Below are 277,246 nucleotides of genomic sequence, written 5' to 3' on the forward strand. Positions count from 1 at the left end.
CCCGGACGCTGCCGTGATTAGAAGTGTTCGCTTCTCATCCTGTCACTTAAAGAATATAGATGTACTAAACTGGTCACAGCAGTTCTCTTTTATATGGCATTTTACGCACAAAGTCACCTTCAGGTTCCGTTGCACCGGCGACCCGTTTATTTCCACAGTGACACAGTTGGACAGTGTTAAGACGCTCCAGCAGCAGAAACTGGAATGCTAAACAAAAAAGAAAAGTTTATAAGAATTCTGTTTTTGTAAGTGATAACTTTGTATTAAATCTCCTGAAAACTGGATGAAAAAGTTAAACATAATTCAGGACTGTATGTAAATAATAATAATAATAATAATAAAAAACACTTGTTTGCATCGTATTTGATACATGAGATCTTAAAAATGATCAACAAGATAAACCCCTTTTCTCATTTACCTGGGATTTTGAAAAAACCTTGGCACATTTCCACCGAAATTACCCAGGAAAAAACTTGCCTTCGACCCCAAACTTTCCCCTACTTGCGACGAGGGACTTTTTAGATTACTAGGAATTCAAGAGGGGCTGTGTTTAGTGAGTATTCAGATTCCTCCAGCGAATCTTTTTCATACAGCGACTAGCGACTGGTGTTATAAGAGACTCTTGGAGAACTTTATGGGACAAATAATAGGACGCAACCTCCAATGCACTAGCAAGATGCAAGGAAACTAATTAAAAAAATGCTGCTGTTTCCAGCTGCTGCAGCGGAGAGTGAACGTCGGTCAAAACTATTCTGAAGCTTGATTTACACACACCCTCTCTCTTACTGAAGCTCCACCGTAACTGCCCCTCCACACAGTTTTTTTTCCTCTTGTTTATTAGAATGAAACGGGTTTTGGGGAAACAAACACAATCAAGCAATCTGCCGCTGTGTGAAATGTTTTGACTGTACTGTCGTCAACATCACTCACACACTGATTGCGTGTCAAACAAGAACTTTGAGGTGTGGTGGAAACGCAACGAAGCACACAGATTACCAGGAATTCTTTTCCCAGGGTAAATAAGTTCCTGCTTGATAAAGGTTCTTGGATAAGACGGTGGCAAAGGAGTGATTAACTGTAAAACTACTGTATGAATCCAGGCCCATTGCATCCTCCTTTGAATTATGAGTGCAAAGTAAAAAAGAGTAATGGTCCCTTACATCATGTATCACTGATATTTTCAGTCATACCTTAAGATCAACATTTGCAGAATTAGCAGAGCAATTATTGTTTATGTGTTGTAGTGGAATTACAGGATCCATAAAAGGGTTTATGAAAAATATTTTATGTCACTGTAGTTTTTCAGCATAGGTTTTTCTTTACCGCTCCCGCAATACTTCTCTGTATTCTTGTGACATTCCAAATTGTGTTTTGCAGTGGCTCCGATCGATTTAGCTTATTTCTCAGCCTCTTAATGGGCAACCCCCCCCCCCGACAGCTTTCTGGTTTTCTTGTGGGGTTTGCCCTTATTACCAACAAGCACATACTTCACCTGTGACACTGAGGTGTCTATTTAACATTTAAGCACTCAGTCTAAAGGATAACAGACATAGCACCTGTCAGTTCCCGCAGATTTGCCCCCCCCCCAACACCCTGGGAAAGTCCAGTGTGATAATTAACACGTCTCGATGCAGAAGCAAAAGAAGTCAAATTGTGAATTCTAGACTCACAACAGTGTCTTTACTGTTCCAGTCATTTTTGGAGGGGACCGTGTGTGTGTGCATGTGTGTGTGCTTATGAGGGAGACAGATGGGACAGACCTCCACCACCCCACAGTACTTTCTCTCTGCATGACTTCTCACCACAGTCTGTAAGCTGAATCAGTGCCAGGGCATATCTCACACACACACACACAGGAGCGCTCATGTGACGGCAACTACTGTTTCATTAATCATCTGTATGTGTAAATTAGGCATGAAAAAAAGAGTATTTGGAGCATAAAACCTTGGACGTAGCGTCCTTTGCAGTGTTCTGTGGGAAATAAATTGGCTGATCGGGTGCAAGTTAACGAGGTGCTCTTCTGGTTTTTGGTTACACCAGCCTCACTGGGATTTGACACTAGTGCACATATTTAATTTCTGTATTTTCCATTGGATTTGAGAATTTTTTGTTTTTTCTTGCTACTTTTCCAAACTTTTTAACCTTTAACATCTAAGGTGATGTGACACACAAAAAGCTTCAAAATACAACAATAAATCAGTGTCTCCATATTCAAATCCTCCTGAGCAGAAGTCAGCTTTCTGCTTTGTTCGACTGCTCGGCAAATCCATGGCGAGACTCTCATTCAACCAGGCCAAGGTTATGCAAGAAAAGTTGAATAAGATTTGGTCAGAAAAATGATTCTTTACTCGGAGGCTTTTCTTAATTCTTCTTCATGGCTGAATCATTTGTCAAGAGGTCATCCTTCTACTTTTCCCACACAAACACATTCATATTCTGTCTCCCCAGCTTACACGCTAACAACTTTCTCCTCTACTTTTTTTCTCCATGTTGATTTCTCGTTTGATGGCTCCAATTATTTATCTGTATCGGCAGCATGAAAAGACTTTTATAACACCGTCGTGCCCCAAAGATTAACAATTCACCAAGAGGCTTATTAAAGCAATTCATCAAATCAGTGGGCAGTGCTGATTAAATCAATTTGGTAATAAATGGAATGATATAAAGTCCTCTAGATCACCCAGAGACCTCACAGCCCACCTGCCCAATTAGGAGACAATTTATCCTGTAGCTTTCCACAGAGCCTTGCACTTTAATTGGGAGTAAAATGTGGATGTCATTCTGTTTTGCTTGATTGCAGAAGCCACAGGTTCTTGATGAAGAAGACATCGCCACCATGGTGAGGAAAAAAAAAGAAAGTCAACCCAGTAGCATCACCAGATCTACTGTACATTAAAAGGCTTTACCTTCATGACATATACTGTATGTTAAGTGCCTAAATAATTGAGTAATTGACTAATTTACCATGCAAGACTATGATATACACTCAGGAATCACTCCACAAATGTGATTAATGTATGTAGCGACATGCTGAAAAATGTATGACAACCTCCTTCCATCTTTACACGGTAGACTGTTTGTTGAAAGGTTCGATAAAAACTGAAATATTAGTCGTACATTTCCCTTCTCCACATGAAACTCAGTGGAAATATGACTTTAATATTTTCCGTTGTGCTATTTCTTAGTAGATATTTTTTAAGCGACAACCACCTATCCAACACAATACCAAACACAACCACAAAATGAACTTGATGAATCACACAACAAGAAGTGTCTTAATAAAGCCAAGCGGATACATAGATATAAACTGTGACAAAATAAAACACACACAAATTATCGCGGATCAACACAAAACCAATAATTACCAGCAAAACACTTATTAATAAGAATAAACTCACCCAAAACACAACACAATTAACTGACCTTAAACTGCCAGCACAGGAACAACACAAACCTAGTCACAATAAGACAAAAATCAACACAAAAGCAAACTAAGCTAGCCATTCCATGATACATTTGGTGACTGGACTTTTTTTTTGCTTATTTCAACCATAAAAGGGCCAGAAAATGTCCTGTGAGTTAATGCTTGATATTTTTTGCAATATCTGGCAATTATTTACAGTTTACTGCATGGTAAAATATTGTATTAACAATTTAAATTGAAGAAAAATTAGAAATTTGAACAGTATAACACATTATTTAAAGCGTTTTTCCAACTCACTCCTCTCTGGTGACAAAGACGCTGATTCGCCGGCTTCCTGCAACAGCCAAAGTGAAATTACTGTAATAACCACATGTTGGCTTTGACCTGCAACTTCTCAGCTTTCAGAAGCACAAACTGTCGCACTTACTGCAAATGTATCGTCTGTGATACTTATTGAAGGGTTTTAACATTGCTTCAGCAGCAAAGCTTAGTCTTTAACGATCAGATATTTTGTCACATTAATTATCGATATGGACTTTTTAAATCGTGGTTATTCTCACGCTTATTATCGGCCTCAGCTGAAAGCTTTGACTCAGTCCTTGATTTGATGGGGTCCGTAGTGTTTCAGTTATAGGACGTTGTATGTTTTAAGGGGGACACTGGGACGTGTGTACGGCAAACAATGCGGTCAAAAATCTATAAAAATACATGACGGTTATACGCTGACTGTGACCCGACCCTGCGGAATAAATAAGCATCCCGTGAATGTAAATGTGGTTATGACCTTGTCGCCGGGACACGAGGAGACAGCGACTTCCTGTTTGAAGTGCAAGGACCCAATGCACTGAAGTGATAATAATGTCATCGATGCTTTTGACCTTTTCCTGCTTTCCCCCGCAAACATTCCTCACTCTCACATGTCCTCGGGGAGCACGCGGAGGAGTGAAATCACATCCTCATGTACATATGTCACACGTAAACAGAAAATGTGGGCATCAGTCCTGCGGTTTCATTCAATTGTTCTCCCCCTTTTCTTTTTCCGTTCAATGCACCTCACGGTTTAATGTCTCCTGAACACTCCGTGGCCTCTGAGTGACAGTGCGCGCACACACCTACCTTCAGGTACAAGAGCACACTCCTACAGTGTGAAGTGACCTGAATCACACACGGTAGGCAGCGCTGACATCAGTGGGCTGTGATGGGGGTTCTTGTCATAGAGCCTGTTCTCACATCTGTCTTCTTCTGACCTCTCCCCATGCTCTTAACTCTCAGAGGACACACACACACACACAGAGAGACACAGAGAGAGAGAGAGACTGACAATGAGGTCCAAAATTGCAGCAATTACAGAACAGGTAGATGAGGCTATAAATGATCACAGTTATTACAAAAAATAATGGAAAGACAGAAAGAAAGAAAATAGGGTAGAAAACTGTTTGCTAGGATTAGGGTTGTTTGTTGTAGATCTAGTGATTTGGTTTCAAACAGAAATGAAGCAAATTGGAGTTGGAAAATGTGGATTCATTTGATTTGTTTTAAAAAACATACCGAATATATCAAAATTACAGGTCGAATTTGCATGCACTCGCACACATTTATACACGTTAGTCTATACTCTGGACAATTGCATGAGCAATTAGTCTGCCCATGCCACCAGGGCTGTGCAGCATGTTCAGTTCTGGAACAGAACTGCAGGAGAAGCACAGCTAGCTAATGATGTGAAGCTCGGGGAACCTGTGCCTGTTACTTTGGTGAACATGCTTTCCTCTCTGCTTTTATTTAAATGTGGGCTGAAGGTTTGTATTCGTGCCTAATTGACTCAGCTCTTCCTGCTGGCTGTGTCCTGTTCACTGTCCTATTATGTGTAATGTACATTACGAAAAGACTTTGGTTGCGCTAGCAGGCCTGCCACCCAGCTTCCCTCATTATACTGAAAACAAGCAGCTGTAAAACGCGTACCGTCGAAATGCTAAGGCATAATGCTAAAGCTTGAAATATGAGCCAATGAATAAAAGAATGAAATGTACTGTCGGTGAATCATGCAGATTCCATTATGTTAGCGGTTCAAAGCTGGTACCTTGGCTTATTAACTGTGGAACTGTCGACATCGCTGAAAACACAAGTAGACGAAGCTCAGGTACATCATTATAGCATCAGAGACATTAGACCGCAACTATGGTAAAATTAAACATAATTGGGGGAAAAATTCCATTATATTTTTGGGCCTTAATTATTCTGATGTCACATATTTTAATTCTGTAAGAGACAGGACCTAATAGTTCAGGGCATATGTCAAGGAATTGACCATTTCATTTATAGTAAATGGTTTCAGTTGTATAACTTTGTTCTCTTGAATGAAGGGCAACAATAGTAGAGTCAATGAGAGTTCAAACAAAATGGAGGTTGGGATGATGGCAGAAGCAAACATGTTGGCATTAAATTGAAGTGTCTGCAACGATTAATCTATTACTAAATTCATTTTTAACCTTTTTGATCAACGATTAATCGAGTGTTTTTCCTTTGAACAAGCTCTCACGTTAATATGTTCTGGTTTCTTTGCTCCATGTAAGAAATAAATCATTAAGACTGAATATTTTGGTTTGAGGATGAAACATGACATGATTTCAAAAGATGGGGAAAAACAACATTTTTCCACATTTTGTGACATTTTATGGACCAAACAACTAATTAATGAATCGAGAAAAAGGGTCAACTGATTTATTGATAATCGTAGAATGAATGCCGTAGAATATACATGTACCAAATGTACCTGACTGTATAGAAGTCAGATGGCAGCCGAATAGCTGTTAATGAGGCAATGAATGAAAAGGATGAATGAAGCAGCTTATGCCAATTTTCCAGTGCAGCTTAACTATTCTGCCTGAACGTTAAGCTCTGAACGCACTGCGAGTTAATTAAGTCAAGGGAAGAAAGAAAAAAAAAATGTTTACGGCCTTCGACTGCAGAGAGTTTTTGCGCTCTAAAATACAGCACAGGCAGCAAAAAGGAAATTGGAAACCAAGAATTAGAAAAAAAAAAAAACATGCTGATCTGGTGATTATCATCACCTCTCATCTGTCACGTATCCCTCACACGTTCACAAAACACACCCAAACACAATCTGTACAATTCAGGCTTGTGTAATGAATCAAAAATTGACCACCATCGTATATATATATATACATATTGCATAGTTATAAGGTCTCAAAGTCAGTAATCATTTGTCATGAAGTCATATCATCATCGTGATAGTCAACATTATCACATATGGCATGATCTCCTAATATTGTAAAACCCTTTAACAATCATATACACTTAAGGATGACTGTGATCCAAATGGCAAGGGTGACATTTGCATGACAGCATTAAGGCGGGCTGAGACTCTCCTGGCTCCCTCGTAGTTCGCACCATGGTCTTTACTCATGATATTCCAACAAGTATAACATGTGTTTGGATATTCATGGTCCCCAGTGGATGAATCCTAGAGACTTTAATGTTTCCATCAGTGGCAGTTGCTGGTCTTTGAAACAGGGGAAGCTCATTTCAGGCCCAGTTATTGATACATAAATTCTGCAAACAAACAACTTGAACAAGGAAACGCCATAATTATGTAAAACTGAAACACGATAATAGTGTTTTTATTTACAGCGCACACAGCGACCAGCTAATTGTCTAAAGACTTCCCTAACAAAATCCACACAGGACTGAGGCAGAAAAGGCTCCGCTGTCGTGTATGTTTCTGTCAATCAAAAACCGGATCCCCCTTTCAATCCAATCCAATCTGCGTGTGCCCACCGTGCCATCCACTGAAGTGGAAGCTGAGCTTCCCTGGAAGTGACGTTTTTGCCTCCCTCACCATCGAGTTCACAGCAGTGAAAAAAACCCTATTCTGTGCCAAGAACAGCTGACGCTGAGCTTCAAGTGGTTTTAATGCGGAGGTTGCTACGGGAATATGAATCAATGTAAAAAAAAAAAAAAAAATCAAACTAACATCAATCTGTAATCCATGATCTGTGATGTAAATACAACACAGTGCATATTTGACATTTTAGAGGTAGCTGAGCTTCCCTTGCCGTCTTTGTTTGAACTTGATTTTTGGGGAAAAAAAACATTGTAAGCATGATAGGATGTTGGTATTGGAATTCAATTTAAAGTGCAGCAGTGTCACAGAGCAGTTAGTTTGACTCTTAGTTTGGTTTATCTGAGTGTAAAACACTCTTTTCCCACTTTGCATCACTACATGACCCATTGCACACAAGGTATTAATAAAAAATAAATGCTTTAAAAAAATTCACTCATCATCTATAATAAATAATCATATAATTATATAAAATATTAAACAAAACATTAATACATCAAGTATGAATCTGATGAGGTTGTATGACACAATTATGGTCAAATGTGTGATTGATGCTCCGCTGGAGACCAGGCATGAGGGCTATATATATGAGAGACCGACAGCTCAGTATTTTTCAATTACTTCATGTTTTATACTTCCCGCAGTCAACCGTGTGCTTATTTGCCGTCTGGCAAATGCAAAGGACACAAATGCTGATTTGGTCTCACCTGAGAAATCACACCAAGCTAAAAACCAAAAAAAGCCCAAAACACTTCATTCAAAATTTACATACTAATTGAAACTGCATAAAAGATACCGTGGTCCTAAGTGGAGGACTGAAGCTAAACACCACAGGGTGTGGACTGTGGAAAGTCTGCTTTCCTTCTGCCTGCTGAGCACATGGCATTGCTTAAGACAACAGCAGCACTGCGGGGGACTGTGTCACATAACTCACATACGCCGAGACACATGACAAAAACCTTGGCACATACGCAGCCACCGCGGCCGTTGTCTGTAAAACAATCAAACTAGGACAGCAGACATAGAGCTCGGAGGAAGAAAAGAAAAGGCTTGGCGCTCGATATGTGGCAACGCTGAAAAATGGACAAGTAAGCGGCACAACGGGGTGAACCCAGTGGAAGTTATGGCAGAGACAGACAGATCAGTGGCTTTCCCCTGTGGCAGATTACACAGAATACACACAGTGAGAGACAGGAATATGGCACCAGCTCACTTTTTCTCCCCTAATTATCAGACGCCATATTGGCTCTCTTCAGGAAGATGGGAGGTAATTTTGTTTCTGAGTCCTTTTGGGAAATTAATTCATTTTACTAAAGTGACTTGGTAATTACAGTGACATCAAGGTTAATTGCCAAATCTGTATTGCTTTGGTGCCGTCAACGTCAAAGAAATCTGTTCTCTAAACACTCCCGAGAAGACAACAAACCACATAGGCACACAGACACACATGCCCCATTTGGCTTTTGTGTTTGAACAAAAGCGCGGCGTGCGCGGGGTACACAAAAATACCATGTTATGAAGGCTTTAAAGATACTGCGCAACTAAGAAATGAGTAAACAAAGCAAATGATCAAATCCAAAATCTGCAAAAAAAACCAACCCATTTTTAGATTTCAGTACACATTTAATGGCCCAAGTGTATTTGATATAACTTAAAGAAGCATTTACTTAAGTAATGAAACTGATGACAACCTGCTCTACAGTGACGAGGTCTGTCCACAGCTCACAGTTTGCTGAGGTCGGCCATAAATTCACACAGGGGAGAAAAAAAAAGAAAGAAAAAAGTATCAAAGTCATTGGGGTGAAACCTTGGTAATCACTACCAAACAGAATTTGTTTGTTCTCCAGGGAGCAAATCAACAATAAAGACAGCGTCCTCATTAACGGACCAGAACAAGGTACCAACTGCGCTTGTTATGAAATATGTTTGTTGACAGTTGTGTGGAAAGCCAAAGCACAGCGCACTCCACAAATATAAGTGCTGATTTGCAGTCCTCCTTCTTACCCTTTTATCCTTGAATAATTTGAATCAAATTATTTCGCCTAATGTTGATGCCCCTGTGCTGCTGCAGCCTAATCAACGTAAAACTTTGATGTCTTCTTTAATGTGAGTGGATTTTTTTTTTGGTTTGCCGTTTCCCCTAGACATTATTATTATTATTATTATTAGTTCTGACATCAGTGCATTGAAAAAGGTGATTATAGAAAGATGAAAATGTAAGACAATTAAATATATGAGTGTGAATCAGGGAGGAAACAAAAGTCATGGTTGCTTATGCACCAGAAAAAGGCTATAGTCCGACTAAGACAGGCAACTGGACAACTTGCCAAGTTGCCAAGTCCGAGTATACTCCGCCTCCGTAGGTGGTGCTGTATCTCCCTATAAGAAAGTACGTACGGAATCAGTATCGTGTCGACCTTTATGTCACAGAAAATCAAAAAGCTGAGGGCGAGATGATCGTGCTGTAGTTCTTGTGGTTGCCGTGTTGTCCGAAAAAAGACGCCGCCCCAGTTTATATGTCGTCTCCCTCTACTTCCGGCTAAGTCCGGCTCCAGTCCGACTAAGCACATACATGGGGCATAATCAGACTATGCATCACATTATCCAGGTATGTTAGTCCAGCTAAGACTAGCTCGATTTTAGTAAGTGTTTACATGACATTAAGAAAATCGAATTATTGTCTTAGTCCGACTAAAATCTCACTTTTGAGTGACGTGAGAAACATGAGTGTTACTTCCACGTGTGGAAAAACATATAATGCATACTAATAAATGTCTAAAGCGTAGACAACAAGTCAAACTTTGACTATTTCAAAATCTTATCTTGCCATGACATGTTTTAGACCTCTTCAGAGAACATACTGGTGGGGGTTAAGATGAGGCTTCCCAGAAATAACTTAGGTGTTCTGAATGTACTACAAGCCCACTGCATCCAAATATCAGATCCCACCGCCAGCCACTGTCGCACGTTTCTGCGACTCATGTTGGTGCATGTGCCCTTTCCTTGCCGACAACAAGTTCTGCATCAGCCAGACAGGATGTTCCTGCAAGTCGTGGGAATCCCTTAGGCCTCAGTCTCCCGCTACCCACTACAGCTGCCAACAGGCGTATGTGCAAAACAATATATTGAGCCGACAATGACACGGAAGATACGACTGTGTTTACTTGGAGGAAAAAGTCAGTGGTGTCACAGAAGAAAAGGTAGTTCCGACACACTTGGTTTGACAATGTCTGCTTATATACATGTCATGTATATACTGTTTATGAACCCGGCTTCACTTTGGATATATTATAAAATGTGACTTCTACCTACTTCTGGTAAAGATACTTTTACCCAAGTATACCTTTTATGTACTTTATACAAGCCCGGCTGCATCCTTACAGTAATAGTCTCTGTCATGTAATACTATCAGACCTGAACATTTGTGTGTAGGGACAGACAGGTTTCAGTAGTCTTGAAAACAACTTATCACTTCCTGCGTGCAGTTTGCTAATGTTGATCTAGAAACAGCTATGCTGATCATGTGGAGCTGATCAGCATTAATTTCTATTTAAAAGGTATGTGCTATACAGTTTTGAGAAACAATGACTTAGGATTCAAATGTGTTGGTCAAAAACTCAAACACTTTTAATCCACACACCCACACACACGCCATTTGTGCAACTCTAAACCAATCAGCGAAAAGCTCAAGGCCAGTTGATCTTTGATCAATGATGGGTCTTGATTCGCTCATTAGGCCCAGATGTGAGGTCTAATTAGGCTCACCAGTCTCAATTGGTTTTGTATCAAAACACAAAAGCACACATGCGCCAGCCAACCCCCACCACCGCTTATCCAGACACACACACACACACACCTACACCCACAGACAACCCAAAGCTTCCTGAGTGATCAATGTCTCTGTCATCCTGGGCTACGTCCGGAGCGCCAGGCAGGGCCGGTGAGATGCTGCGGCCAGGCTCGGGGCTGACATTAGCGGACACAGGGTGAGTGATGTCAGCCTGCTACTCCCGGGGGGCGGCAGAGGCAGGGAATCTGGCTCAGCCCAAAGCAGTGGGCTCACAGAAAGGTCACTGCTCAGCCTGGTGTGATTAATAAGACAAGAAGCTGAGTGTCCCCAATGCCATTATCAATATCCACGGCCACTGACCGCCCTAAATGCATATGCAGCAGTAGAGCTACACGCACAAACCCCCACAGGAGCGCAACACATAGACAAGCCGCAGCTAAACTTCACGGGCACTGTGGCAAATTTTGGTCCCATTTGCTCGTTAATGTACGAGGTCGGCTATCAATTAGATCATATTTATTCACCACAACAGCTCTGACTCAACCTGATTCTGGTAATGACTCGCAGCGCACAAATGCGAGAGGTGGAAGTCTGGGACTAAAATGTCAGCACAGCCTCGGCGACAAACATGACATTTAAACAGACATCTGTTTTGCTGCTCCGTTTCCCCACCAACCGAAATCTATTTATCCTCACCACAATTATCCCATGTGAATCAGGCCGCGAAAACAAAATCCCACTGGTATCAGAAAAGACTGTAGGCAATTAAAATAGCTCCTAATTCCTATTCACATGCGTGTGTCTCCCCAGGCAAAAATCTAAATAAACGTATTTGGACATCAAAGGATGTAAAAGAAAGTTAACAAAACAAAACTGCGGCGGTTTTATTTCACTCCTATCCACGTTCTTTCTGCGCTCCATCTTCTCCATATATCAGCTTTTAGTTAAGCCCATCAGCTCCAACAAGCAAATCTTGCTTCCTTAAATCAATTAGCTACTGCATGTTGAGTGTAACTAATAGCCCTGCTGAATCCGAGATTAAATATGCCAGATACAAGCCGACTATGAAGCGGGATAGTTAAGATAATTAAGAGTGATAAATCCTTGAGAGGAGGAGAGGCGGGGAGGGAGGGGAGCGAGCGAGGGACTGGAAAGACAGCTTGAGAAAAGACACAGGAGGTCAATGTGTGAGGGTTTAATGGAATAAGAGGCCAAAAGAGTGGGGAAAAAAAGAAAAGAAAAAGGAGGACAGAAATAAAGACGATGTATGAATGTGAGATGCAGAGCCAGTGATGGAGCAGGAGTTGTTTTCAGCTTCGCCTCGAGCTGCCCAGATGGCAAGGGCTCATCTTTGTCTAGCCCTCGGTGCATTTGGCAGCAGCTACTCTTCACTGCTGGCTACTGTGCATCTCTCTGCGTCACTCTTCTTCGTCTTGGAAAGCAGCATTAGCACGGGTCGTGTAAAAATGACACCGCACTGAGTGTTCTGTCTTAACCTCGCACATCTCTTTTTTTTGGAATTTGCAGATGTGCAGCGCGGCGCGCTGAGCTGACGTCGCCATGCGTGTTTTGCAGGCCACTCTTATGCAAATCAGCGTTCTTATTTATGCATGTGTGTGTGTGCATGAGCTTGTAGTCGGAGAAAGCATTTCTTTTTTCTTTTTTTTTTTTTATGTACACATCGGGAGCCTTGAGACAACAACATGCTGAATGTTTAACCTTCAATTTTTAAAGTCAGTGACATTAAAAATTCATCTCCGAGCGCTTCTCCTGTGGCCCCGTGTAAAATGTTCTGCAATCTCTTATGTACGACATAAAGTGTGTCACCAAAAAAAAACACTTTTACAAATTCAGCTCCGTATCTTTTTCACTGTAAAACATTCAAAGTACGATAATGTAATGCAGGGGTATCAAACTCAAGTGACCTGGGGGCCAATGAGCGCCTAGTCTAGATCAAGAAGGGGCCGGTGTAGAGAAAACGACTGTTCAGTAGTGGGTGAGCAATATGAGCTAAAAATGATAAGACGATATTCCATCATAATTAACACAATAAAGATAATTATGATGATATTTCACAGAAATTCAAAGTAAAAGTGCTCATTTTCGTATGGAACGATCATGTTAGAGTATTTTCTCGATTAAAAAGTCCATAAAATGTTGTCGACAAATGTTGATCAGTGAAACGATGACGCTCTCAAATGTCTTGTTTTTGTCCACAAATGAAAATGATTCAGTGTTAATGATTTCTTTGTTATATGGCGCATAGAAACCAGAAATTATTCACATGTAAGACGATAAAACGATCAGTAATCTTGTTTTAATGAGGGAAAAAAAAACCTCAAACCGGTAAATCGATTACTATGACAAAAATGTACAAGCTTTACACCCAGCATCGCAAATAAAGTATGTGCAACTATATCTTAAAAACTAATATTTACTCGGATTGAACTTCTAAAGGGAACATTACTTTAAAACACGTCAAAATTAAAAGATATGTTTTAGGGGGAAAAAATATTAATTACAAATACAGAAAACATTTTCTCTTGATTTTAAAGCCTCTTCCTATTTCATTCCACCCTGTGGTGTGTTTTATTGTTATTTGCTTTTTGAATGTTATGTTCCTCTTATTGTGAAGCACTTTGCTGCAATCCTTGTATGAAAGGTGCTAGACAAATAACATTTATTATTATTATTATTATTACATAATGTATTTAAACCTAAATCAAACGTGATGTGACACAACCTGCTGATAAACTGCAACTCACTATTAGACAAAAAAAAGTTGAAATTTGATAAAGTCAATGACTACGGTTTAATTAACTCCTTCATTACCTTCTAACGTTACAACATCTTATGTCTGAATGAGTTTAGATGCCTTTTAGATTATAACCATCTGAATGTTCTGTGCGCAAAGTCACAATTGAACCTCACAATTCTACTAGAACTCTCATGTTTTGATTTCAAAGTACACAAAGTAACTTTTATGGAAAATGATATACTGATATGTGCGTGTTCAAACGTATATGCAATTATCACTCACTGGAATTTCCATCGCTGTTCGTAATTATTCGTCTGAAGCAGTTAATTAGAAACTTGGAAACATTAAAGTGCACCGGGTGAGTTACCGCTTCAAGCACAGTTGGATTCATGCACCAGAACCTGATGAGGGCTTTTTTTCTCGACTAAGCTAATAAAAAGCTTCGGGAGCTCTCCATCACCGAGAGGTGCTTTATATTTTCTCGCTGTCATCCTCGACAGAAGCAGGTCTCTGATTTAGAGTGGACTACACAACAATGACTTTTATTAGGGAGGTAAATATTAGTGTTGGGAGAGCGGGGGACTCACAGCTGCAGTCAAGACGGGAGACTGCGTGGACCGAGTATAAACCGTACAGGGAATTTTACTTTTTTTTGTCACTTCCGAGAGTCCAATCAATTGTTAAAATCAATAGTTCTGTTCCATTGGACTGTGTCCTCATTTTAATGAGACAACAGGAAATATAGTCAGTCCTGACTTTCAGAACTTTTGAAACTTTGTTTGTGAGAAGAAACAGAATCGCTGTACTCCGCCTCCACTGACATTTTTTATTTTGGACAGCAATTTTGTCCAGACCAAATTCACTTAATGTTGAAGAGACCACCATGTGTCAAATAGTTCAGTTCAGTGAGAATTGGCCATTAATATTACGAGACATCTGTAGTATTAATGGCCTATTTTCACGGGATAAGAAATCTCAATGACACTACCACATTTGGGTAAGGGGAATAAGGGTGACCCTACCCAGTAACTGGGGTGCCGACAAGAGCCCTGATGCGGGACGGCAGGGGGGAGTAGGGAACCTGGATCACCGAAATGGCACCTCGACCTTGCAATATCATCGCCAAACTCTGTGTTTCTCATTAATGCGTGTCACCCAGTGACGTTCCCCCACTCTACACAGGAAGTGAATAGTTTCAGAGGTGAGTTTGATTTGGCACTTCTCATTACCATAACTCCCAGACCGTTTGTGATATCTAGAAAATTCAAAAAACTATGGACTGGCGACTGTCCAGGGTGTGACGCTGCCTTTTGCAACCCTCATGTGGAGGATAAAGCGGATGGATACAAACCCGGAAAGCAGAGAAACACACGTTTGTGACGCCAGCTTCTCAGTACCATATTCCTAGATATCGAAAGTGAAAGTTATCTTGGAAAAAAGGAGCACAAAGTGGCATTTTTTGACAATACCACAGCCATAAAATCAATATAAACCCAAGCAGCCAGATTTACAGAGGATTAACCTGCTGTATACACCCCAACGCTCCCTCAGTCAGGTCTGATAGTATTGCTTGATGGATAATGCAATACTGTTCGCCAAATTAAAAACCTCAACGACGACAGCGATCACCAAAACCACTGTGCACACTGCAGCTTTAAGAAAAAGGCAGAATCACTGCCCTGTGGTTGAATCTCTGCTGAGACTAATAGTTTCAGTTCCACTTCCAGGCTTACATAACACATGCATGATGACTTAAAACCACCATGACTTAAACCCGGAGCGATCGGAGCGAGTCGAGCGCTGCGTCACATTCAACGAGACCTGTATTCCCATGGGTTTCCCTGGCTCATGCCACAGACATCAACCTGACAGCCAGACCACAGCGAAACGGTTAAAAGCCAGAAAGAAGTGTGATCTAATATGACATGTCAGCACAGTGCTTTACATCTTTATAGAAAACTGAGGAGTGGGAGGAGATTAACATTAATACCTGTATCTAAACCATATTTATCACACCGTGTCGCCAGTAACCGCACACAATCTACGCCTCGACGACTCCGTGACTCGAAGGTGACAGGGTTTTTTTTTTCCAAATGACACCGTCGTCAAATATAACCTCCCACTCCTTCTCTCTCTCTCTCGCTAACCCCCTTCCCGTCCCTCCTTCACGAATGAAGCATCGTTTCCTTTTGTAATGGCTGCCATGACGGCTTTGAGATTAGCCCAGATAAATATAAAGACCAGCAGTTTAACGGCACGGCTCACTGGTGAGACAGTTATTACACGCTGTGGGGTTAAGAGGAGATAGCCATACGAGGAAGCGGGGGGAGACGGCAAAGGCAGATGAATGATAATGGCAAGAGAAAATGTTTTCTCCTTTGAAAAAAAAAAAAAAAAAGGGGGAATAATAAATCTAACACTTTACATTACAGTACAGTGACAACATGGTTAAAGAAATAAATTTGATATAGCAATGCCATCTTATTTTGAAATGCAATTTTTCCGCTTGGTGATAATAATGTAATAGTGTGGTAATAATGGCATAATATTACATTCGTCCCCGGCCATAAATAATACATTATAAAACTGAAGAAGCTGCGGGCCGTACATCGTCTCACCTAGGGCCGTGATTGGCCCACGGGCCGGACTTTGGACACGTAGACAGAAAAAAGAAATCTGAATTTTATAGTTACCATATTATAACGTTGAAATTCATCCTCCCTAATGTCTCACAAACATTTTCTGTCGTTATGACCAAGCTACTACAAAATGATGATTAAAATGATCACCACACTGTTATCATATTACTACTGTCCTGTTATGTGAATTGTTACAGATTTGCTGATCTTTGAACAAAAAGAGTAAAAAGGAGGAGGAAACTGAGGAAGGGTTTAACTTTTGTCCTTTTACTGGAAAAATTAAGTCAGCTTTTCTTATATTTATGGGTTTTTTTTTCTTTTGGTTTATGATATTGCATCAACAGTGCTATATAATCTGTTGCAAGTGGATCATATATATATATATATATATATATAATCTTTGAAATTGATGCTTTGCTTTGACCTGGTGTGAGTTGGAGAAGATCCAAACACACAGCCTGAGGGGCTTAGTGGAAAAAAACCCTCTGATTAGGTGAATCACTGGTCAGTGAGTGTACAGCCAGACTCTGGGCTGAAAGGGGGATACAGGTGGGCTCCAGGGGATGCTGCCGGGGTACTGGTGCTGTCTAGGTTCTGTAATGACCCGGCCTGCGGCCTCGTTCTCAGCCAGTCACTCTGAATGTGTCCACCGCAATGTATATGTGTGTGTGTGTGTGTGTGTGTGTGTGTGTCTTTATGTCTGACATGCAGGAGTTAGATAAGCGGCTTGGGACCTGTCTTTTGAAATAAGAAAGACTTTTAAGCCTTCACTGACAATCCTTTAAGATGTGTTCTGACTGCTTTGCTGTCAAACATGACACATTGCCAAGAAAGCGACTGAATTTTTAAACAAAACGAATGCAACTGCGGTGCCCACGGTCAGGCAGAAGACAATTGGGAAGTAAAGTCTGTGAAATATATTTTTCTTCTGCTTATTATGATTAAAAATGTGTTTGTTTTTATTATTATGAGCATATGTAAATAATCAACTTTTCATTTATTACTTATTCATAACTCCACGCCTGCTGTTTGCCTATTTGCAAAGTGCCGAGACAGCGTTTCCTCGGCTCCCTTTTTGGTATGATCGATTCTGGCTCTAATGACATGTAAAGCACTTTGTGTTACATTTCATTTGCATGAAAAGTGCTATACAAATAAAGATTGATTGATTGATGGATTGATTGGAGCTGTGGAATGTGCTTTATCTAAAAAAAAAAAAAAAATGTAGCATATAATCCCTCATTCTGTAGACAGTCAGTCACTATAGATGAATAAATGCAGGATTCCCAAGCAGCGGTGGTTCTCTGTAAATCATTTTTAATGACAGTTCGTACAGTTTATGTTGAGGGCAGATTTTCTGCTTCCGGGAAAAAATGGACTCCACAAGACGTCGGGCTTGGTGTTAGTGCAGGTCTGCTGCGAGCTTCATGGTGAGTCCATATGTAGTCAGTTTAAATACGTTCTGTAAACAGAAGGCTTGTGCTCGCACAGATGGTCTCTCGAGCCTTATGGACACGAGTTGTGCTGCTTATGTCAGCTGTCGGGCTTTTAAACCAGTCAGTCCATCCCCTACATACTTTTCTGTGACGGTCAGACAGAACAATGACCCAACAATCCAAGACAGCAGCCGTTACAGCTCAAGCTCAACTGAAATTCAACAAGGGTTCTCATGACAACCATTAGGAAATGTGTTGTAAAAAAACAATGAAATTGAAGAAGCAGTAGAAATGGTCATAACTACTGTATATGCGTTATATGAGGAGAGTGAAGAGAAGAAAAACAACATTGTCACGCAGGGCAGATTTTGGAACGGTGTGCAAAGAGCATGTTGGGTGTGCGTGGACAGCCCGTGCGCAAACTGAACTTCTGCCCAACAACAGAAGAAGTAGTCGCCAAGGATAGTCATCCGAGCCTCGACCCGGCTGACCCCCGGACTCCCCTGCGTCCTATTCCCTGCATCCAGACTTGTACTGCCTCCCGGTGGTGACGCATGAGTATACCAGGGTCCGCGATATTTCGTGTGCAGCACGTGCGCGGAAGTATACACGTACAAAATAGTATTTATATGCCACTCAAAGCTGCGTTCACTACAGTTTTCACCCATTCAGTCGTTTTCACCCATTCAGCTGCCGGCACAGCCGTTAGCATCAACATGGGGTTACAGTATGTGTCTTCAAATCGAAGCTAAAACCGACAACGACTTGCGCTACCACTGAGCTACTGTCACTTAGTGGTACGGTCTCTTTAAAATAAATTCAGGTATTTTACATACAAAGCAACCGCGGTTCATTATCTCAAAGGTGATACGCTAGCAGCTGCCTCCAAACCACAACTCTCGGGTGTATTAATCAAAACGAGAGGTGAAATGATTCGGCTCCAGTGAACACCACCTGCAAAGCTTTTCAGAAAACACTTTTAACAAACTATAGAGTGTCGGGTTGGCTGTCTATTTCCCAGATTATGCTAAAAAGTAATTGAGAATAATGAGCTTTGATCTATTTATATAGTCTGAGCAAACACAAATGTACTGCACCGCTTACTTTGGCTTTTTTTGTTTTCCTCTTTGTGAGTCTCCACCTCTGCGGATGATGCTTAGAGTTCTTTTGACAGCATTTTGATACCAAACGCTGTCTTAGCAGGTTGTTCGGACTCGTGTGTACAGTCTAGCATGTACTCGTATTCGACAGGCGAAATGTCCCATCACCCCCTGCGAGGCGTTGCAAAAGCTGCAAGTCTGTTCATTCAATGCAACAATCAGAAATGACCTTAATGTTGACAACAAGGACACCAGCAATGGATTACTTGTCAATTTGACTGCATAACAGAATCATGGAGTTGGAAGATGAATTACCCTGCAAACCAGGCAAGACAAGTGGTGTGTGTGTTCATTTAAACCCGATTTATGTATTTAACGGCTTACGACGGGGTGTACGTGACAGAGTGCCACCAGGCGCTTAATTCAGATGTATTACAGCGAACATAGAGCACTCCTGACTGACAGGCAAAACATAACACTTGGAAACAATTATTCATGAGCTCTGCAGAATTCTATATTGACCACTCAGTTTGATGATGAATGCCTCGTTTTTTCAGCGCAAATTAAAAAAAAGATCCCCCCCCATCAGCTTCCATAAATATCTATGTCTGAGAGGGTGCAGTGGCGTTAATGTGTGCTCGTCCTTTCCTTAGATAAGCGCCCTCAGTGTTATCATCACTGTCGTCAACAATGCTGCCACCGCGGCTGATTTAATCACACACTGTCAATGTGTCCGCATTGCTGGAAGCTTTGTGTTCCATGTTGATCATTAAGTGTTGCGGAGCGCGTGCACAAAAGGAAGGCCACGCTTGATCAATATGTCAGCGGCGATGACAGGCATGTCCCTCACAAACATCAAGAGCGCTTGGCGAACATTTATGCATAATGAGACAATCTCCTTTACTGTGCGTGCGCATACTGTAAGGGCCAGAGGGTTGGTCAAGGGTAGCCAAGGGTTTTGGTTTTTTTATAAAAGTAATGGAAGTGGCTATGCAAAAAGACACAAGAAGAAAATGACCACATAGAGATGTACAATTACACAAGACGACAAAACGGATACGACGTGAGCACAAAGACACACACGGAGCAGCCAAATAGCATCCAAAAAGACAAAGTTATACAGCACAAAGCAACCCCAGTCGACAGTCAACCGCAGACACGGAAATAAATCATAGAAAAACAAACACAAAGACATGCGGCAAAGACGTGACAAAACAAGTATGAGATAAAAGAAGAACACCAAAAGACAAAATGACTACCATTTATAAAAACAAAAAAAAACAACACAAAATTGGCTGTGGCAGTGGAGGGCTTATTAAATGTTAGAAGAGTTTATGTTTAATTATGTATATATATGTTTGTATTTATTTTATTAATATGCGTATTATGTATTAATTTCCAGGTTTCAGGAAGGAAAGCATAGTGTATATACAGTGTTAATATAGCACACAGTTATTACTATTGATCAAAAAAAATAAAAACGGACCAAACTAATCAAAACACAACCCAAAAATGACCCAAAAAAGACCAAAAGTGAGATATATGCTTTTTGTCTGATGTTTTTTTTTCTTAATTTGACATTACATGAAACAGGAAACAGGAAAGATATGTTATTGGGGTTTAGTGTTTTCTGGAATTCCACCTTAAAGAGGCATTTGGGTATAAACGTCACAATTAAAAATGCCTGAGAAGCATCTTAAAAATGTGGCTAGTTCTAATTTAGGACAAGTTGGGCCATAATCCGAAAGGTTTTTACTCACCAAAGTAGGTATTTTAAAGGTTTTTAACCTCCTCAACACGTGTGTAAATGTGCCATAACATCTGTGTCGTGCGTGTGTGCGTCTGAATGGCCCTCACTATTTTCCACATGGCTACTCATCACTTTAATATGCTCCACTCACCTCTTGATTCTGTCCCGGCGCTCCACCGCAGCCCGTCACTTTGTTCTTGCCGGTTGCCGCGAGGGCCATGTGACGCCGCGCGTCACGCCGCCATACGCCGCCGCCTTGTTATCTGATGTCTTTCTTCCTCTTCACGCCTGATCTTCTGGAAACCTTTATCAAGCGGAGGGAAAAGAAACGCACAAACACAACAACATCATTAAATGCAGAACTTCTTTCTTATTCGCTTAAGCGTTCGGGCTCCAGAGCGGCACATGAATTGATTCAATTTGCGGTGCCTGCATCACGCTTCACTCAACGGCCTCTCGGAGAGCTGTAAAGCATGCGTCATCGGGGAGATGATTTCATTTAAACACTTTAGCTGCAGCTGGATCTACAACATTCCTATAAAAATCCAATGTATTAATGTGACTAGCCAGATAAAGGCAGGGAAAAAGAGCAGAATCAATTAGCCTGATAATTAAAAGATGGAGATTAAACTGTCAGACATGCAGCTACAGCACCAGTTGATCTGATATGACAATTGTTTAGGCTCAACAGCTGATTTATCTCTGTAATAATTAACAACTGGCTACAAATGGTTGTTAACTAAAAATGACAAAGGCACAGTGTTAAAAGTCATTCAACATCTAAAAATCACAGTTAAACAAGATACTTTTCATTCTTAATGATGACAGTTTGTCTTTTTCAAATAGTTATTTCTAAAAACTGAACCATGGGCCAAGTAAAGAAGAAAAAAAAAAAATGTATTAAGCCACACACCGACCATGATATGTCATCAGAGATTAAGGAAACGTGTTTAAATTGAAACACTGGCTTCACTGATTGTGCAAGTGTATTCACAATTTAAATGTTAATTTACCGCCGCCAACAAATACCATTTATGTTGTGGGAGAACGGGTAGAAGTGTAGCTCTCAGTTCATGCGCGATTGGTCCTCTAGTCTCTGTGGAGGAAGGGGTAATTTGTATTGCAGTGAATGTTTTAAACTTTAGTTGTATATCATAAATAAATCCCCTTTAAACTGTTGCTGTTTGTTTTCTGAGTTGTGGATCAGTCATAAAAAAAAAAAAAGTTAACCCTCTAACCTCTGTTTCACACCCACCTACTCATTTGCTCCACCTCCTATCTGCTCAGGACTTGTAATGACCTTATCTGATGAGGTACATTTACCCCTGGGTAAATAATGGAAGATGTTTGGCATGTAGGATCAAGTTCTGACAGGAGCATCAGTGCACGCCCTGCACCATGCTACTGTACATCCAGATGAGTCTTTTAACATTGTGTTTCAGAATGAATCCGCACCCATACTAAAACGCCTGGAAACATATACTGGGAATGCACTGGGAATTACGGGTGGAGGAAAAACAACGATTCAGACGTGGAATCGACTCACAAATGTCCAAAATTCGGATTCTTTAAATGTTAAATAACATAAAATGGCCGGTACAGAAAGGCTGAACTCCGTCACCCGCACACTTTATGGGGAGCAGATAACAAAGAAGCATGGAGCCCGAGATACAGCGACGCTATTTCACTGAAAGAGGGTAGGATAGAAATGACATGTGAGCCGTTAAACATAAATATTGCACGTAAAAGCACGATTCAGTTTATATTTCGTCTTCAATACTTGATGTTTCTTCTTTCCGGTTTACACATTTCATCGAGTTTAATAGACGATCATGGAAATGAGCTAAACCCTTGTTTCTGTTGGTGAACAGCTGAACAGCTGTTGGTGAACAGCTGATTCTCTCTTCTGTAGTTTGCTTAGTTTCGGAGAGTAAAAATAAGAAATAATAATAATAAGGATGACGGAGGACTGCCGAGGTTAAAAGCGAGGTGATACTAACATGTGACGTCGACAGACTGACAGACCAAAACTTGATTTGTTTCAAACTTCCGAGTAAAACCAGGCAAGTGAAACTTTTATTTCCAAGAATATGACAGAGTATGTTTGCTCCTACACGTTGACTTTCCCTGAAAGAACCTAAAGCAGAGCTAAATCAATAGCATGTACAGGTTAGAAGCACTCGTGTTTTTGTAAGCCGCTACATCAACTATTAATTAGCTGGTGATTAGAGAACGATTCACAGCCCGAGGAGGCTACCGTCCTTGTGCTCTGCCGGGGATGAATCAGCCATTTCTCATCTCGAGCCTCTCAATATTTATCCGCGCGTCCTTTATCGCAGTACACCTGCAAAACATCCGATTAAGAGATGACATGATTCAGTGTTTTCACGCCAAGCGTGGAGAGGTCAGGTCTTTCAAAGATTTAGGGAAGAGATGTTTTTACGCAAGGACACAGACATGAACTTTGCATTGATTTAACAGGATCCAGTGATTTGGATGCTGGGATATATGAGAGCGGATAGGATGAAGAGGAATAGAAAGAGTAAGAGTGACATTGTGTTCCATCCTCTGCTTTCTAATCCATCCCCTTTGCCTGGGACGATTTTGTTTGGATTCTTTTGGGATATTATTCATCTTCTATTGCATTCATGTTTCAACAAAGGATAATTGGCATGCACACGTCAATATCAAAAAGTGGACGTGTGGAAAAACAGAGAGGATATTGGATTGTAATTCAAGTGTTTATTGTGTCTGGTTCTGTGTTGTTCAGTCTGCAAAGAGTTTGTGTAGACAAAAAAATAGAATGGCGTAACATAATCTTTACAGTTTTTTTATGTGTTTGTTTTATTGACGGATTGTTGTTTGTTTTTTTTTGTTTCATAAATCTGCGAAATAATGCGAGTAAAAATAAAGACACCCATTTATGAAAGTGCACAGATCGAGAATGAACGCCCCCCCCCAGAAATAGAAAAAAATATTACAATGCTGTCTTTGGAATCAATCCCGCGTCCCTGAAGGTTTAAAGTCAAAACACAACTTTTACCCCAAATAAACATCATCACAAAAGGCTGCTAAGACATAAAAGAAGATGAAAAGGGGGACATGTGTCAAATACAGATCGTGTTCCCAGCTTTGAAATGCAGTGTGCAGTGTAAATGGATCAGGGACCCCACGAAAGCAATTACAGCTATGATTCCCACGGTGAAAAAACAGGTGTCAAGAGGTCCAAATCTCTGAGGTCACATTTCATATTCTATCTGTTGTTTCTGCGGGTTTCAAATAGATAAATGTTTTTGATGAGGGAGATGTTTTTCTGCTCGCTTTCACTAGTGACAGTAACATTTAAACAATATGATGTGTGTTGTTGCCGAGCTTCAACTCTCTGCTTTGTACTAAAAAAAGAAAATGTTTACTGTGGCTGTGTCGCCGCAAAGGACAGACGAACTCCACTGTGTCTACGCCGATAAATTAGAGCACTTTTTTACTTGATATTTTCCACTTGCAAAAGTTTGTGCATGTTTCTTTATTACAGAATATTCACATGAGGGCGGACTAAAACTATTACTACATTGTGATTATGTGTATATTCTAAAATAAACAAAAGACATGGTTCAGTACTAAAAACTAGGGTGGAGATGAGTTGATCTACCAAAAACGTACGGGATCTTATCAAGACTCAGTTTTCCTTCACGCCGCAGTAAAAGGTTTGTATTAACAGATCGATCATGGGTTTGATGAATCGATGATCATATTATGAAATAGCTATGGAAGCCAATTTCGAAATTATGAGATAAAAAGTCATAATTATGAGATAAAAAGTCATAATTATGAGATAAAAGAGTTGAAATTATGAGATAAGCAGTCGAAATAATCATAATTTTTTATGAAAATGAAAACAGAAACATTTAAGAGGGTGTGGTTAGTACATCAGCACATGGAGATGTGACGTAACAAGTGTGACATTGTCTTGGTCTAGTGTTAGTTAAAAGGTAAAATGAAAGGGACAGCTCTAGAAAAAGACTTAATGCAAAGTTTTTTAATCAATATTAGATAATTTCCTTTGATATGCATGTATGAATGTGATTTTTGAAATAAATAACAGAATTATCTATTGAATTTCTTAGATGATCTAAAAACAAACATAAACATATGTGGACATATACCATGGTCACTTTAGGTCAATTTAGGACATCTATTTGTAATATGGTTTTCCTCATGGAAACTGGCAGTTGCTTTAAGGAAGGTGAGGATCTAAAGGGAGCCATGGTTAAGTTTTTCCTCGGGTCCCTTAGTGGGGGTGGTGGGTGTTTATATTGAGCCTCAGTCATGCACAGTCTTCCCTCACTTCTCAGACAGACATTGATGGGTGACGCGAGTGTACACCCTTAAACAAATCAATTCAAAGGCACATTACGTACATGTGCTGCATCAGTCTAAATCTAATGCACAACATGACAGGTTTTTCATTAGACAGATGAGATGGGCTCACACCTCTGATGGATGTGAGAACTGTGGCTCGGTTATAGGGCAGCCGTAATGACCAGAACAGTCGGCGCGCACCGTTCCAGGCCACAAGCTTTTGATTCCCCGTGCGATCCCGCTGCGTGGCATTACATGGCCGTGTGCAGAAGTTTGTATCAAGGTCGCCTCAAATCACGCCCGTCCTCCTTCAAAGCGACAAGTTCAAACCCGATGCGTCCCCGTGCGGAGGAAGACGACATAAATAAGCCCGGCTGATGAGTGAATATAGCGCTTCAGAGTGGTTAGGAGGTGGTGGGGGTGGGAGCGGGGTGCAAAAGAAAATATTTTTCCCTATAACCCTTAATGGAGCCGTCAACAATCACTTTTCGGCAGAGGAATGGAGTCACAAGGCGGATGGCGGCTTTGTGGTCTAAGGCAGAGGGGAAGCATCATTACCATAGAAAACATTACAGCCAACGACAGACATACAGGCCATCAAAGGCGATCATCTCATAAATTCTATGCACTGTATAATGGGCCTGTCACTCTTGAAGGCTGAAGGGAAAATAATGCCAATGGCAGATTTTTTTTTCCTCCTTCTTCTTTTTAACTTCCACAGTGCTTCTGCTGATTATTTGCTAAATATGCCTCGGCTTGTTCTGCTAATGGACACCAGGGATGCAAAACAAGCGGCGGTGGGCAGACTGACGGCCACTCTGCGAATCCATATGTCGCTCTCAGTGCTCCATGTCTTATCATTAAGCCAATAATATGATGAGCAATTAACACCAGGCGTTACAAACGACCACTCAGTCAGCTTGACGTGTGGCACGTCCAAGAGGGAGAGACTGCGGTCTGCTTTACCCATGGTGCACCCGTGGTAACTTGCCATGGGAATAATACACTCCTGTGTTTATACTATAAACTTTATATATTTCACAAATTCAATCCGATTTTAAACATTTCGAGTACTTTCAGACCCACCAGTCGCTGTCCTACAGCCCTACACTTATTTTGCAATGATCAAATTCAATATTTAATTATATATATAAGCTTGTCTAGTGTTTTAATTACAATTGTCTACATGTATGTTTTGATTTAATGTTTTAATGTTTCTGTTTTTGTTATTTACAGATTCATTTTACGTCATAAATGCGTTTTTTTTTGTGGTGAGCAATACATTTAAAAACAGACATTTTTACTTTGAAATAGTGTGCAATGTCATCCAAAATATTTGCTATTGCAACATCATAAGATATCATTTTAATTTCTAATCAAAAAACCGTTTATTTTTCCCAAACTGTTGGACTTTTTTTTTTTACTTGACCCGGCCCCTCCTGACCGGACTAGAAGTTCACTGGCCCCCAGGTCATTTTGAAGTTGAGGTTTACTCTATACTGCTCATTCTTATACCTTCTGTATATACTGTGCGTTTTAACATAGTAATGGAAAAAAAAAAGCAGCTGAAACGCTCTGTGTTCTAAGAGTTAAATCAGCAGTAGGTAATCAGCCATCAGAGAGAGAGAGAGAGCTTGAGTGGGCAGTCGTCGAGTGCAATTAAACAAACCATGGATATTTAAAGGAATACTTCACTGATTTGCATTTAGCTTTGTATTACTAGAATAGGGGTAGTATTTTTGAAAAATTGCGCTTCCCAACCTCAGTTTCCCCGGAGTCGATATATATCTTCACTCTTTTTTTTTAATACATGCCCACCAGTGACACTTGGTCCTGTTAGCGTAACTGTTAGCAAAGATGGCGTACACTGTTTACATTCTGGGAATGAGGTCCCGTCCCCCTACTTGTGGGTCTAAAAGGTGCAGAATTAGCGTCGCAGTTTCACTGGTGGGCACGTAACAAAGAAAAAAGAATGAAGATATTTCTAGACCCAGAGGAAATTGAGGTTGGGAAGCAGAATTTTTCAAAAATACTACCCCTATTCTAGTACTACAAAGCTAAATGCAAATCAGTGAAGTATTCCTTCAAGACGTTCATGCACTGTATCTGTGCAAAAATAACAAGACGTTAATTCAGAACAGGGCCAAGGGAAATAAAAGACTTGTGTCGCAGGTAGTTGAGTCTTTCCTTGTCTTAAAGGTCACAACGGATGTCTCTGTCTCCAAAAGCATGGACTGAAGACAACGTGTCGGAGGGAGAATATATCTAGCAGAATGGTCGCATCAGACAGACAGCGACACCTTTCTCGTTAATTACGTGATTAAGCTCCGCAGAGCTTCGGGGGCCAATTCGAGACCCTGTGCGGCTAATTGGGACACGAGTGACACTGCTGTCCACACGACTTCATTCTCCTCAAACACCGAATAATAGAATACGAATCTTTTTATGTATGGTGAAACAAAGTCACAGAGTGCAAACACACTCAAATAATAATAAAAAAACACTACAAAATAAACAGGGCCACATCATGTCACATTTTTAATTCCGCGAGCATGGAAACACCCTGTTGTGGATTCACATTTACCTCGAATAAGCATCCAGCTAATGTGTTCACTCAGCAGTGGGATCGTTTCTGCTGTAACTTGCCACCAGCTTTAATACAGAGGATGCTGAGGAAATAAAACTATTGTAATTGTTGTTTTGAAAATGTACGTTTGTATTTGTTTTTGCCAGCGACCTTTATATGAAGAGTGCTTGCCGCAATCCTCAGTTGGAGACTATTTACGGGGTCACAGCTAGTTCACAAAATGTCTGCGATAACAGCGGGAGAGGACTGAATATGCAATGACTGAAAAATGACTTGAGAGGAGAGGAGAGATTAGTTCAACGGTTGAAATCATTTCTTTCTGCGTTTATAAAATAAATATGGTTCAGATCACGCAGGGTCTTATTTTCCTCGTAGCAGCCGGGGCCACAGGAGCCGCGTTTACAATAAAGCGACTTTCACATTTCACAAACGGCGCTTTCCTCAACACAAAACGTGCATGTTTAAATATTTACGTCGCTTGAATAAATATTAATGTCAGCATGATTGTGCTGAATGGTAAAGAGTGCATATGAAACACAGACAACGTTCTAATTTGTATACATTTAAATGCAAAATACTTGTAATTCGAATAGTACATTTCGCAGATTACAGGACGTTATGTCATACGATTCTCTAAAGAATGCTGCATGCTGAAGCTACAGCTTTTTTAAACCCACAAAAATCGTTTTTTACAAAAGCATGGCTCTAATCATAACAAAAAAAACAAATACCAATAACATTTTTGTTTTCCACCATATTGACACTGACTGACAGACAACAATAGATAACATTTGCTCAAATCTTAGATATTTTCCCATTATAAATCACCATAAATCATTTTAATCAACCTATACCTAGCCTCAAAAAAACATATACTATAGGGTCCAAATAATGAAGCTCAACAACATCTTTACTCATCGTCTGGTATCATCAGGGTCATTCTCCCACACAGAAGAACGTTCAGCCGTTCTCCTCGTGACGAGTAAACTGACTGCACATCGTAATTGCCAGATAGTAATCGAAGCAACTTAATAATGACCTGACTTCATTTGACTTTAAGACGAGAGCATATGTCAGTGAGCACTGACACTACAGTACTGTACGCACGGCGCACACATTAAAGTTGAAAAGAAGAAGCCAGCTGTCACGTGTCGTGTCATGTGGTCGTCTAAGTGATTTTCACACGTGTAAGAGCTTTTCCGTGTTCACAACAGGCGCCGTGAATATTCCACATCTCTCTCCGTGTGGACTTTTCATTAACCGGCGCATACTGTACATGCAGCACATATACGGCGCGTATAACTTTTTACTCTCGTCTTTTCACATCTGTCGACTCGTCTCGGCGCTCTCTGTGTAACAAAAGGTCTTCCGCTCGCGCCGCAGAGCTGTCCTGATATTTCAAACATAGATGAATGGCTTTGCGGGGAGTGTGCGCACAACTGAGAGCGAGTTAGCTGCAGGGACTCTCCCAGGACTGAGCTGTAATGGGCAGCGAGGAAAGCCCATGTGGCCCCGGCCGAGCGAGCGGCCCTCTGCAGCGCGGCCGCGACTGAACTTCTTCATTAAACACGCAGTAATGAAAGTAAATCACAAAGAGCTGCATGTTAATGAATAAGCGACATACGTATGAACGGCCCTCTCCTCCTCCTCCTCCTCCTCCTCCTCCTCCTCCTCATCCTGCTTCACTTGAGTCCTGGACAGAGACAAATACACTCCGCTCCTGTAAATGGAACAGAAAGCATTGAGAAGGGGGGAAGACGGATAGGGCGCGCAGTGCACACACTCGACTCCACTTTTATCCCTCACTGTAGAGAAATAGCGGCTCCTCTCTTTCCCCTCTGTCCCCCCTTTGCCTTCCCGCTCTCGGGCGAACTGAGAGACAGTGATCTTTCCAAAGGTCATGTGAACCGTTTGTTTTTATCTCAGAGTTTCTTCACTGACATGACGAGCACAACAGAGAAAGTTTGCCTCGAGCTTTGGCTTTGTACATTTCATAGCCAAGTCAGCGAGAGCCCGGGCCACAGAATTGCAGTCAGTACTTTTCCACGCACAGTTAAGTGGAGATACGGTTGTACTGGTCTACTATTCTTACTGAATGGACTGAGCCAGTTTGTTAGCTGCTTGTTGATTGTCTTATTTATAATCTATGAAATGACAGAGCATAACCTAAGTGTCCTCGTCAGTCCAAATCCGCGCTGGCCTGGATCTGGCCATGTTTGCCTCACTGTTGTCTTTATTGGAAACTGTGGAGCACTGAGGACAGTTTGGGTCTGACTAAACACGCCGTACGTGCAGTAGCGATCATATCGTATCTGGTTATAATTGAACGAAAACAATAGTGTGTGTTTCTTTAATGTCATGTAAATGTGCTTAAGTACCACTATAATTACATTATGATGCACTCAACGAAAGGGAACAAGGTAAACAAAATTACCTTGAATAAATAACTAATCCCTGAGGGTGGACTCTTCTTGTGCACCTGAGGTTGAATCCATTTTTATTGCAATGACTTGCCCTTTTCATTCCTGTTGTACGTCTTCTGCTGCGTCTGTAAACAATAAAAAGTGGCACAGAACGACCACAAAGCCTTAGTCGCTTTATAAAAACCCAGTGAAATATTATTGTGGGGCCGCCGCCGCCGCTGCCGGCGTCCTACTGCGAGTACTACTGCGTCTGTGCTTGAGTATTTACCTGCTATTATGACAAACGAGGGCTGATTATTACCCAGGGTGCACTGGGGACAGTCATTACAGGAACCTCCAGTTTCTGCTGCAGTTAGCCAGTCGTCCTCTGTGTTATTTCACAAAACACCTGTGCTGGACGCCTCAGGCTTTACCAAAGAAAGAAAAGGAAATTATTATTATAATTATTTTGAACTGCTTCACAATAATCAGGAGTGTTGTCAAAACACAGAGGACACAAAGACATACTCGCTAATTTATCAAAGGTTTATATTTCAATTTTTAGCTAGATTTTGTATATTAAAGCCACAGAGAAACTGTTCTTAAATGGATGAAACAAATCTGACTCACTGACTGCAGGGGAAACAAGCTTGCCTTTAAGCGATTTGTTTAGAATGAGAATTAACCCATTAACACACAAGTGTAATGTGCATTACTGTAAACTATGCGACGGTTTGTGCTATCGGAAAAATTCCAACGGTTTCTGAAAGCTTAGAAGTTCCAAGTCAAAGCATATGTGGTTATCACAGTAATTTCACTCGTGATGTTGCAGGAAGCCGGCGAATCAGCGTCTTTGTCACCAGAGAAGAGAGAGTCTGGTGTACGTGTACAACTGCAGTGTATTTTTCTAAATAAAACGTTTTGTTTTTCTTCATTCTAAATTTTGGGTTAAAGAAAAACTCTGTTTTGAGGCTGTAAATAGTCCACGTTTAAATAAATGCAATTCTGCTGTTGCGACAAAGACAGCCTTTATGTGCAGATACTTGTGTATGCATGCGTGTCCCATTGTCAAAGCAAAACTCCATGACATATTCATAAATGACAATCGATTTATCATTAACAAAAGTACTTCGTTTTCTCAGATCATAAAAGAAATGTACTGTATATTGTACCGAATTTGAATATTCATGAAAAGACTAATTACACTATTCTGCACAGTAAAGGTCAGCAAACAGCAAAGTGAAGTAACAATAAGCAGAGCAGTTTAAAATGATTCATTGACCAATTATCAGCTGATCATTATTTCCATTAATGATTAATCGGTTATACTTTCTCATTTAATATGATTGATTTTGAGTTGTTTGGTTCAGATTCAAATGTTCACAAACCAAAATAATTTGAGTTTTAAGGATTTATTTGTAATATGGAGCAAAGAAACCGTCAAATACTCACATTTAAGAAGCTGGAAAAAAATCACAGAAGTTTATTTTTAATCTGTAAAAAAAATAAAAACACTCAATATGAAAATAGCAAGTGAAAAAGGTTGAGAAGTTAGAATACTGTGTGAGTGTGTTTGAGACTGTATTTCAGGACAGGGCAAAGCAGACAAAGATGACAAGACACCTTCAATTAACCTGATGAGCTCTGGTCAGTGACATTTAGGCTCGAGCATGACCTGAATCACAAACTATCTTCGCCCTCTGGCCTCAGTAGTGTTCCTTCCTTCAACATCCTTCTTTAACAGGGACACGGACGTGGCAGTGAAAGCGTCACTGAGTCATAAAAAAAAGAAAAGATGCATTTATTTCGTGTGTTTGTGCATCGTCTGTCTGCGCCGCGGCGTTTCTATCCTCACTACTCACCTCACATGAAGTTCGCCACACTGAGTGGAGCAGAGCTTACTGCTCTCACAGCAGCACCAAAACTGAAATATTCATCTTTAATAAGAGGTTTACAGCACATGATTCATTTTGATAGTGCTATGCCTGCTGTTGAGAGTATTCATGGCTGATGCGATATTATGGAAATAGAAAATTCCTACTGCTCTTACTCCAACACCCCTTGCAATCCCCCCCCCCCACACTCTGTTTGGGCTCATTGATTTTGGCTGCTAGTGCCACCAAGTGGTCAAACTGTCTGGGTAGCTCCCTGCACCTCTCATCTCGTTTTGGTCTATATGCTGGAATGATACACACACACACACACACAACAGGAGTCGATAGACTTTTCGAGATGTAGCTCAGTGGCTGTCATCTGCTATTCATCCATGTCACAGGCTGGGGATACACACACGTGTGTGTCAGTTGGTTCAAAATTACTTTTAGGGCTTGTGATGGATGTGTTGCTGATTGCTGAGTAGCTGCTAGATTGAAGAGTGGTCCACCTGCACCACCTGCACTCGTCCTCGCACTCTCGCGGGCCTCGGTCTCCGGGGAGGGAGACTTGAGAAAGAGCTGCGAGTGATATATGAGCCCGGCCTGAGAGAGATGAGAAGGACCTGCCATTCCCTGTCAGGAGGGGACGTTGCAAAGGCGAGAGGTTACGCACATTGAAATGCCATTTCCTTCACTTCACTACTTCACTCTCGCCGCTAACTCGGAAACCCGGGATGAGAAATGAAAAATGGCTCCCATTACTGGCTTGACCTCTGCTGATCTCTCCCGCCGACCCCCACATCTTTTATGAGTGACCCCTGCCGCGATGTCTCGACCTTTTCACCGCACCACACGCACACGTGTACATACGCGCTTGCATGCAGAACTGCTCACAGCCCTCCAGCTTTTTTTTTTCCTCCTTCCTCCGCCCTCCCGTGGGTACCGTTAGATTAGTAATGACCATCTCGAAAGCTGCCAATAAGACCAGGGTGAGTATCTACTGCTACTCCTTTTCCAAATCAGTGTAAATGGATCCGCTTCACACCAAAGGACAATAAATGAATCCCGCACTAATTACTAGCATGGACTACTTACTGGGTATGGTTCATCAACTGGAGCTAGATCTGTATTGATGAATTAATGAAATATTAACAATGGTACTCTATACTTACCCGTGCTGGAGACAGTTACAGTAAGAAGTAATTAGAAAAAGTAATTTGGCTTTTCATTAAGTTAAAAGTATCCAATGAGTTACTTGCTATAAGAAGGCAGCTTTATATATACATATAAAATATACACACATACTGTATATACACATATATACATATACATTATCTTTAATATATACCAATAACCATACAGCGTATTAAATGTACTTTGTCTTCTTTTGCTCCAAATAGAGGTTTTGCCATCTTTGCCACTCATTTCAGTTAAATTCATTTCAGTTCCAACACCAGTGTCTACACATCTGCACAGGCCAATTGTTCGCTCAGAATTACAGGAAACATTCATCTCACTCTCTCCGTAAATTATTGGTCAACTGTTTTTCATCTCGTCTTGACCCTGTGGCCAAAAATAGACCGTTTTTACAAAGCCTGTCAGAGTGAGAGGCTGTTAAATGTGCATGAATGAGACGTGTAACGGAAACATTTTATAGTCTCCACCTGCTGAATGTGAGGCAATTTTACCGGTCGCTCAATTTACAGATTCACATTAAAAATGCAACCGCCTTGTTGTTTTGAAAGGAACGTTGTCTGTTCTCATCGTGCACCGCCTCTAAATATCTTACTGTTTCCTTTACCGGTCGATACACTGAATGAAAGGAAACCTGTGAAGCTTTGTGAACATTGACAGAAAAAAAAATGAAAGAGCAGACAGTTCATTCTAAATAACCTCATGATTTCCTGCTTATCCCACATGTTTGTTCGTATGAGGAGGTTTAAGTTCAACGTAGTAAGGCCTGTCATTTAATATATTTAATAGTCCGGTTCGTTTCGGGAGGTGCAATTGTGCAACTGAACTGAATTTGAGGTCTCGGTTCGTTTAAAGTTCACTAAATTCAGGAACGAGGACTACAACGTGAGGCATTGTGGGAAAACCCAACCAAAACATAAACACGCATGTAGAACGATAGGACTATTAGGTGTGAAAAGAACCTTAGAGCCAAGAGGCAATTGTTTGTGACGTCAACTCTAAGAAAGTGAACGTTCCAATTGGTTGATACCAGCTGTCAATCACACTGGTGTCTTCTCATATGTGCGGCACTTTATTTTCCTCAAAATGGGAACACCACTTGTGCAATTGAGACTAATAATTTGTCAGAAAATGGTTTACTTATGTTATAAATCAAGGGAGACGTAAGCTCACTTCCCAATCTTCCTGATCAACCTCATCAAGGGAACTGGAAAACTGCGGTTAGAGCAGATAAACACGCTGTTCAATCTATTTCATAGAACCCCCATCTACACGTATGATATGTGAAGAAACCTGAAGCTCGACAAACGTGTCCTGCCTGCGGAGTTTTGATTAGACAACCATTGTTCAAAGGAGGGGGTTTAGCGGTGAATGTTTGCAGCGAAACATGTTACAAACCTTGATTCATCTTTGAAGAAGCATTTTTATCTATTAAAAATATAGGCTTGCTTCATATGTCTCGATTGTTTATGAGTCCTTCATTAGCAGAGGAGGGAGACGGTGGATGTGCACGAATGTTCTTACACTTTCATCTCAGCAAATGTGATCAGCAGTAACCTCTGGGCAATGATACAAAAGAAAACATGTAGCGGGGAGAGGGCCAACAAATATTTTATCAAAGTTAAGAAGAATGTCTGCGTGTTTTTTTCTACTAGATATATTTTATTAATTAAGTTAAGTTTTTTTTATTAAAAATTTGTATTTGACCAGAAACTATATATCAAAGCTATCTCTTTCTTACACGTTTGCATCATGTAAAGGATCCTAAACTGACTCTCTAACCTAATGCACAGAAAGAAGTGGAGTGAATATGTGTTGTGTTCCGAGCCTTTTGAGAGAAATAAACGCTCAGACTCTTCCGGATCAACCCGAGTGTCCGCCTGTTCATCCCCTATCTGTACTGTAGAAGTAAGCATGTTAACCTGGAGCAGCCACAGCTTCAGCCCCTGCAGGTAATAATATCTCCCCTCTGTCCAGAAGCAGAGCAAGAAAGTTAACACTACACTGAAGATTATCAACTACAGTTATGTACTTATACATACAGTCATTCCTAATTTGTGCCCTGAGGTCACATTTTCATTGGCTCCCACTTCAGTTTTAGGGAATACTAAACAGATGTATAGTAAAGTGTTCTAATCATGTGTGAAATAGTAGAATTTTTTGTTCCAGATACCTGTGACTAAATGTTTTGTACCTTTGTCGATGCACTGTGATCTGTAAGTTGTAATGCCATGGTAAACGGTTTTCATAATAATAACCTGAAAACCTGAAAAGTTTTAAATTTAAACCTTTGCCTGCACCAAATATGTTTGGAAAAAGATTATTTATATCTGGGAAAAAAATTGACTTTATAATAGGGATGCACCGATATGACTATTTCCGCCATTAATTATATTATAACGATATTAATATTGCTGCTATGGCCGATAACCGATACCTACCGATATCGATATATGTTTTTAAAAAAAAGTTTCTGAGATGATAAAAATTTGTACAGAATGAAAATAATGCAAGCTGAATTTTTGAACGTCTTCCTTTATTTTCAAAACACGTTTTACCTCCAAATAACAAGGTCACATAAGACACAAGTAAAGGTTTTTAGAAACCTTTACCACTTGTAGCAAGTGTGTAACTAAATTAAAGTACAGTTTAACAACCTCAACTCTCTAAACTCCTGTGAGAAAGTTTGGATCATAAATTACAAACATGAACATAAAAAAAAATAATACCCTGTCAAAGTTACTGTAACCGAGATAAGGGCGTCTATACTGGGTACGTAAATAAAGTCAACAACCCTTCCTCCCGGCAACAACAACCGCGCCACTTCCCTTAACAATAAAACTACACAACAGATATGAGAAACAATATCTGACAAGCTCTACTAAGAGCTGCCATAATAAAAGAAAACATGTTAAAATACTTAATCAAACTTGCCAGTATCTATCAACCGTCGGAACCCTCGGCTGGTCGTCAAGAGCAATCATTTCCATTGCCTTGATCGTTATTGCCCTGGCCACTGTCTTCCTTTGGTCGAGTCCCAGCTGCGCTGCTTTCTTTTTGTCTGCCGCCTAATGTAACTAGCGTTAGCTTCCTGCCGTTGTTTGTGTACTTCTGCGTGGCGGTTTTTCAAATGACATAATCAAATTTGTGGTATTGAATGACTTGACGCGGAACCCTCTGCGCATTACCTCGACTTTGCAAGTGTTGCATAATGCTTTTCGCGTATCTTCTATCGACACCCTGAAAAATCGCCCACACCGCTGACATTCTCTCTCCTCAACACACACACACACACACACACACCTTGTGCTGCGCTTGCGTCACTGACACTGTCATATGCCCAAACAAATGCCGCATGGCCTCTCTTCCCGACACACACGAACAGCAATTAGACGGGTATAAACATCGGTTGTTAAAATCGGCGCAGTTTTACTCATTGGACCGATGCCGATACGTTAAAAAATGACGAACACCGGCCGATAACAATATTAATGCCGATATATCGTGCATCCCTACTTTATAATCCTCAAGGGGAGCATTTGCATCTGGAATAGAATTCTTGGGAGAACATTCATCTTAATTAAACTGACCTGGCCCAACCATGAAAGGGGGAGATCAAACCACCTGAGCCAGTCCCCTTTAATTAATGAGATTACTTAAATTAACCGAGACTTTAATACCATGACAAGTGATTCGGACAGTTTAAAGGGAAAATGTACAGAGGCAGTTCTGTCCGTCTTATCCTTTGTATCCACACAGCGTCCACCAGTCAGAAGCTGCAGGTTCTTATGTAAAGTAAAAACATCTTGTTCTGCCATCATCACTGTAAAAGAGTGGCAAAGGAAAGATTGATTACAGATAGACTGATGGACACTCTGGTGCTTTTATAACAACATCATCTATTTGCTCGGTATTTTATTAACAAATATGAACGCACATTAAGCAGCGAGTGGCTGTTTAAATGTGTTTTTCTGAACGATTGCGTTGCAGAACACTGATAATTCATGAGCGACTGTGGCAAATACTCGACTTCTATCAGTGTTAGTATGGAAAAAGAAATTGGGTTTTATTCACCACCACACCGTCCTATCCAAGTTCCATTAATGATAATTCAAGCTCATTAGATTTTCAAATGTTTTTAGTTATTGAAATTACCTTCTGCTATTCAAATCAACTATTTAGAACCCCCAAGAGAGATAATTTGATCATATCCATATTCAGCAGTGTCAACAATGCTGTTCTTCACTGTGGGTGTTATTAAATACAGTGCATTAGTTTACCCTGTGTCCTCCCAGAGACTAGTGCTGAGGTGCAAACCCCCACAACTCAGGGGATTAATGTTCACTGCTGTATACATCTCCGTATGATGCACTTATGGGAGGAATAGATTTCATCTTGTGCCGCGTCTTTGTACTTAAATAATCAAAACGAGTCAGTGTGACGCAGGTTAGGCAATTAAGATTCCAAATGAACAATTTGAACTAAATGCTCAAAGGGGTAAGATCTCTGATGAAAAAACACCTGATTATGTTCATGTATCAGTGTCCATGCTCACATCATTTTTATATCCACACAATCAGCTCGGGCGAAGAGTTTGTGTCACGAGTCAAGGTGAGTTTTACACATGAAACGTTAAAATAGGGAAACAGTTGCAGCAATGTGAGAGTCCTGTGATTAAGAAAGGGAATAGTTGAGCTTCAATAAAAGCCTATGTTATCAGCATCGTCTCTCAAAGGCAACAAGCAACATGTGCCTTTTTCAATGTTACTTGATTGTCACTTTGCGGACCGCTAGGTCTAGAGCACTAGAACACTTTGAGAAATGCTGCCTTAAAGGAATACTTCACCTTTTTGCATTTAGCTAAAGCATTACTAGACTAAGGGAAGTATTTATGAAAAATGGTGCTTCCCAATCTCAGTTTCCCATGAATTGAGAAATATCTACATTTTATGTCTACATTTTTTTAAAAATACTACCCCTATTCTAGTAATACAAAGCTAAATGCAAATCGGTGAAGTATTAAGTATTAAGAATCTCATCAAATTTGTTATGTCATCCAGATCCGAGTGATCCGTTCACCTTTCCCACATTTCCCTGATTGCGTGTCTTACGTTAATTTATGTGAACGTCAAGGCTAAATCGGATCTTATTTCATGTTACGGCAGCACGAGTACGGATTTGATTCACTTGGCTCCTACCGACATGATGTCACAATTCATAGGACGTAATTTAAGGTATGAAAAATTGTACGATTGCCACTCTATCATTGCAAATATTTCATTGACCACGTAAATAAAGAAGAAAATACAATACAATGAATCTCAATCTGTTCCCCTAAACAGCCCTCTCATATTTCTCGTCTGTGGTCAATATTGTTGGTCCCAAACCGCGCACACTCCAGTTACTAATTATTTGAGTGAGCTAAGCTCCTTATTCTCGTGTTGCAGTCACCATGTCCTTCTTGGCTAAGGGAATCAGCTAAATCCCCTAAATAAGACAGCAGACCTGTGGAGGAGGCTGCAGGTGAAGTGTTTGCTGAAGTTGTAATGAGAGATGCATGCTGGGCATTTGAAAGCAGGTGTGTTAAAAAAATAAAAAACAAAAAAATCATGAAATGGAGGAAGGACACGGGTGAGCTGGCTGTGATAACGAGGGGACAGCAAGAGACAAGAGGGGTGTCATGCTGCCTTCAAATGCTCTCGGAAATTACGGTAAATATACATTCTAGAAATTGGGAGATAATTTTGAAACTACGAGCTCCCGAGCAAAGGTAGCATTCGACATTAAGACAAAATTGGTCGCGAATGGTACACAATTTGTTCATCGTAATTAGTATAATTCAGTTGTCCACGTACACACAAACATCTTTTACACAGATAGGCCACAAAAAGCCATAAAAAGGAGTAAGTGGGTAAGTGTTTTTGCCCATTTTTCCAGAAAAACTTGCAATATCTGGCAGTAATTTGCAATTTACGGCACAATAGTGTATTAACAATTTAAAATGAAGTGAAAAAAAAGTTGGACACAAACTCCAGACTTTGCGTGTTAAATTAGGATTTGGAACAGTATAAAACTGTTTTCCGACTCTCTCCACTCATCCTCTTCCTGTCATCACTACTTCCTCTGTCTCTTTGTTACATTCCACACACACACACACACACACACACAGTTTGCTGTGGGCCATTGGTAAATACCAGTTGTTATATATTATATAATAAATATTCAATTCTAAATTGTGTTACTGTGTATGTGAATTTGCTTCTTCAACCTTGTTTAATTGAAATATCTGTCGGGATATTTTGCATAATTTTGTAAACTGATTTAAAGGCAAACTGTGATTGTTTTTCCCTGGGGTGGTGGCCCGGATTGGCTAGTTAATTACCAATTAACTGACTTAGGTTTTTCTAAACGAATAATTAAATAATTATTCTCAATAATCGCTTAATTACGACGAACAATAAAACCCCCCGATCACGGTTAATCCAGTGGCCACAGGTAACTGGTTTTTATTGGGGGAGTTTTAAGTTGAAGGCTGAAAAGCACAGAGAGAGAACTTTCTGCACTGAGAAAAAGAAACTTTCTTCCTATAGAGGAGGCAATTTTTCTCTTATTCTAGGTCACTCTCAACAGGTGGTCAAGAGAGACATAGCATCCCTCTCCTCCTGCATCATCCGTCCCTGGCCTTGTGGTGCATCCTGCTGTTCATCTTCTCCCTTCACAGCCTCACAATTTTTCTTCATCTCAGTCACGGGGGTCAGCCGTCTGCGGCGCAAAGTAACGTCTGCAGTCTGGGGGTCAGCGTTCAGACACAGCACTGTTCACATCAGGCTGTTGTTGGTTTTTTTTTCTAATAAAGATCGTGTCATTTACTCTAAACATATGTGTTTTGTTTTTTTTTTTTCCCCAAACCTCCTCTAGAGTGATTAAAATTCAGTTTTAAATCCAAAAATAGCGAGAGGAGAATTTTGAATATGATTATGTAGAAGTCCCGTTGTCTGAGTGCAATAAGGCAAAACAACTCAACAAATAAATCCATTATGTGGTGGGAAGCCAGTTAATTCCTCTAGTCGGAGATTCCCCCCCACCCCCCGAGTCATTTTACTTCATTCTTTTAAATATTTCTGACTTCCTGCTCAAAATATTGTCTTCTTTTGCTTTCATTACTGTTTCTCCCGCAAACAAACGTCTCCTCTCTGGCAGAATTTACGGCTTTAATGTGGGGCGCGTTGTGTGAAAGCGTCGGCTGGCTGGTTGTGTTTATCGCTATACATTTCGGGAAAACAAGGTAGCGACGAAAAGAAGACGCGGAGGTGAGAGGGAAGAGACAAAGACCGGCGAATGACAGAGACCCAGAGAGAGAGAGAGAGAGAGAAGCCTCAAAGATGAAGAAGCCAAAGAGAAGGGAATCACTCAATCGTTTCTGCAGAAGAAAGGGAGGTATGAATATTCCAATTTTTTTCCCTGCTCATTAGAGATGGCTGCGTCTTCCTTTGGGGGAAAGGAGTGCTTGTGTTTGTTTCCAGGCTGATTATTTGCATGATGTATTCCACAGTTTTATAAACAGTGATGGGAAAAGGATGACATTCTGGCAGGCTGACAATGAGGCCTAAGGGGCACCGAGGCAGGCACAGTCAGCTTTATTCAATGCTTAGATCAAAAGGCCATGCTTCTTTACCCCGTATTAGTCACCATTTCACAGTCACTAAAGCTTCCCTTCCAACAGCTACACTTGTTTGCACAAGCAACGTTCGGAACACAAAACCCACACACAATGTCGAAATGATTCACCTGTGTGTTTCCAAGAAATGTAGAAACTGGTTTTGATAATCCACACATGGATAAGATCACCGCAGCTGAACGAGCGTCCCTGAAAATCTGCACAAACCAAATGTAAATTGTTTGTCTCAGTGACCTTAGTCTCACTACTAGTATCACCACAAACAGAACACAAGCACCTCCATTAACCACTGGTGCTTTGTAATAATAATGACAATAGTGATGATGGTCAAACTAAAGTTAAGCAACGCAAATGAAAATTTATATTAAAATTGGCCATTTAAGGCAAAAAAACAAGAACTACCTGGACTGTAGCAGCTCCAAATACTGTAAAAATTAAATAGATATTTAATTGTAACATGTAATAAGTTCTTATTCAAGCTGCACTCCATAACAGAATAAAGTTGTAAAGAGAATAGTCATAATATTTAATAAAAAAAATAACAAGAAAAAGGTTGCAGCTGATTATCTGACATTTTTGCTTGAATTATGACTTTATTCTCATAATATTACAACTTTATTCTCAAAAGAGTAAGACTTCATTCCAAAATGATTCAGAATTTATTCTCATAATATTGTGACTTGATTCTCATAATATTACAACTTGATTCTCATAAAGGCATTATGTGTATTACAGGCTGCATCCATCTTGAAACGGGCTCTGTAATAAACACTATCAGGGCTGATTGAGGTACAGTGTGTGTATACAATGACACTGCGGGGAAAAAGACGCATTTATGCCATCAAACTGCTCAACAACTCACAAAATTCCCTTCTGAAACTTTCTCTGAGCACTTTTTTTTTTCTTTTTAAATGATGTTTTTCAAACTCTAACAGCAGCCCTCTTTAGTAGCACAATGTTGCCGTTCCCTCAATCTGTCTCCAATTAAAATAAATCACTTCCTGTGTGCAGTGCAGCAATTTCACTGGGCGACACAACATCTAAACACCACAATACTGAGACACAGAGAGACAGAGAGAGAGAGAGATTTGTACGGAGCTTAATTAACATTTCGTGAAACTTATTTGACGATCTATTTGGCATTGATTATACTTAAACGTTAAGCAATACAATTTAACTCCTGGTTAAGTTCAAACTAAATCTAGTCATGCCATTACAATGCATGGCTTTCACCATGTGTAAATTGTTCGAGGAAACATTTTTAGTGTCCAATGAAGAGCAATGAAGCATTTAAATAGGGAGTTGTCTAAACCGAGGAAGATTACAGTTTTATAAATCTGTGTTTCACACGGTTGTGTTCAATTTTATTACTTTTAATTGTTTTAGAGCTTAACCAGGTAACACACAACTCCTTATAGGGACATCCTGGGGGTGTGTGTTCATAGGTCACTTATACAGGCTTTAAAAAATGTGTTTTTTGGACAGACACTGCATTTTCATACCTTCTTTAAAAACATGCTGACCACTTCTTAAGCAGCTCTTCTGTTTAAAATGTCACATTATCTGTTCAAGAGCTGAAACAATGAATCAATTAATTGATTATTAATCAATTACTAAATTAATCGACAACTGTTTTGATAATCGATAATCGATCAAGCTTTTTTCATATAATCGTTAGTTGCAGCTCTAATCGGTTCATGTAACTGCATTTTACTTGGTTTCGGTTTGTTAACACTTTTTCCTGATACAGACGGGAGACGTGAGGGAGAGCGCTACCTCCCTCGGTTGCTGCAGATGCAAACATTTCCAGGAAGCCCTTCCAACACCGTTTTATCAACTCCCTGCTGGATGCCTTTAATGTACTAACACATAATGAAACGCAGCCATGACTGCGCAACAGCTTTAATTTTAGACCAATACAAAATACACATTTGCGCCGCACACTCGCACACTCACACTGAAGCAGATTGTGCCTGATTGGGATTCACACATGAATGTGACGCTTTCTCAGCATGACATCCAACCTTCCTGTCGATTCCACTCGCCACTCTTTTTCTTTATTTATTTTCCGCCTTTTCTCTCACTGCTCGGCTCCACTCCACTCACCCACCCCCCGACCCCCCCGCCTCCCTCACCTTGCTGAAGAGCCTGCAGTCACATTAGCTCTGAGCAGTGGCGTGCAACTGAGGCACTCCCCATGGTGCATCGGCTATCTATAGATTTCGGGCAGATACACAAAGTACCCCGCTCGTCTGTTCCTGAGAGGCAGGCAGGTATATATTTCTGCACGTCTCCGACTGCCAACGACACGTTTGGCATGCATACGCGACAGCGTCCAGAGATATAACGGCGGCGCTTCATTGTGCAGCTTAATGGCAGTGCGCTCTATTAGCGGCAGCCTATATGAATCAGAGGGAGCAGGAGAGCAGAAGTGTGAGTAGAGCATAAAGAGAAAGTAAACGATTTGGGGGGAGGGGGGGGTGGAAAAAGGAGACTCAAAGAGGAGATGAACTAACAATGTAAACAACCAGTTAGTTTTTAAGTACAACTAGCTTCAGACTGCTCGCTTCTTGGCCAAGTAGTCCATGAAACTGCAAAACTTATCTGCCAAGCCCTTATGTTGAATGCCATACAATACAAAACTGCTGTCTCAAAGTGTATTTGTGATGACTTTGTTAGACACCATTGCCTTTAGATTTCATCAGCCACAAGCTTGGAATTACTTCAGTGGCATGCTGAGAACAAATCTGGGTCTATGTATCAACCTACTCATTCGCTCCCACTGACTATGTCCATTTCAATATGGTATAATGTGGTGAGTCACATTATATTGAGTGGGATCGTGGTGGAGAAAGCTACGTTAAGAGATGCACCCTCCACATTCAATACATAGACGTTATGCACTTTATCATGGACAATTTGTTTTTCCTTCAATTTGACAGACATGTATTGATGGTCACAGGATCATTGTATCGTGATATTATTGGTATCGTGGACCATGTATCGTGTGGTACCCTGTGATTCCCATCACTAGTATTGAGCATAATGGGCTTGATACATTGGGGAAATTTTTTTTTTAAATTAAATAAAATAAACACTACTATAAAAAGATTCCGTCGTGGCTGAATTCATCCACAGTTGTTCGCATCTCTCAGCACAAAACATCGCGCGTGCACACAACAGCTATTAACCGACAACGCCGAAAGTCTGCCTCCATGTCTGTTTATATTCTGAGGTCACGTTAAATCACATGTGTTTCTGTGAGATCCCAAAATCCCTGGAATCTCCTCCCTAAATCTCAGGATTAGGATTAAGTGTCTGTGGTCTACCATTGTTTTTTTTGTTTTTTTTTAAATCAAGTTCCGATTTGAAAATCCTCCAGTGTGGGGCAGGATTTAGCTGCTTGTTCGGCACTTGACCGTTGCCTTGCAAGTCAGGGCAGCATCGCTTCCAAAGACCCCCACGCAGACTTAAAAGTTGTAACCTAATTGCTTGGGCATGTGTCCGTGTGCAACCTTTTCGAGGCAATGATGAACATTAAGGCTGCCTGAAATGCAACTGTCAGCCTAACACACACACACACACACACACACACACACACACACACACACACACACACACACACACACACACACACACACACACACACACACACACACACACACACACACACACACACACACACACACACACACACACACACACACACACACACACACACACACACAGCAGCCCGGTGAACTCACCTGATCTAAGTCACTCATTTACGCCTTTACCTCATTCTCTCTCTCTCCAGCGCTCTGTCACTTACACTCTTGGGAATGAGGGAGGGACACACACCTGTGGCTGTAAATGGCCTCAGTAAACAGGCTATTAGGATGCACTCAGGAATGATAGCGATGGCTTGTAATGCCTCTATAATCACATGGGCCCTGCTTAGGTTGACAGATCGCTTGAGGTGACTCTATTTGAACAAATCCAAATTTTAAATGGTGTGATTTTTTTTTTTATTCTAAAATTAGAAAAGAAATCTCTGTTCACTCTGTTTGTTTTACTACCAGAGTGAATCAAGTGAATCATGCTTAATTCTTAATTGTGAACAGCCAGCCTTCTGACTTTTCACTGTAGAAGGGGGGAAAAACAGTCATCAGCTCAGTGAAATGCTGCATTAGCTGAGAACACGTACGAGACAGCGGCGACGTCTCGATCCGGGAGGCTTCTTTGCAGTTTAACTGAGCAGGGCGGACGGCGTGCCTAAAGAATCTGAAGAGTTACAGCCAAGAAACCACATGGCGCTCACAGTATCGCATCCAAAATTGAATTTTCTGCTCCGTCGCATGTTGCTTGTTGAAATGGAGACAGGGCGAGCAGGAGAGGGAAGGAGAGAGGAGGGGAGGGGGAGCGTTCTTTGAATCTCTTAACCTTTACGGCTTGTTGCGGTATCAAGCCCTGTGGACAAGATCGGACGCTGACACGTTTGTCGAGGGATGACAAATTAGCTGTCCTTCCAGATGCCTGATTGCCTGACCTTTATTCACTAAGTGGTGGTGGTGATGAGAGGAGCGGGAGGGAGGGGTGACAGCGGTAAATGGTGAGGGACCCCACGCAGGAAATGCTCATGTCACCCAATCTATTAGCGATTCACAAGGAGCGTGATGGACGAGCAATCGCGAAGAGCTGTGCGCCGTCAGCTCAATTTATGGGCGTCTACTTTTTAAGCCTATATTTGATTACATTTCAATTGCGTTCAAACTCATCGCCGTACGAACACTTGGTTTCACAAAACATTTCATGCAAGTGCTCCAAACTGGTAACAATATGATGATTGAACAATGAGAGTGTAAAACATCAATAATACTAATAACAAAAAAAGATTTCATTGGGTTTTATACTTTTATGTACGAGTGATGTGTAATTAAAAAAAAAAAGCTCTTATGAACAAATCTATTGAGAGCACTTGGAAGCATCCATTCAAATGTGAATTAAAGAAAAACATTTCAATTAAGTATCAACCAAAGAAACATTTGTTTCCTTTGATTACTTGTGGGAAGATGAATGGGCCAGAGTGCTCTTCTCCTGAACATTCCTACTCATCCAACACGTCAATGAAATTACCTGGTGAGCCCTCACCAGGTGCAGCCGAGTGTAACGTCTGCACGCAGATTCGACACCTTCAACATGTTCACTAAACATTTAGTATGTACAGGATGACGTTGCACTTCTCAAGGTCAAGGTTTTCTCAAATATGGACCGTCCTTAACCCCCGACTCCTCCTCCAACCTGTCCACATACGCATCGACGGTTCTCACCGCACGCTCATAAAGCTCTTCCACCTACCGTAAACTTTACCCAAGTGCATCTTCTCATACCTAATTGAGTTAGAAGATGGCGTCTCCTCTGAGAACAGGACATTAAGCTTCCCTCTCAGGGAATGGCAGGCAAAGTAAATCACTTTTAATTAGAATAAACCTAAAGATTAAATCTGGCCTTTCCCTCCCAGTCATTTGCATTTTTGCTCCCCTCAATATCTACCAGGCACCAGTAGCTGATAAATTGGGAATTGGTGATGAAGTGGCGTTGAGATTTCAGGGGGGAAAAGTGCTCATCACGTGCCTGAGGATGATGCCATTTCTTTGTGCAAGTATTTGTGTGGGGACTAACTACAGTATTTCAATCTTTACACAAATGCCAAGCTGCATTTACTGTATATGAGTTATTCCTCATATAAGGTTTGAAGTTATCCACAGAACCAACTCACATTCTGAACCTCTATCACTCCGACAGACAGCGGACTCGCTGCTTGACCAGCACAGACGAACAACTCCTCCTGCGCTTTCTTAATTAAGCGACAAAGACAGTGGAGTTATTTTTAGTTGAAAATGTTCCCTCTGGTGATTTAAAGCGCTTAATCTCCGGGAGCATCTCAAAATAGGCGCCCGGGTTTTGGCGTCTGTAAATGACTTGGCAGCTGCACGAGATTCAACCTGCCACCTCACGGGTTATCTGATGGAGTCTCTACCTATGAGGCTGCAGGGAGGAGAGAACAAAAAAAAGGAGGAATAGAGTGAGGCAGAGACACACAGAGAGAGAAAGGACGGACAGATGAAGCGGCACGAACGGGACAGGGTCGGTGACTGAACCCCGCTGAGGCAGATGTGAGGGGACGTGTCCCAATATCTCCTCATTCAGAGGTGACAGTCCATCTGTCACCACCATGGAAGTCCGCAGGGGGATCAATGTCTGCTGAGGTGGCCAAAGTGAAAGCTATCTGCATCCCCATTAGTATTCCTCCGCAGTGGGGACCGCGTATCGCATGGGTCTCCAAGCGCAACCAGCTGCACAGGTGCCACATCGATAGATTGATAAGACAAGTCAGACATGGTCATGGAAAGCCCGCAACTGGACAAGTGATTTCACCCCTTTTCTGGGAATAAAGGTTTAAAATCTCACACAGGCACACAGCACAGCACTTTCATACATGGGTAACACATGCATAGGGACACACACACACACACACACAGGAAGGGGTAAGCAAACACGTATGCGGCCACACTGAGAGCAGATATGGACATCTTACAAGGATGAATGGCCGGCCCACGAAGGACGACAGGACAACATAATAAAAGCCAGACGACGCATTAATCCTCCTTGTGGGGTTCGCTGATGTTTGCAGCATTATGGCAGGCCACGGACATTTTTCACATCTCTGCTGAGAGAGAGAGACAGGGACCTGGAATTAGAGGGCTCCCGGTAAGTGTGACGCTAAATCACAACTTTGTGCTCGGCATTGTTGTGTCATCATTATAACGTCGCAGGTCTAACAGATGGGCCGTGGTCATGTTTACTTTACAACAAACATAGGATGTTTCTCCACACTGTTGTGCTGGTGTCCGTGAGGATGCTACGTCAAAGTCTTAATGTGCTGGTAATCATTGCAGATTATAGGTTTGTTCTGTTTTTTTTTGTATCTTATTTTTCAGCTTTTGGTGACAACTAGTAAAAGTTAATGAGTGGCACACACAATAATAGAGGAATTTTAGCAGCAAAGCAACAAAGCAGTAAAGAGGCGCACTGCTGCTACATTCTTGCGCTAGCATAATGTACGTGCATCCAGGGTGTCTGGATTTAGGCCGGGCAGTCCGGATTTAAATACCCTGCACGGTGTCTGCCAGATGCTCAGTTGTCCTCTTGCACTAGACCACAGCACAACTTTGATCAAATCTGTCAGATAGATCATTGATTAAAAACGTAAACAAGGCTTCCATGTGCTTCCAATAGTTTCATTTGCACTGATTGAAATAGTCCAGAAATGTTCTGCTTTTGTTCTTTCACCAATTAATGTCTATGAGTGGAGATATATATATATATATACACACACACACACATATATATACATATGTATATAATGTGTGTGTATATATATATATATATACACACATCATATATATAGATAGATATATCTATCTATCTATCTATATATACACATATAGATATACAAAGACAGCATCTTTCATATTTGTTTATTGAATATGAAGCTATTTCTTCATTTATTTCATATTTATTTATTTAAAGGGAAGGTGACAGACAATACAACACAAAAAGCTCACACATAATTAAGTAAAGAGCAGTTCATAGAAAGTGCAGTGCCTGAACCAAAGTTAAATGTCTATAGCTCACCAAAGAGTATGTTATGTGTGACAGAAACCTCTCAATCTCTTCCCTGGTTGCCTGGCAACAGGTCCATGCAAAGAAAGTACAAGTGCACTTTTAAAAAGAATTGGGAAAAAAAGGCACTCTGATTGGTTTATTTCATGTTCCAGCCAGGGCACACAAGAGACTCGGCACAACAAACTACACAGAAGCATAGCTTGTTCTGCTGTTACGGACTGTCTGGACATGAACACATGCCACAAACGCATTTGCACCTTGTGCTTAGACTATTAACACAGAGCCGAAACAAAAGTAACTAAAAACTAACCTTTGATGGAGTTTTTTTTTTTCCCCTGAAAAGGGCCACGGGCAACAATATCTCCATGTAAAATTATTTATTTGATTTTTAGGGCCAAGTCTGTCAACCCAGTTAATAAAAAACAGAGGAGGGAAGGAAAAAAAACAATGAGCACTCCATTTTAGTAGGGTAGATGACCTTTACAGAGCTCAGGCTACACTGAGGGGATTTCAAGCTACCAATTAGCACTCTCGCTGCTGCTGCCGTAGTGCGATCCCAGGTCTCGGAGAGACACGCATCCCATCAACAACATCAGCATACAAAGCAGGAGGCAGGACACACATGCACTCAATTTGGTTGAAAACAAATGGCTACAAAAGGGGGGCTCTCAGAGTAGAGGTCACGTGTGGTGGCTTTGCATCAGATTGGCTTTGAACTATGTAAGAAGAAAATAAATAAAATACAATACATACTTAAGGGGAAATCCTTGCTTATGCTGATTAGGGGTGTCATGATTCTCCAAATCCTTGATTCGATTCTCAATCTTTTTTTCTACTCTTTTAGCGCAGCTTTTTTTAAACTTTGGTCATTGGTTTTATGCCATGATTCCATTTCGATTGTCTACATGGTGTCCTGAGTGATATAATGTCCATCACTTATCTTCAGGGTACCACAATAAGGTCGTATTGTCAAATGTTAATAATTTAAAAAAAATATGAATGTAACAATAACCAGTAAATGTTTAAATCCAGGGTTTTTCCACCGCTGAACAAACTGCTGGTTATCGCTCCTAATAAAGAGTTTCCCATGTTGTTTTTATAGTTACGTCTACGTCCTTGGAGAGAATTTTCCCCCATGGAAAGTGACAACTGCTGCATCAGCTACCAACGCTAGCAGTGCTACTACTAAACTAAACTAAGCCAAGGTAAGGGACCAGGAAACTCAACTTTGCAAATTCCACCGGTCCCAACAGCAGACTCAAAATACCACTAGACACCGCTCAAAAGGAAACCCCAAACTCAGTTACGGCAAGAAGGTTTTTGTCCAAAGCAGATTATATGGTAATGACTCACAAAGATGGACTGAGATAATGGCCGCTGTGGCAACTTCACATCTGCAAAGATTTCAACCATTTAAAATAACCTAGATCAGGATATATCAGGAGATGAGATCATATTAAAACAGCTCCCCACTGTACAAAATCAGAAGTAGGTCTTGACTAAATGTATGAAAAATGACAGCGTCAATGACTGCACACATGCACTTCCAGGATTATGCCCCAGTAAGCACACTAACAATGTAGTCAAGGGCAAACATAATAATGAATTGATTGTCCTCTGAGAGTGTCATAATGAATGTGAATCAGACTATGCGGCGTGCTTTTAACAATCAATATGGCTATGAATTGCCACCACCGTCCACGTGATTGATTATATTCATTTCCATTTAAGCATAATGCAGGGTTAAATCAGTTATGAATATCTTTTATGGTTCCATAAATAAAACAAGCATACAAAACAAAAAAACAAAGGTTAATTCAAGGTTAAAAACATAATATATACAATATATACACATATATATATATACACATATATATAAGTTGTCAAAGTGTTGTCAATATTCCTGAAGTATGGCACATGCAGCGTCTAGCTATGTATGGTGCTGCATTAAGCTTTCATGAAAGTTAATTAGATGTGATGACTGAACTCCCGGGATCGTAATTAGCCGAACTGCGTGACTGCTCTCCTGTAATTAAATGTCATTTTCTCTCAGTTCACTGAACCTCAAAAAAAAAAAAAGGAGGGGAGTAGAAGAAGAAGAACACTACTACTGCAGAAAATGTCAGTTTCAACAAATTCACCTGTGCCCCTGGTCTGATCCAGGACATCTCTGGAACAAGAGCGGAGCAGGAGAGTGGGTTAAAGCTGGCTGTCAACAGCTCACACTAAACAAATTAAATGAGACTCGGCTTGGTGGGATCACACGGGTCCCGGCTCACGGACTGTGGCGTTGTGCACTGCGGGGTTGGCATGTGGACACACAAAAGGTCACATATGAGAGGAAAGATCCAAGGTTAAAGTATGAAGGTGACAAAGGATAGGGAGGGGGCTGTATCTGTAGGTGAGAATGAAATCTGCACCGTCGCCGTGGCAGGTGTCATATGTGGATAACCCCGGGGATTAGAGAAAAGACTGGGGAGAGAAGAAGGGAAGGGAGTCAGTCCAACAGAGTACACGGCAGGTCTCTTGTCATGTGTAAGAGGAGAGGAGTCAAACCTGCAGGAACCAAACTATTGACTGACACCAGAGGACATGCTGTAAAGGACAATCACCAACAACAACAACAACAACAACAACAACAGCAGCAGCAGCAGCAGCAGCAGATACCACAACCTCTGCCTGAGAGTTTGCCACCGTTTTATACCAGTACATTTACAACTTCATTTTCATAATTATAAAACTACAAAGGCATCTCAACGTTAAGCTTCTGCTCTTTTAATGGAACCAGTAGAGAATGCCCTAATAAGCCCATGTGGTCTATAATGAAGACCGTTTATCTGCAATTATGTACTGAAAGAGACAGACATGTACCAATAAACATAATGCAATTATAAGCCTATTGAGAAAATCAATTGACCATTTTGTTCTTTTTCTTTGGCTCTCTGTTACAATTTAGTACGGTGCCCAGCGTCATTGTTGCTGTTGCCCTCCATTCGCTGTGAACATGCAGTTACAGAGATCGACCAGCAACCAAGAGCGGAACTGGTGGCATTGGTGAGAAAACGGCTTTTCTGAGGAATATCCTCAGAAATGCTTACCTCTGCTGCCCCCTGGTTTACGTATAACCATGCAAAGAGAACGCAGTGACAGTTTTACTGTTTGGAATTGATTCATAGCTTCATATAAAGCAAGCAACAAAAAAAAAATGCTACATTCATTTATGTTGTACTTTCAGGTACGCACGTCACACGGGCCCACACTGACACAATAAAGCAATTCCCCTCTATGTCTATCACTGAGTGTGTTCGCTGCGTCTCCAAGGACATACTGTACCCGTGAACACATGCATGAATACATGCATGTTGGATGTCATTGACAGGAACACCCGCAGGCTACGTTCCCTACAACAATCACTCATCTTAGCGTCTCTGTAACGCCGCGCTCTCTCAGATGTGATCGCGCCGACACTGGCGGGGGACGACGCGAGTGGGGAACCTAATTACCTCTGCCTGATCGACAGAAAATGATCACTGTGAAAGTAATAAGGTTTTAAGTTGTTTGCCTGCGCAAACGATGCGGCGCTCGCCGCTGGGTTTTGAATTAGAAAGACGACAGGTTAAAAACCCACCTGTGTCTCCGAGTCAATTGCTAATGTGGAGTCACTTCACCCCTTCACCTATGCTGTGATACTATATGTAAAACTATCTGCAACAGTGACAGGCCTGGTTTGAAAACATTTGAATGTCAAAGACACACACTGACATTGCTTCGTTAAAGTTTCGTCCTCTAAAATTACTTTTTTGTCATCTATTGGTCTCATATCTGAGGACAGACGCAAGATCGGGATGTCTCATTATCTGATGTCTCTATGTCTCACACTTAAACACTGTAATATAATATATTGTGCAATATTTGACCAAAATCTCAAAACGCCACCCATGCGTTTTGTGAGCACCGCCAATTATGCTACTTTGGGGAAATTATGTCAAAGTCCCACTTCTCTCTTTTTTCCCTTCCTATTCCTGCGTTTGGAGATTGTTTGGTCTATTCCCTTTATGATAACTTTTATTTTTGTTTCCTTAGTCTCCGTGACTTGGTTCATTCTGGCATAATGTGCGACAGCATTTAGTCATTTTTTGCCGGGGGTTTCATGTGAATGAAGACATTTCTTGAAACAATGCCATGTTTACAGAAAGAACAAAAAAAGAATAAAGATTGTTTAGGGAACATCAACAATCATACTTTCCACCTCTTCAGACCCTCTTTTATATATGGTCTGCAGTTGTGATGCATTGTGTGCAAGGGAAACCTTTTTTTCTTGACACATGCCAATCTGGGATTGATTGGTTCTTTGTGATGGTTGACTATAAGGCCTCAGGTTTTATTTCCAATAAATTCTATTATTGCTCAAGGAGTGTTTACTACCAGTAATGATAACTCTGAACTCAATACTGAAATAATAATTAATATTTGGATTTCTGTCCTTTCATTTAATTTTAGATTTACAAGAAACATATTGAACTGTAGAACATGTTCGGATCAATAATCTGAATACTATTCCAGAGGGAGTCTTTTAAAGACGGGTGATTTAATAGCCGCAGCAGTCCTTGTAATACAATCACATTAAAGTCTCTTAAAACAGACTCCTAAATCCCCCCCAGGGTTCACCTGATCCTGTGACCATAGACTGAGATAATGTCTGAGAGCGAATCATTTCGATCTCAACATGAGGACATGCCAATCAAAAAAAAACACAACTCCGTATCGTCAACATCCACTCCTGCTGAACAACAAACTGTGTGTTTTGACCTTTCCTTCCCACTGCAGCTTTTTTTTTTCCGTGGCACCGTCTGTCCTCTGGCTATACTGTAGCTGTACAACCCCGCCTGCCTATCTGGCTGCCCTGGGGCACTTAAGGTGGCTACTGCTAATTCCACCTGAGCTCTTAATTACCTCATTAATTTAGGCTGACAGAGTAGGTTAAAACCCCTCCTTGATCCGCAGGCTCCATAGACAGACATTAGCCACTGAATGGGAGGCCTTAACCTGACCCTCCTCCCCCCCCTTATTTTTTGAGACTCTTAAGTGTTTAACAAGGTTTATACCTAATCCACAACTTTATCTTTATGGATCTTGGCCTGTTTTTTTCCCCCCAAAAGCAGTTTCGTTGCTAATTGGCTTCTACTTACTCACCATAGAAAGTCTTGTCTGAAAGACAGTTTCAGGGACATTACACCCAATGTGGCAGCTTAGCTAGGATATGGCCTCTCATGAAACCATCGGTTGCAGACTTCCTCTGTGGTTTTAGTTAAGCTCTCTCCCATCTGGATCCATTCTATAAAGGCAGTCACTGCAGGGCAGAGTGCGAGAGGGATACAAAGGCTTGTGGACTTTTAGAGATCCTATCTAAACAGAGGAGTAATAAGAAGAAGGCTGAGAGGAGTTTTATATTGGTGCGGCTGGATGGCATGGAGGAGAAAGAATAGCCATCACACATGTCCACTCTGGACATGTGTGATGGGATTAGTGTGAGACAGGGGTGGGGTGGGGTGGGGGGGGAGCAGACAGACAGTGATAGAGAACAGACACAGAGGAAGGGATGGTGAGGAGAGAAGGAGAGGGTGAATGAAGGAGTGACGGAAAGGAAGATTGATGGCTGACTCGTCCTCGCTAGGTTATTTTTTCCCCCCCCCATCTTTTTAGATGAAGCCGCCGTCGTCCAGGAGCCTGCGCTCCTGCCATGGTGGACAGAGACGGGCAGACGGTGACGGACGAAGATGGTGACAGAAGAGAAAGTGTGTGATGAAATCACAGAACTATTGACTGGGTAGAAAAAGGCATAGGGAGAGAGAGAGGCGGTTCGTGATGATGCCACTAATTGTGAGAAATGGCTGAGGAGCATTTAGAAAGGTTTACAATTTACAATGTGATAAAAGACAGCATGAAGGGTTTTAAATGAAATTAAAAAATGAAAAGAAAAATGATGCTATGATGAGAATGACACTTGAAATTTCAAGAACAAAGTTGGAATATCATGTCTCCATCAGAGAGAGTGAGTGACCGCTCCAAAGAAGCTGCCACAGAATCCGGACAGTCGGTATCAGACTGCGGTCTAAAAAAAAGAGACTTAACGTTATTGATATTTAAGCGCTTTCAGTCAAGAAGAGAGTGTCAGGAGGTCAAAAACTCGTCTGAAACTGACTGTCCACTCGCTCTGTCTGATGGACGAAATTTAAGTCGACATCTCAGCTTAAATCTCGACATGATATTGAAACTTTATTGTTGAAATTTCGAGACAAAATTATTTTTCGATCTTCCTGCGTGGGCCCAATACTCGCCATGTCGTAGTTTTCTGCTATCCTGAAAAGACTAACTAGAATATTATTCAGCCACAGTTGTAGGACCGGGGAGCAGACTGGGCTAAATGGCATTATTCCATCTAATATGGAAAAATCAATCATATAATTAAACTGCAAGAACAAAACAATCTCTGATGGCTTCATTGTTTGCATTGCGGTGAAGGGAATCTATTCATTGATTTGTATTCATGTAATCATCAAAACATGCAATTACAGTGAAATAAAATAAAAATAATAATCACATTTTAAGTGAAACGGAACTTCGCTCCAAATGCACGTGGTTGTCGACGAATGACAAGGAACGCCGGCCGCGTCGGTGCCTCTTAAATGAGTCCAGGTGGAATTGTGGACTGTGAACAGTGTGCTCCACTCACAACAAATGCACAGCAAAAACACAAGAGCAAACAAAGTCCGACCCACATCTGATCCACTGCCAGCATGACTGTGAAAAGTGAAGTGATATAATGAGCCACTTTTAGTGCCTGTCTACACAGACGTCAAAACCACAACACCAACATTACCAATGTAATACAAAAAACAACATGCAATTAAGAGCCACTTTGCAGGCAGAAAAACAAACCAAAGCTAAAGCCATTATTTTTTTATATAATTATAGTTGATGACTAAAGCATGAGTGCAATATTACTCGTCTCAACATGCTGTTTCTAATAAATGTGGAAAAAAACATTGCACATATACATGCAAACAACCCGAAACACGTGAACACACTTCCTCAATCAGCACTAATGCAATTGTCACTGCAGCGGGATTCTGCATAATGCCGCATTAAGGAGGAAACCACTTTTTAAAATATGGATCCACTGAGCTCCACAGCTGAATCGCTTATTAACTACGAACGCTGTGTTTGTGATCACACGCTTCCATAACCCGGGGCTACAAAGGCTGCGGCATGGATCACCAGAGTCAATGCACCATAAACCATGCATGATGTACTGGATGATTCCAGTCTTTTGTTTTTGTTCAGCCTCAGTGTACGTTTGTGTAAAAAGAGTTCTACATTTCAAGCACGGAGAACCGGTCGTGGATTTATTCTCTCAATCATGTCAGATGTTTTGACTTTAATGGAGAGCTCATTGATTCGGAAGAGTGAAGATTTGCCAGTTGAGCGACTCTGTCACTGACTGTTTTGTTCAAAGATCAAAACCTATCATTTAAGAGGAAAGTATAAAGCACAATGTGTCTCCGCATAAATATATTTAGCGACAATTTCTCCGCTCTCTTTGGATATTTATCAAATCCCAGAGATGTATTGTCAAAACGCCATTGTGGAATGAAGCAATTCTTATATTCCGGCATTTGTCCTCGGAGACTTTCTATCAAATTAAAATGAATTAAAAATGAATCAGACACTCTGCAAATCTCATTAAATGACAATAGCATGAGGTGACAATCACTTTTTAAATGTAAGAGATGTGAAAACTTTTCTCATATCAACTTTGCAACTCGGCCAAAACTAACACCAGGCAATAAATCAGACCAATACTCAAGATACTGATAATAGTAAAGGCTACTGTATTAAAGTGGGGATGAAGTCCCCCAGTATATCCTGTCCATACCTGCAGGCTTTTTTTTTTTTCCACAACAAAAATTGAATAAACTATACTGGCAATTTACAGGTCCATTAAATCAACTGGTATGGTGGCAGAGAGCAGAAGGGAGAGGTATTACATCTGTGTTATTGGTCAAATATCTCTGGCCTGTGACACAAAAAAAGGTGATATCCAGCACAGGCTGTGCAACAGGACGAGGAGAGAGGGGAGTGATGGGGATGAGGGGGACGTGTCACAGCTATGTCCTTTCTGATAAGTGAGTTTTCACTTGCCTTCAACCCCCTCCCCGCTTTAATAAGTGTCGACACCTATTTGTGACATATGACTGTATCTCTGATTGCCTGGGGCGCGATAGCGTTCCAACACCCCGCTCAGCATGGTGATGGGAGGATAGCGAGTGTGAGTGATGGAAAAATAGAGGGGTTTGTGGCTCAAACACGCCGGCCACTGCAAAACTACATCTGCTGGAGATATGAAGGCTGTGTGTGTTTGTGTGTGTGCGTGTGGGATGTGTGCAGCTCCTGTGTCGTCTGCTTTTAGATTTGTTGGCCGACACGTAGGAAATCATTGTGTTCCTCGGGGGATCTATTTGTATCTATTTATGTGCATGTACATATAGCTTCCAGGACTACTATAGAGTTATAGAGCAGAGCAAATGCTACTACATGTGAGATCCCCAGGTGTTCCAAAGGCAGATGCGAGGCATATTCCCTCAAGCACTTCTTTTTTTTTTCTCCAACCTTTACAGGTGTCCATGTCCATTACACCTCCAATGAAATGTGACCAGGAGATGCACTTAAGAATTGCTGCCCAAATGACCTCAGTTGGGTTCTGTCAATATGGAAGTGGTTTCACAGCACTGGATCCCTGACATCTGAACCCTGTTTATCAAACAAGCTTTGCTACCTGCTTGGCCCACATGGCAACATGGACATAAGAAAATGCTTCTCTAGGCTATAGAAAAGTACTGTACTGTACAATGTTACAAAATACCTGGTTTCTTGATTAATTATGACTCCTCTGGTGCAATTGGGGCAAGAAATATTCAATCATGTGAACTAAAAAAAAAAAAATGGCAGATAGAATCTCAAGTTTACAGCACTTAGGAAACCGAATGTGTAATCCATCCATCTTATATCTCCTTATCCTGCACATGAGGGTCGCGGGGGTTACTGTGCCAATCTCAGCTGATATAGGGTGACAGGCAGGGTACACCCTTGACAGTTTGCCAGTCCATCACAGGGCACATACATAGGCAAACCACCACCCACTCTCACCCGAATGTATAATCTGCAACTTAAATCACTTCCCTTTCATATCCTGTGTTGTATGTCACATGATTACTCATGTGTGTCTACTGTTTTATGAGGGTCATGAGGGTCTTTAGCCAATCCCAGCTGACGTAGGGTGAAAGGCGGGGTACACCCAGTCCATCACTGCCATTAACCTAATCACCAAACTGTAGTTTTTGGATTGTGGGAGGAAGCCGGAGTACACAAAGAGCACCCGCGGGAAGAACCTGCAAACTCAACACATAAAAGCCCTCGGTCAAACCAGGATTCAAACTGATGACCTTGTAGCTGTGATGTTAGCCACTGCAGCACTTTGACAGCATGTTAAATCCGATAAAAACCTTTTATTTTCCTTTAACTTCTTCACTGCTTACATTCACTATTGCTCACGTCCTTGCTTTCCCTCTCACCTTCTCTTCCTTTGTTGCTATGTTGCCTCCTGCATTGTCAATGTGCCCCTCCATGTGTCCGCCTGAACTCTGACTTACCAGGTGTTCAAGCCACAGCTTTGTGGTATAAAGCGCTGGTGCATCGATTCTGTGAGAAGTACCGTGAGAACAATAAATGCAATCCAGAGAGGTTTTCCTGAATGAGACATCCTTGAGTCGGAACACTCATCAGAATAAACCCTGGGCAGAGGTTTATTATATGGTGAGGAAGGATTTACAACTTGAACGTGAAGCCCAATCACAGCATCAATCATTCTATCCACTAACTGGAGGAGTCAGTAGGAAAATATCATTCATTTATTTGAAGGAATGAAATAGGGTCATTAGCCAAGCGCATTCCCCCGATGTGTAACAATAAGGCTTTCTTTATTTAAAAATACATGAATAAATAATTGAAAAGTTTGGGTTGAGAATCGGTATCAGTATCGTTATTGGTCCGATATTGATCAAAATCACTGGATCGCATATCGGACATAAAAATGTAAAATCCAAAAAAATGATATATGCACAGACAGACAGTCATGTTCTGGCTGTTTATTTCTTCTTTTTGGGATAACTATGCTTTTGAAATGACTCAGCAGACTAATATTGAGTTTGTGATATTGATATCGGACACAAAAAAGTGGTATCGTCCCAAACCTATTAAAAGGACACAAAGACAAGGAGCAACACCGTCAACTCACTGGTCTTGAATGCAGGCTAGACCCTAAACATCATCTCATACCAAGTAGGTCTGTCACTTCATCCACCGTTTTATCCTCCACATGAGGTTTATCCATTCAAGTTCAAAGTATACAGCCTAGAATTGCATCACACTGTTTGAAGTAATTAACAAGTTTTCTGTTGCAGTGGCTCCAAGCTCCACTCAGTCCTACTTTTATGTCAGGTAATCAACAACGGCAATAAAGCTCTACAAAGTTGTTTTTTTTCACAGACTGGTATGTCACCCTGCAGATAGCAATTGACGGCACAAAAAAAAGAAGAAAAGGTTTCACGCATTTGTGCGTCAGCGTCACTTTCCAAACGCAGACAGTCTATGGACGAGAGGTGTGTCTGACTAATAAAACTACTTCAGCAGCACTTCACCTTCCAGATTGAAGTTCAAGTTGCCACGTTTGCGCAGAGTAGAGTGCATTTTTAAAAGCAACACTTACGTTTAGGTTAAAAATAGTTTCCATTTATATTGACCCTCGCAGGCAACACACATTGTTCCATGGAGCAGAACAGAGGTTTGACACAGAGGTCTGACACTGTGGTTTCACAGATCAGTGACCTATCCGCCGCACCATCTCTAGCATGATAAAATGCTCTTCGCTGTGTATTCTCAGAGTCGGAGCTACACCTAACGTGCCTTACCAAGAATGTCACCAAGGTTTGCTAAAAATAAAATAAATTAAAAGATGAGCATTTAACAGGACATTTTTCAACAACTGCAGGGACCTATTGGCATGTTTCAAAAAGTAGAATGGTTAGGTTTGGTACGGTATGTATTTTTTTTTGTTTTAATTAAGAATAGTACAACTTAAGTAGTAATAGTACAGTAAAACTGTTCCATTTTTTGATACATTTCAATTTGGGGTATCAGAGTGATACTAGGGTACGGTAGGGGTGGAGCTAAACCCACGACAGTCAGCTGATTGGGGCGACAGAAAAGCGTCACTCCCTTGCGACTGGTGTTTCTTCAACAGTCGAAGTCTATTCTCTTGACATCTTGTTGAGACAAACGGCCACAACCTGAGCCACAAAGGGTTCGATATCGTTGTGCGTTCGTCAGCACACTGGTAGAACTTCACGCTTACATATCTCGCCGACGCAGCCATCGGGCACAGCGTGCACCCGTCGCGGCTTTACCGTTCCATGATGGAAACACGCCATACATTTGTGAATATGACTTATGAAACCTTTACTGTTGTTAGTCTGACTAAAATTGGACTTTTAAACTACATGTGCACACATTAGTCCAACTGACATTTTACAAAAAAACATTTGTCCAGGCTTTGACACAGAAGAAGACGACAAAGTATGGCAATATGGCAAAGTCCAGGCTGGTACATTTTTTGACTGACAAGGTTTATATTATGTATAAGATAGTCTAAAAGTGTATAAGATGATACATATAACAACTGTAGTGGAGCATACAGAACTGATTTGTAAGTCAGAGTAAAACCTTATGAGTTTCTATAAAATCTTTAAGGATTTTCCTTCTGGAATGTCTTGAGCCACAGAGCAGGCAAAGAACCCATTTCATTTAATAAATGTATGCCATTCCTTTTCATTAACCCCATACTCTGATAAAGCTCTAAAACTTCCAACTAATAACCATTGCAGCTAATGGTCTAAGACTGAATAATGTGAAGTCATCAGAATGGGAAGTCAATGCTGCCTGCTGACCTTAGAACCTGTAATGAAATGCATCTTCAGCTTAATGTGAAAAAGATTGCCATGATTAAATATGAGTCTTTTATTTGCTTAAAAATATCATGGAAAGTTCAGTGGCAGTATATTTGGCTGTGTGTCAGGAAACGCCAACAATTCTTGGTCACACTGAGGAATTCTTTATCCAAGTACTGACCTTTATCCAACATAAGACCGTCTCACAGTGTCTTTTACTGTGTTGTTCATCTCTCCAAGGTGTCTTTCTAGGCATGAAAATACTTGTTTTCTCCTTTGAAGAACACCACCTCGACATTCAAGTTTGCAGGCACAAGGGAGCATCTTCCTTTAGGTGAGTTTCAGTCCACCTTAAACGTTACAGTTATTAGTAAATTAATGGCTGTTTGCAGAGCAGTATGAAACATCTGTGGCAACGCAGTACAGCTTAAAGTCTTGCAACTGTTGAAGCTGTCACGGTTCTGATCGAGATTCATCAAAGGCTTCTCAATTAGATAACCTCTGTGTCGACACCGGAGAGCCTCCCCATCTAATGAAGTACATCACATTATTGCCCTGCTGATAAATTATTCAAGTAAACTTCTGAAAGGGGGATTGGATGGGTAGACAGATAGAAAAAAGAAAAAAAAGCCTCTCATAATTTTCAATTCATCACCCTTTTTTTTTTTTTCATACTGCCCTCCAGATCACAGAGAATATTCACCTAATCAGATTTATGATTTATCCCATTTAAATTCAGTCGACTTTCTCAAACGCTGAAAAAGTGTGGGTGGAGAAAGACAGACGGACAGAAAGGGAAGCAATTTAGAATCTACAGAAGGAAGACACCAAATACGTGTGACCTCTATTTGAGTGAATAAAGACCAGCTCTTCATATGTCCACATATTGCGCCGCTTCTAATAAATGTAAATTATTAACAGTAATTGTCTCAAACTCAAAGGCTACTCCTGGTTTTTGTTCCATCACATTAAAGTAATCATATCCCTGGGTGGACGTTATCAACGACTTGCAGTATGCTGCAATGATGCGTTTTACAAGTTATGAGTGTTTTATCCTCATGTATGATAATATAACACTAAGGTTGTATAAAAATGTCCTGAGGGACAAGCTCAGCCTCTAAGATTAACTAGAAAACAGTGTTTGATTTTGGGTGAAATGGACCTTTAAGCTGATTCTAAGTAGGTAAACGTGTGCTCCATTTCAACAACAGTGCTTCAAGCTCAGTTAAGTCAAGGTCATTAGAATATTACCAAATTTAAAAAAATAACATTAATGGGATTAAATATTTCATTACAGTTCATAAAATTGAGAGCATGTGTTATATATTTTTTATTCCCATACTCTTCATATATAGCACATGCCATATTAGCCTCTTTTTTTCCTATAAATGACTATAAAAAACGATTAATAACTTCACAATTTAATCATCTGTGCAACTACAAAAATATGATCATTAATTTCTCTAAAATCTCACCTTGTCATAATTAAACCACACTGCGCTGATTTGCTTTAATTAGTGTCATATATTAGTGAATAAAACTACATTTTTAAAGCTGACTGTGGCATTTAATATTTATTATTTACAGATAGCTTAATCGCGTTAAACCGTAGCAATAATTACGCTATCAGGGCACTGCTTGCTTACAAACTTGGAAAACATGTTGTGTTTTAAAGGTAATTGGCATGCTTCCTCATTAGCATGTGGGGCTCACACAAACATGCATCAGGCCGCTGGTGGTCAAAAAGCGGCACTTTAAAGAGTAACTTTAAAGGGTCACGCAGTCAAATTTACACATTTTGACATGCAGACCACTGCTCAACAGTTGCTCCAGGTGGAGGCAAGGGGGTCACTTCAGTGCATGGAGCTCAGGGTTAAGTAACAGGTTGTCAAAATACAAAAACATGTTAATTTACATTTTCCTGAGACAAAAACAAATTGTTCGCCCTGTGATGGACTGATAACCTGTCAAAGATGTGCGCAGCCTCGTGCAACCCTTTAGAGGATAAAGTCAGGAGTGCAGTGATAGTTAACTGGACTTTTTTAGTTAAATTGAAATGGTTAAAGACAAGTAGAGCTGAAACAATTAATTGATTACTAAATTAATCGATAACTATTTTGATAATCGATTAATCGGTTGGAAGCCTTTTCTCATGATTAAAACAAGATGTCCGATTGTTTAAGCTTCTTAAATGTTAGTATTGTCTTTATTTATTTGCTCTGGATAACAAAGAAATTATTAAAAGTGAATCATTTTGGTTTGTGGACAAAACAAGACATTTGAGAACATCGTCATATCCAGTTTTGACGAACACCGATCAACAAACGATTAATCGAGAAAATAAAGCAGGAAGGATGGAAATGGATACATGGTTCCTACAGCTTACGGAAAGCGTAAATGTAACACTTTCCTTTTTTAAAAAACATTCTTAAGACCAATTTCACAAGAAACAAAAATGAAAAGCAAAAAACAGACCGTTAGATAGGTTACATTCCGTTAGATTCTGTCCAAATATTAATTTTAACATAAGACGTTACTTTACTTTAAACCAGGGGTGTCAAACATACGGCCCGGGGGCCAGAACCGGCCCGCCGGAGGGTCCAATCCGGCCCACAGGATGAATTTGTTAAAATTTCACACTAATCTAAACGTAATGTCAAATGCTCCAGATACCCGTGACTAAATGTTTGTGCCTTTATAGATCCAGTGTGATGTGTAAATAGTAAATTTAGGCATGATATTGTTGAAATTGCACTTATATTTCTCAAGAAATTTCATGTTTTGTAAAGTTATCCTTAATTAAATGTAAAACAAAGGAGTTGTTCATAGGTTATTATTCTATTATTTTGCTATTTTTACTGGTTCGGCTCCCTTGAGATCAAAATGTGCTGTATGTGGCCCCTGAACAAAAATGAGTTTGACACCCCTGCTTTAAACCTTTACTTTTACTGGTCCAGTAAAAAAAAGTCAAAATATTGACTTCAACTCCAAGAGGCATTCAGGAATTTATTTATTTTTTTAAAAAATCATACCATTTATTTTGATAAAATCCTACTAATATGTGTTAACTTCAGGAAATAACATTTCAAACCTACCACATACCAAGTGCTAATCCAAAGACCAAACCAAACTGCTCTTCAGTCTTTCCACAATAAGGTAGGTTCTGAATACATTAAAATGCCATTCTGAATGTTCACATAGAGAATCTGTATACAGAGATTATAGCAGAGCCTCCCTTCAACCTGGCAAACATGTGACATGTTGCCTAACATGACTGCCAGGCCTCAAAATGAAAAACACTGCAGGGCAAAGGCAAGGCGGCCAAAGGAGACCAGACAGGACACCTGTGGCCGGTGACAAGGAAATGTCACTCCTCTGAACAAACACGAGGAACGAGGAGTCATTTCTGTGAACTCAACACGTCTAAGCCAATGCCGTGGGACACACAGCTGAGGGCTGAAGTCTCGGCAGACACTGTACAACATCAATCCACTCCCGATATTCTGTCCTGCCTTGGTTTTTACAGGTCTCGCGGGGTTTCCAGGTACACGAGTTCACTTCCTCAAGCTTTTTGTCTTCAACTCAAACACTATCACAAAACACATATTATTCTCTAAGAATTCCATTTCATTCCATTTCATTCCATTGTGGTGTGATGTCAGTGCAACACAAGGTACTGTATTAACGTTTCAAGAAGTTACAGACACCAGGTAAACGCTACTGTCGCAATCGCAACGTCGTCGTTACTGTTACTGACTAGGTCAGTGGCACAAGTCGACAAGGTGTGTGAGGAGTCGACAAGTCGCAAAAGTTAACATCTGCTGTGTTTCCTTGTTCTACCATACTATCAAACATAGTAATGAGAACATCTACAATAACGTTTATCACATTTGATACATCAACATTAAAGTACTGTAGATTAGTGTAATTAAGAGCCCATTTCATGAATTAAACACATTGAATATTCCGTTTTATAGGCATATTCAGGCCTATTTACTTTCCATGGTAAGTTAATATAACTAATTACTTTAAGTAATGTGCCCAACACTGCTGCCTTAACTGTCATATCCCGTAAAAACTGCATCCTTGGTGCCAAGAAATAACATTACTTAAAGGTAGCTCCACTGACCAAATGATTGCTGCTGCTGCCACCTCATGATTTTTAATATAATTTTATAAATAAAAAATGTACAGTGTAATATATCTTTTTAATACAATTATGCATAGTAAATAATCAAGTATTCCTGCTCATACATGTTGCATTTTAATACCAAATTTGAATCTTTTAATCACTTCTGGAAGAGCAAATGTGCCTTCTATAGACACAGTATGGCTGTTATTAAAGCAACACTTTTGAAATTTAGCGGGACGAGCTGTCAAGATGAAAGAAGACTTTCTGATGAGTTCTCTTAAATTTGATGGGCCGCACTCTGGCAGTTTTGGGTCTCCGACTGTATTAAGTTATTTATAGAGCACCTTTATATACAAATAAAGATAGGAAAGAAAGAAAGGCACCGGGATATTTAAAAACAACAAAGAGGCAGAATTGAAAGAAATCAATACAAAGTTATAAAATGTTAAAACTGGTACAATGAGTAAAAACAACAACAACACACTTTGCACTTCTCACTGTGTTCAATGGACAATGGTTTAGAGCCTGGGTGCCCAACTAGTCGATCGCATATATTTTCGCATATATCATATTTTTCCAATTGGCTGTGCTGCGCCAAAGCCACGCCCCCCTTCTTATTTTGTGTCATTATTATACCGATAATATGTATCGCACTTATACACTGATGCAGAAGTGTCTATGTTGGTTGTAGATCATATGGATCTGCTGCTCTCTAATGAATTGGAGGAGCAGTTAAAAGGTTGTAACCATGCAACCATGACATTTACCCCCTGACACTGTTTATTTAACATGTGTCTTTGAAGAGCTTGTCAGCACAATGAGGCCATAAATGATGATGGTTCTACCCCTGCAGGTTATTTGATGTGCCAAATGCCCTCTGACCTTCCTTTCCTTCAATCATACTCACAGCTTCCACTGTCAATCTTCACTCTTCATCTTAAGACGTAAAAACACAACAAATGTATGTAGTTAAATCATCGATGACATCTTTGATAGATAATAATAATGCTGGTTTTTAAGGCAGGCCTGAAGCTTTCAAAGACAGTAGATTTCTTTTTCTCCCCCCCCCCAGCCTTCCTATTAAAAATCAATGGTGTATTTTCAGAGCCGCACAGCACGACAGAAATCTGTTTATCCACTTTGAAACTTGATTACAGAAAGTTTCTCCCACTGAGTGCGGAGAGTGAGGCAGCTGCGAGGAGAATTTTCTTTCGCTACGAGAAATCTTCTGGGCGATTCAAACCATGCTGAGAGGCATAGATGCCTTTTTTTTTTTGTTGACCACCGTTTTGGCTGACAAGACTTAACATGGAAAAGAGACACTGACACAGGGAAGTGAACTCGGTTCATTTGCAATGAAACAGGTGTGAACTGGCTCCATGATGTACAATGCACAGTGGGAAGGCTTTTAACACATGAATGGACACCAAAAGCCACTCACTGTGAGCTGGTCAATGCGGCTCACCAAAGCCGTTTGAAAACAATTATCTACGTCATCTCTCACTATGAACCGAGTCACAGTGGAGCTTCGGTTGCGACAGGCTGATAAACCTGGGCTATTTCGGTCCTAAACTTTCAGCACTGACGCCTACGACGACTCTTCACTCACTGCAAATGTTTGGCGTTAGTTCATCAAGATAGCCAGGTGCTACTAAAGCACCGTGGAGGATACATTTATACCAACCATGAGGAAAAATGTATAATTTATGTTTGTTTCAGGACCATTTTCAGCAGCTCACTCACTTTTCTTTTTAACTTAGATTTTAATTGCTCCCTCACATGTCTTAGTTAGAGGTCAACTGATTAATCATTTTTAGCTCATTAATTTAAACATGACATTTTTCAAACTATCAACTTCGGCAGACCCAGGCTCCCATAACGGTTGATGGCTGCACTACCTCTGCCCATCATATGAAAATGCAGTTTTTTAATTCACTATTGGTTTAATCTCTAGTCTTGAGGGCTGTAAACTCCGAGTCGACTGGTCGATTCTGGCTACAAACATGGCATATCATAGAAAAATGGCAAGCCAACTTGTCTGTGTTAGGTTGCTCTGTCCGTTTTGAGTATGTCAACATATCAGAATTGGCATACTTCAATGTTTTAGTCTAATAATTGTTGATTCGTTTTATAACTGCAGGTGCACCCGCCCGCAACAATGATCAGACCATCTTTAGTCGACCAAGAATTTCTTTGGTTGATTACAGCCCTACTAGTCTTATGTCGTGTTTTCACTGTTGGTACCAGAGTAATGGTACATTGCGGTATGGGTGGAGCTAGACCCACATATCTCGCTGTCTACGTCGGGCAGAGCGCACACCCCGCCTACTAAGGTACTGTTCTGTACTGAGGCTTTAAACCGTACCGAAGTGTACCAAACCGAACTGTACCATGACGGAAACGTGACGTCTAGAGCCATTGCTTATTTGTTGAACAATACATTGACAAGCGAGTGTAAGTGCATTAGCTTTATGACAATATATGCAGACACTGTGCTTGATGTCTATGTGAATATCACATAATTGTTGCACTGCTCCACACGGGCAATCTTTGTGACAGCCGTCACACCCTCCATCCCCTGCAGGCAAAAGTTTTATTAAAATCCGGTCACTGGCATCCCAGAAATTGCATGTGACATTTGAATGGAAGGAGCGGGGTCAATCATAAAGTTGCTCTAATCTCATTTCTTGTCCTGGCTTATTGCATGATTGTTAGAATTAATAACTGCTGGACGTCCTTGAGGAATGTAGTTTTGTATTTACCCTTGGAGGGCTCTTGGAAGTGGTGGTATTGACAAACAAAATGTACATTTACATGAGTTATTCCAAATACCTGCCTCATTTGTGAACGCCAGCAGTCTTGCGCACAGCTTCTGAAGCTCAGACAACCAAGAGTCACCTTTGGTGCGAGCTGTGTTGTCTGCTCGTCTCAGAGCGTCGACTCTTTCTGCATGAAAGAAACTGCCTATACTGTTATTTGAGAGTTTAGAGTTGATATTTTACTGGTGCGGAATCTTTAAGCAGTTAAGTTTCATGCAAAGTGCCGTCACTGTGACTGATTCTGCTGAATTAAAAAGTAGCAGTGTAATCCTGTCCGACTCATTTTGCATTGGTAATAAACATGCATGACATTGCCATTTATATAATATCATATTTGTATATAAAATCGTTCTGCGCAAGGCCATAATTTAATCTAATGGCTTCAATTGAGCCAAGCCTGACATCTTGAATGAAATAATAATAATTTCCAAGTAAGAACCCAGTTACTGTCAAGTGTAATTACAATCATGTTGGGCTGAAAGTATTGTGGTACAAATAACATATTTTTACTTGTCAAATTTGATGAGATTTGGAAAGAATTGTTCAGTGAAAACGCTCCATTATTCACAGATTCTACTCTGATGTCTCACCTGTTTGTAATCTTTGTGAATCCATGATGGGTAATCTTACACGTTCCTTCTGGTCATGTAGTAAACTCCAGCCTCTTTAGAAGTGCATGTTTCAATGTTGCTCTGAGGCCTTTGGGAAGAGTTTGGTTCCCAACCCTCTGATAGTGATTTTGGGAGGTGCAAGTGTCCTATCTTTCCATTTTAAAGGTAATTGCGATTGTTTGGAAAGTGGATTCTGTGCCTACATATGATTTGTGGTTGGGAGAAATGTGTAACACATTATTTGACAAGATATGGGACCCTGTACTGCGATACCTTTAGGGGCGGGACTGTTAGGGCGTTTTTCCACCGGCTCTACTCGCCTCGCTTTGCCTCGGCAAGTTGCGTTTCCACTAGCATAGTACATGGTACCTGATATTATACCTTCTATGGCACGGTTCCAAGCACGCCGAGTAGCTAATCTGCGTGACGTCGCCAAACTGCCATCAGTGCCAAAGTGTAGATCAGTTAAAAAGACTTAACAATCCTAAAAACGTGGGTTAATCTCCAACAATTACCAGGGAAATGTCTAAAATCTCCATATTTAACAGAGGAGACTGGTGTATTGAGCGGCATCACAAACCCTGTCGCTGTATTCAGATGGAGTTTAATTCTAGTGACTCAGTTCACAGTGAAAACAACTAGTTTCACTAGTCACTCGTTTGTGTGTGTGTCACGTGTAAATCAAAGTCACGGCAGTTTCATGCAGCTGTGCAGTGATGACTCCGCCTACATTGAGTAGATACTTTAACCGCGCCGTGCTGAGGCGAGGCGAGCATAGTGGAAAAGGGCGATTACACACAGCTGCTAATGTAACGCCTTGCTGTGCATATGTTTATGAGTCTGAGTCATTATTTGTTTTTCTATTTTATTTCTCAACTCCTTCCGCGATGTCTGCCTTTTTATTTTAATCTGACCATGGACTGCTATTTTAAGCATAGATTGTTGTTTTTTTTGCTTCTTTTAAAAGAAAGCAATAAACATTTTTCTTAATAATAATAATTTTTTGGACTGATTTCTGTACTTTTTGGTACATGCACTAACTGAGTACCTAATAGATTGCCGACATTAAAAAAAAATAATGGAAAAGCCTACTTCCAGAACTTTAATAGTTTTGTTTCTGCTTTTTGGGGAAATTCATCTTAGAAACTCGTAAAATCTGAAAATATCTGATTGCTATTGTCAACCCAGTGCCTCTCAAACCCTGCCTGGTGCAGTCGCTTAATGGTCACAGATTGAGGTAAGCATCCATAAACAAGGACTCTACATAGACATCATGAAGTATATAGGGAGCGTAACATTTCCACGAATCGGGAGTGTGATATATAGCGTGAAATAATAAACAAGGTGGGCTAAATTTATACAAAGAAGCCCAGCAAATAATGAACACATCCATATGGATGCGACGCACGTACATTATAACAAGAATGTCATATTTTCTTTATCCCCTTAGGGAAAACAGTTAATGATCTATGCTAACACAGAAACCACAGATTGCACTCCTGCCAGCATTGATTCTTCACCGATTCACATCCCCATTTTCAAAGGGGATGTGGGTAGTGACAAAAAAACAAATGACTACATAATCTTAAAAATCACATCTTTGCTCAATAAGATTTACTTTATTTCTACTCAAACATGGGTAACACATGAACTGTGCGTGTATTATATCCCATGTATGTGTATGATGTGCATTATATTATACGTTGTCAACCCCAGTCGCTCAAGTTGTTTCAACCAAATGACAAATTTGCCAAAAAACTGTATCAATCCTTTTCAAATTATTAAGTCGCTTCAAAGATAAGGACTTTATCATTAGGTTTATTCTTTATAGCGCTTGCACTTGACCAGGCTAGAATATCCTCTCTACTGCTCCAATAACAGTTGAGTCTATTAAATGTCAGACTTAGCGACAGGACCTGTCTGACAGTGGAGGGAAGGTGGATTTTACACTTCACTATACGTACGAGTGTGTGTGTGTGTGTGTGTAAAACCCACCTACAGTGATGGTCTGGGTTTACAGGAAGAGAATGACAGGGTTGGAGGTTAATCTGAGGTTGGTACAGTTCATCAGATTCCTGAAATCATTTGTGACAGCAGGTTCAGGCAGGAGAGTCTGGAAAGCTGAGCACAGAGTTGCAGCACCGGCAACAGTGAGCAATAGTTGCTGTCCACATTGCCTGAATGGGGAGGGAAAAAAATGGAACATTTCTGATGATTGGAGACATCATTAAAGGGCATAATCACCAAGCAAAAATAATACAGCAGTTAGCCATGTTCCCCACGCCGCTTCATTCTCTGGAAATAGATAAAAAGGCAGAACTTGGCGATCAGTGATGAAAGTCTCTCTTCTGTGTGAGCCATGATATGCTGCATTGTTTACAAATCGTGTGGGTTATTTTGGCAATTTCAGCCCAGAAAGATCCAGTGGTGTTTATTTTCCACCCGACAATCATAAGGGAAAAACTATTTCGAAGCGTCTGTCAGTCCACCCCTGGGTTCTGACTGAAAAGGGGCATGAGCACTTGCTTTTTTCTGAAAAGCAAATGTACCAGCATAAATCACATTTATGTGTTTAACTCAAACACTACACAGCTAAAACTGAGCTTTCGGACTTGTTAGGAGATCTACAGTGGCGATTGCTCTAAGACAGCAAGGAAAACGCATCAAATTATGTTATATTTACATTTCAATACTAAACATCTGCGCAATTAAAAGTGTTACTAGTGCCTTCAGAATCAGCCGTTTATCACAGATGACAGATAGTCTTAGGTGATTTTCGTATTCCCGTAGCAGCATCCACTTGTTTTTCACTGCTGTGAGCTCGACGGTGATTGGACAAATGTGGCAAAAAAGTCACTTGCCAGGGAAGCTGGACTTCTGTATGATTATTGAAGGAACTGTCTGAAAGGCAGAACCAGTTCTTGACGGACAGCGTTGCAATCCAACTTAACGACTAAATCAAGACAATTGGAGCAAAATCAGTTCCATCACTAATAAAAACAAGGGAGGAGAAAAAAAGGAAAGAAAGAGCCCTTATGCTGAAGTCCAGATGAGTGGAGAGAGGCAGAAAAAAAGAGAGAAGCTGAAAGCAGCCACACAGCACACATTACCATCACTTAGCAATTCTTGCTATGTAAACAGAATCCTCTAGCACCAAGCATCAGACCTACACTCCGTCAGGTGTTGAAGTACCCTTAGGTGTGAATTTGTCATGATTGTGCCAAAGCGGCATGACTAATTTATGCCACTTTGAAGGCTCCTTCAAGGATCCAACAAGTGGCTCAATCAATGGATCAAACTAGCTCATTCATTGCATGTAGACCTGATATGCCATCTATGGAGTCTACAGAGACATGACCTTTATATACCCCACAGACCACACTTCCTGAAGAATGAATCCCTGATTTAGAACACGCCTTCCTCTTAGGTTCTTACTCAACTTAACAAGAGGAAATGTGTATTATTAAAGGTGGGGTGGGAGATTATATTCTGGAGAAATGTTTACTGTATTGCGTAGAATCCTCTACAGACCCCGATTGTAACAAATGAATGAATGTATTGTCACAAAAACTAAAAATGTTAAGCAACATTATGGCAGGAAAAAGGTGCCAACAGGTGTCGGTCGCAGACGAAAGACGCTTTTTGGGAACGCTACTGCCAAGAAAAAGGCTGATGCAGAGCGATCCAAGACCAGAGCAATCAATCATCGGTGCTGCGTTTGAACAGTGGCGGCAGAAAGGGCTGCAACATGATGCGATGGTGGCTGTTTTGCCACTGGACAGGTAGGTTCACTTTATGTCTTTGTGATCTTTTGATAGTGGCATCAAGTTGTCTTTAGTATCCAAAAAAGTTAGCGCCACCGAAAAATACTGTAAATCACCGATGCTGCGCAGTGCTCGTGAATCCATGTTCGCTGCGCGTTCCTGTGCTCGGGAGGCGTAGCTTCGGATGGAAGTGTGAAGAAAGGGGCTTAGACTTTTGAATTCAAAACGTAGCCTGCTCTAACTGTTTTTCCAGGATCTCCAACCCCTACCTGTTACAAGACAAGTCGTATATTTTGAGCAGAAACTACAGATATTAGCATTAAACAGTAGGTAAAGAAAAGTAACACGCTTCAGAACATGGCTAATGCACCGTCAGCTTTGTGCGCCATTGTGTCGACGCAGCATAGTGTTCACAGTGTCTGTGAAAAATGCAGCCATTCAGTTTAAGAATGCTAAGCCTCCAGGGACACAGTATCTTCTGCCCCCAAATAAAAAGAGCCAGAGTGAGACATGATATACTAGGGCCTCTGCTGGATTACAGCAGTGAAATGCCTTCTATCAGAAAATGATTACTAAACTTCTTAGCCAATGTGTATGCAGTGAAGTAGCTGAAGGAATTAATATTTATAGCACAAAGAGGTCAGAAGGAAAGGGTGTTTGTTTGAAAAACAGGTATTTAAACTTTGGCACTCATGAATAGTGCGGTATTCATGGAAAACAATACAATGCAGTGATCGGCACATTACCTTTTTTATATACTCGCACGAAAGAGACTTTAAAAACCGAGAGAAAAGGTCATTACGTTTATTTATTCTACTGATATGATAAAAAACAATCTTTTTTTATTATAAACATGGCATGATGAAAACATGGACGTCTATTTACTGCACAATGGAGATCAATGGAGGACTCAAATAAGTAAGTGAACACTTGTGAAATGAATAGATGAAGAGGTTCTGTATTGAATTAAGATTTTTCTTCATTTCAGTGTTTTGTTTACTTCTGGGTGAAATCAGAACAATAAGGCGCTTTATATACAATGCAATTCAGTTTCCAAATGGAGCTCAATATTATTGATTTAATTCTGAATAAAATGAATGGCTCCGCACACCAATGCCGCCGTTTACATATTGTTGAATGCAGAAGTGGATTTGAGAGCGGTGCACGCATGAGTCAACTTCTAAAGTACCTAAGAATGCAATACGAAAACATTAAACTAATTTAATTTAAACTACCACCATATATAAATCAAGAGAACTGATTAATACCAACTGCAACATTTAATTAAAATGGGGTCAGGACGATTGGTGTTGTCATAACTGGAATTGTGTCTGCTTGCAAAATAGAGAATAGACATAGTTGGATGCATGGTGAACAAAACAAATAAAAACAAAACATAAAGTTTGTGGATTGAAACTTCAATAAAAATCTGCCACTGTGGAACTACCTCACATTGGATAAGAAGTTGGCTTTCAGAATGTAATAACTTCACTCATTTGGTGCTCAAAGTGAGGAAGAGACTTTAATGGCTTTACAGTCTTTTGTGGTCCATTGTGAATTCAGCAATGGTCCCAGAAATTTGCTTTGACAGCACGTCATGCCTTTAGCGTTTCTCAGCTTTAAAAAGGGTCATATTGTCTCCTACAGTAGCTACATTGTACCCATTATCAGTGCGGATGTCCACAATATGTCGCAAGTGGTTCCAAAAGTTTGGACTTTGATTCTGAACTAAACTCACTCTGCTTTTTGAAAGGAATGGATTTAAACAATAATGATGATGGTAAGATGATGTGTTCATGTAATTGCTCCATCTACAAAGTGACTCACTAGAATGGTTCCTTCATTTTACACTCAATTCAAACTTACAAAGTGTATCCCTGGCGACAGGAATTATGCTTGAGGCTGTTGTGCCAGACAATTTTGGTAAATGAATACGCACCAGCTTTTAACTACTTCACAAATTAATTGACAAACTATACAATAAATGTTTACTATGTACAATGATTCGAAAGAAAACTAAAGGAACAATGTTCAAGGTTAAAATAAATAAAAAAGGAAGTCAACCAATGATATACACAAAACCATATAGGTTTAAACTGCTCAGAAAATGCCAACGTGAATTTATATCGGTTAATAAGACGAAATATGGAAGCTACAACTTCAGAGTAAGTTATCCTAAATGCAGATTTACTTTGACATTATGAAATATTAAGTTAAAAGTAGTTCATATTTCTTAAGGACAATCAATAGTTGAGGATTTCTATGTGTGGTTTGCTCATCCACAACATCAGTGAGGCTCTAAATGAGTAATTGAGTTAGTTGAAGAACTTAAGGTGTGTTTCGCAGAGTAAACATGGGGGGAAAAAAAGCCTTTTGAAGAGTCCACCTCATCCTGCTGGAGGTCCCATCTTCAAAGCAGTGTCAGCACCGGTGCACCACTCGCCTGGACAAAATAATGCCAGTAAACAGTCTCAACATCAAAATGCAACAAAATAAAAGGCATGATATTCTCTCTGAGCTGAGGGCGAACACCACTGGGATCACACCACCAGGTGAGGCTACAGATACACCATGCGTCACTGGTAAATACAAGCCCACGTCTGCTTTCTGCGACTCTTTCTACCAAGAATCTTGTTATTCTTCGTTTTAATACTCTCCTGTTCCTCGGTGCACACCTCCTCTGAAACAAACAATCTGCCTCTTTTCTCACATGCATTCCCTCCTACACTTATCCCTCCCATTTCTTCCTTTTTTCGAATCAATCTCACACTTCCTCTCCTCTCCCGTCTGTTTCTCTCTCTCCCCCTGCTTGCTACAGTGTTGCCACGGCTCTTACCTTTTCCCCCTGTAGGGCTGTGTGTCTGCTGTAATGAATTGTACTTAATTGCCGACTGGGACCTGCAGCCTTAAATATAAGTCTCAGGACACTTAACCTGGGTCACTGTGAATGATAAACACACCTTCATAAATTGGCTCGGGCTTAGAGCAGAGAAGAAAACCATTTTTCTCTCCAGGCTCCATGCACCACAGCACAGGGAGGCACACATTAAACTGTACATGATAATAATTAGGATTTCCTCGCAGAATTACAACTCCCTTTCACATAGTGTGGGTGCAGCTGCAACAAAACATAATGCAACACAGAATACTACGAGTAACCTGCTATAGACCGCAGTTAAAGAACAACAATGCCCTTCCCTTTATTAACCGGGGACCTTTTTTTTCATAGCACAGCCGCTTGTTTTTCACAACCTGTGTTTAAAATCAAAGATCTATTGTTTCAAAAAGCTACGAAGAAATCTTTTATAGAACTTCCGCCGTTATCATGGAAACCTGCATGAGTGCTAAATCGGAAAAGTTTATGACCATAGCAACAGTAGCTAAGGGGAGCAGAACGGTGGCAATTATGAGCACTCAGGGATTAAAACTCCCCCAGTTTAAAGTTGTCTCTGTTGCAATTGTAAACAGAAACAAAAGTTTGTGCTGCATTGTGCGTTTACTTTATGTAAATCAAGTACACACACACACCCACACCCCCCACAGCCATCCCCATGCAGCTGTAGGGATGTTTGCCCTGTGTCTAAGGCCGGCAGATTGACTGTCCTGGTTATGACACTCATGCATAATGGAAAGCGAACTGGGGCCAGAGGAAATGAGGAGTGTACAGGAGAGGCACAGGGAGCAGTTAGGGTGCCTGTCCAGTAGGACAACCTCCCACTCCACTTCCATCTCCATGCTCTTTCCCTCCCTCCCACCCATCCACTCTCCAACCTCCCTCCGTCTCGATCTGACACATGCTGCAAATGCAATGCCAGATCAAAGTTTGTGTAGCCCTTATGAATAAAAGAGTACAACCCATCTGTGCAGTAGCAGCAGAAAGAGAAAAAAGAAAGAAAGACCGAAGCCAAGTACACATGGGGGGTGGTATGTGGTCACAGCAGTGTCGTGGCCCATTTCTCCTGGTGAACAGTTGGCAGTTGTAAAATTCATGAAAGACAAATTATTGATTTCACGTGATCAATACTTTGTGATAATCAAGATAATTCAAGTGATAACCATGATGACAAAAAAGAAGTTGCATATGTAGATGAGTTGTACAGCTGTTTTAGGGTTCACATGAAGGCTGCATTAGTAAGAAGGCACCTCACCTTACCCTGCAAGCCACACGCTGCCTCTGAATAATTCTTCACTTTAGCTACACTCTGCAATGTGAGCTATAAAAATGGCAGTGGATGCATATTAGGGCTGCCATTTTGGATAGCCATTCGAACATGGGGGAGCAAGTTCAAACTCAAACTTTAGAGTAGCACAAAGTAGGATTTGCTCACAAGCTCCCCCTACAGTGGGTAAACGGTATTGTTTGTTACAACTGCCGCTGCAATACCTGTGAACTGTCAAAGCTCTGGTATACTTCTGCACAAATGTCCCGCACCACATTGTGCACTGAATATCGCAGACCCTGGGATACTCCCACGTTAGGGTCCTGTAGTATCCCACGTCACCATCAGGTGGCGGTACAAGTATGGTCTCGGAGTCTCGGATGAGTATCCTTGCCGACAAATTGTTCTGTTGTCGAAATGTTTCTTCTGTGTGGTGAGCGGGGCTCAACGCTCCACCTACTGGTGGGGCGGAAGTTCAGTTCGCACATGCGCTGTCCATGTGCACCCAACGCGGTCTTTGCAGGCGGTTCCAAAATCTGGGGCTGCCAGCGCTGCTTGCGCATCATACATCTACCAAGGCCTAAAAGCAGGACTTGACCAGGTACAGTCGCCAATGTCATTTTATAAAAATAGGATTACACTATTATCTCTCTATATCTATACAGATATTAAAATGACCCCAAAAAAAGACAGTGCTTTTTTCAACATACCTTATAAAACCTATTGTTCATTGTATGCATAATGTTTGAATCACTTGATTTATGAACGAAACGGACGAGATGACTTCAATAACACGGCCTAACACACAGAAAGCTCAAAAGCACTAGAGACAGATGATAAGCAAAACAAAAAAGGTACACTTACTAGTCCAGCAGCAACAGTTTTTCTTTTCACCTTCAAAACCTGCCTTGTTGTAAGAAAATAAATTGGCTTTAAAGACAAACACCCCAAATCCTACATTATTTAATATGGAGGAAGGCAAGGCAATTAATGACTTGTTCAGTTCTAAGTTCTTGTTTGCTAAGCACTAAAGCCAAAGCACAAAAGATGTGTTATGGCTTATGATGGTAGGTTCCTTACAAATCCCACCCCAGGCAAATGTCTTAAAAAGCAATACTGCATAGTTTGACCAGCCTCTGCTGATTCAGACTTGGCAGGAAATCCTCAATGTTGGCACACGCATACCTCAACACCAAAGATGTATTATCATTATAAGCCAACTGCTGAGGACACAGCTGGACCAAAGAAAGATGTGTGAGGGAATAGCTACTATGAAAAATCGATCGGTATTATCAATAGCAACAATACTGAGGTTAAAAAAAACACGGCTGTAGACATTTATTATGTCTCTTGTTGTCAACAAATCCTTTTACAAGACCAAAAACAACAATAGATTTAAGTTACTGGTGCAGTGTCTGCCAACCAAAGCCTGATTTAGCTTTTTCCGCTGTAAAAAAGTTCCACTGTTGTCCAAAAAGTGTTGAAAACACATCACTAAGCCTCTCCGTTGCACCGGGTGATGTTTTTCTTCATTTCGCGGACACTATAGCTTATTTAATCACAAATACATGGTGCTGTAAGCACATTTCAACAGAGCACAACACGTATATTAATGAAAACAGTCCCACACAAACGTACTATTTAATCTGGTTTCAGAATAAGAATCGGGGAAAACTTTAATGATCCCCGCAAGGAATAACTGTTACTGCACACAGTGGAAAGGAAATAATTCAAAATGTAAAAATTAGTATAAAATATTAACGATAATAAATACACTGGCTGGAAAAAGCTCAAAAGCAAACATGCAGAGGGGCTGAAGAGTCTGGAGTCGCTCAGCGAATGATGTACCATGTGGTTGACAGGTCAGCGGGAGGGAAATAAACGGCAACCAATGTGGTGTTTTGAGAACTACCAGGATATGCAATGGATGTGGCGTCTAAGCTTTTTTCTGTCTGATCGAATTAACGATTCTTCTCGGTGAAACACGTAACGCTATACTCACAGTAGTCTTTCTTATTCCTCACAAGAGCCCCTACATCATATATGACCTAATGTTGCCCATGATAACAGAAGGGAGAATGCTCTTCTCCATGAGTCAGACTCAGCTTTCTTCTGTCTAACGCAGTGATGGAGTTATGAGGGAAGAAAGCTGAGGAATTTTTTTTTAATTAGGGTGAAGATTGCGAAGATTCACAGGAGCCAATGGTCCAATTGCAATGTAACCAAATTGGGTGAACAAACTCTGCCTTTCTTTCACATCTGGAGTGGATAGGCTACACTAAAGTAGCACTAAGTACAGTATTCCTATAATATTTGGTGAAGTAGAGAAATACAGGAACTAGAATTCCTCACTGGCTCTGCTTCTACAAAAACATAGCTGTTGCATTTCAACTACACAATTGGCCTGGGTTATTTTTCATTAGCCGTCTGAACACGACTACTTAGTGTGTTTTGGTTCTGAGTATTAGCAAAATGTGGTAAGTCACGTCGCCGTCTCTCTGATCCCGATCGAACTTTGAGTGACGCGATCAACACGAAACCTTTTACAACCACGAAGCACAAACTCGTGCGACACTTTGTCAATTCGCCTCTCAAAACCTCGGTCAGTCAATTGTGTCGCATAATTCATTTTCACAGCCATTAGCAAAGCCTACACAGAGCCGCGCGCGGAATAATTAAGTTTCAACTGATTGAGCCATTACACTTTCATGTTATGGGAACCATATCTTCCAATGATTCCTGGTACTAATCATAGTCTTCAAAAGACACGTACTTTACAGCCTTACAAGCAAAACCATTTGCTCTTGTATCAGTGTTCTACCAAATGAGGCCTCCTCAACATAAACACCATTACAACAGCTTTATTCTCCTCAGATCACCCCGAGGAAACAAGCTGAGGCAAAGAAATACCCTCTGATGTGATATGCCCGGCACCGATGCGTTTACAGTGTGTTATTAATCACAGGAAGATCATTTGCTCCTCTGAGCCGCCTAGGAGCTTAATTTCATTTGTTCCCATCGATTTAACGGCCATTCCAGAAACAGAGGGTGGCGCGGGAGCGTAGGCTCAATACAAGCTATTGATCAGAAACTAAATGACCTTGTGTACACGGTGACCGAGGAAACCAACCAAGGGATGCAGAAGAAATTACATCATTCAAAGGTCTCGGTGGGGTTTAACATGACGACGTTGAGACAAAGCAGGTTATGTGTGGTTTAAAAGGTCTGCCGCTTTATACAGTTTCAGAGTATGATCGACCGATGTTAACCAAGCCTATTTTCCATTAATCACTAGTTTGACTGATCTGGAATTACCATTACAAATACATGGGAGGTCATTTTGACTACCCGTAATTTCATTGCTACTAGTATGAATTGTAGTAGCAGTCATACTTACTCATCAAAGCTCCAGCTTTGCTTCCGATATCTGCAATTCCATTTTTACTTGTCGTTCTATTATCATGTTAATCACGAAATCCTGTCTAACTCACCAGCATACAGTGCTTGTGATCTAGGGAGCTGCATCTTTCCTCGTGATTTATTATTCATTCATCTATGATCTTATTCAATTATTTTTTTACCCAAAAAATATGTGATGTCTCTGACCACCGTGAGTGCAGACAGAAATTATATTAAAACCCTTTTTTTTTCAAGTCATCGTAATAATATCATTAATCGCAATTATTAGGGTCAAGATAATCATGACTTTTCAGATATCTACAACTTAATTCTGAAGATCTGTAACTTAATTCAAGATATATAAGATAAGGACGATGTCTTCAATCGAGAATAATTAAAGATCTTCAACTTGGAAACTGGAATCACAGATATATATAGACAAATTGCACAAACATGAACAGAAAACTCCTGTTACTGTAGTTCTGACTGGTAAGAATGGTGTTGCAGATATTGGTAGTGACTATTCTCTCCAGTAATTAAATGTTAAAACCGCTTGCCATAGTACGGACACCTGCCCACACAAGTGTCAAACCTCTTCTGAACATAATCTTTCTGTTCATGCTCAGCACATCACCTGCCCACCGTAGCACTGCCATAGCAACCAATTCAGTGAGTCCCTTTCCATGCCTCCGCTCTGACTTGTAACGGGGAGTCAATCGTGAACCTTGTAACCTTTGGCCCTCTCGCACATGAACTACTATTCCCAGGTATGCCGGTACATCACCACTAACTAAAGCCTGAGGGGGCCTGTGGTCTTTTGGTGTGAAAACAAACACAGTGTTTACATGAATAACATGATATAGAAGATGATTAATTACCCAGCTGAACCCAGGTTCTATTTGATAATGTCCCGCAACACAATTTATGAGGTTTTGTGTTTGGGTGTGTGTGTGCGTGTAACTGGAGGAAGAGACATGAGGGTAAATAGAATAATTGTAACACTACCACCAGTACTCCATCCACTCACACACACAATCACACTCCAGGTAAGCATGTGGTGTGTACTTGTGTCTCACTTGTTTGTCTTAAGTAGGGGAATGATGGATATATCTCGTTGCAGAGCTTACCTTATCAACAGAAAGGCCAGTATGGGTTTCATCAGGAGGATGATGAAGCTGAAGATACAGGTAAGCCAATGCCGCTTTTGAGGAACGGAACACACACACAAAACAAGATTGGCTTGTCTTCACAGCAAAATAAATGGTGTTGCTGGAGCCGAGATAGTCAAAGAAGAAAAGGGGAGAGCGCTTTTTAAGGTGCAGCCTTCTTGATAAGGCGCTCCACTCTGATTAAAAAAGGTAAAAGGGAAAGGGAAACGCAGAGCTTAATGCGGTTCTTACTGATGAGAAACTGCCAAGAACTTTCTCAAGTCGCATGCTTTGTAATTGGAAACTTGGTAATGTAGTCTGCAGGAACATAACTGACAGCAGAAAATGCTCCACACATGTATTTATTATTAAAATGATTGATTCATCTTTAATATGACTGGCAGAAAACCAATGAATACATTATTTATTTTTGATTTGGATCCAGGATCTCATGATTTCTGTTTTTTCTGTCATATATATACTATCACTTTTTACAGGTATGTATAAAATAAACAAAAAGCAATACTTGCAGTTTGCACTGTCTGTCCATCATCTATACTGCTTTTCCAACATACTGCGATAAACAACCATTCACGCTCAAATTCACACTTGGTTAAGCTAATTAACCCAGCCAAAATTGGCATGTCTTTGAGCTGTGGTCTGAAGCCAGAGTATCTAGAGAAACTCCTGGAGTGACTCCTGTTCAACCATGAAACCTCTGGCTGTGAGGCAGCAGTGCTTAATACCTTACCATCATGCTGCCCTATCTGCTGTACAGCAGTGGCTGTTAGTGGTCTTTGAAACAGGGGAAGCTCATTTCAGACCCAGTTATTGATACATATATTCTGATAATGACCAAACCTAGAACAAGAAAACGTGATAATTATGTAAAATTGAAATGCTATAATAGTGTTTTTATTTACATTGTATCTGTACAAATGAAAATGAGCTCCTTCGCAGGGCAAATGACACAACGACCAGCTATTTGTCTACAGACTTCACTCACAAAATCCACACAGGACTGAGGCAGAAAAAACTCTGCTGTCAATTAAAAGATGGTCCTGCCTTTCAGACAGTTCCTCCAATCATCGTGCAGAAGCGCAGCATCTATGCCTGCCCACTGCTCCATTGACCCAGAGAGAGGCTGAGCTTCCGTGGAAGTGACGTTTTTGCCCCATTTGTCCAATCACTATTGAGCTCATCAAAGTGAAAAAAAACCTATTCTGTGCCATCCAATAGAGAGAAGTAGAAGCTGAGCTTAAAGTGATTTTGATGTAGAGGCTGCTACGGGAATACGAAAATCAAAATAGTGACGCATTCTAGCGCAAGTTTAGTATTGAAATGTAAATACTACACAGTACATAAGCACAAACATTTTAGCACTTGTGCAAACACACGTGCAGTCTAAGGAAATGCTTGTTGTGCACCTTGTCGCGATACATGCACCACAAATTAGGTAGTCATTGGAGAGAATTTAACCTTTTTTGGGATCATTGATAAAAGCTTTCTCACGTATATAACCATGCATAGGTGCATTCATTTAATTACTAATTACTTTTACAATCAAACAAATAATCCAATATTCATGCTTATCTTATACCTAGTTTGAAGCAGGAGCCATTAACACTCAACTTTACTGTACAGCACATTTTCAAGTTTCAGAATGAAACTCAAGGAGGGACCCTTTCCAGCATTGGCTTAATAAATAGTCTATGAAGAGGTTTGTTATAATAATAATCTCCTCTGATACTTTTATTTTTGTATGAGTTTATACTGCATGTGTCCCCTGCTGAAAGGGGAAATGCATGTCACAAGACAATGTAACATGTGAATATACTCAATAGCAACTGCTTGTCAGATGTGAATGGGTCCGAAACATTTCTCACAGTAAATTTTGGGGTAAAACTTTCCAAAAACTGATGATTACACCCACTCAACAGTGTGGAGGTGAGAGTGTGGCCATGATGTGCACTTCTCCTGCTCTTTTTTTATTTATTCTCATTTTTGTCTCTCCTCAGTGAACATCTACCATTGCACATTCTCCCCGTCTCTATGACAGCCACCATTTCACTGTGGAAGACTTTTATCTTCCTGCCTTGGTCGAACACCGCGAGCAATGAAAACCAAAAAAAAAAAAAGAAACACAGTCTTGGTGGGAGATCAAGGAGGAGTGTGATGTGCCAGAAGACAACAGTGACAGCAGGCTTTTTCAACCCATCTTCGAGTGTGGCAGTTTGGAACTTTGCCGTCAGATGTGGTCAGACAACATATGTCACACAAACTAGCAGTTTTTGACCACACTCAACTTTCCAGTGTCAAATACAGTGTGCTATGAGGTGAGCCGCTGCAGTACCTCGGTGTTTAGATTACTGAAGACATGCTAGGCTGTGCATACAGTGTCCAGGACGTCTCCCAGGATTCAAACATGATTTATTCTCCTAGCATCACCTGATTAAACTCTGCAGTCAGCAAAAACTTTTGTGCTCGTATATTTGAGACCAATGAGAGTTGAGGCGACTCAGGCCAAGGTGTGCACAGTGACAAGGAAAAGCATGAAGCATGTCCATGTCAGTCAGTACATTAAAATTACTTTTAATAAACATTGAATTATTTTAGTTAGTCCAAACAGACTTTTAAAAGAAATGTAAATATGTTGGTGCAACTGAAATTGTACTATTTTCCTAAAGTCAGACTAACACATCCACATACTAAGGTTGGTAGTTGAATTACAATTGCGTGTCGATGTTCAACAGGATCCAAATGGGCCTCGGATCTCTACACGTGTGCAATGGTTCCCACCTCCAAGCGTCAGCACGGCATGGTTATTTTGCGCCATCATTAGCGATAGTACCTGGAACTTGTAGTACCCGCTCTGGCGAGGTTCCAAGCTAGTTGAGCTGATACAATGCTTGACGTCGTCAGACTGCCATCCACTGATCAGAGTGCCGTCACAGGAAGGGTCATGAGCCAGACGTCCGACACAAGAATCAAAGCGAACAATACCGAACTGTGGATCAGTTAAAAAAGACTTGACGATCCTAAAAACAAAAATCTCATCACAAGAGAGGAGTCTGGTGTATTTAGCAACAGCACTGCTGAAAGCCTGTGATTGCAAAGTACTAATTCTAATGATTCAGTGCACTGAAAACAACTGCTTTACAAGTCACTAGTTTGGGTGTGTCGCTTGTAAAACGAAGTCAAGGCAGTTTCATGCAGCCGTGCAGTGATGACTCCGCCCACGTTGGTGAGGTACTATATTGTAATGAAAAACCAACCACACCGTGTAGAGCAAAGGGGGGCTGGACCATGTAGTGGAAACACAGCAATAGAAGAAGAGAAGACAGAAGTACACAGAAGAGTAAGTATGTCTGTGACATAACAGGTCAATGTGCCTAAAGAAATGTCCAACACTGACAAGCTGAAAGGAACCAAATCACCACCCAACGTTGTGGAGGTGGATTCACTTCAGTGAAGAAATCAATTCCCTGCTAGTGCAGGTGTACTGAAACAAGGACAGTAGTCATTGTGCAAGGAAATGTACTGAGTGAGTGAGTGAGTGAATGAGTGTCCTACTTTCAAGGCTCCTCCAAATGCAGCCAACTTCCTGTATGTGTCATCTATCCCCAAGCACTATGGATCAAACAGGCATACCCTTCAATGTCTAAACTATCCCACTGCGGGATAGAGAAGAATGGCTTAAAAGGTGAAACTATCAAACGAAAAACACTTCCATTTAAGGACCAAGTTTGATATATATAAAATAAAGCCTTACAACCATTACTGTTTAGTGATCTACTGTATAATGCATCCAGCTGCAGCTCTCTATAGACAACAGCAGCAACATGATATAGAAATACTCCATGGACCACACCATCTCATTTCAGACAACACAGTCTACGCAGTGGACGAAGAGCACCTCCTGAGTGAGTGAGTGAGTGAGTGAGTGAGCGAGCGCTTCATAAAAGACTGCCGTACTTAAACTGACATAACATCTCCTCATCTTGTCAAACGGATAGAACGGTCTGGCCATGGGAATTTTGGAAGAGTGGAGAATGCAGGATCCCACAGTGGCCCACGGTGACCATCACTGTCACTCATGTCTGCCAGTACAAACGCTTCCTGGTGACATGTAGAGATCCCTCAGGGTCTGAAAATGGACACAAGGCCCTCTCTTTTCTCCCCCTCCTTTTCAGACTGCTTGAACACCCCCCATCTGTTCTCCCAAGTCTTTCTGTCAGCCTCCACCCAACTCCAACCTTCATTCAGCCTCTTCTGAGTACAGTCACTCCAGCACTGATGAAAATAAACTTTCCCATTGCAATAAAGTGACTTTCAATATTACCATCAAGATTAACGGACGTACCTGCAGGAGTCGATTTATGCTGACATCTTGCTTTTTAATAGTCCCATTCATGAAAATGTTTTGTTTTCTGTCATCAGTTTATATTACATTGATTTCTCTAGCCTCTCATCTTTTCTTCTCCTTGCCTTTTTGATTTCTGCTGGCAGCCTGTTTGGAATTGCTACATCTCTGCACGCCACGTTGGCGGTTGCAGCCTGAACCGTCATTTGCAAGTTAAGCAAGCACCGGTCTCACCAGCTTCTCTTGCTGTGCGCTTTTCTTATGCAGGTGCACGTGAGAGAATGTGCTGCTCCAACCTCTACGTGCACCTCCATTAGAGCAGCTGTGATGTACATCAGGGTCGACCAGTGGCTCCAGCCTTATTAGAGAACCACTAGATTGAAGGACCCAGACCTGACCCCAGAGAGCAGGAAAAGACAGGGAAAGGGGGTGGATAGGGTTCAGCTAGAGTAAGACCAGAGTGAGCAGCCACATTATCACATTTCCTGCTGCTATTTTCCAATTAGCTCACTATCGATCAGCTCGCAAGCCTCTTGACGCACTGTGCCTTTCACCGACTGGGCTTGAAGCCACTTTCTGTCCAACTTCTGTCAGGATTTCACCACACAGCGGAGGCGGACAAACAAATTTATCTGGGAAGTCATCCCATGCCGAGACGACACAAAGTCGCATTTCATTATTTACTACCAGTCTGTATCGTGAATGAGAGGCAAACCTCCAGTTCTTTTTTTATGGAAAAAAAAAAAATCAAACCTGAGAATGTCAATGTACATTTGAGGAAATGTGACTTTTCAGAAAAAGAAATTTAATCTTGAATGTATGGGGTTTTTTTGGAAGGTGGATGACACAGAGTGCATCCCAGGAAGACGTAATTATCGAACATGGGTATTTGTTGCTATGCCGGGCTTTCATGTAATAAAACCACTTTAACTATTAGCAAAATAAACCATTTTTAAGTGTTTTAAAGTAAAACACCCGAATAACATGGAAAACAGGGGCAGGAAAGTGGTCTTATGTTATTGATGATAATAACAACAATAATAATAATAACAATAACAACAATAATAATAATGCTGCATTCTGTGTTTTATCTTTGCTCTAGGAATGTTTTTCTTTTACTTGACAACTTTGCCTAACTTTGTGTGCAGAGGTTTTAGGAGAGACCATTTTGCTAAAAACAGCTGCTTTACTGTGAATGAGGCTGATGAAAGTAGTGACACCAACGTGAAACAGTGAATTTGCGAGCCATGAAACCGAAATACAGTAATACGCTCTAAAATGCCCCATAGAGCCGAGCACAACAGTAAGATACGGGTGATTACTATCTACGTGCTTGTCACTAGTGACAACTCATTTCCATTAACATGTGCCGGGGTTTAACAGCGCAAAAGTCTCACTTGTGTTTGCAACCAAATTTTTTGTTTGTTTGTTTGTTTAAAGCAGTTCAAAGTACAAATATTTTCATAATTAATAAATACTTTCAATCACAAATAATGTGCTTCTTCAGAAAAAGAGGTGTCAAGGGCTGATAGTGTAACAGCTTTGCAAAAAAACTTTTTTCCCCTAATTATTTTTTATTACATTATAGAGCAAGTCAATAATTTATGGATTAACATGGTCATTACTTCAAAATAGAGTGTAGCGTACACTAAAAGCACTTTTTAAATAGTTTTTACTTTAATTTAAAAATTAACAAGCGATCACAGTCACACATCAATATCTATACACATTACGGTTGTAATGAAAATTATCAACAATTGCAATTCCACTGTAATGCAAAAGCCTAAATTAACAGTGGAAAGTTATTGCATTATACTGTGTTGTGTTACTTATTTGCAAGAAAGTTTAATTAATTATGCTCAGCATTGTGTTACACTATGGACCAGTTATTACATTATGAGTATTTATTACATATTTTGTAAAGCATTGCATTATGCTTCTGTGTTACATTATCAGCTCTTACAGGCCTGCACACATAATTTTACCCAATGTTAATATAAAATAAGTTATAAAGTGAGTATCAAGCAAATGCAGAGTTCTGTTCAGGCCTGGTGTGCTGTGGCTCCATGAAGCACCGAACCTTAATTAGCAAGTTAAAATTATCCATAGTTTTATAGTGAATGGAGCTGGGTTTTCGTTCAATTTTAGTCCTCATACCAAAGTGTTTACATCACTAACTACAGCTTCTGCATAAACACACTTCGGAGTTGAGTTTTTAACGTGGATATACGTGGTTCATTCTGTTCACAGGAAAATGTACATGCAAATGTGACCAAAAAAAAACAAAAAACGACAACAGCAGCAAACACTCAGGTGGCTCCATTGTTTTCACAATCCAAATCAATAGTGTCTGAGCTATTGTTTGTGATGGACAGACAAACAAAGGCCTGAATGGATCCAAATCAATGACTCTCCCCCAACACAAAGTCATACACCGAATACCATAATGAGGAAGACTTTATCACACCACATTAAGAGTTTGTCTTACAGAATTTGAAGAGCTGAGGCTTACACATTCAATCAGATGCTATCTCGCTGCTTCATGCATTAAACCTTTTGTTTTGTTTAGGGTTTTTTTGGAGTTGTGTGACTTGCAGCAGAATATGCACGGGAAACAAAAGCTCCTGCCAGTGAGGATGTGGTTGTGTGTCCTGAACGAGCTGTACCCTCTTATCTGAGCTCAGCAAAAGTTTCCATCGATTGGCCCTCTGATTGTGTGTCTGTCAGCCTACCTGTCCAGCCCTTCCCTCCCATCCCTCTTTCTCCTCCCACGCCTCCTTCCATCCATCCCCTCCTCTCTGCCTAAGGCCTCATTGATCAGCTGTGCCCTGGCTCCTGCCCACTGATCAGTCAGCGTGATGTCTTTTGTGTCCGCGTAGAGTAAATAAAGTACTGGGCCAATTGAACAAAAAGCATGGGGCAAGCAGAGCCAGTACTTGGCCTGTTAAAGTGTGAATCTGGGTTGAAAGGTGGGTTGGCATAGGAACAAGGAAAGGTAGAAGGATGAAACGGTGGTTAGGGGAGGCAAAGAGAGGGGATGGGGGCAGCGAACTGGTTCAGTTCTCAGCAAGATCAGAGAAACGGCACACAGAGAGATGGGAAATAAAGAAATGGTATGATCAGAGATGAGGTGATGGAAGGTGGCATTTCCCACAGGGCCCACGTCCATAAAGCTCAGCAGGCCTTTCCAACCAAGGCAAGAGCAGAGCATCATCTCCAGTCCACGCACTGATGACAAAGATCCTCAGATAAACACTAGCTTTGGCATTCGATCCGGCACGAGATTCAAAGTTGTGGACACGGAGAATAATTGCGTTCATGAGACTGCATAAATTAGCTGGCAGTTGTGGCAAATCCATAGGAAAGTGGATGAGGGCTAAGCACAAGGATCAGTGCCTCTTAAATTTCTGAGGAGAGCTTCCAGGTCTCAGATGGGCCAGATTGATGGGAAGAGGTCGGGATAAACCATAATTTCCATTTCATCCCTGTCAATAAGTACTTGATATGGGTGGATAAGATGGGTGAAGGGAATTCATTATTATAATGAGGATTGTATGGTGATATTTCAGAGCAAGGTGACAGAAAATAGCACTGATGGATGCATGGAAAGATGAAGCAATTGCAGGCTATTAGGGATGTTTGATTGAGGAAAATACTGGAGGTTATCAAAATAAATGCACAGGTGAAGCAGCACTGCACAAAATGGGACCAAAAGGTGATGCAACGTTTGTTTATATTCATGTATTCTTGCTTAAAGTCTTCAAGATAAGCCAATTTAACATGGCCTGCTATGACAGCAGACGCATTTCAAATCATGCTTATGAAACTAAGAATGTAAACAAACATTTACCCCGTTTGGAAGCCCCTGGTTTGCTTGGGGATTGGTGCATTTTCCTTTCTGTCCACCATGTTTTTAGTCAATCACCCCTGAGATAAAAAGAGCTTAGAAAGATTATCCCCCTGGCTTGCATGCCATTATCATTAATCAGTGCGTTATTGACTGCTCTGTCCTTTCCTGTTTCAAGTTCAAGCCTCCCTTAATCTACAGATTTTGCCCAGAAGACACACACTCAACTCCAGGAGGCTCAGTGCAGCATGAACCATGCCCACCCTTGCAGGCACCAATCGATTTGCAGTAAACCCTCTCCTGCCTACCAATCAAAATCCCAAAACTTTGTGACTGTTGATGTTAATATTTCATTGCAGGAGACTCCAACTGAAATCTGTGTCAAAAGCCAAAGGACTTTTATCTTAATCATGCTTCTTTCTTAATCTTATATTGTGTGATGTGTGATAAGCTCTTAATGTACTGTACAGCACTTAATTAGAGCTTCTTATTTGGGAAGTCATCATTGTTTTAAACATTAAAACAGTACTGTATTTGCACATTTTTTTTGTTTTTTTAAACAAATCAATAAAAAACAACTTAAAATATAATTTGGAATGCAAAGACAGAGGAGGGGGGGAAGACTCTGGTGGATAATTAGCAGCTGATTTGCATTCACTTCACTGTTGTTGCTTTACTTTGTATTACCAAAGGATTTTTCCGAGTTGTGTTCTAACAAACTGGGGATTAGACAACCTGTGGGAGCATCAGCTGTTCTCATGTGGAGAAGACTGGAGAGGGTGCAAACCAGGTGCTGGTTAAAATTAGGAACATGTGTGTTTAAGAAGAAAGTAAAACACAAACTGAATTACATTTTAAAGTTTACTGGGGCAATAACGACAAAGCTACGACTATGACCTCTGATCAGCTGGAGCAGCCATGAAAATATATACCATGTTGAAATATGGCAATTTATTCATCTTTCAACTGTTTATATACACAACACTGTCAGAAAACACCCTTTTTACCACTCTTCACAATCACACACAGACAAGACCAACTTTCAGCAACATCATTCCAATCCAAATGCCAATGATCGCAGAATGTAACAGAAATTACAGTTGGTGCCGCCATAGGACGTTTGCACAGTACTGTTCGATCTCTTAGATGTGTTTCCACGGCACTTTGATAAGTACGTTACTGTTTCAGACTGCGTCCAGGAAGCAAACTTGGAGCTGCTTGGTGCAAGAACAGCAGCAGTGATGGAACATGCACACATGCAGTCAGGCAGTGGTTCAGGGACCACATCATTTGTTCCGTATTCTACTGGCAGAGCATACATTTTAGATATCCGTTCATGTTTACGAGAAGCCAAAATGGCGATCATGATTAAAATATGTTTTTGTTCTACTGAACGACCAGGTTTCTCTTCAGTAAGAGTCCACTTTTAAAAATGTTTAATGGATGATTCTTGTTGTTTTCAGCCATAGTTATTTTTAGACACAATGCCACTGACTGTCCTACTAGTCTTCTTGGCCTATTGTCCTCTAACATCTGTTAATCTGTCAAAAAACTTGGTGTGACCTTTGATGGCACTTTTAAATTCGATGAAAAAGTAAATCCTGAGATAAAGAAAAGTTTATCATCAGCTTAGACTTTTAGTAAAAGGTCAAAGGCTGTAATCCATGCTTTTATAACCTCACAGCAGGATTATTGTAATTCATTATATTTAGGCATTAAACAATCTTTGATGCATCGTCTGCAGCTCGTGCAGAATACTGCAGCGCGTCTTCTGACTGGTAAACGCGAACATATCACGCCATTATTGGCCTCGCTCCACTGGCTACCAGTGCGTTTTAGCAATTTTAAAATCCTGTTTGTTTTTAAATTATTAAATGGGCTGACAACTCAGTATATGGTTGAACTGCTGCACATGCACGTTCCAGTCAGAGTGCTTAGGTCGGCTAAGCAGCTGCTACTGGAAGTCCCTAAAACTAAACTAAAAACCTTTGCAGTGGCAGCTCCTCGGCTTTCGAAAGCCCTGCTCTGGAACCTCAGATGTGCCCAGACCTCTTGAGATCTTTAAATTTTCTTTAAAAACCTACAATCGCTGATATTTGTTGACAAATTTCTGTACAGCACTTGTTCTTAATTGATTTGTGGTTTAGCTTTACCGGTGTTCTATTTGTCAAAGTACAGCTGTAATTATTGAAAAAAGTAGTTCAGTGATAACCAAAAATATATTTATATCCACTTATTTAGGGTTAATTGACATCCATGTTTGGATGATAGGTTGATATGAACATCATAAATTGGTCTTTTTGGAGCAGCATGACAAAGGTGATCATGAGAATGAGACCGAGACAAACAATATGCAAGTATGAGGGTCAAACATGCACATTTGGAAAGTGAAAATCAGTACCAACACTAAAAGTGTGACTGAGTGAAACACTGAACTCCGTAGCAGCTTGCCTCATGCGCGCTTGCTGGGCAGCTCAACCTTGAAAAAATGTAAAACACACATTCCCAGGCGTTCCCCAGCCATACCATGGGAATTGACGTTGCCAAGCATGTTTGTGCTGGAGTACAAATCACGCTGTCAGTTTCAGTGTGCCTGTCAAAGAAGCAAGACGTCAACGCAGTCGGACGGCGACGACAGGGAGCACGGTGACGCGGCGTGACTCGATGTGGAGAGAAGTAGCCTTTAGCAGTGATCGGAGAAGTGTGTCCGTGTTTTTTTTCCTGGATTAAAGGGTGTGTAGTTACACACACGTGCAAGCACACGCATACACACACTACAGGGTTGCATTTCCATCATTAAATATGGGCTGAGTCTGATCAATGATCACGAAGAGAAGCTTAAGGCTTTACCACATTGACTCTACATTGTCAGAACCTGTCATCTCCACACCTCCTCTGTGTTCCTGTGTGTGTGTTCCAATTTACATGTTGTCAAAAATTGTCACATTGTCCATAGGTACATAGTTTGTTTTCAATTTTTTCATATTTTATATTTAACCTTACACTAGACTATTCCATTTTGTTTGCTTTTCTCCTCAAGTTTTACTTTGTATCTTTGTGCAGATGACAAAAAGAAAAATCCTTAAGCCCTTGTTTACAGGTAGGTATGTTAGCTGGTGTATCTGTGCACGTGCTGCTGTTTACATTACATTAACATATACTGCGCGTGCGGCTGCGTTTGGACCGTGGTGCATCTCACTTCCATGCAGCTATTTACTGACCGTGTTTCACTGACACATACAGCCTGGTCAAATAGATACTGATAATCCATGCAAATGTAACACACTTGTTTTCTCAATCAAAAGCTATTTAGCTGCCTGTTTATCTTCCTGCACGTGTTCATTGAGACAGCTCCCACAGGGCGTCTGGTTTGGTGATATGAGACTGATTAAAAACATTACAGGCTGGTTTGTTTAGCTGCGAGAACACCAGACAGACCTGTGTTCAACAAAGTCCCAGGCTTGTTTTCCTCATTTCTCTTGTGCTGTTAGACACCTAACTGTTACCCGTAAAGTACAGCCACAACAGCATCAACAACAGTGCAGAGGAGCATGTGAAAATGTAAGTGTCAAACCTAACCCTAAAACTGCCTGAGGATGTCTGGAGTTTATAAAACAAAGCCCTGTTAAAAGGCGGGGTCAGCTCATGATAAACCTTTAAGATATTGTAAACCAAGTGATCTGAGCTAGGGGAAAGGCTGGACGTTTCATATCCGTGTACATGTGCGGTTACCAGTCGTCCAAGTGTCCATGGTTACAGAAAATGTGGCTGTATCCGTGTATATTTGGTGGAAGGGATTTTACACCTTTAGTATTTAACAGGCTCGAGATGAGACTGTAGAATCAAACTTTTTTTTCCCTGGTGATCCAGCCTACTGCGGCTTTAACAGGTTAGTAGAAATTTAAATACAATACATGAATACATATTGTAATGTCAGTGGGCTCCTTGCGGCATTCAATGTTTGGGGTTTTCTAATATAACACAATAGCCGAATTGTGAAGAAAGTACAAGCTAAGTGTAAGCAAACATATGCAGAGAGAAAGCCATTATTGATGAAGAGAAATCTACACGGAGGTGTTTCATTTGATGCTCAGGTAGAACTACTCCCGGGGGGGAAAAACGGCAGACTTTTGTACTAAAGCAGTTATTTTGGATTTTCAGGGACTGCACTTCAGCTTTAACCTTAGAGTGACATTCAGAAAGAATCACTTACAGCCAGTATGGACTTTAATCTTACTCTTTGACGTGGCATTGTAAGGTATGTGAGAAGTGAATCATGGTAGAACTTTTCAAGAAGAACCTCAACATATTTCACATTGAAAACAAACTGCAGGAAACATGTTTGGCTTGTGTTGTGCGTCAACGTCAGTCTCTTTGACCGTCATTTACGCTACGAGCTCTTAGTCGTCATTGACACCCTGAAGTGATATGGCAGACATTTGGTGCCTTTTCTGATAAATGTATGTGAGCTATATTGTCATCGACTTGATTCAGCTGTGTCTATAAATGCCTTCTTTGCACCATAGTTTCCTCTCTGTGTAGAAAATAGGATTTCTACAAGTCCAACCATAAACCTCTTCCTCTGTTCCCATCTCGCCCTGTACTCCCCCCCCCACCCCCACCCCGTCCATCTCCATTCTCCCCTCTCTCCCATTCCTCCTCTCCAGCAACACCCTCGGATGTCTCCTAATTCCTGTCATGCTAATTGGAGCTGACAGACACAGCTAATTATGCACAGATAATCTGATGCATCTGACTAATTATAATTCCCATTAGCTGCCGATAATGCTCATTAGATTAACTTTCTCCAGGAGAAATTGGAAATAATAGGGCAGGCTCAACGCTGCATCTTTTTGGTAATCACGGACAGCGGTCTGTTTGGCAGCGAAGGCTGGTGTTTGTTTGGCATCGGAGTGGCAGGCTGGTAGCTCTCAGCGGCTGTGGTGGAAATGGATAGACCGTCTCATCCAAGTCATATCGGATACATCTTCACCGCTGTTGCACAAATTAATAGAGACAGGGAAGCTTACCACATAGGAATTGTGGGACAAGTCAGGTGTGAAAACCTCGACAAATCATAGCAAATGCTGACTCTGTTGCACCGTCTATAATAAACAAAAAAAAAACCTGAAAAGGAAAAGGCTTCAAAAGGTGGTTTTGGAGGAGGTGCCATTTCATGTTTACTTTAACCTTATTGGAGTTGTCTGTGGGTAAAATCCACAACATACACCTCTGGTAAAGGCGCTGGTATATATCTGTAATGAGGCATTAAAGTTCAGACAAGAAACTGTAGCTGGCTGAAGTCTATTATCTCACTCTGCAGTGCAATCACTCTAAACCACTAATCCCACTTTGACCCAAACGGAGAAAACTATTTATTTGTTGTCTACCACTGTGCAATTCGCTCTTAAGGTGGCTGCATGAAACAAAATTGCTGCTGCTTTGGCTCACCCACCATCACAAGTAAACAGCTGCTAAGATGTGCTTTTTATAGGTTTTGCAATACCAGCTCAGTATTACATTCAAGCAACTTCCTTTTTTTGTTGGAAACAAAGCTTAAGTGGCACACAGGCTGTGTATTGGTCAGTATTCTCCGGTTTCCTCCTACAGTACAATAGCATGCAGATTTGGGGATTAGGGAAAGTGGATGCACTAAATAAGCAGTGCCCCACCTTTTTCTGCACCACAGACGAGTTTCATGTAAAACAATATTCTCACGGACCAGTATAGAAACAACTAAAAACAAAGAGTATAAAAATACAACACACTATCCCGCTGAATTAGTGGGAGCCCTGAGTTTCCTCCTACGAGCCAGTCCCATCTGAGGGTACTGGGAGACAATGACACCCAAAGTGTGTTATTTATGTCCAGTCTACTCCATAATTTGGTTTTGGTCGGTGTAACTGCAGAAAACTCCACTTCACAAAAGGTAGGATGTTAGAAATGGAAATTTTTTGGCGATCTTTGGATAGTCTGCTTTGATCTTAATCTGGCAGAGTAGTCTGAAACTCCAGCAATTGATCTTCTTCTAGCACGGACAGGCTCGATTCACCTGGTTTGCTCACACATGGGTCAGTTTTAGTTACGGTTGAATAACCATAAAATGTTTACCCACAGTTAATGACATTGGTTTCATCATGACTACTGCTATAGTGTTCTTAAATGACATGACATATTTTGTCCCGTACTTGATCAACCTTTTTGTGTCAATGCAGTACACAGCCTCTTATTGTAAAATCCCTTCTTTTGTACAAAGCTAGTCTTTCTTATTTTGCCAAGGCTTAAAAATGCTTCTTTTATGATTCATATGGGAGCACTAAGTCAGTGTGTCACTAAAACTGATCAAATACCAGCCATTATTGTTAGAAGTGATGAAATAAAGTTTTGTTTGCATTCAATTTTAACAAGAGGAAGCCATTGAGAAACCAGAGATGCCATTTGGGTACAATAAATAGAGAAATAGTCGGTTGTGCTTGCCAGAGCTTTGAGAACAACTGGATACAGAAACCAAATGTAATTTATTGATGCTGTGTGTGGCCTAGGAGCCCAAAGCCTGGGGAACACACAGGCCCTAAAACCCACAAATGGGATATTGATCGCTATGAGAGGGAGGTGGGGGGTTATATTTAACCATGGAGTGCCTCACTTGCTCTATTGAGTGGTTAACATACCCTGCTTTTCTCTGTCTCCCCTTCTCTCCCACAGCCACTTAAACATACAGAACACTATGTTCAACAGCTCTCTGACGTTCAAGCGGTGTACGTTTCTGTGGTAAACCGTCAAAACGCTGACTAGGAAGAGCTTTGAGAAAAAAAACCCAGTGTGTTTAGATACATATACTGTAATCTGAATGGCGCGATTTCCTAAAGTGAATGTGCTCAGATCTATACTATACTGTATTATGCCATGATATGTGTTCTCTTTGCTTCACTTGTGTAAACGCATCTCTTTAGTCAGCCCCTGGGGCTCTCATTTTCAGTGCCCTGAATATGATTGTCTTAACCAGCACATCTCATGAGCAAAACCTACCAGACTGCGTGAGCCTGAATATTCATCCACTCGGTATGAGACACATTCGACTACAAACAAAATATTTTGACTAATAGAAGAGAAAGAGCCTTACTGAGATTTTCACTGGCATGTATTTCAACGACGACTTGCTTTTTTGAAATACATGCCAGTGAAATATGCACAATAAAAGCAAAGTTACTGTCTCCACAAAAATGTTCAAGATTCCGTCTCCCTGAATACGTCCGGAAAAATTGCCCGCAAGAATTGATGCAAAAGATAACAAAAAAAAAAAATAACACAGGGACAACAATCGTATGATTACATGAATGCTCCATTGCTGCCATAAAATACAAAGGCAGTTTGATTTGATTCCGCATTTTATATTTGAGTAGCTTCAGGCTATCAATTTTCTCTGGTGCAAAAGAAAAGAAGATTTTATATGTATGCAACAAACAAGAAGAGTGAGTCACTCCTCAGAATCCACTCTGAAGACAAAAGGAACGAAGTCTACCTGAAAAATCATTCACATTTACATAATCATTTAGATAAAAGTGCATTCATTTGTGGATGTTTACTTATCATCTAACTTCACAGTTCACCCTCAGCTTAGCTCATTGTTTTGGTTGCACAGCCTATAGCTGTCATGCCTTGGTTCACAGCTTTACTTTTAACCAACATAAAGCTCTCACAAACTAACAATATGCTATCTGCTGTATCATCAAATTAAGAGACCGAAAATATCACCCTTAGGATTTCTGATGAAAACAGTGTGTGACATACTCTCCAAAAGGATGCTAGCGGTCCCGGGAAAAGTTCACACTTCCAAATTAATTATTAATGAGAAAAAAAAACTATTCTCTCAAATTTGCTTGATAACACTGATGTCAGTGAGTGAGTTTGTGAGCTTTACCAACGCATATTTTCATGCACTGAATTGGCCCAGGCTTGGGTTTTTATTTATTAGGCTTCTTAATGTTGGACAGAGGATATTCAGTATAAAGGTTCTGTTTGCTTTGTGACCCAATTCATAGTTTCCAGTGCATATACAAAGTTTTACAGACACTGGAGGGACATGAATCTTCACATCAAGCTCGACTTATAAAAGAAATAAAAGAAAACATGTGTATTTGTGCTATAAATATCTTTAAAATCTGTTATTTTTAATAGTTGAAAGACAAACAATTGGCTGGATAAGTGATCAATCTAAAAAGGTGTGTTTTTAGCTCCATTCCAAGAAATAACCAGTTTCAGGTGTTCAGTAAAGCGTTAGAATAATCTGGTGTGAATTAAAGCAAAGTCAGAATCCTCCTTTCTCAGCACACCAGAGGACCGAGCAGCTCATTTTCTAATGCAAGTGGCCACTAAATCAAATTCACCAACGATATCAAGGGCCTTAATGCAAACCCTCAGAAAAGTATTCTGTTGATTTGTCGTTTAATCCTCTGTGCTATCACCAGCATTAAGAGAAAAAACACACACAAGTGACTGATGCATAGACTCACACATGGGCCAATTTAAGTTCAGATGAACAAAAGCACTGCTCTGCATTGAGGGCAAACAAATGACTGAAATGGAATTATTTTGGCAAGAGTGAAAAAGCCCTAGTAGTGACTGATTGCTAAAGCAACTTTTAGAGCAAAGTAATTAGTATAAAATAATAGAATAGTGTGAAATGTCTATTAGTATTTGAGAGACTGAGGTAGTTGTAAAATGTCTAGTATTCTTTTTTTTTTTTGGTCAGTAACACTTGAGGCTAGACTGATGAGAATGCAGGTGACGATTCAGTTTTGGTCAAGGTCATTTTGATAGGACATGCAACACATTTGGTGTGTGTGTGTGCGCAAAGAAAAAGAGAAGGGAATGAGATAAGAACAAAAAAGTTTTACCTTGATCACATACACAAATACCTCAAATAAAACAATAAATGTGAAATGGGTAAATGTCTGGTGAATGAGGTAAACAGTTAGTTTCCATCTTCATCAAAGCTGCCAGTAATGCCCTGCAGATGAGGTTATTGAGTTAACACAAAAAAATAATGGACCCACAAATGATGGCGAAACTTCTGGCAAAAAAAAAAAATCACTTAAGTGATCACATGGTGCAAGCGACGCGAATGACACACTGCTTAAATTAGCATTTGGTGTGAACGCACCGCAAGTCTTAACCGAGTGTAGTCTGTGTTACTGTGCGAGCATACAGATAAGCACAGAATGTGCACATAAAACCGTGTTTCACAGTGTATTTACACTAGGCGTAAATGTGTGAGACAGACCGACACGGAGAGACAGACAGGCAATGACATTTGGTCAGAGAATCAGCTGTCAGATTTACACCCTACTTATGCAACATTTGCATTCCCATAACAGCCGAATTAGAGGCCTTCAACAACTGTGTACCTCATTGTGCGAGCAGCAACAAGCAACACAGCAACACTTTAAAGCGCAGCTGTCATTTTTATGCGCCCTTATAGAGCCGAGCATGAATACTGCTTTAATGTGCAACACCACAATCTCTCATCATCGGTCATTGCAGGGGTGGGCTTTGGTGCTGGTGTGGTGTAGGTTGGGGTACAAGCTAATGAGTGCGTTAGCTGGTCCTTTAGTTGTGATTTGTCTGTTAATCAGCCGGGAGGGCCCGCGTAAAAATGTCACTTCACGCTTGATTCACATCAGATGATTACTGCCGCCCCTGCACGGCTGTCACGCTCACCACTGCCGCCCAGCCGGCGCACTGTGCTGATGAGAGATACAATAACCACCTTGAAAAGCACTTATCAGCTTTAACGATGAGGCTGAGAGAGTGTCGCCATGAGAGGACCAAGACTCTGTGGGAGTGAAGGGCTCTAGTCATCAAAACGAGGCACACTCCTGACCTCTATGAGCTCTGCAGTGGCACGTTTGCATTCAAACATTCATGCACATTCTTAAGTGGAAACAGAGTGACACTCAAACTTGCACTTCGTTGTGAAGTCCATCGTCTTGGTCTCCATTTCTCAGCTCTTCAACTCTCCTACTTTATTGTGATGAAAAGCACAATAAAGATCACAAATCTGTACCAGTTCAATTCTCTGATCATCAGATATAGAAGTTGATGAGTGAACCGTTTTAAAGCAATTACTATTATTATTATGTTTATTTTTTAAAATATTGGAAGATTGCGTCCAGTATTTGTTTTTTTGAAAAGTTATTTACTTAACAAAATTACACAAATACTGTGCAGTGTGTAGCAAAAAATGTTCAGGGTCTTACAGAAACAGACACCATGGCTATTTACAAATAACCTGGGATCCTGTACGACTGAATCACCTCATTACAGCGCAACTATTAAAGACCAACTTTTGAGAAATGACAATGACTGACCTGCTCTATCCCATGTGTCTTTTATCTCTTATTGGCCTTTTCTCTTTGCTCTGGGTCTGAGCCAAATGCTGCAGGATTTATATAAGAAGACAAAAGACGAGGAAAGTTTCAAAGGGAAACTATACTCTCTAAAACAAGCTTCTAGCAAAAGAGAAAGGACTGTAGCATCCTATTTGCATCAGCAGACAGAAGGTTAATAACACAAGCCCTGCTGTGACAAAGGGAAAAAAAGAACATAGAGAAGGTAGGAGGGATGAAAAGTGCTGATCCGCCAACTTCTGGCTCCTGAGAATCCATTTACGACACAAGGGAGGAGCGTGGAAGTAATTAGAGCCGAGGATATATGATGGTTTTCACGTACAGTCCCACCTCCTCCCTTCTCTGCAGAACCTAATTTCCCAGAATGCATGTTGAGATGGGACAGCAGTAGCGCCAGTGGCTGCAAATCTGAAAATAAGTGTTTTCTTAATCAGTGATTTTAAATTATTTCAGTTGCTGGGGAAACAACTTGGAAAGATTGTGGAGTAGTTCAACTCGAAGAAATAATCCCAAACACGATCACACTATGGTCCTGCATTGAGATAATGTATGTTATCAATTGTCTAATAATATGAACCATATAAACTATTGAAATGAGTGAAACGTCCCGTTATTCAGACTTGAATCTAAATTTTAAGACCCCTTCCTTCATCCGTTCACAAAGTTTTGTGAAATGATGTGCAAAATCCTGTTAATAAACAAAACATAAAAAGGAGAAAACATAACTCCTTGACAGGTGTAATGATAAATAAATGGTTGAAAATGCTTTGGTAAATGTAACGGAAACAAATGTCACCTTTAGCTTCCACCACTAATCCAAACCCGACTGACACTGGCAACTTCACATTTCTACATTTACATTACCAAGTCTCACAAATCACAGTTCATAACAATCCATTTGGTATGTCAGACAAAATAAGTTTGGGAGCTGCTGATTTCTATGATGCAAGGGAAAGTGATGAAAGCTCTGACGGCGGGGAAAGAAGACGAGCCTGACAGGGAGACAGTCACAAGTGGGAGGTGGCATCAAATAAGATGTCTTCCGGTACTCGTTTTGAGCGAGGACACAAAATGACTTACTGGCAATGAAGTGTCAGAGGCAAATAAACACACAGGCACGTCATGTACAATCAAAAGAGAAAAAAAGCAAATTAAAACATGTTAGTGAATGCGGCACACTGGCTGAAGTTCACAGACCTGCTTTCTGTAATCCTTTCTTCTCTCTGATTCTCTGCAATCTCTCTCTGATTCATGGCTGAAGAGTGCGGTTCAGAAGTCACCAGAGGGAATTGATCATCAACAGGCAGGGGCTGGATTCCTCCCTGCACAGACATAATGAAGCTCTCTATTTTGGGACCATCAGGTGTTTTTAGTCTTCTTGTCACATTTCCTGGGCGCTCTCTCGCTTCATCTATTCTATCCTCAGTTCATACCAGCCCAAATATGAGTGCACAAGGGGGAATAGGACATGAATACATTTTTTAAGTCTAATCCAAAGTTATAAAGTTGTTTCTTTTCTTTTTTTTTGTGAGTTTCAAATAAAGCCGCACTGCGATAGTTTGCTGTTCAGCTACATGATGGAAGCAAACGGTATAGCGTGGGAGGGGTGGGGGTATATGCAAATGCATTCAAAGGCTTCAACAATTAACCACACATGCAGGTGCACCGCCAACACACACACACACACACACACACACACACATTCCATAAAGACACACAAACAACCTAAAGATAGCAGAGAACCATGGCAACCTGAGATTTGTTGTTTGCCATCACATGCGGCTGAGAACGAGAGGAGAGCGGGGGGACCTAAATAACACTGGGAGATTGGTTTGTGTGAGAGGCAAAGTCAAAACAAATTACATCTTTTCTATCAGTTTGGGCCTGCCGGTGAAGCATCTGGAATAGCTTTGTGCCTGGGGACGTTTTACCACTGAAAGAATATGGTGGCAATATCCTCCGAGGACCTTAAAAAACAAAGGGATGAGGGAAGGAGGAGATGGTGGGGAATGAGAGGGTTTAGTTTTACTGCAGATCACAGGTGGCGCCTTGGCCACCTAACTAACTCTTTCCACTTTATTCTTTCCCATCCCTCCTGCCGTTGCCTGTCTCCTCCAATCTCAGCATCGCGCACTGCTGTCACACTGAAGGTCTCCTCTATTGAAAAATGGGGAATACCATTACACACATATATTCATCCTCCCTCTCTCTTCTCGTCTCCCTCTTATTTCAACGCCTCTTCCTTGGTGACAGAGACGCCCGGAGCCATTATGCTTTCAGGCTGTGTTTGTCCGCCTTGAAGGAAATTTCTTCAAATGTGGTCCAAACGTCCAATCTCATTCAAGAATAAACTGATTGGATTTTTGTAATTAATGATCCAAGGTCAGTGCATCAGACTTTAATTGATTTTTGTTTTGCAAAATAAAAGTTATTTGGTACAACTGTTTCACTTTGGTGGCGTATTACCCGCTTCCATATACTGTTAATTAATTCCCAGCTAGTAGCTGATTTATCAACCTATTACACTTGGGCTTGCACCCTGAGCACACAAAGACAAACACACACTCACACTGGTATCTTGAAAGGGCATGCATCTGGCTGCTGGAAACAGCTGGGTGTGAGCCAAGGCATGTCACAGAGCAGATGGATGGACCCATGGATTGAACACACACACGTATACAGAGAAAGACAGAGAGAGAGCTGATAGAGGGAGTCTGATCCCAGCACCTTGTCACACTAAACCCTGTATGTGTTCATGTAAAAGGAGAGAGGAGACACTTATGGTGCTTTTCCACTATACAATTCTTGCAGGACTCAGCTCGACTCTACTCGGGGCATTTTGCTTTTTCAGATAGTACCTGGTACTTTTTTTGGTACCTGCTCTGGCAAGGTACTAAAATGTGACGTCAACAGACTGGAAGAGTCATAAGCGCGACGTCCGACACAGGAGTCAAACTGAACAATGCCCAACTGTAGATCAGTTAAAAAGACTCTCCAAAATTTAACAAGGACATTTTCTAAAATCGCAATATTTAACACAAGATTTTAGTAGTCGAGTAGTGCTAGAACTGTATATTAGAAAAGTGCACAAACATGTCAAAAAGCAGCTTATTCGCCAAAGCTGTGGAAGTCTGCATGACAGGACTCATGATCACTTGCATCATGGTTTAAAGGGTTTCTTGGAGGGCGCGGGAAATAAGCCATGAACGGATATTAGTTGGTCCATTAATAAGCCATTCAGCATGCAGTAGAGAGAACCTAAACAGCCTAAAATCATCTTGCTTCCTGAATATAACAAAAATAATAACACATATGATCTTATCTTTGCTTTCAACTGTTTGAAAGTATGAAGTCAGGGGAAAGAAAAAGCTTTTGAAGTGCAGAAGAAATCAAAGCCCAATTGTAATATTGGACAAGGCAGCTCAAAGATAGGATTTTCCTACTTTTTGCGACATATGCGGCGTTATATGGTGATAACTGTGGCGCTAAATCCCATGCTGTTGCTGGTGAGAAGCACTGATGAAATGAAGAAAAACATTTCTGCCGCTGTGTGGGCCATGATTGTTTTCGTATTACAAAAAAAAGGTGGCATTCCCAAAATGACAAACTGAATAGACGAGCCGTCGATTCAACGGTTTCCAGCTTCACAGGTTTTCTACATTTCACAACACAATATGGCAGTGGCTCTTCAAGAGTGTGACAAAACAAATTACACGTCTGTGCGATAACAGAAACTGTGAAAAGTTTACAATCATTTTGTTAACGATTAAGGAAACCAATATCTCATGACGACCTGCCAGGGAGCTTCTTGTTATAGATTTTGGTCTGAAAGGCTTGAAGTGTCTGCTTGTCCATCTTTCTTTTCCATTAACTCACAGTATTTAACATCCAAGTCTTAATAATTGGTGTTAAAACCTCCTCTATAGCAAACTAAATACTCCACTCAAATTTTGTGTGGGTAGCTGATAAATACACAACAGTAAATGCTGTAAATGCTAAAGGTAAAAACCTTTAATGGAAATTATTTCCCAGTTTTAAACACTAACGTCTTTCTCGCCCATTAGGTCCAGGCTGCTCTTTGTCTATTTAAGTATACAGATTCTTTAATAAAGCATCTTCCTTTTCTTCTACATTATCTGATGACTTTGGATAAATACATAAATAACAAGAGTGTCCTCAGACCTTTACTCATGTCTATACTCACACAGAATAGTTGTAGTAAGGGCTTTACCTCAGACTTGTTTTCTGAACTTGTGCAACTTCTCATGTGATCATGGTCCTGAGCTGTATAAATAAAACAAAGAAAAAGGAAGAATTTATCCGTCCATAAATCATTTCAAAATCACAATGAACTGGTTTCACTCAAACAAAAATTGCAAAATAAATGTCCAGATGGTTTTAACATGATTAAGTTTTTTTCTCTACCGCCCAGTGTCAACTGTAACTGCTTACTTCAAATCAAGTCGGCTAATACTTTGAATCATTTACACTGGAACCTAAGCCAGACTTAAAGCTCTTAAAAGCAGACTGTATATGGCAGTGTATGCACAGTACACTTGTCACAACACATGTTGTGGAAAGTAATATAAATACACCAAAACTAAGCATTGCATTTATATTGTTGGATTATATCCACCTTAACACAAATACAAAAGTGTTGAGTCTTTTATAAATATGCCCATGTATATATGTAACTTCCCTACCTATATTATCCACTGAGGGTCATAAATGGTAGATGCAGGGTAAGCCCCCCCCCTCCCCCACTGATATTGGGTGAGGCGGGGTGGTCCACCAGCAAATCACAACAGCACTATTTTTTTTTTCCAAAGATACTCTCTCTGTGTATATAAAGAAGATATGCAAAAAGACAAACTGACACCATCTTTCCCCTCAAACAGTGCAAATAAATCGAAATGCTCATGTGCATCAGGGGTCTGAGTCTACAGAGAATCAATGTTGATGCATTGGTAAACCAAACCAAAGTTGCAGGCTGTGATCACTGCTTCCCCATTAAGTCAGGAAGACAGCTCTCCTTTCTCAAGGCTGCTGGACATTAATATGAGATCAAGCAGGACACCCGCTGTGCCACCTTCAAAAACAGATCCATCCAATTCATACAACCACATATAAACTAAATCACTAAATCCTTAAGCCAATACTGTTGTTGTATTCATTTTTGTGCAAACAGTAGTTGAATAAATCTTAATTAATTATATACATATGCTCCAACTTAATGAGCTATAAAACCACTACCTTTCCCCCCTTATCCATATTTCCACTAAAGATTTTTCATTAACCAACAACGGCCTTGCCTCACTTGTTAAAGAATGTAATGATGAGTATTGTCAGTGAAGCCTGTCTCATGGCTGAACACAGATGTCCTGCCTGGTTAATACTTTCTGTTCCCTGTGGGCCCAAGTGGCAAGATCCTCACCTCCAGCTTCTAATGCATTATATAGAGGTAGGTTAATCCTCCAGACAGGAGACACACACACACACAAACACACACACACGCACACACCTGTGTTAGAGTCAGTTCTAATATTAGTCACACTCGTACCGCTAAGGACGAAAAATGTGCTTTTTAAAAGCAAGCTACAAAGAATATTATACATTATTGTATTGAGCTGATGTTTTTCCACCTACATCTGACCTAGTTATTGATATCAAATACTAATTCATTTTTAAAGACTTTAAACACTTTGAATGCTTTTGTCACAATGCCACCATGTTTTCAGATGAAAAAAAATGAAAATATGAATTGTGTTTCAAATCATACTACATGCAGGATTTCAGAATGAGATATGTCAATGATTAAGAGATTGTTTTGCATTACAATGTTTTGTGCAGATGAAAAAAAAAAACAGAAAATATGTATTATTTTCAAAATACTACATGCAAAGTAAATTGTTGTGTGTTAATTGTTACAGCCTTGGATTATGTCAATGAGAAGTAGGGGGAATTGTGACAGTGCCATCACTTGGAAATACGTGGAAAGAAGTAATTCATTGGCAAAAGTCCAAATTGAGACCCATATATAAGAAAATGCATATATTATGCTTTAATGTTAGTGTGTGTAAAAATTGCAGTTTAAATGGGTTTCAATGGCATACATTTTGTGCTTAACGGTACGAGTGTCACACCTGTTTGTAAACAGTAGATTTTAGCCTTACTGTAGGATAAAAATACACAATCTTGCCAAAAATGCATGCCATATAAGCATGAACACAGCCAAAATTATTTAAAAAACAAAGATGAAATGTGCACAACCGGCCCAAAGGGTCAGAGAGAAGGAGTCCAGAGAGAGAGAGAGAGCAGTGGAGGTAATTAGACTTCATACACTTGTAATCTCGGGGTCAGCCCAAGTCCCTCCCCTTTGTTCAACAATCAATATTCTTGGAGGAGGTAGTAAGAGTGACGAGGAGAAGAGAGAGAGAGGAGGCAAGGAGAAGAGAAACCTGGTGGGTCCTTGTGTGTGGCCAGGTTGGAGGAATTGAACACAAATACTAAAGTAGTCAAGTGCAACAGGGGCATTTCAGGTGATATTAACTGAACCCTATAGGAAAAAAGGGGGGGCACATTCTGCAAGTGGATCTGTTAGAGTGGGGGGGGCACAATAAAAGAGCTGGAGAGAGGGGAAAGAATCACTTTTACTTAATTCAGCGGTCTGCAGTGAAAGAAACAGCAGTGACTTTATTGTTGCCATCTAACAACAGAACATAGTGGGGTTTATTTGACAGGTGGACAGCACCAGGTACAGCAATAAAAAAGAAACAGAGTAGGAAGGAAGGTACATCACTATCCCTCGTCTAACCTGCTACACATGCCATCCTTTACTTTTTAACAATCTCCAGTTGCCCAGGAAAGGTAGATGGGTTTATCAAAAACAAGAGCGTTGCTGTATAAAGCTCTATATATATCGCTTATACAATATCAGCCCCTCCAGGATAGTGCTCATTATTTTTATTAACCTGGGTCTAAAATTGGTGAATTTGCAGTGAGTTTTTAATTACCAATTAGAAATTAGAATTAGAGTCAATTTGTGACATTTTGATGAAAAATAATTAGGGGTGGGAATTGCAGGGTACCTCACGATATGATACACGACACATGGTCCACGATACCAATAATATCACGATACAATGATTCTTTGACAATCAATATAGTGCAAGACAATCATATAGTGATACCTCACAATATCATTTTTTATTTTATAGCTTAATTTGACTTGCAAGTAAATGTGTTTCTGCAGCAGGTTTGGTTATTTTTTTCTATTATGTTCATACATACAGAGGCCAGGTAGTAGAGCTCGGAATTGAGAGGTTTTCGGTTTTAAACCAATGCAGAATGTACTGAATTACCAATTACCCTACAATAAATCTTCATGTTGTTAATTAAAGAAACATTCTGCATTGATTAAATCTTCACCAAATTATGCACAAGTGCATCCTTAGGGGATAAATATACAATCCAGAATGAGACCAGAATGTTTGCATCACAGAAACAGATTCAAAACAGCACATAACAGCATGTGGTTGTGCACAGGAATGAATGGATAAATGAAGCCACTTCAGCATCGCCTCCACATGGATCCAAGACTGTAGCCATTGTTCTATTCTCGGCTGAATTGGGAATCTGTTTTGGTCCGCATTTACTTCAACCCCCAAAACGGAGACAAGAGATAAGGAGGGATGCTACTGCAGTAATGTCAGTCTTCAGCCAAATGGATAAACCTGGATGGCAGGCTCAGTGGTGATAAGGATGTTACTGCCACAGATCTGTGAGAGACAAGAGTCAGCTACCTAAACAGCTGAGGAGAATGAAGGCCTCGCTCGCACTCCCACAGAGCACGGTGAACTGATGCTGCACCTTTCTAACATCTGAATAGCATCGGGGTAACGACAAGCCCGGGATGTCTTCACTCTGGCAGATGATGCCTTGAGAAATTCGGTCTCTTCATGCAGATGGCAATGGCGAATGACACAGAAATACCTCAAACTCACGGCAATTTACAGACCTGATTAGGTCTTGAATTATACCAAAGCCAATCGCATTAGTTACAAATCTAGCTCTAAAAAAATGTGGTACCCCTTTTAAGAACACCATACTCCACGAGTATAAACAGATATGAAACCTGGGAATGTTTTGATACCAGAAGAGACAATACTTGAATGAGTGGGAGGAGCTGGGAAAGAAGCGATGGGTGGAGTTTACCAAAAGCCCAAGGACCATCAACAATAACAATAGCTGTCAATCATACCATAGCCATGCCCTACAGTTTAAAAACAAAATCATGCTGCATTAAAGACAACCTGAAGCAGTCATTTAAGACACAATGTCCACAAGGAAAATGTTTATATACACATTATAAAATCATGTTATAAGAAGAGTACATTCGTAATAGACTCACATACCAGTGCAGTGGTGGCTATTTGAGAGACTACAGGTTTCAGGCACTTCTGCATTGGTTTGACTTTAAGGCAAAGGAATTGGGCTTGTAACTGGAAGGTTGACGGTTTAAAGGCCCCTGAGCAATTGCTCAGCATTGCTCCCCGGGCGCAGGGAAGTGCTGCGACTGCTCCTGCGCCTGGTTTGTTATGTGTGTAAAAGAGATGGGTTAAATGCAGGTCATATTCAGTACCACTCATTGGTGTGTGAGCAAAAATAACGTATGTGGACGTGCACAAAATAGTTTTTTTAAATAAACAGTCACTGATTTATATAGGTTGGAACAACTTTTGCTGGTAATGCAACCAAGGCATACCGCACCACTTTACCCTTGACAGAGTAGAATGTGGTGCTCTATTTCATCTCATCAAGGCTTTGATGCATAAGGAGCCAGCACAGGAAGTGCAATTATTCAGCTAAATTCTGGAGGGAAAATTACAGCAGGTGCATATACAGTACACCCCCCCATTTACAAGCATAAATGGCCATGCAACCATGGACACATATGCCACAACACACACCTGTATATAATATACATATGCATCAAAACAAGCTCACACAGTCACACCTGCTCTTTTTTTTACTCATGCACAAATCCTCTCGCATCAGTGGAAGGACTGTAGCACAATCACTCAGCAACAGACATCTCAACATGATCTCACCACATTGCAGCAAGTGGGCAGACGGGAGATGCTCCAGAAGTGGTAATTCTGTTTGTGTTTGTTTGACAGAGAGAAGGGAGGAGGAAAATAGGAGTATGGGGGTTACGTGTAAATCCAACATAGAGGCCCCCGTGGCAGAGCCCACAGGATCAAATCCAATTCTGGCAAGATGCACATTTAGCCCGTCAATCACAACGGTGTCCTTGGAATGCGGCAGAATGGTGATGAGAGCAGTAAAGGAATCTCTTTTCCACAAGAGCCAGGATGAAGCCACTTAGAAACACATCTGTGCAGGCACATACAAAAACTCACACGGCCCCAAGGGGGTCTCCCTATTTAAACCCACATGAAGTTGTAGTACGCATCACACACCATTTCATCTACACTTGTACCTTTTTTACACTCCATATGTTAATTTGACTACTTTTAGAAGCAAAGGTTTTGTATTGTGTCTGCTCTTTATCCAAATATAAAGACAGTTTTCGAAAAGGAAAACAGGTTTTTTTAAAAAAAAACAACAACTCGCCATTGCGTTTTCATGTACACAAACAAAACGCAACTTTGGGAAACCTAGGCCTTAACCCCACTAGCTTTGAGCACACACTCCACCTTCATTTTAGTGTATTTCTATGGCAGGGCCACATACACGCCTGACGTGTATATACACACTAGAGTCATTTTTGGGGTTATCGTGTGTAGGAAGACATTGCATGAAATTGTGTGGTTTGGAGAAATTAGAGTATGCAGGAGCTGTTGATTTAAGTTGATACAAAACACATAATTGCTGTGAATATGCTCCCCCAGATGTGTGAAATGTTTCCCCTGTTTGTTGTTTTGTGTTAATAGAGACACAGGAGCAAAACTCTTTAGTGATTCAACATTTACAGGTTTTATCAGGAAAATTAATTAGGGTTCCACTGCACTCGGGTCATACTGCTGTTCAAGGCCACCTTTAGATTTGTTGTTTTAGCGATGCTATAATGAGCATACACTATAATTATTTCTCAACCGCTTTATTGGAACACATCCAGAAAATAGTGTTTAAAAATAACACATTTTCAGAATTAAAGTTTCTACAGGTGAAAATGTCTAGTATTTAAAGCGACCTACCCTTACACTTGAACAACACGACCGTGGCTCCCTAGTTAATGTTATTGGTACAGTCTGTGTTTGTCCTACTTTTGTCATGTCGACAAATATCTACTGTGAAAATGATCTGTGACACAAGGTTTATTCAATGCATGCTTGATCATTACTTAAACCCCTATAACACTGTGGTCCCAGCTCGCCTCGACTCGCCACTGCACAGCACGGCATGGTTTAGGTTGGTTTTCCACAACAAAAATAGCACCTACTCAACCTGGGCGGAGTCATCACTGCATGGCTGCATGAAACTGCCGTGACTTCGTTTAACACGCAACACACACAAAAGAGTGACTAGAAACTTGTAAAGCAGTTGTTTTCAGTGTAATTGAATCATAAGAATCAGTTAATTAAAACTATTTGTTCAGTACTTCCTCCATGACCGGAGCGCAGACCCCGTCTGACACAGTCACTGGTCTGAAATACAGCGGCACGGGTTTGTGATGCCGGTCGCGATCAGCAGTGCTGTGTAAATACACCAGACTCCTCTGTTAAATACTGAGATTTTAGACATTTGCCTGGTAATAGTTGGAGATTAACCAACGTTTTTTGGATTGTTAATTCTTTTTAACTTATCGACAGATCGGCTTGATTCTTGTATATCGGACATCTCTTCCTGTGACGGCATAGTGTCGCTCCAGCTTGCTTGGAAACTCGTCAGAGCAGGTGCTCACAAAAGTACCTGGTACAAGGTGAGTCGAGGCTAGCCGGTGTACGCCAATACGCATGTACGAGTTAAACTCGGAGCACCAGTATTATGTGTATATTAGCAAACTGTCTATGATACTTTTGAATCATGAGTGAAATCATGTACAGTACGAACCACAAGTGAACTTGTTTTTAAATGCAAACTGCAGAAAATGTCCAGAACGTCGGGATCAGACATTTTCAGGACTTCTTGCATTTGCAAATAAAGTATGTAGCAGGACATTGTTGCGGATGTCAGATGTGTTCACAACATCAGCAGGAATATTGCTCACTGGTAAATCCTTTGAGATTCTCACATGGGCTCTCACATTTTACGGGATATTTGACAGGAAAAGTTCTGGAAAATGTCCCAATATGACATTTTGCATTTTCACATGCAGGAAAATGTCTGGCTGAAAGCAGCTTCGGGTGATTTGCTGCAGCGAGCAAGATTACAGCCGACAGAAGATGAATGAAGATACAGTATATTCCAAGCAAGACATTTTGCAGTTGAAAAATCTAATTGTCGGTGTCATGGTGACACTAAATTACTTCAGACTTATAGCATTTCTGTACTGCAACTCCTTATTAGTTATCAACAAAAATATCTACACAGCCAATACGCTCATATGGGAACCAAATGCTTTTGTTAGAGTCTGAGTAGAGCTTTCAAAAAAGGTGGTATACTCCTGTTTGAATAATAGTGGCCCATCACTCCAGTAGATTAGCTGTGTTTTTTAGGGTCCAGTGGAGCAGGAGGCAAATTTGATCATTTACATACAAACATACATAACATTCATAAACATTACCTTGTGCCCAAATGCAAATCCCAATTTTTTTTTTTATTTAAATCAGAAAACCTCACACTGTTTGGCTCGCAGCTTGAGTTCATTCAGCCTACAGTGGAAGTGACAGTTAGCCTATTTACTTTTATTCTGGACTTTTGCTAATTATCCTGATTACACAAGTAATTATCTCTCACATCAAAGGGCTGCACTCCGAGTCCTGCTGATCCCCCCTTCATTAACAACCCACCCCAGCCCAGCAGACACATTCACACTCACACATATAGACACACACACACACACACACACACACAGGCATCAGCAGGTTTCCAGAGCCAGCAGAATCATGGCATTAACAAATAATTAGATGACTGCCTGGCTGCGTTTGATGGGGACACATGTGACGAGCAGTCGTCTGCGAGTTAGCGAACGAGAATCCAGAGAGAAATTGTGCACTGAGTTAACAGTCGCAATTAGATCTCAGGTGTTAAGCTGCAGCCTCGGCGAAATCCGGGTTGGTTTGTTACAGATTATCTATAAATAAATGTATCCTGAGGGAGCACTGATGACCACCCCCCACCCCCACCCCCACTTCATTCATACAGCAAAGATCTTTCATCTCATCCATCAGCAGTTTTTGATCACAGTCCACTCAGATCAATGAATAATGTAGCTTTGGGCGTCATAGCTGCCTAAAAGCTGTGACTTAAGATATCATGATTGTGATATCATGATCATATATATGTGTGTGTATATATATATATATACACACACACACACACATATATATATATACATATGTATATATATTTCATTCAGCGATGCCTCTGGGCTACTATTTCCACAAACAGACAATAATCAGGTCATCTGGAATCAGGCGAGAATCTAACCATAATCTCTGCAGAAACATGTGACTGTTGGAGGAAATTTACATGAACCGCATTTAAATTCCTTTGAAGTTGTTTGTTTTTCTCACCTTGGAAACACTATTTCTACTTCTCCTCTGTGGTAAGTAGTAAATGCACCCTATAAATATTTATCTACCTAGGGCCTGTGCTATTCTGGCCTAGTGTTTTTGAACATGGCCACTGGAGATCGGTCCTATCAGGGACCCACCGAGACAGAGAGAGAGCAGCGGAGAGCGAGAGAGAAGGAAAGAAGAAGGGAGGAGTGAAGGATAATATGTTTGTGCATGTTCCAAAATGGAAAAGAGATGGCTTGCATGATGTTTAATGCAGGAGTATTGGGGCAGGGCTCACAGTGCGTTTCCCTTTCGAGTCACCTCACACACCTCCAAACTTTCAGCCAGCATTTTTAAGAGTTTTCAAGCTTGTCTGGAAATCCTTTTTTTTTTTTTATGTTTTTTTTTTCCCCCTTTTAATTCAAGGTGAAAACATATTTAATCCCCTCAGTCCTGCTGCTTCACTGCTGGGTCTTTGCAGTGCAAACTCAATTTTTGTTTCAAACAAAATACAAAAACTTTACTCTAAATTCTAAACTCTGACTGACTGGTGAGAAAAGGATGTATCCAACATTTAAAATACTGCTCCTGAGGAAAAGAATGTGATGGGATGTTTTTAGTTTAAACAGATTAACATATTAAAAAAAGCTACACCGCAGTGGTATATTAGAGGTTATCAGACACTAAACAATATCATACAACTTATGGAGCAATAGATCTGCAAATAATTATGATAATTTCAGTACTAAATGCCTCAACTTAATATTAATCCTGAAGCTTTACTGTAATAAAGTTTCTCATAACCCACGGTTATAGCCGACATTAAAAGTGGCGTATGCAAAGACGGAGCACCAGTCAGAAAACCAGTAAAATGGCTGAGATGAAAAGTAGAAACAGTTTCATGGCTCAATTAGTTTATGGTGAGAAAAGTCAAGAATGACAGCATAAAAATGGAAGGAAAATGACCATTTCTTTTAAACGTACCACCAAAATCCTGAAGGTGGAGGAAAAGTTATCAGGAATAAGTTGCCAGGTTCTGACACCAGTGAGCAACCCAGGCATTTCCTGCTGTCATTTCCTGACATGGGAGCCAAAGAACTCCCATGTCAGGGGTTCATAATGATCAGGATTTGTGAATATGGAAGATGTGCGAATACAATTACAGCCATGAACTTCCATGTGTCTGCCTGCCTGAGCCTGCAAACATGTAGAGGATTTGTCTGTGTGGGAATGTGACATTTCCTCCCTGAACCCTGTCTGTGCACAGCCCTGTGTCTCTCTCACACACACACACAGTCATGTTTACACACTCACCTGTTAGCTGGTGAGCTCTGCAGGCTTCCATATCTACAGAGTCCTCCACCAGGATGCTGTTACCACCCGACACCCTGCTCCGCCACTCTAATGAGCCCATCGTAACTTAGTCAAAGTCATCTGATGACACTGATGTGGGGAGATTGATATTCACGCTTGACTCGCCGTCCTCTCCACTTGACTGCTGTGTTTACCTCCCCACACAATTAGTCTCTGCTGAAGACAGACAGACAGACACAGAGAGGAGGGGGCATGAGACTCTGCCGTGTGTTTGTGTGAGACTACATTAGCACCAATTGTTTGTGAAGATGGGAGATGTCTTTCAGCGTGACTTGAAGGTGGCTTTCTATATCACAGGGTCATTACTTGCTCATTTATTCCCCATAAACCTGCTTTACCTCTCTGAATACAAGTAGCTTGAAGAAAAACAAATGGTGAATTGGCTTAAGTAAAAATGCATATTTCAACAGTTTTGAGGCAGATTTGCATTCCAGGCATGTCCCCACCTTTCCATTTAGGCTGTCAAACGGATAGTTATGGTTTCTTGAAGTGTGGTTGTGTGAGGTATTGACACATTATCACAACACCAATTTAGGTGAGCATGCTACCGTTTCTGTAAACCAGCCTGGGACCCAGACATGATGACATTGGGGACAAAAGGAGAAACTTCAGGAGCTGAAGTTTGTGACACTTATTTAAGTCTGAAAAAAAATGACTTCAAGCACCAAAGTCCCAATATAACAATTCAAACTGGCTGATGAGGAATTAACCACACCTGTGCTGTAATAATGTAATCACGGATTTTCTCAATGGGCTTTGGTGTGGGGAGAACGTGCTAATGTGAAGTCGCAGTGTTGATAATGTGTCAATACCTCAAACAACACTTGAAATAAAATGTCAAATATCCCTGGAAGAAAAACTTGTGAATGGGTTAACTCCATAAAAAAATGTGACAGTGCAGATTCAGCTTCTGTCCACACAGCCATGTTTACATGTTCACCCTGCCATTCCCCACGAGCTAACTTCCATGTAGCATTCAAACAAATGTAACACTCAAAAGTTTAACAGTTGAAGTGTACTGAAGTGTTTGTAAGGAAATAAGACAGAGGAGGGAGGGGGACAAACGGTGGACAGTCCGTGGTCGGCATTAATAGACTTTTAGCCGAGCAGGAGGTGAGAGGCTCCAAACCGGCAGCCATGTCTGATTTAGCATTAATTGACATTCCCTCTAATCGGTGCATTCAGCATTTGAACACAGTGATGGAAACGGCTCACAGGCGGAATACTGATGCCTACCTGAAGTGAGAGGAGGCACCGGGTGAGTGCGGGCAGGTGGACTCAGGTGCACCGACAACAGGTCTGAGCCAAGATGGAGGACGTGTTTTTGTGTGAATCCACAGCGACTCCCTGTGGGCGGACTTAAAATGGCCGCCACTCTCTCTGCCCAGTTCTCTGTAAGCTGCTTTTACACAGGGACAATGTTTTATTTTACTGATTAATCTTTTGTTTTATAGAAATTAAATAAATAAATAATAAATAAATAAAACGAATCCACACATTTTATATGAAGTAAATAAACTGTATGGCTTCAGCAAACTATCTTTAGGTTTGTTTGTTTTTTTCCACAGCAACCATTTTAGCATCAAAAGCTCAGGTGCTACTGATAACATGAATTATGGCTCTGGAACAGTGTGACAGTGAGTCAGTATGCACCCTGAAACTGAGGAAGCTAAATAGAAACTCAGCCTGTGCTTTCTACTGTAATATATCAGAATGTCTACCATGAAAAAAGACCCTTAAATACTGTTTGTCCCCTGATACATAGCAACAATAGGGACCGTGTTTTACATGAGTACTTGAAGTATAATTCATTACAGACACTTATGTGCTTTTTGCAGCAGAACCCTTTCCTTCAGTGTCCTTGACTATGGTGTCATTTTGTCGGTTTGCCAGTATCTCTTGAAAACCCTGTATCTCTAGAAAGTGAAGATTAAAAAACCAATGATATGATAGCATCTGCTGAATAAATCTTTAAAAATCAAAGCTGTACAACCCAGCCTGTTTTTTTTTTTTCATGTAAAATCATCATAAATGGTTCGTTCAGAACGACACAACACACAGAAGAAAATAATGTGGACGAGATCACGTTTTGTCCGTGTAATATAATAAAGCTGTGTGTTCTGTCACAGCTCATAAACCTACCCTTCTTTGCAGCCCCCATTATGTCACTGGCAACCTATAGGACACAATTTGCAATTTAAGTGGACAATAATCAGCTGAGTAGATGAGCATGGTACTGTGCCATATGGCAAGTGGTAGTTTGAATTAGTGTCTGCCCTCTGCCAACCATGAAGGACACACAGTCCTTTCGAGTGGTTTTATAAAGATTTAAGTATCTCGATCTAATACCCCAGATAAGACTAAAAAAAAGAAAGAGAAATTGAATAATAAATTCAAATTTTGCTTTTCTTTAAATGAAGTTTTCAGTCATTTAATTGTGCAGCGACTTTGTGGATGCTTGAGACCCTTATTTAAACAACAAAGGGGAACATGAATAATTCATTACACTTTGAATGCTGCTTTATGTCACTCAGAGACAAAAGAAAGGAGGGGTGGATGTTTATATCTGTATGTTTATTTTTTGCTTTGCTACAAAAAAAACAGTCCCAGCAATGTTTCATATAACCTGATAAAAAAAACTACGACAGTTAAGTACAAAATGAAATATACCAAAACTACCCAATGCTACCCAGAAATTAAAATAGGCAATAGTATAAAATGAAAAGTCTTTCACTCTACAGCTACAAAAGAACACTAGAAAAGGTTACTTAAAAAGAAGGCAAGTATCCACCACAAAATGTGCCACTTTACCACAATCAGTTTTCACATCTTTCCTTGACTACAAAGTAATTCAAATGCTTTACAATAAGTTAAACGCAGGCATGATCTCCCTACGACTACACCAAAAACCAAGTAACAGTCAAATGTATCACATAAAAATACACTTTTTTTTCTTTTTTGGCAACAATTTCACACATCACACAAGAAATCAACCAAAAGAAAGTAAGAAAGAAAAGAAAAACATCTGGGTAGCAATATTTTTGGTTTCTTGAGAACAACATATGTTCTGTGTCCACATAAGACTGCCTGTATGAGCTTCAGAGACTTACATCTGTCATCACTGTGAGTTCAAATCATATAAATATATAGGAACAAAAATACTAAAACTACTTCCATACAATAGGAATTAATGCCAGGTGGAACCTCATGATTATACACTTAAATAACTTAAAAAAAAAAGAAGGGAATACTTTCATACCTCTCAGAAACATGTAATTTCAGCCCTAATAAATCTTATAATACTAAGGCTTTTGCATTTTTATTCTTCTTGATCACACAGCACTGGAAAAAACAGCACTTGCACCTTAGTGCTGAGAATGAATCAAGTATAAATACTAAAAAAAACTCCTGTACAGTTTCCATTTATGTCAAAACTACAAAATAAGTTAGTGTCAGGCAACTGTACAGATTATTTACAGTTTAAATAAAAAAAGGGAGATATTTGTAAATGGAGATGACTTCAGTGAGTAAATGTGACATAGACATATGATTTGGCTACAGCTGATTTAATGCAACTAAAAGGCCTTCATGTAAGCAGGAAATGTACATTTCTTTGAATCCAGCTTCTAGATGCGTTGCATAACACAAATGAAAAATTGAAAAAGCCAAAATCAACGACCGAGTTTAAAAAACAACTTATCAGCCACAGCCAAAACTCAACCAAGTGGTGTGAAGTTTTACTAGGAAGTCTCAACACTGCGGGCACATTTAACCAGGTTACCATCATGCACCCAAATCAGTCACTTAACGTTTATGCACTGACATGATAAATTAAATGACAGTTGTGATTGGTGAAGTGTATACACGGGAGGGAGAAGGAAAAAAAAGAAAAAAAGGAGGGGGGAGCAGTCTCTTAGCACAGTTACAAGGCTGGAGGTGGAGAGGACAAACAGAAAAGACACATTCATTTCAGCAGCAGCCGTATCCCATCGGCACATGGTAGGAGGAGTGTGTACGAGTAGGAATGGATGAGGAACAGACACCACCTGTTACAGCAGGTGCCCAGTAAACATTTCAGTCTCCTGCAGAGACAGAGAGAGGGGGAAGGGGTATTTGGTACAGGAGAGGTACGTGTTTGTGTGTGTGTGTGTGTGTGTGTACGTGTGTGTGAAAGTGAGAGAGGGAAGCAGATCCAGCGACTGTCATCAGTCCACGTCACTGAGGTCACTGACTGGCTCATCCTGCACTATGCTCAGGTGGTTCATAGCACGGCTGTAGGCGATCTGGACAGCCTTGCGAACGCTGGATGTGCGTCCCTCCATCATTTTGATCTTGTCTATGGTCTTGTCCATCCCCAGAGGAACCATCTTGGACCTCGGAAGCCACTGCCTGAAGGAGGAGGAACAAGCCTTGACTAAATATCATCAGAATGGCAGCACTCAATGTCTTTCCTTTCGCTTTTCAAGAACACATCACTCTTTTCACAGGAAAACGATCATCTGAAAATTGCCGTTCCTCTTTTTTCATATAGATATTACGTTTATCTGAGGTTTAGTTAGCATATATTATTTGCTACGCTGCAATTTAACTGGCGGGGGAGCCACCTGTAGAAATATATGCACAATTTACATGAACAATTTTGTACCGCTTCTCATCTAAAAGTGAATCTATGTGCTGAAATAATAGCTGCAGTCAACGTATTTCACTGTAACACCTGGAATTCTGATTTAACTGAAAATCTTTCAACATGAGTGTGAGTACAGATGAAGAGAAACACAGTAAAACAGCTCAAGTTCTTGCTGGTATTTCACAGAAAATCCAGTACACATGGATGAGAATTAACAACTAAACCTGCAAAAATAATGATAAGAAATCAACCATAATGAACATAATCAACACGAAAGGTATTTAATGGTACAGGATCAAAACTGCTTTGTTTATAATTATTCTGAATAAACATTCCATCAGCTGCCATTTAAAAACTGACGGCTGCATGGAAGCATCAGGGAGCTGTGCATACAGAGTAAAAATCTCTGGTGCCTCACACTGGTATTTTTCCAAGAAAATTGGAGGAGATGTCAACAATAATAGAGCAGAAGAGAGAAAACTAAAAGACTAAAATGTTAAAGTGGGGTTAAGGAGTAAAATCTGTTTTTTTATAAATGCATGCTGACATTTTTAAAACATACTCGGGGCAAATCCATGTGCACACTGTTCACTAAAAGGTGGAATCTTTCTTTTCTTTTTTTTCCCTTCACAGTGAATACAAAAAAGGCTGCACACTCTTGTGTTTGTGGAAGAAACAACACATTTTCCTAGTAACCGAAGTTCAGGAGAAATTTTTAAATGCCTCTCGAAGCCAGAGCCATTTGTTGCCTGTTGACGACTGATGTCGTGCAGCCACAGGAGAATAATGATGAGCTGACAGACAGGCTGATAGCTTTACCCTTGTAGAAACCTGCGGCAGCTTAAATCATTTTCTTCACAGAGCGACACTCACCAGCTGCGCTTGTTGTCGAAGAAGAGGACGAGGTAGAGTTTCTCTTCGGCTTTGTACTGCATCTGCTCTCCGATGCGGAGCACGTCCATGGGGGGCATGGGGATGGACACCCCGTTGTGCTGGCAGCCCACGCGCGGCATGTGGGGGTCAATGATCTACACGCAGCAAGGGAAGCGAGGGGGGGTTACACAGACAGACAGACACATATACTCATGAATACAAACATGGATTCACACATAGAATCACATTGGTATATAGTTAAGATGACTGAAGTGTTAAAAAATAATATGTGGAGGATAGAGTGGTAGAAGACGAATGAATAATATGCACACAAACAATCTTTGTGAGGACACTTATTGATGTAATGCATTCTTTAACCTCTTATCCTAACCTTAACCATCACAACTAAAAACCTTAACCCTAAAACTGACATAAACCAAATCTAGCCTGAACCATAAAACCAGCTCTTAACCCTAAAAAAAGCCCATTCAAATTGTGAAGACACACACAAACAAGTTTGTGCAACTATCCTTTTGAGGACACTGCACTTATCCCTTAACCAGAACTAGTTAACACCTAACCCTAACCACAATTCAGATCTTAGCTACAAACGTATCCAGTTCAGAAATGACGTTATCCCTTATTAGGACCAGGTTTTGGTCTCCATGAGGACTACTAGTTGTGACAAGGTCAGTGATTTTGCCAGAATAGATAAGATGTAACAAATAAAAGCGCACACACACACACACACGCACAGACACAGACACAGAGACATGCGTGCATGCATGCAGAATCCTAGCTTGTTGCAATAAGATTCTTTTCCTCATTTGTCCTTTAACACTAAGGTCAAATGTAACTGGTTAACAGTGAAAGGCTGCCATCTACAGGAGAGAATTGACAATTGTGAAGGAGCACTTGAAACTAAACTAACAGCTGAGGTGAAACTACTGCCTTTTTCCTGTGAGACAAGAGGGTCATAGTTAGGTTTCAATGTACGCCACAATGAAAGAGATGACAACTCAACGTGAGAGTAAGAAGACCACTCAAGTGATTGCCATGCGTTCTATCCGACAAACACTCACCAAGGCTGGGTAGGAAGGGTATCCACTACACTTGGCCCAAACTAGCTTTAAGGGTTCCAATGCAACTGTTGCAGCACTAGCAGGCATCCAGATATTGCTGTTGCCAACCTCTATGGAAGCAGGAACAACACCAAACAAGTTATGTGTGGGTTTAAACACGAACAGTAACACATTTTTTTTTTTTTTCTTTTCAAAACCATGCAGGAGCACACGGCAAACAGGGGCGGCAAATTAACTTTTCCCCATCTAGACCCTGCCGTGACAGACAGATATTGAAATTTACCAACCACTTATACAGTTTAATCAGCCAAATGAGAGTTTTGTCTCCAGATGCTGACTGGTTACGTGCCATGATGGCAGGCCAAGCACAAAAAAAACTCACTGGTCACTGCCAAAAGTCACAAGAACTTGGCTGATAGCTGCTGTTCATTTCCAAACCTGCTTTTTTTTTGTTTGTGTGTGAACACCAGGAGTCTGCATGTCCTATTAAATGAAACTTTCATGATCTTAATTGATGCTGAAGCGTGAACATGACACCAATGCTGCAGCGAGATGAACTCTGCACCTTTTGCTCATCGTTGTGCATTTTAACACTACTGAACAGGGACTGATTTATTTGCTGGTTCTTTTTTTTCAGTAAAATGAGAAATTGTTTTGTTTTGTTTTCAGAATAGGTTTAGAATCCATTCATCAGCAAATCATAATTGCAGCTCTGTATGTCACTGTTTTGAATGTGCTGTTTTCTGAAACTTGACATGTTTTCTTAACAATGTGAACTGTTGTAAACTGTCAAAACATGATAACAAGTTTCCATTTACAAAAATGTCTTTCCTCTCATGCGTGTAGTGTGATGACGCTTCGAGCCGCCGACTTACCCGCAGCTATTCGCGCTGCCTTTGCAAAGTTCCCGGTTTCAATGCAGGCGATTAGTTCGCTCTTATCGTCCACAGTGTTTCTCCGGACCAAGGCAGGTTTTCCCTTCCCACATTTTGGAAGACTGAGAATGGTGCTGGAAACAAGACAAGGGACAAACACACAGCAGCATTAATATAAGAAACAAAACATCAGGAGTGAACATCATGGAAAGTGTTGGATGGAAATTGGAAAGATGGAAGAGCTCTGCCTTCGCACAGATGCAAAGTAGCTGACAGTATCTGGCCTTTAAGGAATAGTATGTAGTAATGGATATGTGTTGTTGAACATGTCATTTCATAAATCTGCTCTATCTGGACAGCTGTTTAGTGACATGTTGTTCAACTCTATTAACTCCTGGTAACATGTTAGCGATGCACAAAGACCTGGAAAGGTACAGTTTGTAAGAATTAGTGACCTCTGATAGTGAAATTGCAGAGTGCAACGATTGAAGGACTCCTCTAATTATCCAAAATCCTTCTTTATTGAGTAGCTCATCTGTCTCAGGTGCTACAGAAACATAGTGAATCATTAGAATCAGTTAATGAAAAAGATTTGTTCAGTCCCATGTATGTGTGAAAGGCCTGTTTGAGTCCTGTCTCCCACAGACCAGCACTGTGTCTTCATTCATACGTTGCAAAAACATTTGTTTCTTTATCTGCTGGCTCACCTGGTGTTTCCTGGCAAACTGCTACACGAAGAGATGGAGGACTCGGAGGCACAGCGTCTCCGTGGCTCCACAGGTCTACTGGTTCTGCTGGTTTCTTCCAGCTCCTTCTCCTCCACCTCCAGAAAACCCCTCGACAGACCTGAGGGAGCACACAGCAGAAAGAGCCGAATGTTGATGTCTGCGGGTCAGCCAACCTCATTTCAAATAAATGTGCCTGAAGAAATTGCATTCAGTTTCTTTTACAATTTCTTTTCAGCTCGAACTTCTTACCAGTGTTGAGTCGTTTCACTGGAGACTCTCCCTCCTCTTCGTGCTCCCCCTCTCTTCCACCCTCCTCCTCGTCCTCCTCCTCGCTGTCTCTGCTGCCACTGCGCTTCCTCTTCTTGCCATGAAGAAGAGTCTCTAGTCTCGGTATGACCACCGACAGGAAGGATTTGGAACCCAGCTGTGCGCCGTCTTCATCTTCCTCCCCCTCGCCTTCTCTTATGACGAGGCTGTCGGCCCCCTCCTCCACGCTCCTCTGGGGCTTTAGTGGACTGGCGGTCTTTGATTTGCGAAAGAGCACGGCTGTCCGTCGACTGACCGTTCCAGTGGGCTCTGCGAGAGTGGACGTGGCCACGACGCTCACGTCGCCATCTAGCAGGGAGTTCTGGAGGCTGTTGTGGGAGTAGCCATTGAGTCGTGGGGCAGAGGAGAGCAGGTCCGGGATTTCCCCATCAAACTTCCCTCGCTTGCTGTGAGTGTTATAATCACAGTCTGGCATGGCGTCAATTGGTTTGAGGGTGGGAGGCCCAGGGTCTGTGTCTGAGTGGATGAGGGGTGGTATGGAGTCTGAGGGCTCCAGTTTAGGAGGAAGACACTTGTCCCCTGTGGTGGAGTATCAGAGAAAACATTAAATACCAATAATAATAATCACACTCAAAAATGAACAATTTAAGACCGTCGTGAGTAACGTTAAAAAGTGAACAAATGTCCATTACATTTGAGTTCACGCAATCCTGATTAGGTAATACATAAAAATAATATATACACGTTAAGACAGAACAGCAACATTGCGCTAGTAAAGCAAGAAGACTGCAACCAAGTATGACTCAAAGCATGAAGAAATGCCCATGAACAGTTTCAGAGGTGAATTCTACTACTCAAAAAACATGGTTGCACAACTTGCACTATTACACATATTTATTATCGACCATTTTTGTCTTTTATTCGTATGTTTTAACAAAATTATTTTTAATTACGTTTTCATGAGGAACCAACTATCTGAAATTGTATAGAGAACAGCGGGAGGTAATTTATAAAAAAAAATGGGGGGGGTATTTAAAAAGTTCACAACAAAAACAAAAAAACAACAGAAAACTAAAAATAAAAAAAAGAGTAATATGCTGCAACATTCACATTGTCCTTGTGTCTACAGAACTACATACACTGCACTATATCAAGTGGCTTTTGGGTTTGTCATATAGGTAAAACAAGGGGCAGCTTAGCCTCAGTAGCATTGAAGCACTTTGATGAATAAAAATGAGAGCAAAACAAAGTAGTCCCTTCTTTTTTCGCTCACCATAAGGCCAACTTCACCTGATTAAACACGACAAAAAGTGACAGAAAGCTTGTCTGTCTCGACATGGCATGGTACTAAAAAATCATGTCGTGCTCAAGTTACATCCTTGTTTACAAATGGTAGCAGGTTTTTTTTGTGGATGTGGAAAAATGACGGTTCCTTGGTTCCATTCAGGGATCAGTTCCACATGGACAAATAGGAATGCTGTTAGGATTCACCGGTGACACCTGTCCACTGCTGCTTGAGCACAACTGTCACCTCGGAGTAATTCTTACAACTGTCTGGTTCTGTGATTTGGAATGATTTTTTTGTTTTGTTTGACACTGCATCTAATTTAGAATTTCTAGGTTTTGTATTTCTCTGTTTACATTTTACAGAATTAACATTTTTGTATTTCCTATGGTGGCTGTTCAATCTGTATTTTATTTTTATTTTTGATTTGAAGCCTTACAAATATGACTAGGTTTTGTGACTAATAATGTTTGTTGGTCCCATTCTGTGCAAATTCAGATTTACTTTACTTAAGTGTATGGTCACAGAAAGTAAAAAATATTAATGAGCACAACTTGCAAAACCAAGAAAAGACAATTATCCCCAAAGCAACAAAGCAGACAATATTTTGATATTTTATGCACAATTGGAAATGCTTAGGTCATGTGACTGATTTGCTTTATGGGGTAATATCTGTAGTAAAGTGACAAATGAACTTCCTAATAGAATCAAGAGATTTACACCTACCCTCATCATCTGGAAAATGTCCATTAGGCTTCAGTCTCTCTTCTTTAGGTGTAGCCATCCCCAAATGATGAGGGGCTGATGAGGATGAGGATGATGCCGATGTGGAAGGAGTTGTGGTGGAAGTACAGTGCTGGTGGGGAGGCAGGACTCGTTTTAGGCTCATCTCATTGCGAACATCGTTGATAGTCTTTTTGAGGAGCTTGAGGCGCTTGCTACGCGAGGGGCTGGACTTCATGGCACACGTCAGGTCGAACTTCTCCAGCAGCTGCTTCAGCTGCTTGTCCAGAGGCAGATGCTCCCGATTGGCTGGTACGAGAAGGCGGTCCACTATGGAGAGAATTCAACACATTTCATGAATATTTCTTAGTCACCTACCGCCCAACGACCTGACTCAAGGGATTAAGTGAGAACGTATAACACAATCTGCTGCCCTTACCATCCTCCCAAGAAAATGGTGGCGATGCTTTGATTTCTGGAGCCTCGGGCAGATGCATTCCACTTTCCGAGTCGAAGCCTATTTTCTCCACGTCTAGTCGAGCCTTTCTGAGCAGGGACCCACCCTGGTCTCTGAGGCGAACGGCAGCTCGGTAAAAATAAGTGTCCTTTGAATTATACTTCATACAGTTTTCAACGATGAGGTTGAAATCAAACTCAAACTGCTCCAGGTTGTTGTAGCCCTGGTCGTCGATGCGCTGCCGCATGGTGGAGAAGTCCATCGGGTGCTTGATGTGGTCGAGGTAGTCAGGCACCTACGTGCAACAGCAGATAGGATGAAATATGTTTGTATACATGTATGTATGTTGAGATTTAGTAGATTATTCTGGATTTTGTTGTTGTATTACATCATTTTAAGACATGGACAGGATTAACAAAGTGACAGATTAGAGAATTGTCATTTGGTTCAGGGGGACCTTTTGACTTGAGGATTTGAAGACTTTTTAAAGTTTAAAAAAGGTAAAAAGGAATGGGTACAACTAGACCTGACCTAAGCGGTGCTGGTAACTGTATTGGACAAATTAAGCTGTTTGTCTACACTGCTCCCATTTTTGAGGTGCGATCTGTGTGTGTCTGTCAGAGCCTGTCAGTGCCAGGGGGCTCGTCTATCTCTCACTGCCCGTCTGTCTCGCATGCATGCACACACACAGGCAGCAGGAGCCTCACAAAGAAACACAGACCTGCTCTGACCCAAGTCACGATGGAGAAATTAAAATGTCCCAAAAGTTGCCTAAAGTGCAACAACACCTTTGCTTATAAAGGTGGTAACAAAACAGTCTTCTCAAACATTTGGCTCAAGTGCATCACACTCGGGTGGAAAAATGTGTTTGACTGCATAGCTCATAGCATGTCCCCCTCCACCTCAGGTATGTTAAGCTGGCAGTAACCCAGAATGAGTCCACTGCATTATGCAAAACACAAGTTAATAGTTACCATTAGTCAGTTAAAAGATTAGCCGCCTGTTCAAGAACTCTGTCTGAAATGGTCCAATCATACATACTGTATACAGAAAACAGGTTTACTGATCGAGTCTGAGAATAGTACAGATATAGATATATATATATTTACTCTATGAGTAACTATGTGAAGTGAATTTTTCACACATCTTTCATACCCACACAGACACGACCGTCGTACCGACATACTATATGAAGGACAACTCGCTCAACTACTGACCGCCGTGACCCCCAAACGCGGAAAAAGAACCGCGCCCAACGTGGGGCTCGAACCCACGACCCTGAGATTAAGAGTCTCATGCTCTACCGACTGAGCTAGCCGGGCTGAAGTACAAGAAATACCCTCAGCATTTACAGACGAGAGCAGTGAGTGGACCTTGATCTCCAGTTACGCATTCCATTCCTCAACACTGTGGACACAGTACACACGGGGGGGGAAATGAAGTTTGTAAACAGAAAACTTTTAAAGCCCTAAGAGATCAGACTAATATTAAAAAGTAGGACACTGTGTCCTCCCCTGAACACCAGCGGTGAAAAACAAAAAAGGTTTGAATAGCTTTTATAGAAGTCTAGTGGAGTTCTTTCCAAGACTACTTCTATGTAGCTTACTCCTCTTTTGTAAGTTGTTTTGAAAAAAAGCGTCTGCTAAATGCTTAAATGTAAGTATACGTATCAGAAAAGAAAGAGAGAGCTGCTGCTATATTGCTGTTAGCACACAAGCCATCCTGACAATAGCACAGCCACATTTCAAGAGACTGTGTTGAAATATGAACCTGTAAGTCACAAATCACTGTATGACATTCTTAGTCACCGAGTCCTTAAGACAAATTGTTTTGCATAAAGGCAAGTTATCTATATTCTAATATAATACATATAGAGTGATTCACCTCATTGATATCCACTGGCTGTGTGAAGATCTTGGCTTGGTCTTTTGCCTGAAGCTGGTCCAAGAGAGTTCTGAGCAAAATACTGAAGGGAGTCAGCTGCATCTCTAAGAGAGTCTCTTGTAGCTTCATCTAAGACACAGCACAAAACAGAAACCCAAGATTGTTTTATTGATTTTGCAGATTTTTTACAGCCAGAAGTGAAATTAATCCATCCGTCCACTTTGTACCTCTTCCCTCTTGAGTTTCTCCCTTTTGCGGATTAACTCGAGCAGTAGCCGAGCTCTCTCCAGGTCGTGTCTGAGGCGGTGCCATTCCTTCAGCTGGTCCTTTAATGCCCTGCTCTCCTCCTCAACTTGCTTCTGCAGAAGAAATAGAAATAAAAAATGCAGAACTTGCATTTAGTGGACTATAACACAATATAACACATCAGCACAAATGTTGTACAAATTATAGCTTTATGAATAATCATAGCACTTCCTTGAAGTTCTACAAACTACTGGTACATTGATAGAAAAAAAGCAAAATGAAGACTAAAAGTCTCCTGGTGTTGACTGACAGATGAACAAACCGGTTGCACATTCTTCTGAGAATGCAGGTTTGTCTGAAGGCGTCTGAGGAGGGGAAGCCCATTCCTGGATTGCCTCTTCAGTGTCCAGTAATTTAGGACCAGCTCCACAAAAGCTCTTTTCTTCTGGACTGACACTTGGTTCAAAATGGTTTGTAACCTAGAGGGGCCACGAAGACAGCAATTAGAGGACAGAAACACAAACATCTAAAAACACAAAAGGTACAGATCGCTTGAAGAATTTAACACCAGTGAAGTGAAAAAGATAGCCAGTTAGCTCTGGTTGAAGTTCTTAGATTTAGAGAAATCAACCAGAACTTGATAGACAAAATAAATATGAAACCCCTTTCCCACTGAGGGCGCAACACTACGACACACATTCATATTTTGACCGTTTCCAGTGATCCTTACATTTAAAAACTTAGGAGTGCTCAATATCACAATCAAGCCCTTGCATACCCACAGATTATAGTGTAAAAGGGGCTTCAGATATAAGACACTGTCACATGGTAAAAGCAAAATGTTTAGAAAAATAGATTCCTGTCAATTCAGATGTGTACCTGTGAGCAGGAAAAGTAGGCACAGTAGCAGCGGTTGCAGCTTCACTTTCAACTTCGGGCTCAACCTTCTTGTTCTTGCTCTTTTTCTTCTGCTTTCCTTTTGAATGTCCTTTACCAGCAGCTTTCACTTTCTCCAAGTTCTTGCAAAGGCCATTTTTGGGTTCAGCATCATCGTAGATTGAAAGTGGCCTCCTTACACATCCATTTGGTGTGTGCGCTCCACAGTAGGCTGTTTTTTTCACAGAGAAGGTAGGCTCTCCTGTGTCCGTTACCTCTTTGATGGGTTCCATCTTCATAAAGAGCCCCGCTTTTTGAGCACAGCTGACATGGAAGGCAGTGTAACAGTTGGCTTTGTGGCACTGTATGCATGCCCCAACACCCTTCTCCTTGCAGAGGTAGCATGTGAGCTTCCAGCGGGCTGGAGGTATGTGGCTGACACCATCGATGGGTTCAATGAAGGTGGTGTTAGAGAAGCCAACCTCGGGGACCCAAAGCGCACACACCACATGGCCCCAGCGGTCATCCGCTGTCTTTTTCACTGCCCCACCCTTCCTGGGACAAAGGATACAGTCTGCAGCCTGACCGGGTGACTGGAGGCAGTGTCTACACAGCCACTGGCCCTCAGGAATGTAGGGCACACCGTAACATTCCTGATGCACAGCAATGTTGCACATATCACAAAATAGAATAGCGTTGCTGTTGTGGCAATCGCCATCCATGCAGATGCAGCACACGGCATCCTCATCGATGGCAGCTTGCTTTTCACTGCTCTCATCCAGGTTCTCCAGGTACAACTCCTTTTCAAAGCGGTCAACAAGAAACTCAAACACATTGTGGGACACCTGACTGACCCCTTCGCTTCGCCGTTTGTCATTGACTAAATCTAGCCATGCATAATCTTCCTCATCCATGTCATACTCTGTTTCCTCATCAAGCTCTTCCTCTGTTTTCTCTGTGTATTTATAAAAAGCACCTGACCGCTTGGGAACAGCTGGAAGGTTGTATTCCACGGTGCGAAACTTCGGCTCAGGAAGCTTTGGACCAGCATTGCGGCTGGCATGATGCCCAGCTCCTTCTCCTTGACCAGTGATTCCCAGCGCAGCATTTCTCTTCTCCTGGTTGTTTTTTAGTCTCACTGACCTCAGAAGGACCTGCTGCTGTGGTTTCTCAGCATTCTCTTTATTGCTGGTACACTCCATCATCTCCTGCACCATGGGGTCATCATCCGAGATCACGTCCAGCGTGTCATATATGCTGAGACGATGGAGGCGGCCGTCAATTTCGAACTCAACCATGCGTTGCGCCTGGGCATACGTCAAGATCTGCTTGTTGGGTGACGGCTTGATGGGAGACGGTGGCCTCTGCGGCACCGCAACCCGGTGCTGCCGAGCTTTCTTCTTCATCTTGCTGCTCCGTGTTGCTGTGGAGACAGAGTGGGGCGGCCACAGTTAGAGATCTGCATACATGTAATTAATTCACGTAAAAGCAATTTTTAAACTATTCACAATTACAGTAATGTTAAGGCAAATAAAAAGCTTAAAGATAAAGAAGGCAGTAATGCAACATTACAGATGCCAAGTGCTATAAAACATCAAAGAAAAAGAATTAAAAAAACAGAGAAAACTGTGGTCTTAAATAGTGAACACGATCATTTACAAGTTTAAATACATGAATGATTGGCCTTTAAAAGGAAACTTTTTCAGTTTTCTTTGTTTTGAACATGTCTGATGTATAAATTAATTCATGATCTTGTGCAACCACCACTTAGTGTGACTTAGCAAAAACAATGCTTGGGAAACTGAGAAAAACTGCTTTTGTACAATCAGTATGCTCAGTCAGATCAGCAGCGATATTTACATATCTGTAGTACGCAAACTGCAGTGTTTTGAACATTTAAAACGAGCCAATCGCGTGACCACTGAGCTCTGAAATGTTACTCTGACACAGAGCCTATGTAATGTAAATTTTGTTTTTGATGTGGTGTACAGTTTGTACAACAAACAATGAAACAACAAGGCTGATTCTGGCTGAGTCACTAATAATATGTGTACATGTAGTAGGCTTTCATCAACAAGATATTAAGGCTAGGTAAAAACTGAATGACGATATATGATTGCAATATAATTATCATCAATATCAATATGAGAAAGGTGCAATACATATATCTGGATATAATGCTTTTGCACTACGTAAACACATACCTGCTGCATGTTGTGGTGCTGATTTGTTAAATGTTTGTTTTTAACAAATATTTCTTGTTTTCTATCAATGCAGAATGTTTAAAAACTTTGACTCAGGAGCGAATTTGAATCTCAAATTATATTGTATCGCATAATTGTCGATATCGACTGGTCTGAAACTTTTAATGTTGTAATATATCGCCCAACTCTACTAGATATTGATATATATAAAGTTTAAGTAACACCAATAGCTAAAATTATAACACTATTAAAATGATTTGAATGAATTATAATTTTATAACGGGCTAATAACGAGAGTAAACTTGTGTTTTTTCTGCTGTTACTGCCCCAAAACTAAATATTTGTGAACTGGGGCATTTAACTGAGGTGGGAGGCGGCCACAGTGGGAAGTCTGAACTGGGAGTACACAGGCACAGGAAAAAGCATTTATCCATTTGGTGCAGAGAAGCAATTGCCTTTACCACAGACGACTCAGTCGAAGTTGCCAAATTGCTAACAATAACATTAGCTAGCCAGCTAACTAGCTAGAGCAGCTAGCTATGCCAGCAAGCGGAACAAATGGCGTCAAACAAGAGCAGCTGCTGTTGGTTAATGCATATGCAGTATGTTAGTGTAAAACACACATTTGCAGCCGCACAAATAAAACAAAACACAAAAAAACCGAAGCACTTACCTCGGATGCACGAACAGTTTTGCTAGCTGAAGAAGACGGTACCTAGCCAGCAGCCTTACAAAGCAAAGGCGATACGGCCTGCTAAGTGGCTCTGATTCCGCACACAATGTTCTCATCCAACGGGCGATACGGGGGTCCTTTTCAGTTGCTGATAAAAGAGAAAGGGAGCTTCTTTGTGTGTGTGAATTCTCGCTAAGAAATTCACAAGATAACTCACTTAACTGCTTTGTGGACCATTATTGGGTTACAGTCACACACTAGCCACAATCGACCAAGTAGGAGAAGCAGCAGCAGTACTACCGACGGACGGAGGGCTCATCCCCCAACACAACAATGCGTTACACCAGACAACTCCCACCCGCACGCACCGCTCTACGTGTGACGCTGGAGGTCATGTTTAGTGGCGAGTCGTGGATTTCGCACAATAGCCCATCTGTCACACGATCGACACACGGACTTTTGTCATTCCCCACACACAAAACAAGAACCGGGCTGCTATAAGTCATAATCAATGGGTTCGAGTTTCAAGCTACGGTGTAGCAGTGTGTTTGAGTTTCCTGTCAAGAGGACACACATGACTCAAGGAGAACTACATACTGCTACGCTCAGAGACCCACCCTATCCGTCCCACTGTCCTTGAGGTCAAAGGACACGATCAGCTTAGATAACGTTCAATATAATGTTCCTATTAAAAATCAAGAATGGCCTCTGAATGTCCGCGAATGCAACACTAGGGAGCAGCCATTCATTCATTCATTATTTAGTACCCATACGTTTTTGTTTGTTTATTTATTTATTTAACTAACAATTATTATTTGAGGATTAACGCTTTATAGAATACTAAAGAATTACCCTGTCAAATTGTATTATTATTATTATTATTATTATTATTCAGTTTTATTGACCACGCATGTGCCTGCATTTACAAGAAACTCAAGTTGCAAGTTAAATACATGAAGTAGATGGCATTTGGCTAACAAATATTTTACTATTATCATCATCACCATTATTATTATCATTATTATTGTTGTAATTATTATTATTGTTGTTGTTATTACGTTTTTTCTTGTTCAAAGTTCCTTGTTAACCGCTATTGTATATGTAACCTGCCCTCACTTGTTGCTCATATTTATCTAACAACGCGCAAATGACCGCTGTCACTTTAAAAATTTTAGAAGTAGTAGTAGTAACAGTAACTATAAAAAATAAATCGGCGACATATTACGTCTCAGTCCGACGTTTTAATGTAATACGTCCCCTTCCTCTGCCACATTTGAGACCCTGCGTCCGGTGACATCATTAAAAGATGTTCCTTCCGTCCGACGCTGTGTGGAGCTGCTCCGGCCGAACGTGAACTGCTAGCAAACCAGAAGACAAAAGCAACAAAGTGAACCCCGCTCCGGATCAATCAAATGTGTCAAATTTAACTGTTTGGGGGCCAAAAACCCTGGGATCACACCACCATACTCCACAGTAAGTACACTGCTCTCACGATCACGTCCTCGGGTGGGTTTTGTGGACACGGGACGTCGTGGTGAGCGCAGGTCTGATTCGGATCCCGTGTGGTTCGTGTGTTGCCACGGCTGGGTTCTGCCTCGCCAGGTTAGCTTGTATGTCCTGTGTGTGTGTGGCCTAGCTGGCAGCTAACCAGCTAACAGTCGTGGTTCGGTGTGTACGGCACTTTAGTGGTCAACAAAACGTCCAATTGTCAGTTGAAGACGTTGCACTGGCTCTGATATTCGTGCTAAGAATCCATGTGACAGGAGTGCTGCACCTGAGTGTTGTTTTATGTATTTTCTTAGCTTTACGGCTAACACACTTAGCACCAGTATAGCCACCGTGGTGTTTACTGATGGTGACGCGGAACTGCCCTTACTGATATATTATAATGTGAAACATTTATTCATGTGAGGGTCTCGAACGTTTCATTGCTCTTTATTAGTATTTGTGGAGTAACTCAAAAGCCTGTACGTTGACCCCCATTTGAAAACTCGACTATATTATCGTGAAAATGAAAGCAAGTCAACGTTGGCTATTTTCTGCTGTCCTCTAGTCTCTTCCTGCCTAGCACTTTAGCCAAACCCGGAAAACCCGTCTGTCACCGATCACTTGGGAAATTGCTTAATGCTGCTACTTTTGTGTGTGTCATCTTAAAGGGGAATACATTTATGAATTCTAGTAGTTGTGTTGGTCACATGGATGAGGTCAAGTTATGTTGATTATTAATGACTTGTGGTTATATACCGGCCGTTACAAGCAAGTTATTCTGGTTTGTGGTACTGGGCAAATGTTTTCAGAGTGGCTTGTTTGTTCACATATATGTTGTGTAATGCTTTTATGCTCTGTTGAGTTTTGTAGATAACTCGTCTTATCTGAATATTATCCACTTTGTGCTGCATGTATGTATTTTTTTTTTTTACTTATGCCTGATATTGGTGATCAGAGTCACCATAAAAGGCGTTGTAAGAACAGCAGGGGTGTGTTAACATTCAGTGTTAGTCCACTTGTTTTTAACAGACCTCATCTGACCAGATTCCACAGCTGAAGTTGTTCTGAGAAATTTGTTTAAAAAATCCCCATCACATTCAACTATTTAATTTTTTATATACATATATACACATACACACTCAACTATTTAATTTTTATTTATATATATATATATACACATACACACTCAAATAACAGGAATTTGGTCTAAAAGTCTGCTATAAATCATACTATCGCGGAGACACTGTGTTTTGAATTATATCAACTGATTTGTTATTTTGATTTCTGTAGTGGTACTGTTGTTTTAATTAATGGTTTGTAGAGGGTTTTTTTTAAATATATAAACAGTGGTAAATCAAATATTAAAATATTGAGTTGCGGTGTGTAACAAAATGTCACTGAAAATTGTTTACATATTTAACCTAAATCTATGCAGCTCAGCAATACATCAACTACTCAAACATATTGAAGTAATTGATGGAAAAAGAAAAATCAGTTTAGTGTTTCAAAAATTAAAGTAGCATGGATGGAGAGTTGATGGAGAGCAGTTGTACATATTACAAAATGTGACAAGGAAGAAAGTAACTGGCATTACGGTGTATATTCAAACTCTCAATTAACATTTCTAAATTAATAGTAGGAATATTTGGGATGGCTATTAAACAACTTCTAATGAATGAAAAGTGATTGGGAGAAAAACAATGTTAGTTTTAATGTGCAGGGATGAGTACAGGATTTAATGATTTAAAGCAAAGGACTCAACTGACCAAACCTGTATTTGTAAATGAAAATATGTGCTGGAGCTTCACAGAGCCCAAGGTGCTTCTGTGTTTGGGAGGTGCGAGTCACCCTGCAAACACTTTCATATTCATCACCTCCATTTGAATTGTTGTGAAACTTGATTTTTACTGTAACACGTAACTTCGTAACATCACTGTTACTGTCAAACCTACTTAAAAAACGTAAGTTAATTTCATGCAGAGTGCCTCTGTGCTGTTGTACAATACCTGTATTACCTGTTTTGTGGAGTCTTGTTCCTTTTTAATTCACTCTGATTCCGCTCTCTCCTTTTCACTAGGTCGTGTGTGGTGAGGTAGAACTACTCGTCAGCATGCAGGCACCCCGTGTCCTCGAGAGCCCCACACACATTACAACGCCTGCTTGAGAGCTGCTGTATCGATGACTTACACCTGAAATAGGTGATTACATTTGACAAGGCAGACCTGACTATTCTACAGAAACCCTTGGGCTGCTGCCATGGACGGGGAGGAAGAGGTCTCTCACATGAGTGAGGACATGGACAGTGAACCGAATGGCTCCACTGAAAGTAAAAAAAAGGAGGCAAAAGGGACCTGCCTGAAAATTGAGGGCCAGGATGGCTACGTGTTCAAATCCTACAGCATTAACCCTCATGACACTGCAGATGCAAGTTCACCAGCCTGCTCATCATCAACACTGGATAAAGACTCCCCCCTTTCTCCCCATTTATCTTCTCAGGATGACAAACAGTTTGAGTCAGATGAAGCAAAAGAGACTGACCCAGGTTCCCCCGCTCTTTCAAACAAATACCTAAACACTGATATTGAGGAAAATACAGAGAATGAAAAATATGACGATAACAATGAAGCGAGTCAACATATCAAACGGGAAGACATTGAGGGTGCAAATGGAATACAGGATGGCATGCATGAAGATGAAAGGCTTGCATTTGGAAGCTCATTTGGCCCTTTTCTAACAAGAGAAAGCGATGAGTATAGTAATTTACTAAGTGGCTACACAGGCACCCTTTATGATGTTGCCATGGACGCTGTGACTCAGAGCCTTTTATCTTCCATGAGGAGTCAAACCAATCCAAGGAAAAAATCTCCCGCATGGAATCACTTTTGCATATCACCACGAGACAGTACCAAAGCAATCTGTTTATACTGCATGAAAGAGTTTAGTCGGGGTAAGAATGAGAAAGACCTCAGTACAAGTTGTTTAATGAGGCATGTACGAAGAGCTCACCCCACCGTGCTCCTACAAGATGGAGCAGACGCGTCCTCAACTAATCTGACTAACTCCCTCCCCTCATCTTTCATGCTTCCCTCCCCAAATTCACCAAAAAATGGAGACTTGACAAATAGCATCACTACTTCTGCCTCAAAGAACACTTCACCGTCCACCTCAGCTGAAAATTCAGACCCGTCATCCAAAGAAGTGTTACCCAAAGTCGAACCAAAACAAGAACAGTATGCCAACGTTGACACAGTTGGTAGCATGCTCTCATCCTCACATTCCAATGAAAACAACTTTGATGACATGTCAGAGGCAGGGCCTGAGCGCCTCCCCGGGACCCCCAAAAGCTCTAGTTCCCGTCGCAGATCAGCTGTATGGAAACACTTCTACCTGTCGCCTGCTGACAATTCCAAAGCAGTATGTATCCATTGCATGAATGAATTCAGTAGGGGTAAAAATGGTAAAGATCTAGGGACAAGCTGTCTAATTCGTCATATGTGGAGGGCCCACAAGGAGGTTGTCATTGAGGAAAATGGACAGGGCAATCACATTCCCCCACCCTATACAAACCCACCCTCACTTTTGTCCCGCACAACTTTACAAGATCCACAAGAGTTGAAAAAAGAATCCTCCCCTTTTCCATCCTCACCAGAGAACTTGTCAGAAGAACTGCCCCAAAGCATGGAGGAAAGTATGGATATACAGCAGGAATCTGAGGACATGATGCAACTCTCAGGGCAAGAGTCCTCCCTCAATCTCTCCTTCAAAATTAAGACCGAGGATACACCCCTAACTTCCTCACCATGTGACCTCTCTGAGGGCCCCAGCCTCAATCAGGATCATTCTGTTTTCCAGCAAAACAAGAAGATCATGAAACGGGTGAAATCCGAAGTGTGGCACCATTTCATAGTGTCACCAGTTGACCAGTTAAAAGCACTGTGCCGTTACTGTCCATGTGTCATCAGTCGAGGGAAAAGGGGCGACTTTGGTACGAGCTGTCTGATGAGGCATCTCATGAGACGCCACCCAGATGTCCTCAAAAACCAAAAAAGCATAGACGAAAAGGAATCTTCCTCCCCTCAACCTCACACCAATCTCACTGCAACAGATGCAGTTTCAACCAAAGAAACTGAGAGCCCAGCCAGTGAGAAAAAACCACCAACCCTGCCTGTTTTCAGTAAAAAGACGTCAAAACTGTGGAACCATTTCTCTATTTCACCTGCTGACCCCACAAAGGTGGTTTGTTTGCACTGTAGCCGCACAATTAGCAGAGGCAAAAAGACTACAAACCTCGGCACAAGTTGCCTCTTTAGACACATGCAGAGGTTTCATGGACACGTTCTTGAAAGTAACAATGCTAACTCAGGTGATGTGCCGTCTGCTGAAATTAATGTTAAACAAGAGCTCATGGAAACATCGGTCTTTGAAACAGAACAGAGCTGTGAAAGGTTTGATGAACTCCACCCGGTTGCCAAAAAAATCACCAAACTTATCGCAGAAATGCTTGCACTGGATCTTCAGCCATCAGCTATGGTGGAGAATGCTGGACTAAACAGACTGCTAGAGTACCTCCAGCCTCAGTATTCTCTACCACCTTCTTCTTACTTTACTAGCACTGCCATACCAGATATGTACGAAAAGGTGAAGGATGTAGTGCTGACCCACCTCAAAGAGGCTGAAGGTGGTGTCGTCCACTTCACAACCAGTGTTTGGGTCAGTAGTCAGACAAGAGAATACTTGACCCTTACTGCCCACTGGGCAACATACGAGTCAAGTGTCAGACCCCAAGGACAGGACTTCCACTGCTCTGCTCTTCTAAGTGTCTCACAAATAGACTGTGATCAAGATGTGCAGGACATCCCAAAGCAGCTTGAGTATCTGTGGGATTCTTGGATCACATCATCAGGGCTGAAAAAGGGTTTCACTGTAACTGACAACATTACCATCAGAAACACTTTGGAGGACCATGGCCATGTCACCATGCAGTGTTTTGGACACACTATAGACCTCATTGTAAGCGAAGCCATAAAAAGTCAAAGGATGGTTCAGAACCTTCTGAGTATTGCCCGAAAGATCTGCGAACGCGTGCACCGCTCAGCAAAGGCCAAGGAAAAACTCGGTGAGCTCCAGAGGCTCCACCAGCTGCCAGAGAACCAGCTGATTCAGGATGTTCCTTCCAAATGGAAGACGTCCTTTTTCATGTTTGAGCGGCTGGTCGAGCAGAGGAAAGCCATCGACGAGATGTCGATCGAGTGCAATTTCAGGGAAATGATCAGCTGTGATCAGTGGGAGGTGATGTTGTCGGTCTGTAATGCACTGAAACCCTTTGAAGTTGCCTGCAGGGAGATGAGCAGCCGCACTGCCACTCTGGGTCAAGTAATACCACTCATTCACATCCTCAACAGAAAGATAGACCTGCTGTTTGATGAGACTGTGGGCATAGACAACATGCTCAAATCTCTAAAGGAAGCCATGGTGAGCAAAATGTCGGCAACACTGAATGACCCACGGTACATTTGGGCGACCATGTTGGACCCACGATACAAGACGTCATTGTTCACCGAGGACGAAGCTGAGCGATGTAAACAAGATCTAATCCGGGAGATGGACGTGTCCACTTCTACCTCAGTTGCAGACAAGCCTCTGCTGCCCAATGGCTGCAACGAGGCCCCCGTGTCATCCAACACCTCCAATTCAAACAGCCTCTGGTCCCTAATGGCTGACATCAGGCAAAAGATTAAACACGAGGAGAAGCCAAAGTCCTCTGAGCTGGCAGTGCTGGAGTACCTTGAGGAAGACATACTTGATCAAAGCTGTGACCCTCTCGACTACTGGAACCTGAAAAAGTTCCTGTGGCCCGATCTTGCCAAAGTAGCCGCCCGTTACGTTGGCTGCCCCCCCAGCATCATCCCAGCAGAGACACTGTTCAGCACAGCTAGTGTCAACTGTGCCCTAAACCAGCCCAGGCCTGTACTGGAAAACATAGAGGGTCTGCTGTTCCTCAAGGTCAACCTCCCTTTGATCTACTTTCAGTACTGATTAATGTTAAGCATTAACTTGAAAACCCTTTATTAAGGACCAAGTTGCATAGCTGTGAAATGGGGGGGGAGGGGTCCGTTGTCGGGCAAAATGTAAAATATCAATTTTTACACTGATTCTGTGTCTCAATGCAAAGGCCAGATTGAGGTTTAATTGTGTTCTGTGTACTACTGTTAAAACACTTTGAAGCTGTTATGATGAAACATCTCAGTCAGAAGTGTATCAGGGAGGGAGGGTTTTTCTAGCTGTAGGGGTTGAGGATAATGTGTTTGCTTGTAAATTAATGTTTCCGTCTTCTGTGTCTACTCTCTCCTTGTGCCTTATCCAAAACTACTTCAGGTCAAAAATGCTGTAAATACGTTTTGTTAGATTTACGCAGATCACTTCAGGATGCTTTTTGTTTTGATTTCCATGGATAAGATAGATGCAGAATGGTTTTCTAAACGAAAACATGGTCCAAAAATAAATGCTGTGACTGAAAGATGTTTTAAGTTAATGTTATTTAATTTTCATTGTTGAATTTTGTGGCTCATGGTACTGTCAATTAGAAATAGATCTTTTTTACTTGTGAAATGTTTTTAATAAGATAATGTACAATATTGCTGTATTTTCGGAATAAGGTTAATGTTTGTTTGAAATATACAATTTGTCTCTTAAGCACAATTTGAGTTTATGTCCAGGGGAATTAAATTATGGGTTTATTATTGAATATAACAATGTACTGTACATTTTTATATTAAATGACTTTGGAGCTTAATTTGATAAATGTTTGAGCATCGAGATTGGAACCATACAAATTTTGTGGTCATTTGTAAATAAAGGTTTTCCTTATGCAATATTGCAGAGTTTTTATTTCATTGTTTGTACAAAACACAGAATTGAGTTATAGTTAATACAAAGTGTGAAATTATCAAGTCCAGGAATGTCATGATCTAAGGGGAAATAACCAATTCATGATGGCATTTTATCTACTTTATAGAGTAGAGAACTATTTGAACTCATTTTTAAAACTCAAAGGTGCTTTTCTAGTTTTTTTTTTTACATGGTGGGGTCGCACATGTCGGAAGTTTATCTGTGATAGAATAAAGCGCGATAGATACTGTCTATTAATATAACCTGTGGGACACCATAAAGAAATAGCCTCCCAAATCCGACACAGCATTCCTGTTACAGTCACTCCTTTTATGTCTGGGACTCAGTCTTTCTCTCCATCAGCACAGCTTTCGTCTCCAGCTGCACACTGAAAGGAGGGAAGTGAAACAGGTTGAAAGCAGTGTTTCTATAACCATCTATAAAGGCCAGAGGCTGGTGTGTGTCCTGCAGTAGCTGTATCTTGGTAACGTCGGCCTCCATGAGCAGGTGTGAGTACATTTTGATTTCTGGATTTGTGGGACTCATGTCCTCCCGTTTGTCATACCTGTCGGAAACATTACATCAAAGCATTACAAAACGTCACTGTCAGACAGATTTATGCTGAAATAAAACGAACACGAACCTCCAGTTTCCGTTTTGCTCAGAGAACCGTGACACTCCAGTTTCAGCAGCATAGGTGTCAATATGAACAAATACATCTAAGAGAAAAACAATTATACATATATATATATATATATATATTATATAAAATGTTAAAACACAATATGTCCAATAATTACTAAAAAAAAGGCATATATTTTAGTATTATTACAGTTTGTGATAATTATGATAAACATTAAATAGGAACAGAAAATAATCAAAAGACCACTACCACAAAGACTGCACAATGTGAACACAGGAACATGGGTGTTGATATGGACAATAATGTTACAGAATAGAGTCTGAAATTATGAGGATTATACAGCATTTTCTATAATTACAACAAACATGGAGAACGAATGATTAAGCCTCAGTTCAAGGTCACGGCTTTCAGCTTAAGCCTTTAGATTTAAAACTTGATGGATTACCACATGAGAGACCATCATAATATTAACTGCTCTTTATTCTAAAGCAAGGGTGAGAACGTAATATGAATTACTACCAACATTTAAGTATAATATAAAGACTTCAGGATCTTTCAGTTATATTAAAGTATAAACCCTGGGTCAGATATGCTTCATATGGAATTCCCTATATCCGATTCGCTACAATGTTGCTGAAATTGTGATACTGATTTGAAAACAAGTGATTGTTCACCCCTCAATTGTTTTCTTTAAACCCTTCTACACAATATGTGAGTGATTCTATCACTTCTATATGAACAAACTGAAAATGATTCCAACCTGCAGTGGCTGGCACCAGCCTATGAAGTTCCTGTATCCCATGTCCCCCTGGATAGTTGTGGTGGGAAACATAGAGGCAGACACTCGAGTACGCCGCATTGGTCAACAGCTGGCCAACCACAACTGCAGAGCCCAGTTTGTACATCCAGGATTTCTGGTAGTTGCACAGACTAAAAGCACATAACATAACAGTAAATGAGGAACATGATCATTAGCCTTTTGTAGCGTTTCACCCAAAAGTGCAATAAGCAATAATAGTTTTGGCAAAATACATTGTGAGTTTTCTCATCTACTGTTTCATTTGTATCCTAAACATCAGATTTGTGTGTTTTTGTGCTTCGACTTACATGAAAGAACAGCCTCGAGCAGCCACCAAACTCAACACTGGGAAAGTGTAAATGATGAAGCGCAGCTCCTTGTGGGGCAGCAGTGAGTAGATGAGGATGAAGCCTATCGTGGGAAGCAGTAGCAGCCTCATCCGTCTGTCAAGAAGGCCGAGGGGGACGAAGAGCACTGTGCAGCCCAAAGCACGGGGCACCGCAGAGTAAAAGTACCAGAGAAAAGGGGAGGTTTACTGAGGAGAGGGGTCAAGGACAACTCAATGTGTGGGGATCATTTTTGATTTTTTAAATATGACCAGAAAAATAATGGAAAAGTGACTGGTTTCACATAGCAACAGATGGGAATGTGCAGGTGTAAGTAAAAGGATATTCCCCACTTGGAACTTTCGTTGAGAATAGTGTTGTACCACAAAACTTGACCTTCCGGCCACAAAAACTTCCTCCAAAAGAAAGTGTCAACAGCTACTGTCAGAGCTGCAAAAGATAAAAGCAATAATTACCAAAAAAAAAGCATACAGTACGTTATGATTCGGCTCATTCATCACTCACCCAGTGACAAGATCCCAGCAGGAACTGCGTGGTAAAGCAGACGCAGCAGTCCCAGCTTCCTGCTTAGCAGTGATATCAACAACATGAGACCCATGAAGATGCAGAGCTCCGACCGGAACACAATGATGACCAAAGCAGAGAGGCTGATGAAGAGACCATGTTTCTGAGCCATCCAAGACGTGAAAGCAACAATAACTGCAACAAGACATTTACTGTTATTATTTTACTCTATAATTCACTGAAACAGAAAAATTAAATGCTTATTTCGGAGTTTCAAGACTATTAGATCTGGTGCAGCTTACCAATTGGTAGTGCAAACACATTGGGGAGAGTCCTGGTGCTGTAGAACATGAGGTGAAACTGTGTAGCACATGTCAGACAGAAGAGCCCTGCCACTGTAGAGCCAAACTGCCTCCTCACTTCTTTCTGCATGTGCCACAATGCACCAATAACACAAACTCCCAGGGAAGCTCGGACTGTTTCGAAACACACCAAGACAAGACATCTTTATTCAGTTTATTCTAACGCACGATATCAATTACTAACACATTTATTGAGATGTTGGTACCTATCAGCTGTGTGTAGAATTTCGGCACATCCAGCAGAGAGGACAGGAACACAACAGGGGAGGAGAGCAAGGAGAGAAAAAGAGGGCCAAGGAAAGTCCGCGGCACCACACCAGGGAAATCATGGTGGTCATACTGAAAAACAAGATACATTTTTGTGTCCAAATAACATAAATAAAGGCAAAATGTCAACCAGACATCTAGAACAACAAAGTTAACAAAAGTTAAATAGATCCATCCATTATATAAATGAGCTGATTGTCATAAAAATGTAAAAAATAATTGTTACATTTGTGAATAACTTAATTGATATAATACATGAAATATGTGTTTTACACATTAAACATGTTGCGTGATAAGCTTTCTTCTTATATCAGATATTACACAAGCGCCGAAAAATGACATCAACACATGCTGGTGCAGTTTTGTATCAAGGTCAAAAAAAACACTTTTATTAAAAATAAAAAAGTAGTCATGTGTACATTAGCTTCTACATGGCACATCTAGTACCTGACTCTTTAACACCGCCTTACCTTGTCAAAATGTAACCTGTGATACAAAATGTCGTGCGCTGCTTGTAAGTTAAAGCTCTCTTCAACCTTCGTGAATGGACAAATCACCAAATGCAAAATTGCCACGAGAATAAGTAAAAAGAGCAGTGGAAGACCAAAAACATTCCTCTTTTCAGCCATGATAGCTGAGAGCCGGGCGTCACTTCCGGTAAAGACAGGAAGTGAGTTATACACGTATGTTATCCTATAAAATATATATTTACTTTGTTTATCTAGCGGCGGCGTGAATATTGTATTTAGATTATATCGAATATTTACCCTGAAAGAAGAAAAGAAAACATATTTAAAATACTATTTCTGTGTTTCGTGAATTTTCCACGTGCGGAAGGACCTTCTTTGTCCCGCGCGTGGCGGATTGTGACTTGTTAAAAAAATGACTGACACGAGATGAGAGCCAATCAATGGAAGCCACAATTGGAACCAGAAGCTGACGCGGAAAATTGCAACTGAAAGGTTTTTTTTAGCCAACCGGCATGTAAATACTACTTTATTGCGCTTTGCATAGATAACGCTTACTTAGATTTAATGGTAAAAACAGTCCGCGTAGATGTGTCTGAACCGTGCAGCTCTACGAAGTCAGTAGGGAGCGTGTGTTCTGGTGTGAAAGTGGGTCTTAAGTGATTGGGAGAGATGCTGTCCACCAGTTCAGACCAGCGGCTAATGCGGCTTTTGTCTTGTATAACTCTTTTTTTACTTTTTGAAATCACCAACGCCAAAGGGGATTTAAAAGGCGCTTGCAACACATGCAAGCAAATTACTGATAACTTCAGCAAGGTCAGAACACATCTCTTAACCTCTGTGTTGTGTTGTTTGTCATTTTAGTGACTAAAATACAAGTGGTATGTCAGTATGATGAATGTGCCCTAGTGCCAAACGCTTAAATGTCTTAAATAATTCCAGTTGTTTCTCTCTTTATGAGAACAAATCTGGGTTGTGTGTTTCAGGGCTTTGATAGGACAGTAAAGCAGAACTTTGGCGGTGGAAACACAGCCTGGGAGGAGAGGACACTGTCCAAGTATGAGACAAGGTGAGATGGTGCTATCATCCTGCCATGTCCACATCACAGGTCGTCCTGCCACAAACACAGCACTGTGTTTGCTTTACACTGGAGCTGCAGGTTGTTGTGTTTGCCACGTGTAGCTTATCAAAGTTGTAGATAAGGGACATGCACTTGTAGATACTTGACCTGTACTTTGAAGCTGGCAAAGCTCTGGCAGCATAAACCTTGAAAGATAAGATATTCATTTATTAGTATTAGCGGGAACAGTTGCACTGTTACTGCTGCCAAATATCACAGGAAATAGAAATAAGGTAGGGAAATAAGGGTATTAAATATGTGCAATAAATGCAAAACAATATAAAAAAAAACCATAAAACTTTCATATCATTTCTAAAATTGGGACTATCGCACTCGGATAACGTGATTCCGAGTTAAATTATTACAGTCTGCAAGTATATGTTTGGTCCGACCCTAAAATGGATCACTTCCTCACAAATGAGGTTCTGCCATGTTAGTACCAGGTTTTGGTCTGTAGTGTTTATGCTGGAAAAGGCTGTAAAGTAGAAGTACACATATACACATAATCCTCCATGCTTCCTTTTAAATCCCACAGTTACTCACATTTCAGTGTCTGTCCCTTTTCCTTGTTTTTTGCAGTGAGATTCGTCTGATGGAGATCATAGAGGGGCTGTGTGAGAGCAGCAGCTTTGAGTGCAACCGCATGGTAGAGGAGCATGAAGAGCATTTTGAGACCTGGTGGTTCAAGAGGTGAGTGTTTCGTTCATGCAGTTCAGTTTTGTAACCCTATATTTGTGTACAAAACTTTGTTTCTCATAGTGAAATGGTGTTAAACCTCATCATCTTCCTGTTTTGTTTCCTGTTGCAATACAGGAAAACAAAACATCCTGATCTTCACAAGTGGTTCTGCATTGAAACTATCAAAGTATGCTGCCCAAAGGGAACGTTTGGACCCGACTGTAACGGTGAGGACAAACAGTCATTTGTACCACGTAACCCCTCAATAAACAATGGAAGTAGCAATAGTTATTGAATGTGATATTTTTTTACAGCCTGTGTGGGGGGCTCTGAGAGACCCTGTCACGGAAACGGAATGTGTGATGGCGACGGGACTCGGGGAGGGGACGGGAAGTGCAGCTGCAACCACGGTTATAAAGGGGAGTTCTGCCTCGACTGCACTGACGGCTACTTCAATGAAGTGAGGAACGACACCCTCTCCCTTTGCACAGGTACAATTCAACGGAAACGCAACCTTCGTGTAACGTCATGTTCATTTTAATTCAAAAACAACGGGAGACAAGAACCAAAATGTTGAGCCAGAGCAAGACACAAGCAATGCGAGAGCCAGAGACTTATTAAAGCTGTTGAGAAGATGACCTATTACTTCCTGTTTCAGAATGCCACTCTTCTTGCAAGACCTGCTCTGGAGCAACCAATCAGGACTGTGATGAGTGCAAGGAGGGCTGGGAGGAGGATGACCAGGAAGCTTGTGTCGGTAAGATCACCAGTAATGACTCTACATTTAATTGCTTATTTGTCAATTAAAAGCTAACAGTATAAAAGGATGCTTTAAATAAATATTAATTTAAAACAAAAACCAGATGTGATCATAAAAAGTAGATGCAGTTTATCTAACTGTCATCTATCTGATTGGCTGCAGATGTGAACGAGTGCTCCACAGACCCTTCTCCATGTCGAGAAGATCAATACTGTCTCAACACAGAAGGCTCCTATTCCTGCAAGGGTGAGACAACTGAAATTATTTTCTGTCTTTTAAAAAGCTGAGAGATTCTCTAGACTTTAGAAATCTTGAAGTCATTTAGTTTGACTTGACGTGTATTTCTTTCTTCTCCTTCACAGCTTGTGACAAAGTTTGCTCGGGCTGCACGGGGGCAGGTGCTGACAAATGCCAGGCTTGTGCCAGTGGGTACCACGAGGTAGAGGGCGCCTGCACGGGTACGATGTTACAAATAAATCATTTGAAGGGTTACATGCATATATGCTGACTCATCATCTACCGCTTTATCCTCCACATCTGGGTCACGGGGGGGTGGCAGGTCCATCACAGTGCCACATAGAGACACAAACATCCACTCCGACCTATGGCCAATTAGAGTGTCCAATTTACCCAGTACTCCTATAAGCTGTGTTTCACTTGTAGGGATTTTTGAGTAATTTGAAAAATGCTTCTAAACAGTAGCTACAATATTAACAAAAAAAAAAAAGACAGACAAGCATTGCTTTATATTTTGCCTATGATCAAAAATAAAAGATCACAGCTGGGCTTTAGTCATTCAGTGCATTTACATGCATGTTAAGTTAGATTTTAGTCGGACTAAGACAATAATTTATAATAGTTTTCTTAACTTCATATAAAGACATTAGTCCGACTAAAATCGAGCTAGTTTTAGTTAGACTAACATACCTGGATAATGCGATTCATAGTCCGATTACTCCCGCATGAATACACTTAGTCAGACTGGAGTCGGATTTGGTGTTCTGCGTATGCACCAAAGCTTCCTCCCTGGTCTTTGAACCTGAAGTAGGAGGAGAAGACATATAAGTTGCGGCAGTGGCATCTGTCTTCATACCTGTGTCTGTGTTTATCATATTTCTTTTGTGATTTTGCATTAAAAAAAAAGACCCACTTTCCCTTTAGGACACATCCTACTGATTCTAAGTTACACCAGTGAGCTTTCGCCTGTGATTAGCACATTAAGATCACTTTGCTATGATGTTGTACTACAGTATGCGCCTTGTTTGGACAACATGAGCACATTTGTGTTCACTGTTTCTTCCTAGATGTCAACGAGTGTTCCCAGTCAGAGTCTGTGTGCACAAAGGAGCACGAGGAGTGTTTCAACACGAAAGGCAGCTACGTGTGCATCTGTTCAAGTGGCTACGAGGAGAAGGACGGCGAGTGTGTTCTTATACCAAAATCAGGTGAGTTTGCGTTGACTATACTGTTGGATAATTATTTATTTTTTTAGAATAGGAGTCATTATCGTCTCCTACAAAAATGTACATATTATAGAACAAGATAAACCAATGTGCACATGTTTAAATTTGCCTTTAGAAAAAGCAGAGGAGACAGAAACGGAGGAGACCACCGCAAGTCCTCATGGGGAGCTTTGACGTCAAAACTGGGACCACTAGAAGCAAATTACGACGGAGCTGATCTTTTCTGAAGTCGTCAACTATGCGCACTTACCTACCAGCTGCACTTACAACTCACTGGATCATGGATTTGAGGACACACACAAAAAAAGAGACATTTTATGCTCGTAGTACGCTGGTTGTTGTTGTTGCTTCTCTCTGTGCAAACCACCACTTGTGTTCTTTGTTTGTTGTCTGGTTTTAAAGTTTCAAGGTGTTTCAATAAAGGTGAATAATGTTTTAAGATAAACCCATGTCAACAAAATGTGCATACGCTTATTTATTCCAAGACAGATGGATTTATTTTTGGGTCACCCAATAAATGTGCTGACTAATTTCCAGTCCTTTTACTTTACTAGTTTTGGTTGAATAAATTGAAGGTTCTATTAATTATTTATACAATTAGTGGTTTACCTATTCAAAATAATACGAAGTGTTATTGAAATGGCATTAAAGATAGTCAGAAATGTGTTGTGTGCATGTATAGTAAAACTGTTAAAAAGCGGGTCTCCATATTATAAACGTTTACTGTTTAAGAAGAGGAAAGTTAGTGCAGTCGATGCAATTGACGTTGTATTATTGCAGTTATCACAAATGACCACAAGGTGTCAGCCTAGTCACGTGAATGTATATACAGAACGCGCTGCACTGCTGTTAAAGATGAGTCTTACTCAAGTCAATATAGAGAGGGTCTCACTGTTTTCATTCATAACCTCTTCCTTTCATAAGACTGTTTTTGATGCAGCGTTAACAGTTTTGAGTGTAAGGAACTGGTTAATAGATTTATATTTTAGATGTTCTTCATTTCTGATATCGGATCATTTCCCCCCCAAACAATGACAAGATCCCCCTCTAATACTGTCTTCTTCCTACAGTCTTTTGTGTAAATATGCAGCACTGCAACCACTTCAATATTACAAAGCTTTTTAGGCAAGACCTTCCTCTGGCCCCGTTTGGATCAAAACATATTTTCCTAACCCAAGTCTCACCTTGGAAATAAGTCTTCCCAGCTTCCTGTGGGATGATGTCAGCTGTTTTGACTTGACAAGCCCACTAAGCTGGAAGAGATATCCAGTTGAGACCTGTCTGAGCTGGTAGTCAGGCAGCAGATATGCAATCACAACACAGGCCCACCCCCCCTGCACACACACACACACACACACACATAACACATACACCCCCTTACCTTCCACTTTTCAACCGTGGATGTCAACTCACGACTCCTCTCAACTGAAGGCTGAGGATGGAAAAAAAAGATCCACACCCAAAATAACACTGAAATAAAAAAATGAATGTAAAGTAAATCAGTAATTGAAAATGTATCTTGAATAACACATCAAATATAAAAATGCAAAATAATTCAAAGCAAATTTGCACATCCGCACGCCATAGCTTCTTTTGTCCAGAGGCAGTTTTCCAGTCATGATTATAAATGCCTGCTAGTGTAACACAATCTCACTTGCATTAAAGCAAAAGAAATGTAACATAGCTAAAATAAAAATAGTAAAATTGGAGGTCAGATGTCAAATTCATCAGTAGCTGTGGGGCACAAGTCTATGAAGAGCATCAGCTTAAGGATGACGACGCCTCATCATCATCATCATATGCTGCATCGCCCAATTGAGCACTTTATGAGAACAGTGACAGACGGGAGAAATGTTGGACATGAGAGACACACACACACACGATCCACGTCGACCCACCTCGGTGGTGAAAGCTCAACTCAGGCGGCAAATATTTGCGATCATGTCGCAGCAAGCTGATGCGTCTGTGAGTGATGATCACCATAGATTCACTTGGTTTTTCTGACTCACTGGAATTTTCTTTTTTATTTATCTTTTCAAACATTCACTTTGCACAGATTGCCATATACTGCACATTATAGTTCCATAATAATATAATAAAAGAAAGGTAATTCTTTTGTAATAGGGAAGGTATTACACTGATGGAAGCCTATATTCACCCACTTTACCCAGCTATTACTTTGTAAATGACATGGTACTACTGTTATTATATCTCTTTATCATCAAAATATATATATTTTTACTGCCAATCTAGAAAGTGCATTAGACATAAGATACAACAAATACCACAACATTACGTCCCATTACATAAATAATGCCATACGATAACCGTGATGAAAAGTGTTACCAAATCTTTTTTTATGAAGTTATTAAAAGTGAATCCAGAGGCCTGCTTCATTTATTTTTGTTGGAACGTGGAACGAGTTTGAATTATTTACGTTAAACTGAAGTTCATTTGGAAATCATAACAAGGCTAATGTTGCATTTTCGTCTGAGTTTACGTGAGCAGGGTCTTGATTTATGCAGCCAGGAGTCTCTCAATCATACAAATCCAGACCTCCTTTAATGACGGTCAGGAACATGTGGCAGCTGGAAAGTGAAATCACCCATAAGAATCTAAACTCCCACTGTGAAGCCTCCAGATTCATGTTGAGGTCACCTACAAGCAAATTCCTATTGGTAAATGATTTGTATTTATATAGCGCTTTTCTAGTCGTGATCACCACTAAACTCACTCATTCACACAGCCACAGCCATCATGGGCAACATGGGGTTGAGAGTCTTTGCCCAAGGACACATCGGCATGTAGACGTGCGTAGCCGGGAATGACACGCACTCACATGTGCCGTGATTTAGCATCTATTTTCTCTAAGTCCACATGTCCATCCATCCATTCATTCATCTTCTACCACTTTATCCTCCACATGAGGGCCACGGGGGGGCGCTGGTGCCGATCCCAGCTGGCATGGAGGTGGGGTACACCCTGGACAGTTCGCCAGTCCATCACGGGGCCACAAACAACCATCTCACACTCAGACCTACTGCATTTTTGGACTGTGGAAGGAAACTGGAGAACCCGGAGATAACCCACGCACACACGGGGGTAACATGGGGTCGCGGACCCCCGGGTCTTCTTGCTGAAAAGGCAAGAGTGCTAACCACAAGCAATTGAGACCACTAACTCCTCAGGAAAATGTTTACTAACATAGTAAATCAAGTGAGACGTAGACGCTCATTTTCCCACAGACTTCCATTCAAACTGAGTTCTATTTGCAACCAGCAGTTCAGTATATTTTCACTTCAAAGTTGGCGTCCTCTGTTAAATCGGAAGACTATACGTCCACTTTTTATATGGGAAAAAGCTTGTTTGTGTCCCCTGACTACACAAAGAAACTACACAATATTGCCTCAGGCGTCACAGCAGAGACAAATAAAGAATTTTGAAATATTTATTTCTATGGAGCTACACCTAAAACACTGGCTGATAACATGAGCTGTTTTTATATAATTTTATTCAAAAATGTTACATATTGCATCTTTAAGTCAGCTTCTCTAATCTCTGGGCTTGCCTACTCCTAAATTTAAAGTCTTTTATTTACTCCACATGCTTGTCTAACCTTCTGTGCAGCAAAGAGAATCCCCACACACACACACACAAAAAGAGTTCAAGATGAGAATGGAGTTTGTGCGTCTTCACGTGCACACGAAGTTCCTGTGCATGTGTTTATACTGACTGGAGCAGCATGTGGACAAATGCTCTGTGGTTAGAGGGGTACCCTGCTCTTTTCTCTCCACTTTGTGGTGGTTTTCTTCTGCCAGTAAACCCTTTAGCTGTGGAGCACATGCTCCAGCTGCGGAGGGGTGACCATGAGGACACTGACGGGGTTCGCTGAGGAAATGCAGAGGCACGCAGCGCAGAGAAAATTCCCAGAGCGTCTCCTTCATTAAGAAACTTTTCCCTTTTTTTATTCCACAAGGCCTGGACGCCCTTGCCCTTCCCAAATTATGAGCGTGATTCTCCTCATTCATCGGCAGTTAAACCTCTGGGCTACAGTTTCCCAAAGCTATCCTGAGAAAACAATCCTCTTTGTTCCATTGTAAGGCAGCGGTGACAGAGATAATCATAGTGCTGGGATACATTGAGGGGAACTGCACACTAAACTAAAAGCCAAATGTGGCACCGTGTGCTTCTGTTCAGCTGTCAGTGGCCCGCACGGCCTCTGATGTCGGGCACTCCTTAAACTTGCCGTCCCCTCTGATGCGGTCGAGTCGGCCTTCCTTTCGCCCAGCTGGAAGCTCAACCGCCAACGATTAAGCCAGACAAATTGGAAACTCAGCAGGGCATACGCAACTCAAATATAGAAGGTGCTGCTTGGGAATTGTCCCTTTTGGGGCGGCGTGAACGCGCCGACACCAGTGTTCCCACAACGAGTTGCGAACTTTGAAGATACGCAGAGGAGCAGCATCTGTAGCTGTACCTGTAGAGTTGAGGTTCAGAACGGGATTTGAGATAGAAGAAGATAGATGAATCCATAATCCTGGATTTGATCTCGACTGTGAAATCAAATGTATCAGACTTACTGTACATGTTCGCCGCGTCCAGAGAAACCTGTGAAAACAACATTGACATATTGTTAGCACATGAAGTCCATTTGATGGACATGTCATCACATGACATACAATAATCACCTCCTCAATTTAAACCATTACAAACCTGCACAAATAGCAGGTTAGCCCATGGACTGTATATAAAAAAAAATCATATAGTCCTCTAGTGTGATTGACAGTTGCTATCGTCCAGATTCTTACGGGTGACATCACAACCAGTCGCCACTTATTTAATGCCCAAATAAGCACTGTTGTTGCCACTATTGTTTGTTATTCATAAAATATCTAATGACTCCGTAGCTGCTATATGAGAGTGACATCAGCATCATTACTATACTTAGTCATTTGATCCATTCTCTGATAATTATCAAGTGCAGCAGCTGAATCTTAATGTAAACACAGGATGGTGTGTATTTTTTTGAAACATGTCTTCCTTTGAGGTTTGACCTGCTGAGCACCTGTTCAAGCTGAAGTGTTATTTAGGTGACATTTCTAAAAACAGAAACGTTGACCCTGCTGTGCACCTCCACTGTCTTTTGCTGCCACTTCATCAAAGGAATAAGAAGACGATTGAATGATGCAGCTCTGCCGATGCAGAGTCTGCACTTACTGTATGTTTTTGGACCTCAGTTGACTTCTGATGGGATGAAGCAGGAATGTAACTCTGAATTATTTACCTCATGGAATCATTATACTTTTTTCTTTTTTTTTTAACAAGGTGAGCCCGGGCCTGAAGCTGCAGAGAAATAATACATCAGCAAAACACTCAGTGACACCAAGGTTTTCCACTCATGGGTGAAAACAATATTCTACCTGGGACTATTCTCTTCAATAAGAGTGCAAACACATCCAAACACCTTTAATTATTCAGTATGTTGTGTGGCCCTGCAGTTTATTGTGCTGGCAATGAAAATAGAGAGAGAAAGCTGTGCCTTTTTTTTCCATCAGGTTGAATGTAGAAGGTTCATTGTTATCCCTTCTTCCTATGGGTAGATGTTTGCCTTTAAACCCTATACGTAAATGTACTCAATTATATAGGGATTTGGCTGTTTCAGAAACACATGTTGTTTAAATTAACACTGCAGTGACCAGTGAAATACATTTAAGTTGTGGTAGGTGTATATCAGAAATACTACATTAGGTAAACTACTCGTTTACAAAAAACATCTTATGGAATGAAAGGTGATTTACTCACTCATCTTCTGCCACTTTATCCTCCACATGAGGGTCGCTGGTGCCAATCCCAGCTGACATAGGATGAAAGGCAGCATAAAGGTTAACACAGGGCCACACATAGAGACGACAACAACTATTCACGCTCACACCTACGGTCAATTTAGAGAGTCCAATTTGCCTAATTCCCAAATCTGCATGTTTCTTTGGACTGTGGGAGGAAATTGGAGAAAAGCCATGTTCTGGGATATCCTAGTATACAATAATTATAATAATCCCTAATTGCTAATTCCCTAATTTTTACACACAACCATCTCAGTTCTACAGGTCAAATCAATTTGAAAATGTATTTGTGTAGAGCCAAATCACAACACCTTACAATATGATATGAAGAAGAGTAGAGGAACCCAACAGTTCACACACTGAGCAAGAACTTGGCATCAGTGAAAATAAAATAAAATCTCTGACAGACGGGTTTGAGATGTGAGAACGGCAACAGAAATTCACAACAGCAAACTCATACAACAACTTGTGTAAAAGGTCACGTTTGAATGCACAACACATCAAATCTTGAAGAAGATGGGCAGGAGAGGACAACCCCTCCTGGCTTTTTAATCTGTTTACTGTGTACCTAATAAAGTGGCCAGTAAGTAAATGACACTATGTCACTCACTCACTCACTATTGAGCCACAATGGTGGACCTTCTTGTTTTAATATGATTTTTTTGTTTTAGAGAGTTATAAATGTCGGTTTCAGGTTGGCATCCAAATTAAAGAGCGGTAGAAGGAAAGGAAGTAGAGGAGGTATGAGAGAGGGAGTGGTGCGGGCGCTCGCTGGAACACTGGAAAATGTTACAGACAGGTAGGACGGATTGATGTTACTCACCTTTGTTTGATCTGTCGGGCAGAGGCCACGTCTGTGTGTGTGTGTGTGTGTGTGTGTGTGTCTGCCTGCACACGCAGCCATCTGTGTACGGGTAACAGTGTGATAAGACTTGCCTCGAGAGTGTGTGTGTGTGTGTGTGTGTGTGTGCGTTTGTGTGGTTTTACCGCAGTATGACTGTATCGTCTGGCCTCTGATCTCTTACACCCATCAGGAATGAGAGGAGACGAAGAGGGCGACTTTGATCTCCCGGAGACTTTTCTTCTAAAGAGACACTGATGTCTTTTGTGAAATAAAACATTTGTTTTTACAGATTATAAGATGGCGGGTGAAGTAAAAAAAAAAAGAGCGGTGCATTTAAGTCTTGTTTACTACACTGATTTATGCCACTTTGATCCATTTTCACTGAGCAAGTAGAGGCTTTACTAGTCTTTCTTGGACTGACGTGCTTTCAAACATGCACTTGAGCTACCAGGTTACAAACATAATCCTCTTACTTCAATGTCATGTAAATGTCTTTCAGCTTCTCCCCCTCTATTGTTCACCACGGCGGATGATCTGCATATTTGATCTTGCAGGGATTTTTTTTACATTGGATGCCCTTCCTGACACAACACGCCCATTTATCCTGGGCTTGGTTCCGGCACAGGAGTACCTGTGGCCTCGCTGTGGCTGGGGTCCATTAATGTAGAGGGTCCAATTAACAATGAGCAATGGGGACTGCGCACCAGCATCCTAATCCTTGACCTGGTGGGGACTCAAACAATCCTCGGCAATCCTTCAGTCACAAGCCAAGTTAAAGCCAAGCCCAACATAAGTCACACTAAAAACCAACATTCCTAAAACCTTTATAAGACGTTAGTGATGTTAAATTCTATCAAACAGACTGGACAGCTGAAGACGTAGCCTGGTCTGATGATACTGATGGATGCAGATGGTGGGTTGAGCATAAATCCATGCACCCAAACTGTCCAGGCTGCTGCTGCTGCTGCTGCTGCTGCTGGTGTAATGATGGTGGTAGGGGTGATGACGTTCTTTGCCTTTTACAACTTAACGCCAGCAAATTGTGGTTTGAACGCCACAGTCTGTGTGAGAATCTGTCACAGTTTGATGGAAAAATAAAAAAATTGATGACATTTCTAAGAAATGAGTTACATAAAAATGTCCATCTGCACATTGACATCCACAGTTAAGTGGAGCTATAGGTTGGATTACGTCACGTAGTTGGACTAATGTCCTTGGTCCCAATAAACCAACACTAGCGAGGAATTTACTGAATGAAGTGCGTCTGTCTCCACTGTGCTAGCTGACGATATGTCCCCTTTCAGCTTGTTAGTATTAAGCAGTTTCTGCTTGAACTATAAAGGCCCTGGTGTACTGGGAAAAAAACGTTTTGGCAACGGAAGAAGCAGTCGCCAAGGAAAGTCATCCAAGCCTCGACCTGGTGACCCACGAACCCACGACTCCCCTGCCCGAAGGGCCTTTCATCTGTGAACCACACGTGTCCGAGTGAGCTTTGTTAGCATTGTTCTCTTCTTCTTTGGTAGTAATGCGTCCTATTCCCTGCGTCCAGACTTGTACCGCCACTCGACGGTGTAGTGGGATACTACAGGACCCTGACACGTGAGTATGCCATGGCCTTAACCAACACAAACTTTGGTGACCGCTAGTTTTTAGCTCCTCGAGAGCCTTTCCACGTCTTTCTGCCACCCGTTTACTTAATAATATTTAATTGTTTAAGCTGACAGGGTGTGAATTCAGTCTCCCCCCGGTCAGAAGATTCTGCCGCGTGTTTTACTCACTTCTTCTTCTGTGCACGAGCTCCTTCAGTTGTTTCTAGGTCTGAACAGTGGAGCATGTGCAGAGCACTGCTGGGTTCAATCTGGGTCCAATTGAGTGCATGTGTACATGCAATATTAATGCAACCTGTATTTAAAAATGAATAGTTAGCTCAGTCGTGTCTTTCTCACCAGCAGAAATGATGTGCAGCCTCGCGTCAACATCTTAAGCCAAATCTCAAAGCAAATATTCCCGTGGAGTCCGTGACACGAAGACCAGATGAAGGCTGCCGCCTAATTTCATGTGCTGTTACTAATAAAGCGCTTAATGACTGCATTTTCCAACCGTGAGAACACATACGGACTATGACGACCGAGTCTGCGGTCTCTCAGTTCCAAAAGCCGTCTCCACCCTGACGCGTAGTAACGAACCAACCAGATGTTGACGTTCAATAGACAGATAGAAAAAAATTTGCATGCCAACACCCAGAAGCTTTGTATTCAGTATTTTCTCCAGAGCTGACAAAATGCAACTCAAAGAGCAACTCCAACAGACAGATGTTCAACATCTGTTTACAAAGCCTGGAGTCGGCTACGTGCTGGTGTTCCCCGACTATGCAAGCAGTTTTCCATCCATGGCTCTACTTCTTTTGAAAACTAGTTTGGCTTCAACATGAAAAAGAAAATTGAAAAAAATGGACAATCAGCCACGGCGCTGTTGATAGTGTGACCTACTTCACACTGGCTGTAAAACCCAGAATTTTCCATGAATAGGCCGTATTCTGTATTGTTAACCTACTTAAACACCTGCAGAAACACAAAACACAAGCTGCCTGCCCACATCAAACACATATCTCGCTCTCGTGCTCACTGTTGGACACAACATCAAAGTGCTCGTCCAAACCCACTTTTTCTCTAGAACCAGTTGTAAAAAAAAAAAAACACGGGTGGAAGCAGAGGCCTGTGCTCACTTCTAGTCGTCGCCCGTGTGCGTTGCCATGGCGCTGAGACTGTGTTGACACTGGGGGATGTAAACACACTTGAAGGAGAAGCAACAAGGTGGTGGAGCGCAGGGGGATGAGAGGGCGTCACACACAGGCCTCAGACAGACTACACAGTCTGGGCGGCACAGTGGATTAGTGTCTGGTGAGACTGGAGGGTCACAGGTTTGATTCTGTACCTGCAGTATTTAGTAACTAAGCCTTGCATTTAGTAACTGAATACACAAGCAGGCTTCTGTTGTTGTGTTGTGCGACACGTTTCCCCCCAAAGGACTGTTCAATAAACCAACCGTGACAGTAAAGCTGTATGGTTGTTAACACAATATGAACACATAACAACTTAGAAACAAATACATTGTTACTGTAAAATTCACATATCTGTTCTTTACTATATTTATATTTATATTTCCCAGCAACTTTTACTCCATCTTTGTTACCAAATAAAATCAAAAGCACTTTTCTAGTCTTGATGAGCTGCTTTACACTACAGTTTTGCCATTCACCCATTCATACACTTCAATATGGGGTTAAGTGTCTTGCTCGAGGACACACACAGACTAGCAGGAATTGAACCCACAACCTTTACAGTTCAAAGACAACACGCCCTACCACCTTGGCTCAATCCTAACTCCTCACCTTTATTAATACTTCCACTTCTAAAACTTACATACACTTTACATCAGACAATTACTTTTGATACTTAAGTACAGGAAATGTCAAATAGTTTAAGACTTTTACTTATATAAGTAAAAGTGACTTCAACTTCTACCAAAGTCATTTTCTGGTAAGATACTTGTACTTTTACTCAAGTATCCCTTTAGGTACTTAGGTATACAAGACTGCTACAGTCCTACAACAGAATTATGTCCCATAGGTATGTTTTTAAATTGGCGCCCACTAGTGGTAACATAAATAACAGCAATCTGGTACCTTGGGTGTGTTGTCATCAAGTAGCTTCAATGAGGTTTTCACTGGCAGTTAACTTAATGGTTAAAACGTTGTACTTTGAGTCCCACAATAGACTTAGCCCTGTTTGTTTTTTTCTTTTTTTTTTGTAGCCCTAACCCTAACCTCATCTAGTAGTTGAGTTGAAAAATACCTGTACCTATGGGTCGTATTCCTCACTCGTCTTTTGAAGTCTGGTTTTGTCTACAAACTCTACTTCTCCTTTGGGGCTGGGCGGAAGGTGCACAGCTGCTTTATCTAAAAAACACACACACACACACAAGTTCAGTTAAGGACTGTGAAACCAAAACAATGACTAAAACACATTAAAATGCTCGGGGTGGTTGGCTGCAGTGTCAGCTCATAATTCTCTAACCTGTCATGTTAAATACACGTTGTTTTTTATACAGTGTCTATGTTTAAATCCAGTTTACTGTGTGGATACGAGTGTAAGGGGTCTGGTTCATTGTGATTCAACCAGAGTCATATGGTCCACATGTCAATCCGCCCATGTGCACCCAATGTGGACAATATCATACTTTGTTTAGTATGTAAGCATTTAATGTTGGCATTAAAAATAACACAACACTGTGGTTTTCCCGACAGCTGTATAATGACATCACTGTGCAGTTAGTTTGTCTGTGCTTAAGGACGTAACCTTGATTCCTTGCCTAAGGACTGTGACGGATTAGCTGTTGTTCTGGGGCAAGAAGTGTAAACAGCAAAATTTCATTGTAACTCAGTTGAAGTTTGTAATACAGTTTGAAAAACGTGCTGTTAGATCGTCAAAACACTCCCACATCTTCATCCAACTTCCCAAACGTGACTCCGTTTGATCCCCGTTTTATTGGGTGGTTGAGTGGATGTGTTTTATTGCCTCGTACTAAGAAAGGACATGAGCCTCTCGTGAACCTTTCAAGCCACAGAGCCACATGAAAGCGACGAGCGGCCGATCGGCCACAATAACACGCATCAATTGCTTTTTCTCCCTTATTATAATTGAGCGCCCTCTGTGGAACTCATTTCCTGGCTGGTATCACCTCACGTGGCTCGTGTTTTGTCTGGACGGGAATCCTCGAAAACAGAGAGAGCTACAATCTCAGGAGGCCTTGGGCAGCTTAGCCACACTGACCAACGCACCGACGAGGGGGTTACGCAACTGACGAGTGCAACATTCAGTCAGCGCGAGAGGTCACAATTCATCACAAGACGTCACAATTTGTCGACATGAACAGCAATCAAACCTTCTTTTTTTTCTTCTTTTCTGTAACTGCAAAGTGTGAAATGTGACAGTCACGCTTTCAGGAAAGAAAGTGCATTTTGTATTGATGAGTGTGCAGTCAGAGAGAGAGAGAGAGGGAGAGAGAGCAGCAGTGCTGGGTCAGCTAAGCCTTGCCTGTCACCTCTCTGTCAGCTCAGCACTTTTGGACATGTATCTGCCATGTGGAGCTGCTGCACCGGTGACATGCCACTCATTCCCAGACCGAGCCCGCTCTGCTTCAAACCTCTCAAATCCGACATTGTCTTTCCTAACTTTCCGCTCTCTTGAGTTGAAATGTGTCCAATTAAGCAAAGTGAACCAAAATGTATTATTTTAAGTAGGTGAAGGAAGTGCTGCTGAAGCAGAACGGACGAAGCTGTTCTCCCTAACATTAGCAGTTTGCATAGAGAGGCTGAACTCCTATTTACATATGTACAAGCAGTTTAAGAGCCAATCATTAAGTGTCATTCAAAAGACAATAAATAATAATTAATGCATCGAGTCACACGCAAGGAAAGATTCCACCTTAAAACATGCCATGTCGTGTTAAGCATGACAGAGAAGTAAATTCTTTTTTCTTTTTGCACCGAGTGAACAGCACATAGTAAATAATTCAAAAGGCAGCAAAGCATTCGCTTTATCCATCACTCACTCTGCTGACAGTCTCTTTGTTTTGCGGCATTGAGGCATTGAGGCATTTTCACGCACGCACTTGAACAAATGGCCCAATTCATCAGGGATAAGCATTTGCATTTGTTTTCCCATTTGTTTGTTTCATTTTAAATGTCAATGATTTGGTTTATCTGTGTTTAATTCTCAGGTCTCGATTAATAATAAATAATAAAACGATTTGTCCTTTTTCCCCCGTTTGTATATAATTGCTTTTATGTATGCATGTATTTATTCATTGGCACTATATAACTCCATACATTAAAAGTGGTATAGATGAAATATAATAGATGCACTTTAAAATGAAAACTCAAGTTTAAAAAGTGTGATAAGTGTATTTGAGTGCCAGCTGTCCCGCTGTGGTCTGCACATGGACACAGAAACATCTGGACATGCGAACAATCCAAAGGTTCCACATACTTGCTGTATTTGGGAGTTTTCCCTCCAGGTGACCTTTGTTTTTTGTTGTGCGCCTTAAAGTCAGTGTCTGTATGATCCTTTTCGCCTCAGGACGTGATGTTTAGTTTACGACGGCCTCCTAAAAGACAGTGAACCCCCACTGTAGTCAAGTAAGCAACAGCGTGACTTCTTATTATGTTCTCTGCTGGTAGAACATACCCTCAGGTGATGATTCCTCACTCTGAGCCTTGCTTGTGTCTTTATGTGTTTTTTTTTAAAGGCACATTCAATTGTCTGATCCCGAATGAGCTTTTTATACATACCATAATCGTATTCTTGCATGCAGACCTGTGCATGTAAGGGGTCGTGTTATGACACGCTGCCACGACCACAGATTTATGACCGAGCTCCTCCTCCTCCTCCTAAGAGGCTGAGTAATGGTGACACTAATGCAGCCTCTGAGAAGAGAAGAGAAGAGAAGAGAAGAGAAGAGAAGAGAAGAGAAGAGAAGAGAAGAGAAGAGAAGAGAAGAGAAGAGAAGAGAAGAGAAGAGAAGAGAAGAGAATCATTCCATTACTGAAAATGTAAATGTAAGCGTGTGACCAAATGACTACACAGCGAGATTTGGCAGGCTTACACGATGCTGGAACCAAGTGGGTTTTTCCTGAAGCCAAGCAATAGCAGCTCCAGCTTGGCCTGCATCCTGTCAGTGAAGGCTGTGAATGGCTCTGGTAGCAAACGCTGTGGAAGTGTCTCTGACTGCGGAGGGAAGGAAGGCAGTAAGCCGCCCACCCACCAGCCTGCTACTGCCCGCGCACACACACACTCACACACACACAAATGCACAAATTTACCATGTAAAATACCTTTTTGGACCGAGGACAAGACAAAAAAAATGGCTTCGGTGCACTGCCATTCTATTCATAGCATCAGGTGTAAAATACATGAATTGTGAAATTAAAGACTTTAACGTTGCATTAAATGCACTTGAAGCTGATAGACATACACCCACATACACACACACACACAGTCACTCTTGTCTCCATCTTGCTCTCACCCACACACTCTGACACTCTCTCACACATGTTTGTGCGTGCCAATAGAGTACTCCCAGATGGACGACTACCAAGGCAGGAGTTATGTAACAAAGGCCTGTTTCAAACTACAAACTTTAAACTCAAACAGCGATGACTTCATTCCACAGGAAACGTTTCCCCATCTCCTGCTGTAGTTTCTTGTCCCACCACTACTTGTATAATGTTGTACTAACTAATAAATACTCAGATGCTGAAATCTGGGAAATCATCTTCTTCTTCTTCTACTGCTTTATCCTAAAAAAAAAGAAAAGAAAAAAAGGTCACGGGGGGGCACCAATCCCGGCTGACATAGGGGGAGAAGGTGGGGTACACCCTGGACAGATGGGCAGTCCATCACATGGCAGAAACTGGACTCTGGAGTAGGCTGTTTGCAGGACGTCATCCCAGATGACCTTGGACTTTATCCATGCTCCTTGCTGTCTTAGACCCACCATCCTGCTTGCTTTGTCTTCCTCCACGCCTGCTTGAACCTCCTCCCAAGGCGTTGTAGTGTTAGGTCACGGGAGTTACCAAGACCAGCACGACCTCGGGCCACGTTCCCCACAAGCTCCCCCTGCCTGTGCCACCTCGAGTTCCTCGCCTGCTTTCCATTTCCTGCCCGTCCTGACCTCAATTCCCGCTGGTAACTTTAATATAATGTAAGACAGAGTGACAAAATGAGTCAGTTGGTAGAACAGTGTACTACTAAACTTACAATACAGTATATTAACTTGTACCAAATAAATCAGTTCACGCTAACTTGACTTGACTCTTAATAGGACCAAAAATCATGCTGTATAGTGAGGAAGACCAGCAACTAGCGCCTGAGACCATAAACCCTTCAAGAAAATGTTAACGGACACCAGTACTTTTCTCATCAGGGTCCAAGCATTGAATGGTCAGGAGCACTGTTACCCTAAAACACATGTGCCACCGTGCTGTCGCCCTCTGATGGTCACCCAAAAGAATATTCGGAGAATTGTAGGCACTTCCACATTGGCTTTGCCTTCTTGACCCCAAGACTGCATCCATGCACTTTATTACTATCACAACTTATAACTTATAAGGCCACATAAAATCTTGGCCATATATAACTATTTATTTTGTGCACCCTACTCCTAAAAGAGTGAATGGATACGGTAGCAAACAGTGTGTGAGTGTGTGTAACTGCGGAGGGAACGGAGGCAGTGAATCACCCACCCACCAGCCGGTTACTACCCCCACGCACAAACACACACACACACGAAAATACTCTGCACACAGGAAAACTTGGTAGGTGGAAACACACAAAATGAAATCATGAAATGTATTTAATTTGATTGACAGAATTAAAGCAGACCGACTGTGACTGTGGGCTGAATGAATATATAGAAAATATCAGATAGTCGGTTGAACTGAGTGCAATGGAAAGTACAAGTGACGAGAAACATAAAATCCTGACAAAGTCTCACTCGGCTGATTTCACCATCACCCACAACTCATCAGATTCTCCTCAGCACCACTTTCTCTCCACTTTAAGAAACGCAGTGGACAGGATTTTGTACGTTTTTTTTTAACTTTCACTCCGTCAAGAAGGTGGTTACACAACCAAAGGCTGTGAGAGAACAAGATTCAACTGTTAATGTAGGGCATCGCGCCTCATCTCCCGGGCAAGCTGTGAAACCCCCAACAGCCCCACATGGCTGGCAGAATGCTACCATTTACAAGCTGGGGAAGACAGGGAGGTAAGGAGGTGGGTAACTGAGAACAGATGTAAGTTCTGACACACACACACATGCTTCTTAATCCCACTCTGCTCTCTGTGCTTTCATAATCTCCCTCACTACTTTCCTTTCTTTATTCCTCTGCACCCTTACATTTCTCCCTTAAAACACAACCATGTCTTACCCTCTTCTTACCCCTGATCCCCCCCCACCCCCCCGACTCCTGTGCAAGTTTAGACAACAGCCTCAGTGTGGCCCACTGGCGTCACCTTGCTTCTCCACTGGACACAGGCCACTCTGTCTGGGTGCAGGAGGGCCAAAGGGGGGGCCGACAGGACTCTCCACTCACCCAGCACCGCCATGACCTGGGAGACATGGGCAGAGAAACCAAGAATGTGGGAAAAAAAGTGAATAAGGGAGTCTATTTCTATCTCATCTCAGTTTCATTAGTCTGTCTTCTGTCTTCCTCCCTTTCCAGTATAATGCACCTTCGCTCACACACACACCTGTCTGCAGGTTAAACAATGCACGTGTTGTTAAAAGAACACCCTCAAGAGTCGTTTTAAGTGGATTTCCCCTCCTTGTCTCACCTAACTCTTCCCCCCCTCCCCACCTAGCCACATCACACAGGGAGCAGCACAATAGTCTTGTTGTGTTGGCACCACTGCACAGGAGGAAAACACAAAGTTTGTGTTGTCACACCCCCTTCCCTCTCGGCTCTGTCTCTTACAATGAGCTCAGATGCAAACCACAATTCTAACAATCGCTCCTTTTTTGAAAAGCTGTTAGTCCCCCCCCACAGCTCGGAGTTGAACGGCACAAGCCAGAGAGACCTTGACTGCAGATCACGGGTGATAGATTTGCTTTCTCTGGAATAAATTAAGTGCATCCTGCCTGTGAGAAACAGTGGGGTTAAGTGTGGTCTCTTTGCATGTGCTGCATTGTGACTGGAAGTGAGCTGCTCTGTTCACGAGGAGCCTTGAACCATGAGTAAATGCACGTAGTAGACAAAAAGGCATGGTTCCATCTGCAGAAATGTGACTGAGGTCAAAGTTTTCACGACTCTGATGACTCTCACGTGCACCATCGTACCAACTTAACGATTCACATCTGACCTAAATGACTCATCGTCGTCATGTGCACACACATCGACATAGCGCCGACAAAAGCTAGAACACCTAAAACGTGAAACTGGACCAGGGAGGAAACACCGTGTTTAATTTCGATTTGGGGAGAACATCACTCGCAGTTTCAGACCAGTTTAATCCCGTTCGAATCTGGCTTAAGATGGTAAAGTATTCAGAATATCCATGATCATTGGAGATAAAACCTTCTATTGAATAAGGTGCATTTCCTGAAATTAACCCACCACTGCGTCAACTGTACATATTGTTAACTTTGCTCTTACATCATGGCCATTGTCTTCTGTCCCGGCCTTGGAAAAACTATATCTTTCGACCTTGACAGCGAAGGCAACCTTGTCTCTGAACTAATTTCCCTTTCAAAACGGAGAGAGTGTATGACAGTGACAGATGAAGGCTCTGGCCTCCATGCTCTCTCTGGTATTATATAGAGATGACAACGCTGCCATTTTGCAGGAATGCATCCTGTATTCCCCCGCTGAAAGAAGCAGGATGTTGCTGATGCTCATGGGTTCTTTCAAACCCGACAGGCTCTGCCCTGCGCCCCAGCTGGTAACAAAAGACCCCGCTGCCTGTTTCCACTGATTAACCAAACAAATGCCACCAGTGCCACAAAACATGTCTGTAAATGCACGTGGGCATTCTTAACATGCCTGCCTGTTTATACGGCAGAGGGGTCAGGGGGGTTCGCATGGGTGTACGTGCGTGTATGGACACCGTCAATGCTCGACCTCAGTGAATTCTGAACCCTGCATGTGTGGCAGCTACACAGAGCTTTCTGTGATGTGTTGCCAGTTGGTCAGCATGAACTGATTTCTCTTTTAACTCACAGTTTTCCAGTGCAGTATTGAGGGCAACATGGAGGAGGAGGTTGAAGATAGTTTCCGACATTTTCCAGCACTATATATACACAAGTAGGTTTTTTTACGGTCATTTGTGAGCAACAGCTCCTTTACCTCAAACTGGATCAAATCCAACAACTGTAGCGGGACGTAAAACATGTGATATTACAAGTCAAATATGTATCACAAGTCAAACTTCCGTCATTAATAAATAAGGTCAGAGGTCTCGCTTGTGTCTGTGCAACCACATGTAATGAATGAACAATTTGATCATTGAGGCGAGATTTGTTGTTTGTTTTTAGTATTGTTTCAGTGGGTTGTCACTTTATTTTAACTTTTCTACTATCATGAATTTGGGCAACCTTTTGAAATGTTGTAACAGATCAACACATACATGTAACCAATTATAAAAAATTTAAGGGGGATCCTCTGTGGCTGTCCGCTAATGTAATCACTGGCCTGTCCTGTTGCAAAGCCGCTATAGCCAGCTATGGAAACACAATGCGACACTTAAAAATGTATACCTAATGCCTTTAGAGCCAAAATTGAATATTAAAGGAAACATGATGGGTTTCACTGACATCAGTGGTGCCTGGTTGCCGTCACTTGCACTGGACCCTTCACGCTCCTCAAAATGCCCCCAACAACATAGCTTGTAGGATCATAAGGGCACTCAAACTCCTCCACCACGATAAGTGGGCTGCAAACGGACTCCGTTTGGTGTTTTGATCTGTTGCTCCACCCACTGCCAACCACCCAATAGTGCAGCTCATAGCACCTCAACACGTGATGCCAGCAGAGTGAGTGATAAATGTCTTTCTTGACCTAAAAGGCCTCACCACCCCTCCCAAAAATGTCTCAAATAGAGGAGAAGCAAAACAAGGGTCTGCAATGGAAAGGAGTTAAAATATAGATGGCTGAAGGAAGTTGAGATCCGACTGAGATACTTGTGGGTAGATATTTAACATATATAATGTTTTTACGTTATTTTTGCTTCTCCAGTGCTGCTCTAAAGCGGACACACTTTCACTCCCACTGTTGTTGACATGCAAAAATCATCCAAATAGGTTAAAAGTGTCTTAGACTAAAACAGACAATATGATATTGGGATTGCAGTCACTGTTTTAAACAATAAAGGTCAATGCTGTACATATTTTACATATAACCTTTAAAATAAGAAATGAGGAGGAGACTGAAAAAGTAGTACATGCATCTGCTCTTCTCTCATCCTTTCGAAACACAGAAACAATTGTCGTGATGAGAGGTCGATGCGGTCAATTACGTTTTTAGAAGATGATACGGAATTGACGTCAAACCAGCCCTGATGAATAAGAATGATGGAGGACTCAGAGGACAGGAACAGGTGGGGGCCAAAGGTAAAAAACAGTGCGAGTGTGCAGTGACGGAGGAAATGTTAGACGAGATGAGAGGTGACAGCCAGAAAACAGAAGTGGTGGCCATGACACACACAGGTGCGTCTACATGGGACAAAAACACACACAACTGCCACCTTAGACTGTGACCTCTCACCTTATTGGTACTATTGTCAAAAAAGTACGTATTTAGGTGATCTAATAATAATATATACTAATACTGGGGGGGGGGTTTGAAACAAACGGGTTATTATAACCAATCAAAGTGAATATGCAAGTTTAAACAGATGGGTTTTAGACAGGATTTGAAGGTGGGAAGTGAGTCAGAGTTGCCGATGTCTGGTGGGAGGGAGTCGCAGAGGTGATTTGCAGATGAGTCTGGGCGGGGTGTAGTTACCTCCCACTGGCAAGAGGCGTGACCAACAGAATCCCTCTGTACGCAACTGGATAGATCCACAACCACTCAGACTAATGAATGGAAAATGTGTCAACAAACATGCTTGCTGTAGTTTTGTAGGGGCGATGGCTATCTTGTAACGCCGTCTAATGACTTTTGCCTATCCTGGCTTATGCCAGACAGCGTCTCACACACACTAAGCAACAGGCGAACGACTGTCACAAAAACACATAACTTACACTGGAAATGATCCGTGAAACCAGGATTCATTTGGCTCAGATTTACGCCTACACCTATAGACGTAAATAAACACTGAGTTTTCAATTTGTTTTCACTGGCACTCTAAGTTAGGATTGAATCTTCAAGCACTTGAACACGTGCCTGACTTTGAGATGGATAACAACACAAACTTCCGGTGCCTCTGCTGTCTCACCGAAGCTGTGTTCAAACATGAAATCTGGAAAATGACTCAAAAATGATGATATTTTACGGAGATTGTCATTCACAGATGAAGAACACAGTTGTCTGCTGACAAGAACAGGAAAGCGTCCAGAACATTCAGGAGAGGGGTGACGGATGGACAGCACATGTCGCTGGCTGCGCCCGAGTCCAGTTCCAGAACATAGACATTTGCTTCCTCACATTTCCACCGCTGTGAACAGTTTTACTTAAATCTTGATGAATCCTTGCATGTCTGAAAGCACCGTAAGAAGGGTAAAGCGCCGGGAACAAAAACGAAGCTAGATGAAACGGCCGCTGACCTGGGCACAGTGCTGCGACTCGGGCAGGGAACAGTGCAGCTACAGCCATGATGCTTCTGCTTGTGGATCACTAGTTTTCAATTGCAACTAACTGCACAGCAAAAAGCAAACACGCCACGTATCCTCTGGTTAATACCAGTATCACACTCGTTTACATGCATAGTTAAACTGAGCTAAGGCCCTAGTCAGACTAAGACAGGCAATTGGACAACTGTGTACATCTGGGGGCCGTGTACATCTGCCTCCGCCTCCATAGGTGGTGCTGTATCTCCATATAAGCTAGTGCGTATTAAAACAATTTCCTGTTGACCTTTACGTCACAGAAAAACAAACAGGGAACGGCGAGATGGACAGTGAGATGGATCGTGCTGTTGTCGTATGCAGTTGCTGTGTTGTCCGAGGAAATACACCGCCGTCGTATGATTTCCAATAACAGTAATTCAGTTTATACGTCGTCGCCTTCTACTTCCGGGTCAAAGACCAGGGAGGACATTTTGGTGCATGCGCAGAACACCAAGTTCCACTCTGGTCCGATTTAGCGTATACGTGCACGAGTAATCTGACTATGAATCGCATTATCCAGGTATGTTAGTCCGACTAAGACTAGCTCAATCTTAGTCAAATTATTGTTTTAGTTCAACTAAAATCTGACTTAACATGCATGCACACATCTGTGTTTCTGAAGCAAGAGCCCAAACATTTATGTCACACTAAGATAACATGTTTATAATTTAAACTAAGAAAACAATCTGTAACCCTATCTGTTATCAATGTTGTCTGGTTAAAAAGGAAAACCATGAAGAAACTATTTTCTTTTTGGTGCCAGAAAGCTTCCAGATAGTGTCAGACTTACGATTAAATAATGAGGATGAATAAATCAGCTCTTTGTGCAGTGTCTGGTGCTTAGTAGAAATATGCTGCAGTTAATTTTGGGCATTGGAGAGGAAGATAAGGGACTAAACTGTACGTGTTTGAGAGCGACCCAGTGAGTGAGCATGTGACTGCGCACCTCCTACTCCTCTGACGTCAGACGTTAATCAGGAACAGTGTGAACGTGGATGCATGCACACACACACACACACACACACACACACATACACACACACACGCGCACACACACACACAGAGCATGATAAAGGGAAAAGCCTGGAAGATATTAATAACACCCAACGGTGAGTGAATGACACAGTGACACGCACTTGGTGACGCAGAGGCTTTCATCCATCTTCCACTTCATGTCCTGATAAACAAAACACAGTAGGGTAGGGTGTGTGTGTGTGTGTGTGTGTTTGTGGGGGGTGGCACTCCCCAATACGTTTTCCAGTCTTCAATAATTAAGCAGTGCTGAGCAGCTCACTGAGCACAATACTGAAACACTATTTTTAGCCAGCATGAGCAACGCTCACTGGTCCTGACTCATTAAAACATAAGAGTTTTATATTTATATGTATGGATATGTATGGATGTTCACAATAAAGCAGATTTCAGCCCAAACACCCACACACTCATATTTCTGGGCATGCTGACACACACACACACACACACACACATTGAGTTCTACAAATACACAGCCACATGATGCCGTCATGTGACTTGCCTTGGCACAAAGGATCACTTGACTCGTCATCACAGGAAATGCACCGACATTTGTTGACTTGAAAAAGCCAGTATGACTGAACAGTGGTCAGCAATATTCCAAATGCAATCATCTGATGAATACAGTTCTTCTAAAATAAGACACAGCCTTGTGAAAAAGCATGCTGTGATTATTACCATAATCTGAAAATCAATCTGATGATATTCAGTTCGGGCCACACGGTGCCAACATTTGACCACTGGGCAGCTGATGACCATCCAACGCCTTTCTTTGAGACGGTGTGTGCAACAGCAGACGGCCTTACAGGCGACTCAGCAGAGTGAATTGGCATTTCTGTCCATCAGTGAGAGAAATCACTGCGAGTGCTTGTTCCAATCAGAAGATGAGAACACGAAAAGTGACGAAGCGAGCAAACGAGTGGCTGTTTATCAGAAATGGATCCAACTTTTCGGTTTGAGAAGTAGGAGCAAAATGAACTCTGATTGAACGGAAATTAAACCGCTTCTCACTTGAATTATAACATACATCAATCGCTAGTTTCAGGTCTTCTTCAATAGAACATGATGTCAATGTTGTTAAATATGTTCCCATGTCGAGGAAAATAGATGATAAAGGCGACGCTTTGTGAACTTGAATTGATTTTCCACTTTTCACTTTTTCAATGACAGACAACCACCACCTGCAAGTAAGGGAAGTCATTTCCTATCTCTCTCAGGAACAGAACGTCAGGGGGCAGCGTGTAGGCCTTAGACAACACACATGTCAACTTCTCAAACTGTGCTACATGAGATCTTTCAGCAGTGGGTCCACAGTTGGATTATTGGTGCCTATTAAAATGTGGGTCAGTGCGACCGCTTCAACACCACCAGGACCTCCATCCAGCCCCAACAGTCCACTTAAATTCAAATCAAGCCTTGTAGGTAAACCAACACCTGATATCCCACCAAAATACGAGCGCTTCTTCCTTGACCTACATCCCATCCCTCCACAAAATTCCCCTATAAATCAGATCTAATCTAATCTAATCCTTTCTACCAGCACCTCTAAATCTCACATATTAAAGTGATAGTCCATTATTGCGTGTTGCGAGGAGTTGACCCTTATTTGTCCCCCTGCCTTTATTCATAGCATCAAAGTGAAGAAATATATTAAACCATAAAATGTGGAAATGACACAATCATAAATAGAGTAAACATATGCAGTATGTAAGACTGGTTAATGTAGATCGTTTTCCCCTCAAGGTTCTTGTAACCTGCGTTTGTACTCTGGCCTACCGTTGAACCCCAAAAGCCTGCTGGGTAAAAATATATAGACATGTATGTCTTTTATACATTTATAGCTTTCCTTAGCAAGTCCCTGATAAAGTTGCTGACCTGTGGGGTTTCTTTTTTATTCGACTATACCTCATTATTGGCATCTCCGCTTGATATGACAGCCTGATCCATGCTGTCATCTCTTATTATCCTGATGTAGAGGTTTTCAGGAGTTCATGTAGAATATCACATTAGGGACGGAAGCGGAAGAGTGCGCATGTTAGTGTTCTCATGCTCTACATATGGAGGAAGTTGCGTGTATGTGCTTAAGAGTGACAAGGGAATTTAGGGAAATGCATTAGGAAATGTTGACATACTCCCGACGTCTTAGAAACACACTCACCTAAAATTTGCCTCTCCATGACGTCACTGTTACACTGCACAACTCCGGCTCCGACACCTGGCTCTTTGCATACCAAAGTCACCAACGGTTGACCCGAAATGACATTTTCTGACTCAGAGGCTGGAAGACAAAGGGAAGAAAAGGGATCAAAAGTCGGTTTGACGTTTCACATTTATCCCCTAAACTTTAATAGTCTTGTGGAAAAATACTAATACCTTAAATTACAGTTGGGGTCTAAAATATTTAGTGAACAGGCTGTTTACAAACAAGTCTGATACAATTAAATGTTTGCATTTTTATTTATATACACTGAATTTACACTTAGTTGTGTTGTGCACTGCACAGGTTTGGAAATGAATGGAAAAAGTCAAGTTAAAATGAGGTTAAAAGGTTTCAGTGATGAACAAAAAAGGACAATTCCATACCTTTAAAGGACATACAGTAGATCAGTGTGTGTATAAACAAGTCAAAATAATCCGTTCTCACAAGAGCCTCACAAAAAGAAGACTATTTTTATATACTGACCAAGATATACAGAGGTACCGTATTAACTTTGGGCTGGAAAGTGACTTAATGTTTGTTTGAGTGTTTCACAGTTGGACTCACAACCATAAAGGAGACACACATAAACACACAGAGCAGCCACAACAATAAAACAGGTAACTGGTTTTAATGTCGTGCCACATCAACGCATTTACGGCCGCGTAGTGGTGGTGACGTGATGGAAAACGGGTTCAAACGCCACACACAACGCAACAGCGGTTACTACTCCACATACTTTACAACAGTCCTTTGTTTAAAATCGATCAGCTCCAAAGATGGATCCAACACAAGAGCAGATTAGAACGATGCTCCTGACGTTTAATATTTACACTCCGGGTGGGTGACATCGCTGCAGCGAGAGCAAATAAGAGGAAATGCAAACATGTGGCAAAACGCCACACATGGTGCACAGATAGGCTGCAGATTGACCGTGGATTGGTTTTTTATTTCGGGACAACATGTCATGTTGTCACGGTGGTTAGTGGAGCGGAAACAATCCTTTCATGTGAGGTCCTCTTGCAGCGTTCATGCACTAAAGGTCGGTTTGGTTTCCTGTTCTTAGAAGAATACACTTGAAATAAAAACAAAAATCTCTGGAAGCCCTGGCAGTGTTTTCATTTCTGTTACGCAACATCTCCTGGGACCTTTGCCATCCACCTGAACATGGTAACGCCCACGTTACTATCTCTCCCTGGCTCTTCCTCTCGCTCTCTGTGTTTTTGGCAGTGAGCTTGGGAACAAGGTGTTTCACAGAGCATTATTTTGAGTTTATTTGCTGTAACTCTAACCTCCAAACAGGATACTAAGATCACAGAAAAGAAGAAAACACATCCTGGTGTTTTAGTGAGTTGTATTATAAACTGACACCCCTTCAATTTTTCAAAGTGTGCATAAAAAAGTATGGATTTTTATCCTTCAGATGTATGCAACGGGTGTCTAAAGGTTTATATTAGAGAGTGCTTTGGTAAACGCTGACATAAAACAGCGGTGTTGAGTATAAAGTTGCTTTTCTGCGTCAAATCTCTTTTGTGTACTTTCAACAAAGAGCAAAGAGGCAGAAAGTAGGCCGTAATGAGTGGCCTTACCGCTCAACCTTATTTCCACATCATTGTTTGTGTGATGATGCTCGATGTGACCTAGTTCTGTTTGGCCAGCATCTAAGCACCCTGCTGCAGGTTATGCTGCAGTGCACTCACTGCAGAAAACAACGAAAATAAAAAGCCTGTGGGAATTCATGCTCGGGTGCAGCGAAGCGGCGGTGACTTCTGCGCAAGGGAAAGTCCACTGTTCAGCACCGACTTTGCTCTGCACGTCCACATGACACACTTGAGGTACAGTATGGTAAATGTATCCCCATTTATTGGAGTATTTACCGTGGCCTTGAAACACTTTTACAAATCCCAAAAACAAATGAACAAAAGCCACAGTCCTTATAGAAAGGGAAGGTACCAAATGCTGCAAGTCATCGGAAGCGATATTTGCACGATGTGTATTGTATATTTAACATAACTGTTTTTTATTTTATTTTAGTTTAGTAGAATTAACTAACACAATGAACGCTATGGTGAAATTTTGATATACAAGTAACAAAAAGTCAGTGGCTCTTACTTTGAAAGCCAGATTTAAAGGAAGTGGTGCTATATAAGATTGGCTGATGGACTCCTGGTCAACTGGTATCTGGTTTGCACCTCCAGGCCCCCATAGATTATCCCTCACCTCTCCCTTCCAACTGTGTTGGAGAAGATGATAGCCTTCAGTTAGCATCAAAACTCAAAAGAGCTGAACCAGCTCCTGATATAAACGACTCATTCAATCAGCTGAGCTTCTGCCAAGTAAATAATACACATGTTTTTATTTAAAAACACCTTTAAACTTTATAGTATATCATGCAATCAAACCTTCCATGCTCATCGCGGGAGCACTCAAACACTTTATTCCTGTGGATTTACCATTATTAACGTCTGAGCGGTCACACCACATAAATGTTGAATTAAAGGGCCATTCTGTTCCATTAACACGTGGAGATCAGTGGACCGTTGACAGGGGGTATGAGTCAGGGTTTTTAAAAAAAACAACTGTATAAATGTCTTTTTTGGCTCAGAGGGGAGAAAATAACCCAGATGAGGTCACCGGAGTAATCACCACTTGGACATGAGAGTATATTTTGAACAAAAAGCCTGTGTTACAAACTGCCACAAAAACAAACTGCATCATGGAAATCACAGGATTAAGCATCTCTCATTTAGGAGTTACTCACTCCAGCTACTGTAGACCAGTAATGGACATGTACGTGAAGAAAGAACCATCTTGTGTGTTGTAGTTAAAGCTGAGCTAGGGCATTATTAATCAATAACCCATAATCATAACCACCTGTTCTGGACAGGACAAGAGGCTTTAACCAATCAAATAGCAGTTCAGAGAGAGAGAGGGGCTGTTCTAGCACTGATATCTGCACAGCAACCTTAAAATAAGGGAAGGGTATAAACACAAAAAGACGTGTCAATATTAGCAGGGTTTCTGAGACAAACCAATTCCCTCGGGTCATTTGTCTCACATGAAACATATGTGTCTTTGTTTGGCTGGTGGGGTGAGCTCAGGACAGAGAGACTTAATCATAAAACATTTATATTTATTGATCTGGGAATGAAGCTCAACAATCAATATCAACAAATGTCTGTTACACTCGAGCCATCGTATAAATGAGTTCACACAGAGCTGATACATCGGCTCCGCGTGACCCTCTGTGTAGCGGTAGTTTACATACTGTGTTGCCCGGCGACATTTCAGTGATTCGTCGAGACAGATGGAGGCCAGCGTAATATTGCCCTAGTAAAAGCGAGATGGCTGAAAACAGGTTGCAGTATGACTGAAAAAAGTGTCAAAGAAACGTTTCAGAGGTGAAAATAATCAGTGCTGGTGCATACACACAAATGCTACCTTAAGGCTCTGGTATCACGCGCATCACAAATTGCATCATCAACGTTCAGCCTGCGTGTGCAGCCCAGATTTTGGAACCACGTGCAAAGAACTGAATTTCTGCGCCACTGATATAGGTGGAGTATAAGTCCCGCTCGCCAAGCAGAAAAAACATAACAGAAGAAGCAGTCGCCAAGGATAGTCATCCGAGCCTCGACCTGGCGACACTCGAACCGGCCGACACACCGACTCCCAACGGGCTTTTCAGCTGTGAGCCGCTCGAACCAGACGTGTCTGAGGGAGCTGTGGCACCGTTCTCTTCTTCTTTGGTAGGAGTGTGTTTTATCGCCACCCAATGGTGAAGTGAGATACTACAGGACCCTGACACGCAAGTACACCAGGGTCCGCAATATGAAACACGACTAGGTCATCAGGTCCGATAGTACTGCCAGAAAGAGACTGTTTTCACAAATAATATTACATCCAAACACAGGCAGAATAACAGTAACAACCAAAATAAATAAAAAAAATCACCAACAGTTACACACTGCAGCTTTAAAAGCAAGAGAGAGCTCATTCTATGATACCCATTTACAGTTGTTTACAAACAATATATACACATACTTACACATCACTATACTTGAACTCCTATTTTCATCAAAATTCAAATTACTGTATTTAGTTATGTGAAATGTTTGTGTTATTTGTTGGTGTGTACATGTTTTGTCCCAGTATCCATGTGTGTATCTGGTGACATCGTGCATGCGCTTATTGTGGGTGTGTAGTGAAGTGGTGCCGGGGAGAGAGAGAGAGAGGCCCTTTAGGGAACAATAGCACCTTATTATTGGGAATCCCTTGTTTCCCTTTTCTCGGAACTGGCTGTCCTGGTTGTAACGTGATCACTGTGACAAACATGAGGCCATCGCCATGGCTACGGAGCCACAGGTAAACAAGCGGGGGGGGTGGGGAAGAGGAATGGAGGAAAACAACAGAGCAGAAGGAGGTGAAAGAGGATGATGTTGGCATTAACGCGGGAGATGAGAAGAGAGAGGCCGAGCAAAGAAAAGTGGGATAGTAAAGGAAAGGTGTCATGATGATAGGAAATTAAGTACAGTACAAACAGAGCCTCCTCATGTGTGTACAAAATACCGTTCGGCGAAACAAATTATTAATATTAAAAACAGCCGATTCCTAGAAGCAAATGCTGCGGGAAATTCATGAATGACGAGGATCAAAACAGCGCTGGCTAGTGCCGACGTGTGTGCCGTGTCATGTGTTCTCACCGTGTCAGTGACAAACATCCCAGAACAAAAACAAAACACTTGGTCGCAGTGATAAACAACCTCCGGGGTGAAACCGGATACATATTTCTTTGAAGACATTTTTAGCTCAACAGAAAGTGTCTGTCTTTGTACACATGACACAGGGATGGGAACACATGATGAAAAACACTCCATCATCACATCACTCCAGAATGTTAATATTTAACGTGTAACCTAGTGATTTGTTTTGATGTGCCACAAGGCCTGTGCGTAAAGTAGTAAAAATGGAAGAGTGATCATACACTTACATACTTGGTTGGTGTTTACGTCGCACTTTTCTAAACTTGATGACCTCTCAAAGCTGATTCACACTACAGTTTTCACACATGCATACATTTATGTGGAGCGCAGCTTCTATCACACATCTTTCACGCCCATTCACAGCTGTCAGAAGAAATGTGGGTTTACCGTACGTGTCAGCAATCAAACCCAAGACGTCTCCCTGTGGGCAGTGTATTCATTTCTCTGTTGTTTCGCCTCCACCGTTGCCTATCTATGTTAACTGAAGAGGAAGCTGAAACTTATGGTTCTAAGGGAAGACGGAGATGAAATAAACTCTGGTGCGAGAGGAACACAGGCTCATCCCCATGACTGAATGGCAAAGCTTGTTTGGATAGGAATCCGTGAACTCCCGCGTACAAGATGACTCCTACTCAAAACGTACATATGTGAAAGCTACTACCGCTACTATCAAATGCTCACTAAAAACATCTGTTATATATAAATTCTTGAGTTTGATGCTTTCCTTTGCGGTGATATCACAAAAAAGCAACCATTTTTGATAGTATAACCCCAAAAATATCAACTCACATGCACTTAAATGCATTTTTGTTACTTGAAGAGAGAACAAGTGACAAGGATACGAGACGAGACTGCAGACTTAACTGTGTGAGTGAGTCAGAGATTCAGCCCCGCAAGGTTTTTATTGGTAACACGCTGGCACTGCACAGGGATCACTCTGTTCCTGAGCCGTTCCAAAACACAGAATATCAGCCTGGTGTTTCTGACGACGCACGAATGCTGAGTCATCTGAGTCATGCCTTGGGCTGTGATGCACAGGTGAGCACAGTCAGAGGTAAACACGGTGAGGACACAATGTTTTGATCCAGTGTGGTTCTTCTTCAGATGACAACGTCACAACCAGGACCAGGATTAGGAGGTGATGTCAATATCTTGTTATAGTTTCCATATGTTTAGGCCCCAAGATCAAGACTTTCTTTAAACAGACGTACATTTTGACAGTAGTCCATAAATGCACATTAGTTTTTCTTGTCTTTGATATAATTATGTGTTCTTATATATTTTTTCTTAACTTTTATATCCGTCAACAAAAGTCGACAAATAAAGGTTTTGTGGAAAATGGAGTCAGTGCGGGCTCTAGCGCTTCATACACTTCATAAATTCTGCAGGTCTTCAGGTGAAAAACTTTAACTTTAAAATTGCCATTGTAATTGGAATAAGTAGAGATTAATCTGGTGTCAAATGTTTGGAAAATGTTCATGCAGGAGGCCCGAACGGTTAACGTACGAACAAAAACAAACCCAGCTGTACATAGTTATTACAGGAATCACCACGAGCCTTCTGTTTTGTTTCCCAGCACGTTTCAGATGTGAGAAAGCAAAACAACGCCCATGATTTGGTCCTGTCCGTTCCCACCGATTCCCAGGGTCTTTCACGTTCCACATCCTCGGGACGGAGTGAGTGGTGAACGTGCAGCCCGATGGTGCACCTACTGCATGTGGCTGAGAAGCCAGGAGGAAAGAGGGGCAAGAAGAATGATGATGATGATGATGATGAAGAAGAAGTCTTCCCACACAGTGGTAGTTTTCTCCCCTCTCCAAGAAGCTCCCATACATTCCTTGCAGCCCGAGCGGAGCAGAGCTCAGCCTGAAGTGGTTGTTACAGCCCATGCGCCCTTTAATCATCGTCATCTCGACGAAGCGCCGGCTTTCATGACAATCCCGAATGGGAGGCAGCGTGACCTGCCATTCTCACAGCTTGTAATTGGATCGCTTCTTGTGTAAACTGTTCCCATCTTCCATAAAGTGATATTTACTCAGTCAAAATAAGAGGGAAGCAAGTTTGTTTTCACTGCTCTGATGCAACCCAACGAGTGAGATCTCTTCCTTGTTTTCAAAGCAGGTCTTAAGTGGGTCACGGATGAATAGGTAGTGCAACAATGAAAGCTGTTGACCCTGTAATATGATAAACTTAGCTCAATCGGTTTATACAAGAGTTATGAGTCATAACATAAATACTGGCGATACCGGAGAAAGACAATGACAAATGTAGGCCCCCGTGGTCGTCTTTCAATTATTCTTGGAGTCTTCCATCCACAAAAATGTGAAGATAAACCCAGAGAGGAAAAACCCAAAAGTGCTTATCCACACATCAGCTAGAATAAAACTGTTAATCTAACTTTAAATAACATAAACAAGAACCTCTTCTCTGCAGGGATAAATAGACAATTGAAAGTTGCTCAAATGGCTTCTGTGTGTTTATGCATCAGCATCCAAATGACTTATGCTTGAACACGACTAGCTCAGTGATCCACAAAGTTACGTTATTACATTACATGTCATTTAGCAGACGCTTTTATCCAAAGCGACTTACAAAAGTGCATTTAAACATTTGGGTACAAATAAGAGCTAGAAGTAAGTAAGAGCTTCAAGTAGAACAAACTATGAAGTGCTAGTCATAAGTGCGATGTACAAGTTGTTGTTTTTTTTTTATACTTTAATTCTGTCATCGCACACTCCATTTAATAGTAGAGTGATAATTCCTGTATTTACACTGTCCCAGTGTTGTTTTTATGTACTTAAAGCATCAAATTTACCATTGCAATGTGACGCAAATATGCAATACATGTTCAGAAATAGTGAACTTACATCAGAAATGTGTGATACACACTTGCATCACACACACAAAATCAAGGACATGACCTCTAAGGATAGGTATTTGAATTATGACCCAATAAACTCATCTTTTTCTAGGAATGCCGTGGACTATGAGGGTTTGATTAAATTCATACAGGAGTCAGAGAAACTCAGACAGACAGTGAGTTTATCAATGTTAAAATAAATTAAAAAAATAAATCAGCATACCATGCCTGGAAATGATGATGAGATATGAGTATGAGTCAGCAAAGTTGTGAGTCACAGAACCAAAACAATCATGCTTCGGTCACGCTGCAGAATTGGCCGATGATATTTTTCACTTACGGAGCACTTCTCACATGACACATAATCATTTGCTACGTTGCTAGAATACAAATATGGATTACGGCGGCTAATTGACCGAAACCGTCTCAGTTTTCCATTCCGCTGCATCGACTCCACGGTGACACTGTCCGCAGGAGCCGTGTTTATCTGGAGTTCAGAGAAACACAACACCCGACTAACGGGGGGGGGAAAACTCTGCCATGAGAACATTCACTCATTCATTCTGGTTACCTGATGATTATAAGGTCACAGGGTCCGTCTTTGGAGCTGTTCCCAGGGTGCATTGTGCAAAAGGAAACACTGGTCTCGGCGGCAGCCTTCACACGACTCGCTCTTCCTCCCTCCCTGCGCCACCTGACCTGGAGGTTTTTTTGGGACTGTGGGAGACAAACATGAGCAGTAAGTGAGAAGCTGAGAACTTTTCACACATCAAAAGAGTCAACACACATTGGAAGAATCCACAGTGTCAACACTGTTTTCATACTAAGACAAAACATCAGAGAGAGAAAACCAGTGAGTAATTAAATATTTTCTTAGTGAGTGCAAAGCCATGCTATGGAGTTACACAAAATGCCGCTAATGCTTGCAGATATTTCTTTATGAACAAAAGTAATGGACTAACCTGATACTGGCACCATTTGGAAAGTTACAGAATCACTATCAACACAATCTATCCAGAGGGGGGAAACGGAATATTAGAGCCCAACTCTATCTGTCTAAAACAGAGATTTCACTAAAGACCAAAAATGTCAGCGTCATGGTGATTACTTGGCGAGAGGCTCAACCAAATCTTTGTAAACAGTTCCTTCGATTTGGTGAATCCTAATAAACTGTCACTGGGGGGATTCATAAAAGGTTATTATTGGATCTCCAGTCAGAATATCTGTGCTACATTTCTAGATTACCACAAAGCAAATGTGGAGTCATGCCATATTACAGTATTAAAAACTCCACTCTGTACAAATATGAGTAGATGCCCTGCAGCGATGTGGAAACATTCATCTATGCTCAGTCAACAGTATACCTGCTTTGCGTTGGACACATTATACATTTTTCTACATATTTCTTATAAACCTCGAATTAACAACAAAAGCGCCACCCTATGATTTGGTTTTATAGATATTTTATCCAAAGTTAAAACATCACACTCCTGCACACGATCATATTTTGTTGCCTTTGGATTCCTGAGATAGTGTCGCATTTCCTCAGCTGAAAAGACTTTTCTCATCGTGCCGAGGAAAACAAGCTCCAGGGCAAAATGAACACTAGGTCAGTAATTCCTTTGATCGCATTACACGCTCGTAAAAGACTAAAGATTAGAGATCCCTGTCCCTCTTTGCTTCTTCTTTATGGACACAAACAACCATCTAATTTCACCTTCCTTTGGCTTTTTTTGATTTGGCCCACATTTCTTTATCCATCTCAGCACCTCGCGGTCTCGCAACCTCGCAGTTTGACTCGATGGACAAATTGTTTCGACTTAAGAATATTGAGCTGCTACCGCAGTCTGTCCACAGGCTGGGATCTGCCGTTGCCGATGTTTTTGTTGATCTGTGGCCTGGCAACGGCGCACCTGAGTGCACAGAACTGATTGCTGCTTTGAAGCCCTGTTTCTCTTCCCTCTCGGAGCTACCCCTTGTGTGTTTACAGCGTGTCCTGTCGACCCAGAACAATAAGTTCCTTTATGGTGCATGCTGATGGCAGCAGCGGGTTCCTCACCAGCTGGGCAGCCAGGTTACTTCTCGCTGGCAGCGGCGGCGCTTTTAATGAAGGCCAGATCAGTGGAAAGTCCCCACAGAGCAGGAGGCCTCCAGAGGAGACAGTCAGGCATCCACTTACAACAAAGACACACATTAAACACGAGATTAGAAAAACTGTTCAAAGAAAAGGACACAGACAGTTCAAAGAAATCATATCTTGGGACCACTTTCCAGCACATTTGACCCAAAATGGAACAAAAATCACAATTTATATATGCAAGAATATCACAGCCATAACAGATAAGTTCTGAGTGTACAACAGATATGTGAGACTGTGCTGTTAACACGTCTGTGCTACGGGCGAACACCAAACACTGTCTGAATTAGTTGGGAATGCCAAATTAGGGATTATTACCCGTCATTTTCAGCTGACTTCAACAATTCATACATCAAAACAATTGAACATTGTTGTTTTTTTTATATTTAACAACATTCTCATAGGACATTAGTTGAGGACAGAAGAGAAATGCAGAGAGACATTAAGACATGTTGCTTACTTTAGCATGCTAATTAACACAGAGCACCACATCGAAGCCTTAGATCGACTTAATAAAAGTGCAAAACAAAAACAACTTCAAATGTTTACCTGATCACGATGAAGGAAGAGTCAGACGATCCCTAAAGTTGTTGGGGGTTTGTCCTCGGGGGATCATAAATGTCTGGAACATTTTTTCATGCTGACGCATCGAGACATTTGTAAAAGTATAGTTTAATTATACAGCCATAAGTGTGATTCAGGTATTTTGATGTGATCAAATGAACAACAATCCGTTTCCAGACAGGAATTTAAGACCTTTTAAAACCCATTTAGAATAAAATTAAATGAAGGACATCATTATGGATTCAAAGATTTACACATGTATTATTTACAGAGTTACACTGCATGACAGACCAATATTTAATGACTTGAGAAAGTATTTATTCACCACATACCTATCAAATATTCACATTTAGAAATAATTTCCTGCGATCTGTACCAAACTCTAATCTTGCGATTTGTGATTTCACTCGTGCCATGTTGAGGATCCGTAAAAAAGGGTTAGGCCTAGGTTAGGTCACAGACTTGCAACCACATACATACATATTACGTCAGTAATATTATTATAAAAAAGTGACTTCAACTTCTACCAAATTCATTTTCTAGTGAGGTACTTTTACTCAAGTATCCCTTTTAGGTACATTATACAAGCCTGGTTGTATGAGACCTGTTGATGTACGGAATATGCATAAAAACATTCATCAGCAAGTCCTTACTCACAGGATCTGATGCACAGACACATGACAAGTTTAGAGCGCTACCCAACCGTCCATCTGCGTCCCAGAGGCCCAGGGTACGTCTGTCGTCTTCCTCTGTGTCTGTCGACTTGTCACCTACGACGACGAGGACGACGACACCAGCACCGACAGCCTCACTGTGCCCACGCTTGTTTTCAGAGACTACAAAAAAAGAAGAAGCTGTGAGTAGATGCAAATGGTTGGTAAATACACTTTCTTGCCAAAACATGGTTAGGATACAGGGGATGCCACTCTATAACACGAATAACTAACTAAACTAGCTAGCTAACAGTTAGCAGGTGTCACTAATCTGACAACAACATAGGCCAAGGTCAGAATAGAAGCCTAAAGTGACTCACATTGGATTTTTTTCAGGACTTTGACACAGAAATACAACGTGTTTAGTGCTGGTGAAAGAAAGCTGGTGGCCATGTGGCGTTTCTTAGCACAATTTGATGATTTTTAGCTAGTGCAGGTGCGTAAACACTTTAGCAATTCTCACCAACTTGTGGGACAACAGTGAACCACCAACAGAAGACAGTCTGGCTGTGTCTCAAGTCAAGGCCTGGATCCTTTCAGGTGCAGCACTGTAGACAACACTGACCACTTCCTTAATTTCACATCACCCTGACACCTGGGTGTCCCTCTTTGAAGAAGAAGTGGCTTTGGCCTCTACCAACATCACCACAGTGTGAATCACGCCTGAGCCTGAATTCAAAGACTATATATACACATATATACATGCTAACTAGACATGTTGAAGTAAAAATACTTGTTTTCGTAACACAGATGCACCAAAAACTCAAGAAATATTAAAAAAAGGTCAAATTGAACTAAATGTGGCTACCAAGTACCCCCTCTTTTATGTAACCATTTGGTACAGCCTAACCAGGTCACTTTTACAGCAGCCATTTTGACATGTTTTAGCAGGAAAAGCACAGGTGTCATTCATCACGTTAACGATGGCTGTGATCCATCCATGTGCATCAGGAGAGTGTCACAGTGAACCGGCATATACCCTGAGACTAAGAAAGCTTAATGGAACCGTGCCGTTATTAATTTGATCATTTACATGTGTGATTTTCCTGTGGTGACACTGACAAATTAGTAGGAGTTTCCAAAATAAGGGCCCAACATGACAAAATAAACTTTTATGATACATGTGTTTTATAAATTATTGTTATTATTATTATCATTATTATTATTATCATTATTATTATTTTCCAGGTTCTTTACATGTTCCATAGCTAATTTCAACACTTTCTATAGTGTAAAGACAGGATGAAGCTTATGCTTTCTATGCATTATTTCCACATTCATATAGATATTCTTGGTAAATATAAGTTGCAAGGAAGTGATAAAGCAAAGGCAAACGGAATATTCTTATATTCTTACTGACTCATGCTTTGATGCACATTAAATAAGTAAAGCACCAGGTTTATGGCGTAAAATGATTATCAAAGCTATAACAACAGACTGTTTTTTTTTAGTGTTTGTAGCTTGAAACCCAACAAAACGGTGTTTTTCATTATACCTTTTTCTTTTATGGTGACCCACTTTTAAAGATTGCAACCCAATTCACAATATAACTCATGACATGATTCATGTATATTGTGAATACAACTCATCTTTGTGCCTCACATAATGACTATTTTATTCTGTCATTTCTACAACAGCCAATATGACTCTGACTAGTCGTTCTCAAGATCTTTTACATCTTCATCGTATGCATACGATTCAAAACATAAACACATAAATCTTCAATAAAGGCTGGAAACCCAAGACGAAATCTCCCACAACACCCTCTGTGGGTCTGAGCACAGACTAAAGTGGCAGTGATGGATGCTATTAACCAGCCTGTAGGAATAGAATTCATCCTGGGCACACAAGAGTGCGGCATATGCCGTGCTACTTATAATGAGGATTTCTCAGTGAGAGTGGACAAGGCCTAGCTATAGTCTTAAGTGTGAGCAGAAGGGACGCTGATGAAGACACGTTGTCGGCCATTTGCATGTCAAAAGCCCGCAGACACGAAGACAATGGAGGAGGATTAGCAGGGACACACTGGTATAAAGCAATGCAGATGTCAACATATTGATTCTGACACCGGCAGGCTTTTATAGCTCTCTGTTTTATTACTGTGTGGCACTGGGGTGCTTGTTAGGAATGTGTAAGTAAGTTTCAGACTCATTAAAGGAGCAATTTCCAGCTGGAGGCTGTGTCATCAAGATTTATACACCAATTTTAAAAAAAAAAAGCAGCTTTTTTTTATTAATGTTATAATATTAACCTTAAATACTCACCTAAAAGCTTAGCAGACACCAAGACGCCTCCAATTAACACAATACAATGTAAAAATGCCACTATATTGCCAGGACCAGTTGCCAGGCAACGAGTATACTTGTGCAAATAATTATGCTGGTAAATAAAAAGTAAATAAGCTGAGAAATGGTGGTCCCTCTACACAAAAAAGACTTTCTCACAGATAAATATCAATAAAATGATATAGTTAAAATAATTTTTAAAAAAAAACGTTAAGAAAGAGACGACAACTTTCCCTGAGAATATAAGTCAATCCCTTTATTGTGAATTAGATTCATGAAAAGGTTTAGGGACCAGCTGTCTAATGAAGTCTTCAAGTGCCCATATGTCTTCAAAATTGGGAGGCAGGCAGTCGAGTGTAATTGCACAGATAGACGTCTGAATGAACTATCAAGATGACTTAATTATTCTTTGTTTTCTCATTGAACAGCTGTGGTTACTTAATGTACACTCACCAGCCTCTTTATTAGGAACAGAGGAGACCTAATATAGTGGCAGGACTATCAGCAGTGTGGTCTTCAAGGTTCAGAGATGGTCCTCTGCATACTTTGGTTGTAACGGATGGATATTTTATAAGTTAATACTATATAGAGCTGATTTAAATATTTAATTGGAGTATACACATTTATTAGATCATCTGAGAAAACATAAATATTTTTAGAGATCTCTCAAAAAACCCTGTTTTGTTGTTATTTCTTTGGTAAATAAACTGAATTCATCTAACACCCTTCTACCCAAATTTGAGTTAGGTACTCACTGAGCTTCTTCTTCTCTGAGAAGTCAGAAATGAAGCAAGCAATAACATTCAACCTCTAAAACTATTTTTTCCTGTTCAGGAATGCAAATAACTAGAGTGTGGCATCTTAATCAAGAAATAATAATGTGCTTTACTACATTTTAAGTCAAGTTTTGGTTTAAAACAAAATAGAGCATTACCACACGGTACGATGAAAATGATTAACAACTATATGCATGTGCTTTCTTTTATTCATTTTCTTTTTTCTTTTTTTTAAATGGGCATAAACAATAGAACAATTAAAAATGGAAGAGCTTTGTGATTTGCTGCACGCTGGACAGTAGCGCATTGGTTTGTTGCCATGTGACTGGTAAATATTTGCGTTAACAACCACTTCAACAGGTGTACCTAATAAAATGGTGATTGCATGTGCATACTATTTACTGTGTCAACATTACAGGCCACTCATTATTGTGACAAAACCTTTACAGGTTAATCGATTCTGATTCTTCTATTATTAAAGGTGCAGGAGTACAGGACAGGCTTACCACAGGGGGCATTACCTCTTTTGAAATAAAAAAAAAACACACACCATTCCCAACTGCTTCATGGAAACCTCTCAAACACACACACATGCAGACTCACCATGTCATCAGCCTCTGTTTCTCTTGGCCTTCCTGCGTCTAATAATGGAATGACTTATGTTTTTCTACGGTAGGTAGGTTACTAAGAAGGGGACATAAAAATGGAAAAGTGATTATATTTTATGGGCTGCATGAGTGTAAGTGTGTGATGATGCATAATATTGCTGCTCTTTTCCTCGGTCATACCAGCACCACTGCCGCGCCTCCCCTCAGCTCTTGTGACACACCTGTCACTTATCGGCACTGTTGTTACTACAGGTTCTCCTGCAGTTAATGCGTCTCTGTGATGTTTCTGCTTGGCCTCGTCGACCCATACGTCACGTGCAACAATGTTATCATTACTATGAGCAGCGTAAATGAACCACATGCGATATATCAACCACCCCAGGCTTCCGTGGGAACTTGGGGAAGTGTTAATATTTTATAGGTCAACAAGATTGCAATGTCATGGATTAGTTTACACTCAGGAGCTTCGTGTTGTTTTGAAAGGAAATGAAGAAGACAACAGACGTGTATCTGTACATAAAAATTTGACTTTAATTGAAATTTCTGTATCAAAAAATAGCAATATCCATACTTCACAGCCACAAGTCACACAGCTACACTGAAGGGTCTTCCATATGATGCTATGTGATAACTATGAAAGCTGCATCAACTGTTGTTTAGCTTTCCATAGAACTCAAATTAATCTTGACAGTACAGAAATCAGGCAGATTTCCCTTGATATTTACCCATTCTACACATCCCGACTTTTAGTACTTAAATAACATTCAAATGCTCTTTTCATATTTAAGTAAACTTGTTTTATTCTGTTTTACATTGACAACTGCTTCAGTGCATCCTCCACATCTAAAAAAAAAAAAAAAATGTTGAAATGTAGAAATAAGTTATAGGAATGCAAACCAAAGGCCAAGTAGGATATGCAAATTTTTTAAGGGGGGAATTTAAGCAAAGACAATAAATAAATAAATAGCCACAGAGTGTGGAATGTCTACATGTTTACAAATAAATTAATGCAAAAAGGGAGAAAAAAAAAAAGTACACAAAAAAATACATGCTGTACAATATTTGTTTAATAATAAAAAAAACACAAAAAACAAAAAACAATTGAGTCCATGAATATTGCATTGATTGTGCATTTCACACCCCAAACCCTGAGAAAGGCCAGGGGCGGGGCCATGTAGTGTAAAGCAGTGAGATGGCGGGAGGCAAAAAAGTAAAGTCACAAGGGCCACACATCCCACGACAGGCATGGGAGGGAGAAAACGGTGGGAGGGAGGTGTGTGTGTGGTGACATTTTGCAGACATTCAGAAAAGACAGGATCCAGTTTCCAAACACCTGTTCAGGCTATAGAGTGAATGAGCAGCGTTAAAGAGAGCGACGCAGAGTTGAGTCAAGTGTTTCAAGTATTCCATTGTCAGGGAGAGCCCCCACCTCCGTCTCTCCTATCTTTTGCGATCTTAGCCTCTTGGCTGGGGGCTGTTGGTTTACAGTGATGGGGGACAAAAACAAGAAAAGAAAAGCCTTAACCCCTCCTTCCACCATGCACAGGAAAGTTAACCAGTAGGCCCAAGGGAAAAAAAGTTGTTTGATGAAAGCCCCCATAAAAGCAGCTTTCCAAAAAAGGCACTCCAAAATCAAAATTAAAACATTTAAATAAAAAGTTCTTTCTCCTAGCTCTATGAGAGCATCCTTATCTGAATAGGAGGGCATTGCCAGCTGCATATACCAGCCTAGTAACAAAACAAGTAAAATAAAAATAGGGGGTAGTGTAAGTAGTGCTGGTAAGACAGCCCCAACAGCAAAAATGTTCCCCATTAGGAAACAAGAATAATCAAATAAAAAAAAAAGGGCAGGGGAAATAAGATAGGGAAGAACAAATAGTAATAAATTAGAAATTCCCTACAAAAAGAGGAACATTAAAGTACATTTTCTTGCCGGACCAGTGGAGTCAAGTGTCCAGCCACCGATAAGCCATGTGGGCTTACAGGGTGCTGGCATATAGTCCATACCACTCCCAACATTCCCACCCTGACCTTCCCCACAAAGTCTTTTAGAGTCCATTACAGCAGCCCTCAGAGGCTCTCCTTGCTCGAGTTTGTGCTTGATGAAGAGTCTGTGTCGATGGTCCTGAGGCGAATGTCGCCTGTGACCGGCTCCTCTGGTGACTTGGGCGACTCTGTTGACGTCGCCCTCATCCAGGGATGGTCGCAGATCTGCTCTAGGGTGGGTCGGTCTGAGGGTCGAAGGGCCAGACACCACTTGATCAGCTGCTGGCACTCTGAAGAAAGGCAGAAAAAATAAATATTGAGGACACAAGGAAGCGTGAAAGTACTAGAATCTTTTGAATTAATCTCTAGGCTTTTATGCAAATAAAGAGCAAACACTCCTCCACTTTTTATTAAGTTTACTTAAAACCGGAGGTGTTACACAAATAAAACCTAAATTTGATTTATGACTGATAAACCTGAAATCCATTAGGACTGTGAGGCCTCACTCTGATTTGTTCGGTGGAGCTGCTGCTGTACCAGCTGCTGTGGCTAGAGGGCAACAGTGCTCTGTGTTGTTGTGGTGGTGGTGGTGGTTGTTGACTTACCAGCTGAGACCCTCCTTCTGAAGTACAGTCTCCCTCTGAGGATCTCCTCATCCTGCTCAAAGGGGATGTCTCCACACACCATGTCGTACAGCAGCACACCTAGCGACCACACTGTCGCCGAGCGACCGTGGTACCTGTGGAAGCGGATCCACTCTGGAGGGCTGTAAACCCTTGTACCTGAATATGAGGAAAAGAGGGAAAGACGATGAGTGTTGATCGAGTTGTACATTTACGTGAAATGTTGAGAAAACGTACAAGGTGTGGATAACTAAAGTAAGAAAAGCACAGAGTGACTAAGTAGACGAAATAGAAAATACTGGAAGCCTAAAATGGCTGAGTCACGCTGGAAGTGCTTTCTTTCCATAGCCACATAACAAACTGAGTGACCCCCCCTCCCTCCTCTAAGGAAGGAGGACCTTTGATACAAAAAAGCAATGCGAGACCGTCACGTGAACCACCGACTCCGGTTTCACAACAAACAGATGTTACGTGGCATTGACCTGATACCCACAAACTGTGTCTGTGAATCAAGACTTACTAAAAAAACATAAACATGACAGTACATTTTATCGCACTAGACCGGCATGAATCAGAAATATATAATTAAAGAGCATTAAAAAAGGAAGGATGTGACTGATTGTGAGTCATCTCTCTGAATGCACAACGCGCACAGGTCAAAATATGCGATTTAAATGCTATAGGGGTTTATTATTAGACAGCATCGATTTACATCCGTGACCAATAATAAGCCACTGGAATCCGAAGTGAGCGAGGAAAACCCTCGACCAAAAACAGCACACTGCGTCACAGCCTCGTGAACGCCTCCATGTCTGAATATAGCAGAGCGGAGCATCAAGGACAAACACCCCGCCAGCCCACACGGATGTGCATTCACAACAACACACCACCGGCCCAGCATCGTGACTTGGTACAACAGCGATCGATGTTTAAAATGAAGGTTTAGTGGCGGATGCTTACCGTCAAAATCGGTGTAGACTGTGTCCTTGAGAATCGCCCCTGAGCCAAAGTCAATAAGCTTGAGCTCCCCGGTGCGTAGATCCACGAGCAGGTTCTCATCCTTGATGTCTCTGTGAACCACACCGCAGCTGTAGCAGTGTCTGACCGCCTCTAAAACCTGGCGGAAAAAGTCCCGAGCCGTGTCCTCGTCCAGTGCGCCCTTCTCGGTGATGAAGTCGAATAGGTCTTTGACGAGCTCCGGCCTCTCCATGACGATGAGCCAGCCGTCCGCCCGCTCGTAATAGTCCAGCAATTTGATAACTCCGCGAAAAGACGAGCTGACCTTCTTGAGCAGCAGGATTTCCAGAGGCACCATGGCTCCATTCTGTAACGAGAAGCCCGCGTTTAGCCACCATAACACAGCCATTTTAACAACACACAACCCCCCACCATGCTGCAGCAGCAGAGGGTGGAGGGCTGGGGGTGGGGGGGACACCAAAACAAACGCACACATCGGGTTTGACTACTTACAATTGTGCCCCACTCCGTGACTCTCTCCTTTGCAACATGTTTCACAGCAACCTGAAACAACACAGCGGAAATAAACACCGTTAGAAAAACGCTTCACATTAAGCAGGAAGGTCGTATTGTTTTGTAGTAAAGTGACGGCGCCACATGTCGGAAGAAAACACAGAGAGCTACATCACTTACCGGTGCGCCATCAGAGATCCGGCTGCCGGCGTATACTGTCCCAAATCCCCCGCTGCCCAGCACGGATCCCACTTGGTAAACCTTTTCAAACGGCTCCTTTTCCGCTTTAACTGCAAGAAAAAGTAAATATTGTTAAAATGGTGTCATTTCCACAGCGATCGGAGTCAAGTCGTGGCAGTAAGCGTGTGAGTAGGGGCTCGAAATGAGCATATAAGTAAAAAACACACTTCTACAACCAATGATAAATCCAAAGTAAAAGTGGAAAGGAGCTAACGGCCGCGGTGACCTACCCGGCTGGAGCTGTATCTTCACTGGTAGGTGGTCCATACTTGAAGGATTGCAAATGTGCGAAAATGAGCCAAACTTTGACAGCAACATATTCGAGTAAACCGGGGAAAGCCGGCGTACAGGATCCCTATGAAGCCGTGGGATGGTGTAAATCGCTGCAGTAGAGTGAAGAGAGAAGATTGCAACGCTTCTGCGGCTCGTCCTGGCTCCTAACGAATGATAATATCCAGTGGAGCAGTGCGCCGACTACGCCGCACCGCGCCCGTTGAAGAGTCGTGTCACGACCGTTAAGTCGTACGCCGTTCCCAATGAAACGTCATGAAAACTCGGTCCTGTGCCTCAACTCAAGCAGCGCCGAGGCAAATAGTCCTCTTTGATGTCAGAACACGCGAAGACACTGACGTGGGTAGCAGCTGTGTCGACGGTGTCGTTAGAATAAAGGTCCTCCGTAGTGTCCTCGTCTCCGGGAGAGTGCCTGCTGTCTGAGCTTTGGCGCGGTCTTCCCAAGCCAATATTTTGACGCGCAGTGTGATGCTGAAATCCTTCCGCCACCAATACAAGACGACACTTCTGTTTATATTTGAACCTAGCATCGACGCTTTCTTTATCGCACACGCGCGTAATCAAAAACAGACAATGGGGTTTGTCGTGTTATCTTAAATAACAATTTTAACTAAGACATAGCACCCGAAACGGCCATGTTAAACGGGGACTACTTTCTCATAGTACTAGACCGCCGCAGGATCAACTGTCTGGACGCTCTGCACTGCGTTCACTACGACTCGGCTGCTTCAACCAATCAGGTGTCGTTTATAAATACCATGTTTCGTAACTGGACCAATCACGTAAAAGTTTTTATAATAAAGCGGGCGTATGAGCGCACGTGGCGGTAATTCTGACCGTCATCTCCCCTCCCTCTTCCTCCTCCTCTGCAGTCTCTCTCACAATCACACAGGCGCGCGTGGTTTGTTTTGTGTCACGCTACAAATTACTGACTACCTTCTTCAAGTTAGTTGGGGAATATTTACTTGTGCCCTCTTGTGTGTTTTTTTCCAACTTAAATGAAATTTAATGATGAATTTTGATGCTCTAATTGTGCATCAGCAATGAAACAATGCCATTAAACAACATTTTTTAATTACCCTTTCCCCCTCATAGAATGACACTAAAATAAGCAATAATAATTTTTAAGACATGGTCCTTACTAAGTCTTAATTTGAAAATTACAACAATCAAAGTATTCCAGCTCGGTTTACAAATGAATCTACTAACGCATGCACAGTGTATTACGTGGTCATCCAGTGCCCTGGGCATGTGAGTCCTGATGTAAACAGGAAGCTGATTCTCTTATCGGCAGTTTATAGGGTTCAGGTGGCGAAAAGTGTGAGCAAGGCTTTTCTGTCATGAGATCAACAACGAGGTGAAACTCGAACTGAGAGTCACTTCAAATGAAAACAGGGCCAGTGGCGTTTTCAAACGTCTCCATTTGCGTGGCTCTAAAATGTCATGGGGTAATGTGGATGCAGAATGTTTGTGTCCTTACACAAGAAAATGAAGTAGTGTGGATGTAATCATGTAATCCTGAGACACAGCAGCAGCAGCTGCACATAGAGCTGAGTCATAATCACAAGATGATCTGTAACATGTTCATGGGTCCATCCCCTAGTGTCTTATTTATTCCCCTAATGTTGCAACCAAGGTAACGCCACTGTGGCAGGCAACAAGGCTGTTCACGCCCATAGACATATCCAACCGGCAGCATACATACCTAACTCGTCTCTTCACCAGCTGTTTTCATAGAGTGAAGCTGGTGGATGGACTCCTACGCTAACTAACTTCAATATCTTGTTTATTTTACCTGCTTTTATTGCGACATGTAAGCGTTCTCTGGAGTAGAATGAGGGGAAAGTTCATCACAAAGTTGAAAATGTAATGCTGAAGGTCTGGAATAATGTTCGCTGCGGTTGTTTCCATACTTGTGAAAAGCACACGGGGCTATTAGTCAGATATAGTTATTCTGTCAGGTTCGGTGATATATTGTGCAATCCCTGTGGATTTAAAGTGCACGGTGACCTCTTAGATCTAGAAACTAGCACTGGTGTGTTCATTTTTCAGGAGCTCTGCCAAGCCAGCATGGCGCTGTGAGACATGACATCCCCCATAGTTGGACCATTGGTGTCTATTTAAAAATAGCCGTTGACACTTTGTATTTTAGGTTGACATTTACTAATGAGAAAAAATATTTCAAGTGAGACATGGCATATACAGATACAAATAACACCAGTTTAAAGCAGTACTTTAACATAAAGCTACTATAAGCAATAAAGAAAACACAAGGGAGACTGTTGCTTTTGCATTGTAATATCAAAATTATGACTCAAATTGATGGCTTTTCGATTATTATTCGAAGGGTTATATGTGCAGACACTGTGTCTTGCACTGGCATGGAGATGAAAACAAAACAGCATAGTATCTTGATAACATGAGAGACACAAAAGCAATCCGATGGTCAAGCGTTTGTTGAGCCAGCTGTCCCTGTTTTACTGTTACACATCTGTCGTGACCTTGGTTCACAGTGAACTTTCCACTTTTTATCTTCTGCTACCTTTGATAATCCAATGAGTGTGTGTGTGTGACTACTAACCAAACAGGAGCATCAGAGAGTTCCAGGGAACTTTATCTTGCTGTAGTGCTGCCAACTGCAAAGTTATGTAAATGTGAACGCACGCATGCACGCACACGCACACACACACACACACGGGTTGCATATACCAGCCTCTGGGCTAACCTGCGTTTCTGATCTGCATTTACTAGTCTGATAATTATACTACCTCTTGTTTCTAGTACATTGCCATTATTATCGTTATTATCGTTATTATTATTATTATTATTATTATTATTATTATTAATAATAATAATAATAATAATAATAACGATAATAATAATAATAATAATAACGATAATAATAAAAAGTTATATCATTACTACAGTGGGTTAGAAATACAACAAAGCGCCAGTGTATTTCCATTTTCAGGGATGCTCTGTATGTCGATGCAAATTGTGCAGTGACATATGGAAAAACCTGTTGTTTTGCCTTTATCTTAAATACATATAAGAGCGTTCATGGCTTTAATGAAATAGGGTTTAAAAAAAAAAAAAAACACAACATGCAATAGTGTTGGCAACAGCTTGTTCCCTACAGGAACACCGTGCACCTCTGCTACATGATCATTTTGTCCCAGTGGCTTTATGTTCAGGCGCATTGGGGCTCACTCTGACCCTTGCGGTTGTTAAAAGGAATTGTGTGTAATTGGCCGCTGTAGTATCCCACCAGCGTTCTCTGAAAAGCCAAATCTCCTGCAGAATTTCCATCCGAATCCTGCAGGTATTTATGTGTTTCTCAATACAGCCTATTGCAATCAGCTCAAGTGAGTCGTAAATTCCAACCCGACTGCAGTTATAATCCGTAGCCATCATCTGCACTCCTGTGTCGAGTGCCACTCCGCGTGAAGTCACACTCTGTCTCGCGGAGATAGGTATGAATAATGTTGTTATGTACCTGCCCCTGCAAACACATGCAACAGGTGGACGGACCTCGGCGATATATCGGTGTCTTGTTCGTGGTGTTAACGGCCATTCACGCAGCACATTCTTGGACGGGCTGCATGCAGCGATCGCATGATCCCGGTGATGAAAAAGATACAAGATACTACGCACGGACGAAAATAATCATCCCCAGTGCTCCTCGTTCAGCAAGTCCCAGTTTAACGAGGCGCCGCTGTACAAAACTACTGTTGTTACAACTAAGTGCAACGTAATAGTTCTGTTTGATGAGGTGACGTGAAGACGATCGCTTTCGCTCTTCACCTCACATTACCTCAAGGCAACCTCTCCTATACAGTACAGTACATGTTAAATAATGTATTCAACACAGGATGCATTTCGCAAACCCAAACATTTGAGTAACCTAGTTTGTACAGGGCTCTTAGCTCATTCAAGTTACGCACTATTCGTGCTAGTAGTTTTTTTCCCCCTCCCCTAGCAGTGTGAGACAGTTTATGAGTAAGTGAAGCAGCCAGACAGTCAGCCTACAAGGCACGCTGACAAGCAGCGGCGCGGACAGCTGTTTTACCACAGCTCCAATCCTTTGATTCGCGAATGTAGAGAAAATGATAAAAGGAGGGAGAAAAGGAAAAAGGGCTTGTCACCTACTGAGGAGCCGTTCACCCTCCACCCTCTTTTTCTCTCCTGTTTTACTGTTGCTCTCCGCTTCTCTCTGCATGCCTGGGATGCCTCCATATTTCCTCTGCTCTAATTGCTGTCTTTTATAAAGTGTGTCAGCGAGCTGAAATAGTCTTGATAAGAGCTCCCGCTTGTGTTTGCATCTGTAATTTGATGGGTTTGATTTGGGGACACATAAAGCCGGACTCACCAGAGGGTACGTGACCACATCAAAAGTTTGGGGTCGGCCCGTGTTATTTTTAGCCCCATCACGCTGCTCCAGTGGCAGCCACATCGTTTTGGTAAGCCGCCGATTGAAATCGATCCAGCTTGGTTGAGCTGGTGCTCACTGCCAGCGAAATCTGAGGGCCTGAATTTGTCAAGCCTTGTTCTGGGGTTAGGTTCCTCAACATGTGTGCATGGGTGTGCATTATGATCCGCCCACTGCGCCGCTGCCCTTTAGCAATTGTCTTGAAAATTAGATATGGATAGCTGTACAAATGTACACTTTCTTTTAGGACTTTTTTGAGTAGATAACTACATGAGGTATGTGCATACATTAACACGGTTCGGTTGGTCTAGTGTTCCACACGTGTACTTGATCTCACATCTATTCCAATAGCAGCAAGGAGTTGCCAGGAGTTTGCCTCCTCCTCCCAGAACCTCACGGAAGTGTCCTTGGGTAACACCTTCTTCTCTCAGAGTGTTCACATGCATGTCAATAGTCAGATTTTAGTCGGACTAAGACAACAATCCTGTTTTCTTAATGTCATGCTAACACTAGTCACACATTAGTCCGACTAACATCTCCAGCTAGTCTTAATCGGACTAACATACCTGGATAATGCGATTCAGAGTATTTGCTTAGTCGGACTGACAAGATTTCCTCCACGGACTTGGACCGGCAAGTAGAAGGAGACGACATATAAACTGCAGTACTGTTGCCGGAAAAGAACAAATAACACAGCCGCGTCGGTGAGAGCGAGAGCTACGGAGAAGACACACTCTTTGACTGATGTACAGCAGGTATGAAACATACAGAACCAAAGCACAATCCATCTCACCACCCATTTTGCCACCTGCCGTTTCTTTTTCTGTGACGTAAAGGTCAACATACACACCAGCTTATAGAGAGATATAGTGCCACCTGTGGAGGCGGAGTTACACATTCATGGCCAATAAATCAATTGTATTTAGTCGTACTACGGCCTTAGCTCGATTAAGCTGTGCATGTAAACATACTCATTGTCTTTTATGACAAAATGTATGCAACATGGATCATGCGAACCTCCGTGGACATGTGGACATGGAGGCCACGACCTGGAGCCTAATTCCATCTAATTTGCAGTGGATTTACACGTGGAAGACAAACTGTGTGTTGAGTCCATCAAATGCAAAAGCCGTGAATAGAGAGACAGTGGTCAGATCTCAGTTCCATCCTGGGGTGCCTTTACACCACCACGACTTCATGTGAACACCACCTTCATGTCATCCCTGCGCTTATCTGCCAGTGACCTGTCCATGGTGAAACAGTGTCAGTAAAACATTTTCTACATCTCTCCTTTGAGAGAATCCGGTCGATGTTACTTAGTCTAACCGTATCCAGGATGGTTTAAGGCTACTTGTCATGTGTGTTGCATGTCAGCCAGGTCACCGTATAGATTACTGTCTGGTCTCAGCATTATGAAACAATGTCAGGTCCCTAGTAAGCCTAGTAAATCTGGCAGCGACATTACATAAGCGCTCTTTCTAACTCGTTTCCCCAACTCCTTCGCGTTCACACTTCACAATTAAATGTGTGTTTTGCTTATATGCCGCTTTCATTAGTATTCACATTTACAGACAGTGATAACTCGGGGTCACACTCGCATGTGGGCATGTGTGTGTGTGTGGGCGGATGTGTGTGTATTTTGAGCATTTAAGCAGCCAGCGAGGAAGTCAGAGGAGGACATGGTGAGGAGAGAAACTACACCACATGCATTGCATACAGTATACCTTAGTTAATGAGTTTCGTAACGTGAGTTGTCTTATCATTTTTATATAAAAAGGACAGTTGTTACGTGACGTGATATGTAAGTGGTGTTATGCGAGGATTGTTGACTCAGAAAATGTGACCGCCTCGGGATCTCAGCTTTCAGTGTGTGCACACTGGACTGGACACACACACACACATGAAAACTACTCAAATACACACTCACACATGCAGCATTTCCTGTTACCAAACATGCTGCACGCTGCAGATTTCAATAAAACAAAACCCATTTGAGCATGTGGATTAGGAGCAAGAATTCTCTTTTTTTTACTAGTTACATTTTTTTGGCCTTTGGACTAAACCACGAGAAAACACTGGCATGCGGCCAAGCTCAGAGCTCAGGCAGTAAAATACTTTGCAGTGGGGAAAAATCAGTACAGTTTAAATGGGTGCTCTGTTCTCTATTCTCTCCCTCTAATGGGGGTCTCCACAGGCAACCATATGGATATTATTTTGGATAAAGAAAGCGACATTACAAGTTTTACTTCACAGCTGACCAAAATGGTTTACATTCCAAATGGAGTTTTCACCTCTTGTCCTTATTAAGAGATTGTTATTTGCCAGTCAGTAATCACTTTCAAAGTCTATCGCTCAAACTGTTTTAGAAATCCTCCCCCCAAGCAGCTGCCTGGGTAGTTAATCCTTAGCAGCATGAGCTGAGGCATATACCGTCCTCACACTGTATACATGAAAGTTTCAACTAAGTGCTCCACTTCCCTCCAGTGACTTGATCCATTTAACTGCCCATCCCTGTCTTAAGAGGATACTGAGACCAAAGCTCTAAATCCCACAGGCCCACGACCCCTGGACAGTGACAGTCCCAGGAGCTCTGATTGTTCCCTGCGTGTTCCCAGTGTAAGAGGGAGTATTGCATTCCTACTGAAAATGACATGGATCCAGGTAAAGGGCGTAACCTTTGACTGATTTAAATATAGTTGCTACTTGTCTGAAAGAAAGGGGAACATAGTACCGAAAAAAGAATCAGATAAACATTGTTAAATCTAATTATTTGGGGAATGTGCACCACTGCAGTTCAAAATTAGAGCTTCAACCCTCTGTCTGACACTGATGGAACCAAAATGCAAAAGGGGAACATTTTATTATGATCAGCTTGTGCATGTGAACACTGAACTTTTTGTCCTTTGTGTGAGATTAAACCCTTAGTGCAGCATCTCAAACTATGATTTAATATTACAGCTAAAGTCACTTTTTCAATCCCAATCATAATCATAGCTAACACTGACCACACTCAGGTCATGTCCTCAGAACCTTTTATCGCAGGATTTTGTTACAACTAATTCCAGTATTTGAATTCTTTATGAACCCCCTAAAGATTAAGAATTATCTTTACCTTTAATGTAGGGTATAAAAACAGGACTGATCACACTTCCATCTACTACCACTACTCTTCTACTACTATTCCTTTATAACGTCTTACCTTGTTACTATTGTTACAGCATATATTATAGGTTTAGTATATTACTACGACTACAACTGTGCATACCTACTTTACTGATATTTGACCATGCTTTTATACATATATACACATATATATATACACATATATATATATATATATATATATATATATATATATATATATATATATATATATATATATACTTGCGTATTGATTGTGATCACATCTTGTTTTTAATTCCGTACAGGAACTGTAACTCCCAAAGTTTCCCCACAGAGATCAATAAAGGATCTGTATCTCTTAATATTACAGTTATTATTATTATTATTATTGTTATTATTAATTTTTTTAAAAGTCTAAGAACTCTCTTTGAAAGCACTTCTTTGGTACAAATTAAGTGGACATTGTAATAACTGGACAACTTTTATTTTAAATTTGATGAATTGAGCTAACAATGTATGCAGTTGCCTTTTTTTTAAAGCAAATAAACTGTAAACAACTCTTAAAATAGGGTTGGGGATTCTTTGACAAATGAAACATGCACGTTTTAACTTCTGAATGTGAATATTTAGCCCGCCATTTCGGGACAGATCGATATCAAGATGTCTGTGGGTACAAAAGGTGAGTCAGCGTCTTCTGCTGGGGTTTCTTTAACTAAACAACAAAGAGACCACATCAGCAGCCGTCAGCGTGAGTCAGAGCTGTCTGCAGGTGTTTTCCACAACTGTTGAGCCTCCAGTTAGGCCGCTGCGTTGCGGATCTTGTAACAACAACGCGCTGCCGTCTGCCCTTTGGCCTGCCCTGTGCATCGAGGCATCTGATTGGCTCGTCGCTGTGACGGGCATATAGTGCTGACTGTGTGTCTGTGAGGGCCCAAGCTGTGGCGCAGGCTGTCTGGTCAGCAGTCCGTGCCCACGCACACACGAGCACACGTTTAATAATCACACGGTGCGGTTCGGACGAAAACCAGCATGTGCGATGACATCTAGCCTTAGACACACATACAATACACGTGTGCAAACATCTCTGTCATCTATACACATAAGCTAGAGTAGATGCAGCTGTACAGCTCAATGTGCGTTTGCGTTTCATCCTCCCTCTCCGCTGTTGTCACGTCATTATTTATTCACCAGTGTGGCTAATGGCCACATGTCACTGTGGAGACACATTGTGGAGAAACTTAAAACTCAGGAGGCCCTAATCCATAGGTCCTGATGTTATGACACAGCGACAATAGCAAGCAAAGCAGCTGCAAACACCCTCACCATGACACCGGCACAATAACAGGAGCGTCCCCCGCCCCCCCGTCCTGCTGCCCACGCTCAAATCCTTCACACCTGAGCGCTCGCACTGAAATGAACTAAACTGTGACTGGATAAAGGAGATTGGAGTCCACATTATCAGGTCTTCAATCTCAAATTGGCTCCGTGCACATTTACATGATCGGGGTAATTAAAAAGGTGTAAGGTGGAATTGTGATTGGCAGCTCATTACCCATCCACCTTTAAGGCAAAAGAGGAGGAGTGTGGAGGTGTGCATGTGTAATAAGAGGTAATATGACCCAGGAAAACAACAAGAAATGGGGAGATGGAGCAGAAGGAGAGAGGTTGTTTTTCACTCGAAGTTGTTAATTTAAAAAGAAACGCTTTCAGCTTTCATTGATTCAAAGGGGCAACTCGGGTGAATTACTGCTGCACCACCTGAACGCTGACAGATTCACAATCAGATTGGAAGCTTTTAGATTTCTGTGAGTCAAATCCCAAAGAATTAGATCTTGCATTTCACATAAACCATCTCGCTAAGCTTTTTTCCCCTTTCTTTAAAAGTCAACGGTTACTTTTTGGATTTTTTGATTGCAAAGAGAGGCCTCTTAATGACGGGCACTACGTTGCCATAAGCTTTGCATGTTACCGTGTTTGAAATACAAGACTCTGCTTGTAATCGCAGCCACGCCAAATAAAGCCAGCAGTAACACATGGTCTAACGCTCAAAGAAAATGACCAAATGTGTATTTGTTGAATGCCACTTGTGTCTTTGGAGGTGGGGGGAAATAATTCCTGCTGAATGAAAAAAAGGAGAGACGTCTAGTCAAACGAATAAATGATCCTTCTGCAAGAAGAAAGTCATCCCCCAAAACCCGATACACTGCAAAAGAGACAAAAAATAAATGCCATTTGAAAAGGGAGGTGTAAAACCAAGTAGAGGGAGGGACATAAACAGAAAGAGTATAAGACACGGCGAAGCAAAATGTCATGTTAATACTTGCAGTGACTCTGCCACGACCTCTGTTGAATACACGCGACCTTTCGAAACTATGCGCCATCTTACAAGACTCTATATGCAAATACCTGCCGGTGCCTCATACCTCAGAATCTTGCTCATGATGGAAGTGCAGATGGATTGTGGGTAATTACGGAGGGCCCTTGAACTGTGGGTAATTACAGCGAGGAATGCTCACAGCTCAGAGCGGAGTGAGGGACCATCAGTTGGCATGGCAACAGTGAAGGTGTTAATTATTTTCTTCCTTAAAGGCAAGGGAGGAATCCCCTCTTCAAAGGAAAGAAACACCTGTGAGCAGAAACCACCCCCTCCCCACTCCTCTTTTTTTATTGCCCTGCTGTCTTCTTCTTCTTCTTCTTCTTCTCCTGCAGCAGCAGCGCCATGTACACGGATATATGGCAGTGTCACAAAGCATTCACAGCTGCACTTCCTGACAATCGGGGTAAACTAGACTCATGTCAAAGGAAGATACCAAGAGATAACAGTCGCCTTTTGTCACTCACCATTATGCAAGTTCAGTCAGTGTGTTTACAAAAATGATTGTGCGAGTAAATCCACACATATAACATACACATGCAAGATAATGCAATCGGGACCCAGATAATGCAATTGGGAGTTGAATTACCACTCCATCTGTTAGACTCAAGCTGACTTGGACGTTCTGAGTCGCTAACACTGCTCTAGTAATGGTGCGTTTGCTTTTTTACACTAGTACTACTTGACTCGACCCCTACCCAGGTTTGGTATCAGGCACGTCGTTTTCCATTACTGCTGTACCTCCTCGATGTGAATACAACGACACAAACACGCAAACAAGCCACGGGCAAAGCAGCTATTTTCGGTGTACGGAATCATTGGAATCCGTTAATAAAAAAGATTTGTGCACTGAATCGTTCAGTACTTCCTGTGTGCCGGCTTGCCGCAGTGCTGTCGCTAAATACACCAGACTCCTCCTCCTTAAATATTGAGATTTTAGAAATGTCCTTGTTAAATCTTTGGAGATAACGTATGTTTCCGGATTCTTGTGTTGGACGCCTCACTCCCTGCCGATCAGTGGCTGATTGCATTTTAGTATTGGCCAGAGTAGGTACCAAAAAAACCCACAAGGTATCAGGTACTATCCCTAATGGTAAAGTGTTACGACATGACCAGGCCTGGGGGGAAAATCTGATCACAGTAAGAATGTGGAGACTCCCTCTTTCAAACTCCCAAGAAACCACCAGCAGCACATCAAACAAACCATTTCAAAGGTTCATTAAAAACGAGCACATAATGTTTGCTGGCAGCAAGGAAGTCCAGTACAGCTGGGAAGATCAGGTCCTTTTACTCTGGAACCTCCTATGCAGGACCACGGCGTCCTGCGCATGCACCAAAGTTTCCTCCCCAGCTTGTATCACGATTAAGAGACATATAGAACCCCAGCACGATCCATCTCGCGGTTTATTTTTTCTGTGGCATAAAACGTCAACAGGAAACTGGTTCAATGCGCACTAGTTTACGGAGAGATACAGCGCCACCGATGGAGGTGGGGTCACACATGCACGGCCAATAAATCCATATTATCCTCTGCATGTATACTCGGATTCGGCAAGTGCGTCTTAGTCGGACTATGGTCTTAGCTGGATTAAACTGTGCATGTAAACGTACTGAATGACAGTGGTCCCGTTAAACAGCGTAGCTACAACCGTAGCCCGACGTTGTGCATGGAAATGCACTCAATGTTATTGATATGAAAGGCTATCCAGGACACAGTAGGTCTAAGTTATCAGTTTGGGGGGGGTACATGGGCACCTGCAGAAGTCCTTCACAACACTGGTACTCATTTAAAGTCAAGTTTGGTACAGAAATATCTCATGGCAGCGACTGAATGCAGGTAGGCATGTCGTACACTGTCAAAATAGAAGCCCTCATTATGACAAGAGGGTACAGGCTGTTTCAAAACAAAGGTGTTTCATCGATACAAGCGAAGGGCCGACCTTTTTTTTTGAAGTGCTCCTGGAGGGCACTCAAGTTTCAATGAACAGAACACGGAGTGAACAAAGTCAAGCACCGCAAACACTCTCCGCATTGTCTGGCCGTCGCACAACTAACAGGAAGGGAATTTACATGTTATGTTGATTTCTCTGGAACTGAGGCTTGAAAGAATAGGTATGAATGTAGAACAGGTACAACTGTGCACGGCTTATGCTTTGTATTGGCTCTCCCCTGGAACATTTGTTAACTAAATAACCACATAAAAGAGCTTCATCACATTCAGGTTGTTTTTAACTCCACTTGCCATCTCTAATTTGAGTGATGGGCAAAGCATGCTGGGCCTGTTTGTCCTCTCCCATTCTTGCTGCTTTTTAATTGGTTCGTCAACAGGACCCCTGCCTTTGTTTGCCCAAGACCTTAGAATACACACACACACACACACGCGCACACATACACACTTTTACATTTCCATGCAAACATCAACTAATTCACACAGACCCAGCTCACACAAACATACCAAAACCAGTAGTGGGGTGTGACCACACTGACCGGGGCCAACTGTTTCCAACAGGCCTGATTAGGAAAGTTGCGATTAAGGTTATCGCAAACCTTTTTTTCCATAACAGCAAGAACACCTTGACTTTCAGCAGCTCTGTTTGTCATGCATCAGCAGTGTTGGTGTGTCAATAGTCCACCTTCTGCCATGAGCTCCGATACAGAGACAGCCAGTGAGTGTGATCATTCCTTTTGATACATGAAACAAAAATGCTATCACTACAGATCGTTTTTAAACTCACAAATGAGTGAATATGCATATGGGGGAAGTTAGTTATAGTTAGAAGGACTTTAAGATTGCAGATTTTACCCCCCTTTCATCCACCTACTTTAATTTATCCCCTTAATGACACAGTCTAAATGTTTCTCTAATCAAATCTAGTTTCAATAAAGCAGTGGTTATTTGTAGTGCAGGTCCACTGCCTTTAATCTCCTATCTGAACAGATAATTAACCCTTGATTAAGATAGGCTGTGACTTTCCACTGTTTGTGTTCCAAGGTGACCACTGGATGGTTGATGAATGTCCACCTCTCTCTCTTTCTCTGATCTTTTTTTTTTCCATTGGGAACTCTGCCACATGTGACCCGGGGCAGGTAAAATGTTCGCCACCCCTAATAGTGAACAAGGTCGTGTCACATGCCTGCTTTAGTTCCAAATGTCTCATTTGTCTTCAGGTATTTGTCCATTTGCGCGTGAAATCATTAACTGTCTTTGATCCAGTCTCACTTGGTCAGTTTCAGGAAGTCCTTAGTTACACCGTGCCAATTTGCTTTAAATCTGAGGGGAAAAATACATTTACCACTTAGAAGTTTTTCCCCTGGCACACACTGAACACAAATTCTGACAGTAGATTCTGCACACAGCATCTGGGCCCCCGATTAGCACGGCAGTGTGAAATAGGGCAAGAATGGGTGGAAGCCGATTGATGAAAATACCATAAGAAGGTGTCAGGCTGGAGAAAGTAATCAAACTTCTTGTTGCTGCGGCTCCGTTCTGCTGCTTCTTAAACATTCTACAAACACAGGGGCTGTTAAAGCCTTGAACCCGAGAGTTAAGAGTCATTTTAAGTGGATGATGTAATGCTTTTTAAATGGCAAATGTTTCCAATTCAAAGAAACACGCGATGAAATCATATTTGGGACAGCAATGTTTGCCAGTCCACCGCTTTAGAATAAAAAAATCCTAAAGATTAAACTGAGTTTGTTAAACTGCTGCCTTTAATCTTAATTGACATTTTCGGCAGTGCAGAGTGGCTTGAACTTGTCAGTTTGGTACTGTGCGGTGAGATAACCAAGGCAAACTCTGGGTATTTTCCAATGAGTGCTCAGGTGCTCTTTCACAAAAGTGTATGTTTGGATTGGGAGTGGCGCTCAATGCAGCAAAAAGCAACGGCAAACTCTGTCAAAGTCCAGCATTGGTAAATCTAATCCAGACTTCAGTGGCATTTATCGTGAAACATTATACGGAGCGATCATGTGACGTTGCCTCAGGTACAAACACAGATGGGCATCAAAGTGAACAGCGCCACATGCTCTTTGTGTGAAATGGCGCGTCTGTCGAGTGTGATCGTACACGCACAGTACTTGCATGTCCATGTCCACACGTCTTTACACAGTAGGTCCTTGCACCTGTGTTAGTGTTTTTTTTTTTTATTTTATGAGCTCATGAGCAGCGGTGTTCTCTCTCCCCCTCAACCAGCCCCTCTCCCCTGTGTTTGCCTCATGATCAAAGCCCATGCCATGCTACAGCTCCTTTTGATGCTTTGGCACAATAGAGCCTGTTGAGGTTTTGATTTCTTCATCCATTCAAACATCGTACAGGCTAGACCTGCCCTCCCTTCACCACTCAGTGGGCAGGAGGAAAGGAGGGACGATGGCGAGACAGTAGAAGTCCCCAGCCCTCAGGACTGTCTGGTTAGGCAGTGGACAGCTGAAGCTACAATGACTAAAGTAAACATCGGGACTTCTTGAATACATTTCAGCACATTCACACACGCGCTAAAATAAAACTTAAACCTCAAAAGCAGGTGCATAATTATGCTTTAAATGTCTGGAATTCACTCTTAGTTTCCTGTGCACCTTCAAAATGATGTTGATTTCACATCAGAAATCAGTGTAGAATGTGTCCTTACTTCATAAAGCACATGTTTTTGTAACTTACAATGAAAAAAAGTAAGTGGTGATTGCTCTAAGACAACAAGGGAAGCTGAGCTTCCCCTAAAATGTTGTCAAATATTGTATTTACAGTACATTTCAATACTAAACATGTGCTAGAGCGCGACAAGGACGTGTCACTACTGCGCTCAGAATCAACTGTTTATCACAGGTGACAGATCGTCTTACGTGATTTTCGTATTCCCGTAGCAGCCTCTGCATTAAAACCACTTGAAGCTCAGGTATGGGATGGCACAGAATAGTTTTTTTTCAATGCTGCGAGCTTGACGGAGATTGGACAAATGCGGCAAAATCATCACTTCCACAGAAGCTCAGCTTCTCTTGGAATCAGTGGAGCAGTTTTTGATTGGCAGCTTTGCAGAAACACACACGGCAGCGGAGCCTTTTCTGCCTCAGTCCTGTGTCTGCCACTGTTGTGTTGCTACCCCAGACTCAAAGGATGACCTAAAGTTCTCTTTCAACTCGTATTTTACCTCACTCATGTCTCAGAGAACCAGGGATAATTCCTTAACCTCAAGTTCTCTGCCGTCTCACTTAACTAGTGTGGCTGTTATGCTTCTGTCTCCACAGACAGAGGAACACACACAGTTGTGTGGCTCTCATAGGCATAATTAGTATTGTGTGAGCTCATAATGTAAATCACATGTGTGAGACATTCACCTTAGCGTAGCCTGATATATCCTGAGGTAGAGAAACAGCTAGCCTGGTAAATTCTGCCCCACAAAAGAGAAGATTGCTGACGTACTCAGTTCTTCTGAAGTATGTTGTCTTCCACCTCAGAAAGCTAAATCTGCATAAATATCGTGCCAGTAGAACAGAAATTGTGCCGTTTAAGCTACTAATCATGCATGTATCAAGCCAAACGAATGCTTAAGTTCTGATACTGTGACATACTATACTGTTGCACTTGACAAAGCACCATGTTTCATTAGTAATTCCCTATTTTTCAGGTACTATTCCTGCTGTGATTGCATAATTTGCTTACTTTCTCTGTCTCTGTAGATATTGACTTGTTCTGAAACAGCAAAACCTGTTGTTCTCTTGCTCATGAAAGCAAATTTCACGTGTGTGTCTGTGTGAGTGATGTAGCCCAAGTCTGACACTACCAGCCTCGTGGGTTCCTCTCTGATATCTTTGGTGTGAACATACAGCATGTGACAGACCATGGTAACACCTCGCTCTCTGGTGCTGTCATGGATGGGTTGCAGAGTTCATGAAACCCGGGTGTGAAAGCCCAGTCGTGCCCTGTCGTTATCCTTGAGTGGAACTCTATAGTGTTCAATATGGGACAGCTCATTTCTTCTCACATGCATTTAGTGGTATACGTGTGACCCATGTGCATTATAAACACGTGCACCAGGGTAACCGCAATTAGCACGCGGCCTTTCACATCCTTGTCTGCCCTTCTGCATGTGATGGTGACAGCCATGTTTGAACAATGAGAACCAGTCACAAGAGTCATCCGAGCATCACCACTCATGAGTTGTACGTCTTTGTTCCATACTCAGAAAAATCCGCATGTGTTTAATATGGTTGCATCTGATCGTCTGTGTAGCATTTATTCAGCAGTCATACTGAGCACCAACTTGTTTCTAAAATTGCAGTACTGCCGTTGCACCAGTGCGACGTCGCGCCACTAATCTCACAGCCATCAGGCGGCCATACCTCTGCCGACCAAGTAAAGGTACCGTTCTCAGTCGAAATGCAAGTATGACCGAGGGTTTAGCCTACTGGACTGTATGCAGGAATATGTATGCCTTTAAATAATCCAAACCAATGCTAACGACTAATGCAGAACTGAGAGGAACTGCAGTACTGGTACTGGTGACACCTTTCACTTTTCTTCTATTGCTGGCATAAAACATTCACGATAGCACAAGATTTACAATTTACAATAAAAACTATAAATACTTTAGAAACCACTCAAAGCATGGCACTGGTCACCTGATTGTCAGCAGCTGCGACCCACCTACTACTGCTGCTATCTTGATGATTCTATCTATAGAGGCAGTGTGAACATCCATAATAGGTTACTAAACACAAACTGTCCTTTGATATTAACCTATAGCCTCCTTTCGCTGCTATCATTAGCCCCACGATGAGGTGTGAGCAACCCTGGAACAACGCCAAGCGTCTAAAATGGTGTTACGGGGTAGACAGTGTACCGCTATGACATGCTCCTCCTATCTCCTGCACCCTGGAGACAATGGTACTCACGCTCCAAAGCACAAAACGTACCAGGGAAGGGAGACAGGTTTAAAGAACAGCTGAAGTGGTGAGAAGGAAAATAGTGAGAAATATCAGACACCATCTGTATTACGCTCAGGTTCTCCGTCAAGGACACTCGGACAGGACATGTGTTGCTGCTGGTGGACACACGTTGAGCCCCTCACCTTTCACTTACACGGTAGTAAGACGTACACCACACCCTTGTGGCTTTCGCGAGGCCGTTCTTGTCATTGCCCTCACGAGAATCTTCCACTGTCGACACTTGTCCACAACAGTCTCTGTTGAGTGTCAACATGACGCGGTCCACGCGCTGATATGGCAACAAACAGCGAGAGCAGGGAGAGCGCGTACAGGTTATGGTAACTGATGTAGACACAGGAGTCACGTGTCACCTGTCAAGTGGACCCATAATAGTTACGGTACATGTTGAGCACAAAATGGAAAATTCCAGTGTCATATTTGTTTCGCCCTCAAACACTGGTTGCACCAAATCAGCAGCAATTACCCAATTACCTTAAATGAACCGACAGTGTAGAGAAGAGATCGAGCTGTTCACAAAACACCCCGCTCTAAATCAACTGACCTAAAGCCTTTCCCAGCAGCAAGTCCTTCAAAATAAAATTTGTCACACAGTAATTGAGTGAGTCTGAAACATTATTTATGTTTGCCTACGCTGCCTTTTATACAAGTGGCAGTTACCTTGGTAAAAAGGCTCAGTGGGAGAAGGTGAAAGCTTTTGTCAAGTTTGATTTTAAAGTGTATTTTAGTCTTTTATTTGGCCCACACAAATTCAACGTCTGACGCAGAACGGTATAGTTCTGCCTCTGTTTGGTCTCAGGGAACAGAAACAATGGCCGTATGCCGCATACTTCATCTAAACATGGGTTCTGTCAAGTAAAACTATCAGCGAGCATTTGTGTGCATATGGCAGCAGTGCAGGGGGCAAGAAACGGGTTATCCCACCATACTGCAGAACAACATTATTTGTGGGCGCCTCTTTGTGATGTTTGCAGGTGTTTTGCTTTACTAGCACCATGTTGCTGTTGCCTCTATCTGTCTTTATATAAAATGAATGGGGGACAATGAGAAACCAGAGAAATGGTTTGATGCTTTGAGGGAGCAATTTGAAACCAAAATGAATCGAAAACTCCATCTCCTGGTGATCATCACGTCACACGTATTCAATCTACTCCTAAATGAACTTTTCATCTAAACCACGTGCAGCGAGGGTCCTATGAAACCATCGGGAATCCACCTCCAGGTCAGAGCCATTCAGATTTTCGAGTGAAAACTTAATTAGCGGTTAATCACATGTAATCCGTGTCATTACTGCCACCATGAAAAATGATTTCCCCGATGGTACCTAATTGACAATTCTTCTTTCATGCTTTTCCCTAAACTATGCAACCTATTACAGCACAAATGCACTCCTCCCCTGCTCACTGGGCTGCAGTTCTCTGTCGCTGCTCCCCAGGTGTGAAGGTGAGTTAACAGTGAGTGTGCAGGGTGTGCTCACTTAACCTTCCCAGGATAAATAAAGCGGAGGCAAAGATACTAAGGCCATTAGGTGGAGATGAGTTGGCCCAAGGAGTGTCTTGATTACTGGGGATATCCTTGCCTTGTGTTGGCCTTAGCTGGATAAACATGGAGTAGCTAAGCTGTGACTCACATTCTGTAACTGTGGTTGCTTTATCAACACTGACACACCACTGTACACTTTGAGGAACTAATGTAAATCACATATGACTCACGCATCTCGCAGAGCAACTCAACTGCGATATCCACATGTCAATAGGATTAGACTGCCATTTAAAATAAATGAAATCCTTCCGCGCGTCTGACGTTTGCGGGACGTTTGAACCAATTTCAAAATAAATTGGTTTGGACTTTGGAATGCCACATCATCCTTAAAAGAAGGCAGCTGTTCCACTCACAACTCCACTGCATCAGCCTCTATTATTCATGCCCTGCTCAACCGCTTCAATCCGGCCCAGACCGCTCACCTTATACATTACGCATTCACACACAGCAGGCGCTCTCCCGAAGGCGCCTTAAGCAACGGAGATGGCGTCCTGCCTTCAGGTGAACACAACTTAACCACACTAACCTGAATTCCTTCCCGGTCGCGGCGTGACAGTTTTATTGAAAGCTGCGAACGTGACGGAGAGGACAAGTCTTCACAAAGATTTACGTGGGAGCCGACAAGTGGGATCAGTATTCAAATTTACGCAGTGTTTAATGAAATCCCAGGGGTGCAGCCAAAAACTGACAGAGTGCAGCGAACCTGGAGAGCTGTCACGTGCATCTCAGGTTGCCCTGAGTTTTATTAATAACGTTGAACATATTTGTGGACAGTAAAATAAACATAGATATAAAGTGTGGATGGATTCTCTTTAAAATGCTTTCTTTTTTTAACGCATATCTTGCACACGTGCAGCATGTACAGTATTCCTCTGCACTCACTCATGCAGCATGTGAGACACGCCTGGCCTTTGAAAAGCCCGTGCGGCGCTCCAGTGTCTTGTATTTGTACACATACCCGTGCGCGCACACGTGTGCAGGTCGTTAACGAAGACGCGGGCCTCTCTCGTAAATCCAGGTGTACAGGTTCATAGTCATGTTGTGGTAAATTAGCCCAGATTGCTGGCGGCTGGCGGCTTATACAAGCCATACACACCTTGTATAAGCGGACACCTTGGAGCTGCTCTGCGGTTTGAGGACGTCACACGCTTTTATGGTGAGAACAACAATCGGTGTGTTTTCCCTTGACCCCGAGGCAGGTAGAAACGTGTGAGAGTGAATGTGTTCTCCTGTCTTTTTGATCTAGATGAGTCAATTTATAGCGATGACGCAACAACGCGGCACAAATAAAAAATACAAAACAATTTGTTCATGTGAACTTGGTCGTTATTTACAGCTTTGGGTATCTAATTATTCGACGCCTGCCAAAATGAACGGACGAGCAAAACTACAACCTCTCTAAATGTCACGGCTAAATTTATCCAGTGCGAGACGTGTTTCTCTGTCTGTCCCCTTCGAGAGTGGGGTCCGGAATAAGACCAGTGAGAATGCAAAACTAGGCCGCGCACAGATGGACTGTCTTCTTTTTACGGGCATGCTGACATGTCGGAGGCTGCCACTGTGTCGCGTCAAGGGACTGCTGTGTGCCGCGGCTTGAAATCGGGCAAATGTGCAGTTCATTTGAGCTGAACAGAATCAAATTCAAGTAAAAGCTGAACGAATCACGCGGAACCAGGAGTAACGAATAAAGACATTGGGGTTGGAAAAAGGTTAAGAAAATCCCAAATGCTGAAATGCATTTTTGAAATGCAAGTTCACACGATGCTGATTAAGCCGACCTACTCCCTATGACTCTCTGTGTTTCTCAGTTGCTGGGATTTCACGTCTGTGGCAACATGCGTGCGCTGCAAGAACTGACAAGAGGGAAGGCAGAGGCGCAAACAGCTACTCTAGTAAAGTGAGAAGGCGAGACAGCACTGAATGGTTCGAAAATGGACCTTGAGTCATTCTGTCTGAAAGCCCTGAAGGCTCACCCGAGATTTAAGAAAAGTGTGATGTCCCTACACCTGCCTCCTTAGCAGAAAACACCAAGAAGCACCCAAAAAAACCCCTCTTAATCCTCATATTCCTCACATACATACACCAAGCTAAGACTGTGTAGAACGACTAAGACAGGCAATTGACTTTAGTTTAATCTGACTTTTAAACATGCGTGTAAACGTACTGACTCACTGCAGAAGCTGCATCTGTTTTTCTTACAGCGTGACTATTGAGTCACTATCACAGTTTGTATTTCTAGCAGGTTGGTTTTGAGCGTTATGATATATAACATTATTTGTGTGTTATCGGAAAACAGATCTAAACACGGTTACAGTGAGAAAAAAAACAGAAAACAGAAAGAGTCATTTGGAGCCGATAGCCAACACTGAAGTGTGTTTTGCAGTTTTCGCTCCAACCGTTGAGATTTTTAGGAGATCAAACCACTTTTTGTTTTTAAATGTTTCATGCATTTGTTTCAGCAAAAGTCCAGTGCATTAAAGCTCCAGTGCGTGATCAAATCGCATACTGAAACAAAAGAAGAGCTCCGCCGCTCAACCCCTAACAGCAGTTTCCTCCTTTGTTTGAGTTTGAGGCTAAGGAAAGTCATGTGCAATCAGACTGCTGCAGAAACACAACATACAAGCAAGGCCTTTGTCTTAAGCATATACACTGATACCAAAGGCTGTGAAGACCAAAGGCCTTTTTAATTTCAAAGCAATTCACATTACAAACACGTGTAAGAACAGCTAATTACAATTCTGCCAATAAACTCTCCTTAATGGTTCACACTGGACCTTTGATACTAGTGATTATGTCTGTTGACAGTAGTCAAGACGGCCCGTGGAGTCACCCATTCCGGACTAAATTCACATCTTTACGTTTTTTTAATATAATACCGTTCACTCTCCCACAGTCTGCTGCTAATGCAGACTAAACATTTCCTGCTGCAGCAGCAAAGCACAATGAGGAGAATTCATCATCGCAGTTGGCAATGAGTGAAAACAATGAGATGATCTGGAACACGTGTTTTTGAGATCATAGATTGCCTTTAATTCCAAAAAAACGCAGCTCACGTTGCAGTTGCCGTTACCACAATTACCCAAGGATGACACCAAATGAACGTTGCAGTAGCCTGATTTCCTCGGAATTACAGCCTCGGAATAAAAATAAATAAATCAATAACTCATACTGAGTTAGGATACAAACAAATTGAACGCAAACAAAAACAAAGTACTACCAAGACTTCCCCACCCACCCACTGTAAAGCCTCCTGCACCTCACGTCTGGGTCTCCTTCCTGCTGAGTAGCTCCATCATCCTTTTCATCCCTCTGACCCATTTATCTGCAGGACCCAGCCCAGGTAAATCTGCACTGATATCATTATATTCCCATTAAAGCTCCCCCCAGTGTATTCAGGGCAGACAAATCTAGGCCAAGCAACCCTCCTACTCCACACAATTCAGGAGGAAGAAAAACGCTTTTGCACGTGATCCACACCGGCGGAGAAAACAGAAGCATCGCATTTACTCTTTTTAAATGTGTTAAGATCTATAATTTGGAAGCATTTTTCTTTTTGTAGGCGAGTGAGTGAATATAGCGGGGATGAAGCTTAGTGTGTAGCTCTCTACGCGGCTCCTTAAAGCCAATAAAAGCAATTCAAGACACAATTGAATTTACTGGGAACGCACAACCACTATGTCATGTTGCATTTCCTCTGCGATCGCAAGCCTGCCTGTAATGTTATTTGCCCAGCGCTGCCTTCACAAAAAGCAAATACAGGCATCATGATTTGAACTTTCAGCCTCATTCATTATGCACAGTGTGAGTGCACCCGCGCGCTCGTGTTTCCGACGCCTTTATCTCTGCAACTGCTCTGCTGTTTTTCTGACTTTCAGGGACGACTTTTCGCTGCAGGGCTGTCTGCCTGACATTTACACACGGTGGGCTATTAGTGTTTAAACATTACTACAACCAAGATCAACACAAGACACTGGCCAGGCCCAGGCCCAGGCGCCCGGCAGCTACCGCTCCCCTTCCTCTCACCGTGTGTGTTGCGCTTTGCTCGGCCTTCCCCCGGACGATGAAGCCAGGCGACCATTTATGGCTCGAGCAAGGTGGAGCGCGAGTGACAGCGTGTAGCCAATTGCACACAGCCCACTGTCTGTCTGGAAAGTCTGAAATAGAAAGGCAAAAACATTAGGAAAGAAGATATAAAAAGGAGCGTGACAGTGAGGACATCAAATACAGAGACGGTCAATAAAGGCGCAGCAGTGAGACGCAAGTGTGGCGCACAACACATGACTAAGGATTTCCTAGAAGGGGCAAAAAGCTGAGATTTTTTGTTCACTGTCTACACAGACACAAAGGCCTCATTTAGTACAAACTTCGACTTAGACCCAGTCACGTTTGACAGTCTTTGTTCTAGCCACAGTACAGTCACATACACACACAGACTGTGGCCAAAAATATCACAGTGCTGTTTTGTCATGATAACATCATTTCTCTTGCAGAGATTTGGGAAAAACGTGGAGGAAAGAATCGTGGCGCACAAAACCCTCTGGGGGGAACTTATCATGAAAACACTGAGTTGAAGGGGTTGTGCGTGACTAATACGATTGGTACTACAATCTGCAGAAAGCCCTGTGCGCACATTGACCAGGCTATTGGCACGAGTGTGTGTGTGTGTGTGTGGACACATTTGTATATGAGAGATTTTTTGAATTATCTTCTTGAAAAAAATAAGATGTATGACGTGTTAAATGATGGAATAATGAAGCCATCTACAACTCTAAATAAACCACAATGGTTGGATATTTGCGACGCCTCTCATCTGCGCTACCCCGGCATTTAAGAAAACATTGGAGGTCCTGTTTTTGTTGGAGGCTCACACCTGTGACCAAAAAGCATCAAACATGGCAAACAACTTCCTGTTTACGCATGCGCAGCCCATTGTACCTGAATGGTCACGTAATAGAAATATTAGTAAGAACTAAAATTGAACTAAAATTGAGCTAAAGAGCTGACGAGTTCTTTTTAATCTGAAAAACACACCCCGGTCTGTGGGTCCTGACAGTGACGAATGTCAGCTTTGACATTTCTGTCTTTATCACTCCGTCACAATGTATTGGGGGAGAGAGAGCGAAGTGGAGAGAAATCACCTGGAATCTTGTTAGGTTCAATAGATTTAGACAGCGTGTGTGTGTGTGTGTGTGTGTGTGTGTGTGTGTGTGTGTGTGTGTGTGTGTGTGTGTGCAGGGCAGAGTGCGGTCCAGATCCCGGGGGAGGCACTGTGGCTCGGATTAGTTAACCCTGTCTCACCCGGGGTGCGACGCAGCCTTATCCTCGCTGCATAAGCCCTTAATGACTCCACTGCCTCCTCCACTCTCTGTCTATCGCTCTCTTTCCTCCCCTCTGTCCCAGTGTTTTCATTTATCTCATGCCCTTCTGTGCTACAGCTTACAGGTCATTCCCTCACCTCCTTTCTAATCTTTCCTTTCCTTTTGTTCCGGGGGAATATCTCACAGTCTTTTTTATGTTCTTTTTCCTTTCCCTCTTTCCATCCCCACCTCCCAACATACAGTATGCTGGTCTGGTAAAGGTGTAGGGTTTTTCTTGTTAGTCAGTATGAGAGGGGAAGGGAAAATGAGGGGCAACATTTCCAACATGTTCTTTTTTATGAAGCGTTAAAAAGGAATACTTCACCGATTTGCATTTAGTTTGTATTACTAGAGTAGGGGTAGTATTTTTGAAAAATTGTGCTTCCCAACCTCAGTTTGTTTACATTCTGGGAATGAAGTCCCGCCCCCCTACGAGTGGGTCTAAAAAGTGCGGAATTAGCATTGCAGTTTCAAGCCTCGGAACAAGTGTCACTGGTGGGCACCACTAGAGTAGATCTAACAATGTGGAATAGGTGCACATAGATTTTTCAAAGTTCTTGAACTACATAAGAAAGCAAAACAGAGAAAAGTCATCTCATTATGGTCCACACTTTGCAGAAAAAAGGAATAATAAACGTTCTTTCAAGTTTCCCTGCATGTCTGAGCAAGTGAAAATGTCTTCTTTTTTTGATGCAAATCCAACACAGTTCAACAGTGACAATGTCCAAAGTGAACTGCCAAAAGAAACGTGAGAATATTGTGATTTTGTTCCCCTAAAGCTTTTAAGTTAATGATTCAAAGCAATATGAAAACATCCTTCAATCCATCTGTTATATTTAAAGCTAATACTGAGAGGGCCCCGAGGGGAACTGGAGCCAATCCTGGTTGACATTAGGTGAGAAAGATGATATCAACCCTTTCATGTGATACTAATTACTCCTTTTTTTGTATTTTTGTGTTGTTTTCACATAAAAAAGGCAGAAACTGTTGGAAGCATGCAAACATCCGCTGGGTGAACCTGAGGGGAGGAGACTATAAGGTGAGAGAAGAGACGAAGCTGAACTCCTACTGTGAGATGAACCCTTTCTTAATCCCATTTTTTATGTATTGTTAAAGGGTTTTAAAACCACAGCACCGAAGCGGCGGAAAATGCACACACATTTTTGTTGCTGTTCATGCTCAATCGTGCCTATATTAAAGGGGAATTCCGGTATTTTTCAACCTGGGCCCTGTGTGTGTGTGCATGTATGACTAGTACTTGTAAAAAAGTTTCATAATTGGTCCAGTTATGGGCAGAGGGTTTTGTATGGATGGTCCACCAATATTTGGAGAAAGCCAGGTACACAGACAGTTACGCAGCACTTTGATTTCGTCGTATTTCACGTGAGACACAACCAGTGTATTTTGGGGGTCAGAATGGCACTGTTTCCCCCATATGATCACATACACACCCACATTTATAAACATAGGTTGAAAAATACCGGAATTCGCCCTTCAAGCATCATGACAATCTCTACTGGGGTATAACCACTCACAAACATCGCTGCCGTCTGCCTCCAATATCTCCCACAACTGCACAAGAGCTCTTAAACTGAGGCTGTTTCAAACACATCTCAAACACTCTTGAGCTGTACTCAGGCAAACCCCAGACTACAGGATTATGGAAGAATGTCTAGTATTCAGAGAGAAGAAAAAAAGTAAGTGTAAGCATATGTACATATATAGATATAAACATTAAGAACTTCAACAAATCAAACGCCTGCCTGCTTCAAGGTTAAATATCTTCTGCATAGTTGTAATAAGTGTTTGCTTGAGTTACTATTGACCTCTGGCATCAAGATCTCACTGAATATTTTCTTTCTTATCTTTCCTTCTGTGTAAACCTTAAAGAATGTATGTGAAAATCTGAAAATGTAGTGATTTAAGTGACTTTGAACGTAACATGGTTGTTGAGTGCTGATGAGCCGGTTGAGTATTTCTCTTTTCAGTTCTAAAGCTGGCTTTTGAACTTTAGCAGGTTGTCCATTCACAGAGTACTACGTAAGAAAAATGAGGGTTAAAACTGTTGCTCTTGTTCGGTATTGATATTGTTTAATGAGTTTTCATCTTTAAGAAGTAGGTTTTTCATATAACCCACACTTTTTAAGCCCACTCGTAAGGGGGCGGGACCTCATTCCCAGAATGTAAACAGTGTCTGCCATCTTTGCTAACAGTTACGCTAACAGGACCAAGTGTCACTTGTGGGCACGTAACAAAGAAAAGAATGAAGATATTTCTCAACTCAGGGGAAATTAAGGTTGGGAAGCACAATATTTCATAAATACTACCCCTAAGTTTTCCTTTAAGGAAACACCGGTCATGACAATGTCTACATGGGTTTGCTGCCATGTAATTGGCTGATTAGCTATTTACATTAAGAAGCAGTTGGACAAGTGTCCCTAATAAAGTGGCCGGTAAGTGTGTATATAAATGCTTCTCATCTAAAACAGACCTATGTTTTAGATGTTTTGCTGGATTTACTGGAACAACAAGACACTGCCACTGGTGCGTGAAGATACATCTTTCATAACTAGGTCTCCCACGCATGTCCTTGGGAATTCATGCACTTGTACCTTTCATTTATTCATGCCGAATTCAAATTGTGTTCGTATATGTAGCTGTGAAACATGTATAAGGATGGATTTGTTCAGGCTGCCCCACCACAAGGTGCGGGGAGCGCTCACAATAACAATAATCTGACCATGCGGCCACTAAAGTCTTCATGGTGAAGTTCCGACCCCATTTGAAATCAGTTCACATTCGTGTCTTGCATCGTGAGTGTGACCGCCTCCTCGATTGGCACGCGTGTGCAAACATTTTTGCACGCATGGATCCTTTCACACAACACATCGCAAATGTTGAGCGACACCGCCAGTCACACGTATGCACACAGCCGGAAGACGAAACAAACGGATATGAGTCACTTGAGACAGGAAAGAGCCAGTTTGTCTATTTAGAGGAGAGAAACTACCCGATGCTCCCTTTGGGATGAGACACATCAGAATGAAGACTTCCTAAATACATGTTAGGCATTCCTAAATGACACAGAGGGGGCTTATTAGAGCAGCTACCATTTCTCTCTCTCCATGTTCCTCTGTTCCGCCCTCCTCCTCCTCCCCCCCTCCTCTAGGGGGTCCACCCTTTAGATTAGCCAGTCTCTCAAAAGACTGCAGAGAGAGCCCCGCTGTTTCACGTGAAGCAAGCTCTGAGGGAGGGAGGCACTGTGATCCAATTTTTCAGCCTCTCTCTCTCCTTGCATTGCTGTTTTGTTTAGCGCGTGTTTCGAGCAGGTCCCCCGGGGGGACGACACACCCAGGGGCTCGTAAATGAACCCCCGCGCGCATGTTTGCGTGCGTGTGGTCACGGGGCCTTCCGCCGCATCGATGAATGAACATTTTTTTCAAAAAGCCACATTAGAGCGGAGCCCCCCGGGGGTGACGTTTTGTGAAAGCCGGCCTCGGTCGGTGTGTCCCGTGAATGAACGAGCAGAAGCCAAATTACCGTGAAACCCTGACAGGGTCATCTCAGGGTTGTCCTTACCTTGACACCATAGCTTGTTTTCAGTCGCTAAAGTTATGACCCCAGGAAATATAAGCAGATAAAGTGGGACTGAATCGCTCTAAGCTCTATTTATTGCAGAGACCCCCTCTGTTCAGGCTTAGAGGCCGATTAAGGCATATGATATTGAATCCTCTTTGGGCTGTAGGTTTTGTGTGAGTCTGTATGGACATGTGCAATGTTCCGCCGGCTTCTATTCGACCTTGCGTCAGGGGCTTTTACCCCCCTTGGCGTCAGGGTCAGGAGTTCAGCCGAGTGCTAAGTAATGACCTTCAATCGACATCCATCATTCACTTGTGGGATGCATGGCTGCTTCCACCGCAGCCCAGGTAGAGGCTTAGCTTCACTCCTAGCTGGTGAACCTCCATTAGATTAACATAATGTCCTGATTATGCCGAGCACAGACTTTTGGTTAACGGTGGCTGGGGGTAATGACCGAGCGTTCGCCATGAGAATTTTTTTAATAGCGCCGCATTTCAAGGTCAATGGAACGGCACAGGAACATAAGCTGTGGCCAATTTAAAAGCCACTCTGCGCCCGCGACTCTCATTCCATCGCGGTTCCCTCTATCTGCTTCCTTTTTCCCCTGAACCGCGTCTGTCTCCGGAATACAACCGATCCAGAGATGAAACTGAAGTGTCGCGGAAAAAGACAAACATTTCACTTCGGCAGAGAGAGAGAGAGAGAGAGAGAGAGAGAGAGACAGGCGGCCACTGTTTAGCAGTAAACACAGGGTGCAGGGTGGTCTGACATGGACAGAGTGTCGCCGACTTGGCAGGTGCTGGTGCACACTGACTGCAGCAGTGTCATGTCATAACCAACTCCAAACCTTTTCAAAACCCTCTATAATAAAAATAACCTTGTGACTGATTACTGACGACAGCAACTGCTGAGTATTTTTTGAAAAGCCTGACTTTTTATATGACACCGTTTTCCCCTTTTTTTAAAAACCCTGATGCCAATATTCGCAACGGCATATACTCACATGCGGAGCGACTGAAAGGGAACACGAGATAGAGCATGCATGTGTGGAACGTTGGCCTGACACGGACCCTCATTAGAGTATGAGCGTAACCAAGGGCATATCACACATACGGAAATGCAAAGCAGCTCTTGCTGGACGCAGAGTGCGGTCGGTATGACCTGGCCCTTATTCGGTTTTTAATACGCTAAACAAATTAGTTTTAGGCGTAGGCAAAAGTGTTATGCCCCCTGCTTTACGTCTTCATGCTGTCATATTTCATCCAAAAAATGCAATCCAAAGCTGCTTTAAAATCACTTGTGTTCATTTATTCACCAAAAAGCCTGCTCTGTGTGTCCTCAGTGGCATTTAATGAACTCTCAAAGGCGACTTTACCTCCCAGCCCCTGTTTATTTGTGACCCAGTTCAGGGAGTGGGGGGAGTTTGGGGGTCAGGGAGTTTTTACATACCCGGAGGTTCAGGTTATGCTGGTTGTATGTGTGTCAGGGACGCGCACCAGAAACAACTGCCAGGTTCATAACATGCCTTCTCAGCTTCCGTACGATCCTGCATCTCGTTATCACTGGACTCGATGGGCGAGTCGATGATAAGGTCAGAGAACGGTCAAAGATGTCAAACTGTGGCCCCTGAAAAGGTCACTCGTCCCCGTGTTGGAAACAGAGATTTTGCAACTCAATGTCAACGCGTGCTGCACACGGCTCCTTTGCCGTCAGCTGCTCGGATTCACATGGAGCTCGTTGTCAGCATTATCTTCAAAGCAAATAAGAAGCCAGATGTTGGTTTCTTTTTAAATAACTGGTACAAAAAAGAAAGAAAGAGAAAAGCAGTTATTTCCCCTCTTCTTTTACTCTTCCTTCATGTGGTGAGGGGATTGATGGGGGTTTTCCTTCATGCTGAGCTACTGAGCTAAAGTATGGTGGGCTGGGGTGGAGGTGGGGCACATTACCATGTGTCATACATAGTGTTCGGTGATTAAAGCCAATGCCTGCATGGTTTTCAACTTCACATTCACTGCAGAGGACATATACATATTACAATGACATATTTCCATTTTCTTCCTTTGATTCCAACCTAAACTGCGCACTGACCTCTGAAGCGTAACCTTCAAATCTAATGATTTATATAATGGGGGCAAATGAAAGATATATTATGTAACAGTTATGCATTCAGTTATCTGACAATGACAAGATTGATGAGTACGGCAGGAGATATTTAGCACTTCTGGTTAGCCAGTATGTTGTCTTTTGTTTTGTGACGGCTGCTAAAGCGCTCCCCGCGTAAAGACAACGATTACCATGATGCATTGCTGCTTCCTGGCGACATCAAACTAGGTATCGAGGCACTGCTAGCGGTCGCAATTACAAACGGTGTATTTAAGGAAGGCGCGTCCACATGAAAGCACACGGTCACATTTTCACTTTAACAGCTGCACCTGTTAATTGTTGACAAATGACTGCCACTGTTTTTGTATATATATATGTGTGTGTGTGTATGATATTTACTGTCACGTATCATATGTCACAAAGGCCCCTCATTTACTAGGTGCCCATTTTACCTCGGAAAAAAGAAAGAAAGAAAGAGCGCGGGGCCAATCATTCATTATTCAGCGCACCACCACCACCAACCTCCAACCTCTGTTTAGCCAATAACAGCCTGTGTAAACTCCGACCCTGTAATAAGAGAGTCCACTCTAACCCCACGGCAAAACCATGTCATGGACCTGAGCCTCTTCCAAGTGTCCCAGATAGATCAAAGTCAGCTTTTTTTCTTCTTCTTTTTCACTTACAGAAATGAAACTGTCATTTATTCCCACATGGAATGAGCTTTAATAAGTTTGGAGAATTGGCCTGATTTGAAATGATTTTATGTGCCATTCCAAAAGACTGCTCTTTTATTTTTTTATTTCAAGCAGTCAGTAGGGTTATATTTTTAGACTCTGTTAGTGTTTTGTGTTTCTATATTTGTCGACATGCTGCACAGCTTCTAATCAGGTCAAATTATTTTGTCGGATGAAGTGTACTCAAGATGCTTGTCAGCTTTATTTGGCTTTTTATATACTCGGACCACGGACTTGGCGTCGTCAGCCGCAGCTGGTCCGGTGTCATTAATATGCCTTAAACATGATTGGCTCGACAGCTTTGAACCCAACAATTAAAAAAGGCCGAACTTTCCCAGACTCAAACTCATGTCTTCGTTCCCAAACTCCCTTTTTTTTTTCCACCACAAGCACACTCACAAATGCACCCAAGAACACCCACGCCAACACACACACCGCCGCCGCCGCCACTATCCAAGCCTCCCTTCCCGTCCTTTGTCTCTCATAATTAAAGCGTCCGCTTGGCCTCGTTGGCCCGAAGCCACTTGTCTTTATATCTGAGGGAAGTGAAGGGAAAGTTGTCACATTCCTCTTCTCCATGGCAGAGCCACATCATTATCTGCCGAGTGTGTCGGAGCTCTGTCTCGCGCTCTTTCTCTCTTCCACTGCCCACATTGTCTCTCTCCTCTTAACTTAATGTGATCCTGCCTTTCCTTCCCCCTTCTCCTCCTCTCCCACTCTCTCTTTATTTTTACCCACAGGCCGTGGAACAAAGGGAGGAAGTGCCCCTGACATTAGCTGCTAGGATTATTTATATCTCGTCGATGTTGTTATTTTTAGCATCTTGGGTTATATTAGTTGCCGTTCAGGCAGATTTGGAGCTGGAACCACAGGCTGTTACAGAGGATGATTGTTGAGGATGCTGCTGTTTGAGAGCACACCTACAATCACTTGGCCTTGGGCGAACTCATAAGTAGCTCGGGTAATTGTATGTTTTCACTGTACCAGCCAGCCTGGCAGATTCTCTCCACTCTCATGGGACCTTTTCTCCCTCTTTTATTTTTAGTGTCATGCCCTTTTTTAATAGTCTCCTTCACAATTGTGTCATAACACCATTGTGTTGTGCGGCAGCTGCTGTTCAGGAAGCACAACTTGAGCGCTGCCGGGAATCTTTGGAGTTTTGTTACGCGGCGCTTTCTTTTAAATTATCTTTACAGAAATAAGAAGTCTTTGTTGAAAGTCAGCAAAATGAAACTTCTTATACCTTTCTGCTCTTATCCCTGCGAGTCAAAAATAGACCACCGTATCATCCAACGGTTGTATTTACGTGCAAATTGTCACTCTGCATGACTGCAAAATGCTTATTATGGATGCACAGCATCTATTTGGAATGATTGCACATTACAAATCCAATGGCTGGTCTGTGTCGCCGGTGGCTATGGGATGAGCCTCCCTTCTCCTTTACTCACTCACTCCCTTGCTGTGCACCAAACCCGCAATCCTCCCACGCCTGCACTCACTAACTCCCCGTCCCTGACTCACAACCAAATTCTGTTTAACCCCAAGCAAACCACCGACCTCGGCTTTCCAAATATTCCTGTGAAAACGCCTGTGGTTATCCAGCCAATAATCGGCATTTTAGGTCAGGCTACCGTCAGCTTCATCAGACAAAATGAGGGAATTAGCATTTAGTGCCAATACATTTGCTATTTAGCGACTGCAAATGTGGCACATTTATACACACGTACATAAAGAGCATAATGCATGAATGACTTTTCATACCAAGGTTATTTGTGAGCACCAATATCTAAAAGTGTGACTTTTATTGTGCAATTGGTAGTTTTACGTGTTGCTGCTGCACCTTGCAACTATACTGGTAACTAATGCTTTTGCTACAGAGCGGTAGATGAGTAAGTTTTCAAAGAATAGCTCTATTTACATCACCACAATACTACTTTATTTTTTTCTAAATGTGTAATTCTTACTTTAAAACTGTGGTCTGCAACTTTTAAAAGAACTGTTTGACTCTGTTTGTATTTACTAGTATAGCAGTAATTGGATCTTATGCTGCCTGGCGACATTCCTGAGTCATGTCATCCAGCGACATCACACACAGCAAGTACTTTTGTTTTATGTCAAGACAGATGGCGATGGATAAACAGTGCTTGCCCCCACCGTCCTTGAACTACAGCTGTATACACACAAACGCTCCTTCAGTCAAGACTGACACATATTGGTGCTTTTCCACTACACAGTCCCAGTTCCTTGACCGGCCACTGATTGTGAAGAGTCGTGAGCGCGACGTCCGACACAAGAATGTAACCGAACAACGCCGAACTTTACATGAGTTAAAATCGTGAAAAAAACATGCGTTCATCTCCAAAAATATAGCAAGGACATTTCTAAAATCTCATTATTCAACAGAGGAGACGCATCACAAGCCCTTTCTGCTGTATTTCAGTTCAGTGGCTGTGTCGGAGTCCGTGCTCCGGTCACTCTGGTACTTTATGTCCACTATGTCTCACAGCATTGTGCCTAATAAATAAAGATGAATCAAATTGCATTGAAAAGCGCCAAATTGCTAGAAAGAGCCCATTTACAGATGACAATGATGTATAATAAAGGACTATCATATCTTATTTAGCGTACTCATAATGTTACATTGTTTCTGCTTAAGAAGATCAAATAGAGGCAGCGAAATAACACAACAAAAGAAAACACTGAAAGTTACACAGTGCAGCTTTAACTAGAGTAGAATAGGAAAAGAATCAAACTCTGCAGCTCTAGAGGCAAAGGGGGGAAACAACAAGAGGAGAGAAAGCACAAAACTGAAGAGAGAATGCAGAGTTAATAATGTGCATACATTGGGTATGAAAGAGAGAGTGGTGGAAAGACGAGCTTGGTGCATCAAGGGTAGTAGCTCCAAGCAATCAAGGCTTATAGTCTGACTCTGGGACGGTTCAAGCGAAGAGAACAGACCTTCAGCACGTAATAAATGTTCCACACATGACTGTGTGGATTCATGAGCGGCAACAAGAAGACAACCCTCAGGGGCAGACGCTGATCACATGACCTGTCCCAGTGAGACATCTCGCATCATAATGGCTGCCTGGGTTTGACTCCACAACCAGGGCAACGAGTCTGAGATAAGCTGCTGTTTACTGCGGCACAGTGGCGCAGGAAGACAGACAGGCAGACAGACAGACGAAGTGAGAGAGAGACACACGGACAAAAACTATGTTATAATCCTGATGTGGAGATAAAAGCTTGGATGAAATCAGCTTTGGATCTGTCATTTAAAAATATGCCACAGACAATTGAATCAAATCTCTTTTTTTTTTTTACATTATTATTGCTAAAAAATAATCTTTTGTGGACAATGTTCTTTAGATCAGTCGTTCCCAGCCTGAAGTTTAAGACCCTCAGAGGAGTCACTAGACGACGATAGATGGGTTGAAAAGTGTTTAAAGACAACAAAAACCACACGAATTGTTGGGCTGATTTTACATTCAAAGATTTTTAAACATAATCAAATCAAACAAACGAATAATTACTGGCCAGTGTTGACCAGTCAGTTCTACCAAACAAGCTTATTATCTTTTGTTGAGGCTCATAGACAAAAAAACCCCCAACAATTTTGAGTTTGTAGAGTCACTATCTTCGCTGAATGCACCGAGCTCTGCACAAAAGGACATGCATGTAACTGAAACAAGCCAGAGCCAGTAGTCGAACAGAGACTGCAAATCTGTCTACTGTCACCAACGTACCATTATTGTGTATTTAATCCCTGAGATATGCTGAACAGTTTTTTGGTCTGGAGCAGTTTCCAAACAACTAGCAAGGTCTACTGGTAGAAACTCAACCAAATCCAAGGCACAGTCCAAAGTCTATATAGTGCAGGCATGGATTACCCCCCTAGAAAACAGATAATTATAATTACTTTTTTTTTCCGATGGTATGATGGTCTAAGGTGGCAGTAACGCGATATTTTTGCATACGGTTATCATCATGTCTGAGTCGCCTTCCATTCCATGCCTATGCCATATCAATGTGCAGTCTATCCTCGGCTAAAATGAAAAATAAACATATTCCAGGAGATTCCAACCACTACTTTTATGTTGCTCCGAATCAAAACATGCACACAGATGTCCTACACACAGTGTAATGCCATTCCCAGGCCTTCCCCCCTTGCTCTTCCCTGAGCAAAGGAAAGAATCCAGAATCCAATAAAGTGGAAGTCTGTCCATAAGACCCCAGCAAAACTCATCTAAACAGTGCCTAAACATTCCATACGTTCCCTTTCCAGGAATTTCCAGAGGTTTGAGGGTCAACATTACACATAGCTGCTGGGATTTAAGGCCAGAGGCAGTGCAGGCCCCTCTCCTCCTGCATCCCCTCTTCTCTTTGTTATTGTTTTGACTGGAGGTGGGGGAGGCTGAGGCGAGGGGGTTCATGTGGGGTAAAGTTTTGACTATGACTGTACGTCTGGGTGTCTTGGAATCTAGGGCATGATAAAACCTCACCTTGTCTCCCTCCCCACTCCTCTCCACTTTTACAGTGACTGCTGCCAAAAAACCCTCACCTCCCCAGCTCACTGCCTTTCCCCCCGCCGCTCCTCGTCGCGGTCCCGAATGCCGCACCCGTCTGAACCCCCCCACCACCCCACACGTTCCTCCCCTTTCCACGCTCATTCTCTTCCATCTCCTCTCTCACCACGCCAAATGCCAGGCGTTTATCAGGGATAAGCAGCTGTCCCCTTTGCTTGGGGGAGTAGAAGAAAAAGCAGACGGGGCAGAGACGGAAGAAAACCTTGAAAAGGAGACATGAGAGAATCAAAGGATGACAATGTAGCCCCATTTTCCATTAATTCGAATTATAAATCTGCAATAAAACTTTTAGCAAATGAGAAGAATCACTTTCAGTTTCACGTCTCATGTGTTATCCTCGGACTACTTTTGTAAACCATACGTTACCGCAGGTTTTTTTTAAAGACTGAGTGATTTCATAAACATGTATCTCCATCTCATGACGGTGTTCCTAAGAAGCTGATATCAGAGCGTCTCTGCCACAGAGAGTGGAAGGCGAAAGGTTCTGCAGTTGCATCATAGCTCAAGCGTTCCGTGGAAACAAAACTCAACAACAGCTTCGTGTGCTCGGGCTTTCAGGGCAAAGTATCACAGTGAGCCGAGACTGCGAGTGCAAACTGTCGAGTGAAAGGTTATAAAAAAAGGAGGTGGCTATTTCACGTGATGGGCAAATTTAGCATTTTACTCCACTTGAGCACATGATCTTACGTTATCTTTATTTCACTTGTTCTGATAAGCTGGCAGAATGCTTGAAATGACCTTGGAAAATCGCTGAATCTACGCTGCCAGTCATTGTTATATTGTAATCAGGCTTAAATTAAAGCTTAATCTCCGCTCAGCTGGAGACATTTCATGCGATTTTGTGCTCGATTTTAATGATAAAATGGCAGAAGAAGGGCAACTGAGCCACCCGGCTGAGTGAAAGGAAAGATAAAGCCTTCAACTTTTCTCTGTCATAAATCTATTATTGCAACAAATATATGGTGCTGGGCGAGTCAGAGAATCTTCCACTAGCATTACATTTTTAAAAAAGCGCTCATTGTTGCATTATGAATGTAAAATTGCCCTTACTGTTTAAGTTTAGCTAAAATAACATTGTGCATCGCTGTATTTGATGGTTTTCTTAAACGTCCTACAGTTGGAAACAACGATGCAAAGTCCTGGCAACTTCCATAGGCCACTGTGCAAGGATGTGGGAGTCGAGCTTGAAGTAAATATTAGGATATTGCCCACAAACCTGAAGGGAGTGAGGACACTATCCAGGTCATGAAGAATGTATGAAAAAGCAACCAGATGTAATTCCACTTTTGTAGCATTTTCTTCTAATAAGCAGCAAACGAGCTAAATAAATTGTATAAATGAGTTGTAACTCATTTACAGCCAGTATAACAAGGTTACAGCCTGTGTGGTGGTCTATGGGGTGTCAGTTACGGCATCATTTATCAACTGTCGCATATTTAGGATCCAATAGGTTCAATTAGACTATACTCTGGTGACTTTATATCTAATAAGAGTATCAGGATCTCGAGTTTGATTTCTAATCAGAATATGATTAGGGGAGTCTCTGTTTGTTTACGTTATAGCAAAGAACAGATTTCTTGTTTTGTCTAATTGGTTCCTTCTAGTAAACCTTCTAGGTTCAGCTGAAGCCAGAAATAAACACCATTCCTTAAAAAAAACCGGACCAAAGGTTGCGTCAACACACAGGAAGCTTGTTATCTTCATTATATGGCATTCCTATGACGCTCCTGCAACTCTGTGTGGAATTCAATGTACTAACGTACGACCCGACAAATCAGAAATGCCACGTCTTATCTACTGGGTTCATTGCCACGCATCTGATCAACAGGAGACTGTCTGAGTGTTTAAGCCTCATTTTTTGCATTCCACTGCGTCTAAATGTCTGTCTACCACAGACAGTGGCGACACAGCAGACATCCCTATATTAACAGCTTAGAGCCACGTTACTCTTGACTACCAGTGGAGCCTGTTATCTCTTTGCACCGTGCCATTTGACTGAGGTGACATGTGTCGTGCGGGTTTGAGAGACAGTGACACACACACACACACACACACACACACAAAACCACAGAGAATAAGAGCACAGTTGCTGCTGGGCTGTAAATACAGAGGGTGTGCCCGTGCACGGGGACACACACATAATGATGCTACTGATTTGTGTGCGTTTGAGTGTGTGTGGAGAAGTAAAGGGGATTAAGAGATGCAATTGGCACAGTCGTGCAGCCCCTCCAGCTGTGATGTCTCCAGTGGACCCATGGGAGAAGAGAGAAAGTCTGTCAGTACACAAAATATCTTTTTCACCTCATTCCCACTAATCAACAAAACTGTTTAATCACGGTTTTAAAAATGGGAATGTGTTTAATCAGCATTCCCTCCCAGGTCATGTAACTCTGCAATGCTCAATTCGGCTTCAATTCGGAGTAGTGGGAACACAAGATTTGGGTGAACACACTAATTTAGTTTTTTTTGGCAGTGATGTGTCATTTGTGCCACAACACTTTTTTCGTTTAATCAAGCTAAGGCCTTAGTCTGACTAAGACAGGCAATTGGACAACTTGCCCAATTAAAACTTGGATCAATCAGATCATTTGAATCAGCGATTTAAAGAGGGACCAAAGTGAAAGATGCACAACAGTAACCACTGTAAAATGATCACAGAGAGATGTGGGGTTGTGGTTGTTTTTGTCTTCCGAAACTTATTTCTGCAGGGGTGAAAAAAAAACCCAAACACATTGCACAGAGCAAAATGTGTTAATTGCATTTTTGCATGGGTTGACCGAGGTCAAATATCCCGGGTATACCAAGTAATTTTAGTGTGAAAGCGGCTTTCGTCTGCTCCAATTCCTGTGCATTCATTTTCCCCGGCCATTAGCATAGCCCTTAGCCTAGTTGTTAGCCACGAGTGTTCGTGTCAAGGGGTGAAACACACCACCACAGGGCAGACCAACCACTGGCAATGGGAATCGTGTTAATTGCCTTTTTTTTTTTTGCAGGTTCACCCAGGTTTAAAAATATCCACAGGCACATACACACATTTTTGTGAGAAAGAGGCTTCTGTGTGTGTCGTCCTGTCTATCCACCACTCACTCACTCACTCACTCACACTTACAAACACAGACTCACATACATTGTAATTCAGCCCTGGCAGTGGTGGTGGTGGGGGTTGGAGGGAGCACAAAAGCTTTTAATACGACCTGGCGATCACAAGTTATCACATCGAAGAGTGTGTTGGTGCGGTCACTCGGTTCACTTGTTTATTCATGTGTGTTGCTGTGGGGGTGGGGTGGGGGTCGGAGTCACAAGGGTGGGTGGGGTTGGTTGTGTGGGGTTTTATTGTTTTGTGTGTGTCTGAATTGGTGGCCACATGACCGTAACGCTTTAGAGCCCCCCCCAAAAATAGAAAAGTTTAAACCGCTGCTGTCTTTGTTTCTCTGGGGCTCTGTTTTAGTATAGACAAGACCTTTTGAAAATGATGACAAAGTTACCTGCATTCACCTCCTGCAGTGGCAAACGTGAACTTAATTCCAAATTCGTTAGCTGTAGGCAGGTTCCTACAGGCTTGACTTGTAGGCACCGCTTCAATTCCTTAATCACCAAGGCAGGGAAGAGTCATGTGAGGGGTTTGGACATTTATTTCCACTTGCCATGCATCCAGGTAACCTTTCCATCCACATATATCCAAGCCTCTCACGGACCAACACTATGTAGAAATATTCCCTTGATGTTCCAGGTTGTGAATGACGATTTATAGGTTTAGAACATTCAAAAAACCTTTTCACACCGAACCTAGCACAGCTTCTAAGGGACACGTCCTCCACCACAAATTGCTAGATATGTCCCAGTACATACAGTATCTACCTATCCCTCTATGTATCATAGCTGTCAGTGGTATCAAGGGTCCACGGTACCTTTCATCTAAATAAATGAAAGTAACATCAAAGGTCCACAAAGCCACATCCTGTCCTTATTTACTCAAAGGCTTAAGGCCAACTGTTAACTGTTCACTGTTCACATGCAAGTAATCCTGCATTAATCATTGAAACTAACTCTAAACTAACTCAACACTGGCTCCTGCGCAAGTCACTCTCCCCCTTTGCCATAATCAAATCCCCAGTCGGATAATATGGACACATCCGGCATGTAATTGGATATGTGACATTATCTGAGGGGGGTCATAGGTTGACCTGGGCACCTTGGCCAATGACAGAAGATTAGCCGATGGCAATGAAGGACGATCAACTCTTCTTGAGCAATTAAAAAGACGGGAAGTGACGTTAGTGTCATTAAAGCAGCTATCACTATCGGAGACAACTGCCAACGGACAGCAGAAACAAAGGCCATAAAATGAGATTAGAGAGAATGACACAGGGCATAAAATTCACACCCATACAATAATGCGTTACAAGTATGCACTTGCTTCTTGTGGAGACATGTGCTGTCACTATTTAAAACACATTTGACCTATTTTCATTTAAAACCTCTTCACATCCGGATGGAAATCCAAGTCAGAGTTGTCTTGAAAACAAAACAAATCACGGTGACTTCAATTCGGTGTCACCAAGTGAACACCCACTTAAGGTTGACACTCATATTCTTTTTTTAGTGCTGTTAATCCCCAACATGTAACAGACCCCCCATGTCTTCACTAATTTGGCCCCCGTGAGTAACCCCTAATATTACACTTTATTCACTTTGCCTCTACATTCAGAATTACACACAAATGCAGCCCTTTAATCAGTCCAGTCAGAGATTAATTATCTAAGCACCATTACTGTGAGTGGAGACCAAATCCCAACGGGGCCAATAGTTTGTTGTGTTAATCAACAGATGCTGTCCAGCTCTTTTCCTTTTTTTTAACAACAACACAAAACTCATTTCCATAATTCATCTCCTGACTTATTAAGAAGATAATCCTCTTGTTATACAGTTGTCACCACACAATTCTCCAGGGACGTGTGTGTGTGTTGGTAAAGAGTAGGCGGAGTCACATTTGAACTTGGATGAACCCAGTTTCCCCTGTCTTCTCCTTGTTGCCCTCCATCCTCCTCCCTCCTACCTCCTCCTCCTCCTCCTCCGTCTCCTTGTGTGCCCTGCATCCGCTGCTAATGATTATTTGCTTATTTGCCCAGATGGGATTTGATTGGCGTGTGCGTGGAGTAGACTTGACGAGCTGCCAAAGCTGTCAGACGGGGTTTGATGCAGGCCAACAGAGAGCGAGATGGTCAAGAATTAGCAAGATCAGAGCCATCTAAACTCATCAATGTCATATAACTCACAACACACCAGCATACACGCGTGTGAATTATATACTATGTCTTTTTACTTATGTGTTTATTTGTGAACGTTGCTTTGAGAAGTGCTATACAAATAAAGATTATTACTATTATTATTATTATATGTATATGTTTGTTTGCACTTGCAGTAAATCAACAGACATTGCAGATATTGTAGTTGCAAAACATGTATGCAAATATGCCAGTGTGCATTAGTTTGCATGCATGCACACACACACAAGCACGCACACCGAATGACATTGTCAATCATCTGAGTGCACGGTAACACACTCCATTTTAATCATCATTAGTTAGAGGCAGGCGCGACGTTCATCAGAGATCACTGCCTCTCAAATTACAGGCAGTCTACAGTATAAATGAGCGATTGCATACATCAACATGAATGAGCGGACGGTCTGGGAGAGACGTGTCTCCTTGTAAACTCAATTTGTTTCCCTGTGGCACATCTCAACATGCGCTCCGCTTTACATTCAGCATGGTCATTTGAATAATGGTTTTCGTTTCCACTCAAAGATCGGGTGACGTGGAGAACCATATTGGGATTATTTGGCGACCCCAACATTTTTTTAGGTTTAATTAAACTGGTCCTCCATTTGCTGCGTACCGCCAGGATGATTGAAGTGATCTGAGCTCTTAATCAGCATTTAAGTCAAGCTTTTCCTGGAACAAAAATGCGTCTACTGAACTGAAAGTGCATCAGTGACTTTACATTTGAGTTCTCATCAACAATCGACCAGCGTTGCCAACTCCTCAGTGAGTAAAGTAGCTACACGGGGGTCAGACAGTGGAATAATCTGGATGAGGAGATGAAAAAAAGAAGTATGTAGAGATGACTATTAATCAATACAAAATTGATGAATTGATGAATTGACCTCTATTGATTGGATCAATTTGTGACTTTTGGGAGGTTGAACATGCCAGGCAACAAGTCGAGACTGTCACTCACGACGGAATATTATGGACACATGTACAGACACACATGGAGTCTGATTGACTGTCTAGAGCTAGACTACATCTCTGAGTGCTACCTGATGCTGAAACATGTTTTTGTAAAAATGTCATAAAAAAAAGAATAATTATGTATTGTATGATGAAAATATGTATTCTGTGGATAATGGGGGCGGGACTAGATAAACTTTAGCTTCTCCCGCTTTCCCTTTCGGTTATGTGTATGGTGTGAACTACACTACGATGATGTGTGATGATTGATCTAACTGTCATGCCCGAAATAAACATAAACAAACCATAAAATACACATTTCTATGTGTTTTGCTTTTCTTAAAGTCACATTTATGTCCCTTTATAAAAAATACATGATTTGACACTTAGATGAAAAGATACCACTCTTATACTCCGTTAAATATAATGAAGGGGTTAGCCTAGCATAAACAGCTATGTTGTATCCTGTTGTATACTTGCATTATGCATTACAAAGGTTAAGTTAGCCATCACTCAACCCACTGTTAAAAATCGCTGCATTAAAAACAACAATATAGGTACAGTACAACATGTTAATTAATACTCTGTGGAGTTGGTAATCATAATTTTAATCTGTTGACAGAGGTTAACTGTGTGGAGGTTAAGCTAATTTCCCTCTGGACGTATAGCTCCATGAGTAAAGCTGAGTCACGCGAGTGATCGCAATCTTCTCACCTAATTCAAGGTAAGACAGCATTAGATTAAAGGATTAAAAAAAAAAAATCTGTTAAATTCCAACATTGTCATTGTCAAAGTTCACACAATTCTCTCGGTGTTTCTCAGTACTGCACACAGGAAGTGATTGGTTTTATATGTCAAGACAGACAGCGACAACGGCAATATTGTTGTATATACTACTGCTCAAAAAAAAACCCTAGACATTCAGCAATTTTATGATCTAAATGCTTTCGGCAACTGTGAATTACAGCTTTGGTGACTTTTGTGAATTTAGCTTGTGTTCAGGACTTGTTAGTTGAATGACCCGGTTGACAGATGACAGAGTGGATCTCTGTGGATGTTGTAAGTAAATCCAGTTTGTTTGTGCGAGCTGCGTTTTCCACCGAGTGGAACAGTTCGGAAAATATTGTTTTGCGAAAACCCAATGCATTAAAAAATACCTCAGTCCAAGGCTCCTTTCGGTACATGCCACAGGGTAAAGCAATAGGGATGTCCCACTTAAAAACGCTGAAAGCGACACATATACACATCTCCACTTTATCACCAACCGCAAGCTTTTTTTTCCACTCTGTTTGGATGTTTCCAGCTGAGGCAGCCCCCGGCAGCCGCCACCCTCATCCAAGATAAATGATACCAATTTCATAAACAGCATCACTGCCCGCTCTCTCACTTGTGCCCGAACAGACACATTCACCAAACAGACACACACACACAAGCAAGAAATGAGAAAAGCATGCATGTGCACATAGAGAGCACACAGGTAAACAAGGATGCACACACACACACACACAGGTTTGATCAATGGTGTGTTGAGCCATGTAGCTTTTCCTCTGCTGTGGCGACCACACATTTTGCTGCTCAAGGCTGAGTAATTGGCGCTCACCACCATGATAGCAACCACTGCAAGAAACAATATTGATAACATGCCAACATGTGTGTCTGTGTGTGTTATATAAATGATTCTGCAGGGAAAACACCACAGGTTGTCCGGCACAGTGCATCTCCTCCCGGTCGTTCCATTTGTCCATGTGGGTCTACCTGTCTCTCTCTCTCTCTCTCTCTCTCTCTGTTCATCTTCTCTCTTTCTTTCCGTCTGTTTGTTCCTTGTCCCTCGGGGTCCAGATCTCAGCCTGGTAACAAACTGCCAGAGGACCTCATAACATGACAGAAGCCGGTCCACCTCTGATCTACACACACATCACCGTCAACGTCTTGACATTATTAAAGACCGGCAGACAAATCTCTCTGTCAGCCAGCTGTCTACGTCTTGGTCATTTCCTACATCCCCTCTTCCTCGTGCTTTTTCCCCTCGTAGATTATTTGAAATGCACCGCGGCAAAACAGCTTTGTATTAATATTCAACAGGAGATGAATCTGGAGTCCACTGTTTAACATGAGTCCTGTTTATTTTCCACATACACAATATCGGGGACACTGGGAAAGTTTGGAGCCTTCAGCGCAACGTGAACATGAAAGTGAAATTATGTGGGACTGCATTTGGTAAAATATCAAGAACAATTTGTAACTTTGAAGTCATTTTTTTTCCACAAGATAACCTTCAAAAATTGACCCTGCACTTATACAAACATTTTAAGATGGGAATTCAAGGATTCACGTGCAGCTTCTACAATTTGCCAACGGAATTGTCTCAAAATGCAGTTTCATTTTGAAAATAAACGGTTGTGTGATAAAACACCAAGGGTAAAGGCCAGTGTATAAGTAAAGGTACATTTCAGACTGAAAGCAGATATGTAGGGTTTGTTCAGCGGTGATAGCAGGCATTAGTGCATGCTTTCAGACCATTTTTTTCTTTTTTTCTTCTCACTAAAGGAAACAAACTACAAAGGACGCATGACGTAGGCGAGTTTGTTGGACGTCTGAGGATGTGTAAGTGCTTTCAAACACACGTAATCATCCAACAGACGCTTTGTTTTCGAAGCGCAACATGAAATACAATGAAGCTCTGGTGGTAACAGAAATCCAGAAGACACCAGCGCTCTAATTCCATCTTTAAACTGATCATTTTATCGAGAGGTGGAGGTAGAAAATGTAACAACAGACTTTGCATTGTCAAATTTAGGCAACCAACATAGTGTTTTAGGAAAAATTTTAATACCCGATCATTATTTAATGGAGCCTGGTGCTAGTTAAGGCAGACTTATGTCAGTCCCATGCATGTTTTATACACCCTCTGTTCTGTCAATTGCTGGTCCACAGAAACATCTGTAGATTATCTAGTCTAGAGTAAGAACTAATGGTTGCTTTTTTATAATTATTCTATTGACTTTTTCCTCAATTTTGTTTTTAAAATGTTGCACGAATCAGTCATTTAGATGAATATGTTCGATTTAATCTCATAGAGGAGAAAAGAAAGAAACAATTGTTCACATTTAAGATGCTGAAATAGATTTTTGTTCATTGAAAAAAACACAAAAACCCTAGTTTGGTCTGCACACAACATCCATATCTGATCTTATCTGAGCATGTAAGTTGTGCATGAACTTCATCATATGCCGTGTACCTCGGGGACAGTGTGTGTCAAGCCTGCCCGGGCTTGTTCTAGCGCGTCACATGAGCAGAGCCACATCGCCAAGCGTATTCAAGACTTCTCTCATTCTATATTTTCTAAGCCCAATAAAAAAAAAATCCTTGACAATCTGAAATGCATTTTTCTGTATTCATTATTATTCGAGTTGCTTTCTCTTCACTACACCTGTGCATGTCAGCTGACCCCCTCAAGGGTTCTTCTGTTGAGAGGATGCCAAATACCAGTAGCTACCCACAGACGCACACTCATGGCTAAATATACACCTGCATGAAAGCAGGACTGGATTTATCCCCTCAGCTGTATGTCGGCGCGTGCTTTCCTGTGCGCGGCCGTCCACTTGTGTGCTTTGTGAATCCACGCGCACCTCACTGCGCATGCATGTGCCGAAGGCTGCCACTTTTCACACCGATGTGCAAGGGCCTATTTTCTCACTCCTCCGTAATGGCACGAGGAAGGGGGCTGCCTTCTCCACTCTTTTTTTCTGGAGCCCAGATGTTAGAGCAGGGTATGCCAGCTATGCAGAGTGGCTCAGCATTACATTAGAATGCTGCAGACGCCAACAAAAAAAAAAAAATAATAAAAAGGACAGGAGAAGGTAAAACCAGGGGAGGATGAATAAGAAGTCAAACACACTAGATAGGTGAGGAGCAGAGCAGGAGAGGAAAAGAGAGTGAGGGAAGCTGCAGGAGGAGGGAGGATGAGTTGGTGAGCAGGAGACATGAGGGCACTGGGTACGCCGTGTCCTTAAAAAGCCTCTGAGGAAGTAGAGGGAGAGGCAGGGATGAGAGGAGAGGATGAGCAGTGCGGCGTGGCTGGGAAAGAGGTTAGTAAACCAGTTGAAATCGGGTAACAGTCTCTCTGCGTCCATGCAGATTCACATTATGGGAGCTCAGTGAATGAAAGAGAAAAAAAAAAAGAGAAAGAGATTAACCGACATGGGCAAGGACAGATGGTAATGATTTAACGTGAATGTGTGTGTGTGTGTGTGTGTCTGTTCAAATCCACAGCATTTAACAGCTTTCACGTCGCGTGGACAAACACGGCGTGTGCCGCTTTACCCCCGGACATATGACCCAGCTCATGAGCCAATTAGCAAATCCTTGATTAGAATATGATTTGGTGCAGAGTGAGCCAGAGTAATCAAATAGCTGCAAATGCTACGAGCCCACATGTATGCATGTTTCAGGAGGGGAGAAAAAAAAAAGACTGCAGTCGCTGCCGCAGTGTCACCCTGCCTCTCTTTTGCCTCTTTGTTGATTTTTTGGAACAATTTGTCCTCGCAGGAAAATGTCATGCTACCCTGTCAGCTCTGACTCCACACACACACACACACACTCCCATGTGCCACCCACTGCCACTATCTCTCTCTCTATTTTCCCCTGTCTCCATCTCTCTTTCCACTTGTTTCTCTCACTTCCATCAGTGACATGGAGAGCTTCTTCACTCCCCTCTCTTCACATCTTATCACATCCCTCTTTTTTTCCTTCTTTGCACTCCTTTCTCACCCACCCCTCCCCTGCAATGCTGAGACTCAGTAGTACAGAGTGCCGTAGGAACACAGAGTGCAACATTTTGCACAGTGAATATTAATGGGTGAAGTACAAACCGCTTCGCATGGTCACCCACAAGCGATCACAAGGAAAAGAGGGAGAGAAGAATTTCACTCAACGGTCTGCTGTCTGTTAATTTCTCTTTATTTTCTTTACTTAAATACTCGGAAAAGGACAAAAAAGGATTTCTTAACAGATGGTACAGTCGTAGTTCTCAACATTTTATGTCTCATGCCGCTTTATGGCCATGTGAGAAGAACCCAAGTGTCCTTCTTTGACCCCTCTGCACCAATTCCATGCTACTTTTTGATATGTTATATCACTCAATTCTTAATTAATTGATGATGTAGCAGAGACAGCATCAAGTTGAAGGGAATTGGGCTCGTAATTGAGGGGGTCACCAGATCAAATCCCAGGACAGGTTAATGGCTGGGGTGATATCCAACCTCCGTTGCAGATAAGTGCTACCCACACCCAGTTTGTATGTGTTCACCACTGGTGTGTAAAAAAAAAGATCTCAAAGACAGAGATGTGCACCGACAGCTGCACCAGACTTCAAAGCGCAGCTCGGTCGCAGTCTCACAGGGTCAATAAATCATCCTGCTAACGACACACAAAGTATACGCTTACACATACATTTGTTTACCCCATGTGCTGCCTCAAATATTTCATCGTGGACGTTGGTCAGATTTGCCATAAAGTAAAGCAAACACCAAATTCTTCAAATGTGACATCATGCCCAGATGCTGGAGAGAAATTCTCGACTATGCTCGACCTCACTTCTCCTCCTCACGCCATTTCCTCGTGCTTCTCCTCCTACACTCGTGTGTGCATACTGTATATACAGTATAGTATAACATGTATATAAACATGTACATATATACACATATATGTATATATATGTATATATGTGTGTATATATATTTATATATACACATATATATGTATATATTTATATATATATATATATATATATATATATATATATATATATATATATATATATATATATATATATATATACACATACATACATACATACATACATACATATATATACATACACACACACATACATATATAAGTTCATCCAAACTCATTTTTCGAACACAGAATAGTATTTCATCCCTTCCTGGTTCATTTCCAAATAACAGCCCACTCCTACCTCCCTTTCCTTGTCTCCACTTCACCACCTGTGGCCTCGCTTACTGTCCTTACCCATTAAACACGCACACACACACACACACACACACACACACGCCACAAGACACCCTCTGTCACATCACTCATTTCTGCCATTGGACCTGTATCTATGACCATACTGTGTGTCACAAGACTTACTCAACAGCCCCCAAGCTAAAAAACTACACACACACACACACACACACACACACACACACACACACACACACACACACACACACACACACACACACACACACACACACACACAGACACCCCCTGTCACATCACTATTTCTGCCATTGGACCTGTATCTTATGACCATACTGTGTCACAAGACTTACTCAACAGCCCCAAGCTAAAACTACACACACACACACACACACACACACACACACACGCGCGCGCACACAAAAGACTCCTTCAGTCACTCAACGCGTCGATAAAAGCACGTCACGCTCAACCAAGGCACGTGAATGTCAAAGCAATGACCAGAGACAAATGCACTCTTCAACACAGAAGTCAACACACTCTGTTGCTTTCCACACCATTCATGGAAATGCTACCGCATCAGGCTGCTAAAGCACCTGCATTTACAGTGATGACTACATTTTGCAGCAAAGCCGTTTTTGCATCTTTACAGCACAGGCTCCCGGTGCGCCGATGATGACGTGTTGGGTTATTTGTGGTTGGCATATGCAGTGAATGTTTGTCGGTGAACAGTCCCCCGTACAAACCCCCACATATAGGCTCAACTTCTGAAAGCTATAACAGCATGTGCAACACCCAATGATCTCTGAAGGGATCTTATGAATGAATAACGTGACAACTTTGCAAAAGAAACATATAAAAGAGGTAACTTCTCTGTGGAGGAACCCGCACGGCAAACGCACACTCACTCACTCACTCACTTCCAGGTCACAAGCTTCTCCCAAAAACAACAGCAGCATTCTTTGATCATGAGCTGGTTAAATGGCAACTATGATTGGAATGTGAGCACGCGTGGGCCCATATTAGCACAACTTTATCATGTGAATGAGCTTCCAACACACAAACCCGCCCGCGCACAGAAACCAGCGCGCACACACATACATGCACGTGCGCTTGGGTAACACAGACACTGGGATTAGCCATTGTTAAGCAAAGCAGGCAGCGCCTACTTAAGACAGTACACGCATATAAGTACCACAAGAATGCAAATATCACAGCTATTTGAAGGAGACACGGGTGACAAACGCCGAGTCTCATGGAGCCGACGGGACAGAGGAACTTCAGTTTGATAGTTGCCAACGTCTTGTTTTTAAACACTGTCATTGACATTTCTAATCACAAATGGTGATAAGAGCTCAGTGATAGTGACATGTCGTGTCTTCTTGTCAAAATGTCATGTTAAAAAAAGAAGAGACAGAATAAATATTCATGTATCATAAGGAACACAAGCCGTTTGCACCCATTCTAGTAAATGGTGGTGCAATCACTTCCTGGTACAGATGCATTGCTGTGATTTACGGGAAATGCTGCTCTGCTGATAACATTTATGATTAATAGAGCATGGGCGGTAGTTACACTACCTTAGCATACAGACTGGACCCATACTGCACATCCACCACAAAATAAATGACATTAAATCATATAGAATATGATTTAACATATATATACAATATGGTTTTTTTTTTTTACCTTTGGACAGAGCCATGCTAACACCTTGGGTGGGGGTTGTTTGTAGGGGTTTTTAGTCAGGCCTGTTCTTCCAAGTGGACCCCCACTGCCAACCTTTGTTATAACATTCAGTGAATTACGCTTAAAACATCATGTGAAGTGAATGACTCTGTGGTTGAAGTGACCCAAGGCTGTAGATGACATATTGAATGGTGCCATGTGCTTAAACATGTGCTCCACTAAAGGTCTTTTACACAGTATGCCTGATTTTATTCGTGATTTCTAGCTTCTTCTTTTTTTTTTTAATTCAGCCTCTTTGCAACAAACTTGTCACATGTACAACCAAGCAATTTACATCTGATGCCTTAAAAACCCACGCAGACGGGGAGAACATGCAGTGACAACAGCTTCATTTGATGTCAACTAAAAGGTATTCACAAGTAATAGTATTCATGATTTTATTGTTTATTATTCATTGTCATTTGCGGGTACAGCAAGTCCAACATCAGCCCAACAGTCACATAATGTCTTCTGTTACAGTGGGCCGCTAAGACGCGATTAGCAGTGTGTGTGTCTAATAGCATGTAAAGGAGTACAGGTTGTACCATCTTAAGTGATAGAGTGGATCGCACCAAGCTCGGAGGTCACTTCGGGTGGTGGTGGTGACACAACAAAGCAGCTTATGTCATATCAGTCAGAACAGTGACCAACGCTACAATTAGCAGTGACCTCTCACACATAACGACACACACCTTGTGTGTGTGTGTGTGTGTTAAGTAGAGAGAGTAATAATTAAACATGTGACCATAACACCAGCCACATTTCTCTTACCTTTGCCCTCTCTCTGACTCAGCATTTCCACTTTTCAAGTGCTTTAGCTGTGTGTGTGTGTGTGTGTGTGTGTTATCTTAAGCCACCTCACTCTAACCACTGACCTTTCCAAAGGGCTCACTGTCCAGTTGTCCACACACAGAGTGGATGACTGACCTGCTATAGAAGTAGTTTTTATTTACTGGTAGTTGTATAGCAAAAGCAAAAATGCCTTCAAACATTTCTTAATACATCTGGAAATGTATGTGGTTTCAGAATAAAGCTACAGAGAGAGAGAGAGAGGTGGAGGACAAGCAGCCATTATCAGTCTCTGCATGTCAAGGATAAAGATTGCCCTTGAAGTGAGTGACATGTCTTTGAAAACACAAACAAATAACAGGTCTGCGGTACTTTACACCACAAGTACCTGCTAACAAATCCGTTAAATCTGTGACGTAAAAATGAGTTTTTGGCTTTGTTTTAGGACGTCCTGAACGTGACGCATTACAGAACTATGCGAAAGTCGCGTTTAATCACGTAAGTAAAAAAAATAATTTTTATTCTTTAAAAAAAGTAAGACCTCGTACAGTGCAGATATAAATGTCCAAGCAAACTGTGTCCCAGTTGCACACCAGCTATGGTTGCATGTGTGGAGGAGTGACTCCACCTCGGTAGCCTAGATGGTGCTGTATCTCTCTATAAGCTAGTGCTGTATCTCTCTATAAGCTAGTGCTGTATCTCTCTATAAGCTAGTGCTGTATCTCTCTATAAGCTAGTGCTGTATATCTCTATAGTGTTGTAGCTCTCATAAGCTAGTTGTATAAGCTCTATAAGCTAGTGTTGTATCTCTATCTCTCTGTATATAAGCTAGTGTTGTATCTCTCTATAAGCTAGCGCTGTATCTCTCTATAAGCTAGCGCTGTATCTCTCTATAAGCTAGTGCTGTATCTCTCTATAAGCTAGCGCTGTATCTCTTTATAAGCTAGCGCTGTATCTCTTTATAAGCTAGCGCTGTATCTCTCTATAAGCTAGTGCATATTGAATCCTGTTTCCTGTTGATATTTATGTCGCAGAAAAACAAACAGCGAACGGCGATTAGTTTGAACATGGCTCTTGTGGTTGCGGTGTTGCCGTACGGTTTCTGCAACTTATACGTCGTCTCCTTCTATTTCCGGGTCAACTTCAGTCCGACTAAGCGTATACATGCAGGAGTAATTGGACTATGAATCGCATTATCCATGTATGCTAGTCCGACTAAGACTAGCTTGATTTTAGTCGGACAAATTTCCAGCTAGAAAAAAAAAGTATTTCAACACGCATGTAATGAGAGAGATCAGTTATTATTGTGAGAAGTGAGAAATTATTGTGTTCAAACAGCCACAACCAGAGTTTTTAAATATTTATGGAAAAAAAACTGTTAGTCTGACTGAAACAATACAAAATCTAATTTGTCAAAGTCGGACTAACACATCAAAATTGTGCACTGCATGACTCACCGCCGTTAGCCGTGTAAAATTAGGCCCAAATTTTCTAAATCCCGTCTCAGAATATTGGATTTGCAGGGATTAAAATGAGTAAAACCTCCAAATGAGTCATGGCGTTTACGCCACTCAGTTAGGACTACTTAGATGTGACAAGTCAGCGCTTAAGTCGGTGCATAAGTGATCCAATTGGAGTGGAACCCACTTCAGAGTTCGGGCCTAAAATTTTAATTCAGATGAGAAAAACTAAACAGCTGGAAATAGCTCTTCGTCAGTGTAATTAGCTGCAGTGGCAACATTAGCCTGATGTTATATAGACTCTATATCTCTTATGCATATTTGTAAAGCATTCACCCTGTGGCTGATGTGAATGATGCCTTTACACTTTTTTTGTTTCGTTTTTGCATTGTCTTTATCTGAGTGAATACAAGCCATTTGAATGCTTTTGCATTTCCTCATCATTTCAACTCGTAGATAACTGCAGTGTGAGCCCGGCTGTTACCACTGAGGCTACAACAAGTGTGCCAGACCTGTTTTGATCTATGAAGCCAAAACCATTTTCCATAAGCCTTATACTGACCTTGTTTTTTTGTTGAAGCCTTGAGGAAAGCCTGGAGGGGTGAGGGTGTGTGTGTAGTCACATGGGTTATGACCTTTGGACCAAGGCAAGAGGCCCTAATGGGTCCGTAATTCCTGTGACAAAAACCTAATTCTATCCCACATTCTCAGCTCAGTGACTAGCTGTTACAGCCAGATGAATCTAGTATAATCTAATTCACAAATAAGAGAGATTTGTGGAGGGCTGACAGCTCACCACATTTACAAAATAAAAAGGTTCAAGTATAATGTGGCAATCAATGCTGCAGTTGGAATGATAGGAATCATTTGTCTCTCTTGTTTTCTGTTAGCAGGACTGACTCAAACCTTTCTCATCGTTCATCAGTGGAGGGGCAGTGGAGCAATTTATTGATGGCATAATTACCAAAGTGCGATCATAGTGACTGCAGCAGTGACTGAGATGATAGTGTCTGTTTTGCAACATGATAATGGTAATTTACTATGTTGTGGCAGAAGACAAAAACATTTATTTAACAAGAGGGGGGATGACAAAGTAGGGGAGAAGTAGGGGAGTACTGGTTTCCTCTCTCCTTAAACACGCTACAGTTGTATCTCAACTACAACTTTTAATTGGAATACTGGTATACAAGCAGCAGGAATCGATTCACTGAATGAAATGTGACTGCTTCCACTATTGGTGACAAATGCCCCTTTCAGATTGTCGTTTTTTTGGCATTTTCCGATTGATCTATTATGTCACAGACCAAAACAACTTCAGTTGTCTGCATGTCAAGTGCCATTCTATCTCATTTTACCATCCACTTTACTTCAACATATTGAATTCTTTAAGCTAACAGAGCATAAACGCAGCCTCCTTTGTCAGACTCTATTATTTCTGTCAAAACTGGGGGTTGGAACTGTGGAGCATGTGTGGAACGTCTTTGGCAGTTTGAATCGAGATGAGCATTCACGTGCAGAAATAATTCATCTCCCTATCACCCAATCGTCTGGGTGTGTTAGTCCTTGAAATATTGATGATTTGCAGCGTTGTCTGTCGGACTAACGTGCCGACATGTGTTTCAAAAGTTCAGGAACACAACTTGGTCACAAGCTTCTATCTTTAACCCCCCGTCATTACAACAGTGAGTATCTGTGTGTGCGTGAGTAGGCAAATGTCAAACAACAATAATACATCAAATGACATAATACGGCCTGCCCACCCCCCCAACCATACACACACACACTGCCTCACTCCCTTCTAAACATTTACTGCGACAAAAAAGGGCTCAAGGGCTCAGCTGTAAGTGACACATAACTGTTGACCAGTCAAAGAAGCACATCAAAAACCGTTCAGGCACATTAAGAGGCCTGGTTATCACTTTGACCTGACCAGCAGGTAGTTTTTCTGTCACTATAGCGACGTAATGCATCGCAAATACATGTCTAACCCTAACTCTAACCCTACAACCAGGTCTTAACCCTGGAAAGACTCTTTAAAGATGTGAGGACCAGCCAAAATGTTCTCCTATTTGATGTTTGGTCCTCACAAAGCACTAAATGCAAGAATACATGCACGCCTTGGATATACACACACACACACACACACGTCGTAGGTCAAAGAGACACCAAACAAACACACATGGATCTGGTAGGTGTGCATTAAAATGCAATTACGGGCACACACACGACATGCGACACACACACAAACTAATCCTACACAAGGCTATTTATACTGCAATCACAGAAATGGATCTCTCCCCATGCGACTCTCTGGCTCACTTTCTGCTCACACACCTGCCCTGAAATCACTCAGGTGTTTCCGACTCATCCGACGTGACAGTCCCATAACATGTGTCATTCATTTCACGGCACTTCTTTCTTTAATAGAATTGCCCCCATCTCTGATTCGCCATGACAGACGGCCGGGAGCATATATTAAAACATGCGGCTGAAATAGAAAGAGAGGCATAGGGGTGTACAAAGCTCAGACGGGGGTAAAGGTCACGTCAAGGTTCCTCAGATGTTGTTCCACAGTTATTTACCGCTTTTTGATTGGCGCTTGACACAAACCATCAGTTGCTTTGATTAAAAAAAAAGGAAAGAATCATCCAATCAATAACAAAGGAACCATTACTTTTTATGCCCCGCTCCCGTCTATCACCCCTTTCCTCCCTATAGTTCGTCACCTGTGCATCATCTTTTATCGTTAGAGCTACTGTATGAGAGGCCATTAGAAAGAAATTGACCCGGCTCCCTGCTAGTCTCAGCAGGCTACAGCCGCATCAAGCCAGGCCCATCCCTGCTGTGACCAGGTTGGCTGGCCATTACTATGGCGCGCTGTAAAATATTTATCGATGCTTTGCTTGGCTCTGGGGAATTTTAGCTTGAACATGCACAGTCAAACACATTTACACGCTGGCAATTCACTCACAAAATACAATTATTGATCCGCATCACATATGAAGAAAGCTGATTTCTGATGATTTGAGACAAGTGTCCACATGTAACTTCAATCATTTTCCCCCGTATAAATTTTACGGCCACTATTTGGTTTGGTTTCTTCTTTTTAAAGCTGTCAAAACTGAGAGATCACCACTACCCTTGACTGAATCCCTCCCCTTGAAGTGCAACTGTCACACACTATAGCTTAGCAATTATAACTATAGGTGCGGCACGTCAGTCAAGTGTGAAAAGTCGTCTTCAAAGTGGTGTGAGAACGCAATTGTCACTGCATCCATAATACGACTAAATTTAGACGTGAAAGTTGCATTTTCAGATAAAAATTGTACTGTACATGATGTAAACCGGAGCAGGGACTGAATTATCTAATCTGTTATTTGCTTAGTATGAGAAAGTACTACTGGAGAAAAAAAAAAGCACAATGTTGACAAGGTAGAGCAAAGATTTCTTGAAACTGAAAGTAAGCTTTGGGAGAGTTTCTGTGTTTGAACAAATGCAGCACTACAGTTTCCAAACTGAAGCAATGACAGCCTCTTTTTTTAAACTTTAAAACTCCCGTTTGGGGACTCCGAAATATTGTGTGGACTGCAGGCCTATCCAGAGCTGAGAATTGATGCATTTTTAAACAAAAACAGAGTACTATGGATCTGGCCAGCGAGAGACGTGGAGTGACCATCAGCTTAAAGTGCTCTAAGCGGAGGGATCAATGTTTCCTAAAGTCCATCCCTGAGGATTCATTCATGTATAAATGATGGCTTGTATAACTCAGCAGTATGAGCTGGTGTGATTAGTGCTGTCAATAAAAACACTGTTTGGTGCAGTGTGTGTGTGTGTGTGTAGGTAGGTGTACGGCGCTTATAGGGTTGAGCAGCCATTTTCTGGCATAAACACTGACCTCGTCAGGACCAAGTCAAGTCCTCATGGAGACAAAAAAAACAGGTCTGAATGAGGCAGGCCTGGGGCTTACGGCGAAGAGTTGAATTGTGGTTAGGTTAAGGGTTAGGAATGGCATTCATTGGTTATGGTTAAGGATGACGCTCGGTTTGGGTTTGGCGGTTAACGCAGAGGATAACCTGCATGAGAGCCTGTGTAAATGAGGTGTGGTCGGACGCATTGCTATCTTGAGGCAGCAGGAAGCCGCTGCACCATTGACCAACAAACAACCCGGTCTAAAGTCAGCGGCACAGTATTTTCATGCATAGGCAGAGAATTGTTCGCTTCTCCAGTTTCCGACTTCCACCAGGCACACGTGGCTTTTAAAAAAGGGAATGACAAGCAAAAAACAAAATTATTCAGACGCTAAACACGACCTCTTTGCACCTTGCACCTGTGATACTAGCCATAATGTACTTGCACCACACACGTAAGACCATCATCTAAACAAAAATCTTTTGGCCAAGCGCAACCTCGGAATTATCTTTGGATCATACACTGACTTCTTGTAAAATGCTCCCTCACTTCCTCTTACAGACATACACGCACACACTCATGAATATTCATAACTTCTTAGATAGTGCACTTCTACCTTGAAAGCAACGAGGATCAGGTACAAAACTGTCAGAGCTGCGTGCGAGAGCTCTCTGGCGGCTTTTCCTTGACAGACTTGCTACTTGTTTTTTCTCAGCTGTGTGTGTGTGTGTGTGTATCTTGTGTGTGTGAGTGCATTAAGTGTGTATATGTGTATCAAAGCATCTGTTTCAAACCGTCCTTGCATCTCTTGCATCTTAAAAAAATCTTGGCAAGTGAATGAACATCATTAGTTTCATGTAACAGGAGGGCTTAATGACGGGATTTCCAAGAATCAATCTTACAGATTCATTATAATGCAAATGTACGGTATATGGTTACTGGTTTGGTATTTTTTAATATATACAATTTGGTCGTTTTTGTGTGCTTAAACTAAAACAGAGAGTACTGACATGTGATTGTGTGTCTTTGAGTTCAGGCTAACAACAATAACAACAATAACAATTGATGCACACACTTCTTTTGGCACCACTTAAGTATACTTAACACGAATTTACCTTATTAGATCTGTACATCGGTTAGAACACGTGGTATTTCTGCTAATCCGTGTGCGATTACAATCCCGAGTCACACGTCTCGCTTTACAAAAAAGCCACGAGCAGCTGCCGCGGTTTGGCGTGTGGGACATCGCCGGGGTTTATTTATAGGCGACATGTGATTCTCGAGCCCTATCAAACGTCAGATGCCGGTATAGGTACGAGTGCGACACAGCGGGGGCCCTTTGGATTCCTCAGCCAGGTCGTTCTCAATCACAGCGTCAAAACGTACAAATGACTCAACTGTCCTGTGGTGGACAGCTGGACCTCCTGACCACAAGTGTGACTGTGATGTTGACATTATGAATGAATATACAATGACGACTCCAATGCACCGACTGTGACACCGTACTGTTTCCCTTTCTCACAAATATGCTTATTCTGCATCTCTACACTAGAGGAACCAGATGAAGTTACGTGATCAGAACTATGAAGTTATTTATAGCCAAGTGGCGTCGTTCAAAGTGGATTGGCTCAGCGAAGACAAAAAAAAAAAGGCTCCAAGTCTTCATTATTGGGCCATTTCTGTTTTGGAGTCGGCGCTGTCGTCACACCGACCTGCTGTTACTATCACTATTTGGCCGCAGACGAACCGCGAAGGCTCGGTCATCTCTGCGGGCTTCAAGGAGCCAGCTTGGCCCTGCTGAGCCTCGCTCTGAGCTCCTGGAATATTCTAGTAAAGGCCCAGAGGAGACGGAGAAGGAGGGGGAGGCGGCTTCGGCAATCACAGTGTGTCGCTATGAATAGCCAGCCTGTCTGCTCCTTGGCGTGGATGACACACATGCGCATAAAAAAAAATAAAAAAAATGTAGTGAGTGAGCAAGTCAGTGGGACTACATTAAGGATAGACTTAAGACTGTTGAGTGCCAGCTGGATCACGGTAGAGCATATGTGTGTGTGTGCACAGGAGAGACTAAGAGAGAGTCTGGGTTCTTGCCACTAAGAGAAGCTGCTAAATATGTCCTCTTTGGAACACCATACAGAGCTAACGGGGGTTACTTCAGGACATTGTGCTGCACTGCATCCATGTTTCGCTCTCTCAGTTCTTTCTTTTTTCCCACTGCGGTCTGACATAGACCTCATTTTATGTCTGTTACTAGGTGCCAAGGCCAGGGGGGGTTATGTGTGTGTGTGTGTGTGTCAGCTGAAGCTGCCACTGCTGTCTCGACGTCTGCTTTATTTTGGCTTTAGTTGCTATAGCGACCCTCTGGGATTTTCAATGTGTCTCAACCAATGATCCGACCAATGCAAACCAACAACAGTGTGCCTGTGTGTGTGTGTGTGTGTGTGTGTGTACTATGGTATTGCATCAATGCAGTACATGCACAATATTCAGCATGACTACATTTTAAACTTAGCATTAAATAAGATAACGTGATACAGAGAAGGATTCGCTGAATTACAGACCGGCAACATGTTGCATGTTGTTTTGTGTCAGAGAAGTCTCTTATCACTTCACATTACTGACCTCCCACCTTTAGCCTAAATGTTTACCCTGATGAAGTGAAAGTGGCCTTTTCAGAGCATGTCAACAGTGGAAAGGCCAACACTTACACAAGAACTGTATTCTAGTAAACTTCTCACCCCCCTACCAAGCATCGCTGTCGGTAATAATGTATGTTTTCAGGTACAAATCAATAGATTACACTAAACTCTGTGCAAACGCAACCAAAGAGTTCCGTGTTTTCATTTGTTTGTCCTTGTTTACACCGGTTTGGAGGATTGAGCGGTTGCATTATTAACTTGCAGTTTGAGTCAAATGTCTCACTCAGGGACGCATTTGAACAAAAGAAGCAGCCATTTTCTGATTGAATGCATTCATTCAGTCAGAGCTGCTTTATCAGTAAGCCGAATGCCAAGGTCCTTTAATGTGAAACAGGTTGGATCTAAAAATAAGAACTCTTTCTCTTCTGCCACGTGAAGAATTTGCCGTCTTTGTTAGCGAGTCCAGGACATTTGACTCAAGAGTGTGAAGTCGCAAACTATTCATTAGAAATTGAATAAAGCTTTACAGACATTTATAGACCCAAGAAGCTATTCTGACATGTGTTACTCAATGCTTTTTTTTTATTGAAGCACTACAGAGTTTCACTTTTGACATCTTGACCATTACAAGGTTAGATTTCTATTGTCCTTCTGTTAGCAACTGGATAAGTGATCGCACAAGTATTAGATTTTGGTAAGAATTTACCCACTGATAATTGTCAAGACTAAGTTTCATCAGATACATATTTGGTGGCAACAGGCAAGTCCAACATTTTGAACCCTTTAAAACCGAGCATATTGCAGCCGTGACGTTTGTGCGAGCGCACTTACCGTGATTTGGAAAAATCCCCAGTTGCACGTCAAAGCCAACATGTGGTTATTACGGTAGGAAGCCAGCGAATCAGCATCTTTGTCACCAGAAAGGAGAGAGTTAGAAAAACTACTGTACATAGTTTGGATTAGTTAGTCATTTTTTGGCCTGTTTTTGGACATTAATAAATAGGTTTTATACTGTTCAAATGTAAAATTAAAGACGCAAAATGTGGTGTTCATGTACAACTACAGGTTTTTTTTCCTCAATTAACCTTTTCTTTTCTTTATTTTATATTGTTAATAGACTATTTTGGGCCAAAAAGATAGCTAGGGCAAAAGCACTTACTCTTTTTTGGTTAAAATAGTGAAAAGTGAAAATTCACAGTAAGATTTCATTTGGGAGAAATCAGAAGATCATCTTGCCATTTGAAATATTGTTTCAAAAACACTTGAGTTCTGGTATGTTCTTTCAGTTTCCATTCAACCAAATATCACAGGGTTCCTCTCATCAGTTTCTCAGATGCAGTTCCAACAAATATGGTCTATGTATATATGGTTTTGTGGGGAAAAGGTAAAGTAATGCTTTATAGATAAAATACCATTATGTACAAAAGTGATAATTGTCTGGTGAGGGTTGACTTGCTTGCTAAACGATACATACAAAATAAATGTAACAGCAAGAACGCGTCTAATTATAATTTGATTCAACTTTTTACTTTTTAGGGTCTGATAGCACAGGCAACACACACTTTTGTTGTTTTAGTGTCTATTGCTCAACCAGGGACAGTCTGGCTGTGACGACACCGGGAAATGTCCACTTCAACAGTAACAGACTCTTCCTCCACACCATGTTCCTGGAGTTTTTATTTTTTTTTATTTTTTACACTTCACTTTGTACACTTGTTAACCAGCGTGTTAAAAGTCAAAAGATGAGGAAAGACAGGACGTCACGTGCATCACCAACGAGGGTGAGTGTGCACTGACCTCTCAGCTGACCTCATTGACTTTCTGACCCTCTTTCTATATGAAAACAACACTGAGGGCTGAATAAACACTCAAACACACAACACTGTTGGACTAGTGAGGAATAAAGCAGTTTTTCGGGTGTACTGAATCATTAGAATCAGTTCATTGAAAAGATAATTTCAGTACTTCCTGCATGACCGGAGCACAGTCACTGGACTGAAATACGGCTGAACAGGTTGTGATTTGGCTCACAAACGGACTTTTGGCACTAAGTACACCAGACTCCTGGTAAATATTGAGATATTATACATTTCCTTCGACAATTTTGGAGATTAAAGCACTTTTTCAAGATGTTTGAGTGTTTTTAAATGATCTATAATTTGGTGTTGTTCAGTTTGTTTGCTGTGTTGACACTCTGTTGACTCAAATATACGTCTTATAAACATTTTAGCAATCCAAAGGCCATGTCCATTATTTATATCTCAAACAAGAAAGATATAGTTACGTTTTGTTTGTTTTTGGGGGCTATATTCATTTTATAATGTTGGCAAGAGTCCTATAATAAACATTTAATTGAACGAAAAGGGCCAAAAAAAATGTCAGGAGAGGGTAGCAGTAAAACAGGGAGAGTAAAAAACAAATACCTGAGCGTGCAACAGGAGCGGAACCAGAGCTGAACACATCAAACAAACAGGAACAAGCAGGGACAACAGAGATCAAACACACCAGGGAGGCAGGACACAGGTGAAAGTCACAACACACAGGTGAATCCCATCAGGGCAGGCCAGACAATCAGAGGAGGGGAAAACAGGACAGGAAGTAAAACTAAACACGGAACACAAGGAAGAACTACAAAATAAAACAGGAAATTAACAAGACCCAAGGAAAACAGAAAACCAGAAACAAAGAGAGTCTAGTCTGGACGACACTGAGAGACTTTGCTGTTATATTGTTTTCTTTATTATTATTTGGGTTCGGGTTCTCTGGTTTCCTCCCATAGTCCAAAAGCATGCAGATTTGGAGATTAGAGAGTGGATGGTTGTACTGTATGTCTCTATATGATGGACTGCCAACCTTTCGCCCTGTATCAGCTGGGACTGGCACCAGCGACCCTCATGTGGAGGATAAGGCAGGAGAAGACGAGTGAGAAATCAGGTAATGTCTTCTTCAGGTGCTCTCCTTCTGTAGTTGTTGAGCAAAAGAAGTCCATCCATTTGGATCGAACCGGTGCCATGTTTAATATAAATTATTTTAAGTAAGGCAGTGAGGGATAGCAACAGCGAATTATTCAGGTATAAGCAAACAAAATATTCCAGTAGTGAGTATCCATGATTCGTGTTTAAACATGCATGAGTGGTACTATTAGCCCCTGTGCTGACACAGACGCTGGGGAAAACAGGAAATGGAGCATGGTGTGAGGTCAGCACACCACTGACAGCCCAACCATGGAGACAAGCAGGCAAACTCCAGTGTACATCGCGCTTGTGTTTCCCCCTGAATGATTATGGCTTACAGCTGCTGCAGAGACTGTAGTCTTCGTGGAGTACTCATTAAAAGTTGCTTTATTCTCTATGAAAGAGTGGTCCCGGAATAAGTGAAGTCGGAATTCAAATTTGAAGCTGCACATTAACGGAATGACGCTCAAAACAACACCTATAAATAATCCCGAGACGAACTAATGTCTCCTTAATTAAACACATAGGTTACGTGCTGTGCAACGCGTAAATGTGGAGCCGGACACGCCCCATTGCACTCGCGCTGTAGACCACTATATAGATGGATCATTTAAATGGAGTCTAAATAATGCGGTGTGTGCCATAAGCAGTAAGGCTAACAAGATGCTGAGTTTCTTGCATGAAAAAAAATAAATCCTCACTGTCTAGTCAGTGCTCCTGCTGCTAATAAAGCACAGTGAGTCTGTGAGTCTTGGCCGAAAAGGGCATCAAACAGACACAAACCATGGTGCTTTTGTAAAAGAATCATTCTAAACACTGACTGAATGTTGAGTCACATTTGAAGACAGACGGGTTTTTGTGTGTGTGTGTGTGTCTGTTAGTCATTTTTAATTCACTCTGTGCAAACACAGTAAAAACCCTCTGGCATGACTTGTTGTCGCGTCTGTTGATGCAGTCAAATGACATGTTCGTTTCAAGAACTCTGTGTGAAGTCGCTGCTTCTGCAGTTGTGGTAGTCATTAAAAGGGTAGAAAAATTAACATGTGCAATATTATCTCTTTCTTTTGTTTATTTATCTAATTCTCTTGGTTCATTAACATGATCAAATATTACTGGAACATTCACGGGTGTCTGTGGGTGATTGAGTGCAAATTCATAGCACGTGTGAGACGTAAACACAATCTAACTCATTAAACGCTAAGGTCTAAGCAGCGAGATGCTGAACTGGTCTCACAACCACTTCCTCCTTACGCTCCTTTACCTCCTGTGGTATTCCCATTTATATCATTCTGTGCATGCGGTTGTTGGGCAGGTATTTGTTGTGTTCACACCACTGAATACATTTCTTTCTGGATTCAGGTGGTGCATTTTGCTGCGTCAGGTACCGCTGAGACCAAACAACAGACACAATGTGAACCAATTTGAAGCGAAAACACACCTCCTCACACTGGTTTTAATACTATGAAAAGGTGGTTTTATCAAATCAGTAGATAAGAGCCAATCACGTGATAATGTCATTTACCAGGAATGTGCACTTTAACCAGTGCAGCTCAAACCTAGATGACATGACATCCCATTGTCATAAAAGTACGACCAGGCTCAAAGGTTCTGTCACACAACCCGAGTTTTTGTTCCTTTGGTTGTTTTTTTGTCGTGCTGTCAACATCGTTTCATGAGTTAGTACTGTACTTTTACAGTACACACTGTGTTTCTCAGTATAGCAGTGTTTAGAGCTTGTGTCTTGAATAATAATTGCGACTTTATTCTCACAAGATTACGACTTTATTCACGAAAGATTACGACTTTATTCACAAGAGATTACGAATTTATTCACAAGAGATTACAACTTTATTCTCATATTATTATGACTTTATTCTCGAAAGATTGCAACTTTATTCTCATAATATTACAACTTTATTCTCATAATATTACGACTTTATTCTCATAATATTACGACTTTATTCTCATAATATTACGACTTTATTCTCATAATATTACTGACTTTATTCTCGAAAGATTATTTAATATTACTTTTATTCTCATAATATTTATTGGATTTTATTCTCATATTATAATTTTATTCTCATAATATTACGACTTTATTCTCATAATATTACGACTTTATTCACGAAAGATTACGACTTTATTCACAAGAGATTATGACTTTATTCACATATTATTATGACTTTATTCTTGAAAGATTGCAACTTTATTCTCATAATATTACAACTTTATTCTTGAAAGATTGCAACTTTATTCTCATAATATTACAACTTTATTCTCATAATATTACAACTTTATTCTCATAATATTATGACTTTATTCTCATAATATTACGACTTTATTAACGAAAGATTGCGACTTTATTCTCATAATATTACGACTTTATTCTCATAATATTACGACTCAATTCACGAAAGATTACGATTTAAGTGTTGTCTTTCCAAAAAAAAACTATGCCCTGTTTGCTCCGAACCACAGATGTTGTGGTTTTGACCAATCAGAGTTGAAGTAATCAAAGTTTGCTGCCTTTTCTTTTGAAATCAACAAGTTACAGGAAAAAAAGGTAAGGAGAGCAAGAATTCCTCCAGTGCACTCATGCATACTGGAAAGGAGAAAGTAGTATTTCCACAACAGCTGGAAAGAGTTTCAGTGATTTCCCATTGTTATCTTAATTGCTTGTCACCTCCAATAACAATTCGGAGTACAAAGAGTGTTGTGGTGGAAAGTGAGTCATTGACGCCTGAGCCCTGTGCACCAAATATGGACTTGTTTATATTTTGATGGACAGAGGAATTTTCTTCTGAATTCCCCCCCCCCAACACGCACACCGACCCACACCCACACATGGACACACAAGCAACAGGGCTACCCCTTCCTGTACAGCACTGATCCGGCACATGTCCAAAATAAACTCTGGCTAGAAAACAGGATGGCGGGAAGACACTCAGGCTTGTCACCCTGTGTTCTCTGGCTGTGTGTTTGTGTGTTAATGTGAGCGAGACAGAGACGGAGAGTAGTAATATTAGGGGCCCGCCCCACTACAGGAAGTAAGCAGGAAGTCTGAGCTGATTGTTTTTCTAGTGCGCTGAGTTCACCACAGCCTGTCTCTTCATAACAATGACCAACGACTGCTCTGGATCCGCGTGTTATTGGAAAAGTCTGTTTGCGCGGGTGCGCGTGTCCACGTGTATCACAGTGTTACCCAAGCGCACTCATGTGACCTATTTTATAAAATGGGATTACATGGAAAAGTAGACAGAGGGAAGGAAATCTCCGCTATATTCCACTTTTCGAAGGCAACCTAGGTGATTCTCGGTGAGGTGATTAATGCATAAGACATGTTGATCCGTCCGTGTGTGTGTGTGTGTGTGTGCGTGTCTGATGAGGTCACTCCAACAGAGCCGGCCAGCCACCTGAATAAACATTTATGGCACAAAATATTTGTTTCTGCCTGCAAGTTCAATCCTGCTCTGTACCTTTTGTTTTTTTCTCCGTTTGGCGGCGGTCAGAGATGAAAGCGAGGGAGGGTAAAGTTTATCAGAGACATGTACGGGGGGTCATGCTCAGTGGGGAGGGAGGGTGGAGCAAACCCAAAAACAAGTGATGTGGAAAATATGGATGAAGAAATTAGTAAAAAAAAAAAAAAACAGAAAAGAAAAGAAAAGACAGTGGATGATAACGCAGAGGAGGTGAGTTGAGGGTCACGCTAACATCAGCAGTCAGGAGCTTCTGACTGGGATATGTACTGCTGTGTCACTGCAGCCGGGTTTTACTAACCTCCGGGTCAGTAACACACACACACACACATGCAAACAAAAAACACAAAGTCAACACACAGTCACCTCATATGCGAGTCCCACACATATGCACACACAAGCAGGAGAACTGCAAAGAGACAGACGGTCACATACTGTTCTTATAAAGCACACAGACACACTAACAAAGGGGGAATAATAATAATAATAATAACAAATAAAAGCATCAAATGAAATGCATACAACCCACATGTATCATTTAAAACTGGTGTCAAGTGCAGACAAAACTAAAGTCATCCTCTTTTTAAACACCAAGGGCCAAGACACATTATTAATCAGCTGGTAAAAAAACTGAAACCTAAACCTATGGACTACGGAGATGTTCGTGTCCTGGACACTGTGGATCACGGGGCCCTGAGGTTTATTCTCTATTCTCTGCCTTCTTCCCCTCCTACCTGTTGACTCGTATCAGTCGGAGGAGCTCGCTTCGTGCCCAGGTCATTCTCTCCAAAGTGTCAGAATTGCATTGGGGGGGAAAAAAAAGGATGTTCTCTCTGATTTATGTTTTTTTTTACAATACACATTTTGGATCCATTTTGTCAACTTAAATGACTAATTACTGCTCTGAAATGACACATTTCGTTTTATCAAACTGCCGGTGCAGTAGTAGCAAATATAATATCATGCATTAAAGTGAATGTGGACAGCAGTTCTTTTAATCTTCAGGAGGATCAGAGAGTGGAACTGTATCATTGACCTTGATACAGGCTTATGATAAAGACATCTTTCTCTCCGTAATTTCTTTTTAAGGGCTTTTACTAAAATGATGCTTCATCTATTGATGAATCCGTGATCTTTTGAATGGGACAACAAGCACTGAGAGGTCATAGGTGTAATTGTAGGTTTGAAGTTCTGGGCAAAAGAGTATTCTTTACATGGAACAAAAGATGCAAAGATCATCTTTGGCGTACGATGGTATTGTAGGAGAGAACAGATTTCACTGTAAGAACTAAACTGCAAAAGTAACACAATTATCTTCTCAAGCTATATTAGGGATGCCTCAATAGAACTTTTTTTGTTAACCGATATCACGATCACATATACAGTTATCAGTCTGATGCAGATTCTCTCTCTTTTTAAATAACTGAGCTGTTAAGTCGTTTGTGCTGATGCACTTAACACCCAGATATAAGCAGCCATTGGAAAAAGCTCCAACGGCGCTGACACCACGTACGAGACAGTACGTGGTGCTTCAAAAGTTCAATGGCTGCAGAAAGCACACAGACCTGTTCCTATGGCGACTGAAGAGGGTCTTGCATGTTCACAAACGGTGCACCACAGATGAAGGTTAAAGGGACGGTTCATCTGTTGGTCAGCGTGTCATACAAGTGATAGTGTTCATTACCCTGCCTGTCTCAGCCCCTAGCGTTCGTGATTTTTGTATGAATATTATTTTTTGAAAAAAAACGTGACAGCCCTATTCAGTGTGATAATTGTACGGTACACCGTACAATGCAGGTGTTGGGAATGTTTCTTTAGATCCATCACTGTGTTTGTTTAAATTCTGCCGCATCGGAAATCAAGCAAACACGCTCCGAGACGCTGGAACACGAACACACCCAGTCAGCCAACAGAAAAGCATGCATCTCTTTGTATGTGTGATCTCAAGGAGACACGCGAGTGTCTATACATCCCAGCCGCCGTCTGTTTGTCTATAGGAAACAGGTTGTAAACACACGAAGGTGAGTAAACGTCGGCTGGCCCGGAGAGCTTCCTCGACGTTCCTCGATTGCCAGGAAGCAACAAAGCACAAACAGCGGACCGTGTAAACAGACTTTCACCCTCACGCACGTAAGGATATACCCTCTTCAGTCGTGAGCCGACGTCTGTTAACTGTTTAAAAAGTAACACCACGGCACAACGTGACACAGAGAGATGAGTCGACCTATGACAGTGTCGCCAAAACCATATTTGACCTTTAGCATCTCCAGAGGAGAGATCAGATTGATGGGCGAGATACATACGACATATTTGATACCGCTGTTTACTGTACTTTGGTGACTCAATCACCGACACGCGAGTCCGAACAGTGTGATATACAATATCCTTCCTTGTCGTCCTATTCTATTGCGGCTGTTTTGAGACCCCCGGGGATGAACTAATGCGCTTGAGTTGGTCGGCGTCGCTTATTTGCAACTGCTCCAGAATGAATTAGAAAGCTCAGTAAGTGACTATGACTCACACCTGAGTCACCTCGTGAAAACAGTGCGACTGTGTGTGTGTGTGTGTGCGTGCGTCTGTAATGTCTGTGATCCTTTAAAAGCTATATAAACTGTTTACTGTACTTACAGTCGTTTGGTGTGAGTCAGTGTGTGAATGTGTAATTTACCAAACCTGTTTTACTGCTCATCCATTTTTTGATGTGATGATCTAAAAAGTCCCCATCAGTGCTATAATATCCGTTATTGTTCTATCCCAGGTGTTTCCCAGAACTTCTTCATATTTTTTACGGCAGTAAAATTCCCTTTTTTCCCCCAGGACCCATCCACGGCATATCCCACGAAGTTCATTAATAAGCAACACACACACACAATCTCGCCCTCTCACCTTTTGTCTTCGCCATCGATCATTGTAACCAAACTGTGTCTGTCACTCGTGTTGATTTTCCACTTAGCACTTTGTGTTTACTGATTAATCCCACAAACTGCAACGAGAGCACTTAGGGTGCACAGAATAGGAGGAGAGAAGGCAGAAAAACAGAGGTAATAATTTGCCGCGTCTGCCAGTGGGACACCGTCAAAGGAAAATCGGGCATTAGAAGAAGTCTGGGCTTTGGATTTGTCTGTGTCAACACACTCTCGACCCATGATAGAGTCACAGATGTGGAGATCCAAGTACACAGAAACACGCTAATCCACCGATTCACATTTCTGAGACACAAGAATACAGAGGGAGACATTTACACTGTTTGAAGTACAAACACGGTGTGGGAGAGGTTCTGTCTCAACATCTTCGGTTGGTCTGATGTATTGATCCCGAGGCTCAATCGCTGCACTCCCAGCAGCCATTAATTCACTAAGGCTGAGAGAGGCCCAGACTTTATACTGATCTCTGCAGACGATGACTTAGAGTCATCCATCAGGGAGTGCAGAGTGACTGAGACATGTGTACAACCACTTGTTTTCAGTCGGGGGGGGGTTTGTGTAAACCTGTTTTTGAGCACATGTGGAAATGCTGGGAATTCTCAATATGTGTATGAATGTATCACGAATGATAAATCCTGGGTGCGCTGGAAGAGCCGGTGGATCAATAAAATGTCAATAGAAACCGACTTAGCAAGTGAATCACGACCTTCATAAATGTCCACACATCACGTCGGTTTATGGCAATAATGTAACATGACTTTGAATAATACACGAAATAACTATAACTGCCATACTTGTACAGCTTTTACAACATTTGAGAGTTAACTGGGCCTCTTTGAACAACATGATTCTGTTGCTTATGACTAATGATTTAATGACTGACCAAGAGTCAGCGATTCATGTGACCTCTGTTCGTGTGCACATAAGTATGTTTTTAAAAGTCTTACTGTACACAGTGCACTATTTTTGTGTGTGGTTTGTGCTCTACTCACACGAGTGCAACATGAAATAAGATTTTAGATACTTTATTAATCCCCTTAGGGAAATTATTCTCTGCATTTTCACCCATCCTAGAATTAGGAACATTGGGCGGCCACGCCCGGGGAGCAATGGGGGTTGGGTACCTTGCTCAGGGGTACCCCAGCCCTCGACCTGGTGGGGACTTGAACCGGCGACAAGCCAAGTTCCCTCTCCACTTGGCCACAGGCTGCCCCTAAAATTAAAATATTTAATCGGGATTAATCGCATTAATGTCATAGTTAACTTGCAATTAATTGCAATTAATCGCACATTTTATCTACTCCAAATGTCCCTTGATTTCTTTTTGTCCCATTATTTTTTCTCATTTTAATGCTTTTATCAACATAGAAAAGTGGATCAGCTTGCTTTGTGCAAATGTTTTTTTTTGTTGAGACAATAACTCTGTCACCCTGCATATTTTGAGTTATTAAAACATACAATAATAAAATCTTACAATAATAAGAGAGGCTGCGTATCAACCTGCAGTGCTGTGAATAAAGAGTCCCGTGGTTTAATGTGTTGTTGCCGCAATGAGCTAATCCGAGCTAAAGGAGCTAGCGGTCTTCGGAGGTCTCCGTACTATGGTTCGGGGGTCTGCCAGCTTGGTTGGTAACACTGCATACATCATTACTTGGATGTGGGGAGTGCGTCGAGAAATGATCCAGGCCGCGTTGGACACGGAGAAGCCCACAGCGCTCACGTTAGCCTACAACTCTGGCCAGAGTAGCCAGCCCAAACAAGCGTGTACAGTGTACCTGTTGTTTTGTTTCCGGTCTAGCTCGATCCGGCGTGGCGTTGTAGTTTTTCTAACGTTGTTGCAACAGCATGTGAAAAAAAACACAAAGTTTGCTAGGCCAAAAAGAACGTTAATCTCGTGAAAATGGGTTTGCGTGAACGCCGTCAGTAACGCGTTTAACTGAAAGCACTAGTAAAAAACAAAACAAAACTGTGAGAGGGTGGACTCCAGGTGGTTAAACCAAATTAAATGGATGCATTACTCTTAATTTCCTTTTGAATAATTTACACAAATGAACTTAAAAACGTGTCCTTTCCCAAGATGGCAAGCTCCACGAAAGGCCCTGAAATTGAGATCATATCAGACAGAAAAATAATGACGTGATTTAATAGATAGTAAAAGTAATTTGCAGCCGCGGTAGACATGTTGGGCGTCTCTGCCAAACAAAAACGTGAAAATGGGGCAATTTGTGCATGCATGTTGCATCTATGTGGTATATTATCAGTCACTTTAGATCCACGCCTCTGTATCCCTTAAGACCTCTGGCATCTCCACACATTCATCCAGCGTGAGGGAATGTTGAGAAATACGACGTCTTCCTCATTCATCACTGGTCTGCGTTCAGCCTCTGTCAACAATTCCTTCCATAGTGTTTAACATACAATGGAATGGTAATGGTGTTATTCCTCCCACCGACCCACTCTGTGGCAAATTCAGGAAGTAAATCTCAGCCATGTCGTACACATGCACATCGTATATCATCTGTTTCGTATACACAGTGTGAGACAGCTGGATTACTATAGCGCACTGTGTGGGATAAATGGCTCTTTCCTCTGGACTGGTGTTCTCTCGTGGGCTTAGAGGAATTATTCCTCTGCCAGTGATGGCTCGCGGAACGGGAAAAATGCTTGGAACGAAGCATTAATGCAAATTGGTCACACTTGAATGTAAGCATGGCGCTATAATGAGCTAGATTACATTCAATAATGGCACATTAGAGGATTCTGATGAGCTTAAAGAATACTATAGCGTTTCAGCACCCGCTCTGGGCTTTATTTCCATTTTTGAAAAATAATGGTTATATTTTTCTTGAGGGAAAAAAAAGAAAAGAAAAGAGGATTATGTTCTAGTGATAGCAGTATAAAAACCGGTGGGAAAAAAATGTTTACTATTGTATAGTGTGATGCCATTTTTCCAAAGCTACATGATATAAACCACCACAGCTTCCACTCTGGAAACATAGTTAGTCTAAATAATCCATCTTGATTCAATCAGCTTCTTAATTACCAATTTACTTTGAGAAAGAGACTGAAATCTCTTTATTAGACAAAATCACAAGTTAAATATAAGGAAAAAATATAAGTTTTTTAGGCCTAAATGACGGTTAAGCTACGGTCAGAAAATAAACTGTGATTTACGGCAGTAAAATAAGAGCATAATAAACCTTATCTAACTGAATAAACATTTATTTATTCAAAATATCAGTTATGATTAATCATTATAATTTAAAGTGAAAATAGATATTAACTAATTAGGCACAAAAATGCAAAAACATAAGCCTCGCTATACAAATAATAATGAATCATGTTACAAAGGCAATATTTTAAGACTGAAAATTCCAGACAATCCGTACCAACAGCACCGCCAAGTCAATGTGAAATCAACGATGGGATGCAGCTGCAACACTGATTCCTTTGACTGTCTGTTCTCACCCACCGCTAAAGGGGATGAAACCGCTGAAAGAGGATATACTGTATACTATGTGTGTGTGTGTGCGCTCACATACAGTACAGTCTGTGAGAGTGACATATCAATGTGCTTCTAAGGTCAAACCTCACCACAATGTACGTGTGTCCATGCTTGCCTGCTCATGCCTGTGTGTGAAAGTGTATATTTACACTCACATACTGTGCATGTATTTCGGTGCACACATCAGCATCAGTGTGAAATCTATAGGGTCAGTGAGTGTGTGTGTGTGTGCGCATCAGCAGGTATATTCTGAGGGGGTGACAGGGATCAATAGTGCATTAAGCCCCATCACAGCTGCTTGCCCTGGAGACAGACAGGCAGAGAGACAGAAGGCTGATGGTGCTCCTCCTTTGGACCTGTCTCCCACACAGAGGAGAGACACAGAAAGGAGACAGCACGAAAGAAGCTGTCAGAGAGAAAGACAGGTGGGCAAACAGCAAGCGAGGGATATATTGATCAAGGAGGACAAGAGAGAAGGAGATATAATCCAGGAGGGAAATTAAATTTGATAGAGAGATGAAAGCGAGGCGAAAAGGCAAATATAATGCAAACAAGGATACGACGGACAAAAGTGCAGATAAAAAGGAAAGAAAAGGCAATTACTGAGAGGAGAGCAGGAGGGACAGGTCGTAGGAGGAGGGGTTTAAAGCAAGATATGGGGCAATGAAAGGAGGGAGAGGGAGACTGCTGCGCTGTCAGGCAGAGAATTGGAGCAGATGTGGAATTTCATTTCATGTCTGTGCATCAGGCCTGCATTGACTCATCATAGCGTTTAATAGAGATGTTTCATTTCTGAGCGACAGGTCACCAAAATGAGAGATCGTCTCTCGACTCCTCCCCCCCCCCACACACACACACATAGATATCACACCTACAGTATATCATATACCGCCACAACCTGAAGTGCAGAGGAGCGTACATGGCAACGCTCCGGGAGAGACACAAACACACACACACACGCACACACAGCAGTCTGACAGAGCGCAGAGAGGAACACAAATGAGAGCATATGTCTAATCGAGTAGAGTCTGCCAGCAGTGCAGGGGCCAGCTGTTTGGCTGGGGAATCATCTAGGTTAAGATGTTTGGCCCCGTTTTCCCCCCTCTGAGCCCACAACAGCTCTTTTCCGTCTTCCAGTCTGTCACAGACGTCTCGGCGTCACATTAGTTCTCTCAATCTTCAGCCGCCGAATAAGTGTGTGCGGTGTTTCGGGATGGGACTGCAGCAGTCCTTTTTGTTGTCGTACAACCATCACCCATCATGCTGATTCAATACATATCTGTGTAAGATACAACTTCTTTTTTCTGTTGCATCTCCTCATTTATCAGACTAAAGCAGCGGTAAATAATGCATAGGCTGAAACTCATTAAGCAACTACACTTTCATACGTCTCATACACTGTTGTCAGAAAGGGAAAAACTCTCATTGAAGTGATTGAACTTTCAACTGCTCACTTTGGTGACTCTTCCATCACAGAGAACAACAACTACATGAGAATAAAGGTTTTCTCGTATTATAAAGACATTTAGTTTCCTGCAGCAACTTTATAATAAACGTCAGCTTGTGTTTTGTCAGTTTAATGCTTCGGTGTGAAGGCGCAGTAGCAGGAACTAATTGATGTGCACTAAGAGCAACCTAGGGTGAAGCGTTTACGGCGACTACGGCAACTGAAAGTGACTTTTTGTGGTGCTGCAAATACAAAGCAACACATTAGTCGGTGTCGCCGCTTTGTAACATTATTCCGTGATAGAGAGTCAATAACAAATGAAGCCACAGACAGTGTAACTTCCACTAATTGAGGCTTTTGCAGCTATTTTACCAGATGTACAGGAGAAATTGCCACTGTCAATCATATTAAACAGATACAGTTAATGTTAATAAAGTTTTATTTATTTAATTTGTACTCATTTTCCCACTATGGAGAAACAACTATTTGTTGCAGGATATGAACTGTAGTCCTGAAATACACTAAGAAATATGACAGTGGTTGTGGTAGAATATTAAACTACTATTCTGAAGTCAACTGTGAAAATCTCATGAAGAGTTTGAGATTAAAGTCAGATTTCTGAGATTAAAGTCAGAGTTCTGAGAAAAAAAGTCAGAATTATCAGAATTTGAGATTAAAGTCAGAATTTGAGATTAAAGTCAGAATTATAAGATTTAAATCCGAAATTCAGAGAAAAAAAGTCAGAACGAGAGATTGAAGTTAAAAATATGAGATTAAAGTCAAAATTTGAGATTAAAGTCGAAATTTGATATTAAACTCAGAAATTTGAGATTAAAGTCAGAGTTCTCAGAAAAGTCAGAATTAGATTCAAGTCAGAATTTGAGATTAAAGTCAGAATTTGAGATTAAAGTCAGAATTTGAGATTAAAGTCAGAATTTGAGATTAAAGTCAGAAATCAAGATTAAAGTCAGAACTCTGCCTTTTCTCTTCTCAGAATTCTGACTTTCTGACTTTAATCTCACAACCCCAAAAATAAAAATAAAAAATCCTTCTCTTCAAATAATGATTTATTTATTTACAGACACCAAAAATTGCCAAGTCATCCTTTCCAACAGTTGACAGTTGTGCATTTCTTGTCTTGAGCGATACAGTAGCAGATCATGACTGTGCCATTTCATCAACATGATACCATCAGGTGTACGTTTGAAAGAAAAGAACTCAAGAGCAGCACACCCATATCACGGGAGTTCTTCCAGCAGTATATTCATGCTTGTGTTCACACCGTCAAACAAACCAGCATGTACTGTACATACTACAATAGATAAGAGGCGTAAAGTGGGGGGGGTGGTAGAGGGATGGTATAGCTGCAGGGGAATACGGGAAGCTTTCTGAGGCCATTTCCAGTGTGGTGTAAAGAGCAGCACCATCTGTGACTGGCTCTCTAATGAGCAGCTTAATGGGTTTGGAACCATGTGGCTTCCTCTATACATCTCCTTGTGCATAAGTGTGAGTCTGTCACACACACAAACACACACACACGTGTTAATACAACGCTCTGGCACAGGCATTGTCAGCTTCTGTATCTAATGTGCACTATTGTCACACACTCTCTGTGTCTCGTGCTCTCTCTCTTTTGTATATAGGGCTTGGTTAAGGAAAATGGATGTCACACTTTACATCGCTCTTCATTAGAAATCGATGTTTCATGCCACTTCCTGTCGCCGCTGCACAAATTCTATCACGGTGACAGTTGCGTGACCGTGACGGTCTCGCGAGCGAACAGCGACCAGCTGAGTCTGCGGATCTGTTCGTTACTTAGCATCCACACGCAGTCCTGCAGGTGCTCTGGTGTCGTGACAATTGGGTCCTCCGTTGATGGCCAAATTGGCTTCAAACTGTCCGATGCACTTGGCTGTATGTTTTTTTAAGGTTCAAGTGTGATTTCATATCAGGTTTGAGAGATCCAAATTTTGTGCAACTTGGAGCATTAGTGCTAAAGTCAAATGGGTATGGAAATTAAAATGCAGGTGCATTAAAATGATAATGGATGAAATTGGAAACCCTACTCTTCTGCCTCCTTTTTCACACATACACACACACATACAGGTTTGGGCAGCTATTCTTAAGACACAATTGCAATTGATTTCCATTAATTAAGGAAATAAATCTAACCCTAGCCTAAACAAACCTTAATCATAACCAGTTAATGCCTAACCCTAACATTAACCTAACCACAATTCAAATCTTAGCCCTGAACGTACCCAGTTCCTCAGAATGGAGGTTCTGTCATATTGGGACCAGGTTTTAGTTTCCATGAGGACTACTGGTTACGCTAAGGACTGTGTTTATGGCAGAAAAGCAGTGACAGTTACACAGAGCTGCAGATGTTATAAGCCCCAGGGGTCCAAGCATCATCAGCATGATACCCTGCTAATAGTTGTGTAGGACCTGGGGCGTGGTTTTCAGATCATAATGTTGGATGTGGATGGTAATATCGTTTGATGCAGTGCAATTTTAAAAAAAGGGAGAAGCCGTGCTCATGTTTGTGATTACACTGATCTCAGGTTATTGTACAGCACATTTTTTATTGGTCTAATATCAAATTATATGAGGGGCTGTTTTCTTTTTTTGGTCCAGAAGGGCTATAAATTTAGCTCCATGCTGACGCGTGTGCGTGCTATGGATTTCTATTGAGATGTAAATAGCCTAATTCATCACATTACAGCGCTGAATGAAATGGCACACACACAAACATGTGACACATCGACCTGCTTTGCATAAAATCACATTTTAAAGAGATACCAGTGTCAATTTTGAGATGATATTGTCTGTCACATAGTTTAGAAGAGTGCATTCTTCTAAATCATGTAAGGGGGGGGAAAAAAAAACCCCATACATCTGACACGTGCAACAATAATGATCATCTTAATTTGGTCTGATGTGACAGAGCCCAGCCTTTATTAGACATAAATCACAGAAATTCCTGTAGGTAGAGCTGTAATTTATGCACGAAGAGCAGCAGGGAGGGGAATTAATGCTGATCATTTGCGGCACAAAGGTAGAAATTCATATCAATATAGCAAGAAGAACAAGAAGAGAGACGGGATCCAGGAAATGACTGTTTAAAGTGAAAAAATTATGATTTGACTATATTTTTATGAGTTAATAACATCACAGCATCTATCTTTCAGTGCAGCCCATATATGATGCCATATATCCATCCATCCATCTATCTTCTACCGCTTTATCCTCCACTTGAGGGTCACAGGGGACGCTGTGCCAATCTCAACTGACATATGAGAAAACCCCACGCACACACGGGCGGAACACGCACAAACTCCATGCTGCCATATATCTGTTATATAGTAAAGAAATGTAGGCAACGCGTCACGTGTCACTTTTGGACATGTGTACGTGGGGTTTCACATGTCGTTGAACCGATGGTGACAATTAGCAGCAAATCGGTTATACTCTCCTCACCAGAGACTCTCGTTAGCAACATCAAATCAGTTTAATTAATTGTGTGATTTTTTTCTCTTCTTCCTCTCTCTTCCTGGTTTTCATTTGTGCTTTGCTGACTAAAAAAAAAAAAGAAGGAAAAAGTGGAAGGCAAAGAGGGTCATTACTCACAGTGGGAATGGTGTTCACATTTATTTCTTCCCCCCCCACCACCCTCTCGAACTTGCCCCTTTCGTTTTCCAACACGGGACAAATTACCCTGCGTGTCACACACTGGACACACAGAGTAATCTGTCCTCTTTCCCCGAGCTTTCTTCTGGTGCCGCCGTTTTTCACTCCTTTCTTATTGCTTTTATGCCTTTTAATATTTTTATTGCCGCATTGTAATCTATGTCTCCCAGCAGAATCCTGGTAGATTAGTAGCGGATGTATCCCAATCTTCCCATGGGGGTCATAACTGTTTCATGTTATCATCTATATCCTTTAGTGCTTTATCTTGTACGGATTTATTTATACTTCTCACTACTTTCTATACTGCTTTTTCTCTCCTCATTTATTTTTTAAACAAAACAAACATTTGTCTATCATGTCAGCTGGGACTCATCAGCTCATGTGCAAAGCTGGCAGAAAAAGAAAGTAAAGACATGCTCCCACCCTCCCCCCCATGTGGTCTTGATCCCCCTTTCAAAGACCCAGCTTATGAACAAGAGAGGACACAACGACGCCTTTCGCAAACCAAAGTGGCAAACAAAGATTAAGGGGAAAAAGGGGTTGTTTGTTGGCTTGGTGATGGTGGAGGTCAGAGGGGGGGGAAACAGGGTTAATATGATGCCGGTGATGAATGCATTGACAGGATGTGTGTTCGTGCAAGTGGGGGACCCTACCTTGTCTCTGGGGCCCTATCTGTGCATTTATTTTGATCCCTCTTTGCACTTCTCTAACTGCAGCGATATTTTTAACACACACACACACACACACACAAATTGCACTCCAGGGAACGGGCATTATTGTGACGATCACGTCAGACAGATTAACAAGAGGGATCTAGACCATGACTTGTTCCGTCAAGGATCTTCGGAGGTTTGGGTGGATGCGTGCGTGGACGTACGCGTACTGTAAGCTGCGTGTCTGTGTGTCGAATGCAGCAACGGGAAAAACCGCGTCAACCTCTGCAGTTGCATCAGTGTTGCTTCACTCGACCTCCTCCACAAGTTGCCACAGCTCGGGCTATATAGGTGGAAGCTTTTGCATCAGCATTCACTCGTCTTGCCTCAACATGTGGAAGAGACGCGAGTGAGCGCAAGCGCCGCTCAACAATGCACAGTGTAAACACCGCGTGATGCCTGTCCGTGTGGAGAGAGGGAAACAGAATGTCATAAGTGTGCATTCAGACAGACAAAGGATGAAAACATGGTTGTTGTTTTGGTTTTTTTGTTGTTTTTGGAAAGGCTGATGAAATCTGCGCTTCACTGGCAAACTCACATGTGACTGGTTCAATGGAAATGCAGCCATAATTAGGCAACTACTAACTATTGCCTCAGCACACACACAAAAAGTCTCTCTTAATGATGCGCTCTCAAGGGAGATAATGGCAGACTGCTACTGTGTTAGGGGGCGGCCAATGGCAGTAGCTGTTCCTTCACGCCTTTTCTTGCAATTGTAGATGATAATTTTTCATTTACAACAAGTTGTCTCTCTTTTCTTTTCCTTTTGTTTTTTATAGACAGACAGGTTGGTTTGGTGCTTTGGTGCTCTCCTGTCATATCAGCTGCGAGGCTAACGTTCCCATTTAATACGTCTCAGCTTTGGCTGTCTGATGAATCTTTTCTCACTTCAGATCTGCTGGGGTGTCAGCGCAAACACCGCTCTACACGTCAGTCACTATTGTGAAGAAGTCATTGATATGCAGCATTGACAGTCCATGTTTCTCATGTCAAAACTCATGTTTGTGATAACACGGATGCTACTTGTCTTGTCTTGTTTTCCTTTGTCTCGGACAACGTAAATAGCTTTTCAGTGTTCGCCCTTTATTACTTTTTATTGACTACTTTTTTTTTTCTGTAATTTGAGAAACAAAGGTTGCCAACAAAACGGATTTGTCATACAGTAGTTTCTGTTGAAATTAACACCAGTGAAGTCACAGGCAAAGAATAAATGCATTGTTCCATTGTTAATTCTCCATTTAAATGTAGAGTTTCCACCACACCAGTGAATAGATGATCTGTTCGCTGTGTGATTAAGGCCCGTCAGCCTTATGAAAATACTGTACAAAGGCTGTGAGTGGAGACTTTGAGGTTTAGAGTGTCAGGTTATACAGAGGGATTATGTTGACAGCAGACAGACAAGTGGCACTTTGTTGACACCTCGTATAGGTTTGTAGAGTATGAACTCCGGGGCTGCTCAGAAAATGTGCTAGCAATTAAAGTGAGCACTTTGTGCTCGGTCCAAACACTTGCCATTAACAGTCAAAGTGGTGGTCACAGAGAAACGAATCCATTAAAGCACGTGCGGGACAAAAATGTGCAATTCCACACAGTCGTAAAGCATTTTCTGCCTTTTTCTTCACATGAAGTACAAACCGGTAATGCAATTAACTGTGCTAAAGAACTATCACAGTGCATATCATGTTCTCTGCTTCACTGACTTCACGTCAGAGCGTTCAACATTTAAAAAAAAAAAAAAGAATCATGTGGGATACTGAGAGTTTCTTGGGACAAAGTGAGAAAGCATTCGTAACACACACTGTAGTTGAGTCCCTTTGCGCTCTCACAGCTCTCCTGGGACGCGCTTTAATCAATGCCAATCACAAACAAATTAGCTTCGCCCGAACGCACCGCATCTCCCCTTCCTCGCTGACTACACGGGTTTCTTAACCCTGCCGCGCACATAAGCAACGCCCTACGTGGAAAACACCATCAGCTTGGATAGCTTGTGGATATGTCACACAAGCTATGTTGCATGTAATGTGTCAAGAACATTCACGAACTGTCAAAGTGCACGCAGGGAGCTAATAAAAGAGAATGCGTGTCACGAAAGATACTCGTGAAAGGCGGCTTTCTTCTGGGGTCAACATGATGAAACACGCTCTTTCACAGATAAGAGGTCAAAGGAATTGTATTTAATACGCATTTTGCGCGTGTCACACGCGAGTGAGTATGTCGCATTCGTTGTCATCCTCCTCGTGAGGGTTGCGAGGGGGCTGGAGCCAATCGCACCTGAAATAGGGCAACTGACCCACCACGTGACCCTATTCAACTGCCGTTCGAGAGGCATCCGTCAGTGTGTTGGGGGGAAATACTGTAGGTTCTATTTTCTAACTCACAAAAGAACAACCCGAGTCATAAATTCTGGCAACCATGAAGCAAGACATCTTCGGTCACGAGCAAAGCTTCACAACTGCTCAAAGAAATAATAATACGAACTTTACCTTGTACTTAGTGACTGACAATGTTACCTTAACTGTACGGTGAAATATGAACTAGTTTTTCTTAAAAATCGACTATTTTAAGGGTAAGAAAATTGCAATACATCATCTTTCTTATAGCAGATATCTCAATGTACGTCATCACCTCTACATTGGGGTATATCGTATCACCCTGTTCTTGCCAATACAGTGCTCTAAAGACGATTGTCAATAATACTGAAATAGAGGAATTTATTTAATTATAGATCGAATACAATAATCTGCTGCATGGCGGTCGGTGTGTCCCTCATCAAAGCTCCCTCCACACATGGTTCCACTTCTGTGGCTAATGACAGAATATAAATGCAAAGCTATAGCAGCATTCTGACCGGGACGATCTACTGTATGTGGGAGGTGTTTAAACAGAGATGAGGGATTACACTTCAAGCATCAACACGCAAGACACGTAACCAGTGATACAGACATATAAGTAACAGGGTGGCCTAGGATTTGTTCCGTATTTGAAGGGTAAAAGACGGAACGGAATGGAACGCACGCTGTCCCTTATTTTTGATAATCAACTCCGTGCAAAACAATGACAGAAAAATTACAGATTAGTCCATGAATGAAGATTGAGCGATTTGCATGAGGGAAAGAATCCTCCTCCTGCTGTCTGTCATTTATTGCTATCCAACAGAAAAGGGGCACTTTCAATTGGTCGTCCAATTCACCTTATATCGTGGCAACGGAGACGCGGTGGCATGTAAAGGATAAAAATATATATTTAAAAAGATAATCAAATGTATTTTATCGATTCATGAACTCATATTTTGTTGATAGAAAGAAATAACATGTACACATGTCATAAAGACAACAAACACAGGAAATAAACCCATAAACCTCACGTTTCCATCATGTGTTGACACATGCGGTCATCCTTTCGTTCTACTGTGTAAGCCACCGTGTAGCCTTTCTGTCAGTGTCCGAGTATGACTGTGATGCTGGAGCCGCTGATTTAAGCCAACTGGGTTGTATTTGTGCAGAGGTGACCACCTGCAATCTTCAGTCTTATCGGCTGCAGCTGATTTATAGTGATCCCCAGACACCAATCAATAGAAAGCAGAGGGAGCCATTTTAACACTGTGCCTGACACTATTGCACACTACACTATACTGGGCACGTGTGGGAACATGAGGATATTGTGTTTTTCTTTTTTTTCCTTTCTTATTTTAAAAATAGTCTTTTAAACATTTTAATACAGTACAGACATACAAAAACCTCACATACGTACACCTTTACCAATACACAAGACAATATAATATTACACATTATAACTAAATATTAAATTGAAGAAGACAGTCGAAAAACTTATCTGGGATTTTATTCTAATGGTCAAAGTTAATTAGCCATATTCAACTTTAGTTTCAGTATTGTAATCTCATAACATTGCAGTCCATAAAAGGCGACTGCAATTAACCCAGGACAAAGAGCTGACTCCTCAAAGAGTAAACACTCCATGGGAGCCGTAAAAAAAATACTTTCTCTACTGCAACTGCAACACAATAGGCAAGGAAAATACATCTACATTTTATAATGTGCCACTTTAGGTGGAGTTGTGCGTGGGAACGTGTAATACGCCTTTTAATTTTCATGAGTTACAGGTTCTTTTGCAGTTAAAAAGAATATGTGAGAAGTGTAATAATTACAGTCTTGGGGCTCTGGTTTCGAATTGAAAATGTCAGAGACAGAATGAGAAGCAGATTTATTGTCAAGTGTGTTTTAACATGCAAGGAACCACTCAACCTGAAAAAAGCTACGGAGGGGCCTAGAGCGAAACCCTGAGGAACTCCACAGATCAAAAGATTAGCGCATTACACAAAACCTGGTAAACCACATACATAAACATTGAACTTCACAAAGTGCAACCATTGTATTGTTTGTATAAAGTGTATATTGTGGCAAAAGAAAGGGATGTCTGTGTTTGCACCTCTTCTTCGAACACTGACGCTGTAATCGAGAGGAGCAACAAGTGCTAAGCGTTCAATCACAGCCCTCGAATCTCATTAGGACTCCCTGACTGACTGCACTGTTCACACATGCAAACACACGGAGCCGCATACTTCAGCTAAATCCACCATCATTACTGGTCTTTATCCAGTTGACACCATAATTGATGGGTCAAATGAGGAGGAGAGAGTTTGTCTCACCTTTGCCATTTGATCAATGGATATGGATGGAAAAAAGGACAACGGAGGGAGATGAGAGCGAAGGAAAAGGAAGCCATAGGAAGTGGAATGCTGGAGGGGAGAATGAGCGAAGGGTGATGAAAAAAAAACAACAAAAGAGAAAGACAGGAAGGCAGGAAGTGAAAGAAGCAGCAGAACAAGAGAGACCCTGGTGTTTGTATCTCCGCATTAAATTGTGAGAACTGAGCTCGCTCCCATCGCTCCCTGGCGACCAATCACTCTTACTGTGTCTGCAGGGGGTGGGGGTGGTTAACTGGTTCACACCAGGCTGACACAAACTCAGTGCCCTCACCCAGCTGGTGGACCACCCTGAAAACACACACACACAAGAGTGGGAGGGAAAAACGCCAGGAGAAAGAGATGAAGAGACACAATTACATTAATAGATTCAAAATAAGACACCGATATTCAAGCTGACACACATCGCACATGGGATGAAAACCAATGAAGAGACGTAAATGTACACACACACACACTACACTGTGTATGTCGTATTCTTGGACTATCGTCTGCCCTTCCGCTCCCCTTTGACACAGTGAGCTTCAACCGGAAGCTCAGCTCCCATTCTGGAGAAAGAGGCGCTTTTGTCCCCAGAACACAGAGGCCTCTTTCTGCTGGCAGTGTACTTTGAATGTGTGTGTGTGTATGTGTGTGTAAGATAGAGAAAGAGAGCAAAACATTGTGCGCTGAGGGGTAACAAGTGCAGATAAAAGTTAAGAGTAATTGAGAAAGAAGAAAAAGGAAGGAGGGAAGAGAAAAGGGGCGGCGGGGGGAGGCAACATGGGAAAAACCAACCAGGATCTTTGTCACTGGTGATTTGGAACAGATCTTAAAAGATGCTGTCAGCCTAAAGCTAAATGGTAATAAGGGCCGCTGTTTTCTTGGCAGGGACGAGATGACATCACTCTGTGTGCGAGCACAATGTGAAGTTCCGCTCTATAAATGCTTCTGGAGACAGAGGTCAGAAATAATTAGTACCAATGCAGCGCTTCGACCTGAGGTGCACTTTCATTTGCATGTGTATTGAAGTATATGAACTAAGAAGAACACATTAACACAACTAATGTTTAATAATTAAACGTATTAAAGATTTACATTAATAAGTAAACATGAGACAAGAGGATCTCTTGGACACATGACAAGTCAGACCATACGTTGTACAATAGGCATCCTGTATAGGACAAGAAGCTTGAGGGTCTGTCTTGGATATGGTTCGTTAGGAAAATAGATGTCTCTTGTTTGATTAAATGGTGATATTGTCCAAGGTAAAGATCATGGGACAGTATGGCATATCTGGACCCAACTTGTTTTCCAAGTTGTTGTATTATGGAAACAGGAGAAAGGCGGGTGTCGAAACATGTGATGCCTGCAAATAGGAGTGTTAGAGAATCTATATAGTGTTGGTTTTGCTTTTCTGAGGCAGAATTGTTCGGAGATTCGGCAGGAGCACATTCTCCCAAGCTGCTGTGGCAGCTTGGTTCTGACGCCTGACTTGTAACTAAATAAAATCCCTTTGTTCAGTACAAGTCCTGTGTCAGCGAGGTCTTTTTCTGCATCATCAACTCATCACCTATCGTTCAGAAGAAGAAGGAAGCCTGACAAAAACGACATTTTGGCGTCACGAACGGGGGGGTATTTTTGTTCCTGGTCAGCGGCGCCAGCGGCCTCTTTCGGTGGTCCCACTCTCGCTCCCAGCCGGCGTTTAAAGGTGAGTGTTTTTCTCACATTGGGAGCCGGTGAGGGTTTGTTGATTTGGCTGTTGGTTTGCGGTGGTCCTGTGGGCACGCTGTAAAGAATCATTTGTGTGGGGAAAGGCTGCGATGTGTTGATGGTGCAGAGGCCTCATCTAAATTTGTTTTTATTTATGGATATAAATAAAAAGGGGGGGAGTAAGGTCCCCTCTAAGAAGTGTTAACATAATAAAGGCCTAAACATGACATGTTAAGAGAATTCATAATAATGGATTAAACATGACATGATAAGAGAATTAAGAATTTACAAGATGTAAAGAAAGGACTTAGAAATCATGAATATAAAATTAGGCTAGTAGATCGGGACAAGTGATCAAACGATTAACAAAAACAGTGTTGAATATGCGGTGCCAGATTTCGAAAGGAACTGTAAGTCATGGTATTCATCGACTATGTGAAAGTTTGAGCTAATGAGTAACAAAACAGTAAGTTGAGTATGCGGTGCCAGATTTCGAAAGAAACTGTAAGTCATGGTACTCATCTACTTTGTGAAAATTGAGCGTAAATTCGGTAGGGACAATCTAAACGGTAGGGAACACTAAACGGTAGGGAAAAGGAAAAAACCTGTGCACAGGTGTATTTAGAGGACAAAAGGAAAAGCCCATGCATGGGTTTATTTAACCAAAGAAGTGAAACTGCAGATAGTGATAAATAGCGTGGTCCGCATGATGTGTAGTATAGTGAGTAACGTGGGAGCCAGGCTAAATGGCCATGTGTGGGAAGAACAGTACCTGCATGTGTGAATTAGATGGCAGCGTGAAAATTAATTTTGTGAAACGGCTAGATAATCGATAAAAGGCTGGTTAGGTTAGAAAATTCGGTAGGGATAGTCTTAGTTATCGGATCCGACCAGCAGACAAATTTGGTAGGGACAAAGATGAATAAATGTTAGTTAATCCACCAGGTCAGGCAACGAAATTCGGTAGGCAAAGGCGGACACGCTGTAGCAATCATTAAAGCCATGACAGGTAACGAAATTCGGTAGGGAAACCGGTATATAAATGGATCGATCGTAGAGGACTGCGCGCAGAGGAAGAGAAGAAGAGAAAACGCTTTACAAAGATAAAAGAGAAAGTGTTAAAATTAAGATTAAAATCGAAATTCAAAAAATCGAGATTGGGTAAAATTAAAATTTGGACTAAGTGTTGTCTTGTGTTAGTTTGTGTTGTTCTGTGATGCATTACTTTGTGTGCCATGGCTCTGTGTTGTTTTATGTGTGTGTGGACATAAGCTCGTCAGAGTTTGTGTGAGGAGGAAAAGCTATTTTTGACATGTAGTCATTGGAGCCAGAAAGGCTGCTGAGGGGGAGATGGTCATTTAAAAGTGACGAACAAATACTAACATTTTAGATTTGTTGGTTAAAGTGAATTAATTTTTAAGCTAAATTTGTCTTAGAGTACAGTTTGACTAGCAGACATTATACATTGAATATTTGGAAAAGAAAAAAGACAGGGAGACATCTATAATCCAGATAAAGAATAGGGAAAATATATCAAGGATGATATTAATGATAAATGTGATAAAAGTAATAACAAAGGAGATAGCTTATTTAATTTAGGGAACTCTAAGAAGAAGAGATAATGCATTTATGATAAAAAGATAAACCATGTTTGGAGCATTATCTCATTTAAATGCCTGATCTGCTGTAGACAGCTGATATGTAGAGAAAAAGGGTGTAGTAGTTTGCATACAATTGCATGAGACACATTAGGTGTGGATGACCCTTGAAGAGTTAGAAGAGGAGAGACTTATATAAACAAAGGAAAATAAGTTAGTTAGTAAGTCAGAGCTTTTATTTTAGTTTAAGTTATTATATCGTGGGTTAGGTTATAACTAATGATATAATTGGATTAAGAAAAAGTGAACAGCAGGTTCTAAGAGTTGATTCATGGTGGTAAAAGAGCACAGTTGCTCTGGTGTGGAGAGCTGAATCTTTTACAGGCTAGATTCACACACACACGCATTGTCAAATTAGTCAGGAAAATTTAAGAAATAAGCGGGAACTAAAAGAATAGGTTTGATTAGTATGTTTTGAAATAAAATAAAAAATTCGATAGATAAATAAATGACTACAGGAAAGCAACAGTACTAATAAATGAACGCATTTATTAAAGTGAATAATGGTAATTGGGTGTTTTGTAACCAAAATTACCTATCAACACACAAATTATTCATAATTATTCAATTAGGCTAAACAGAAAGGTTCTGATCAAGAGGAGGAGGAGCCTGCTTTTCTGAAAAAGCCAAGCCGAGAGATTTTATTCTTTGAAAAAGCAGGATTTCCTGTCACTGTGAAATCTTAATTTGTTCCTGTATATGGCTGTGTAATAATGCATGAGATAGTCAATGCGTTTATGTGAATTGTTGATGACGAAGTGTCCCTGATCAAGACACTAAGTCCTTGGCAACTCCCAAAAATGGTTAGTTTGTTCTAAGTGGTTGTATGTTTTATTGGAGTATGAATGTGAAAGAATGAATGGGCTATTGTTTGTTTGAGCGATTCAAGAAGTGCTTTCAACAGCCCCAGCTGATAAATTATACAAAGCGCTTTTGGACTCTGTTATCGTCTGTGAGATGATGGGTACATGTATGTGAATGGTTTATTACATGAACGGTGAAATCTGCTCTAGAACACACCTCCCTGGAGCAAACAGAGGGGAAATACATGGGAAATCATGTATTTAAGCTGAATATGTTTCATTAGAAATGTTTTTTATCTCATAATAGGAGGAGAAGAGTGTGCTGTGTGGATGTGGTTGACGTGATGAGAACATTACTGAAGTGGTCATTAACTAACACATAAATCTGTAACATGTATATTCTAGTCACTATAGGGCTGAAATAATCTGGGTGATCAGTAATCATTTGTGTCTCCATAGACTTCTTTAAAAGTGTAATTGACTGTATGAAGCAACATTTTGACACATGAATTAGGTTCAGGAGATATCAGAGGTAATAAGGAGAGACATAGGACGCTGTGTTCTCTTCAGGGATCCCATGGCAGAGAAGAAATGGGGGACGCTCTGTCTCTTCTCGGGCCTTAAGTAAACACAATCACTGCCCAAATTGAATGTCTCCTGAAAACATACAAACATACATACATTTAATATAGGTATAGTGGACTGACCTACTAAAAACTGTGTAAACATAAGAGTCTGTTCTGTGTGTGTGTCTCTGTGTGTAATGTGAAGAGTGTTTGGAAGAGTATGTGTTTGTGCTGAAAGATGTCCAGAATGTGTTGCCAATCAAACTCATCTATGTTACAACTGAACCTTGCCATCTGAATTTCAATGTTTGAATGAAAAAGTACAAAGTCAAATGTGCTAATCTGGAAATGGTGTTCTGCTTCAAGGTGTTTATGATGGTGTTGACATTTATTATTTTTATTTGCAAAGTTAAGATACATACAATGGTAATTTACAACTGATTGGAATAACATTGAAAGATAAATTAATAGTGTCTCACTGTTTAGTGACTCAAGTTTTAGTGATGATGCAAATAGCAACTGGAAAATTAATGTAAAGTCACAATTTCTGTGATTTTGGGGCGTGGCCTGGAGCAGTGTTCTCCTCGCTGTCTGAGATAGAAATGAGACTGGAGAAGTCTGTGTGAAATAGGTGGGGCTATCTATGTTACCCTATCATCTTTTTCTCTGACATTCAGTCACCTCCCCCGGTTCCTCTGAGTAGGAGGAAACAGGATTAAAGCCACTGTATGTAGACTGCACACACACAATTCAAAAGTGGATAGTTACTAATAAGATTTGGCTGAAGAAATTTTAAATTTGGTAGATGAATTCAGATATTTAGGCTGTCTCTGAAGTTGATTGTATTTTGCTGTAGCATTAAAAGTGAAAAATATAATGAATAACTGTTCAAAGTAACAAATCTCAAGATTTATATATAAACAATATTGGAAAAATTAACAATGTATATGACATCAGACATTGGTGTGGGGAGTAAGCATCCTGACCTCATGAAAGGCATTCAAAAGATGTCAGTGAAATGGGAAAACAGAGATACAGGATTAGAATGCCTGGTCAAAAAGAAGAATGTTTGATTTAAATGGGTATGGGAACATGACAGTCTGAATTAGAGATCAGCAAACATAGGCCAAAAGTAGAAAACGACAAAAGAAAAGATGACTAGAATTAGTAATAATAGGTTTCTTCAAGACAGAGGGCCAACAATACAGAAGTTATATGAGAATAGTGCTGGATGTACAAAATAAATAAATAAATAAATAAATAAATAAATAAATAAAAATGAATAAATAAAAACAAAACGGAGAAAATCAGAAGAGCTTGTTGAAGACTGCAGGGCTGTATCAATCACTTATAGGGTTAATCGACATTAATGGAGATTTGATTTAAAGACAGAGCTAAAATCACCTTAACTTACTGATTGTCCTACATGCTATTCTGAAATAATAGATTGCTTCAACTCTAGAAGTGACAGGTCACAATGTTTGATTCCAAATTTTTGCAGTGAGGCTAAAAAGCCAAACACAGAAATGCTAAATTGCTATACAGCACGGGATGACACTTTACAGAGAAAGGCTAGGTAGATAGATAAATTAGGAAACTGCAGGCCGACAAACAGGGAAAGCTGCAGCAAGAAATTACATTCAAAGCCAGGATATGATCTAAAATATAGACCCAACATGCACTCACCATATAGACTTTATTCTGGTCAATATCCTATTTTGATTAAAGGCACTGAGGGTCGTAATGTATAACACACTTGACCTTGGGAGGCTGACGTCCAGACTGCCAGACATTCATGAAGGGGCTAGTGAGTGAATGAGAACATATGAGGAGAAAATAGTGAAAGAAAAGCTTGGCACTTTGAGACTCCAGGTCTTGGAACAGCAGCAGTGGAGAATCTACTGCATTCCAAATTCCGAAATGGATGGTGAATCCCAAGGCAGATGAAACTAAATTTGACGCTTATCAACAGATGATGTGGAGAACATTGCGGTATGAATCTCCCTCTACAACAGACCCAGAGGTGTTGAAAAGTGAACATATCCTTGAGATGGGAATTGAGACCATGACAAGAAAGCTGGCACAGATACAGCTTTTGGTGTTGAAAAGACCATGACAAGAAGAAGTTCCAGTGATGGACAGTGACGTTGACAAGGTCACTTACAGCGATGAACAATGACTTAAATGATGTTGCCACACCAGATGTGTGCTGTGGATGTGGTGAAACTGGACACATTGTGAGACATTGCACAAGTTCACAAGCTGACTCTGATTGTGTGGAACGTGGTTGTGGAGCTCAGCCTGATCAAGGTGAAGGTGTGAATTCAGTAAATTTAAATGGAGAATATTTTTACAAAGGGGGGAACTTTTGAAAAAGTGACGACCAAAATGCCAAATTTGGCTTCTGCCTAAAGTTCCATTAATCAACTGGGAAGAATTATGTTGTGAACAAGCTTATGTTTATTATCAGACTATTAGACAATCAAATGTGAACATTTATTGATTAAGGAAAGGGGTGAGTCAGCAATGAAGACTATAAACCAATGATAAAAGATTATTTGATCTCAAAAGAGCAATTGATTGAAGTGTTAACTCCCATTGTAGTAAGTATGTTGTTCCCCTGTGCGACACTATGTTTAAAGTAATAAGATGTTAGCAGATTGGAATTAAGTTCAATGTGACTTCTCATTGATTAATCTAGTTTAGGACTTGCAAAGTTATAGTATAACTGTGCGAGGGGGGAATAATGGAAATACATTTTTGCAACAGTTTTGGAACAATAAAATAAATTAAATGAAAGTTATAAGAATGAACTTGCATTTGAGATGATGAAAAAAAAAATCAGATACATTTGTAATTGAAATTTGTGCATGGAAAATTGTAATACATTTGTAAGCTTTGTATGAAAAGTAGTCTAATATTGCACGAGAATCTCATTCCTAGATCAATTTAGTTATGAACACTGTAGGCTTTAGAATCAATAAAACAATACATAGTGATAGTGCTGAATCGTTTTGGTCATTTGAATATAGTACCATCTGACAACCTTGGAGCAGAAAAAGCTGATGAAAAATGTTGTTGATTTGA

General features: G+C 41.5%; 5 protein-coding genes, 4 long non-coding RNA genes and 1 other non-coding gene across 17 annotated transcripts; 3 read left to right on the top strand and 7 right to left on the bottom strand.

Annotated features, from left to right (window-relative positions):
• Positions 1–3,793: 3,793 nt before the first annotated feature.
• LOC122765787 lies at positions 3,794–114,607 on the bottom strand. The gene is made up of 5 exons (XR_006360005.1): positions 114,529–114,607; positions 113,233–113,448; positions 70,138–70,319; positions 20,908–21,060; positions 3,794–4,689 (listed from the first exon to the last, which is right to left on the bottom strand). It is a non-coding gene; the product is annotated as an uncharacterized LOC122765787 (long non-coding RNA).
• A 1,530-nt stretch (positions 114,608–116,137) lies between these two features.
• On the bottom strand, positions 116,138–130,711 carry brd1a (bromodomain containing 1a). 3 transcript variants are annotated; one of them, XM_044021576.1, is made up of 13 exons: positions 130,093–130,710; positions 127,219–128,638; positions 126,662–126,818; positions 126,321–126,452; positions 126,094–126,222; positions 124,192–124,504; positions 123,756–124,082; positions 121,727–122,323; positions 121,457–121,595; positions 120,750–120,883; positions 119,875–119,984; positions 118,793–118,947; positions 116,138–117,681 (listed from the first exon to the last, which is right to left on the bottom strand). In XM_044021576.1, the coding sequence occupies exons 2-13, from the start codon at positions 128,619–128,621 to the stop codon at positions 117,498–117,500; spliced, it is 3,780 nt and encodes a 1,259-aa protein (XP_043877511.1). In that variant the 5' UTR covers positions 128,622–128,638; positions 130,093–130,710; the 3' UTR covers positions 116,138–117,497. The 3 variants fall into 3 exon arrangements, with proteins under 3 accessions (XP_043877511.1, XP_043877510.1, XP_043877512.1); XM_044021575.1 differs by having other exon boundaries at positions 126,650–126,818; XM_044021577.1 differs by lacking the exons at positions 116,138–117,681; positions 119,875–119,984 and having other exon boundaries at positions 118,879–118,947; positions 126,650–126,818; positions 130,093–130,711.
• On the bottom strand, positions 125,459–125,531 carry trnak-cuu. Its single transcript has one exon. It is a non-coding gene; the product is annotated as a tRNA-Lys (tRNA).
• A 682-nt stretch (positions 130,712–131,393) lies between the features above and the next one.
• On the top strand, positions 131,394–138,452 carry zbed4 (zinc finger, BED-type containing 4). Its single transcript, XM_044021284.1, has 2 exons — positions 131,394–131,565; positions 133,658–138,452. Exon 2 carries the CDS (start codon positions 133,837–133,839, stop codon positions 137,614–137,616), a length of 3,780 nt encoding a protein of 1,259 aa, XP_043877219.1. The 5' UTR covers positions 131,394–131,565; positions 133,658–133,836; the 3' UTR covers positions 137,617–138,452.
• Positions 138,450–142,211, bottom strand: alg12 (ALG12 alpha-1,6-mannosyltransferase). The gene is made up of 9 exons (XM_044021285.1): positions 141,861–142,211; positions 141,330–141,462; positions 141,064–141,237; positions 140,762–140,956; positions 140,583–140,686; positions 140,219–140,442; positions 139,872–140,041; positions 139,112–139,187; positions 138,450–139,033 (listed from the first exon to the last, which is right to left on the bottom strand). The coding sequence occupies exons 1-9, from the start codon at positions 142,017–142,019 to the stop codon at positions 138,799–138,801; spliced, it is 1,470 nt and encodes a 489-aa protein (XP_043877220.1). The 5' UTR covers positions 142,020–142,211; the 3' UTR covers positions 138,450–138,798.
• A 304-nt stretch (positions 142,212–142,515) lies between these two features.
• On the top strand, positions 142,516–146,408 carry creld2 (cysteine-rich with EGF-like domains 2). 2 transcript variants are annotated; one of them, XM_044021286.1, is made up of 10 exons: positions 142,516–142,673; positions 142,844–142,926; positions 143,557–143,667; positions 143,791–143,882; positions 143,970–144,146; positions 144,314–144,412; positions 144,578–144,661; positions 144,778–144,873; positions 145,720–145,860; positions 145,994–146,408. In XM_044021286.1, the coding sequence occupies exons 1-10, from the start codon at positions 142,530–142,532 to the stop codon at positions 146,050–146,052; spliced, it is 1,086 nt and encodes a 361-aa protein (XP_043877221.1). In that variant the 5' UTR covers positions 142,516–142,529; the 3' UTR covers positions 146,053–146,408. The 2 variants fall into 2 exon arrangements, with proteins under 2 accessions (XP_043877221.1, XP_043877222.1); XM_044021287.1 differs by having other exon boundaries at positions 142,607–142,673; positions 142,800–142,926.
• Positions 146,409–149,312: 2,904 nt separating this feature from the next.
• Positions 149,313–159,925, bottom strand: LOC122767231. 3 transcript variants are annotated; one of them, XR_006360182.1, is made up of 6 exons: positions 159,232–159,925; positions 158,918–159,052; positions 158,616–158,733; positions 156,426–156,523; positions 150,459–151,732; positions 149,313–150,355 (listed from the first exon to the last, which is right to left on the bottom strand). It is a non-coding gene; the product is annotated as an uncharacterized LOC122767231 (long non-coding RNA). The 3 variants fall into 3 exon arrangements; XR_006360183.1 differs by lacking the exon at positions 158,616–158,733; XR_006360181.1 differs by having other exon boundaries at positions 158,616–159,052.
• Positions 159,926–160,198: 273 nt separating this feature from the next.
• Positions 160,199–177,954, bottom strand: LOC122767232. Of its 2 annotated transcripts, XR_006360184.1 has the most exons (5): positions 177,375–177,954; positions 169,142–169,261; positions 168,889–168,949; positions 161,643–161,738; positions 160,199–160,317 (listed from the first exon to the last, which is right to left on the bottom strand). It is a non-coding gene; the product is annotated as an uncharacterized LOC122767232 (long non-coding RNA). The 2 variants fall into 2 exon arrangements; XR_006360185.1 differs by lacking the exon at positions 168,889–168,949.
• A 6,439-nt stretch (positions 177,955–184,393) lies between these two features.
• Positions 184,394–188,937, bottom strand: pim3 (Pim-3 proto-oncogene, serine/threonine kinase). The gene is made up of 6 exons (XM_044022556.1): positions 188,436–188,937; positions 188,146–188,255; positions 187,966–188,016; positions 187,456–187,819; positions 186,478–186,654; positions 184,394–186,162 (listed from the first exon to the last, which is right to left on the bottom strand). The coding sequence occupies exons 1-6, from the start codon at positions 188,521–188,523 to the stop codon at positions 185,957–185,959; spliced, it is 996 nt and encodes a 331-aa protein (XP_043878491.1). The 5' UTR covers positions 188,524–188,937; the 3' UTR covers positions 184,394–185,956.
• Positions 188,938–233,447: 44,510 nt separating this feature from the next.
• LOC122765871 lies at positions 233,448–238,677 on the top strand. Of its 2 annotated transcripts, XR_006360018.1 has the most exons (4): positions 233,448–233,580; positions 237,460–237,578; positions 238,235–238,320; positions 238,443–238,677. It is a non-coding gene; the product is annotated as an uncharacterized LOC122765871 (long non-coding RNA). The 2 variants fall into 2 exon arrangements; XR_006360019.1 differs by lacking the exon at positions 237,460–237,578.
• The last annotated feature ends 38,569 nt before the right edge of the window (positions 238,678–277,246 follow it).

This window comes from Solea senegalensis, linkage group LG3, assembly GCF_019176455.1.
Source record: "Solea senegalensis isolate Sse05_10M linkage group LG3, IFAPA_SoseM_1, whole genome shotgun sequence".
NCBI classification, from domain to species: domain Eukaryota; kingdom Metazoa; phylum Chordata; class Actinopteri; order Pleuronectiformes; family Soleidae; genus Solea; species Solea senegalensis.

What these genes read in the sequence shown, in the direction of transcription:
- brd1a (XM_044021575.1), bottom strand. Translation starts at nt 128,621, where the DNA reads ATGAAGAAGAAAGCTCGGCAGCACCGGGTTGCGGTGCCGCAGAGGCCA. An exon ending in CCTACTTTTCCTGCTCACAG is followed by an intron (nt 126,819 to 127,218) that starts GTACACATCTGA and finishes TGGCCCCTCTAG; the next exon opens with GTTACAAACCATTTTGAACC. An exon ending in TGCAACCGGTTTGTTCATCT is followed by an intron (nt 126,453 to 126,649) that starts GTCAGTCAACAC and finishes TTTCTTCTGCAG; the next exon opens with AAGCAAGTTGAGGAGGAGAG.
- zbed4 (XM_044021284.1), top strand. Translation starts at nt 133,837, where the DNA reads ATGGACGGGGAGGAAGAGGTCTCTCACATGAGTGAGGACATGGACAGT.
- alg12 (XM_044021285.1), bottom strand. Translation starts at nt 142,019, where the DNA reads ATGGCTGAAAAGAGGAATGTTTTTGGTCTTCCACTGCTCTTTTTACTT. An exon ending in ACAGGTTACATTTTGACAAG is followed by an intron (nt 141,463 to 141,860) that starts GTAAGGCGGTGT and finishes CTTGTTTTTCAG; the next exon opens with TATGACCACCATGATTTCCC. An exon ending in GCTCGAGGCTGTTCTTTCAT is followed by an intron (nt 140,042 to 140,218) that starts GTAAGTCGAAGC and finishes ATGTGCTTTTAG; the next exon opens with TCTGTGCAACTACCAGAAAT.
- creld2 (XM_044021286.1), top strand. Translation starts at nt 142,530, where the DNA reads ATGCTGTCCACCAGTTCAGACCAGCGGCTAATGCGGCTTTTGTCTTGT. An exon ending in GAGACCTGGTGGTTCAAGAG is followed by an intron (nt 143,668 to 143,790) that starts GTGAGTGTTTCG and finishes GTTGCAATACAG; the next exon opens with GAAAACAAAACATCCTGATC. An exon ending in TGACCAGGAAGCTTGTGTCG is followed by an intron (nt 144,413 to 144,577) that starts GTAAGATCACCA and finishes GATTGGCTGCAG; the next exon opens with ATGTGAACGAGTGCTCCACA.
- pim3 (XM_044022556.1), bottom strand. Translation starts at nt 188,523, where the DNA reads ATGTTGCTGTCAAAGTTTGGCTCATTTTCGCACATTTGCAATCCTTCA. An exon ending in GGATCTCTGATGGCGCACCG is followed by an intron (nt 188,017 to 188,145) that starts GTAAGTGATGTA and finishes GTGTTGTTTCAG; the next exon opens with GTTGCTGTGAAACATGTTGC. An exon ending in CAGAAGGAGGGTCTCAGCTG is followed by an intron (nt 186,163 to 186,477) that starts GTAAGTCAACAA and finishes GCCTTTCTTCAG; the next exon opens with AGTGCCAGCAGCTGATCAAG.